General features: G+C 48.3%; 4 protein-coding genes across 20 annotated transcripts; 3 read left to right on the top strand and 1 right to left on the bottom strand.

Annotated features, from left to right (window-relative positions):
• The first annotated feature begins 26,581 nt into the window (after window positions 1-26,581).
• LRP8 (LDL receptor related protein 8) lies at window positions 26,582-104,869 on the top strand. Of its 13 annotated transcripts, XM_039473520.2 has the most exons (20): window positions 26,582-26,894; window positions 27,702-27,821; window positions 59,291-59,413; window positions 67,310-67,438; window positions 70,575-70,952; window positions 71,842-71,964; window positions 74,859-74,897; window positions 76,155-76,274; window positions 76,348-76,473; window positions 80,902-81,076; window positions 83,165-83,392; window positions 85,006-85,124; window positions 85,365-85,504; window positions 86,956-87,097; window positions 88,561-88,713; window positions 89,876-90,100; window positions 92,465-92,533; window positions 96,491-96,663; window positions 97,734-97,910; window positions 100,194-101,711. In XM_039473520.2, exons 1-20 carry the CDS (start codon window positions 26,780-26,782, stop codon window positions 100,230-100,232), a joined length of 2,913 nt encoding a protein of 970 aa, XP_039329454.1. In that variant the 5' UTR covers window positions 26,582-26,779; the 3' UTR covers window positions 100,233-101,711. The 13 variants fall into 13 exon arrangements, with proteins under 13 accessions (XP_039329454.1, XP_039329456.1, XP_074236947.1 ...); XM_039473522.2 differs by lacking the exon at window positions 74,859-74,897 and having other exon boundaries at window positions 100,194-104,869; XM_074380846.1 differs by lacking the exon at window positions 67,310-67,438.
• A 4,568-nt stretch (window positions 104,870-109,437) lies between these two features.
• Window positions 109,438-117,368, top strand: MAGOH (mago homolog, exon junction complex subunit). Its single transcript, XM_003921546.2, has 5 exons — window positions 109,438-109,622; window positions 112,146-112,204; window positions 113,769-113,879; window positions 115,856-115,938; window positions 117,099-117,368. Exons 1-5 carry the CDS (start codon window positions 109,535-109,537, stop codon window positions 117,196-117,198), a joined length of 441 nt encoding a protein of 146 aa, XP_003921595.1. The 5' UTR covers window positions 109,438-109,534; the 3' UTR covers window positions 117,199-117,368.
• A 102-nt stretch (window positions 117,369-117,470) lies between these two features.
• Window positions 117,471-131,850, top strand: CZIB (CXXC motif containing zinc binding protein). Of its 5 annotated transcripts, none has more exons than XM_003921545.4 (8): window positions 124,366-124,461; window positions 124,690-124,773; window positions 126,081-126,137; window positions 126,511-126,592; window positions 126,804-126,835; window positions 128,275-128,352; window positions 129,580-129,645; window positions 131,217-131,850. In XM_003921545.4, exons 1-8 carry the CDS (start codon window positions 124,456-124,458, stop codon window positions 131,292-131,294), a joined length of 483 nt encoding a protein of 160 aa, XP_003921594.1. In that variant the 5' UTR covers window positions 124,366-124,455; the 3' UTR covers window positions 131,295-131,850. The 5 variants fall into 5 exon arrangements, with proteins under 5 accessions (XP_074236943.1, XP_003921594.1, XP_039329461.1 ...); XM_074380844.1 differs by lacking the exon at window positions 124,366-124,461 and adding an exon at window positions 125,300-125,525 and having other exon boundaries at window positions 124,689-124,773; XM_074380842.1 differs by lacking the exon at window positions 129,580-129,645 and having other exon boundaries at window positions 117,471-124,461; window positions 131,217-131,472.
• Window positions 131,751-154,676, bottom strand: CPT2 (carnitine palmitoyltransferase 2). The gene is made up of 5 exons (XM_010348865.3): window positions 154,349-154,676; window positions 145,047-145,127; window positions 143,439-143,545; window positions 134,569-135,873; window positions 131,751-132,937 (listed from the first exon to the last, which is right to left on the bottom strand). Exons 1-5 carry the CDS (start codon window positions 154,498-154,500, stop codon window positions 132,606-132,608), a joined length of 1,977 nt encoding a protein of 658 aa, XP_010347167.1. The 5' UTR covers window positions 154,501-154,676; the 3' UTR covers window positions 131,751-132,605.
• Between the last annotated feature and the right edge of the window lie 50,509 nt (window positions 154,677-205,185).

The following is a 205,185-nucleotide window of genomic DNA, read 5'->3' as shown; positions in this document are numbered from 1 at the left end:
CGTCATGGAACATCATGCAGCAATCAGAAGGAGGAAACTGTGGCTTCACAGACCAACCTGGATGACATTTTAGAACAAGCCAAACAAATCTGTGATGGAAAACCTCAGCTGTTGCCTCCAGGATAATGGGAGTGGAGACTGACCAGGAAGGAGCAGGAAGGAATCTTCTGGAATGATGGAAATGGTCTATGTATTATTTTGAATAGTTACACGTGTATACAATTGTCAAAACTTGCCAAACCTAATACTTGAAAATCTATGTATTTTATTCTATCTAAATTAAACCACAATAAAAACTAAAAGAATAGCTAGGAAGATGACACAAGAAATAAAGGATCCAGAATTAGATATAAAACCCTATGAGAATGTAGTTTTTCTAATGAGTGGGTAAAAATGGATCCTTTAATAACGGTACTTGGGTAACTAGAAAAAAGTAGGTTGAAGCCGTGTATCACTTCTTATACCAACATTTATTTTGGATGGATCAAAGACTGAAAGATAAATAAATGAAACCATGAAAGTACTGAAGCAAACGTGTTTCATTCTTTTGTTGTTCTTTGTTTGGAAAGGGGAAGGCCTTTCTCAAAATAATTCAAACCCAGAAGCTGTTAAAAAAAAAAAAAAAGATAAATATGATCACACTAAAATTAACCACATCTGATTGGGGGGAAAATACCATAAATAAAGTGGAAAGAAAATGAATAAACTATTATGTAAAGAGAGACCTTTTTTTTTTTTTAAAGATGAATAACCCAAGGAAAAAATGGGCACAGGACATGGACAGATGGCTCACAGAAAGTATATGCAAATGGCTTCCAAATACATGAAAAGATGTCCCCTGAATCACAGTAAGAGAAATGCTAATGAAAATGACATGAAGTTTCCATTTTCCCCAGCCAGATAATACAGATAAAAATTTTTGATAATATCCTGTGTTGGTAAGAGCGGAGGGCAGTAAGCTCTCTCCTGCCTTGTTAATGGGAATATAAATTGATAACTCTTGGGAGGACAATCTGGCGATATCTATCAAATACAAAATTGCACTCACCCTGTGACCCAGGCATTCAGTTTCCAGGAATTAATTCAACAGATACACTTCCACATGTCCAGAAAGATGAATGACAGAGATATCTATTGCAGCCCTGTTCACAGTGGCAAATAATAGCCATCAGGAGGATGCTGGTAAAATAAATGGCTGTCTTGATATAATGGAATTCCTTGAGATTGCTTCAAGTACACCAAAGCAGTTTCATGTGGTCCCTCAGAACACAGACTCTGCAGCTAGGATGCCTGGCTCCTAACCCCAGCTCTGCCATTTACTGATTGTGTGACCTAGAGCCAGTTCCTTCACTTAATCTCTCTGTGCCTCAGTTTCTACTATCTCTAAAATGGGACTAGTAAGAATAGCAATGATAATAAAAATAGCAGCAGAAACAGCAGTAATAATGATAATGCCACCTACCTCAAAACTGTGCTGAAAATTAAATAAGCAAATATACATAAAGCATTTAAATCGCTGCCTGGTGTATGGTAAGTACTGTGTGTGTAGGCTAGAATCGTTACTGATCTAAAACAATTTCCCAAATGCATCAAGGACAAAAAAGCAAGATAGGGTTCCCATGATAAGAAACTGTTCAGGATAGTTCTACATACTTAGGCTTGTATGGGCCTGAAATATCTCTAGAAGGGTACATCTTAGAACAAGCAAAACAAGTCTGTGATGAAAAACTTCAATTGTTGCCTCTGGGATGATGGGAGTGGAGACTGACCAGGAGGGAACATGAGGGAATCTTCTGGAATGATGGAAATGTTCTATGTCTTCTTTTGAATAGTTACACATGTATACAATTGTCAAAACTAAAAACTACAAATTGCCTCTGAGGAGTAACCAGCAGTGGGAGACACAGTTCCTACTGAGTAACTTTTATACTTTTACATACCTTTTTTTTTTTTTTTTTACAAAGTATGTATCTTATCTATTCCAAAATTGCAATATTAAAAAAGACATATTTTGAAAAGAAAATCCCTTAGGGTGATGGAGCTGTTCTGTGCTCTGATTAAGGTGGTGGTTACATACGTTTGTACATGGGTTAGAATTCATAGGATTGTACATCAAAAGAAAATAGTAAATTTTACTATATAATTTTTTTTAAGTGAAAAAAGAGAAAGTCCCTTTGGCCTCAATACATAATGCAGCACAAGCCTAGGGGACGGGATGCCAGTGACGAAGGGACTGAGTTTTGGGGAGGAAGAAAGTCTTGGAGCTGGGGAAGGAACCGTGGTAGTGGAAGCAGAGAGGGTTTGGGGCTGTGCGGGGAGACGCCTGGGCTTCGTTCTGTGAAACACACTGTCCGCCGGGCACTGTCCGTGTGCTCTCTCCTCACCACAACCCCAGGAACCACGGTTGCTGCCATTCGCACTCTGCGTGAGGTTCAGATGACCGGCCTGGTGTGTGAGCAGCAGCCTGTCTCACTCTAAAACCTCTGCTCTTTTTAGCACACAAATTTCCTTTCCCCCTGGTAAATTAGATCCAGGGGAGTCTGGGAAGGCTTCACAGAGGAGGTGACATTGAACTAGAGCCTTGCTGAGTCCACTGCGGACTTTGGTCCTGCACAATCCTAAGCAGTGCCTGTCACGATGTGTTCTCTGTGACTGGCTCCCCCTGTAGTTGTGCAGTGTACAGCCTGCACAGTCATGGCCAGTAACTCCGAGTCCTTAACACAGAGATGGAGAAGGCGTCTCAGGAAGATTTTGCTGTATGACAAGTCACTTCTCAAACACCTTGTCTCTTTAAAATAAGCATTTACAGGCCAGCAGGGCAGTTCTTTTGATCTCAGCAGGCTTCTTTCCTCTACCTGAGCCAAAAGGTGGGTCTGCTGTAGGGTGATCAACCATTCTAGTTTTCCTGGGACTGTCCCAGTGATAGCCCTGAAAGACCCACGTCCCATGAGAAACCTTAATACTGGGCAGACTGTGACAATTTGGTGACCCTGGTTGACGGGGCTCTCAGGCCTGGGTGAGCCTGGGCTTTGGTGGCTGAGGCCCCCCTCCATGGGGTCTCTCATTCTCCAGCAGCCAAGCCCAGTCCTTATGGCAGCAGTGACGGGCCAGCAGTGAAAAGATGCATGCAGGGTCTCTCACAGCTGAGGCTCAGAACCGGCCTGTCATCAATGCTGCCGAATTCCGTTGGTCAAAGCAAGTCATAAGGCCAGCCTAGACGGAGGGGCAGGAAAATAGCACCCCCACCACCCGCTTGATGGAAGGAACTGTGAAGTCACATTCAAGGGGCACAGATATGGGAGGAGGGTGGAGACCTGGGGCCAAGTGTGTAATCAGCCCATCACGGAAGGGATGTCCTGACTCAGGTGCAGCAATAAACACAGTTGAGATCACCACAACTGCCCAGCGGAACCATAAATGCTTATTGTTTTAAACCAACAGATGCAATTGGGAGGCGGTTTATTACGCAACAAAATCCAGTTGACGTACCTGTCCCTAACTCCTGTAACATATTTGGGGAGTGGCAGGAATTTCACGGAGGCTGGAGCGTGGTGGGACTGTCGAAGGGTGAAGAGAGAGACAGAGCGCATGCGAGAAGAATGGCTGGGGCCAGTGTTTTCTCCTAGACTGGCGGGACGAGAATAGGAGAAGGGTCATTAGTCCTTTACACAGGCGGGAAACACTGAGCCCAGAGAGGGCAGTCATGCGCTTAAGACCACACAGCAAATCAGCACAGGCAGGGATTGGAGCCACAACCTTCCCTGCTAGGCTAAGGGAGGTATGGAGGAAGAGGAGTCTTGAAGGTACTTTTGCAGCGTCTTTACCCGGGACCAAGAGGCCGTCAGCTATTTGTAAAGAAATGGGGGTGAGGCGTGCTGTTAGAGAAGCGGGGTATTGAAATCACTGGCTCTCCCCAGGGCGCCTGCGCTCCTGCGAGCCTGTGTTTATTTATTCCTTCAATTTGAATGATTTTTTTCTTCAAAAATTCCCTGGGGCTCCCTCTGTATTATTAGGTAGCAAACAGGAAAAAAAGGCAGCCAGCAGCCTTGACCAGGGTTTCTCTTGCCTCCTGGGGAGGCCCCTCAGGCCAGTTCCAGGGCGAGCCGTCCCCGAGATGTTCTGACCAGATCGGCCCGGCAGTCCCTTTGGACTAGTCACTTCCCTCCTGGGACCTTGGGCCCTCCTCTGTACCCTGAAGGGGTGACAAGGTGAGACTAGGTGTGTGTGACAGGGTTAGAGTCACCAAGGAGCGTCCTGGCGGTGCAGGCAGGAGTCCTGGTTTGAGGAAACTGTGGTGTCCGGACCTGTGCAGGGGACATTACTGCCCCCAAGGTGGCTGAGAGGGAGTTGGTAGAGTGTAGCACACCACCAGTGACCATGAGGAGGCAGGAGGGGCTCTGTCCTCTGTTAGGAAGGGCAGCTGGTATTCTGCTTGACCAGCAATTCTTACTGTGTGCCCAGGGCTTACACACACCCTACATTGCTACATTGGCCCATGGCAGCTTCCCTGCACTCCTGGGGGGAACCGCCGGCTGCCCCAGTGGACAGATGAGGACACCGAGGCTCAGGAGGAGAAGCGGTGCGTCCCGCGGCACACAGGAGGTGTGACGCGCAGCAGCTGACTCTGGCTTCCAGGTTCCTCCCACAAATCTGCGGAGCTTCTGCCGCCTGCTCCGGCCCCACGTGCCAGGACTGGGTCCTCTCAGCCGGCCCTGCAGCTGCGTCCTCTGCCTCTGCAATGTGGACTGATGCCTCACAGGAGCTCCCTGGCCTCTGGCCTCTGGTGGGTTCTTTTAGCAGGAAGGAGCAGCAGGAGCTCTGGGGGTGGGCGGCGAGAGAGGCTGGCAGGTTCACTCCGTGCCCCTGCTGAGCCAGTGGTGTTCCTGTACCGAAGGACGGCCCTTTCCCACTGCCTCGGCCCTCACGGGCTCCAGGACTGCTGCCTGCCTTGGCCTGTGGGTCCAGGGATGGCCACTGCTCCCCACTGTTGCTGTCTCGGGGAATTTTATCATTCCTTCCTTCCTGTCATTAAAGTCACTTCTGTCACACCTGTGGGAGGGACCTGGGAGACACCCTGCTCCCACTCCCAAAGAGCTCCGGGCTCTGCCACCCACCCTTGCTCCTCTCCCCTCTCTGCACCCCCCAGCCCTCTCCTGTGAGCCGGCGATCAGGGCTGGGAGGAAAGCAGTGTTTGCCAGCATTCACTTCGTACTTCCCGTTAATCAATTCGATTTTCTCTAAAAGCTTTTTTAAAAAATGAACCTGGGTTTTTTTCAAGTAACTTTTTAGCTTAGGACAGTTTCAGATTTACAGAAATATTGTGAAGAGAGTTCAGAGATCAACTCACGTCTTAAACTTTATTTTAAAAGGAAACACTTCATTATTTCTGCAAATGGAAAACCAGCGTGACTTGCTTGAAATAGACTTTCATCTTAAAACTGAACAGTGAAAACAAGACAATGTTATTACATTTTAAAAATTAAAGAATTAACAGCCTTATACAAATAGTAATAAATCTCATTGATTACAAAAGTGCAGAGTTGGCGTGTGTGTGTGTGTGTGTGTGTGTGTGTGTGTGTGTGTGTGTAGGATAAGAGGAGGTAATTCAACCCTCTCCCAGTGCTGGGTCCTGTGCCTTTTTTCTCCACACCCACGTTAATGCCCCTGCTGAGAGCTCTCCGAGGAATGAGCCAGCCACGGGGCAGCCCACCTTTATGGAGCACCCACCTGTGTGGGCTCCATTCTGACTACTTACATATATTCCCATCACAGCCTCCCAGCCACCTGATGGGACAGTAGGTACATCATGATCTGTATTTCTTAGGTGAAGAAATGGAGGCAGGTTAAGTAACCAGTTCAAGGCCATGGCCAGGAGTTACACCAAGGTAGCTGGACCCCCAAAGCCTGCACTTTACCCACTGTGTTCTTCTACCAAGAGCTGGAAAATGGGGAACTGTCTTTGAATAGGGAGTTCACCAGGGGTATCTCCTCGGTTTTATCTCTCCCAACCAACTTTGTACTCTGAAATTTCTCAGCTACACAGAAAAGTTGAAAATGTGCTCTTCCTTCAATTTCGGCCATGATTGTGCGGGCTCCCCAGCCATGTGGAACTGTGAGGCCATTAAACTTCTTTCCTTCATAGGCCAGGCACAGTGGCTCAGGCCTGTAATCCCAGCACTTTGGGAGGCTGAGATGGATGGATCATTTGAGGTCAGGAGTTCAAGACCACCCTGGCCAATATGGCAAAACTCCCTCGACTAAAAAAAAAAAAAAATTAGCTGGGCATGGTGGCGCATGCCTTTAATTTCAGTTACTCGGAAGGCTGAGGCAGGAGAATTGCTTGAACGAAGGAGGCAGAGGCTGCAGTGAGCTGAGATCTCACCATTGCACTCCAGCCTGGGCAACAGAGTGAGACTGTCTTAAAAACAGAAAACAAAAAAAGCTTTCTTTTATAAATTACCCAGTCTCTGGTATTTCTTACAGCAGAGTGAGAACAGACTAACTCGCTCTCCCTCCCCCAGTGTGCCCCTCCCTCCACCCATGCCCACTGATGGGAGCAGGTAACACCCTCCTCCTGGCTGGGAGGCCTGGCTGACAAAATCCCAAGCTAGAGTAGATGGTGGCAAGTGCCAGCCAGGACGCAGCAGTCCCTGGGCCTCTGCCACAGACTCATCATGTCATCTTGGGCCTCGCCTTCCATACCTGCAAAATAGGGGCAGTGAGCTTGCTCTGGGCCCAGGGATAAGGAATGATTATAGGTCAGGTTGGCAAACCTCAGGGCCTTCCACAAATAGCAGCTAAGCCACCCCACCCCCCTGGGGCCTCGGGCACAAATCAGCAGCAGAGAAACATCTCGGGGCCAGCTGGCCGTGGCACAGGCGGAGTCACGGAGGAGCCAGGCCAGGGCCCCTGCAGCCACCTAATTCCAAGCTGTCAGCATGATGCATGGGACAAATTAAATCCATAAATAAAAGAAGAGTGTCCTGTGGCATCTTGGCCACAACTGCACTCCCTGGTCAACATTGGCAGGGGATGGCAGGAGAGCCCCTAGGAAGGCCCAGCCTAGCGTCCCCTGTGTCCACCTGCCTGCCCCACAGGCCACACAGCGTCTGGTCACCAGGACTTCGCTTGGCCTTGTTCCTACCTCATGTGTATTCTCCTCTCTGGCTCCAGACACAGCCACCTGCTGCCTCAGCCCCAGTAGTTCCTGATGTAGGAGAATGGGGCCTGGTGGGAGCCAAAGGCTCCTGGTAATGACAGGCTTCGGCCAATAGTCTGGGTTCAAAGCCCAGCCTTGGGGTGAAGGCTATCCCCTACCCACCTTGCCTGGTGCCCAGCAGGTAAGGAGTGAATTAACTCCCAGCCTCCACTAAGAATCTCTCCTCAGGACTCTCATACCTCAGGACCCTCATACTCTGCATAGTAACCACTTCCTTCCCATCCCCCAAGGCCATCATTGGACACCTCCTCCAGGAAGCCCTGCTGGAATGGCCCAGATTCAGCCCCTTGACTCCCAGGTGTACAGGCTTCTCCCAAAGTGGAGAAGTCCTGGGCTGGGCCCAGCCACCAAGATCTTCCCTGATAGCCTCGTTTAAAATTCTGGCATCTTTCTTGCCTAAGCAACCCCAGTCCCCATTCCCTGCTTTGGTTTTTAAGCACAGTCCTTACTGCCGTCCATCATGATTTTACTGATTTATTTTCCGGCTCCCCACTGGAATGTAAGTTCTCTGTGGGGGGGGGGGGGGGGTCTTTGTCCTTCGTGCTTGCTTTTGGATCTCTGTGTGTAGAGCAGCTCCCGTGTACATGGCCTCAGACATTAGACAAAGGGCAAATAAAAGGCAGGGCACACAGCATATACAAAGGCTCAGAGGTGTGAATGGGCTTGGGCAGGAAGAAGGTGTGACAGATGGTGGACATCCCAGAGCAAGGTCCTCAAGAGGTGAGGCAAGGGGAGGAGAGCAAGGCCCAAACAGAGAAGGGTCTGGAATGCCAGGCCAGGGTGGGGGGCTGTTAAACATTCATTCCATGGACAGAACACAGCCTGCACAGTGCTTTCTTTTCTCTCTTTTTTGCTTGTTTGTTTGTTTGAGTCAGGGTCTCACTCTGTGGCCCAGGCCGGAGTGCAGTGGTGCAATTATAGTATAGCTTACTGCAGCCTGGATCTCCCAGACTCAACCTTCGGAGTAGCTGGGACTACAGATATGCATCACCATGTCTGGCTAATTTTTCTTTTTTTTTTTTATTGCATTTTAGGTTTTGGGGTACATGTGATGAACATGCAAGATTGTTGCACAGGTACACACATGGCAGTGTGCTTTGCTGCCTTCCGTCCCCTCACCTGTATCTGTCATTTCTCCCCATGCTATCTCTTCCCACCTCCCCACCCCCCGCCCCTCCCCCTTTTCCCCCCAACAGACCCCAGTGTGTAGTGCTCCCCTCCCTGTGTCCATGTGTTCTCATTGTTCAACACCCGCCTATGAGCGAGAATATACGGTGTTTGATTTTCTGCTCTTGTGTCAGTTTGCTGAGAATGATGGTTTCCAGGTTCATCCATGTCCCTATAAAGGACGTGAACTCATCGTTTTTGATGGCTGCATAATATTCCATGGTGTATATGTACCACATTTTCCCTATCCAGTCTATCGTCGTTGGGCATTTGGGTTGGTTCCAGGTCTTTGCTATTGTAAACAGTGCTGCAATGAACATTCGTGTGCACGTGTCCTTGTAGTAGAATGATTTATAATCCTTTGGATATATACCCAGTAATGGGATTGCTGGGTCAAATGGGATTTCTATTTTTAGGTCCTTGAGGAATCGCCACACTGTCTTCCACAATGGTTGAATTAATTTACATTCCCACCAACAGTGTAAAAGTGTTCCTATTTCTCCACATCCTCTCCAGCATCTGTTGTTTCCCGATTTTTTAATGATCGCCATTCTAACTGGTGTGAGATGGTATCTCAATGTGGTTTTTATTTGCATTTCTCTGATGACCAGTGATGATGAGCATTTTTTCATATGTTTGTTGGCCTCCTGTATGTCTTCTTTTGTAAAGTATCTGTTCATATCCTTTGCCCATTTTTGAATGGGCTTGTTTGTTTTTTTCTTGTAGATCTGCTTTAGTTCTTTGTAAATTCTGGATATCAGCCCCTTGTCAGATGGGTAGACTGCAAAAATTTTTTCCCATTCTGTTGGTTGCCGATTCACTCTACTGACTGTTTCTTTTGCCGTGCAGAAGCTGTGGAGTTTGATTAGGTCCCATTTGTCTATTTTGGCTTTTGTTGCCATTGCTTTTGGCGTTTTGGTCATGAAGTCCTTGCCTACACCTATGTCCTGAATGGTTTTGCCTAGATTTTCTTAATAAATGGTGTTGGGAAAACTGGCTAGCCATGTGCAGAAAGCAGAAACAGGACCCCTTCCTGACACCTTACACCAAAATTAACTCCAGATGGATTAAAGACTTAAACATCAGACCTAATACCATAAAAACCTTAGAAGAAAATCTAGTCTGGCTAATTTTTCATTCTTAGAGATGAGGTCTCGCTCTGTGGCCCAGGCTGCTATCAAAGTCCAAGCAATCCTCCCACCTCGGCCTCCCAAAGTGCTGGGATTACATGCGTAAGACCCTGTGTCTGACGTTTATTTGTTTTAATCAAATTGGTTGCAAATATTTAAAAGATGATAAAAGATCAGGATATTTTACACAGAAATCTAGATCTTTAGCTTTTCTAGAAGAATCAGAAGATCTGGTCTCACTGAGTCCTCATCCGTGCCAGGTAGCCACCCAGTCTCACTCCCCAGTCCCTGCAGGCCACGCAGTCCCTGAAGACCAGTGGGCTTTCTGCCCCTGACCAAAGCTGGAAGCCCGTAGCCTCTTGTCAGAGACCCCAGAGCACCTGGCCCAGGTCTGGTCCTTGGATGGATGCTGGGTTCATGAATGAATGAATGGAGAACAGATGAATGCAGCAATAATGAGAGTAATAATGCCTGCTCCCTGGGCCCCACTTTCCCAGGGGGAGCATGGAGGTCCTGGTGTATTGCAAACTTGGAAGTGCCGGAGCTAAGTGAGGTGGCTCATGCCTATAGCCCCAGCTACTCGAGAAGCTGAGGCGAGGGGATCTCTTGAGCCCAGAGTTTGAATCCAGCCTGAACAACATAGTGAGACCTCATCTCTAAAACAAAACAAAACAAAACAAAAAACAACTTGGAAGTGCTGGGAATAATAATAACAAGAAAATAAACACGTATGTAGCATTTACCAGGTGCACAGCCCCATTCATAGCAATTTTCTTCCGTTATCTAATTTCTCCCTCACCAGGGTGCAGGACCTCATCCCATCCTGGGAGCAGTATGCCACTTACAGGGCTGGTGGGAGGATTAACTTAACTGATGCAGGTAAAGTGCCTAGAAAAGAGCCTGGCATCCAGCAGGTGCCCAGCAAGCCCTAGCCACTGATGCACAAGTCAGGGACTTTCACCAACAGGGAGCTTGCGTGGTGCCCAGATGAGGCCACCGAAGCTGGCGGAGGTTGAGAGACTCACCCAAGGTCACAGGATGGTTGGTAAGGAACAGATGGAGAAATATGTGACACTGGGGGTCCCCCACCAGGGAGCCCATTCTGGTGAGGAGCTGGGTGCTAGGGCAAATCTCTGGGTAGAGCAGAAGGCTCCGGTCATGGGAATGTGATTCTGATCCTACTTGGGGCTTTGGGCTTCTTCCACTCCCTTCCAGCCCTGCAGTCTGAGCCAGCACCATCCTTCCCTGCTGACCCACCCAGCAGGCCCCCTCACTGTAGCAACTTGCCTTACAGATGGGGACTCCAAGACCCAGAGGAGAGGCAGCTTGGCAGGGGAGAGGTGCCTGGGCCTCTGGTCAGGCCCACCACGTTCCTGTCCCAGTCCTACTGCTTACTGGCCCTGAGACCCCGACCAAACCGTTTAACCTCGCTGGTTCTGGGTCCTCACCTTTTATGAATGTCAGAAGTGTGTACCCTGCCCTAGGCACTGGGCTCAGAGCCTGGCACGTATCATTCCGTTCATTCCTGACAGCAGCCTCATTCCATGCAGGGGCACCCTGAAAGTTCAGAGAGCAGAAGCAGCTTTCCCGGGTTCACACAGCTGGGGATGGATTCAGAGTCAGGATTCAGACTGAGGCCTGGGTGAGTCCAAAGCCTGTGTTCTTGAAGCGAAGGAAATCATGTGAGCCTTATATAGTGGTTGTGAGCATGTAAAGAAATAATCATACAATAGTAGCTAATGTTTCCATCGCTTCTCCTTATTGGGCCAGGTGCTGTTATAAGCATTTTTAACATATTAATAGTTTAATCCACAGATCGATACTATGGACAGGCATCAATCTATTATCACAGAGAAACTGAAAGCACAAGTTAGGTGATTGGCTCAAGGTTACAGACAAGTGTGCGGTAGAGTCAGAGTTTAAATCCAGGCCTTCGGCTCCCAAGTCCTTGTTGCTGTTTTTACCCACTACTCATGAGCGCAGAGCTCCGGCCCGATGGGGCATGCTGACCCACTGTCCCCATGGCCTCTGCTCCTATCTCCAGAATTATGAAGTCAGTGGCAAAGCCAGCAATGAGGATGAAGGGCACGGGAATTCCCGTCCCAGACAGCTCCCCATCCCCCTCACTCCAGCCCCACCCTAAGATCTGGTTGGGTCTGGTTGGGTGCACAGGCCATCACCCCTGGGAAACAGAAGAATCAGCCCAAGAACAATGCTGGAGCCCTGCCATCCATCTCCCTAGAAACCTGGGGCAGGGCTGGCCCAGCTGATACAGGAAGAGGAGCCGTCTGCTGCCTGTTTTCCATCCTCACCAGGGCCTTCCCTCTCTGAGCCTAGACCCGGGAGTCCATAGCAGCCCCTGTGGGAGCTGTGACCACATTCTTTGCCTTCTCCTGTCCTATATTCCGCCATTCCAGGTCTTAAGTGAGGAGACATCTCCAGCCTTGCTTCAACATGTGCTTTCTACCTTCTGGACCTGTTCTCTTGCAGCTCCCTCCACCTGAAGTTTCTCCCACTCTCCTCCAGAAAGCCTTCCGTCTCCCTGCAGGTAGCTTGTCCACCCTTCCTCTGAATCTCCATGGCCGCACAGCCTCACATACCACTGTGATTGTCTTGTTTGTCTCAACTCCTAGACTGTGCACCTAGTAATTGCACACAAACATACAAAGCCCTCCAGCACAGCAGCACACTCAGAAGCAGCATCCACACTGGTGCATAGGAAAGCTCTCTTCATCTAGGGTACACTCAGACACCCCAAGGGCCAGTTACACAAACGCACAGACCCATATACATGAGCCTCGAATCGGGACACCTGGGTACATGCTAACGGTGACCTACGAAACAAGGTGACATCTGAGAGCTCACACACACACACACACACACACGTGCACACACACACACTCATAGCATACTTCCAAGCATACACAGACTCAGCTACCTATACAGGATCACATGGAGAAATAGCCCTCTGCACACATGGATATGCACACACATGTACAGTCATGCAGAAACATGCAACACCCCACAGTGGCTCACACACAGACGTGCCATCTGGTGTCTGTGCTGGAGTCAGTCCCAGGGAAGGCTGGGCGGGCTATGGCCTGAGGCTGGGAAGGCATCTCCTGAGACAGGTTGGGGGTTCTAGGGGCAGGGCCTGGGAAACCAGGCCACTATCCCCTGCTGGAGCTCACTCATGGAGGGAAAGAGAAATGACGCACCTATTGGGCTCCTGGGGGGTTTTGGGGTTCGGGGTGGGGAGAGGGTGGGCCTGAGTGGGAGTGGCCTCCTGGGCTGATTCCTGGCTCCAGTTTTCTTCCTGCCACTTGGGTTTCAGACCATCCCCAGCCCAGCAAGACCCTTCCCCTAGGCCCGGCTGCGGGCCATTGCTCCAGGCACTCTTGGCAGCCTTGCCCCTTATGTAGTAAAAGGCAGCATTTACCAAGCACAGGGCCAGACCTAGGGAGAACCTGCACCCCAGGTGCCTCACAGGTTCACCCTAGTCCTAGCCCAGCAGTGCTGACACACAGACCACAGTGTGCGTCACTTGAAGCATGTCATCTCCCATGATCCTCTCCACGCTTCTGACATGTAGAGATCATTCTGTCCATTTTCAAGAGGCTCAGAGAGGTGAAGGGAATTGCCTGAAGTGACCCAGCCCTCCCGAGGTGTCTCCTGGTCCCTGGGCCCCCAGGCCAGGGCTGGGTCTCCTTCAGTCCTCACCCATCACCTGGGGAAGCGATAAGAGCAGGGACAGCCCAGGGTAGGGGAGACAGCAGGATAGATGCTGGACACAGCCCAATGAGGACCCATAAACTGTAAGGGCCGGAGATGGTGCATCAGGGACTACATATTCCACTCACTGCACCCACCCAGGCAAGGACAGGAAAGAGACCTCAGGGCTTTATTTGTAAGTGGGTGTATTAGTCTGTTCTCATGCTCCTATAAAGACATACCCAACTGGGCAATTTACAAAGAAATAGAGGTTTAATGGACTCACAGTTACATGGCCAAGGAGGTCTTACAATCACCATGGAAGATGAAGCAGGAGAAAAGGCACATCTTACATGGTGGCAGGCAAAAGGGCATGTGTCAGGGAGCTGCCCTTTATAAAACCATCCGATCTCCTGAGACCTAGTCACTATCATGAGAACAGCCAGGGAAAACCCCACCCCTATGATTCAATTACCTCCCCCTGGGTCCCTCCCACAACACCTGCTCGTGGGAGCTACAATTCAAGAAGAGATTTAGGTGGGGACACAGTCACACCACGTCAGTGGGGTACCTGGAAGTCATCTGGAAGTCATGACATTTCACTCCTTCATTCAGCACATATTTATTGAGTCATTACTCTAGGAATGGAGGATGCAGCAGCAGACACACTAGAGTCCTTGCATCTGAGCCTGCCTACTGGTGGGAACACATCCAGCCCTGTGCTGGGGACTGCCATCTTGAGACTAGTCTCTGCCACAAAACCTTCCTGTCCTTTCTCTGGTTTCTTCTTCCTCAGGTATAGTCTCCTCTGTCTTGGAGAGCAGGTGGTGTCACCCCAGAGACCATGACAGCTCACAGTGATTGAGAGTTTACTATGTGCCAGGCCCCTGTGATTCAGTTAAGCTTCAGTGAGGTAAGTACTTTCATCACCCTCATTTTACAGGGAAACTAGACACACGGAGACATTGAGCCACCTGCCCAAAGTTACACAGGTAGGACATGCGGCAAGGCTGGGATTTGAACCCAGGAAGTCCCACACCAGCACTTGCACACAAGACCACAGAGCTACTCCGCCCCCACCAGCTCTGCAGTGTGTTGTATGCCTCGGTGTGGGGGTGGTGGGTGCAGGACACGGAGAGGAGGCTGTCGGGGAGCGGGTTTCCAGGGCGAAGCAGAACAGTAAAATGTCTCTGCTGCCTCGTCTCCTTCCGCTTCTCTCCCAGTTTCCCTCTTACCTCACTTGGTATGACTCACTGGCAGTTCTTGCTTCACTCTGATAACTTCAGTGCCTCCTTGCTCCCTTCAGGACACAGTCCAAGACCCTGGGCTTGGCATTCCAGGTTCCAGTAGGTGCCTTTCCAGCCCCACTTGCGCCAAGCACTGCCCTGTGCTCTGTGCTCTGCTCCAGTGACCTGTGAGCTGCGTCCCCTGCCTAGGCCTCCCCACCCTGCTGTCTACATCTTGTCCTCTCTGCCCGGAGCACTCTTCCCTCACTTTCCCAACCAGCTCACTCCAGTCAGACTTCAAATCAGCTCCAGGCAGCCTCACTGGGCCCCGGGTTGGGCTGAGCCTTCTCCTCTGCAATGTCACAGCCCGGGCTGTGCCACAGCCCTGATCCACTGGGTTGTCACGGTTTCCATCTCCAGCTGCTCCCAGGATGGGTTCCCAACATCACCCAGCATGGGGCCTGGCACAGGGGCCCTGGGTGGACCTGGATTGTGGGTGAGGTTTCAGGGCCCCTGGGAGATGGCTCCACAGGCAGTGAGAAACAGAGGAAAGGACAGGGTGGGGCCCAGGACAGGTGAGGTGTGGGGACCAGGGCACAGGGGGTCAGAGTGGCTAGAGGGGTCTGGGGACTGGGGGCTCCAGGGCTTGGTTCATTGAGGCCCCAAGGATAGTTACCCAGGCTGGTTCACGGGGACGCCAGGGTCAGACCACAAACATCCCACGAGACTATCGCCAAGCTCCCAGCATTAAAAATTATAAGGATTATGGAGGCCAGGTGCAGTGGTTTACACTTGGAATCTTAGCGTAATCCTAGCCTTGGGAGGCTGAGGTGGGAAGATCACTTGAAGCCGGGAGTTTGAGACCAGTCTGGGCAACCTGGCAAAACCCTGTCTTTATTAAACATACAAAAATTTAGCCAGGTGTGGTGGCAGGCCCCTGTAATCCCAGCTACTCGATAAACCAAGGCACAAGAATCGCTTGAACCTGGAGGCAGAGGTTGCAGTGAGCTCAGATCATGCCACTTTACTCCAGCCTGGGCAACAGAGAGAGACCCTGTCTCATAAAACAAACAAACAAACAAAAACCCCTATGTTGATTATAGAATAATAGATACATACAAAAGAGATGCATGTTGCATTTGATAAGAAATAAGTTGGCCAAAATCATTTATCATCTACATTAGGAACTTTCCGGGAAAGGAAAAGCTTATACTGAATAATTATGTTGAGACAATAGATGTAAACCGAGATTGCCCTAGAAACACCAAATGTAGGGTCATCATTATGAAGCACTGTAATAACGAACACCTTTGAACCCAACTGAAACATGAGATGATCACTGCTGTGGGCTTCTTCCTGGTCCCATTTCCCTGCCTTCCCTACAGAAATAACTGCTATCTTAAATTTTGTGACTCATCCTCTCATTAAAAACAAACAAACATACTTTTACCACCTATGTATGAAAACCTAAACAATATGGTTGAATTTTGCTTGTTTTGGAGGCTTAGCAGTGTCGGATCCTGTTGCATGTAGTCTTCCGCAACAGGTCTTTCCCACTCCACATTATATTTCTAAATTCCTTCTTGTAGTTGGCCACAGCTATGTTAGGTTCATTGCCACTGCTGTATAGGATTTCATTATATGGTGATGCCACAATTAATTCATTTTACTGTCAAGGACATTAGGGTGGTTTCCAGGTTTTTGCCGTCATAAACGGCACTGCCGTGAATATCCTTGCATCTGTCTCTGGGTGCTTGCACGCAAGCGTATCTCTAGGGTTTACACTTAGTAATGAAATCGCAGTATTCTAAAGTGGTTGCAGCAATTTACACTGCATTAGAGCATATAAGGATCCCTGTTGATTCCTGCCTCACCAATACTTGCCACCATGCAACCCCTTTTCTATGGAAAATCTTCCTGTGGTCTTAATTTACATTTTCCTGATTTCTGTAAGGCCTCAGCCTTATTTTGGTTTATTTTTCATTCATATTTTTCTGCTGGAAATGCTCATTCATATCTTTTTCCTCTTTTTAAATTGAGTTGTCTTCTTACTGACTTGTAAGAATTTTTATGTATTCTGGATGGTAAGGCTTTGTGCGTTATTTGTGCTATAATATACTCTCCCAGCTTGTGGCTTGTCTTTTCAACAATCAGAAAAAAAATTAACTAGGACAAAGAAGAGATTAGGCATGGTGAGAAATACTTCAACAGAAACAACAACAAACATTACTAGCATCCTCAAAGAAATAAGAGAAAATATTGCATCCATGAAAAAAGAACGAGATACTCTAAAAAAAGGAATAGTGAAAGAACAAACAAAAGGCTGTTGGAAGTATGAAAAGATAAATTTTTGAAAAATAACAAAAAACTGTGAAGAGTTGAAGAAAATTTCCAGAATGAAGAGCAAACTGGGATTTTAAAAAAACAGGTGGAAAAAAAAGATGTAAAAAATATAGAAAACTGGTCTGGGGAGCCAGTATTTGAATAATTAAGGAGTTCCTGAAAGAAAAAATAAAATCATTATAGAGGTACTTCTTTTAAATTGTCTCCAAAATGAAGATGATTAGTTTGTCCTTGAGGACCCACTGGATGCCCAGCACAATGAATGGAAATTGATTCACTTCAAGACACACCAAGTCTAAGCAGATATGGTGGTGTGAGCCTGTAGTCCCAGCTTCTCAGGAGGCTGGGGCAGGAGGATCCTTGAGTTCAGGAGGTCAAGGCTAAAGTGAGCGATGATTGTGCCACTGCACTCCAGCCTAGGTGGCAATGAGACCCCATCTCTTAAAAGAAAAGACCCACTGAGGACACAGCTTCCAGAGAGAACAGAGCCTCTATAAAAGATTAAGAAACAGAATGGCCTTGGACTTTTCAGCAGAAACTAGAAGACAATGGAGCAAGCCTTCAAAATTCAGAGGGAAAAATATTTCCAGTTTAGAAATTTACACCTGGTCAAACTATCTGATTAAATGTGAGGCACTTTTAGAAATGCAAGGTCTTTAGATTTAACCTCAAACACATCCTTTAGAAAGGTATAGGTATACGTGGCCAGGTGCGGTGGCTCACACCTATAATCCCAGCACTTTGGGAGGCTGAGGCGGGTGGATCACCTGAGGTCAGGAATTCGAGACCGGCCTGGCCAACATGGAGAAACCCCATCTCTACTAAAAATACAAAAATTAGCCAGACATGGTGGCACACACCTGTAGTCCCAGTACTTGGGAGGCTGAGGCAGGAGAATTGCTTGAACTCGGGAGGCAGAGGCTGCAGTGAGCCGAGATCACACCACTGCATTCCAGCCTGGGTGACAGAGGGAGACTCCATCTCAAAAAATAAAATAAAATAGATAAATATGTAAATAAAAAGTAAAACAAAAAGAAAGCTATAGGTACATGTTCCCCCAAATAAAGCAGTGAACCCAGAAAGAGGAAAACATGGGATCTAGGAATTGAGGGGTTCAACCCAGGAGAAAGGTGCACAACAGTATCTAAGTGACAATCAGAGCAGCTGGCCTTGCCATCAGCCAGTCCAGGACGCAGCAGTCAGAAATCCACAGAGACTTCTTCAAGAGGAGTAAGTGGGTAGAATACAGTACTCCCCCGTTATCCTCGGGGATACATTCCAATACCCACAATGGAACCTGATTGCTGTCAATCAGAACATGTTTCTATTTGTGTCTTGCACCCACAAATTTAATGCCTTTTCCATCATTACAAAGCACTCATCACACGAGGTTGTAACTTTTGCAGCCTGAGGTGCAATAGCAAAACTAGCACAAATTTCTTTCCTTCTTCTTCACAATTTCATGAATAGAGTCATTCTTACTGCAGATCTTAGCAACCACAGCATGCAACTTTGTGTTTTAATTTTCTTATTAAGTCAAGTACTTTCACCTTTCTGCTTAAAGGAAGTACTTTGCAGCTTCCCTTTGGCATAAAGTGTTCAGAATCACCAGCATCACTCCTCTCACGCTTTGGGGCCCGTAATCAAGTAAAATAGAGATTACTGGAACAGAAGCACTGTGATACTGTGACAGTTCATCTGGTAACGGAGGGGGCTGCTGAGTGAGTGACGGGAGAGTAGTGTCTATAGCACCAACCTACTGGACAAAGGGATGATTTACGTCCCAGGTGGGATGAAGCTGGACAACATGAGGCTTCATCGTGCTACTCAGAATAGCACGCATCTGAAAGCTTACAAATTGTTTATTTCTGGAATTTCCCATTTAATATTTTCAGACCATGGTTGACCTCGGGCAAATGAATCTGCAGAAAGTGAAACTCCAGATAAGTGGGGATTACTCTATTGAATGTGGGTGATTGTAGTAAGGAAAGATTTACACAAATGAGGCAGAGTTTAGAGAGAAAGGAGAGAGAAATACATAGAAAACTAAGCAAGCAATAAAGCAATAAAACAAAACATGACAATTATTAATTCCAGGGAAAACACAAAGACATGCAGGAAAAAAATATTAATCATGGCCCCTATGAATAGCATTTATTTTGTTGTGATCATATAGAAATATTTTCAGAATATGACATCAAATGCACAGGCAACAAAAGAAAAAATAGATTGGACTACATCAAAATTGAAAAATTCTGTGTACCAAAGGGCAGAATCAATAGAGTGAAAAGGCTGATGACGGGAATGGGAGGAAATATTTGCAAACCATGTATCTAATAAGGGGTTAATATCTAAAAGATATAAGAATTCCTACAGCTCAACAAAGCTCTGTGTTATAAAAAACTAACAGGCTGGGGGCAGTGGCTCACACCTGTAATCCCAGCACTTTGGGATGCTGAGGCAGGCAGATCATGAGGTCAAGAGATCAAGACCATCCTGGCCAACATGGTGAAACCTCGTCTCTACTAAAAATACGAAAATTAGCCGGCCGTGGTGGCATGCACCTGTAGTCCCAGCTACTTGGGAGGATGAGGCGGAAGAATTGCTTGAACCCGGGAGGCGGAGGTTGCAGTGACCCGAGACTGCGCCACTGCACTCCAGCCTGGTGACAGAGCAAGACTCTGTCTCAAAAACAAACAAACAAACTAAAACCAAAACAGAAAATAACAAGTTTTGGCCAGGACATGGAGAAACTGGAACTCTCACACATTGTCGGCAGGGGCATAAAATGATACAACTGCTGCGGAAAACACTGCGGTGGTTCCTCAAAAAATGAAAACTAGAAACACAGTATGATCCAGCAATTCCACTTCTGAGTATATTCAGAAGAACTGAAAGCAAGGACTTGAAGAGATATTTGTACACCCATGTTTATAGCAGCATTATACACAATAGCTAAAATGCGGAACCAACCTGAGTGTCTCCTGAGGGGTGAATGAAGAAACAAAATGTGGAACAGACATACACTGCACTATCCCTGAGCCTTAAAAAGGAAGGGAGTTGTGACACGTGCTACAACATGGATGAACCTTGATGGTGTCATGCTAAGTGAAATAAGCCACTCACAAAAGAATAAATACTGTATGATTTCACTTACATGAGGTACCCAGAGTGGTCAAACTCATAAATAAAGGAAGTAGAATGGTGGTTTCCGGGGCTAGCGGGGAGGAAGGAAGGGGATTTTGAGGTAGCTCACCCCTGTACTCCCCAGCACTTTGGGAGGCTGAGGCGGGTGATCGCCTGTGCTCAGGAGTTCAAGACCAACCTGGGCAATATGGCGAAACCCTGTCTTTACTTAAAAAAGAAAATACAAAAAGTAGCCATATGTGGTGGTGTGTGTCTGTAGTCCCAGCAACTCGGGAGGCTGAGGTGGGAGGATCGCTTGAGTCTCAGGCTGGTGGGGGGGCGGGGGTGGGTGGAAATTACAGTGAGCGGAGATTGCACCACTGCAGTCCAGCCTGGGTGACAGAGTGAGACCCTGTCTCAACCAGTCAATCAATAAAAATATAAAAAACAATTTAAAAAATAAAAACAAACCCAAAATAGAAGCAAACAGAAAGGTACTAAGCCAGTCCCCGAAGGCCATGTGACTCAGAGTGAGCACCCAGGGCCTGAGCCACCTACAAGTCACCTTGAGGAATGCCTGTCAGCAGGGGCAGAGCAGTCAGGGCTCCTGCCCTCCATCCTCCCTGGAATAAACAGGGAGCTCAGAGCTGATGGCCCTTAGAGAAAAGAGACACATCTGCAGGCAGAGGCTCATTGTTTACCTGAATAGCCACACATTTACTTTAATGTGTATTGGAAAAATATAATAAGCGTATCAAGCCTGTGATTTCACGGAGATTACTGCTTAGGATGAAGCTAAATCTAAGTGAAAGGAATTAAGGGGAACACTGGGAGGGCACTAGCAGGTAAGGGGAAATAGAGAAAGTCACTCAAGCGGATGGGAATGATTCCACTTACAGGAAATGGTGACCTAGGGCAACCCCTCAGGTAAGGGAGGGGCACCCCAGGCCGAGAGAGAGAGCAGGACCCACTCAGCATCCTACATAAGGCAGTGGAGGAGGAGGTACTGTGACCCCTCTCCTGAAGGCACATGGCCAAGAGGCAAGACACCCAGGCTGGGTCTGTCCTGCTTTTCTATGAACCCCGGAACCACCTTCATCCTCTCCGTTCCTCTGCACAGTGAAGGGGTTCTGCAGCAAATAGCAATAATGCAGCTAATATTAACTGTAGATAATCCTTACAGAGTTCTTACTATGTGGCAGAAACAACCACAATGGCAATAATAATAGCAAAGACTTACATAGTGTGTACTTCAGTTCCTAGAAGGGCTTTGAGTACATAGTACACACTGTATAAGTGTATACGCAGCTGGCCCTCTCTATCCATGGGTTCCGAATCCTTGATTCAACCAAAGGCAGATCAGAAATATTCAGGGAAAAAAACTGCATCTGTACTGAACATGCGCAGGGTTTTTCTCCTTGTCATTATTCCCTAAACAATACAGCATAACAGCTATTTACATAGCGTTTACATGGTATAGGTATTATAAAAAATACCTAGAGATGATGGATGATGTAAAGTATACAGGAGGATGTATACAGATTATATGCAAATACTGCATTCGTTTCTATCAGGCACTTGAGCATCTGAGGATTTTGGTATCGGCAGGAGGTCCTGGCACCAGTCCCCCGTGGATACAGAGGAAGAACTGTATTAACTTAACTCATTCTCACAAATCCTACAACAGTGTGGCAGCAAGCCTCCAAGACAGCCCCCATATAGACCTCCTGGGAGTCACATTCCTACGTAGTTCCCTTCTGCATAGAATAGGGCTGAGCTGTGTAACCAACAGGATATTGCACAGAGGAGGGAGCGTGACTTCCATGGTCAGGTCCTATAAGACATTGTGACTTCATTGCTTTCTCTTTCTTTGATCAGTCTCCCTAGGGAAAGCCAGCTATGTCATGTGGCCACTCAAGCAGTTCTCTGGAGTGAGCCACATGGTGAAAAATGGAGTCCTCCTGCCACCAGCCGAAAGGGACTTGCCGGCCGTGTGAGTGAGCAGGCCCAGACACTTCAGTCCCAGTTAAACCTTCAGAGGACTGCGGCCTCACCAATATCTTAACTACAACTTCATGAGAGACCCAGAGCTAGACCCATGCAGCTAAGCTGTTCCCCAGTTCCTGGCCCACAGACACTGTGAGACATTATAAATGTGTATTTCTGTTTGGAGCTGCTAAGTTTTGGGGTAATTTGTTTGGCAGCAATAGGTAATTGATAGCATTAGGAAACATTAGCTAATGCTATCCATGTTTTGCAAATGAGAGAACTGAGGCATAAAAGGAACTGGCCCCAGGTCTCACGGACAACAGGTGGTTTAAACCATGGCAGTTTGGATCTATGTAGAGTTCAGGTAATAAATAAATTAGAATCTCTCTTTTACAGGAATCAGGACACTTTGCCTGCTCGGAGAGAGAGGGGGAAAGAGACAGAGACACAAACACAGAGAGACAGTGACACAGAGAAGTGTGCCATGGGCTCGCAGCACCATGTGAAGGCAGTGGAGAAGTGAAGTGAAGTGTAAGTGAAGCGTAAAGGGAAGGACAGTGGAGCGTGCCCTTGCCCTTGCAGCTCGGCTGTGATTGGCTTGGGGCTGCTGGTCTCTGACCCTGGCTGGGCTGGTGACTCGGCCTAAGGTACCTGGCGGTGGAATCTGAGGCCCCTTAACAAACCCCTCCCTGGCTCTTGTTCCCCTGGGCTGACACTGTCCAGGCTCTCTCTGCCTCCAGACCAGAGCTCCTCCAGGGAAGAGGGAGAGTCTTGTTCATCTGTGTCCCTCACCTAGCACAAGGCCTGCCAGAGCAGTCTGGGTGAGGTGAGCGCAGAAGGCCCTCTGGCCCTGGAGAGGTGTCATTACTGGGGACAGAGCAAGAACCAGGATGATCCTGTTACTGACTGGAGGAGCTCCCATTGGATGGAGGAGCCAACGACAGTCCAGTGTGATCAGGGAGACTGGGACGCACAGTGCCACGGGGGCCCAGAGGAGCAGAGAGGATCTCTGTGCAGGAGGCTAGAAGTCTTCCCAGATGAGGAGGCATTGGAGGTGAGGCCCAAAGGGTAAACTGAAGCCAACCCATGCAGGAGTGTTCTAGGCAGAGGGCACAGCCTGGCAGAGGTCTGAAGCTCCAGTTCCTGGGGAGCAGAGAGAATGGATAGAGTGTGCAGAGAGTGGGCGGCTGGAGGCCAACATGGAGACTTGGAGTGGCCGGGCACCATGCTGACAGCAGGCGAAATGTCACCTACGTCTGTCTCATGGGGGAATTCATTACATTTGGAGTTGGGTTTAGGAGTTTTCTTTGGAAATCCAGAGTAGGCAGTGTCTGTAAGCTTGAGTCAGCCCAGGATGGAGAGAAAGGGTAGCGGAGGATAGGAAGTCACCTGGGCAGCAGAAGCTGTACCACTACCTCAGTGTCCATTTGGTGTCTTTTGTTTCAAGGACTGGGCTTTCTCCCTTTGTCCCTCACAGAAATTAACCAGTTTATGTCCCCTGAAAAATTCCCACTTCCACCCTCTGGGTTCACACGCAGGCTTAGTCATTTCCCAGCTGTGTGACCTCTCTGCTGCTTAGTTTACCGATCTATAAAATGGGATAAACACAAAACCTGCCTCATAAAGATGTCATAAGCATTAAACAGGAAAAAGAATTTAAGCCGGGTGCTGTGGCTCACGTCAGTAATCCCAGCACTTTGGGAGGCCAAGGTGGGAAGATCACCTGAGGTCAAGAGTTCGAGACCAGCCTGGGCAATGTGGTGAAACCCCATCCCTACTAAAAATGCAAAAATTAGTTGGGCGTGATGACAAGCACCTATAATACCAGCTACCCCAGAGGCCGAGGGAGGAGAATTGCTTGAACCCAGGACATGTAGGTTGCAGTGAGCCGAGATGGTGCCACTGCACTCCAGCCTGGGTGACAGAGAGACTCCTCAAAAAATAAAAAATAAAAAAGTAAAACATTTAGAATGGTGCCTGACCCCAGCAAGTATACAATCAATATTAGCTATTGCTATTATTTTACGCAGTTTTCTTTTAACTTTTTCAAGCAGACATAACTTAACCTAATGCTTGCTGTGTCAGGCCTTGTATTTATCTTCTGAAGACACAGCCCTCCTAGGGGTACAAAAACCTTCAATAAAGACAGAAACAAGCATTGGTCAAACGTGCCCTGTGCCAAGAATCCAAGAATGCAGGCGAGCGGGCTCCTGTCCTCCGGGAGCCCGCAGGGTGACTAGGGAGACAGTTGCATAAGCAGACCCAGGCAACACAGGGTGGTCAGGGCTGTGACAAAGGGAAGCTCAGGGACTGCAGGGGCCCAGGGAAGTGGCCTAAAGTGGGTGGAGACTGAGAGGAGCCAGGGGGACCTCTGCTGAGGGGGCTGCTGAGAGACAAGGAGTTGCCCACTTTGGCAACTGGCTGTGTGTTGACAGTATGAGCAAAGACTCCCTTGAGGAGGTCGGAGGATGCCCGGGCTCACTCTTGGTTCTGAGTATTAGAAAGCCATCAGGGGTTTGTGAACAGGGAATTGTGTTTGAATAATAGTAACAATAACTAACATTTATCATGCACCTACCATATACTGTATTCTGTACCTATGCAAACTCGTCTAATATCCTCCCCACAACCCTGTGAGGTGAGTACTGTCACCTTTCTCCTTTTTCAGATTTAGAAGCCGAGCCACAGAGTTTGAGTTGCCTAAGTTCACATAACTCAAAAGGTAAAGAACAGACTCAAACTCAGGCAGTCTGACCCACAGGCTGGCGCTCTTCATCTTTCCACCTGCTACCTCTATACTTCAGCCCACACGCTAATCTTACAGTTGGAATGAATTGCAGAAATTCCTTATCTCTTCCATTTCCCAGACGAGAAAGTGAGACTTGGAGATAGGATTGACTTCCCTATGACCACTGAGTGGAAGAGGAGGAGGTGCTGAGTTAGATCGGTCAGTTTGGGGGGCAGCACAGACTTCTATCTTGGTCCCACAGTCCCAGGCACATTTGTGCTTGACAGAGTCCAAACTCTTTGCTGTGGCCTACAAAGCCCTGGTGATCAGAGCCTTGCCAACTCCCTCTAGCCTCACCTGAGGCACCCACTCTTTCGCTATCATCAGGCCCCAGCCCACCTTGAGGCCTCTGCATTGCCGTTCCCTCTGCCAGGAATGCCCTTCCCCCTGATCTTCATGGGTCAGGATCCATCTTGCCGTACAGTGAAATGTCACCTCCTCCATGAGGCCTTACCTGATCACCTTCTCTACAGTTACCCCATTGCTTTCACATCTGTCTGTTTTGTTTTTCTCATTGAAGTTATGATGACCTGAAATAATCTTTTGTTTTCCTGATTTTGTGTGTATCTCTTCCAACTAAAACATAGCTGCAGGAGAGCAGGGAGGAACCTTACTGTTTCCACACTGTATCCTTGAGCCTTGAACGGTGTTTGGCACATGTAGGTGAAAGTACGCCTGCATTTCATTGTCTGTATGCTAATGGTCTGTCTCTCCACTGGTCAGGGACTTCTCTGGGGCTGGCACCACGTCTGATTCACCTTGGCAGCCACAGGCCCTGCACTGGGCCTGTGCACAGGGTTGGCCCAGAACAGGGCCTGAAATGCTTGCTGAATGACTGAATGAACAAGGGACAGAAGGGGTGATGATGGCAGGAGCACCGTGCTGGGCTCTCTGGGGAGTCTAAGCCCCTTTCTGGTGGGGTGGCTGAGCCACCAATGCCCTGGAATCTCATTCTCTAAAGAAGGTTGTGTGGGTTGGACCCAGCTAACAAGTCTGCAGCTGAAATCGAATCCCAGCTCTGCTCTCTGCACCGTTTTCCCTAGCGTGGGTAAAGTGGGCTGCAGCCCTCCAGAGGAGGAGGTGCCTTCCCCTTCCAGCAGAGGACAGCAGGGGAGGACAGAGTGGGCCTAATCGCACGTGCCCTAGTGGCAGAGATGGCATCCCTTCTGTGCCCCTCCCCCCACCCCACAGACCTAGTCTTTCTCCATCGCAGCGAAGATTCCTGGATTCCTTGTCGTCCCTGCGGGGCCCCCTGATTGTCCCTTTGCCTAGGCCCCTGGAGCCCACGACGATGAATAGTCTGTGCACTAGGCCCAAGCCACCTGCCTTACATCCCCTCCCATGATCACATGAGCGTGCAACATGCACAGATGCACATGGGCACGGAAAAGAAACCAGCCACAAGGATTTATAATATCCCAGCCGGAGTCCATGACAGGTGCAGAGGTCCAGCCCTGCGCCCCCAGCTTCTCCCTGCTCATCCACATCTTGGTACCCTACCCCCATCCCTTCCTCGTCCGCCCTACACGTACACTGCACAGGCCTGTGCGCCCTGGAACATCATTTCCCCTCCCGCCCAGGCTCACTCCTAGACATCCCTCGGCCTCTGATCGGCCTGTCACCTCCTCCAGGAAGCCTCTGCTGATTCCTCTGGACCTGCTACCTCCGGGGTTCAGGGGCTCACCTGGCCCATCCCCGCGTCTACAGAGCCCAGCACTCAGGCGAGCCCCAAACAGGGCCGTGGACTGCCGGCTGAGAGAAGAGTGGACCAAGGACAGGCGGGAGGAGGACGAGGAGGCGGCGGCAGGGGGAGCGTGGGGCGGAGGCGGCAGCGGGAGGGAGCGCGCGCGCCGGCGGCGGCCGCCCAGGGCCGGGGCCGCGCGCCCAGCCTGAGCCCGCCCAGCCGCCGAGCGTCACCGAACCTGCTTGAAATGCAGCCGAGGAGCCGGGGCGGGCGGCAGCGGCGGCGGGGGAAGCGGCAGACCCGGCGCCACGGCAAGGACTCGGAGAGCTGAGGCGCGGCGGCGGCTGCGACGGCGCGGGGAGCGCGGGGCCCTGCGGCCGGAGCCCGGGGCCCGCCATGGGCCGCCCCAAGCGGGGCGCGCTCCGGCCGCTGGCGCTGCTGGCGCTGCTGCTGCTGCGGCTCAAGCATCTCACGGCGGCGGCGGCGGCTGATCCGCTGCTCGGCGGCCAAGGTGCGCGCGGCCGGTCCCTGGCTCGGCTCTGAGCCGCCCCCGCCGCCAACAAAGCGCGGCCTGGAGGTCCGGGATGGGGCGGGGCGGGGCGGGGCGCGAACCCGGGGCTATTGGGGGCGCCAGGCGAGACAGGCTCCCCGCGACGCGGCTATTCCTGAATTTGCCCTCGGGCCCCCCCGCCCCCTCGGGCCTCAGGGATGAGGGCTCTGCCCTCGGGGCAGAGGCTGTTTGGGGAGGGGTATAGGGGGCTTGGCCGGCGGGGAACTTTGCGGGAGGGGCGGCTGTTCATGGTTCCGGATGAGCTCTGTGGTTCTGCCCGTTGGGGTTTATTTGACACGCGCGCGCTCCGCGGCGGTAATGAGCGGAGCCGGGCGGCTGCTCCGCTTGACAATGCGTTTCCGCAGACCCCTGCGCGCGGCGGAGGGAGAGGGGCTGCCTGCCAGGGGGATGTGCCCGAGGCTCCCAGTGCGCGTGGCGCGCGGGTGCGGGGGCTCCCTATGGGCTGTGTCTGCGCGGATCTCTGACTATGGGCCGTGTGTGCGGGTGAGTGCGTCTGAATGGAGAGTATGCCCTAGTAGTGTGACGCTGTAAGGAGGTGCCTGGTCTCGTCGTGCCACCCCGCGGCCCTTCATCCACCGACTCCCTGCCATCGTGCCCTCCCTTTGGGTCGAGTGTGCCCGAAGCTCCTGGAGTCTCCATAATCGTCCCCTTTCCGCCTCCCCAGCGGACCCTTCCGGGTGGCCGGGGCTGCAAGGTGGGGAGCGGGGCCGAGTCCGCTCATCTAGCTCACGCTCCCTTCCCCCGCAGGGCCGGCCAAGGAGTGCGAAGAGAACCAATTCCGGTGCCGAAACGAGCGCTGCATCCCCTCCGTGTGGAGATGCGACGAGGACGATGACTGCTCGGACCACAGTGACGAGGACGACTGCCGTGAGTGGCGGGCCCGGGAGCTCAGACCCGGGGAGAGAAGACGAACGGTGCCGGGCACCGCGCTCGGCGCGCACGTGGCTGCAACCGCGGCGCTGCCACCTGCGCAGGCCTTGTCGCCGGAACCTGCTACGGGGAAGCCGCCTGGGCACCGCCTCCCTCGGGGCTGGGTGGCTCTTAGCTACCCGGAGGGGGCAGGAAAGCTGGCATGTCCTGGTGGGGCCGGGGCGGAGCCCCAGGCGGAGTGCCGGGGGAGGAGGGCTCACCATGTTGGGAGGCTGGGCTGGAGCTGTGGGCGGGGACGCGGCAGTCCCTACAAAGGTCTAGCTTCCCGCGACACGGCCCTCTCGGACTCCTGCCTCGGCTCCGCGGGACGCGCGCGTGTTTCAAAGTTCCACGCAGCTGCGGGCCGCACTGCGCCTCTTTCCATGCTTGGTTTTTGTGAATGAATGGGTTCCCCAGGGCCCCTGATTGGCTGGGCGAGGACCACCCCATAGGCCCCCGTGGCCGGAGCGGCCAATCGCGGAGCTGACGGGTGGGTAGTATTCGGAATCTCTTGTCGCGGGGGCCGTACCCTGGCCCCGCCCCGGCCACACCCCCGTGCACATCCTCCCGGTGGTAGGTGTAGGCGGGGCCCGGGCGCCGTCGCCCGCCGCTTTTCTGCCGAGTCACAGTGAAGACCTTTTTGAGTTACCCTGGTTAGCAAACCGCGCCTTCCTGCTGGTCTGGTTTCCGCGCTTTTCACACCAGGAAGGAGGGGACCTGGAGGAAGAGTTTGTTTCCTGGAAGGTCCCCTGGAAGCCCCAGGCCACGCGTGAAACGGCGACTGGCTGCCTTTACTGGACGTGGTGGTGTCTGCACAACCTAAGCGCGACTGATTTTGAAGTTTCTTCTCAAGAGTGCACAGGGTTTCGGAGTGTCTGTGGGACCGGGAGCTAGTTAGCAGACAGTGGCCGCAGTGGAAGAACAGAAAAACAGGGCTCCCCTAGAGACAGACCCAGGCGGTCATTCACTCATGATTCAAGAGCATCTGCTGTGTGCCGGGCGCTGGGACACCCTCCAAGACAGGCCAACCCTGCCAGCCAGGGAGCACGGACAGGGCCTGAGGGAGGAGGGCAACAGGTGGGCAGGCCCACAGTCCCACACTGCACAGGAAGGGCAGCAGGGCACTTGGACAGGCACCCTCTCTGTTGACTCCTTTTGGGTTTTGAATGTATTTGCTAGTCAGCCTCCCCGTTCACTTTCAGACCTAACCCAAAGTTGGCTTTGTGACTTGTGCGTGGCTGAAGTCACACAGACTGCCTGAGTCTATGCCTCTAGCACATCTTTCCCTCCTGCCTCCATTTCCTCACCTGACCACTTGGGTTCACATAATTCCTGCTTCAGCAACCTCAGGGGACTGTTTTGAGGACCAGTTCTAGAAGTGAAATTGGAAGTAATGAGAGGGCTAATGTGTGCTGACCATTAACTGTGCCGAGCACTGCAGTAAGTTCTCTTGTATAAACTCCTTTAATCTGCACTACAGCCCTATTTTAGAGATCAAAAAACTGAGGCACTGAACCGTTAAGTTACTTGCTTAGCAGCTACTGAGTTGCTAAGTAGGAGCTCGAACTTAAGCATCTGACTCCAGAGTTCTTAGTCTAATCGTGACCCTGGACCATTTCCCAGTGCTGTTGAGGTTGTGAAGGTGGCTGTGCCTGGGTAAAATAATTGTAGTGAGCTTCCTCACTGGGAGTGGCTCTGTGGTCTCCTGAGAGTGGGAATACTGAGGACGAGGCAAGGAATAGAAACTGCATTTCTGGGCTGGATGCCTTATCTCCCTGGCTCTAACAACAGTCCTTGTGAGGATGGCTGTGAGGAACAGACATTTTCTTGTCATCCTACTTTATAAATAAGGATGCTGCCTCAGAGAAGTTGAGTGACTTATGCAAGTTCACACAGCTCAGGATGACAGAACTCGGTCAGGATCTCTGGCTGCCTCTAGTTCAGGGCGTTGTCTGCTGTGGTGGGGAGTGTGGTGTGGAAGGCACCAGAAGTGTGATCTAGGAGCTGGAAAGATGAACTTTAAATGTTAGGCTTGGCGCATTTCAGCTCATGTGAGGCTTTGGGCAGGATGGAGGAGTGAAGTAGCTGGGTGCTGAATGACGCCCAGGTGGGCCAAGAGGGCTCCAGTGGCCAAGCCAGGCTCCTGCATGGCTTTGAGGTGCATGGGGTAGAGTCGCAGGCATTGAGTTAGTGAACAAAACATAGTGACGTCAAGCTTGGAGTGGAAAGAGTGGTGGCATTGCTGATATAGTACCAAGTAGCAATCACACATGGCTTGGCTTTTCTGAGCTTATGTCTTCATCTGTCAAACAAGGGTCGCTGTCCCTCTGACGCTGGCTGTACACATAGACCCACATGGCTGGCAAGAAAGGAACGGAGGGATGAGTGTTCCCACCTCCGTAGCCTTTAGAAACAGACTCCTGGTAGCCACAAATGGAAACTGAAGAAACAGAGTGGAGCTTCCGCGGCTGTGTCGGGGCCAGGTCCCGGGAAACGTTCTTTCCCAGCCCTTCCTTCCCCACCTGAGGATTTCCCGCATTCTAAGCCACCTGCCAAGGCTGAATTTATTTAAACTGTTCTCCCCTCAAGGACAGTGGCTTCTGCCTGAGCAGCCTCCATGCCTTACCCCAACCACCTCTTTGGCACACCTCCCTTTAAGAGGGCGGGAGCCACCCTACCTTTGTATGCCTCTGGGCCTGCCAAATTGGGGGGTGGAATTTGTAGCTAAAGTAGTTGTGAGGCAAAACGGGTTCAAACTCCCAGAGGGGCCAGAATGCAGCCCCTGAATACCAAGAGGCCGGAAGGAGGGAACTTTTGTTTTAAGGAAGCCAAGGAAGGCTTCCTGGAGGAGGAGACAGCTGAACTAGGCCTTGAAAGATGGTAACTAATAGCATTCCCCCAGAGTTTACCATTTAAAAACAGGTGGTATGGTTCCTATATTACAGAGGACACAGTTCCTATATTATAGAGAGGTGAAGTGATGCCCCCAGAGTCACAGAGCTCCTCAGGGTTGGAGCTGGAACTCACACGGAGGCCTTCTGAGTCCTAAGCCTCATCCATGGTGGCTGGGACTTGGCCCTTTGGACACATAGCTGGAGCTCGCGGGATAGAAAAGGGAAAAGCTCCCGGGGCTTTAGTTCTCAGCTCAAAGGACCTTCAAAGTCGAGGAAGGAGCTGGAAGCCAGAGGGCCAGGCCCCAGGAAGCCGAGGGGTGGCCCAGCCAGGGGAAGTCAGGTGGGCTTCCTGGCTGTGGACCTGGGTCACGTAGGCCAGCTGGCCCCTGGGCCTCAGTTTCCTGTTGCTCCTAGTGTCTGGAGGCAGAGGCAGAGATTTTGGTCTCTGGCCCGGCCTTTGCTCCCAGAGTAACAGCAACAGCAACCACAGTGCCAGTGCACACTGACTGCGCATGTGCCGTGGACCCGGCATCGTGCTGAGATTGTCCATGCATCGCCCCTCGTTCTTCTGTTCTGTAAAATGGGCAATACTCTGAAGTACCTGAATTAGTCCCATCTCATCGAGGCACTGACGGGTTCTGTAACTGGCCCAAGAATGTAGAACCGCTGGGGTGTGAAAGCAGGTGCCCAGCTCTGGAACTTGTACTGTCTCAGGCGCTGGCTGGTGACCTTATGTAGGTCCTTCCCAGGCCTTCATTTCCCTGTCTTGAGATGACATCTTAAGGCTCCTCCCACCTCGCTTCCTCCTCCAGGAAGTTCTGTGCTTCTCGCGGAAAGGCTGGGTGGACGGACAGGTGGACCAGTTTTGGGTTCACTGACCTCGACTTTGTTCAGGCTTCTTTGGACTCTTTTGCTATCCCATCACCCCTCCATCCCAGGTTTAATAGAGAGTGGCCGCAGAGAGGTCTCCCATGGCTGAGAGTTCATTAGCTGGGCAAGGTCAGGCTGCAGGAGTGCTGAGGCTTGCTGGGAAACAGCCTCATAAATAAAGCTCGGCCACAGCTGCCGGCCTGTGCCCTACCGCCTCTGTCCCTCAGTGTGCGACCTGGACCCTTGGCTCCTGACACTGGACCCAGCCTCGTCTCCTTCATGGATGGAGCCATTGGACAGCAAGGCTGCTTCTCTCTGAACCTCCCTGTCCTCATCCGACCAGGCAACTCCACCCTCCAGTGTCCTCCTGGGCCTCCCAAGTATCTGGAGGATAAAGTTAGTGTATACCCCTCTGTATTTGGTCCTCCGTAAGCCGCGCCTGTTGCCCTCTTCCCTGCAGCCTCTTTCCGCCTCTCCCTGTGAGCCTGTGACAGCAAACTGTAGCTCCTGCCACACTGTCGCCTTCCTGCTGCGTCTCGCCTCCGGGTCTTTGCATGTGCCGTTCCATCTGCCTGACACCCTGCTCCCTCACTGGCTAGATTCATTTTATCATCTTCGGAGATTCGGTGCAGGTGTCCCCTCCTCTAGGAAGCCTTCCCTGATACCCCATTGCCTCTAGGCTGAGATACAGCAGTTGAGATAAGGGACTTAGAGACCCAGGTCAAAATGATAACTCAGTGGGGCCTTGAATCAGACACACCTGGTTTTCACATCCCCTCTGTCACCTCCTGGATGAAAGGCCGTGGAGGTGATACTAGGCCCTCCTTTCCAGAGATTAAATACGAGGATTAAATGAGGTCATGTGCCTGGTGAGCAGTAGATGTTCCGTGAATGGCAGTGGCTGAGCTCGTTCTTGGTGGGAGGGGTTTCACAGAGGTCTCTAGGGACCTGGCACTGGTTTTTGCAGGCCACACTGGCCCCCCTGCTTTCCCTGCCTTTGTCTGCTTAGCCAGATGTTGTCCAAGCTTCCTACAGCTGGCGCTCGCCTCAGCCAGGAAGTGGCCCAGCCACCGTGGAGGTGGCAGAAGGCTGCCCGGAAGGGAGCTGGGGGAAGAAATTAGTCAAAAAGGCCTAGGGCCCTAGGAAGGGCAGCGGCTGGCTCCCGTCGGGCTGTGTGCTGGTCCTGAAGGCTGGCCTTCTGTCCTCTCTCCTTCTTTCCTCTTGGCTGTGCCCGGGAGGAGAGAAGGGCCTGTGTCCCCCATGGCACTGCCTAGCAGGCCCTAGCAGGCCTTGGGAGTGTTTGCTGAAGGCTTTCCCTTGAGCCCTCCCAGGTCAGCTTCCCCTGTGTGAGTCCTTTGGGCATCAGGGATGGTTGGCTTCTTCCTCCCCAGTTGGCTGCTGGTGGCTGACTTGACAGCTTTCGTCCTTGGGGAAATGCTGGTAGCAGGTGAAGCCAGAGAGAGATCCCCGGGGGAGTGAGGAGCAAGGGCCCAGAGGGCGGATGCAGCAGGCAGACCCTCGAGGGATGAGCTCGCGCATGCTCTCCTGGCACTGGTTAGTAGTCTGCTCCCGGGCTTTGCAGGGGGTCTGTGGGTGGCTGTGGGCTTGTGTCCTTAGGGTTGTAGGGCCAGGCCTTGTGGCCCCAGGCCTAAGTAACGTTGGTAACACCTGTCCCCAGAACGCCCTCACATCCAGATCACCCGGGCTCTGAAGACCTGGCAGGGAGGCCATCTCTTCCAGAGATGCCTTTCCGGACCCTGTGCCCCAGTCCCCCAGGCCCTGAGCTCCCACAGCGTGTCCTTGTTCTGTCCGCCGCTGTAGATCCTTCTCCACACTGTGCACTCTGCCAGCCTTGTGCTGGGCACGAGGGATTCCAAAGTCGTTTCCCCAAGGGAGAAGCTAATAACAGCTATTGGCTGCCTGTCCCCTGCCTGGGACCACACTGGACAATGCACATTCTTTAGCTTCACTGCTCTCAAGCCTGTGAGGGCTGGTTTTTCATTATTCTGATTTCGAAGATGGTGAAGCTGAGGCTCAGAAAGGAGACCGGACCTGGCCAGTGTCATGACCATTCAGTGGCAGAGCCAGGATCTGACCCAGTCTGGTCTGGAGCCTGGACTCCTCTCGAGCTGCGCCCCGCTGAGCGCTGTCCACCCTGGTGGGGTCAGAGGGCTGGTGCTCCGAGGTTTGGGAGGAAGCGGGGAGCAGCTGCAGTGCTCAGCAGTCCCTCCCTGGCTACCAGTTTCTGACCTGAGGCGTGGGGCTGGGGAGGGGCCCTCTTCTCTGGAGACCCCGCAGAGCCCTCCCAGAGGCCTCGCCTTTCCAGCTCCCATGGGGATGGTGCTCCAGTTTCCACAGGTTTCTCTCAGCCTTTGCCTGTTAGACGCTGATTCTTCTTCTGACTGTACAGAAGGGGAAACTGAGGGCCTGATGCTATATTACTGATGCGGATGACCTCGGGGAGAGTCAGCCCAATGTTGTCTCTTTCACTCTGTGTAGTAACACAGGGCCTGGCTGCCTCCTCGCACGCAGGCTTCGCAAGGTGAAACTGAGGCTCTGATGGTTGAATTGGCTCCATCGTCAGTAGGGACCCATTCTTAGAACTCAGGTGTCCTCAGTTTCTGGGTAGGACTGGAGTCAGAGCTGTATGTACTCTTCCCACTGTCACCAGGTAGTAAGGCACAGATCCCCGCCCCAGGCCAGACTGGCCAGCTCCAGGCACAGGGGTCTGTTCTGAGTGCTGGGAGCAGAGCAGGTGGAATAAGGACCAATGAGTGAAGGGAAAATGAAGTTCAGAGAGGGAGAGCCATTTGCCCAAGGTCACACAGCAAGTTAGAGGTATAGATAGAAGAATTAGAATGCTGTGGAGGAGATGGCTTCTGCCGATATCCTGAGAAGAATGAAGGAACAGTTCTGCCCTCTTCTGCTCTTCTGCTTTTTTTGGTTTTGGTGGGGGTGAAAAGCCTTTGGTGGGGGTGAAAAGCACAGTTGTCCTTTCTCCTGGCTTTGCTTTCTGTGGCCTGGATATGGCTACTTTGTCTGTCCTGTGGGACCAGGAAGAGGTGGTCCTGTGCTCAGAGAAGAGGGAAGTCTTTCAGCTGCCTGCCTCACTGAAAATACATTAATACTGAGAAGAGTTAGGGAGCGTGTTAGTGAGGGGGCTTTCTCATGACACCTTCTTCAGCCAGTGCCTTGAGGTATCATGACTGCAACTCACAGAGGAGAGTGGAGTCTCTGAGAGATGAAGTCACTTGTCCCCCGGCGGACCCTGCTGGTCAGTGGCAGGACTGGGCCACGCCCATCTGGCTGCAAGTCTGAGGCGGCTGACGTATACATCACACATCCCAGTCCCAGCGGCAGCTAAGTGTGGCTTTCGGGCTGTGCTGGGGCCTCTCTTCCTTTCCAGGCGCCCCTCTTTGCCAGCGCCCGCCAGCGGGTGTGCCAGCTCCCTCCTGAGCAGCCGGCCCCTGGGGCGCCCTCCAGCATTAGCTGGGTCCCCAGGCAGCGGTTTTAATTATCAGCCTTGCTCCCCCCGGCTCCTCTCACAAGCTGCCAAATGTCACAGACTCCAGGCATCGCCCCGCAGCCGGAGTGGCACAGGAGGGGCTGAGGGCCTTCAAGGGAAGCTTGCTCAGTCCGGAGCCAGCTCCTCACTGATTGCACCCGGTCTGACCTCTGTGTCGCTGGTGGGGCCCAACCTAGGTACCCACAGTGGGAGAGCCGGGTCTAGCTGCTTTGGGGGCATAGAACCCGGAGTATTCTCAAGCGCCATGGAATGTCCTCGGATAACTGAAAGTTACCCAGTGAGTCCAGGGCTGTGGGGCTCATGTGGTGCATGCAGTTCCCATGATCCCTCGAGGCCTCCACACTCCTGCCCCTTGGAACATGGCACGTGGCAGACAGACAACCCAAAGCCATCTGCCTGTCTATCTAGGAGTCCACGGGAGTGGTCACGTGGCCCCACCCTCCCCTGGTCACTGGCCTTGAGGTGCCACAAGGGACTTCACCCCAGCCGCTCTGGGGGACATCTCAGGTTCCAGCCCTCTCAACCTGTCGTGAATCTTGGAGGGCTTTTCCAGTGTGTGCCTCATGGGCGTGCTCCTGGGAGGCGGGCGGTGCAGGAGTTAATCATGATCCCCATTCCCTGATGAGGAAAACGAGGCTCAGAGAGGATAAGGCGCTTTCCCGGTTATTGGTAGTTCTGGAGTTAAAACTCACTTCAACTGCTCTTACTCGGTTTTCCAGGGTAAGTAACTTCTGATTATCTGAAAGTCATTTTACACTGGTGATGAAAAACAAAGTTAATAAGGAAAAGCAGAAAGAAGAAGGTAGCATCACACTTGCTAGTCCCACCATGTAAGCAGCAGAGCCTTCTAGAGATTTTTCTCTGCATATGAGCTCTTGGGCATGAATGTATGTATTTTTTTTTTCAAACAAAAATGAGGGCATGTTATGCCGATTGTTTTTCAGATGTGGCTTTCCATGCCAATAACCATAGTTCATATCCTTGCTTTAAAAGGGCTAAATAGTATTCTGTGGTGTGGATCTTCCATAATTCAATGACATTTTCTCCTGCTGATAGGTGTGTGTTGGGTTGCTTCCGTGTTTTTCCCTGCTCTATGCAGTGCCAGGATGGACACCCTTGAACTTCATCCTTTCTCATTTGCCTGATCCGTTCCTTAAGATAAGTTCTTAGGAAAGGAGCTGCTGAACGTGTGCATTTTCATCATTGCCACGCTGCTCTCTAGAGGGAGAATCTTCCCATCTCACACTCACTCCTCCATGGCCCCCTGGCCCTCCTTTCCAGCCAGGCAGGCCGCTGAAAGACTTCCCTCTTCTCTGAGCACAGGGCCACCTCCTCCTCGTCCCACAGGACAGACAAAGTAGCCATATCCAGGCCACAGAAAGCAAAGCCAGGAGAAAGGACAACTGTGGTCTCGCCCCAAAGGCTTTTCACCCCCACCAAAAAAAAAAAAAAAAAAAAAAACGCAGAAGAGGACGAAACCGTTCCTTCATTCTTCCCAAGATATTGGCAGAAGTCATCTCCTCCATAGCATTTTAATTCTTCTATCTATGCCCCTAACTTGCTGTGTAACCTTGGGCAAATGTCTCTCCCTCTCTGAACTTCATTTTCCCTTCACTCATTGGTCTTTATTCCACCTGTGCTGCCCCCAGCACTTGGAGCAGACTCCTTTACTTGGAGCTGGGTTCAGGGCTGGAGCTAGCTGGCCAGTCCTGGCCCAGGCAGGGATCTGTGCCTTACTACCTGGTGACAGTGGGAGAAGTGTAGCTGGCTTGGTGGGGTGGATTCTGGGCAGGGAGACAGGGCAGCTGGAGTAATGAGCTCCACTTCCAGAGCTCCACTCAGGCCCAGGTTCCTTGGGTGACTTTCCCTTCTGCCTTCTTCCTGCCCTCATGATTGGGCCAGTTGCAGTGCAGTGATGGAGAAAGATGGAGTGATGCCCGCCAGCCTCATGAGACTTTCCAAAAGGGGGAAAATGCACCCATATTCCAGACGTGTGCGGGCCAAGGAAAGCACTTTGCCCAGAGCCTGGCCCTGAAAATGAACGTTTCTCTTCCCTTCCCGAGCCTGTGATTCCTGAACAGGGAATGGCTGAGTGAAGGGAACCGTCCTCAGCTTTCCTCCTCCACCACCAAGGACAGAACAAGAGGGCAGCCACGGAACGGCAGCAGGAGAGATTTAGGTCAGCTGGCCAGCTGGGAGGGCTTGGCTGCCTGAGAGAGCGGCAGCTCCTCGGGCTGGGAGGGACTGTCGGAGCCATCTCATCCCACCCCATCTGCACGGGGGCCCCAAGGTGGCTGCTTCCTGAGTGGCCCAGGGGGGCTGGTTAGCCAGCCGGGCCTGCCACGGTGGTTAGCCACGAGGGGCCTTGGTTTCCCAGTGGGTCTGGGCTAACATCAGAGACTTGGCAGCCAATGAGAGGCAGGAAGGCCCCCCCCAGGCCCAGGTTAAGCTGCCCGATTGAATAGCTGGAGGCCAAGGGTGGGCTTTCCTGGTGGCCTGAATCCAGGGACATTCAAGCCAGCACTCCTCCCCTCCCTCCCTCCCCCACTTCCTGGACCCTGAGCTGCCATCTGCTGCCCCAACACTCTCAGAACCCTTTCTCGGCCAGGGACATGGGCCCATGTGCGTGTGCTTGGGGTGTGTGCTTCAGAGGAGGGGCTGTGTGCCAGGAGGGAGATGACTGTTCTAGACCCATGGGGGCTGCGGGGCCAAGGTGACTCTCTTCTCCTGTACCCGCCAAGTCTGCCCAAACCAAGCCAGAGCACCCCTCCGGGCCCGTCGTGGTGGGGAGTTATTTGTAGCTGGAGAGGCGCCAGCAGTCTCTGTTCCCAGCCTGCCCCCTGCCACAGCAGCCTCTCCTCCCCAGGCCACCTGTGCCCCTGCCCCACCCAGAGGGCTGCTTGTCACAAACCACCGAGGCCTGGGGGGCAGCCTCCCTCCTCTGCTTCTGACTTGCTGAGTGGCCATTTGGCGGATGCTTGCCCCTCTCAGCGTCTTTGCCCTTGGGAGTGGGGCATCTCCAACCTCTCTCAGTCTCATTCTCTGGAATTCTTTTGTTTTACCCTAAGAGTCGGGGATTCACGTGGTGGGAGTCTGCCGTGGCCAGGCCCCAGGTACGGGGGGCTCCAAAAAGCTGCCCCTGTTCTCTGAGGCCCAGGAGGCCCGGGGCTGGAAGCAGGGGGCAGGGGCTTGAAATCCAATCCCACAGGGCCCCACGAACCCCACCCCAGCCCCTCACACAGGAAACATGGCCTAAGCCATGCCACTGCAGAGCCCACATCTACTGGAGGCTTTTCAACCTGCTTATTTTTGTGCCGAGCTCTGGCGAGGCTGATTTGTTAACACCTATGAGCCAGCGAAAGCGGACTACATCAGCTGCCTGTGCCACGCTCTTTCGTCTCCCTCCTTCTCCCCATTCCCTGCCTGCCTCTGCTGCTTCTCCCGTGCAGGGGCCAAGTGCTGCGGGGCCAGGTGGCCTCTTCAGTGGCAGTCGGGCCTGGCTTCCAGCTGCAGCTCTTCCACTTCCTGGTTGGGAGGCGCAGGGCAAGTCCCTTGATGGGAACCCCAGACTCCCGCTCTGTACACTGTGGGTAATAAATAACTCCTGGCCTATGTAAAGTACCAGAAACCTCACCCACAGGAACCAGGTAGCCTCACCTTGTCCCCAGCATGCTGTGTGACCTGGGTATATCTCTGCTCTGGGGCTTCGAGGGACTGAGGCTTAGTCAGTGGTTTGCGTCACTTTGGGCAGCTTTTGAAATTCTGCCCCAGCCGCCTTCCAGGCCTACGTGGTGTGAAGCCAGTTGGGAGGTGTAGGTGTGCGGGTCCCCAGGACAGGGTCCCTACCTCATCTGTGAGAGCATCTACCATGACATGGATAACAGCAGGGCCCTACCAGGCTGCCTGGGGGCAAGTCCACACCTCACGGCTTCCCAGCTGTGGGACCCTGAGCAAATCACTTCACCCATCTGAGCACCTGCCTCTGGAAGATGGAGCTGCCCTCTAGGTGGCTGTGGGATTGACAGGTGAATTGACTTGTGAGGCAAGTTAACCAGGCGAACGCGCAGTGCTCCATTCAAGATCACCTGGGCTTGTTTTGACCTCCTTCTCTGAGCCTCCCTCTCCCATCTGTCCTTCAGGAGTCCCCATCCTCACTGGACTGCTGTACGATGGGTGGAGTAGGAGGAGCCAGGGAGCCCCAGAAAGGCTCCTTTATTTCCCCTTTTCCCCCGCCACCCCAGGCTATCACTTGCTGACCCAGTTTAATTATGGAGAGGCCTTCTAGGGACCTCATTAGGAAATGAGCCCAGAGCCTTAGGGGCCTCCAGGAGGGGTGGGGTGCAGAAGGAGGTTACCCGTTACCCTGTGGCTTGCCCTGCCTGGGCCCTGGCCTTGTGCCCTAAATATGCCCACGAAGTGACAGACACTTGGTCCTTTAGCAGGCAGGACACAGGCCTGTGGCGTGATGTATGATCAGCCAGGGCTGAAGGGACCCATGCCTCCATCTCCTACTCCCGCTCGGCTCTGGCCTCACCTCCCGGATCGGGGTGGGGAAGGTTGACAGAGGAGGCCTCTCCGGTTCTGCTCCACCCAGCCCTGGTGCCCGCTGTCCCCAGCCTGGCTCCGAGCAGGCCCTAGTGAAGGTGTTGAGTGATGGCTGCGTGAGCCATGGGCCGGGGCAGCATCTTCACTACGCCAGAGCGGCCTCCCCTGCCATTCCAGTGCAGGGATTTCCTCAGTAGCCTGGTGGGGTGGAGGTCAGGGTGTCCAGTGCATCCAGGGACTGGGTGCTCACTGACTGACCAAGCAGCTCCCCACTGCTGGACTCCTCTTCCGGTTAGAGAAGCTGCTCTTCTGTCAGTCCAGATCTGTCTCCTACAGCTGTCCTGCCCTCTCCGATTCCAGCTCTGTTCACAGGCCTCTGCTCACAGGGTCTGCCTCCACTTTCGCTGCAAGCCTGCCCAGGGTCCCTCCCCACCTGCATTCTTGCCATGGCTCCCAGGCTTAGGGAGGCCCAGCCTGGGACAGCTGACTTGTGGTGTGGGCTCGGATAAGGACCGTCCTCTCTGGGGCCTCTGCTTCTCTGGCTCCCTCAGCGTGGGGCCTGGTGGAGTGCATTCTCAGGCTCTATAAACGTTAGCGCCTCCTGTGACTTACCTCCCAGGGCTTTGAGACATGGAGGGTGAGGACCGAAGTGCCGTGCCTGGAGGCAAAGGTGACGTCTTTATGGACAGCTCGCTCTCCTGGGTAGCCGGGCAGCATCACCCAGATCCTGCACTGGAGGGCTGTGGCTGAACCTCTCCTGCCCCTTGGACTAGTCCAGAGCACAGGCGTTGCCTGGGCCTTGGGCAGGAAGCTGGGAGTCATCACAACCCCTCTCTTCCTTCCCCTGAGTCGTCACCTCGAATTGGGGAAGGAGGGAAGTCCTGACACCCCCTGCCTACCTGCCAGGCTGGGCCTTTCCCCCACCCGCTGCCACGCCCTTCCTGGATGGAGGCAGCAGCCCCTACCTAGTTTCTGTTCTCTCCTCCAAACCCATCTTCGCTCAGCAGCCGAGTGCTCTGAGAGATGCAAAGCTACACCCTTTCCTCGCTCAGCTTCTGCAGTGACGCCCACCCCAAGTCTTCTGACGTTCAGAGCCCTTCAAGACCCGACATACACCTGTCTCGTCTCCAGGTCTCACCGGTAAAACGCCCACTTCGTTTGCCCAACACGTCCGCCACGCATAAAGTGACCACGCCTCTTCAGCTGCTCAGAACTATGCCAGTTTTAAAACGAAACATTCTGCATCTCAGGAACCCCTTCAGTTGTGAGCAAACTGGGACACTTGACCAGCCTAGCTGCTTCCCTAAGCCCCAGCCACTGCTCCCTCAGGTCCCCAGCAGGTCTTCCCTGTCCCTTGTGGACTCTGCTAGCGGGGCATGGCTCACTTACTTAAGAACAAAGAAAAAGGCCGGGTACAGTGGCTCACACCTGTAATCACAGAATTTTGGGGAGGCTGAGATGGAAGAAAGATCACTTAGGGCTGGGAGTTCAAGACCAGCCTGGGCAACATAGTGAGACTCCGTCTCTCAAAAAAAAAAAAAAAAAAAAAAAAAATTAGCCCGGTGTGGTAGTACATGCCTATAGCTACTTGGGAGGCTGAAGCAGAAGGACTGCTTGAGCATAGGAGCTGAGCTTGCAGTGGGCTGTAGTCATGCCGCTGCACTCTGGCATGGGTGAGAGAGCGAGACCCTGTCTCAACTCCTCCCCGCCAAAAGGCAAGGCTGATTTCTTCCTCACCTTTTGGGAGAATTCAAGAAAGAAACAGAAGCTCTTGAAAGGTCTGGAAGAACAAGTCCAAGCATTCTGAGTGGGGAACTGTGTGGGTACAGCCAGGAGGCTTGCCCCTTATTACAGACTGCCTCTAGCCCAGCTGTGTGACTTCCCTCTCTGGCCTCAGTTTCCCACCTCCGCCCTGCTCTCCTCATATGAATGTGGTGGGAATCATAACATTCACAGGCCTGCCTGTGTTGCCACTGCCATTTCTATTCTTCCAGGCATGTTGCTGTCTGTTATGTCCCATGTTGGCCTCACTACTCCCAAGTGGAGGGCAGCACTGAGATCGTCATTCTCACGATGAACAGAAAGAAGCTGTGGGCTCTGGCCACGTGCCTTGTACGAGGCTCTGCAGTTGACAAGGCCCTTCCCATGTGCTGCCTCCAGGTTCCTGGTGGCCCTTGGGAGGTGGGCCAGCAGGAATGACTCCACCCATTGTACAGATGGGAACACTGAGCCCATAGTCCCATAGCTTCTGGCTCCTTAATGGTGAGAGAAGGGAAGCCACATGGGTGGCTGTGCTGTGGTCATGGTGTGTAGTGGTTACAAGTGCGGTCGCTGGTTGGCTGGTCCTCTTCCCTTCCCCACGCCCACTCTGTCGATGTCTTCATCAGTAGGGAGAGATGGAGACAGATGAAAGAGAAGGCAGAGACACAGGAGGGGGGAGAGAGAGATGGTGTGGTGGGGAGCACCCTGGGGGACTGGGGCAGGGAGGGTCCATGCATCGTCGCTCCTTCCTCTGTGGTTCTCACAGTCTGTCTGCACCGATTCCTGACAGATGGAGGGAGGGGAGAGCTGGTGCCAAGAGGCTGTCACCACAGGCGGGCAGAGCTGGGGGAGGGCGCTTTGTGGCCAGGGTTTGTGTGGGGAGGGGAAGCAGCTGGTGGTCTGGCTGCTGGGCCTCCTTGGAGCCCACACCCCAGGAACTGCTGGGGGGTGGGGCAAGAAAGTGGGCAAAGGATAAGCCTGCCCCCTGCCTGGGACTGGCCATGCCCATGCCCCTGTCCAGGCAGAGACAGCTCCCCCTCCCTCCCTCCTCACACCCTGCTGCCAGCAGGGCCCTCCCTGTAAACCACGGATTCCTCCTGTCCACCCCTCACTGGGTGTTGGAGGTGGGCAGGGGCCTGGGGATTGCCCCTGAGCTATGATCCCGGAGGGCATGATGGCACAGAGCAGGCTGGGGCCTGGGTCTTGCATTTGCTGGCTGGAGCTCAGCCCTCACTGTGCTGTCCTGGGTGTTTCCCGAGCCCCCTTTTCATGGCAAAGGGCTTCCTGCATTTCTTCGGGGCTCCGAAGCAGGTGCAGAGCTGGGCATCCATGACCTGGGGTTGATTTGGCACCGTGGTCATCTCTTGTGTCTTTGGAGTGTGGCTTTCTTCAGGTGGGACTGGCTTTCACGCTCACTTTCCCAATCTCCCAGTGCCCAACACAGGGCCCAGCACAGAGGAGGGGCCCACTATATGCTTGTTGAATGAATGAATGGATCCCCTGCTTGCATACTTCCTGGGATGGAAGCCTCACTCCTTTATCTGGCGGTTCTTTCCAGGATTTTCAGAAACAAAGTTCTTTCTGGTTCTTCCTCAGAGGCTCCATGGCTCCCAGGCCTGCCACAGGGGCCACACAGAGACTCTGGCTGATCCTGCTGCCTCAGAGCAGCCCAGAAAAGACTAGAGACCTCTGAGCCTGCCCAGCTCCTCACAGGCTGCTGCCCGGCTGGGTCTCCACCACACTAACCTCTGGGTTGTCAGTAATCGTAGGTGTCACATATGAGCCCTCCCTGTGCCAGGCAACGTCTCATTCCATTCACATCAGCCCGTAAGGCAGGTAGTTTCCGTCCCCCGTTTACAGAGGAGAAAAAATGACTTCCTCCAGGTCACACGGCTTAGCAGCAGACAGAATGTCTGGGTCAGGAGGGTGGGAGGTGGGCTGGGGTGGCTGGAGGAAGACTTCCTGGAGCATGGGATTGTGTCAGGGCTTGCGGGGGTACTGGGTGCTTGGCAGAAAGCAGCAAGGCTGAGGAAGGGCCCGAGGGCTTTTCTGGAGGTGGAATCTACCCCTGCCCCAGCCCAGCCTCTTCCCTTCTCCCCATGCTGTCCCCAGGTGGATCCCTGACACCAAGACTCCAAGTGGGTAGTCCCTGAGATGCAACTTGGGGACCTGGGCCCAGAGCCCCGCCTGTCCCCCAGAAGACAGGGTGTGGGTGGGCCCCGGGGCAGAGCTCAAGGCTGCTAAACTGACAGGAGAGGTCACTGCCCTGTCCAGTGACCCGAGACATGCAGGCTGACAGCTGGGGCCATGGGGACTCCCATCTCTGGTGAGGCGTTGGGGTAGATGGGTCGGGATGGGCTTCCTTGCTGCTGCTCAAAGTTGGTTTTGCTCAGAAACATCCTCCCATTCATATGAATAACAGCAATCACTGATGGTAAATGATGGTGTGCCTGCCCCATGCCAGGGCTGGGCTGGGTGCCCTGCCGAGAGGAGACAGAGGAGAGGAGTCGAAGGCGGAATCCATCCTGAGAGCAGGAGTGTACCTGTCACCACCTTTATCCCATCCCCAGAGCCTGACACAGGCTGGGCCCTTGCAGGGCAGCTTAGTAATGCCTTAGTCATTGAAAAACAGGGACCTGGCCTCTCTGACGGGATGCCCACTGCGCAAGGGCACACTGGTCCCCAGCATGGCCCTTCGGCCTGACCTTTCCCCTCAGCTCGGCTCTCTGGATCCTTCAAGGGGCTCCTGCCAGTGAGTGTAGTGGGTGGCTGGAGCCTCTTCCCCCTACATCACACAGCACGTGAGCTGGGCGAGCCACCTCCCCTCTCCGTGCCTTGGTTTCCTCTTCTGCACAGTGGGGTCATGGCAGGCCCTACCTCAAAGAGCTGTTGGTCAGGAGGATTAAATGAGATGATGAGCTCCGAGCACCATCATCACTCAATGACACTTTCGCTTATGTTGATGCGGAGCGGGGCAGGAAGCACCTCTGCTCCCCACGCATGACCTCATGACAGCCTGGTGAGGGGGGAATCTATCCTGTCCCTTTACTGATAGGCACAGAGAGGTGGGGAGACTCACCCAAAGTCACACAGCATAGGAGTGGCAGCAGCAGGATTTAATTGCTGGTCTCTTGCACTCAAAGGCCTACGTGTTAGCCACTGCACCAGGCAAGGGATGAAGGGCTTAGTCTGAGAGCTTCTTTGGAATTGGAGTTGCAGAGGCTCCTGGCTTCCTGTGCTGATCTCCTGCAAGCCTCCAGCCCCCAGTCACGTCTGTCAGCAACTCTGAGAGCCTCCCTGGGCCTCTCACCTCCCACATGAGCGGAGAAGTGGCAGGCAGGGTCCTGGGCGGCAAGGATGGGGGATTTCCCAACTCACTTGAGATCCATCACAACGTTAATGTTAATTAAGCCTTGTTAATTCAGCCCTCTGCTTACACACAGCTCCTGACAGCAGATTACTCATAAGTGAGGCAGTAAATTTATTGCTGCTTTTTCCAAACATTCAGCAGCAAAGATGGTGCCCTGGGAAAGGTAGAGGGGAGACCTGGAGGACTAGTAATACTTGCTTCCTGGTAGCCTGAACCCCGCAAGATCCTCATGGCCCAGAGAACAAGGCGGGGCCCCCCGGGAGATCTGAGAGAGCATGAACTGCGGTCCGCTCAGAGCAGACTGCCTGGAGATGTGGTGAGCACCGTCTCAGCACTGACTGGTAGCTCTGTGCTCTGTCAACATCCTGTTCCCTTCGCTGTCCTCCCACAGTGCCTTGAAGCGTGTCCTGCACACAGTAGGGCTCAGCCAAGCTGCGTTTTTATTTGAATGTGCAGCCCTGAGCCCACCTCCGTGTCGGGAAAGCCTTGCTGTGGTGCAATCTGATAGAAGAGTCAGTGGCCTCTGTAGGGACTGGGCGCCCTGCATCCTGAGGTGTGCAGCCAGGGCCGGACGACTCTGCCAGGGCTGCTGGGAAGGGGTCTCTCCCTGTCCCGGGCCATAGGAGCACTCTTGGAACCAAGATCAGGCCCACATTTTGGGCCTGTGACCCCAGCCCCTCGCTAGGCTAGGTATCTACTCACCAGGTGAGGGTGAAGCGTCTTCTGGGTGCAGTGGGACCCCCTTGTCCTGGGTCCTGCTTCCCACCTTGGCCTCAGACTGGGCCATGCCTGGGCCACTTGAATAAACCCAGGCTTTAGGTATCTAGAATTTTACAAAATTAATTAGAGCATTAAATGGTAGGCCTCTGGGAGAATCCCACCATCTGGCTGTCACAGGAAAGGCAGGACAATCTATGCATATCTGCCTGCAGTGTGTGAGTGTCACGTGACGCCAAATGTGCACGTGTGAGGGCACAGTCTGAGTGCCGCAGTGTGTGCACAGCATGACACGCGTGTCTGAGTATGTTCAGTGTGTGGTGCACGCCTGAGTGTGCAAGTGGGCGATGTGTGCCTCGCTGTGTGCACGGGTGCCCATCTGCAGGTACACGTGCTGTGTGCATGTGCCTGAGTGTCCGTGCGTCTGTCTGAGCACACCTCCTTGTGTGTGGTCCGTGCCCAGGCCTGTCCTTTCGGTGCAGTGAGCCAGGCCGTGCTATGTGCAGAAAGGGAATGGGCTGTTGACTACTCCTGGCTGAGGTGGTGGGCACAGACAGCTGTGCGGAAGGTGGGACAGGGTAGGTGTGGCAGGTGCACTCCGGCCTTCAGTGAGTGGGTGAAGCAGGGCAGCCATCCTTGTCCCTCATTTAACACATGGGGAAACCCAAACCTAGAGCCTGGGCTCTAGGGCTCCCTGCGTGGTGCTCTTTCTGTTCCAGCAGACTGCTGCCCTGGCTGGCACCTGTGCTTCTGGCATCTTTACGCTGTTGGATTTTCACGGTGGCTTGAAGTGATTCCTGAGAGGGTACCACTCCCATTTCCCAGCGCTGCTCAGGGTCAAGCTCGGGGCTCCCGCTGCACATCCTGTGTTCTTTCCGTTTCTTGGAGGAGATATCTGATGTCTGGGCTGCTGGAGAATGCTGGGCCTGATGGTCCTCTGACTGTGTGACCTGGGCCCATCCTGTCCCTCTCTGAACCTCAGAGGGTGATTGTAAGAACTAAATGAAGAGACGTAGACAAAGGGCTTTGTAAACCACGAGGTGAGGTGAGGTGATGTAGACAGATGAAGGCCTGGCCCAGAGATGGTGCCACACTGCAGTCAGGGCCAAAGCTGAGGCCCAAGTTCATGTGTCCCAGGGCTTCCTGAGGGGCTGGGCGCAGGAGAGAGGCAGGTGCCCTCCTCGCCTTGCAGACTCTCAACCTGTCCCCAGAACCATCTGCCTGGTGCCGGCACTCTCCTCCAACTCCAGTCCCCCACCTGTGGCTCATGGCAGTGAAGGAGAGCAGGGATGGACCCAGAGAGCAGTGGGACCCACCCCCTCATCCAACTGATGTTGACACTGGGGCCCAGAGAGGGCGAGCGGCTTACTTAAGGCCACGCAGCAGCTCAGCAGTAGAGCTGAGACCAAAATGCAGGCCTGCTGTCCCTTGGCTCTGTTCTCCTTGGTACCACACCCCCATCTTTGGCAAGAGAAAGAGGACACAAGAGCCAGTTCATATGCTGGAGAAAGGGACATGGGAGTGCCACCCAGCTGGAGAGCACTGGAGCAGACCACAGCCCTACATCCTGCAGGAACGGAGGATCTGAGAGCAAGGCTTCGGTGATGATTGCTTTTACTGTGCATGCAGAATGCTGGAGGGGAAATAGGGTCTGCACATTCTGTATAGATGGAAAAGCCCCAGGCTTCCAGACTGCCTGCATGCGATTCCTTCTGTACACACTCCCTCGGTGCCTGCCTCCATCAAGCTGCTAGTCTGGTAGAGAAAGATGGTCGAGTGACACCAGTGCAGGATGATGAGGCCGTGGGTCAGAAGCCTCTGATCCCACATGGGGTCATGGAAAGCTTCCCAATAGAACAGAGGAGGAGAAGAGGGTCCTTCACTCCCAAATCCCAGAGAGTGAGGAAGCTGTGCACCTCAGACACCCTGGCCCCCGGCAGTCTGAGCCTCGCAGGAGCTCGAGCTTGTGCAGGCTCACCGTTCACCCTGGAATGGGTGGCTGGTACCTTCCAGTTTCCTCCCCAGCTCCTTTCCTGGGCCAGAGCCTATGCACATGGGTGGAGGAGAGGCCATTCCGGAGGCCCCTGGCTCCCTGTGAGGCTTAGGAGACACTTGTGTTGGGGCAGGGGTAGAGGTGCAGGGAAGGTGGGTGGCCAGACCCCCTGTGACCTCCACTCCCTGCCTGTGTGTCCAGGTGGGCCAGTCTCGGCTGTCCGCTTGGCATTAGAACCACTGTGGTGTGTTAGCCAGGGACGAGGCTTCTGAAGTAGCCTGCACTGCACCATGAGCCCAGCTGGCTGCCAGGTGATCATTCCACCTGCCTTGACCTTTTACTCCAAGGAACAGCCCTTCTACTTTATACAGGGACAAAACAAGTCACAGAATAACCAGGTGCCCAGGATGACAGAGCTAGGCCTCCAGAGGCCCTCTGAAAATTGCAACAAAAACTTCTTAAGGACTCACTGTGTGCAGGGCCTGCGGTGGGGCTGCTACAGTGGCTGGGAAGAAGTGAGGAGGAACGTCCATCACTGAATCTTTTCTGCGTGCCATTCCTGATGTCGGGCGCTGATGCACGTGAGCTAGCAACCAGCTGCCCTGTGACTCGGGATTTACCACCACATTTTTAAATGAGGAAACGTGGGCTCAGAGAGGTCAAGTAGCCTGCCTGAGGTCACTTAGCTAGTAAGGGACAAAGGCGTGATTTGAGCCCTGGGTTCCTTAACCTGTTTTGGTGGGAGAATGGCCACGGCAGACAGCAGGCTGGGGTCTTCCGAACCTCAGTGATGGGAGGAAGTGTTCACTTGCAGGAAAAGGAAAGACCAAGGTGAGTGAATTGTCTTCAGGCAGCCAGCAGTGCTCACTGGGCAGGCTGTTTAAAAGTAGCTTGCTCTTCAACCGGGCGTGGTGGCTCATGCCTGTAATCCCAGTACTTTGGGAGGTTGAGGTGGGTGGATCCCTTGAGGTCGGGAGTTCAAGACCAACCTGACCAACATGGAGAAACCCCATTTCTACTAAAAATACAAAATTAGCCAAGTGTGATGGTGCATGCCTGTAATCCCAGCTACTTGGAAGGCCGAGGTAGGAGAGTCACTTGAACCCAGGAGGCGGAGGTTACAGTGAGCTGAGATCGCACCATTGCACCCCAGCCTGGGCAACAAGAGTGAAACTCTGTCTCAAAAAAAAAAAAAAAGAAAAGAAAAGAAAAAAAGGCTTCCTCTTCATCCAAGCTGTAGTGAGACCTGAGACCTGTCTTACGGGGGGAGCCGTGCCAGCTCAGATGCCCTGGGCTGATGGGCACCCCTCTGTAAGGGACTCTGAGAAGTGGGTGGTATGGCTGAGGTCTGGCCAGGATGCCAGTGGACAGTGAGGGTTTGCTGAGCCCATGACCCCACCCCTTTCCGCTTCTTCCCTCCCACAGCCATGTCTGTCCCCTTCTGCCCAGCTCTGGCTGGAGGCGCTAAGCTGAGGCTTGTGGCCATGAACTCTGCCCATACTGCTCGCCCTGTGGCTGGCCTCAGATGGGTGGGTGGTCCCAGCCAGAGCCCCAGGCCCTGGCCCTGCCAGAACCAACACCTGGACACATGGCCACCTCCAAAGGTCTTACTAACTGCAGGACGTGCTAGCATCTGGCAGGTCCCTGACACACGGTAGGCCTGCTACTGGGTAATTTTGGTTTCCAGCAGCAGAAACCTGAGACTTTCCAGGGAGCACGGGAGTCAGCAGAAGCTTGGCCATCCCAGAACATGGGACAGAGAGCCCTGGACAGGGCTGGGCGAGGGGAGGCTGCCTGTGGCCCCTCACTGAGCCTTCCTGCGGTTGGCCTGAGGACCCCTTCTGCCCTGAGCATTTGCCAGGCAGTCCAGTGGCTGCGCGTGGGCCTGCCTTTCCTCCCCCACTTTGGCATGGCTGTCTCCCAGGAAACGGGGAATTTTCCCTCATTCCCATCATTAGGGTGCCAGGGCAAACAAACATTCTAATCCAGATGAGCCCTGGGCCACAATCGCACTCTCTTTGGGGGTTTTCTCTTCACTTGGAGCAATTTTGAGAAGGCCGGAGTACTTGGTATTCCACCCAGGTTAATAGAACTGCTGCCTCCTCGGTATTATGCCTTAATTTCCTTTATCGCCCTGCAAGTTGGAATTCATCGCCCTTTCCTTTCTGTTTCCCACCGAAACCTATCACCAGCCTGTCTGCTGGGTAAAGTCATTTCGTGGCAGCTCTTGGCTCCTTTCCACTTCCCCGGGAATCTTTGTGACCAGAGCCAAAGAACAAGGAGGGGTGAAAAATCCATTTGTACCAAGTGGGGATCTCCTGTTGAGAGCTTATTTCCCTCCCTGTTCAAGAGGAAGGAACGTGTTCAGCCTCCAGCCAGCACAGCTGACTGAGCCCCCTGTCGCTGAGAGCATTCAAGAGGGCGAATGGCCATATGTCAGCGGTGGGAACAGAGGATGCCGGCACTGGTGGGGGTTGGGGAAGGGGCAGACCTTTGCTGCTCCTGGCTCCTGGATTAGATTAGAAGCTTCTAGGGTTTTATTCTGTTTGTCAGTCTAAGATTTGTGATTTAAAACTGGAAAGATTCTGTGACTCCTTGGTTCTAACGTTCAGAGGAATCAGCCTAAGTACTTGTAAATTGCGTGTTTTCCGACTCTCAGATCCTCTCTGAGATGGGGAGATTCTGTTCCGTGATTCGAAGACGATCTTATGATTCCTCCAGTCTCTCCAATGGCAGTTCTGTTCCTGACTGGATCTTGGGAGGAGCAGAATTGCTTCGCTGAGGTTGCCATGGGAGCACGAGGCTGCCGTGGCCCCCTTTTCTCGTGTTTGAAATCCGAGAGCTGGGCTGCATGGCCTCGGGGCCCGGGTTCCAGGTGTGCTCTGCCTGCAGCTCCCACAGGCCCTGTGCGGACTGGCCGCTCCCCAGCACCTCACTGGACCCAGATGCTTTTCCAGCTGAGCCACACCCCTTGCCTGTCTGCCCTCGGCCCTCTCCCATTCCAACAGGAAGGCAACCCAGCTCTCCCCAAAGTCCCTGCAGGAAAGCTGGGGCAGTGGGGGAGTGGCGGTGGTAAGAAATAAACTGCATGATTGACAAGAGCTCTACCTGCTTTTGTGGAGCTGTGCAGTTCACCGTGAATTTCAACATTACCACCTATCTTCATTCCCGCCCCTGAGGTGGTTAGCCCCATGTTATTGATGAGGAAGCTGAGGCTCTGAGAGGTTAAGTCACTCATCTGTAATCATATGGGTTGTTCCCATGCCCTGACTCTAGATCACCTGCTCTGGTACAGCCCTAGGCCACCTGGGCAGCATGGCAAAACTCCGTCTCTACGGCAACAACAAAAATACGCAAACACATACAGACACACACACACAAAATTAGCCGGGTGTGGTGGTGCGTGCCGGTAGTCCCAGCTACTTAGGAGGCTGGAGTGGGAGGTTGGCTTGAGCCTGCGAGGTTGAGGCTGCAGTGAGCTGAAATACTACTGCACTCCAGCCCGGCCAATAGAGAGAAACCCTGTCTCAAAAAAAAAAGATATTGATTGGCCCAAGGACATATGACTTGAGGCAGGACCAGAAGCCCCAGGTGACCCATTTGGAGGGGCTTGGAACAGCACCAAGAACCACAACCCATCCTTGTCACGGGGTCACAGATCCAGCAGGTCAGCTGGAGGGGCCCTTAAGAGATGTGATCACATGAGGAAACAGGCCCAGAATGGGCAGAGGTGACACTCCTTCCACCGCTGGGGGCCCTGCTGCTGCCTCCCAGTTAGTCTTTCCTCAGGCCTCCTGACCCTTCCAACCTCATTTTCATGCCTTGGTGTTTCGGGGTGAAGGTGGACCACTTGTTTCTTGGGAAATAAATAGATTATGGTCTTAGGCTCTAGTGTGGTTAGAATGTGTAGCTCCTCAGTGGAATGGGTTGGAGGAGAGATCCCAGAAAATTTTGAGGGAAACGTTTCCCAATTTAAAACCATCCTCACCAAAAAGTCCTCCTTCCGCCGCAGCCCCTTCATTCTGAATGGGGTGAATCCTTTCACTTGAGCCCTTTGTGTGTCTCTGTCCTCAGCACCCGCAGCTTCTCCGTCTCCCCAGGTGGGATGGGGGTGGGGTGGGGGCGAGGGCAAATTCAGATGTCACCTGCTGATGGATGATGGAGGCTGGAGCCCTAGAGCCCACTGGGCAGCACAAAGCCATGCGCCGAGCCCTGCCCAGCACACATGGGTGCTGGCTCCCTGTACCCTACCGTCAGGACACTGTGGGAACGGTTTGCCCTCTGGGAACTGCCAAGCCTTGAGTAGTCAGACGCTGTCCGCATGTGAACATCTGGGCTCAAATACACAGTTCCTCGAAGGGAAGCGTCAGAGGCTACCATCTGCACCTTAGTGACATCTTGGACTCTGGCGGTAGCTGTCGTGGAGTCTTGTCATAGGGGCTTTGGGTGCAAATCAGAGTGTGACAGCCTGAGAGCCTTAGGTCCCTAGAGTGTCAGCAGCAGAGCCGTGTGGCAGCTGTTTGCAACGTTATAATGGACTCATGGGATCTTTAAACTGAGGGTTTAGCAACATCATACATCCAGGGAGGGGTTAGGATTTGAATCCAGCGCTGCTGGACCCCAGATCTGCCGCGATGGGCTCTGGACATCACCCCCAACCCAACTCCCAACCACGCGGCTGCATTTTAATCTGTTTAATACGTTGGGGGTTCACTTGGGAAAAGGGTTCCTCTGCTAAAAATAGTTTGCCAGGCCCTGTGTTGAGCCCCAGCTCCGTGCCAGGACCCGCCACAGCCTGAGAGGGTGGCTGTGGCAGTGGGACGGCCGGCAGGCTGGGGCCCCCGGGTGGGGTGCAGGTTGCTCTGGGCCACGGTCTCCTCCCCATCTCATTACTGCTGTGTCGTTGCTGCAGCCAGAGAACACTCCGGGTCTGTCGTCCTGTTGACTGGGGTGACAGTTTAATAGTAGCTTCCTGGACTGTCATTTAAATCTCCCTGCCAGTTTAGTCGTCCAGGGGCGGGCTGGCACGCCCCCTGCCCCCACCCCGGATCTTCGTTCTGCTGGAAGCGATCGTCTTGGCAACGCCGGGGCCTGGTGAGCTCTGGCAAAGGGTAACTGTGGGGGGAGCAGCCCTTTCATCTCCCCAACCCGGGTACAAGTGGCCCAGCTGCCTTAGGGCTGGGCTGCAAAGCCAGAGCCAGGCCACCTTGCACTGGCCCAGGCCTGGGAGGGGAAGTGGGAACAGCCGAGTCCCTTCTGTGCACCCAGCTCTCCAAGGTTGTGGCTTTATGTTTGCTTCCCCTCTCTCAACTGCCCTAGGAGGGGACAGAAGCTGCCCCACGTTGCTGAGCAACAAAGTTGAGCTGGAATCCACCTTTCTTAGGGGTCTCTGCTCTGCCCTCAAAGAACATTCCCTAGGGCCCAAGACCTGTCCACAGAAAGCAGAGGCCAGTCAGAGCCTGGAAGGCTTGACATCTCCCTCATCTCCTGTCCTTGGTGGCTGGGTATCAATTCTCTCTCTCCTTTCCTTGGACCTTCTCTAGACATGTCCCTGCTCTGACGATTGGGGTCTCCAGTGGGGTCCCTGCAGCTTCACTCTGGGCTCCATGCTCTGTGAACACCTTGTCCTATTTTTCATGGCCTAGTGGGGCTAGCCCAGAGACAGACAGCTAATGGGTGAAACGGGCCAACCCCTCCCTTCTCTGCACCTCATCTAATCATCTGCAGGACGGGAGGCTTGCGCCCCAGCGCTGTTTTCCCAGGTGTGGTTCACTGGACCACTTGTTTCTTGGGAAGTAAACGTGTGGCTTCTGAAAAAGTAGTTCCTTGGTTAAACATGCTTGGAAGGCTGGAGGAAACAGTCAATCAGGTATTTTTACTGCAGTCCTTCTCAGGGCCTTTATAAACCAGAGTGTGTCATGAATCTCCAAGGGGGAAAATAATAAGTGTCTATCCCAAATATCCTGGTGCATGGCCACCCCCGGGCTCTGTGCTGCCCCCACCCCTCTTCTCCTCCGCTAGGGGCTGATTTTTGTCTTGCCTGGCCTCCCGAAATCCCAAAGGAGACTCTGGCAGCCCAGAGCCCTGGGGGTTTTTTGGCTGCTGGAGAGCAGGTGTGTTTAGCAAGAGGCTGGGGGTCCTTGGGCAAGCTCTGGGAAAGCCAGGCCCCCTGTGCCTGGCCTCTGAGGGGCAGCTTGGTGCCCAGGCAGGGCAAGTTGTCCCTGGCCTGGTGGAGCTCCAGGCCCCTTACCACTCGCCTCATCCCCAGCCCCTAATGGCCACTCTGCTGGCTCCTCCATGCCCTAAGCTCCGTTATCCCTCTTCCTGGAATGTGCCTCACTGCTCTCTTTGCTCCCACAGCTTGGCTAACTCCTCTTCCTTGAACACAGTGTCCTCCTCCAGGAAGCCTTCCCTCTGGGTCAGATCTCGTGGCCCTCACCTGGCCTGCTGGCCACAAAGTGGGATCGGAGTCATTACCTGGGTTCAAGTGCAACCCTCCCACAGACACGTGCTGTGACCTTGAGCAGTCACTTCTCACTAAGCCTTGGCTTCCAGAGGTGTAACAAGGCAGAGCCGAGTAGAGGCCTCAGGACCCTGGAGGCCAACACGGCAGGACATTCGGATTGCCGCGAGGCAGCGGCCCGGAGCGGCGCCCCCGGGCAGCCCAGGCTGATCTGGATTTTGAAGCCTCCTCTCTGCACCGGGGCTCCAGGATGCATGTGGGTGGGGAGCCGCATGTGGAGGATGTGTACTGTCTCAGGGAGGGATGTCTCTGGAGGCGGGGAAGCCAGGAGGTGCTGAGTGATTCTAATAATCTCACAGGATCGTAGACTCAGAGCAGAGGGGCCTTAAGCCTTAGCGCCACACCTCCATTTCCCGATGAGGAGGAGGCAGGCTCAGACGGTCTGACTGAGGGATTTGGTGTCACACACACAGCAGCTGGCGCCGGGGCTGTGACTTCATACACCTCCAACTTGCGCCTTTTTGCTTTTCAGTTCATAAACCCCTGGGGCCATCCTTAGCCTATTTGCTTCTCGCAACGACTTTGTGTGTCTTGTGAAGCAGGGAGGGTATCCTTGAGTGCAGACGAAGAAAGTGTGGCTCAGAGGAGTTGTGTAACTTGCATAAGGTCACACAGCCTACAAGTGGCAGGGCACAGTTTGATAGACCTGGGCTGTCTGGCGCTTTCCTTGGCCCGTGTTCTTGTTATAAACAGCATTTCCCACTCCCTTTGTCCTGGATTTCCCACTCTCCCCGACTCTGCCCTGGGTCAGCCCCTCCTCACTGCCCCTAGAATCCCCAGTGCTTTGTGGCAGCCCATCTGTTGCCATGGCACCAGATTATGATGTCACTATGTATGGGTGACTATGTATCACTCCTGGGCTGAGGGACTCACAGAGGTAGGCATTGTTCAAGGGGTAGACTGGCATGGGGGGACATAAATCCCTGGAAACAGGGAGCCATGGCCTTGAGCCCAGCTGGGGAGTCACCCTGGGAACCAGAGCCAAGGCCTGCAGAGTGGGGGTCTGGCATGGCTTGCTCTGACAGCCTTAGAGCAGCGACACGACGTTCACGGCAGGGATGACACGTATGGCCTCTTCACGACGGACTGCTGGGCTCACTGCACTGAACGGACCAACACTGGGTGTTCACTAGGATCCCCCAGGAGAGTCTTTGTCCTTGTGACAAAGGTGCATGGGAAAGCCACATCCCCACTTGCCCAGGATCCTCCCGAGGTGGCTCTGCCAGGAGTCAGCCTCAGCTCTGACTCCAGATCCTTCCATGTGGTCAGGTTTCTGCCGGGGCCTCCAGGGCCTTCCGTCTAGGCCCCAGCCTGCAGGTGCTGTCCCAGGCCCGGTTGTATTCTGCTGCACTACTGGGCACTTTCCAGGAGACCTGAGAGGGATTTCAGTAGCCTCTCTGGGGTCCTGTTTTTAGCCCAGTAACACTGAGGTGGTTGAGGGTCTCCGTGGAAAGAGATCAAGCTTTGGCAGCTGCCACACAGAGTTGAAATCACACTTCTGCCACCTAACACCCTCACCTGCAAGCCTTAATTTCCTCTTCTGTACAGTGGGATTAACAACAGCTACCAAGATAGCTGTGAGGAGTCACTGGGATGTTGGGTGAAAGGTGCCAGGCAGAGTGGAAAATGTCCACGCTGGTCCAGCCAGCGAACAAATCTGCTCCTGAAACCACCAGCACAGGGCACTGTCCCTGCAGCTGCCCTTTCCTGCCGGGCTGACCTCAAAGCAGCTCTGTTTTTGGCTGCTCTGACCTCCTTGCCCAGTGCCTGCCAGGGCTTGGCACACGGAGGGAGGCCAAGCTCACCCCCAGGCTTTCAGAATGCCAGGAAGGGCAAGGTTCTTGGAGGTATGTCGTTGTCCTGTGCCCAGCGACAGAGCCCCTTCATCACCTTCCTCTTCAAGCCTGCCCTGCTGTTTTGGGCACTATCTGACCTCGCATCCTTCCCAGACTTGCTCTTAACTCCCAGGCTGCACTGGGCGGATTCTGTTCTCAGTGCAGAACCTAGAACAGAAGCACTGAATGCGAAACTGAAGCTTCCACAGGGCTTTCCCACCTACCGGGAGGTTTTTCTTCCACATCTGATACTGCTGAGTATTTGTTTGGGGAGCCGTGGTGGGGATGGGCAGGCATCTGACCGTGAGTTCAGATTGTGATCCTGCTTCCCCCAGATGTGACCCTGGACCTGTCACTTAACATCTCTGGGCCTGAATTTCCTCGTATGTCAAATGAGCACACAGGAGGCCCCTTGTCATGAGGTTTCTTGGGTAAAAACACCTGGCACAGACTGGCACAGAGGAAGCACCCAGTGAGTGTTTTTGGGATGCTGAGCTTCTCGTGGAGGGAATACCTCTGGCGTTCGCCTTCGGAAATTCTCCAGGTGCTGCCGTTCGTATTGGTACTCACTCTACGATGATTGTGGACTATGACTTGCCAATAGGTGGTGTTTGTATCTATCACTGACGATGACCTCTCAGCCAGGAAACAGAGAGCGCTGCTCCAGGGCTCTGGGCCGAGAGGCAGGAGAGCTGTTCCTGTCCCCACCATGCTGTGTTTCCCTGAGCCAGCCCCTTTCCCTTGCCGGGCCTCAGTCTACCCATCTGAAGGTGTACTCTGATTGCTCAGGTTTCTTCTCGTTCTGCACACACAGAGGCATTCTTCTAAGCAAAGTGTGAAGAAAACTCATCTTAGAACGCACATGTACTGCAAAGATTCCATTGAAAAGGACAGTCATGGAACAGATTCAGGGACCCAGTCTCTCTCACCAAATCCCTGCCAGGCTACCGAAAGGAGGGAAGCAGGCCTGCACCTCCAGAAGCACCCAGAGGGCCTGTGGGTAGATTTAAAGAAAGGGGGTGCACGGGGTGGCTTCCCAGGGGAAGGCGAGCCCGGGGCTGCAGGTATGGAGCAGAGGCTGTGCTTGCATTTGGCTTAGTGTCCCCCACTGAGACCTACCCCGAGCTGGATTCTTGCTGGAGTTAACATAGTCCCTGAGCTGCAGGGACAGGGAAGAAAGCAAACCATGTCAGACTCGTGATTAGTGATGCTCTAGAGCAGAGGTAATCGAAATACAGGCTGGAGGCCCGGCCTGGCACCGGTTTTTGTAAATAAAGTTTGATTGAAATATAACCATGCTCACTCATTTATCTAAGGTTTCTGACTGCTTCTGCCCCATAGTGGCAGAGTGGAGTGGTGTGACAGAGACCATTTGGCCCTCAAAGCCTAAGTAGCTACTATATGGCCCTTCACAGAAAAAGTCTGCCAACCTCTGCCCTAGAAGGACATTCAGGGGATTGTGGGAGCTTGGGGAGGCTCCCAGTCAAGACTGGGGGTGATACTGAAGCCCAGTGTGTAATGGAAAGAAGGTGGGCGCGGGGGGAAAGGGCTTTCAGACTAAAGCCAGCTTGCGCAAGGCGTGATGGTATAAAAAGCATGGGGTATGTGGGGACCACCAGCAGTTGAGTGGGGCTAGATTGGGAAGTGTGAGGGGGGGAGGGTGAGGGAACGGGGCAGGCTGGGGCCATGGGACTTCTCAGCCCCTGGGGAGAGGCCGCATCCTAGTGCCCCTGACGTTACATCCATCACAGCTCATTCCAGGAGAGGACTTTGGTGGTCTGAGCGCAGCAAGGCCTGGGGTAAGTCACTGCTGTGCTGAGGTAACCTCGTTCAGGCTGAAAAGAGACCCCCTTCCTTCGTTTCTGGGCCTCCTGCTCTGGAACTACCACAGCTGAAAGATGATCTCTCACCAGATCACCCTCTCTTTTCCTGATCAAACTGTGGGTCAGAAAAGGGCCGTGATGTGCCTGAGGGTTCGGAGCGCAACAGCACAGCAGTGACTCGAATCCAGGCCTCCGGACTCCCTGCCCAGTGCTCTCCTCCTCACCTTGTTCTGTAGCGGGTCCTGGGCGCTCGGACCAACAGGAACAGGGTGTGTGTGAGTTCAGTGCAGATTTGACGCAGATGAGACCCCACCAATTCAGAGGCCTAGGGCTGCTATGGAGGGTGCAGGGTGTCAAGAGTGGGGTGCTCAAGGCCACTTTCCAGTCTCCAACCCCCCCCAACCCCCACCACCTACTGGTGGTTGCCAGGCAGCCTCAGTTCCCCCACGGAAGGCCTGACAGGGCAACTGGCTCTCCCCCGGGCCTGGCCTGCTGGCTGCACCCAGTGCTGTGCCACTGCTGGGGAGGGAGCTGGGGCACCTTAGGACATGGGCCGCGTCTCTTTCCTTTCCTTGATCTGGAAACTCTGGTTCCTCTTAGGACAAGACACAGAAGGTAGCAAAGCACTGGGCTGGGGCTGGCACCCGCATTCTCACCTCAGCTCTATTATCAGCTGTGAACTTCGGCCTGCTACATCCCTGTGCGGGCACAGAACCTCATTCTTTCAGCTCCTGATTAAGACTCGAACCCCGAAAACAGCAGTAGCTGCCTCTTCTCCAGCATCTGCCATGTGCCTGAGTCGGCTGCAGATTCTTCATACATTATAACTTCTTGTGGCTCCTCACGGCCTTTTGTCTGCTTCTCCCTGTTTTATAGATAAGAAAATGTAGGCTCAGAGGTTAAGGAACATCCTCAAGGTCACACAGATAGGAGGAGGTGGAGGAGGAACTGGGATTGAAACCCCCAGAGCAACGTGGAGGCCACCGCGCAGGCTGTAGGCACCTGGGGGCAGGGACTGACTTGGGCGTCTTGCCCAGTAGATCCTCTTCCCACTGCTCTGAACACAAAATACCTCATTCATCTTGCCACAAAGGAATCATCTCTATGAGGATCCATGATCACAGACTCCCTGGTGCCTGCAGAAGGGACTTCAACTTCTGGTCCAGTTGGGGAAAGTGGGACAGGCAGGCAAAGGGACTGAGAAATGGCTGAAGGAGCTAAGGCCATAAGGTATCAGGGAAGGCTTCCTGGAGGCAGTGGCAGTGGAACTGGACTTGGAGGGGAAGCAGGAGTGTGACGGGGACATGATGAATCTTGTCATGCTTGCTGGATTTGAGCTTTTAGAGGGCAGAGCCAGAATGTTACCTGTCTTCATGCAGTGTTCAATAAATGCCTATGGAATGAAGAAGCGTATCTCTCCTGTCCTCTGCCCTTGGTCAGCAAGGCAGTCCGTGGCTGGTGGGGCTGTTGGAGGCCCCATGGACTGGCTTGCAGACCAAGCACATGCTGGTCGCCCCACTGGCTTTCTGACTGCTCCCAGGCTCACCACGTTCTCCTCCTCGCCCTGCAGCCAAGAAGACCTGTGCGGACAGTGACTTCACCTGTGACAACGGCCACTGTATCCGTGAGCGGTGGAAGTGTGATGGCGAGGAGGAGTGTCCTGACGGCTCCGATGAGTCCGAGGCCACTTGCAGTGAGTCCTGCCCCTCAGGCTGGGTGGGGTGGGCCTCAGTTTCCTCCTCAGATCTTCCTTGTTGGGAGGCTTGGGGCTCAGGAGTGGTGACACGTTGAACACTCTGTGCCAGGCTCCCAGGGCGCTCCTGGGTGCGTTGAACTGCTGGTTTCTGCTGACCTGTTCCTGGGCTTTCTTCACAGCCCTCTTGCAGGTTGGAGCCTGTTCCTGTGGCAGCAGGAGCTGGAAACAGCCTTCTGGAGCCCTTCTGCCCAGAAGGAGCCCAGGCCTCCCCGCTGCTGCTCTTGAGGGCCCTGACCACAATTCCCACAGTGCCAATGGCAGCTGGCTTCCTAAGCCTTTATCGTGTGCTGAGCTCTCTGTGCGCCTTCACTCCTTTAATCCCCACAGCAGCCTCATGAAGCAGACACTGTTATTATCTGAATTTTTAAAGGAGAACACTGAAGCTCAGAGAGGTTGAGTGACTTGCCCAAGGCTACCCAGCCAAGACTTCGAGACCCTGGCCCTTTCCTTTACGCTGGGTGGGCTGAGCCTAGGAGTTTCTGCCTCCATGGCCGGCTGGGCGGTGGCAGAGGCAGCCAGGGGAGGTGGAGGCCAGAGCTGAGCCCCAGGCCTGCCCCCCACACTCAGGGCTTTGTCTCTCCATGATTTATTTTCCAGGCCCTAATCCTCAAAGCAAACTTACAGCCGGCAGGTCATTCCGTGACATTTGTTAAATTAAAAAGGAGATGAGAAGGGGGCGGGGAAGGACCCGGCAGTCCAGAGGCAGAGCTGCGGCAGCGTGAGCCCAAGACAAAAGGCTCGGGGAAAGCGTGTGGAGGACGGCGGGGCTGGCGGGGACCCAGGAGCCCCTTCAGGGGGTAACAGTCGCCCCAGAGGCAGAGGTGGGGACAATGGAGACCGGAGTCCCAGCTAGCACTGCGCAGGGTGATAACTGGGTTTCCTCGTCTCCTAGCAACAGAGCTACCAGTCTCCACATAAGAGAAAGAGAAAGGGAGAGAGAGAGAACAGAGCGAGGGCGGCCCCCACCCGAGACAGGAGCCCTCATTTCCTCGTACAGCTGCTCCTGGCCTCCCCAGCCATGCTGCAGGCCCCATCCTTTCCTCGCCCTCCACGCAGCCAAACTCCAAGCCGTCCTGGAGGCTCCCGGGCAGGAGGGAAGCCCAGGGCTTTGTCCTGAGCTTCAGAAGGAACAAAGCCCCGCCACGCCCACTTGTGACTTTCATCCTCTTGGCAACCTAAGGAAGGAGGAGGATCCCCACGGAAAGAGAAAGAAACTGAGGCTGGAGTCGGTTCTCCCCTTTGCCCACGGCTGCCCAGCTAGCAAAAGGCAGAGTCGTGTGCAGCCCGGAGTGTGTGCTTGGGGAGGGGTTGTGGCTACAGGGGGCTTTTCCGCCACTGCAGTCAGCCAGCTCCTCCATCCATACCTCACTCCAGCAGATACTCCCACACGGTGCGGGTTGGGGGTGCGGAAGGGAAGGGAGAGGAGCCTCATGGTGGTTATTAGAGGGGGCTGCCTTGCTGCCTGAGGGTTGGGCTTCCCCTCTCCCCCGCCCCCACCCCCATCTCTATCTCTTTGTGTGGATGTCCCTTTTCATCTTCCTTTCTGTCCCCCTGCGGGTCCCGCCCACCCCTGCCCTCTTGGGCTGCCTCCCTTCCCTGCTCATCTATCCTCACCCTCCCTCTTGCCGTCTCTCCTCCCTGCCCTACCCACGTGTCCATCTGTCTTTCACCCTCTTGCCTGTCCCAGCACATGCTGCCTTCCCATCCCCTGGGCTGGGCAGGGACCCCCCTGCCTCATTCCTTCTGCCTCCCAGGCCCGTTTTTCACAGTTGAGGAACAACTGGAAGCCCAGAGAAGTTGATAGACTTGCTCCAAAGACACACAGCTTATTCATGACAGGTCTCCCTTTTAGGAAAAAAGGCTCTTTGAGCCCCCTGAGGTTTCCCAAGGCACCTATGGGAGCAGTAGCCAAGGCAGCACCCAGGAGACAGAAGTCCAGCTGTCCTGTAGGCTCTCCCAGCTACTCACTGTGAAGCCCTGCATACCTTCCCACCTGCCTCTGGGCCCTGATCAGTACCATTCCGGAATTCCAGAATCTTCACAATTCCTAGATTCCTAAACTCTTAGTATTCTGAGACAACCCTTTCTTGCTTGTGCTAGCTGGGGTGTAGGAGCCATGATATCCACTTCCTGTGTGACGTTGGACAGGTAGAGGCAAGGCGGAGGACTTCCTGGAAGAAGTTGGCCAGAGTGGGAGCTCTGGTCAGGATCTGGCAGAATTTGGAGCAGCAGGAACTGGTAGCAGGCTTGCTCACTGCTTACCAACTGAATGAGAACCTAGCAGCCAACCTGCTATCCATTTAATTGGTGTTGCCATAGCAACCTCCACAGCCTACCAGCTTCCTGGGGCTGTGCCAGCTCCCAGGATGGAGCCCTATTCCCTACCCCTAAAAGAGAGATTATAGGCAGTAAAGTGTAGTGAGCTTGGAATTGGATGTAGTTGGGTTCAGGTCTTTTAACCTGTCAGACCTCAGGCAAGTTGCCCAGTCATTCAGAGCCTCAGTTTATTCATCTGTAAAATGTGGTAATGGTACCTGCCTTACAGGGATTGTGAGAATCCGATGGAAAAATGCAGGTGTCATCACTGGAGTAAATGGCAGCGTTATCTGAAGTATTCTATTTTGGCTCCAAGCCCTCACTCCCCAACACAACAGTTTGTTAGATACTAAGGTGTTAGATTCCTATGGTATCAAAATAGTGTCTGTGAAGGGGGTTGCATTCACCAGTGAGTGGGAAAGGGATATGAGAGAGGGTCCCAATTCTTGTGTTTTCCCCCATTACAATGTCTGCCCTTAGCTGGCTGGGGTTTCTCCCAGCTCCGTTTCCCTCTGGTTCTAGGTTAAGTACCCGTCAAACGTAGCCAGGAGTCACAGTGGAAAAGCCCGGAACATTTGCCTAATGTCAACGGCATTTCAGCTCTAATTGTAGCTCACTTGACTGGGGACACTTCTGACCCAACTTCAGGTGTCCGCTGGCAGTGAGGAGGGGAGAGGGGAGGATGGTTCAAGGTGAATTGGAGTTCTGGATGCTATTTATTTGAATGTGGAGGGTTTTTCCATGCGTCTTAGAAACTTTCCACCTGGAAGGGGGACCTCTCTGATGACCCAGGCTCATCTTCCTATTGTAGATCAGAAAATGGAGGCCCAGAGATTTTCTTAGCCCACCCAGTAAGTGAGGGACTGACCCAGCTGGCAGCATTTTGCCCGGCCTCGACTAAAGGAACCTGGAGTAACTCCCCGTTCTGCACCTTGGCTGGCCCCACGCTGTGCTTCCTGTGGCCCGAGCTGGACTGAGTGTCACTGGCAGTTCTCACCACCTGAGCCTCTGGTCCCTTAGAGCTGGCAGTCCCCGTTTGGAGGTGATCTGCCCCTAAAACTGACGTGGGGTGCCACTGTAGGTGTGCTCCCTCAATGAGCAGCCACCAAGCTCTTTCATTCTTTAATTGAACAGACATTTCCCTTTTCATTAATTTGTGAATTTATGAATTAGAGAAGGTACCAATGGATTTGAATTTCTGGGGCAGGATCTCTGGGAATTTAAATGCCCTTAAATGCCTTGAGCCACCGTAGGACATGGAGTTTCATGGAAAGCCCCCTTGCCAGCTTTAGAGGGTTCCTGTGGTCTGAGAGACAGTGGGATTCTTCACTCCTGCCTCTCAGAACCTAGGGCACTTAGATAGCAGGCCAAAGGCATGTGGCCCCCTCAGGGGCACCTGTGACAGGGGGAGTGGCTGTCCTGGGCCAGGGTCTGCATCGTGGTGAGCCATGTGGACTCATAGTGTGCGTTCTCTAGTGGTGACAGCAGGCCCCTCCTCCACCACTGGCATTTGCACTTCATGAAATAAAACAAGGACGAGTGTTTTCTGAGCTCCTAGTTTGTTCCAGCTCTGAGTGTAGGGATTTTATGTTTCCTCATTTAAGCCATCCACCAGCCCTAGGAGATTATTCAACCCACTTTTCAGATGAGGGGAGCCACAGTGCAGAGAGGTTCATGAGTTGCCTAAGGGCCTTAGAATTAGGAAATGAAGTTTGGACCCAGGTCTGTCTGCCTCTAAAACCCAGGCTCTTTCTCCTGCATCATGCTGCTGGGGACCCTTGGGCTGCAGCTATCCTGAGAGTGGACATCAGACGGCCATCTTGCAGAACCTGCCCAAAGGCTCAGTGAGTCCCCTTCCTCCAGTGACCTCCCTCCAGGCCGGAGGTGCCAGGGAGACCAACAGGGTCTGCTTTTCTCTCGTGCTGTGCTTAGGTGCACTGTTAAGCGGCGTGTTTGGACCTGGGACGGAAGTCCAGATCTGCCTCTCACCACGAGGCTTTAAACAAATAGCTTACTCTCTCTCTGGGCTTTACTTTCTTCATTCATAAAATGGAGGTAATAACTATCCACTTCCTAGGGAGATGCCGCGTGTCAGTAATTACCCAGACCAACTTCCCAGAACTGTGCAGTGGAGAGGCCTGACCGGGGACCCTGCGAGCCAGGCTCGGGTCCTACCTTTGGAGGAAAGCTACATCACAGGAGACATGGTGGGGTTCCAGGAGAGACAGGAATTGGCATACCCACTGCCAGTAGCTGTGTGACCCTAGGCAGGTTGCTTCCCCTCTCTGGGCCTTGGTCTCCTGTGACTCCAAGGGATGCTCATCAATGTGACCTCTGAGGTCTCTCAAGTCCTGGCATTCCAAGAGCCTTGGCTCTTCGCAGGTGGGGAGCTGGTATCAGGCTCTGCTGAATCCTCGAGAGCCTATAATTAGAGCTGTCTATTTAGGGACACGGCAAATGTCTTATTAATTATAAAGAAAGGAAGCAGACAGATTGTTTAATCATTGTCCTTGCTGAAAGGTTATGCAATTAACTATATAAATATTCATTTAAAGTTCAAGCCGTCACTTGCTGCACTGGGGTCTGTAGATCCGGGCCCCTGGCGGTGGAACATGCAGCCAAGGGCCCTTTCAGCCACCTGGGCTTTTGCGGGCCGAGGTTGGGGATGGTTCTGGAGCATGCAGGGTTTGATGGAAGGGCAAGGCTCTAGTCACAGGAACCCAGGCTCTGGCTCTCGCCTGCTGTGCATCTTTGGGCCAGTTACTTGGTCTCTCTGAGCCTCAGTTTCCTCATCTGTAAAATGGAGTGCTTACTTGCAGGACTGCTGCCCTGCTGCACTCCAGGTACGCCACTTACGTGGTGACCTTGGTGAATGGCACCCCTGGAATTTGCACTGGCAGCCCGCAGGGCAACAGACATTGATTGCTCGCAGTTCTGGAGGCTGAGAAGTTCCAGATCAAGGCACCAGCAGTCTCAGTGTCTGGTGAGGGCCCATTCCTCATAATGGCACTTCCTTGCTGTCTCCTCAGATGATGGAGGGGGCAAGGAGGCTCCCTCTGGCCTCTTTCATGAGGGCACTGATCTCATTAATAAGGGCTGTCCCGTTATGGCTTAATCACCTCCTCAAGGCCCCACCTCTTAATGCTGTCACATTGAGGAGTAAGTTCCAACATAGACTTTCAGGGGACACCAATGTTCAGACCATGGCAGAGTGAAGTGAAAAAATATGCAATTTTCAGCACGGAGCAGCCTGACACAATGTAGGTGTTCAAAAACTGGGCCCCTCCTACTCCCTTGAGAGGTTCTGTTTCCTGAGTCCTGGCTTAGGGATAAGTACTTGCTTTGACCTTCTGTCCCATTGCTCTCTTAGGGGCCTGCAAGTGTCTGGAACATCTGTATCGCTTTTATGGTGGCGAATTTAAGAGATGCAATATCCCATGTCTTGTGTTGCAGAATGTTAACCAACCCAGGGACAGAGGTGCCTGGAGATCACCTGGGCTTTGGTGGGGAGTTACTGACGTGCAGGTCCCTAGGCCCTGCCTTAGAAGTCTAGGTTCGGTCGGTATGAGCCGAGGCTCAAGAACCTGCACTTCCAGGAGCTCCCTCACCCCTGATCCTTTGATGAGAGGACCCCCAGCGAAGCACCGGCCAGCTTCAGCTTCCTGTGATCCAGTGGGGCCCAGAGGGGAGGTGCTTACCTGGGGTCCTGCAGTACGTTGGTGCTAGAGGTACCCTGGAAGGGCCCCATCTCCCAGCTCCCAGTTTCCCTTCACCACCCTGCACACAGCCCCAAGGTGGCCTCTATAAAAGGCCTTTGTGTCGGTACTTTCCAGAGCTCAGCTTTCCAAGCGGACAGCTATTTGCTCATCCATCCCACAGGTCTGCCAATCCTCAAGCAAGGGAAATTTCAACAACATGAACCCCACGAATCCTGTATTCCCAAGGGACTGGCCTGGACTCGTGAAATGTATTCCTAGGGTTAACTCTGGGGCCTTCACTTTCGGGGCCTGAGGTGCTCTTCTCCCACGGCGGTAGTGGTGTCCGGGGACCTTGACTCAGATACCTGCCCCTCCCCAAGTCATCTGTGCCCTTTTCTATATCCCTTGTGGCCTCTCACCCCAGCTGTAGAAATAGGAAGAGGAGAAACTGGCCTGAGACCAGAGAGCAGAATGGAGGGTGAGGCATGAGTAGCCCCCTGCCTCCGGTGGGAATGGATTGTGCCGAGTCTCCGGCATCAGACACAGCTGACTTTCAGTCAACCCTAACACTGTTCTCTGCCAGCTCCGTGATCGGAACTTAGTGCTTACCACCATGTTTGCCACACAGCAGTGCTCAAATACTCAGGGAATGAGCAAACTCCGAGTCATCCGTGGTGTGGATAATCGTAATAGGTAACATACGGTGAGCGCTGGGCTGGTGTTCTTCCATGGGCTTGCGTTACTGACGTTAACTTAGCCATCAGGACAGTGCTATGAGAGATAGTATTATCCCCGCTTTATTGGCACAGAGATGAGGATTGTTGGCCAAGGTCACATAGTCAGTGAGTGACTGAACTAGGATTTGAACCCAGGCATCCAGGCTCCACAGCCCATGTCCTCCACCTCCATGCTGGAGGCCAGCACATACTCCTCTCACCCTGCTGGCGTACTGTGAAAATTAAATGAAATTCTCTCACACCATGCCCAGCACATCCTAGAGGCCACAGGGATCGGGCCTCCCGCACACCCTGGAAGGCCATAGGGAGCCAACCACGGAGGTCTGAGATGCGTCTGCCTTGGCTGAGCCTGTCACATGGGTCCGGGAGAAACTCATGATAAGGGCTATTGAATAGGGTTGAATAGGGTTCTCCTTCTTTCTTCCAAATTGAGATTCAACCCTGGGGCTTCAGGCCCCTGATTGAGTCAGCCTCTGATTGCGGCTGCAGTAATTATAGCTGTGCAGTCCCGCTGGGCCCTGCCATGCGGCAGCTGCTCTCAGCAGCAGGCTCAGCACCATCACTCGGGGAGGGGGCTTGGAGGTGGGCCGGCTGGAGCCACTGGGGCCTTAGTGAGCCCTCCAAATTTACAGGTTCCAATCATGGAGTCGCTGATCTAGAAGGCAAACTGAGGCCCAGCTGGGACATCTCTCACCTAAGGGGACACAGCTGGGAAATGGCAGAGGAGAGTGCAGGGCATGGTGGCTCCGTCTTACCGGAACTTACAGTGGGGGTTTGGAGGGATGAGAGGTGTGACCAGGTGGGGCAGGTTGGGGTCAATGGATCGAAGAGGGACTTGAGGGCCAGGGACCAGGAGCCATGAGAGATGTCACGTAGAGAAGTGGCAGGGTCAGATTTAGGATTTGGAAACTCCTGGGGCAGACAGAGGCTTCTCATGTAATGAAACTGAGACATGGGCCAGGAGGACCCTGATGGACTCCTGGGGCCTTGGGCCAGGTGGCTGGAACAGGGTGGTAGGACTGGTTGGCACCATGCCCTGTGTCCCCCTTGGCTAAGCTCTGCATGGATGTCTGTCTCCACAGCCAAGCAGGTGTGTCCTGCAGAGAAGCTGAGCTGTGGACCCGCCAGCCACAAGTGTGTACCTGCCTCGTGGCGCTGCGACGGGGAGAAGGACTGCGAGGGTGGAGCGGATGAGGCCGGCTGTGCTGCCTGTGAGTCTGGGGTCAGAGCCCCAGGGTCTGCCAAGCATGGTCAGGCAGCCTCAGGGAGTGGCAGCCACTTCTGGGGAGGGCCCAGTTCTCCGTGGGGCCTGGTAGGCGGAGAGGAAAGGATGATGACCAGGACATGACTAATGGCTGGATGCTATGGAGACATTTTCTTCTTTCATCCTCACAAGCACCTCATGAGCAGCCATTATCATCCCCATCTTATAGGTGAGGAAACTGAGGCTCAGACAAGGGAGGAAAAGTACCCGAGGCTGACTGATGAAACTGAGATTCAGATTCAGGACCAGATAGCAGAGCTCATGAGCTTTTTACCATGTCTCACATCTGCTTGTCCATCCCACAAGTCCGCCAATCTTCGAGCAAGGGCAGGGAGCCCAGCGAGGGTACTGTATGGAGAGATGGTGGTGGGCCGAGCCAGGGCACTGGCAGTGCTGGGGGAAGGGGACAGATTCCTGAGGTGTCAAGGACGACTGTTGCTGAAATCTCAGATTCGAGCACGGACGTCACAGGGCAGAGGAGACATTCTCAGCAGCCTCAGCAGGGACAGATGGAAGTGGTCACTGGGACAGTTCCACATCACTGAGCTTCAAGCACAGGATTATCTCCTTCCCAGGGAGCAGACCAGCAGGGCCTGGGCCAGTGGGGAGCATGGCCAGGCCTCGCTTTTTCAATTCGAGGGGCACCTACTGTGTGCCAGGCCTGGAGCCAGGCTCTGAAAGGGACAGTGAGGTGAATCCTACACAGTCTTCCCTCAGGGAAAACATGATTAATGGGGGAGACAGACTGGCTGTCGTTACTACGCTGTGTGGCGGGGCTGAGATATGGGCGGTCACTCTGGAGGGCTTGCCAGGCACTTGCCCACCACTGCCGCCTGCCCCCCTCTGCCAGCCTCTATATTTGCATCCCATCCATCTTTCCTGGCCCAAGGAAGATGCCATCTCCAAAGGTGTGCGAATCATCGCACTTTAAGATTCTAAGTTTGGAATTTGATGTGTCTGAAGCAGGAAGCATCTGGGTATAGGGAAAGATCCTGGCTGGGAACAGTAGTTTCAAAGTCCTAGTGATGGCACTGGCTCACTTCCTCAGCTGTGATAATTTTGCTGGGACTCACTGGCCAACGAGAATCCTTTCCTCTTTCCAACCCCCACAATCAGATGGTTCCTCCAATATGAAGGCCGATACTGCAAGCATGGGCATCTCTCCAGCGAGGCATGTTGGGACAGGAACATTCCCCATTCATTACGGGAGACAGAGGTGTCCGAAGGTCTTACTGGGCTTCTGTGCCACGGCTCCCGCCCTCCTAGGCAGGGGAGAAAGGGTCCTCCCGCCCCTCACCTCCCAGAGCTTCTTCCATTTGTGAGTGCCAGGAGGAGGGTCTCTGGGCCTACGTAGGCCCGAGAATATGGATCTTAAAGCTACTGTCGGCTCCAAAACCTCAGAGAAAACTCAGTATGAAGAAGCACTTTCTTGCCATCAGAGTCTTCTAGTAAAATTTTAAATTAAAAAAAAAAAAAAAAAAAAAGCCCTTCCCATCAGCACTCCCGGAAAGCAGTGAGTCTGCCCTGCCTGCACATGCACAAGCTGGGCAAGGCCGGGCAGGAGGGAGCTCATCTAGGCATGAGCCTCATCTTGTGGGGCAGAGGCAGTGGCGGCGTGTGCTTTGTCCACCAATGCCCCAGTGTCTCAAAAGCCCAGGAGGGGAGAAAAGGCAACTGTCAGACACTTGGTAGAGCTGTCAGAAACACATGACCCGAGCTACCTACCTGGTGAAACTGAAGACATCACTCTATTTTATCTTCAGTAACAATGAAAATGGACAGTGTGCCATCAGAAAATGAAAACACAGACTCTGGGCGCCCCCACGTGGGAGGATCTGGCGCTGCCACCACCACGTCACCTTTGGCCACAGCCAGAGTCCATGCCCCACCCGGGTCCACAGGCCACGTCTTGGCCTGTGTGTGGACACACAGGAGGGCAAGAAGTGAGGAGGTCACTGCCCTGAAAAACAGCTGGAAAAACTCCAGGAAGGGAGGAGAAAACCAGAAAAGCCAAGAGGAGGAGTAGGAAGGAAAAGCCCCAAACCCAAGTTCTGGTTCTGTTGTCATCATGGGCAAGCTGCTCCTCTCTCTGGGCCTCAGCTTCCCCATCTATAAACTGGCAATAGGGCTGGCTGGTCCCTAAGTTCCTCCCTGCCCCTGAGCTCAGACTAGCCTACCAGAGAGAAGCCCAGAGTCCCAGGCAGAGCCATGACCCATGCCCTTAATTACTGCACATCCCATCATTGCACGTCATACCTGGGCCAGACCAGTGCCATCCACTCCACACCCACTCACTGCAGGGAGCTCTGTCCCAGGCCCTCAGGACAAAGGAGGGTCACCTCCCAGGCAGCTGGAGTCATGGGGCAGATGGAAAAGAACATGAAACCCAGATGCCTGTGTAGGCTGTGAGGACTCAGAAACGGAGGGCAGAGGCAGAGATTTCCAAGTGGAGAAACACCGGGTGTCATGGAAGAGGTGGAATTTGGGCCCTTGAAAGATGAGAACTCATCATTGCAAAATGTAGAGACAGTGGTGGGCAAGAAGTGGGTTCCCCGCAGATGGAGCAACTTGAGCGAAGGCTCGGCGGTGGGAGCCCGTGCACAGGGCCCAGCGAATGGTCCAGTGTGGCCGGGGCTGTGAAGGTTCAGGCGCGAGGTGATGGGGCCACAGGAGTGGCCCGGAGACGCCTTAGATGCCAGGCGGGGGACTCAGGCGGAGTAGTGCAGGTTATGCCTGCCCCGCTGTGTTATGAGGGGCCAGCCCCAGACCCTGGTCCCTGGGAAGGGCCAGTGTCATTTAACAGATGGTGTCCTGGGACCATCGCAAGGTCCTTCAAGACAGGCCGCGCTGTAAGGCTTTAGAATCCCCTCCTAGTCCCACCATGCTCATGCTCATTCACCCAGTGAGGCTAGCGGGGCTCCCCAAGGGTCACCTAGCATGTACGCGTTGGAAGCCCGCCTTCGGCCCCAGAGGGACTTGTACTGGCCCCGGGGTGAGGGTCGGAGCCCCTGTAGCCGGACCCGCGGGGTCCCAGGCCGGCCCGGGAGGGGTCGGCGGGCCGACCGGCTGTCTGTCCCGCGCAGTGTGCGCCCCGCACGAGTTCCAGTGCGGCAACCGCTCGTGCCTGGCCGCCGTGTTCGTGTGCGACGGCGATGACGACTGCGGCGATGGCAGCGACGAGCGCGGCTGTGCCGGCCCGGCCTGCGGGCCCCGCGAGTTCCGCTGCGGCGGCGGCGCCTGCATCCCGGAGCGCTGGGTCTGCGACCGCCAGTTCGACTGCGAGGACCGCTCGGACGAGGCCGCCGAGCTCTGCGGCCGCGCGGGCCCCGGGGCCACCTCCGCGCCCGCCGCCTGCGCCCCCGCCGCCCAGTTCGCCTGCCGCAGCGGCGAGTGCGTGCACCTGGGCTGGCGCTGCGACGGCGACCGCGACTGCAAAGACAAGTCGGACGAGGCCGACTGCCGTAAGCCCCCCGCACACCGCCCCCCCGCCCCGCCCGGGACTGCGGACCCGCCACCCGCTTCCGCGCCCGCTCCGCCAGCTGCAGGCTTCCTTGCGTTGCCTTACCTGAATACATGGCCCGGGGTTACCACGGAGGAGAGCAGGGCTGGGAGAAACGAAGGGGCTTGTTAGAGTTCACGCGGCTGCCGGGCTGCGGCGGAGCTCAGGTCTAACCCCAGAAGCCTCCGCCGGTACCTGTGTCCCTGCTGCGAGCCCTCCCACCCCCTCCCCCAACCCCTCTCTCCAGAAACCTGGCCCGCCCAGGAGCTCCTCCCGCCTTCCTACCCGCTAGGCCTGCGCAACCCTCAAGGCCTGGCCCAGACTCCTCTGACCTTCCCCATCCCTCTGCTGGGGAGGTCCCCAGCAGCCTTCTCCTGCAGCTCACCTCACGCTGATGTCCCCATCTGAGCTTTCCTAACCCCGCCCTGCACCCTGAGCTCCTAGAGGATGAGGAGGCTCTTAGGAGTCTCTGGGCTCCCAACCCCCACCCCCAGCACGACCCCTGGCACAGGAAGGGTTTGCTGAGTGGGTAAAGTCATTAAGTAATGAGCCGCAAGACTCAAAAGAAGGGCTGGAGAGAGGCAGGGACAGGGAAACAGGAGACCTGGGTTTAGTCCTGAACCTGCCAGCCAGAATGCTGTGTGACCCTGGGCAAAGCCTTCCCCTCTCTGAGCTTCAGTCTCCCTGTCTGTACACCGAGGTGCCTTGGCTGGTATCCTCTGAGGACTCCTGAGCTCAGCCACGGATTCTGGTCTTGCCCAGGGTGGCTATGGCATGCAGATGCGGGTGGTGGGGAAAGCATCCTAGCACCCCACTGACTCTGATTCCCTCCCCTTGCCCTCTCCTGGCAGCACTGGGCACCTGCCGTGGGGACGAGTTCCAGTGTGGGGATGGGACATGTGTCCTTGCAATCAAGCACTGCAACCACGAGCAGGACTGTCCGGATGGGAGTGACGAAGCTGGCTGCCTACAGGGTGCGTGTGGTCAGGGCACGGAGCACCTCCTCTGTGAGGATGCCCTGGGCTCTGCTGACTCTCTGGAGAGAGCAGAGTTGGGAGGAGTCTCCCCTTGGTCCCAAGATAAGTTTTCCACAGAACATCACTTGTCCCCTAAATCACCTGGCTCCCTTTCCGTGGAGTCCTAGTGGCACCAGAACTGGATTTGTAAAGACTGCCAAAGCTGAACGAGGCCTAGGGGGATGTGACAGGGTACTTTGAGAGGTTCAGCGCCCACCATTGTCCAGGTCCCAGCCGCTGAGTGGCTTCCCTCATTAGCTCCCAGGCTGAGCAGAGGCTGTCTTGCTCCTCAGGGAGCTCCTTTCATTCTCAGATGGCTCTTCTGGTCACAACCTGCCCTCTGCAGGAGCAGGGACCCTCACTCACTAGTCATCTGGGGGAATGGAAAACAGACCGGGCAGTGTGGCAGCTTCCCCTATCCGGGGCCCATGGGGCAAAGGTCCCCCTAGGAGATGGTCAGCCCAGCCTCTAAGGACTCTCTAGAGCTGCTGCTGGAAGGACTTCAGTCCTGCAAGATCAGATGCAGATCCACGCAGCCCTGCCCAGCTAGATGAGGCTCAGCCTCCTAATCATCCCTGGGGTCCTGTCCTGTGAACAGAGCTGCCCGTCCTGGATTTACCCATCTGTCCTGGGCCACACTCCAGGGACCTGTGAGGGGCTGGAACTGGAGCTCTGCTCACCTCCCGTGGGCCCCGGCCCAGCCCAGCCCTTCTTGTCCAAGGTCTCACAGGCACTGTCCACTATGTTGTCCAGCCCAACAGTCACCTTGTGAAGGTCCCCGCAGATTTCAGTGTAAGAGTGGTGAGTGCGTGGACGGTGGGAGTGTGTGACTCACAGAGGGACTGCCGGGACTGGTTGGATGAGCTTCTGAAAGAGTGTGGTGGGTGCCTGTCTACACCCACTGGCTGGACTCAGTCTTCTGCCATCCCCCTCCTGGTATCTGGGCTCAAGGCCCTCCTGTACCCCTGTCCTGACACTTTCTGCTCTGACCCTCTCTTTGGACTCCTGTGCTGTCCTATAGCTTCTCATGGGGCTCTTTGCCCCCAGGCCTCTGGTTCTGCATCGCCACAAAGTTCTAAAAGCTTTCCCATCCCAGGTACTAAAAAGTTATGCTTTCTCTCACAAACTCGGCTTCTCCTCATTCCTTCCCCGTTCAGACCTCTGAGTACGTGCCTTCTGAAACTCTCTCTTCCTCGGTGTTCCTGCCCTGCTGACCTAGCCAGGGCCCTGGGCTCTGACGTCTTCTAGCCCCTTGCAGAAGATCCAGCAGAGGGAGAGGTGGGCACAGCAGGCAGCCAGCCAGTTGAAGCACATCCAGGGCTACTGCTCAGGCCGTACCTGCGTGGGAGTAGGGCAGACCCTGCAGCAGGAGATGGCACCACTCTAAGCCCTAAGGAGCTCGGACCTGGTGGAAGACCAGACTTGCAGGCCAGACTAGAGTGAGGCCTGGAAGGAAGCAGCTACCCTGATGGCCATTGCAGCTATCAAGGTGGGCTCCAGGCTATAACAGAGGGCCCAGGCTGTAGATAGGGTGGGCCTCCCGAGAACATGCTGGAAACCCAGTGTGGACTCCAGGAAGGTTCATGAGTCATTTTTTCACTGTTCCCAGAAGGTCAGGGCTTGAGGGAGATTTGACAGAGAAGCCCTGGAGGACAGAGCCTGGGTCAGTCCCTCCCTCTCCTACCTCCTGGCAGGCTGTTTTCCCCAGCGCCTCCTGTCCTGGGCACTTAGAGGAGCTTCATGTTTCCTCCCGTTTTGAAGATTAAAAAACTGACTGTGAAAGGAGGAGTAGCTGAGTGAAGGTGACTCAGCTTGTCCCTGAGCTGGCAGGAGACAGATACTCCCTCTGCCTCCAGGACCTGCCAAGAGAAGGAACTTGTGGAAAAAGGGACAGGGAAGCAGAGCTACGGAGCCTTGCTCCCTCCACACCCAGATCTGGAGTAGCCAGGGACTGCTAGCCTACTCAACCGCCTCTTCTCATTGTCTGCATGACACACCGAAGAGGAGTGTATACACACATGCTTGTGCCCGCGTGTGCCCTCTCTGTGTCGGTGAGAGGCCAGTGTCTGTATCCATATCTTCTCCTCTGATTGAAGCAGGGGAACTGCATTCATGCATCTGTGTGTGTGGTCCCATGTATGTGTGAATGTATCTGTGGAGTCCACGGGGCTGCCTGTGCTCTGCACATAAGCTGGTGTGTGTGCATGCAGGTGTGTGCATGCAGGTGTGTGCAGTGACACCACTTCTTCCTTCCATGGAAGGAAGCCTCAGATACTACTCAGGCCTCTGTACCATTCTACCCCATGCCCCTCCTCTCCTGGCTCCCCGGCAGAATCATACCCAGGCTAGGTAGAATTAAGAAGGACCGCAGACTTCCCTGCAGGCATCCTGGGGAAAGGCTACAGGGATGGACAGGTGCAGACCTGCTCTCCTTTCTCTTCCCCTCACCCACCTCGGCCTTGGAGGACTCTGCCTTCCTTATTGGAAGCCAGTCACTTTGAGCTGTCTCCTTTCGCCTTCCCCTTTCAGAGCCATCCTCCCTACACATGCCACTTCATCCAGTGCTCAGTAAATACAACTGTTGGGTTGCTGCTGCCTGCAAGAGGAGAGGAAGGAGGCGAGTAGGGGCATGATGGGGCAGTGAGTGAGTGGGAGAACGGATGACTGGACGTGCTCAGGGATTCATGCAGGAAAGGAGCGGTCAGGGAGCTCCGAGCAACTGAGAGATTCCTGGAGAGGGGGCTGCCATGGCTCGGCCCACCCCCAAGAGTCTGAGGCTTCCGAGGGCTGGACCTGGCTGAGTCATCCCCGGGTCCCCCAGTCATGGGGTTGCTGTGATCTTGTTCTTTCAGTTCCACCAACATTCCTGGGAAACAGGAGGAGGCCCAGGGGTAAAGGGGACACTCCCTAAGCATGGCTCAGGCTGGAAGTGGGGGCACCCCATAGCTGTGCATGGCCTGGGGTGGGCAGCTCAAACCAGCTATCTGCATGGCCATGGCTGGCTCAGCTCAGCACTGCTTGGCTTGGCTGGACTGGCGGTGCATGAGCCTGGGGGGCAGAGGGGCGTGGCACATCCCCTTGGCTTGTGGAATTAACCTTCTGTGACTCTAAAGCTCAGGAGATGCTGTGAGAGCCTTGATCCTGGCCTACCTGACCTCCCCTAGGTTCCTGCCAGAAGGTAGTGAGGGAGTGGAGGATGGGGAACCAGAACCAGATGACCTCCGGGTGTCCCGTCACCTCTCGAAGCAGGTGGTAATCCTGGGACCAGGCCCATGACAAGATGGAGGAACAGGGACACAGGTGCTGAGAGGAGAGGAGTTGAACAAATCCATCATATTAGTTCATGGTAGGAGAGAACTGATTTAGCAATGGCTCCATGTAAAAAAAAAAAAGGCCAGGAGTCTTAAATAACCACAAGTGCATTAGGGGTCATCCTGCATCATTCAGATTCCTTCTGTGTGGCAGACTAGCTCTGGGCCCCGTCCAGAGAGGGATGTGGACAGATGGAGTGTGTCCAGAGAAAGGCACCCAAATGGCAGGGGCCCAGATATCCGCGCTTTAAGGAGGCTGTGAGGGAGCCTGTGCACCCTGGCCATCCCCACACGGCAGAGCCGGGAGCAGAAGCAGAAGGCTCAGCAGGCAGTCCTGGTTCACCGTGGAGCCGGCTGCCTCCGGGGGAAGTGGGCTCCCTGGGACTGAGAGGTTTAAGCAGGGGTGTTTTGGAAGGGATTCTTGGAGTATCCTGAGGGTTGGATGTGATACACGCAGGCCCCTTCAACTCTGAGGTCACGAGGAAGGAGGAGCTGCAAGAAACATGTTTGTGAAAGGAAAGGCCTTGAGCCACTGGGGAAGACCCAGCTGCCTCCAGCTGGTGGAGAAAGCCCCAGCTGGGAGGCCAGGGACCTGAGTTCTGGTTCCCCTCTACCCTGTCTCTGTGTCTAGCCTTGAGCAGAGACCTGCTCTCTCTGTACTGCCTCCTGCTCAGACACTGGGCAGATGAGACTGAGGCTCAGTGAGGTTGTGAAGCCCTCCTGGCTCTGTGGGAGTCCCCCTGCCCTGAGGCTCTGCTTCTGCTCTAGGGCCCAGCCCTGCCCTGCCCCCACTCCTCCTGGGCTCCTGGAGCCTCAGGAGCCCATGTCCCTCCCCAGGGCTGAACGAGTGTCTGCACAACAATGGCGGCTGCTCACACATCTGCACTGACCTCAAGAATGGCTTTGAATGCACGTGCCCAGCAGGCTTCCAGCTCCTGGACAAGAAGACCTGTGGCGGTGAGACCTTCTCCCACACCCCCAAGCAGAAGCAGATCCTCCTTCCAGTTCTGACCCCTGCTCCTCCCCACAGACATTGATGAGTGCGAGGACCCAGATGCCTGCAGCCAGATCTGTGTCAATTACAAGGGTTATTTTAAGTGCGAGTGCTACCCTGGCTACGAGATGGACCTACTGACCAAGAACTGCAAGGCTGCTGGTACGGACACCCGAGGGCAGGGGGCAGCTCTGAAAGGAATATAGGAAGCAGCATGTTGCCACCTATGTGAGGAGTGGATGTGTACAAGAAGGTTGTGTTACTGAGAAGTGGAGGAATCCTCGGTCCCTTATCTAGCTTGGGAGAAAGAATTCAGCCAAGAGACAATTAGTAACATAAGCAAAGGTTTATTAAGGAGATAAGAGCGCACTCCAAGACAGTAGCAGGCTGACCCAGCTGGGAGCAGCAGCAGTAGCTGTGTTTCTTTAAAGGGACAGTGTACTCTGAAAGGTGAGGCAGAGCGGGGCAGGCTGCTGAAGGAGAAACAGCCAGCAGCAGCCCTCAGAGCTCTGCATTGGGTTTTTTTCTTGAAGTTCCCATCTCTGTCCTAAATCTCTGCCTTTTTGTCTAGTTTTCTCGTTCCTGCCTTAAGTCCCTGCCTGTTCCTCAGGGACTAATGGTACAAATGGTACAAATCGCACCTAAATCTCTGCCTTTTTGTCTAGTTTTCTCATTCCTGCCTTAGGTCCCTGCCTGTTCCTCAGGAACTAATGGTACAAATGGTACAAACGGTACCTAATGGTGGCATCGCTCATTACCACCACCCCAGGAAGGCTGTATAGCAGTCAAATCTTATTGGGCCTGCATATCTTAAGAATCTCCCCTTTGCCCTCCCCCTCCTCCTCAGCATGCAGCTAGCTACCTTCCTCCCAGTGAACTGCAGAGTGAGTGGTTACTGGGCACCTTAAGGGGTGTTCCTTTCTGCACAGGTCTTTTCCCCTCCTCTCTGCTTGTATCTAGCATGCATGTTTTGGGTGGTCTCTGGTGTGAGATTTTCCAGACCTCCCTTTTCTCAGGGGCTCCCCCTTCTGCTCATGTCAGCTGTCTCCCTACTCTAACCATTGCACACACAGTGCTCCCATGAGGCACTGCATACTAACACCACACACGCACTGTATAGAGCCACCCAATACAGCCCACAGAGATGGCACTCATACAATGGAATATATAGACAGAGTTGAACCACAGAGAGGCTACACACACAGCATAGGTGGTCTACACAAAGAGCCTGACCTGGGCAGACCTACACGTGGATCACTTCAGCCAACTGAATTAATTCATTGTATTCAGTTGTTTATACTGAACACCTAACACTTTGGTAGGCACTGGGGATTCAGCAGTAAGCAAAACAGATGCAAATCCCTGTCTGCCCTCAAGAGGCTGATATTCTAATGGGTAAGCCAGGCTAGAAATCAGATAAATAAATCAAATATAATGTATGGCAGATGGCGACAAGGGCTAAGGAAAAACAGAAAAAAGAGAATGGGAATAGGGAAGTCCAGGTGAGCAGTGGATTATAGTTTTAAGTGGAATGGTCAGGGAAGCCCTCACCGAGAGGGTATTTGAGTAAAGAAGGTGAAGGGGTCAGGTGTGGTGGCTCACACTGTAATCCCAACACTTTGGGATGCCCAGGCAGGAAGATCACTTGAGGCCAGGAGTTCAAGACTAGCCAGGGCAATGCAGCAAGATTCCATCTCTTTAAAAATTAGCCAGGTATGGTACCATGCACCTGTAGTCCCAACCTACTCAGGAGGCTGAGGCAGGAGGATCCCTTGAGACCAGGAATTTGGGGCTGCAATGAGTTACGATGTCACTGCACTCCAGCCTGTGTGACAGTGAGACCTTTTTTTTTTTTAAAAAAAAAAAAAAGGAAGAAGGATTGAGGGAGGTGAGACAGTGAGCCACCACGCAGTTATCTGCAGGAACAGCATTTCGGGCCGAAGAGTCAGAAACTGCAAACGCCCTAATGCGGGAGCATGTCTAGTATGTGCAGGGAATAGCAAGGAAGCTGATACAGTTGGAGCAAGGAAACTAGGAAGAGATGAAGCCAGAGAGGCGGCTAGGGGCAGCCCAAAGGGCCTTCCAGACCATCAGAAGAGCTAAGTCTGGATTTCACTTTAAGTGGGGGGAAGCCACCGAGGGCTCTGAGTAGGGGAGGGACATGGTGTGACATTTTAAGAGGGTCCTTCTGACTGCAGTGTGGAGAACAGACTCTAAAGGGCAAGGGAGGAGGCAGGGAAACCACTTAAGAGGTTATTGCAGTAATCCAGAAGAGAGGTGATGGTGGCTGAACCCGTTACCATTACCTCTCTTCTGGATTACTGCAATAACCTCTTAAGTGGTTTCCCTGCCTCCTCCCTTGCCCTTTAGAGTCTGTTCTCCACACCGCAGTCAGAAGTGTGGAGTATTCCCACATTATTACTGTGGGAATAATGAGAAGTGGACAGACTGCAGACACAGTGCAAAGGCTAGCCAACAGGATTTGCTTATGAATTGAATGTGGGATATGAAAAAAAAAAAAGTTACGGCAACTGAAAAAATAAGATTGCTACTTATGGGCTTGGGAAAGATGGTGAGGGAAGCAGTTTTGGAAGAATATTAGACTGTTTTAGACATGTTAAGTTTAAGAAAACTGGTTAGATGTCCAAGTAGAGATATCGAATAGGCAGTTGGATATATGAATCTGGACTTCATATGCACGTTAAATAAATATAAATTTTAACAATACGGCAGCCACAATACTGACATGTAGCCCATAAACCCAAAAAGTATACTACCCAAACTACAGTATAGAACACATACATTAGTATATCACATATGACATGTAACCTGTTCTTGTCCCCATACAGGACACATGTAATACATGACACAGATTATGTAAATGCACTGGAGACAACACGCAACTACCCATGCATGCACAAAATCCACACATATGAATATTTAAAGTGCAATTGCATAAAATCTCAAATCGTAAACACACGGGGTTCCTGTCACAGTCACAGCCCTCATTTAAAATCACTCCAACATGCCCCTTTCACCTGGCTCCTGCCTTCAGGGAGGTGAAGTGTCATTGCTGTCATTTTGGGGTGAGGGTAATCACTGCTTGTCAGTTTTTGTCCTTGCCCCTCCTTGAGCCCATTCTCCATGCTCTCTGTCTGTACCACACTTCTGTCTCACCCCCGCCCTGCTTTGAATTAGTCTCCATCACTACACACAGGTCACACACCCAGCCCCAGGCCCTACATGGCTCTGTGCTGGCCTCATCTTCCAGGGAGCACATTAGCCTGGCACAGATGCACAGTGACAGGGACTGGTGGCTGGCAGAAGTGTCAGCTGGAAAACAAGAGAAGGCACGGGCAGCTTGAGGGACAGGTGTTACTAGGAGCAGCTCCTCAGACAGTGTTGGTGCCAGAGAGTGGCCCAATACATCTAGAAACAGCCTGTGGGAGCTGGTGCTTGGCCCTCAGAGGCCTGTGGGACAGGGACCTTCCATATGGAGTAGCCAGGAAAGTCTAGGTCACTTATTTATCATCTTAAAATCTAACCCTAAATCTAAAAAAACCAACAGCTTTTGTGTATACGTGAGCAGCTGTATGCTGTCTCTACTGCATGTATATAATCTGTGTCGTATATCACATATGTCCCATCTCTGCCATTGGCTCAAGACAGAGAACAAACTCTCACCCAGCTCATAGGCCCCTTTGTGATCTGGCCCCTGCCAAGCTCTGAAGTTCATCTCTTGCTATGTCCCCAACACTTTCTGTCCTGAGTTTTCTTTCTTTTTTTCCTTTGAGACAGACTCTGTCACCCAGTCTGGAGTGCAGTGGTGCAATCATGGCTTACTGCAGTCTTGACCTCCTGGGCTCTAATGATCCTCCCACTTCAGCCTCCTGAGTAGCTGGGACTACAGGGATGTGCCACCACGCCCAGCTAATTTTTTTAAATAGAGATTGGATTTTGCCATATTGCCCAGGCTAAATTCCTGGCCTCAAGCAGTGTGCCAGCCTCAGCCTCCCAAAGTGTTGGGATTACCGTTGTGAGCCACCGTGCCCAGCCGCGAGTAATCTTTCTAAGAAATTTGCTTGCTCGGGTAGTTCATTCCTGAACCACACCATTAGGGCCCAAGCAGAGAAGGTGGTAGCTGCCGGAAAGAAATGCATGGTAGGTGGAAGGAGCAACCTGAGCAAAGGCCCTGAGGCAGGAAGCCTGTCCATGGCTAGGGAATGGCGTCTGGTAGCTGGAATCAGGCTGTGCTGGAGGGGCAAGGAATGAGGCTGGACAGGGAGCTCGGAGTCACACTGTAGAAGGCTTTCGGCACAGGCCTAAGGAGGCACTGGGGAGCCAGCAAAGATTTTGGAGAAGTTTATATGTAGCAAAAAGAATAAAAATCCTCCTGCTATGCATGGTGCTCTGCGTCTTCTGCTTTCTGTACTCATTATTTCATCTGCTCCTGCAACCTGTAAAGTAGGAATTGTCACTACTATTTTAAGGAAAATGGGTATGTCACCCAGCAAGTGAGTGGCAGTCTTGGTCTCCAGGCTCCCTGCCTCTTGCACTGACTCTTTCTCTTTCAACCTCCCTGGCTGGCAGCTGGCAAGAGCCCATCCCTAATCTTCACCAATCGGCACGAGGTGCGGAGGATCGACCTGGTGAAGCGGAACTACTCACGCCTCATCCCCATGCTCAAGAACGTCGTGGCACTAGATGTGGAAGTTGCCACCAATCGCATCTATTGGTGTGACCTCTCCTACCGTAAGATCTATAGGTGAGCAGCCACATCCTCTGCAGCAAGGCCTGAAGAATTGGGGTGAGGGGTGGTGACAGATGAGGAGGGGAGAGTGGCCTCTGCCTCTAGAGTTCCTCAGGACAGATTGGGGCTTGTGAAGAGATGCAGGATCACAGTGGATATGAAACCTCCGGGATTGTACTGGGGCTAGAGTAGGCTGAGGGTGGGCTCCCTTGGGTGAGCAGCTTTGAGCCCCAAACACCTGGGCTCTGTCTGACCTCTGGAGGCCTAATGTGGAAGCAAAAGACACAGGAAATGTTCAGCCAGGGCAGAAAAGAAGAAATTCTGGCTTTAGGGAGGACTTTCCAAGCAGCTCATATCCCTGTGTGTGGGACCCTTGGGGACTCCAGATGACTTAGATCTGGTCCCTGCCCAGAGGATCCCACTCACAACACAGTGGCATCCATTTGTGATGATGAGGAGGAGAAAGTATAGAGGAGGCCTCAGACCCCACCTGGGCCTCTGATCTGACATGCCTTCCTGGATGGCATCACCCCCAGGCCAGCTTTTCACTGTGTCTTTGACGCCACAGTCAGTGACCTGGGGGCTTGGGAAGCTCTCCACACGCTGGAGGAAGCTCTCTCCTAGGACTTTCTCAGATGCCAGCAGCCTGCCTCCCTGTGTCTGGGCCCCCTTTAGAGAGTCATGTCCTTTTTTTGCCCTGAGATCCACTTGGCAGGAGTGCCAATGACCAGGCACTGGGTAGACACTGAATCACTGATGAAAGAATGATGGGATGGATGGGTGGACGAGTGGATGGAAGCAAACGTAGCAAGTGCCACTCACTGACAACTGGATTCCTGCCTCCCCACAACACACAGACACACTCAGTTCACACACGCCCAAAAACATAACTAGAGCAATGCCTGTCCAAGAGTTGTAACTGAAAGAGGCAGGATTTGGTGACAGAGTAGATGAGGGCTGAAGGAGGACATTTACTCCCAGGGAGTGAATCTGGGGAGTTTCAGGGTTTTGGCTTGGGAGGTTTCATGGATGGTGGTGCTGTTCTCTGATGTGGGAAGCAGTGGATGAGGATCTGGGGTCGGGGTTGGGCCGCCTGGTTGGCCGAGCGGAGGGGAATGGGGATGAACAGTTTTGTACGTACTGAGTTCAAGGTGTCCGTGGGACATCCAAAGGGAGCTAGTTGGCTTTGCAGTCTGGATCTTAAGAGAGTTGTTGGGATTGGAGAGTTAGTTATGGATGGCAGTGGACACTAACGAACTAATCATCCAGAGAGAGGGCAAGAAGAAGAAAACCTCTGGGAAACAGCATTTGGGAAAGCAAGTCCTGCTAACGTTGCCTCCTGGGTGTCTACTGTATTCTTAGCCCTTCTCTCCATTCTCACTGGCATGGTCATTCTTCAGACCCTCTTAATCTTCCCCCCAGACGCTGTAACATCCTCCTAACCAGTTTCCCCTGCTTCGTTCCCTCCCCTTCCAACCCATCCGCTCCACAGATGCCACAGTGAACTAACAGGCTTATTGGATTATGTCCTCTGGCCTGTCCAGTTACCACTGGGGATAAATCCTAATTACTTGGCATGGTACTCAAAGCCCATCAGGATGTGGTTCCTGCCTGCCCCTGACACCACATAACCAGCTCCCCAAGTAGCTCACTATTCCAGAGCAGACTTGCCTCTGGGCATTTGCACATGCCGTTCTTGTTCCCTTATAGCTTTCTGTCTTGGTGAACTCGGCTCCTGGCGTACTCATCCTTCAGGACTCAACGATAAAGCCTTCTCCCGCCCTCTGGAATGATGTAGTCTCCATGCCTCTGCTGCCGCAACCTCTAACGCTTTCCATAATCACATTGTGTTCTATCTGGCTCTCTCTAATGGGCAGAGCTGTAGGCAGCCCCACCTTAGAAAGCCACAGACCATGGCCCATGTAAGCCCGTATCCCTACCCTTGTGCCCAGGGAATGTGTAGAGTGGAAATTATCCAAGTTCCTCTAAAAATCTACTGCCATGGCCCAGATGGAAGAGAGACAGGGCAAGGGTGCACAGGTAGCTCCAGATGGACCCATGGGTGGAACATCTGTGCCATGGCCATCTCTGGTTTCTCTTAAGCGCCTACATGGACAAGGCCAGTGACCCGAAAGAGCAGGAGGTCCTCATTGACGAGCAGCTACACTCTCCAGAGGGCCTGGCAGTGGACTGGGTCCACAGGCACATCTACTGGACCGACTCGGGCAATAAGACCATCTCAGTGGCCACAGTCGATGGTGGCCGCCGATGCACTCTCTTCAGCCATAACCTCAGTGAACCCCGAGCCATCGCTGTTGACCCCCTGCGAGGGTGAGTGTCCCCACTGAACTTTCCGTTCTCCCACTATAGGTGTTCAGTCCTCTCGTGTCTGTCACAAGAGCTGTCTTGAGATCCCTGGAAGCTCTGGGCCGCTCAGACACAGGCCATGGGGAAGAAACTCCTGCTAACCCCCAACCGAGGTTCTCTGGACATTGGTCACCAACGTTCTCCCTGGACTCTCCCACCCACTCGTTATACCCATAGAATTGGAGCATCTCAGAGCAGAATCGGGCTCTAGAGATGGCCTGATAGAAGCTCCTGGGGAAGGAAGGCTTTCCTCAGGCTACTGTAGGTAGGCATCTGGCAGCTGCTCACATACCTCCAAAGACAGGTAGCTCATTACCTTCCACAGGGCCTGTTTCATTGTGGGGCAGCTTTGCCCATTAGAAAGTGAGGTTTTTCCCTCATAATCCCAAATCTGTCTCTCTCTAACTTCCTCCATTGGCCTCTGGAGTTACATAAAATATGTCTGTTCCCTGCATTGTGGGAGAGCCAGCAAGATTTCCTCAAATCTCAAATCCAAGATCACTGGTCTGTTCTTGACTGCCCACCTCCATCCCCACATCTGTTGCCTATGGTCTCTGGGCCCTCGCCACCCAGGCTGCCCTGCTGTGGGCACCCCTGAATTTTGGGAGTTTGGGATTCTGAACAGAACAGGACTCCCTCTTCCTCAGTGGGGATATCTTGAGATGTTTTTTATAGCGTTGTTTCGTGTTAAGTTTACCAGAATCAACAGCTGCTGTTTCCTTGCTAAACAGGGAAAAGAAAACCCTCTTCTTCAGACAAGGGCAGCTGGTGAGGGGACTGCCATTTGGGAGGTTATATGAGGCCTTGGGAAGTGACTGACAGCTGCCATTCACGGAGGTGAATGTCAGGTGCTCCCAGGACAGTACTAGGCCCTCTGACGGATACCGAGCCTCCCATTTCACCCTTACTTCGTCCCTGCTCCCTGTCCATTCTCATGCAGACTTTGTGTTGCGCCTGCCACATCCTATCCCTCACATCATAGAGTGACACCCAGCCCAACCCCGATCCATTGCCGATCTTTCAGGGTCCCAGCAGGAAACCCACTGCATACTCAAGATAACTGAAGGAGGGTTTAATAAAGGGACTATTTACAAAGGAGTGGGTATGGTCTAGTTTACTCTCTTGGATTAGTAACAGTGGGCTACTCCCAGCCCTAGTAGGCCTGAGGAGACAGGAGCCAGGGCGTTGGGGGGGTGGAGGGGCGGGTTACCTGAGTTAAGAAGGTTACCCACTTTCTGCTGTACAACCAGAATAGAGAGGGCTTCCTAGGGGCCTTCCCCACAGTGACACCCTGAGGCTCTAGTTAGCACTGCCAGAAATGGGAGAGATGGGCTCACAGGCTATTCAGCTGAGGCTGGGTGCAATCTTGGAGAATCCAGCTTTCCTCAAATCCAGTTCTGAAATGAGGCGAAGGCTAAAGTGCCTGCTAATACTAAGATCTGATGGCTCAAAAGGACTTTAGAGATCTTCTCAGTCCCTACTAAACATAACCCTCAACTAGTCAATGGGTTATTGAGCTCTTGTGACTTAGACTACCTGTCCCCAAAGGAACCAAATTGGGTTATTTTGTCTTTTAGGTTCATGTATTGGTCTGACTGGGGGTACCAGGCCAAGATTGAGAAAGCTGGGCTCAACGGTGTGGACCGGCAAACACTGGTGTCAGACAACATTGAATGGCCCAACGGAATCACCCTGGGTGAGCCCTGCCTTTCCTGGGTTGGGGGCCTATTCTAGTGCCTTATCCTGATCACTGTCTGGAACACCATGGGTCTTCTTTCTGGATCCTCTCTCATGGTGCCAGTGCCTTTGTTTCCTGATGTTTGCCCTAGGCTGGCCTCAGTATGTGGCCTAGAAATGTGGGCAGGGAGGGGTACAAAAGAGCAGAGCTCCAGATTGGGGTCCCAGGTTCATGACCTGATCCTGCTTCCTTCCCAAGATCTGCTGAGCCAGCGCTTGTACTGGGTAGACTCCAAGCTGCACCAGCTGTCCAGCGTTGACTTCAGTGGAGGCAACAGAAAGAGGCTGATTTCCTCCACTGACTTCCTGAGCCACCCTTTTGGGATAGCTGTGTTTGAGGTGAGTCTCGGGGGAGGCATTGGCCCACTAGGAAGCTGAAGCCTAGAAAATGCTTGTTCAAACAGGATGACTCCCTGAGACTTCTTCAGATGAAAACAGGAACAGGGAAACCAACTGATTTGTTTGTATACAATCTGCTAGCTGCCCGCACACAAAGGCTCTGCAGCCCACTCTCCCCCTGGCAGCCTTTCCCACGCACTCTTCCCAAGACCTCTCTCTCAGAGCACTTCTCACAGGTGAGTTGCTAGGCATGTATGTTTCTTCTCTGTGCCCTCGGCATCTAGCACTGTACCCCATACACAAAAGGTACCCAGTAAAGGGAGGAAAGGAAGAAGGAACGTACGTATCCTTAGAATCATTTCCTGCCTGAGAGACGCTATTCAATTCTGCACGCTTTTGTTGACCCCGGCCAGACCTGGGGTCACAGAAGCGAATCAGACACTATCCTAGTCTCAAGAAGCTCCCAAAAAGGTGAGGAGCCAAGACCCTCTGGTACCCTGACCCTGATGACCTTTCTTCTCCGCGAATGAGGAGGCCAGAACCAACCAAGGTCTCACACTTTCACCTCTTCCCCAAAATTAAATCTGCCACCAAGGGGAGGGAAAGCCAGGGGATGATGGTCTGTGGTAGTCATGGGCAGGATTTGCTTGCAGCAATGTTACTCAGCACTGCTCTGAAATTGTGGGCAAAGCTCTGCCTCTCAGTCCAGCCCCTGCTTTAAAAGACAGGTGTGTTGGGACACAAGTGTGTGTGCTTGTTCATATGCATAGCATGTACACGTAAAGTATGTGTATATGCATGAGTATATACAAATGCATCAGAATAAAGGTGTACATTTCTCTGTGTGCTGGTGCTTATGCATGTACATACACATACCAAGATGTATTTAGGCTGCATATTTAGGGGCAAATGTAGCTTTCCGTATGTGGATGAACATTTGAATATGTGTTTAGATCTGTGTATAAGGATGCACAGTTGTACCTGTATGTGTGGATTTGCTGACAGATGCACATCTAGGCTTATATGGACTAACCGTGTGGACTCGCGTGCACACCCAGAGGCTATAGGAAGCCCAGCAGGGCGTAACCGTCATAGCTCACACATTCCTTCCAGTCTTGGTCCCAGGCCCCAGTAATGAGAATAGCTATAGAGATTAATCTTGGGTTTCTGCTGGGCTCTAGCAAGCAGGCTTACTTAGTTCAGCATGAATGAGTCATGTTGTGGCTGTCAGTCCAAAGCACAGAATCACTGAATGATCCTCTAAGATAGAGGGGAACCAAGAGAGGCACATCACAGGTCAGAGGCTGGGATCCCACTGTGAATCCGTGGACCAAACCGCTCAGGGGAGATTTTAGGGCAGCTCTCATGACTATGGTTTGGGTCCAAGCCCTCAGACTGAGGTCATGGATTTAGAATCCAGACTTTCCATCCTCTGCATCTATACCCCACAGGACAAGGTGTTCTGGACAGACCTGGAGAACGAGGCCATTTTCAGCGCAAATCGGCTCAATGGCCTGGAAATCTCCACCCTGGCTGAGAACCTCAATAACCCACATGACATCGTTGTCTTCCATGAGCTGAAGCAGCCAAGAGGTGAGCTGTCTCTGGTCCTAGGTCCCGGGTCCCCTCCCTGTGTCCTCTCCTTCCACCAGGCAGGCTGTGTTCACATTCAGGTCACAACTCAGCAACCCCAGGAATCACAACAATCCCTCCTGTTGGTAGAGTACTTTGTCATCATGTTTTATCTCATTTTACCTCAAGTTCTTTGTGAAATAAGGCTGAGTATAAATGAATACATCATGTCCTGTTTTTGCCAATCCTACAAAGTGTGGGTATTACTACTCTTCTCTTTTCACAGTAGAGGAAACGGAAGCTCAGAGAGGTAAAATAATGTTCGCAGGTGGCAGAACTAAAACCTGAACCCAGGCCTATCTGATTCCAAAGCTGCTTCCGCCATGATACATTGCTTCTGACTTGCTATTTGTAGCCATTTTGCAGTGGTATAAGCTAATGGAGGCGTCCCCAAACTTTTTACACAGGGGGCCAGTTCACTGTCCCTCAGACCGTTGGAGGGCCGCCACATACTGTGCTCCTCTCACTGACCACCAATGAAAGAGGTGCCCCTTCCTGAAGTGCGGCGGGGGGCCGGATAAATGGCCTCAGGGGGCCGCATGCGGCCCGCGGGCCGTAGTTTGGGGACGCCTGAGCTAATGGATCTGAGGGCCATATACTAAGTCAGCTTATTGGCTGGGAATAGAATCTAGGAGTCCTGCTACTAGGTTGTCCCCTCCTCTAACGCTAGGATATACTAATTCTAACTGTAACCGAAGTGTTGGCTGCCAGGGTGAAGCTGGGAAAGCAAGGGAGTGTAAGAAGATAGGATTGGTGCCTGATTCCTGACCTAGAAATTCAAATGAGAAACGTAGTGTGTGGCATAGGCAAAAAACAAAAACCACGAGCTTATGGGCTTTGGGGCCCAGCAGACCTCAATTTAAGTTCTATCTCCAGTCTAGACATGGTGGCTCATGCCCATAATCCCAACACTGAGAGGCTGAGGCAGGAGGATCCCTTGAGCCCAGGAGCTCAGGGCAGCAGTGGGCTATGATTGCATTACTGTACTCTGGCCTGGGCGACACAGCAAGACACCTTCTCTTAAAAAAAAAAAAAAAAATTTGTAGAGTATAGCTTTGACGAGTTTGTTCTCTTTGAGTCTAGGTGTCTTTATCTGTCGGTCTGGGGTGTAATACCCCCACCTCTCAGAATTGTTACAAGGATTAAATGAGAATATGGGGCTAAAACACCAGGTACAGTGCTGGAAAGTACCCAGTAAAAGTAGCAGGGGGGCTGGGCACAGTGGCTTACGCCTGCAGTTCCAGCACTTGTACTCCAACAGCTTTGGGGGGAAAAAAGAAAGAAAAAGAAAAAAAAAAAATACATTGAAAAGGTAGTAGGGCAAGCTTTTTGAGCAAGCCAGGTGGGAAAGGCCTCATCCTCAGGAGGCAGGAAGACTTGGCATGTCCTGTCTGTGCCCCAGCTGTCTCCCTCTCTGCCATTAGCTGCAGATGCCTGTGAGCTGAGTGCCCAGCCTAATGGAGGCTGTGAGTACCTGTGCCTTCCTGCTCCTCAGATCTCCAGCCACTCTCCCAAGTACACGTGTGCCTGTCCTGACACAATGTGGCTAGGTCCAGACATGAAGAGGTGCTACCGAGGTAAGTAGACCTTCCAGGAGGGCTGGCCCCTTGCAGCGTCAGAACCCCACCCTGCTGAAATCTTCCTTTGGCTCTGGCACGTAGTATGCTGCTGGTTTTCTTCCATCTTCCATGGCTACTTGGTGCCTTTTCAGGGTTTCTCTTTACCTTCCTCGAATGTTCATCCTCCCAGGATCCTTCCATAGCTTTTTCTCACTGCCAAGGAAAAAATGCACGTATACAAAAAATATTTTAAATTCAGTTTCAGGGGGCTTCTGGAACCCTTTAAAAACCTCATAGTAAGAACCCCTGGCCGGGCGCGGTGGCTCAAGCCTGTAATCCCAGCACTTTGGGAGGCCGAGGCGGGTGGATCACGAGGTCGAGAGATCGAGACCATCCTGGTCAACATGGTGAAACCCCGTCTCTACTAAAAATACAAAAAATTAGCTGGGCATGGTGGCGTGTGCCTGTAATCCCAGCTACTCAGGAGGCTGAAGCAGGAGAATTGCTTGAACCCAGGAGGCGGAGGTTGCGGTGAGCCGAGATCGCGCCATTGCACTCCAGCCTGGGTAACAAGAGCGAAACTCCGTCTCAAAAAAAAAAAAAAAAAGAACCCTTAATCTCCATGGCTTCAGATACATGCAGATAACTATGTTTGCCTGTTTCTCACCTAGAACTTAGCAAACACTACACAGGAGCCCTTCTGCAATATGCTTGGGACTAATAGTAAGTTTATACTTCAACTGCATACATATATTCATGTCCCAATCTTGATGTATAGCCAAGGTCTTTTATTTGAGCCTAAGTCTACTGCATTATTAATAATTTACAGGTTTAATTGTTTAAAGTGGAATAAGAATTTAAATCTATTGGTATGACAATATGAGTATAAAATTCTTCTAGATTTATCTGAATTCCCCTTCCTGCGGTCTTTTTATTGGTGGTTTTACTCACAACTAATTCTACAGCAATGTTTTAATGACTCATCTTTATGGCCTGAAAGTGAAGTGCTTAGCATTCAGCTAAATAAAAGATCGTAGCCCACCAGGGAGATCAGGAAAGGCTTCACAGAAGCGGCATGGGAGCTACGCCATGATGATAAGTTCCTAAGTATAACTCAGAGGCAATAACTTAGGCAACAAAATTATCTGTCCAAGTGACCTCCATGGTATTTCTCCTCCAGCACCTCAATCTACCTCAACTACGACGTTAGCCTCTACCACGACGAGGACAGTACCTGCCACCGCAAGAGCCCCTGGGACCACCGTTCACAGCCCCACCTACCAGAACCACAGCACAGAGACACCAAGCCTGGCAGCTGCAGTCCCAAGCTCAGTTAGTGTCCCCAGGGCTCCCAGCATCAGCCCGTCTACACTAAGCCCTGCAACCAGCAACCACTCCCAGCACTGTAAGGAAATGAGTTCTGCATTCTTTCATGACATGGGAGGGCTCCTAGGGAAGCCAGGATGAGGGGTGTGTGATATGAGGAACCTACCAGAGCTGAATACTGCATATCTTTGAGGAGGTTACTGCATATCTGAGAGACAGGTAGAGTGCTAGCTTGTGATTTAGGACTCCTAGGTGCCCCTACCTTACGGAAGGTCTGGCAGGAAGCTGAGACACTCTGAGCCTCAGTTGCTTCTCTTGCAAAGTAGAAATAACCACACTTCCACAACCTGCTTCACAAAATTGCCATGAGAGACAAAGGTGTAACCAGTGTAACTGGAGGTACTCACGCACACAGCCCTTGCTGACTCTGTGGGTGGGTGTGTGTCTATGTTTCACAGAGTTTTGATGTGTATATGAGGAGGGGTCCCTTGTGTTTGGAAAGCTCTGATCTCAGTTCCCAGCAGGTCCCCAGAGAGTAATATCCACAACCATGGTCTCCTTGTATCTTTTTCCAACCCTGAGATGAAAATAATTAAGTTCATCACTTATTAAATCATTGGGAGCAATAATTGTCACTGCTAGAAATGTTCTATCTCATTAATCAGCAAATACCTTTTTAATTGAGTTACCTGCCAGGGGGAGTTCATTTAAAAGATAAACTATCTTTTTAATTGTTTCCCCTACATGGATGGCCCAGAAACCGAGCTGCTTGGCAGCACCTTTCTCATTGGTCCCATTTTGCCAGCAGAAGCTGGGTTTTTGGAGTAAAGCACTTACTCCAGAGTTTGCAGAGGCAGGCAGAACATGTGTGAATTCCACTTCCTCTCATCTGAGCGCAGAGCCCTCACCAGCTTCTTCTCACTGGCTTCCTCCTGCTCTAGGCTTTAATGTCACTGTCCAGTGTTCATTGTGGCCCAGAGCGGGAGGACAGCAGCATTTCCACAGTTAGCTCTGGCAGCAAGCAGTGCAGCTCTTTTCTCTCCTTAATTGTTAGACTGTCTTGGAGTAACGTGGATCCAGTCACATTGCGAGAGGATGGGCCTTGGGCCGTTGCAGGGGGAAGTCATCTCCTCATCTGCAGCGAGTGTAGATGATGGCTCCTTTTCACACTGCAGGGAGCTGTCAGGAGGACCTAAGGGAAAAACACTTTTTGAACTACAAAGTGCTTCATAAATGTTACAGTGAAGATGATTGTAAGAGTGAGAAGACGGGCCGGGCGCGGTGGCTCAAGCCTGTAATCCCAGCACTTTGGGAGGCCGAGGCGGGTGGATCACGAGGTCGAGAGATCGAGACCATCCTGGTCAACATGGTGAAACCCCGTCTCTACTAAAAATACAAAAAATTAGCTGGGCATGGTGGCGCGTGCCTGTAATCCCAGCTTCAGGAGGCTGAGGCAGGAGAATTGCCTGAACCCAGGAGGCGGAGGTTGCGGTGAGCCGAGATCGCGCCATTGCACTCCAGCCTGGGTAACAAGAGCGGAACTCCGTCTCAAAAAAAAAAAAAAGAGTGAGAAGATGGCACAGCATAGTTTTTCAAAAAGACAGTATATTTCACTTTTCAGTTTAAAATGTGCTTTTACATGTATTTTTAAAATTTAGACCTTACAACAACCCCTATCCCACTCTCTACCCTCTTTGAACCAGGCAAAGTTGTGCCAAGCATTTTATATTCATTTTAAATGACTTATTTCATTTAATCCTTACCGTATCCCTAGGATGTAGGTAATATCACCATTTTAAAGATATAAAAGTATAATATCATGTGATGTATTTATGATATATAAAAATTTGCCCAAGGTCACATGGGTAGTGAATAGTAGAGCTGAGACTTGAACCCAGAAGTCTGACAGAGAAGCCTGTGCTCTGGATTCCTCTACACTATACTATGTCCCATTTTAATCACTTATGAAAAAGTAATAATAATAATGCAGATGGACAGACAGCTCACCAAAAACAATACTGGCAAAGAAACAGATACTGATGGGAAAAGGCAAATGGCCTAGTCCATCAGCAACACAAAGACCTAGGTACTCACCTTGCCATGCCTAGCCCCAGCTTCCGACCACCATGGTGCTGTGGAAAGGGTATGGAACTTGGGGCATGAGTCCTGGGTTCAGGTCCCAGCTCTGCCACTTTTCTGTGAGTCCCCACACCCCTCAGTTAAGACTCAGTTTCCTCGCCTGCAAAATGGAAATAACTTCTGTCCTGCTTGCCTCACAGGAATTGTGATAGGATCTGGAGAGACTGAATTATTAGGTGTTAGCCAGGATCATCATTTCAGAATGAAGATGAGATGCAGTTAGGTAGTTCTCACCAGTTGAGGCCAGTATGGACTTGGACACACAGTGACAGAGCATCATTCTGCAAATGTTTGTGTTTTGCAGATGGAAACGAAGACAATAAGATGGGCTCAACAGTCACTGCCACTGTTATCGGGATCATTGTGCCTATAGGTGAGTGTGGCCCCCAATCACTGAGGAGAAAAGAGAGACCCTGCTCAGGCCTAGGGCAAAGCACTAGCAGGGTAGAGAACTTGCCCTGCCCTATTGACTTGTTCTGCCCTTGCAGCCTTCCTGCCCACCTCCCAGTCCTGATTTAATTTGTTTTTTCAAATTAAATCAGGCTCTTTAGGACCTGGCCCCAAGTGACCTTCCAAGTACACCCCCTATCTCCCACCTCGATTCATACTCTACACTCCAGCAACGTGAAGTGGCAACCGTATGTTCCCTATTCTCCCCGGCTCCTAGCAATGTCTGGCACATGGTAGGAAATCAAGGATTTGTTGAATTAATGAATAGAGCTGCTTACCATTCCTTTAATAGGTCATACTGTCTTGTTTTCTTTCTGTTTGGTTTTCAACAAGTATTTATTAAGCAGCTACTATGTACCAAACTCTGTGATAAGGGGAGGAAAGGCAGTTAAAGATAAATAAGATGTGGTTCTGTCCTACAAAAGTGTATAGTCTTGTTGGAAAGACACACATAACACAGATAAGTTTGTTATGAGCTGGTAGGTCCTAAGGTTAAGCTGTATGCACTGACTTCAGAGACAGTGCTGAGGATATACTTAACTTGGGCTGAGGGAGAGGGTAAGAGGGTAGGGGAGGTTTCCTAAGGGAAGTGATATTTGAGTTGGGTCAGCCAAGTGACGGAGGATCAAGAGCGGTCCAAGCAGTGGAGACAGTATGAGCAAAGCCAGGAGTAGGAAATGGCCTAGAAGGGTCAGGATGGGGTGGGTTTAGAACTAGAAGGAGATTAGTATGGCTACAGTATAACACTTGGTTAAGACCTCACAGAGAACCATGGGGTCTGATTCATTCTCTTCCACTCCAATGGTCACACAGTATCATGTATATCATTCTCTTAGCAGTCTCATCTCTTAGCAGTATCTTTGAATTGTGATTGTCCGTTCAGAGCTTTATCTCCCTTATTTGCCTATGAGTACTTCAAGGACAGGAACTTTGTCCTTTTATCCTGGGACTCTTCAGTATGGCAAGTTAGTCAGCAAATGTTTTAAAAACTTCTCCCCTGTGTGAGACACTGTGCCAAGTGCCAGGGATCCAGGGAAGAAAAAGATAAAGACTTTAAGAGATTTCAGTCTTTAATCAGACTAAGCAAAAAAAAATGTCATTTAATGTAGATGTTAATACATATCATAATGTATTAACAGTGTAGGCTGATGGACTAGGCCATTTGCCTTTTCCCATCAGTATCTGTTTCTTTGTCAGTATTATTTTTGGTGAGCTGTCTGTCCATCTGCATTATTATTATTACTTTTTCATAAGTAATTAAAATGGGACATAGTATAGTGTAGAGGAATCAAGAGCACAGGCTTCTGTGTCAGACTTCTGGGTTCAAGTCCCAGCTCTACTATATGATATATTATAGGGGCATGTTGGATATAGATAGAGGCAGAGGAATAGTGTAATAGTGGCGTGATATTCCTGTGACGGGATAGTAGAAGGAAAGGTAATTCCGGAGTAAAAGTGGAGCTTCTGGAGAAGATGGCATTGGAATTGACCTTGAAAGGCTTCACCAGAAAAGATGATGGTGAGATGATTATTTCAGGATTATTTTGAGTGGAGAAAGAAAAATCTACCCATTTCTTGCCATCCTGTGTCCTGTAGAAAGAGGCAGATGTATGCTGTTTTGCTGACATAGCTTACTCTGAAATAATATTTTTAATTTCTGCTAATCTGAGGGGTGAAAGATGAGTATTGTTTCCCTGACATTTCCCTGTGAAGTAGAGTATCTTTTCATAAGCTTATCAGCCACTTGACTTATATTTTATCTGTGATGAATCTCCTACTCACAGTCTTTTCTTATTTTTCTATGGCTTTTTCTTATTTATAGAAATATTTATACATGACGAATATGAAACCTTTAAAATATATGTCACAAATATTTTCTTCCAGTCTGACATTTGGTTTTCAAGTTTGTTTATGGCATCTTTTGCCATCCATGATATAAAACTTTTAAGTATCAGATCTGTCAGTCTTTTGTTTTATGATTTCTGGGTTTTGTGTCTTGCTTAAGAAGATCTGCCTCACTCTAAATTATCAAAATATTTCTTGATATTTTCTTTTTGTACTTCAAATTTTTTTTTAGTATTTAGATATTAATCTATTTTGAATTTAAATTTGAGAGTATGGTATGAGATAGAAGATTTCTTTTCTCTATATACCTGTCTAGTTTCCCCAATACCATTATTAAATAATCCATACTTCTCTCCTGACTTACACTGTCATCTTTATTATAAACTACATCCCAGACATACCTTGATTTGCATCTGAGCAGTTTGTTTTCCTCACTGATTTGCATCTCCTTACTTACTATTAGCACAACTTCATGATATGTTACACTCACAACATCTTCTCAGCTATTTTTATTCATTTTCTCTTCTAGGTGAACTTCAGAATAATCTTATAAATTCTATAAAAATTTTGGTAAAATTTTTATCAAGATTGCTTTAGATAAGTAAGTTTCTGTGAGGAGAATATACATTTTTGATACAGTAAAGCATCCCATCCAGAAATGTGGCATATCTATTTATTTCATTCTTCTTTTATGTCCTTCAGTAGAATTTTAGAGATCACATAGGACTTGCATGTTTCTTCGTAGGTTTTCCTAGTTATTTGATAGTTTTTTTGATGGGCTATTATGAATGTATTTTTATTCCACTACATTTTCTTTCTCTTTTTTTTTTAAGAGACAAGATCTTGCTCTCTTGCCCAGGCTGGAGTATAGTGGTGCAACCACAGTTCACCGCATCCTCAGACTCTTGGGCTGAAGGGATTCTCCTGCCTCAGCATCCTAAGTAGCTGGGACTATAGGTGGGCTCACCTGCCCAGCTCATTTTTGTATTATTTTTAGAGATGGGGTTTTGCCATGTTGGCCAGGCTGGTCTAAAACTCCTGGCCTCAAGTAATCTGCCTGCCTTGGCCTCCCAAAGTGCTGGGATTATAGGTGTGAGCCACTGCTCCTGGCCTCCTTTCCCATATTTATGCTCTTAAATTTTTTCTGGCCTTACTGCATCGCTAGATCTCTAGGACAATAAATATTAGCAGTGATAACTGCCATGTTCCTGTCTTTAATGCATATCGGTTACTGTAATCTTACTAAGACAGAAACCCCTTCTATAGCATCCTAAATAGGTGATCATTCAGCCTCCACTGGGATGCTCAGGGTGACTGCTAACCACCTTACAAAGCTACTTGCTCCATTTTTACCCAGCTGTGTTGGAGAGAGCTTCTTCCTTTAATCATTAACATATTCATTTATTCTAAATCAGAGTTTGTGTTGCTCTCTGTGTCTCCTATTAGAGATGTTCCTCTTCAGGTGGAGCCCCACCTCTGGAAATAAACACTCTATCTGGCTCCATCCCACTCTCCACCCCCACAGTTTGGGAGAGAATGGTTTTCTTAGAGAAATCTAGGGAAGCAGCAGCATTAGGGTAAAGGTGTGGTAAAGAAATTCACTCATTCATTCAGCACATGTTACCAGGCACCTATTCAGTGCTAGGAACTGGGCATAGAGAGTTTTTAAAAAAAGACACAGTCCCTGCCCCGAAAAACTATCTAGCTGGGAGTACAGATGCATTTCCCTGTGAGGTCGAGTATCTTTTCATAAGTAAGATACCGTGTGTGGTCTGGGAGCATGCATAAGAAAGCAACTGACTCTGCCCACAGTTGGGGAAGACTTCACATTTGAGCAGGATCTTGAAGGATTAATAGTTAATAAAAGAAAGAAGGGATGGGAGATGGGCTTTCAAACAGCAGAAAACGAACATGCAGAAACCGAGTCCGAGGAGCAAGGGGCAGTGAAGGTGGAGTGGTGGCAAGCCTTGCCCTGATGTCTGGGTGGTGGGCAGGAGCCTGCTGGAAAGTCCAGTGTAATGTGACTTTCCTCCAGTGGTGATAGCCCTGCTGTGCATGAGTGGCTACCTGATCTGGAGAAACTGGAAGCGGAAGAACACCAAAAGCATGAATTTTGACAACCCAGTATACAGGAAAACAACAGAAGAAGAAGATGAAGATGAGCTCCATATAGGGAGGACTGCTCAGATTGGCCACGTCTATCCTGCAGTAAGTATTTCTCACTGGGAGAATTCCTACCTTCTGACCTTCTTCCCTCCCATCCTTTCTCTCTTCCCTCCCTCCCTCTCTCCCCTTATTCCTTACACCCTTCTGTTCTTCTTCCCTCCCTCCCTTTCTTCTTTCCTTTCTTCTCTCCTTCCCTTCCTCCTTCCTTCCTCCCGCCAATATTTATCAAGAATATACCATTATCAGGCACTGTTCTAGGCCCGGGGGAACATAGAAATGATGGGGTAGGTGATTAGGGTAAAAAGGTATCAGGACTACCTTGTACCTAGAGGCTCTTCCTGGCAGTTAAAAAAGCCAAATGTCTCTCTTTCTACTCAGTAAGTTTTCAGAACCTTTGGCCCGGAAGGGTAACTGTGGACGTTTAATTCAAATGTTCATTTCAATACTGTATGCCAGTTATGTGCCGAGCACCACATTAGATATCAAGTGTTCAAAAGTCAATAAGGAATGTCCTTGCTCCCAAGAAGCTGGTAGGGAGTTAGAGATACTACCATACAGTGGTGTGATTGTGTGCTGAGTGCCGCGGTGGGAGCTCAGGAGTCCCCTCTTCTAGAAAGCTTTCCTGGGCTTGCTTTACTCTCCCATCAGTCCTCTGGGCCTCTCCACCTCACACTGTAGTCCACTTGTCTTTTACTCAGTGGTCTCCTCACTAAACCATACGATCCTTGAGGGCAGAACTGTCAGATTAATCTGTTTTCCTGATGCCTAGCACAGCACAGCTGACGCCCAACAAATATTTATTGAACAGATGCTATGGAAACATCAACAAGGGAGCTATGAATTTTGTCTGGGGAATCAGGCAAGGAATGCCTCACAGAGAAGGTGACAGATGAACTATGTCCTTGAAAGATTAATAGCAGTTTTGCAGGGAGAGAAGGGGGGAAATGGCATTCCAGACAGAAGCATGTGCAAAGACGTAAAGACACAACACAGCATGGCTTTTTGGGGGAATGAGGACCACGAAGTGGCACAGCGGGTGTCACTGTTACACAGCAGAGTCAGGGGGCTGAGTGTGACCTCAGAGGTCATCCACAGTGCCATCCCCCTGTCAGGCAATCAGCAGCTTTGATCGCCCACTGTGGGCAGAGCCCTGTCTTGGGGAGACCAGAGAACTGGAAGACCCAGCCCCTGCCCTCAAGGAGCTTTTTGTCTTGCCGGGGGAACCAAGGTCACAGCTGCACCAACTCCCGAAGAACCCTCTTTCCGAGCTGCCTGTCGTCAAGTGCAAGGTAGGGCAGTGCCACTCTAAGTGTGAGGGGCTGGTGAGTGAGGGCATGAGCCAAGGCAGGTGCAGCCAATCCTAGAAGGCTTTCTGGTTTGGGAAGGCTGCAAATGTAAGCTGGGTATTGGGGCAAAGAGGAAAAATGGGTTAGTCACAGAGCAATGAAATGGCATGTGGAAGAAAGTGATCAAGTTTGGGGCAGGGCAGACAGAATTGCCGCTGAGGCAAATTGGTCATGAAGGGGAGACATGGGAAATGAGCTGGAGCAAATGAGGAGGGTTAGCAAATGGCCTTGAGGATCCTTAACCTCGGCCAGTCAAAAAAAAAATAGTTGCTTGACCAAGTTTTGAAGGTCAGAGGGGACACAGTGGAAGAAGCACTGAACTTGGAATAAGAGAACTCCCAGTTCCATCATTCCACAGCCCTGTGATCTCAGTCACTTCTCTCTGCTCACGCTTCTTTGTAAAATGAGAGTAACAACCCCCATTCTACCTGCCTCCTGAGTTTATAAAGTGCAAGTGAGACAGCACATGTGAGAGTACTTTGTGACTTACAAAGCACCCTGCACATGTAAAGTGACATTATTTCCAGAGAAAGAAATGACTCGGGGGGAGTGATTCCTGATGAGTCTGAGGACTGAGTAATAAGCTCCTGCCAGTTGCAGAGAAATCAATATTTAGTGAGCACCTACTGTGTGTGAGACACTGTTCTCAGTGTTTTACATACATTATCTCATTTAATCTTCATAATAGCCTTATCAAGCTGATATTAATAGCCCAATTTTGCAGATGAGGAAACTGAGACTCATAGAAATTGAATAACTGCCTAAGGTCATAGCCAGGAAGTGGCAGAACTAGAATTCAAACTCCAGTCTGTATATACACAAAAGCCCATGCTCTTTCCTTTATATCATGAGGTAAATAGCCTTGAAGTTCTGGAAATCAGTATTCTCAACAACCTGTTCTCTCCTCTGTCCATTTCTTGGGTAACTGTACCATTACTACTGGGGCCTATCTTTGGCCTAGAGATCTGTCTTGGAGAGAGTGGGAGGGTGGCTGGACTAGAATAAGATAGTCTCAAATAGCTACAGTGGTGGAGGATGGTCATTGTATTCTTAAAAAACTACAGATAACCCAAAGATTACTTGAAAGGCAGTAGAGTTACTTTTTATCATATGTAGAACGTCCAGAGACGGGAGACACTAGTCTGATTCTATTTTATGCTGGTTACGGTGACCTGGGATACTCTAGGCTCTATGTGTTGTTAGGTACTATATTAAACACTCTCTGTGCATTATCTCATTTGATTCCTCAACAACCCTATGAGGTAGATCCTATTATTATTCCCATTTGATAGATAATAAAACCAAGTCTCAGAGAAGTAAAGTGCCTGGCCCAAATTCACATAACTATGAGAAAAATATTGAAGCTGGGGAAAGTCTTTCCAAAGGAGGGTATCCAGGAAATGTAAAAGAGGCAAACAAGATTGCATCAGGACCAGTTAGATGTGTATCATGGAAAAGAAAACATTCAGAATGAAGGGAAGGGAATTCAAACACCATCTGTAAATGTCAAGGGTTGTCCTATGTAGAACTGTCTCTGAGTCTGAGAGATGGAATCAGGGAATGTCAGAAGATATAAACAAACAAATTTCACATTAGCATAGGAATGGAATAGATTGGCTCGGGGGTTAGTGGGCTCACCATCTCACAGTCAGCCATTTTTGGCAGACAGGAGTCTAGCATCTACCCAATGACTGGAAAGTAGGGATGAGGGAGAGAGGGGTGGAATTTAATTAACCTGCATTGCCTTCCAATCCTGTTTAATCTGTTGGGAAGGCGAAGTATATTACCTTCCTAAATGTGATTAGCATGCTAGAGACAAGTAACTCATAGCCTGAAATTTAACATTTGCCAAAGCTAACCCACTGAAATTGACCAAACCTAAAATCCTATAAGGGAGGATTGAGAAAATTTAGATCCATGCGACTCTTCTTTATAAAGATACAAAACAAAATGATGAAAAAAATCTACAGCTTTGGATTCATACAGACCGGGGGTCAAATTTTAGTTCAGCCACTTGCTATGTGATCCAGAACAAACCGTACTTAAGCTCATTGAGTTTGTTTTCTCATCTGTAAAATAAATGGGATAAATCTTGTCTCTTGGGATAGTTTGAAGATTATGTGAGCTAATACCTGTTAAAGTAACGTTAAGTCTGTACTTTGTCAATACTCAATAAATAGTAACTCTTATGCATCTGATGATGAATTCTTTGGTTTGTCTCCCCAGCGAGTGGCATTAAGCCTTGAAGATGATGGACTACCCTGAGGATGGGATCGCCCCCTTCGTGCCTCATGGAATTCAGTCCCACGCACTACACTCTGAATGGTGTATGACTGGATGAGTGGGTTTCTGTATATGGGTCTGTGTGAGTGTGTGTGTCTGTGTGTGTGTGATTTTTTTTTAAATTTATGTTGCGGAAAGGTAACCACAAAGTTATGATGAACTGCAAACATCCAAAGGATGTGAGAGTTTTTCTATGTATAATGTTTTATACACTTTTTAACTGGTTGCACTACCCATGAGGAATTCGTGGAATGGCTACTGCTGAGTGACTAACATGATGCACATAACCAAATGGGGCCAATGGCACAGTACCTTACTCATCATTTAAAAACTATCTTTACAGAAGATGTTTAGTTGGGGGGGGTTAGGTTTGGGGGGATTTGTTTTTTGTAAATAAGATGATTATGCTTTGTGGCTATCCATCAACATAAGTAAAAAAAAAAAAAAAAAAAAAAAAACTTCAACTCCCTCCCCCATTTAGATTATTTATTAACATATTTCAAAAATCAGATGAGTTCTATAATTTAGAGAAGTGAGAGTATTTATTTTTGGTATGACTGGTCCACCACACAGACTCTGTGTGTGTATATGTGTGTGTTTATATGTGTATGTGTGAGACAGAGAAAAATCTGTAGAGAAGAGGCACACCTATGGCCACTGTTCAAATACATAAAGATAAATTTACTTTAACACAGTCCACAAGGGGTATATCTTGTAGTTTTCAGAAAAGCCTTTGGAAATCTGGCTCAGAAAATAGATACCATGGTTTGTGCAAATAGGTAGTGAATAAGGCAGATCTTTTCACCTCTGGCTATTCCCGAGACCCTAGTAAGTCAGGAACAGGCTTTCAGCTCACCCATGGCTGCCCTGACTCTTACCTGGGCTTTCTTGTCTTTGGCAAAGGTCAGCCTACAGACACTGCATGGTACCAGAGCACTCAGAAACTCAAGACAGAATATGCCTCACCCTCAGCCACTCCTTGTTTTAAAGTTCAGCTCTTTGAGTAACTTCTTCAATTTCTTTCAGCACACTTGGGTTGAATTCAGTAAGTTTCCTCTGAAGCACCCTGCAGGGTGCCATCCTTACAGAGCTAAGTGGAGACATTTCCAGAACAGTATAAGTTTACCATAGAGACTGGCCCAGGCACTGAACGTCTGGGACATGCTGTGAATGAGGGTAAAGATGGTGGAATAGGTTTTATTACATCTCTTATTTCTCTTTTCCCCTTACCCTCTACCATCATTTCCTTTAGGTGGGGAAACATTTTAAAGTAATAAATAGGTTACTTACCATCATATGTTCATATAGATTAAACTAATTTTTGGCTTAAGTCAGAACAATTGGCCAAACCTGAAGTCCTATTTGAGGGGGGAATGGCATATGCAATATTATAGTATATTGGATATTTATGTTCACACAAGAATTTGGTTTACTGCTTTGTAAATAAAAGGAAAAACTCTGGGTATATGTATAAATGTTCTTCGTTATAGATACCTTCTTTGCTTTTCCTGGCCTTGGGGGAGGAAGGGAGAAGTGCTCTTTTCTATTTGTGTGGGGTCTGCCATTGGAAACATAATCCTGTAGTCCTAGAAGGATTCAGTCCCCACTGGCTTTCCCATCCAAAGAGAAAGAGTTTGAGTTTCTTAACTCTGCTCTTCTACCACTTACTCCCACTAGACAACCAGGGAAAAGGTGCAACATGGAAGTGTCTGACTTAAGTAGAAGCAAAGGACATGTATCTAACCTTATCATACCTGAAACTTGACACACTTAAGCAAATGCCTTCCTATCCCCATCCACCAGATGCCCCCAGCTCAGTGAAGGTTGGATGTCTCACCAGCTTGATAGCCTTTGAATTTCTAGTCAGACATTCTAGAGTTCTAGCATCCTGTTCCTAGGGCCTTCCTCTGCGTCCCTCTTGGTCTCCTAAACTCTAAGAAAACAACTACATTCTGGAGCTTGGGCACTGTGTTTTGCATAAGCCAGCAATCTCCTCATGACATGCATGTGTGGATAGTCCTGAAACATTCACTGAGAGGGTAAATGCGGTCGACCTAGAATGACCAATACCAAACAGAATTTTAAGAACAGGTGGCCAACTCCTATGGGGCTTAATCACATATTACTATTCTTTTAAGAACAGAAAGTAACATTATTTTTGACTGAAGAAAAATGACAGTGAAAAACATGGAAATTTACTCAAAACAAGTAACTTTTTCTGTAACCTTATTCCAAAGAAACTGCATTTTCTAAGGAATTAAATGATAACAGTGGCTAAGGCATAGTTTCTAAACTTTCAGTCAGATCCTGGCATTCACAGAAAAAAAATAATGAATGGGGTCTGGACGTACAGCCTGAGATCTCAAAACGATGATGAAATTCACAACTTTCTCAGAGACACCCATGTTTCCAGCATGTGCTACAGCTGCAGTTTGAAAGAGGCAGCTATGGGAGCAATCCTTTACGAGAAACAAATTGTAAAATACTGATGTGTTGGATGGCAGTAAATAAGATGAAACCTGAGAAGTCAGATCCACCTTCCCCCATTCATAGAGGCCTTTCAGCCTCATTTTGAGGTGTAAGTTACATATATTTTGCCTTTTGCACCCATGCATAGGTATCTACAGCCAATCACAGATCACAGAGTCACTGGACTATAGAGCTGGAAGGAAGCTCAGAGATAATGCCAAGAGGGCAGAAAATTTATCAGAAGCCAGTGCCAGTGCTTTTCCCCCATTTTCTTCTGCAGGAAGACTTTTTCAGCTGCCTGAACATTGTATCAAACCTGCTGCCTATACTATGGTCTACCTTTCCAGTGGAATTACAAAGGCACTGGCTGAGATGCTTTCCAGAAATGGAGAAAATGAAAATTGTAATTTACTCTTCATAGCACAATTATTTATAAAACAGATAGAAGCAACGTGTTAACTGGCAAAAAGAGAATGAGATCAGATTTAAGTGTATGGCAGTAAGTCCTACTGACCCCTCCAGTATATTCACTCACTAAAATCACTCACTAGGTACCAACTACACACCTGACACTGCAGATGTAAAGGTCAGTCAAACATGTTCTGACTTTACAGAGGTCACAGTAGCAGTGGAGGAAGATACATGTGGAAACACAAAAGGAATAGATTCTATTCAGAGCACTGTTAGGGCACAAAGGAGAGACAGGTCTTTCTACCTGGGAAGATGAGGAATAGGGTCATCATAGAAGTGATCTAAGTCTTAAAAATTAAGAAGGGGATTCCATGCTGCTTCAGGCAGAGACACACTGAGCCGAAACACAGAGGTATGAATCAGCATGGGGATGTTAAGGAACTGCACGTAGTTCATTATAACAGGAACAAAAGGCTCAAGAGAGACTTAGCAAGAAATGAGGCTAGATGGAAAGAGGTTCAATGTAAGCACTTTATAGTTATATTAATTTCTGATTGAATTAAGCATTTCTTGGTCATTGTTTACAAGGCACAAAATGCATCAAGGAAAATTCATTCGGATGCATTGCCAGCACTTTGCAGACCTGACGTTATTCAGCCTCAAGCTTTACGGTGGCCAAAGGGAAATGCTGACTGCTTTTCATATATTTGAGTCAAAGATTTTTTTATATGGTCAATGAAAACTAATATAAGGGCAGTGGGATTTTCACAGAAGCATGCCATGTTGTCGAGAGCCTCTTAGATTTTCTCAACTGTGAGAAAGAAACCTGAAAATTTTGAAGACATCAAGTCTGGAGAGGGGCTACCAATCACTGTCCAGTCAGACACTGATGGGAATGGGGAAATGGCACAGGAAGGCAAGCCTCTCTACCCCACCCCCCGAACTCCAGCCACACACTCATCGTGTCACAGAACATAAATGAGTTAGCATTAAAAGTTTCAGAGTAAATAATTCCTTTTCCCGAAATGCATGAAGGTAGAGTAACAGTCTTCTCACACTGTATTTTTAGGGTATAGAAGGTTAAAGAATTACTGTTTCAAATGTTCAGTTATTAAAAAAATCAGGAAGCTCTGTTTATTCGGGCTATGCACCATGTGCACAGTCAAGAATCAGCAGAAACCCTCTGCATTTACAAACACTTTGTGCTATAAAAAGTAATTTTTAAAAAGCCACTTGTATATATATACATATATATATTTAAAGCCAAGGTTTTGATACTTTTTTACAAAAACTACAAGAGAAAACAAATACCTGTCCAAACCATATACTTTTAAAATAGCAATTTTTCCCCCCCATACAAGCTGTTGTTAATTTAGGGGTAAAGTGCTGGTTTGCAAACTTCATCAGATTGTTTCTAAATGGATTTTCCTTGTTTGTCTTCCCCCACCAGCCCCTAAGTTCCCATATTTGATGTAACAATCAGGCATGTTGGAATGTTGCGTCGCACTAACTGGTTCTGCTCTTTTTGTCTTGTCATTCAAGTTCGGTTAGCTTCTGTACGCGGTGTGCCCTTTGCCGTCTGGTGTCTCTTCCAAAGGCAAGGGGGCTGAAGATGGCGTGCTGCATCTTACTAGCTGTACTGACATCATCTTGGTAAACTGAAAACCAAATGTGGACATTTGTAAAATCAGTGCACTGTTTCTAGAGAGAGATTAAATTCATTTTTAAAAAACCTTTAAGTATTGTTTCATTGTGATACTTTAATGAGGGGGAAGTGAACTATCATTGAGTCCCTAACGTACACCAGTATTCTACATAATCTCAATCTTTGTCAATAATTCAATGAGACAAATACTATCAATATTATCCACTCCCATTTTATAGATGAGAAAATGGGTGAAGTAACTGCCCAAAGTCACAGGTTATTTTTAGTGCCCCCAAAGGACAATTGTACATGTAGCATTCTCTGCCTAAATTTTCCCACTCTGCCTCTAGGTGACTAGCTCCTGTTTGTCCTTGAGTACTCCACTTAGGTAATGCCTCCTCCAGGAAGCCTTCCCTTTTCTCTAAGACTAGGTTAGATAACTTGCCTCTGTACTTCCAGAACCATTTTTGTCTACTTGCATCCCAGTACTTCCGCCCTACCATTCATTCCCATGCCATTGGGGTTGCTTTTGCCAAGGTCACTCAGGACCTCCTCAGTTATAAATCTGGTAAACATTTTCAGTCTTGATCTTCCTTGACCTGGAAGCAGTAGTTAACACTATTAGTCACTCTTTTCATGGAATACTCTTATTTTGGCTTCCATGATACCATACTCATGGTTTTCTCCAGGATCTCTGGCCACATCTGAGTCTCCTTTACCCACCCCTTAAATTATAGGATTCCATCTCAAATCCATCCACTTTTCTATCTCCATTGCCACTACCTAAGTACACATCACCATTTTCTTGGATTACCACTGTCATAGATTACTTTCTTTCTTTCTTTCTTTTTTAAGAGACAGGGTCATGCTCTGTTACCCAGGCTGGAGTGCAGTGGTAGAATCATAGCTCACTGCAACTTTGAACTCCTGGGCTTAAAGCAATCCTCCCACCTCAGCCTCCTGAGTAGCTGGGACTACAGGCACATGCCACAATGCCTGGCTAATTATTTTTTTCTTTTCTTTTCTTTTCTTTTTCTTTTTTTTTTTTTTTTGAGAAAAGATCTCTCTCTGTTGCCCAGGCTGGAGTGCAATTGCGCGATCTTGGCTCACTGCAACCTCCGCCTCCTGGGCTCAAACAATTCTCCTGTCTCAGCCTCCTAAGTAACTACAACTACAGGCATAAGCCACCTTGCCTGGCTAATAGATGTGACTACGTGAATGTCATACTTCTAGTCTTTTCATTTTCCAATCCACCCTACAACACTGCAGCCAAAGTGTCTTTCTAACATGCCATAGATACATCACCACCACTTCATTCCACTTTCTTGCTTAAAGCCCGTCAACTGCTTCACTGCCATCAAAATCCAATATTCTTGGGTTTGCCCAAACTCTTTTAATATGGCTGATAAAGCTCTTCACGACTTGGTTTCTGCCCGGTCTCCAGCTCATCACTCACTATGTTTTAACCACACAGTTCTAGCCCTCGGTCTGGAACATTTCCTTCAGGAACATTTCCCTAAGGACCCTACACTGTCGGGGACCATCCGGGACAGGTAGGCACGTCTGCCGGGGGGTCTCTTGACCTGCAAGAGGGTCCCAATACCTGGAAGAGAGCGTGTGCTTGAAGAAATATGAAAGACAGTGGGGATCTGGAGGGCTGGATAGGCTGTGCCTAAACAGCAAATTTTATTTTTCAAAGGCCAGGAATAAATACACTTTCTTTGCTCTGGTTTACGTCACAAGAGGAAATGCAAATCTACCTTACATGGCCTATACAATAGAGAAGTCAGAGATGCAATCAGTGGTTGTAAAAAGTAACAGAATTTCCTGTGATCACAAAGCTTGTTTTAGAACTGAGATGTGAAAAGGTTTTCTGGTTTTCCTCATCAGAGTATCTTTTAACCGGATTCTCCTTTGTCTGCTCCTGACTCAACTTATCTCAACTCCCCCATTCAGGAGTCAAAGCCATCCCGTATGGTGGCATTTGCTTTGCAAATATCCCGACAGTTAAACCATTATCTAGGGTACAAGGCAGTCAGGCAAGTAAAGAAAAGGTTAAAGCTTATTCTTAAAGAAAGAGTCATAAAAAGTTAAAAGCGGAAACTGGTTGCTGGCAGGGGATCACTCAGTCTAGCAGCACCGCATAGTTTTAGGCCCAAACAATATCGTGGTTGATATTAGAAACTGATCATTCATCTTTAAGTTCCTTCCCCCCCCAACCCCCCACCCCACCCCCACCCCACCCCGATAGCTCAACTGCCTCCAACAGGAAACTGTGTTTGGGATCAAACTCACCGTATAGTGAGACTCACGCCTTCTGGGGGTCTCACACGGGAATGTTCCCCACACTACACTGCATTAGCAGCCACCTCATGTGCTTCCAAGTATCTTGTGCTTCCTTTATTAGTAATCTTATCCTTACACTGTAATTGCTTGCATGCTTCTTAACTACCTCCTCTGCAAGCTCTGTAAAGAACTGTCTTGCTCAACACTGTATCCTCTCTGCACACACTCAGTAGATGCTCATTAAATTATGCCAAATGCAGACACCACAGACACAGATCATGCTCTTTCAGTTATACCATGTCTCATATCCAAAAACCTGGATTACTTTACAGACTGATAGGTGTTGTGCATCCTTTAAATTTCTCAACACTTTTGTTATTTGCCACATCTGCAGATGCCAGATTCACTTATATTTTTATAATTTTACTCTTGGAAAATAACCTTGTAGCAATTGCTTAACACTTCTACTTAACTCTAATTACCACCTCAAGATTGTTGTGATGATTCAAAGAATAAGCACATGTAATCCCATTCAGCCTAGGGGCTGCCATTTATTAGGTACTTGATACGTGGTAGTTCCCTTTTTTTTTTTTTTTTTGTTGAGATAAGGTCCTGCTTTGTCACACAGGCTGGAGTGCAGTGGTGTGATCATGGTTCTCTGTAGCCTCAACCTCCCAGGCTCAAATGATCCTCCTACCTCAGCCTCCCAAGTAGCTGGGACTGCAGGTGTGCACCACCACACCCACCTAATTTTTAAATTTTTTGTAGAGACAAGGTCTCCCTATGTTGCCCAGGCTGATCTCAAACACCTGGGCTCAAGTGATCCTCCTGCCTCAGCCTCCCAAAGTGCTGGGATTACAGGTGTGAGCCACCGTGTCTAGCCCCATTCTCTTTTATACAATTCTGTTGTTACCACCCATATCCAGTGTTTTGTAATAAAAATGCCTTAAGGTTTTATAGCAATTTCGACATTGTTTCTTATAACAGTTCTGCTAGGTGGACATTGTTACGCGCATTTAAAGAGAAGGAAACTGAAGTCTAAAAAGTTGAGTCAGTTCACCTATGGTTACAATGAGTCACTGTTACACAAGGGATTATTTTAACCCGTCTTCAGTGATTTTCCCCCACCACACCTACTCTATGCTCTGCTTCTAATGCTTTTCAGGGAGAAAAGGACTCAATGTTAAGACTGGGGACAGGAATCAGACTGCAGTCCTGACTTACAGAACGGTACACAGCTGTAGTTACCAGGCCCCGAGAATGATGTCATCTAGGCACTGTCTCTAGAACCATTCGTTCTCTCTAAGCTGGAACTTAGATGAATGAAAGCAGGCTCCTAGTATATAATTATGATCTTGATTGCCCTGGGCCTGCTCAATTGTACATTTTTCCAGAGCCAGAAAGGCTTCATAGAGGACAACCACTTTATCCTGAAAAGAGCGAGCCCCTTGACCTGGATCATCCCAAGCTGTTCCTAAATAAGAAAATAAAAGAAAAGAAAAGAGCGAGCCCCTTTGGTCAGTGGTCCTCAACTCTGACTCACCTGGGAGCTTTACGAAAAGTACCAATTCCCAGGCCCAGCGCTGGAGATTTTAATTGGCTTGGGGCCCTGACATCAGTATTTTTAGAGGCTCCCAGGTGATTGCAATGCGCAGCCAGGCTGACAATTACTGCTAAGTAGGATGAGTGGGGAATGGGAGATCAAATACTCACTTTTAACTTCTCAAGCACCTATTCTGGAGACCAGTGAGGTAGAAAGATAGAAATAAAAGGTAGAAAGGGATGCAATGGATAACTGTGAGTGAATTAGTTCCAGGGAAACTATCTCCACCGTGGATTCAGGGAGAGCGTCACTGAGGACGACTCTCTTTCCTTCTTTCTTTTTTGAGACAGAGAGGACGGCTTTCTTAACATTCAGGTCAGTGGAAGCCAACTTGAGGCACACGTCGGGCGCGGCGTCCTCGGGGGAGCTCGGGTCGTTTTACCCCATTTTACTGCCGAGATGACCTAGGTGCAGAGACGGTAAACAGCGGTGTACGATTCATAGAAGTCAGGGGTCCTGTGAACTGAGGTTGATCCTGGCGGGTAAAAGGCTCGGGGTGTTCGGCCCGAGGTCTTTAAGCGAGGTATCCGAACTCCTCGTTCAAAGCCCAGAGTTTGGTGGGCGGTAGGCTCTCGGCCTCAGGCCTGGAGACAACCTAGAGGGTTGAGAGGTCGAACCTCAACCTCGCTCCCGCGGCCAGCTGGCGGGGCGGAGCTGCTCGGCCCCGCCTCCGGGTTAAACAAAGTGCGTTATTGGTTCCGGGGTCTTGTTGCCACTTCCGGGCGAAGAGGTTAGCGAGAAGGAACCCCTCCAATACGCGACGGCGGGGTCGACGTCACTTCCGCGCGCCGCCCCAAACGTCAGTGTCGGGCGCAGACCGCGGTGGTGCGGCTCTCTGAGAAGTTCCGTCTCGGTTGTCTTTTGCGAGCCATGGAGAGTGACTTTTATCTACGTTACTACGTGGGGCACAAGGGCAAGTTCGGCCACGAGTTCCTGGAGTTCGAGTTCCGACCGGACGGTAAAAGCAGCCTGTAGCCTGCCGGGAGCGGGGACCACGGCTGAGGGCGGGCGAGTGGGGAGGCGGAGGGTCGGAAATCAATGGGGAAAGAGACGAGGAAGGGACTGAGACCTGTGCAGCGCGAATCTGAAAGGAACGCCCCGCGTCTGCTCCACGGGTTTGTTTGTTTTTTTAAATCCATTTAACCAGTGTTGACCTTAGGCCCACTGTGTGCCAGGCTCTGTTTCCCTCTTTGGGGAAACGGCAGCGAAGGTAGACGAACTTCCCCTCTCATGGAATTTGTGTTTTAGTGCCGGGAGAGAGATCATAAACAAAAAGATGATTCCAGATAGTAGTGAGTGATTTTAAAAAAAAAAAAAAAAAACCATGGTAGAATAATTCCTGGATTGGCTGCTTTTAGGTAGGTTGACCATTAGAGAGCTCTCTGTAAAGGGTATATTGCAGCCGATCCCTACTTAACAGCAAGGACCCAGCCTTGTGAAGCTCAGGAGGAAGACCATTCTACCCAAAGGGATTGGCAGATGTCAAGGTTGCAGGGCGGGAATGAGCTAGGCATGCCTCTCGAGTGGTCAGTGCGGTTGAAGAGTGGTAAGCTGAGAGATAGCAGGAGATGACGTCAAATAGGTAGGTAGGAGCCACACCTTGTAAGTCTTTAAAGACCATGGTAAAGGGTTTGGACTTGAAAGGTTTATTGTTGTTTGGACTTGGAAGATTTGTTGTTGTTGTTGTCGTCGTTGTTGTTGTTTGGAATTGGACTTGGAAGGGTTGTTGTTTGTTGTTTTGAGACGGAGTTTTCGCTTTTTGCCCAGTCTGGAGTGCAGTGGCGCGATCTCGGCTCACTGCAACCTCCGTCTCCCGGGTTCAAGAGATTCTAAGCCTCAGCCTCCCGAGTAGCTGGAATTACAGGCGCCCATCACCACACCCGGCCAATTTTGTATTTTTAGTAGAGATGGGGTTTCACCATGTTGGCCAGGCTGGTCTCGAACTCCTGACCTCAGATGATCCTCCCAACTTGGCCTCCCAAAGTGCTGGGATTGCAGGCGTGAGCCACCACGCCCAGCCAGACTTAGAAGGTTTTAAAGAGAGAAAAAATGGGATCTGTTCTTGAAAAAGCATTCTGGTTATGGGTGCACAATAGGCAAGAGTGGAAACAGGGCTACTGAGTAGGAGGAGACTGTTGCAGTTGTCAAGACAAGAAGGTTATTGGTTGGGACTATGGCGACAGTAGAAGTGGAAAGGAGGATTTAGGAAACTGTTGGAGGCAGAAACAGTTGGACTTTGCTGATTGATAGGATCTTGTTGGGGGAGGCACTGTGGTGAAGGAAAGAAGAATCAAAGATAACAGAAAACATCCACTAAGTGGGGCACAAAGATGAAACTGACAGGCCCCGACTGTGAGGGAGATAGATTTATAAGCAAACAGTGACAAAACAGTGTATTAGGTGTTGTGGTAAAAAGAAACATAGGAGGCTCGCAGCAGAGAAGAGGCACCTAACCAAGCCGGAGGGTCAGAGAAGGCTTCCTACATAAAATGATGTGGGAGGAAGGAAGGGATGTGAGGAATTGGTTAGGAGACCAAGAAGAGTCAAGAAGGCATTTTAGACAACATGCAAAGAGGCTGAAAACCAAAAAGTGCTTGGGATGTTTCAGGCGGAATACCACGTAGTTTGACTCCAGCCATGTGAGAGAAGAATATTGCAGGAGTGAGGCTAGAAAAGCAGGCGGGGGCCAGCTTAGCTGTATGCCATGTTGAGGAGTTTGGATTTCACCAGGAAGGCAGTGGAAAGCCATTGCCTGTATTAAAATATTAGAGTAACCCAATCTGATAGGTCTGTTAACATATCACCTTGTCCATTGTATGGACAGTGAACTGAACGTGAAGAAACTTGAGGCAGAGAGGCAACACAGAGGCTGTTGGATAAATTCATTTGGCTCATCTCACATGTATGTCTTCTAGTCTACAGCAGGAGAAGTCATATCTTCTATTTACTTTTCCCCTCATCCCCAACATATACTCACATTAACCTGTTACATGCACCCATGGACAAAGGGTCTTGTGTACCAAATGTGCTCAGTGATAAAAGCAACAGCTTTTCCATCACAGAAATAGAGTGTGGCACAGTCACATGATAATATATGTAAACAGCATCCTACAGTTTTCACAACTCATTTTAGCCTCAGGAGGTCCTATGTGCGGGTAATTTATCAATTACTATGCCTGTTTTCAGGACATTAACCTGCAAAAATGTGATTTGACAATGTCAGAAAAGAGCCTGCTTGTATTTATATCTTACCTGAGCTGTGTTTTGCAGTAGAGTGTCACTGTATATTTGGCTGTTTAAGCCTGAAGTGAAGAACTGAAAAGACTAGTATTGTTGAAACACCGTAAGAGTAAATAATAAATCTATTAGACACTTTGAGCAAGTTAGATACATTTTAGGGAACTGCTGATAGTCTTGGTACGTATTGATGCTTTATTCATATGTTTTTATTATACATGGAATTTGTTTTTTGCCCCCACAGGGAAATTAAGATATGCCAACAACAGCAATTACAAGAACGATGTCATGATCAGAAAAGAGGTATGAGCCTTCTGCCTTCTGAGAGTCCTTCATTTGCTACATTTCAGCTTTTTTTCTTGCATTTTTTGGTTCTTTCTGGTAGTATTGAAAGGTAGAGAACAGGGAGAAAAACACATGCCTGTAGGCAGCTTCTGGATTACAAATCATCTTTTAGTTGGTATTTTTGTTTTCTTTTACAATGTGGAATCAACAACTGGTAACTTGACAATACCTTGGTTTGAACCCTGAGTCTGCTGCCTACTGCCCCATGTGACCTTGGGCAAGTTCCTGGCTGAACTTGGTAAGTCCCTGTTTCTTCACCTGTAAAAGCAGGGATAATAATAAAAGCTATCTCCCACTCCCACGTGCTGTCATAAAATTAAATAGCTTATACTTAAAGTGCTCAGTATATTCAATGGCATGCAGTACTCAATGGAGAGCTATTTAATTTACATCTGAATGTGCAAAGGAGCGTGGAAAAGCAGTTGATATCATTGAATGCATGTTAGATGTCAGGCAGGGCATCTTATTTAACCCTAATTATAAGCCCATGTGATGGGGGAGGGTATTATAAGAAAATAAAACCCCAGATATTAATTGTGAGGCTTGTTAAGAGTTACCCCGGCTAGTAAGAGATACAGCAGGAATTCCCAACCCTGCCCAGTAAAGTTTGTATTCTCCATTCTGTGATCTCTACCACATTGTTAAGGCTTCATCAAAGCTACTGTTTCCTTTTAGTGACTTTGCCACCTTTGAAAATGCCTTAGCGTATATTTTCATACTGTTATTTTAGCTATTGATTTTATGCATATACACACGTCAGCATCCTCACTATTTTTGTACACAGGCATATCTTTTAAAATACATTTTGTTCCTCAGGAATGTATTACCTAGTTAAGAATAACCCGGGCATGTGGATGTCTCAGTCTCTTGTTTTCCTGTAACAAAATACCTGAGACTCGGTAAAATACATTTCTCACAGTTTTGGAGGCTGGAAAGGCCAAGATCAAGGCACTGGCAGGTTCAGTGTCTGATGAGAGCCCAGTCTCTGCTTCCACAATTGTGCCTTGTTTTTGCATCCCCCAGAAGGGATGAATGCTGTATCCTCATGTGAAAGAACAGGAAAGGGGCCAGCTAGTTCCCTTTAGGTCTCTCCTAAGGCACTAATCTGTCCATGAGGGCTCTGCCCTCAAGGGATGATCACCTCCTAAAGGCCCTATCTCTTAACACTGTTGCCTTGGGGATTAATTTCAACATGAATTTTGTAGGAGACACAAATATTTAAACCACAGTAGGGGGCATTCACAGATCTGTTTTGGGTTCTGTTGTGAATTGGAGAAGGGCCATGTGAACAGGATGTACCAGGAGTAGTACCAGCTAGATGGGGGACTGAGGTACAGTTATTTGATACATTTGACCCTGTCCCTCACCTGCACCATGCTGAGGTTGAGAGTGAATGTCTTCCTACTTCAGGGGATGCCAGAAATAAGTCTGCTGGAACAGTTATTTTTATTTTCCATCACTATCTGAGTCAAAACACTGCTTAAGGATACAACATACATTTTGTTTTTTAACTTGCTTTCAGGCTTATGTACATAAAAGCGTGATGGAGGAACTGAAGAGAATAATTGATGACAGTGAAATTACCAAAGAGGATGATGCGTTGTGGCCTCCTCCTGACCGAGTGGGCCGGCAGGTATGTTTTATTGATTATCCTGAAGTGCAGAAATCTTACAAATAAGATGAGGTTTATTGCTCTGCATATGATAGTGAAACTGTGTCTGTGTGTGTGTGTGTGTGTGTGTGTGTGTGTGTGTGTGTGTGTTGGTCAGCCCTGCAGAAAGCAGATTGCCAGCACCGTGGTCTAAGGAAGCACTAATCCCATAGGGAGGAACAGAGAGAACAAGTGGTGCTGCTGGCCACTAAGAACCACCTTGAATTTCTTCTTAGGACTCCCCACACCCACTCCTCCATGTAAAGCTTTTGCTGCCTGTCTCACTAACTACTATGGACAAAGCATTGTGGAGATACAGACAGAAATAGAGCAGCACGGTGAGATCTTTTTTCTACCAAAACCCCCAAAATTAACCAGGTGTGGTGGTGTGTACCTGTAGTTCCAGCTATTCAGGAGGCTAAGACTGCAGGACAGCTTGAGCCTGGGGGTTACAGTGAGTTATGATCCTACCACTGCACTTCAGCTTTGGTGACAGAGTGAGACCCTGTGTGTAAAAGCAAATCAGTAAAAACATACTACCAAATCTGAAATGAGTGGAACAAATCACGAGCTACAGGAAGGAGAACACAATGGGAGATGGATATCAACTTTGTAGTATTTTATTTCTTTAAAAAAAAAAAAAGCTGACATGTATGGCAGTAATTTATAAATCTGGGTATTGGAAATATTGATCTCAGTTTTTTTTTCTGTTTTCTGATTGAATTATAACAAAAGTATATATAAATCAAAAAGAAGAAAAAGTAAGTAGGGCTCACAAGACTGTAAGTTCCACAGGGCAGAGATCTTTGGTTTGGTTGGTTTTACTTATCTGTCCTAAGCGCTGAGAACAATACCTAGTACCCAGTAGGCCCTACATAGTATTTTTTGAAGGTTTATGGTACTCATGTCACTGTTTAGAAATTGAGACCCAAAGTCATACAGATACAGAGTGACCAAGTGGGGATCAAACCTAAGGTCTGGAATACTTCGTTTTACCATGTTGCCTCGATAGGTTAGATCCTCTGGTTTTTGTTTTTGTTTGTTGTTATTGAAGATAGGGTCTCACTCTGTTGTCTAGCCTGGGGTACAGTGATGAGATCATGGCTGACTGCTGCCTTGACCTCCTGGGCTGAAGGGATCTTTCCACCTCAGCCTCTCTAGTAGCAGGGACCATGGGTGCATGCCACCACACCCAGCTAATTTTTATATTTACAGAAATGAGGTTTTGCCAAGTTGCCCATACTGGTCTTAAACTCCTGGGCTCGAGTGATTCTTCTGCATTGGCCTCCTAAACTGCTGGGATTACAGGTGTGAGCCACCACACCCAGTCCAGTTGTTTGGTATTTTTAAAACATAGATATATCCATTTTACTCCACATTGTTGACAATGAAAACTTAGACAAAATACTACATAGGCTGGGTGTAGTGTCTCATGCCTGTAATCCCAGCAGTTGGGAGGCTGAGGCAGGCAGATCACCTGAGGTCAGGAGTTCAAGACCAGCCTGGCCAATATGGCGAAACCCTGTCTCTATTCAAAATACAAAAAATTTAGCCAGGCTTGGTGGCAGGCACCTGTAGTCCCAGCCACGTGGGAGGCTGAGGCAGGAGAATCACTTGATTCGAACCCTGGCGGCAGAGGTTGCAGTGACCCAAGATCATGCCACTGCGCTTCAGCCTGGGCGAGAGAACAAGACTCTGTCTCAGGAAAGAAAAAAAAAAATTCCTAGATTTTTTTCAAATCCCAGAAATAGTAGAGCCTTGAGGGTACAATTTCTTCTAAATATCAGCTTTATGTCTTGTTTCTAGTCCCCAGCACAGTTTAGTGTTCAGAGTGAACTGCCTTTGTTTTTATGGCCATCTGTAGTCAAGTTTGTGTGATTTGGCAAATGATTAATCCTTCTGTGTGCTTGATGAATAATCCAATTTTACTTGACTTAGATTTTCTAAAATGTTTCTAGGAGCTTGAAATCGTTATTGGAGATGAACACATTTCTTTTACAACATCAAAAATTGGTTCCCTTATTGATGTCAATCAGTCCAAGTAAGTGTGCATTATCCTTAGATCCAGTTGTGTCTGTTTTGGAGCAGATTGACAAGAAAACTCTTAGCCAAATTGGGATCACTATGGGAAGATCTGGAACAAATGCAAAATACAGATGGGCAGCTTTGTCGTCCTTGTTAGGGGGGGGGATCTCAAATTATTTTTGAAGACTTGCTTCTATTACTTTTGGTATTTCATTCAGTCATTGCTACTGAGAGCTTCTTGTTGGCCCACAGATACAGATTAATGCATAAGAGCAGCCAGGACAAAAATGGAATATGCAAGAAAAGTGCTCATGATAAACCGTAGAGTCACCAAGTCTGAACTGCCTTCTCAATGTGACTGTTCAGACTGGCACATCTTAAAATCTGACTTTGATGAAACTTGACAATTTTTAGGATCTAAATTTTACTTGATTTTAAATTTATTAATTTTTACAAATAAAATAATTTTGGTGAAAATGGATCAAATTTTAAAATTCATGTTGTCAGTGGGGCAGATTATTAAGTTGAGGCATGAACCTATGTGCTACAAAGAATCTTTAGATAAAATTTGGCAACTTCTTTGGCTCTTATGTTTTAAGGATTCAGGATTAGATATGGCTCACTTCTAGCAAATGTTGGGCATAATTGTCTTCCTTTGGACACTCTCCTTGTTCTTTCCTTTGGATACTTTGTTCTTAGCCAGTGATGCCACAGTAATCTTCAGCCTCTTGGTCCTGTTTAGTACTACTACTTTTTTAAAAAGTTTTCCTAACTCTGGAAGTAATACATGCTCATTGTAGAAAATACAGAAAATGTAGAAAAGTAGAAAGGGGAAAATCATCCATTATCTTATCAGACAACCTTTATTAATATCTTGTAGTATTTCTTTTTAGTCTTTTTTTCTGTGCATTAATATATACTTTTTAAGAAGCATAAAAAATATAGTTGAGATCGATAATTGTTCATTTTGTTCACTTAATGTAAGCATTTCCCTATATACTACTTCATAATATACCATTTTAATATATAGTCTTTTCCTTTTTTGGTCAAAGTTTTAATGCCCTAAATATCTTTACAAGGAACATCTTGATAAAGAAATAATTGAGATTATTAAATGATATCTTTTGCCCATTTTACCTCAATGTTTTAAACTTTTTTTTTCCTTTTGCATTTTAGGGATCCAGAAGGCTTACGAGTATTTTATTATCTTGTCCAGGACCTGAAATGTTTGGTCTTTAGTCTTATTGGATTACACTTCAAGATTAAACCAATCTAGATTGAATATTGGTGTGGACATGGCGGAGGGGGTGGGGGGAGAGTAGTTTTTAATTAGCATTATCAAGAAAATTTTGTGTATATCAGGGCAGTATTTTTTTATAAACTATAAATGATTGTCTTTAATAACTGTGATAAAATCCAATTTTTATTATTTTATAAAGACCTGAACATGTGAAGTCTTCTCAATTACTTTGTAAAACACTAACATCCTATGTGAAGTATTGCCCAAACATCAAGTCTAATCAACTCTCTAGATATAACTATCATCAAGTCTAATCAACTCTCTAGATATAACTATCATTTTATAGGAAATAAAAGAATATAGAAACATGTTTTTAAAATACAGTGGGATTTCAGTCAGCCATATTGAGAGGAAATTTCAAGACAAATGACCTAGTTTCTTCAATAAAAATTACTAGGGAAACCGAGATGGAGTGGGAACTTAAAAAGGAGACCTAAGAGACACATAACACAATATTTGGACCCTATTTGGATAATGATTCAAAAAAATGTAAAATTAGGCCAGATGTGGTGGCTCACGCCTATAATCCCAGCATCTTGGGAGGCCAAGGTGGGTGGATCACCTCAGGTCAAGAGTTTGAGACTTGCCTGGCTAACATGGTGAAACCACATCTCTACTAAAAATACAAAAATTAGCCAGGTGTGGTGGCGTGCACCTGTAGTCCCAGCTACTCAGAAAGATGAGGCAGGAGAATCACTTGAACCCGGGTGGCAGAAGCTGCAGTGAGCCCAGATTGCACCACTGCACTCCAGCCTGGGCAACAGAGCGAGACTCCATCTCAGAAAGAAAAAAAGTAAAATTAATACCATTAAGGAAATTTAACACTGGTTTGATTATTTAGGTATGAAATATTAATGGTGGTTGGAGTTTTAAAAATCACCTTTTATAGATACATATCTATTAGTAGGTATTTCAGTGTAGGGGGAAATACTTTGTTTTCATACTTGACACAGGATAAAATGCCTGGTGTCAGCAAAGTTTTCCATTAATCCATTTTAAAATCACAATACCAACAGCCATTCAAGACTGTAAGTTGCCCAGGTGGTGTGGAATTTGTTCAGCAGGTAGACCTGTGGATAACTTCCCAAATTATGTGGCTTCTTTAGGAAAAGTACTGGTAGGAAAGATTGTACCTGCTGAAAGAACTAGGCCTACAAAGCCTCATTTGCAGGGAAGTGATCAGCCTAAACTCACTCTCCTAAAAGCAGGCCAGCTTAAGGTCCCAAGTGTCCTCACCCCTGGAGCAGTGCTTTTTCCATCACACTATACTTCAAAAACTATGGGGCAAGTTAAGACCTGCGATGAGAGGTCAGGGTTCCTGACTCCAGTGCAATTCCTTGCGGCAATGAGGCAAGTTGGTAGTAGACACTAGAGAAAGTCATTCTAAACTTTAAAGAATTGACAGGACCTCAGGTTATAAAAGAGTCTTTTTTTGGTTTTGTTTTCGGAGGCAAAGTTTTTCGTGTAGAAAAGTATTCTGGGCTGGTGCAGTGACTCACGCCTGTAATCCCAGCATTTTGGGAGGCCGAGGCCGGTGAATCACCTGAAGTCAGGAGTTTGAGACCAGCCTGACCAACATGGTGAAACCCCGTCTCTACTAAAAACCCAAAAATTAGCCAAGTGTGGTGGTGCATGCCTGTAATTCCAGCTACTTGGGAGGCTGAGGCAGAAGAATCACTTGAACCCAGGAGGCGAACGCTGCAGAGAGCTGAGATTGCGCCATTGCACTCCAGCGTGGGTGGTAAGAGTGAAACTCTATCTCAAAAAATATATATATATATATATTCTTATGTCACCCAACCATCATACTGAATTCAGTTAATATTTGTCCTTCAAGGCTTTAAACCTTTTTTTAACTGAAAGAGACAAAATATAACAGATACAATTACGTCTTCTTGGTTCCCAAATTCCTCTTCCTACTGCAATGATGAAGTAACTACAATGATGAATTTAGCAGGTATCCCTTCAGTCCATTGCTTAAAGGTTGTACAGATACGTAGCCCTGAACAATATATGGTATTGCCTTTATATCTTTTAAGTGTTATACTGCACTATTCTGCAACTTTTCTTCATTCAAGATTATACTTCTGAAACCTATCCATAATTGATAAACAAAATCTTATGCCTTTGCATTTGCTATTTTGTATTTTAAATTGAAGTTACCATAAGGCTTGCAAATAACCCATCATTTTAGACTGATGACAACACAGATTACAAAAACAAAAAGAAAACTAATAAAAACTCAGCATTTTAACTTCATCCTCCATGCTTATTAATTTTTAGTTTTTAGTTTTTTTGGAGACAGGATCTCGAGTCTGTGACCAAGTTGGAGCGCAGTGGTGCAATCACAGCTCACTGTAGACTTGGCCTCCCTGGCTCAAACGATCCTCCTGCCTCAGTTTTCCCAGTAGCTGGAACCACAGAAATGTGCCATCGTGACTGGCTAATTTTTTCATTTTTTGTAGAGACAGGGTCTGGCTGGTCTCAAAGTCCTGCGCTGAAGCCATCCTCCTACCTCAGCCTCCCAAAGTGCTGGAATTACAGGTGTGAGTCACTGTGCCTGGTGTATATGCGTGTGTGTGTGTGTGTGTGTGTGTGTGTGTGTGTATTTATTTTTTAGACAGGGTCTCACTCTGTCACCCAGGCTGGAGTTCAGTGGTGCAATCTTGGCTGACTGCAACCTCCACCTCGCAGGCCCAAGCAATCCTCCCACCTCAGGCTCCCGAGAACAATAGGCACATGCCACCACACCCGGCTAATTCTTTGTATTTTTAGTAGAGATGGGGTTTCACCATGCTGCCCCAGCTGGTCTCGAACTCCTGAGCTCAAGCAATCCACCTGCTTCAGCCTCCCAAAGTGCTGGAATTATGGGCATAAGCCACCGGACCTGAGCCCTATTTATAGCTTACACTGTCTGTGTTTTGAAGTTATTATTTTTGATAGGTTCATCTTTTAGTCTTGCTACTCAAGATACAATTACAGTGTCAAAACATTTTGCATTTGTCTTTGTAGTTACTATTACCGATGAGTTTTGTGCCGTCAGCCGATTTCTCATTGCTTGTTAATGTCCTTTTCTTTCAGAATGAAGACCTCCCTTTAGCATTTCTTGAAGGACAGGTCTGGTGTTGACAAAATCCCTCAGCTTTTGTTTGCCTAGGAAGTCTTCATTTTTCCTTCATGTTTAAAGGATATTTTTACTGGTATACTATTCTAAGATAAACTTTTTTTTTTCCTTCAGCACTTTAAATGTCATGCCACTCTCCCCTGAGAAGCCTGCTGCCAGACATATTGGAGCTTCTTTCTGTGTTATTTATTTTCTCTTGCTGCTTTTAGGATCCTTCTTTATCTTTGACTTTTGGGAGTTTGATTATTAAATGACATGAGGTAGTCTTATTTGGGTTAAATCTCCTTGGTGTTCTATAACTTTCTTATACTTGAATATTGATACCTTTCTCTAGGTTTGGGAAGTTCTGTTATTATTCCTTTGAATAAACTTTCTATCCTAATTTTTCTCTACCTTCTCTTTAAGGCCAATAACCTATTGATTTGCCCTTTTGTAGCTATTGTCTAGATATTGTAGGTGTGCTTCATCCCTTTTTATTATTTTTTCTTTCATTTCTTCTGTGTATTTTCAAATAGCCTTTCTTCAGGCTCACCAGTTCCTTCTTCTGCTTGATCAATTCTTTTTTTTTGTTTGTTTTTAGATGGAGTCTCACTCTGTTGCCCAGGCTGCTGGAGTACAGTGACACAATCGCAGCTCACTGCCTCTGCCTCCCAGGTTCAAGTGATTCTCCTGCCTCAGCCTCCTGAGTAGCTGGGACTACTGGTGCGTGCCACCACATCCAGCTAATTTTTGTATTTTTAGTAAAGACCGGGTTTCACCATGTTGGTCAGGCTGATCTTGGAACTCCTGATCTCATGATCCGCCGAGACCTCATGATTCGCCCACCTCGGCCTCCCAAAGTGCTGGGATTCCAGGCATGAGCCAGCACACCCAGCCTGCTTGATCATTGCATGTTGAGAGACCCTGGTGCATTCTTTGGTATATCAGTTGCATCAGCTCCAGAATTTCTATTTGATTTTTAAAATTGTTTCCACCTCTTTGTTAAATTTATCTGGCAGGATTCCGAATTCCTTCTCTGTGTTATCTTGCATTTCACTGAGCTTTCTCAGTGACAGTGAACTTTCTGTCTGAAAGGTCACATATCTCTGTCTGGGATTGGTCACTGGTACCTTATTTAGTTCATTTGGTTAGGTCATGTTTTCTTGGATGGTCTTGATGCTTGTGGGTGTTGAATAATTAGGTATTTATTATAAGTTTCACAGTCTGGGCTTATTTGTACTCATCCTTCTTCAGAAAGCTTTTCCAAATATTCAAAGGGAAGTGAGTGTTGTGATCTAAATCTTTGGTCACTGCAGCTGTAACTGCATCAGGGGGCACCTCAAGCCCAGTGACGCTGTGATTCTTGCAGACTCAGAGGTACTGCCTTGATGGTCTTGGTTAAGATCTGAGAGAATTCCCTGGATTACTAGGCAGAGTCTCTTGTTCTCTTCCCTTACTTTTTCTTCGAATAAATGGAGTCTCTCCATGCTGAGCTGCCTGGAGTTGGGAGAGGAGTGACATGGGCACCCCTATGGCCACCACTGTTAGAACTGAGCTGTGTCAAACCTGAAGCCAGCACAGCAGTGGGTCTTGCCCAAGGCCCATGGTGACTATTGCCTGGGTTCTGCTGATGTTATTCAAGGTCCAAAGGCTCTTTCGTCAGCAGGTGGTGAATCCAGCTAGGCTCATGTCTTCCTCTTTGGGATGGCAGCTTCCCTTCTGGCCCAGGGTGGGTTTAGAAATGCTGTTCAGAAGCTAGGGCATGGAGTCTGGACTTGAGAAATGTACTTGGTGCTTTATTTTACTGTGGCTGAGCTGGTACCCACGTTGTAAGACAAAATCCTTTCTACTCTTTCCTCTCTTTTCCTTAAACAGAGGGAGTCTCGCCCAATACTGTGGCTATTACTAATGTTTATTCTAGGCCCAACAGCTCTTTGGTCAGCAGGTGATGATGAATCCTGCCAGGACTGGGTCCTTTCCCTCAAAGCAGCAGTTCCCTTGTGGCCCATGGTAGCTCTAGAAATATGTAGGAGACAGAGCCTGGCAAGGGGCCTTTAGGACTCTGCTTGGTGTTTTATTCTACTGTTGCTGGGCTAGTGTTCAAGTTGTAAGGCAAACGCCTCTTTGCTTTCTCCTCTCCTTTCCTGTAATCTCTCCTGGAGCTATGAGCTGTGCTGCCCGGGGTTGGGGGGCGGGTGGCATAAGCACTCCTTTGGCTCCCCAGCTGGTATCTCACTAGGCTGTGTGCACCCCAAGTCCACTGGCTCTGAGCCCAGCACAGCACCAGGACTTGCCCAGGAATTGCAGTCCTTGTGGCCTAGACTGCCTTTCAAATTTACTTAGGACCCTGGAGCACTTTAGCCAGTGGTGGTGGGGCTCGCCAGAACCTGACCACTGGGATGGATGATTGCCCTCTGGCTAGGGTTTCTCTAAATGCTTCCTCTGTGAGCAGTAGTTGAATTCCGCCCTGAGTTGCTTTCCACTGTGACGGGCAGCACTCAGTTCCAATGCAAAGTCCCATAAGCCCACAGATTTTCAATCTGTGCCAGGCAGCCAGCTGCTGCCAGAGGATGATGGAAGGGTTGTGGTAGCAATTCAAGACTGTCTTTCCTACCTTCTTCATTGCCTTGTTCCTTTTTTTTTTTTTTTTTTTTCTGTCACCCAGGCTGGAGTGCAGTGGTGCAATCTCAGCTCACTACTTCTGCCTCCTGGGTTCAAGCAATTCTGCCTCAGCCTCCCAAGTAGCTGGGACTACAGGTGTGCACCACCATGCTCGGCTAATATTTGTATTTTCAGTAGAGACGGGGTTATACTATGTTGGCCAGATAGGTCTCGAACTCCTGACCTCAGATGATCGACCTGCCTCGGCCTCGGCCCCGGCCCAGTGTAATCCCAAAGCACTGGGATTACAGGTGTGAGCCACTGCGCTCGGCCATTACCTTGTATCTTGATGTGATGTTAAAACCAGGTAGTGTGATTGCTAACAGATGTTTTGGTTCTCATGAAGGTGCTTTCTTGTGTGGATAATTCTTCAGTTTGGTGTTCCTGCCAGGGTAGAGGAGGAGGTGGATCACTGGACAGTTCTATTTGGCCATCTTGCTCCACCTCCCACGAGTCTTGAATAAGCTGTGCCTTTTAACGTTAACGTCCACAGCTCCTGCATGGTCTCCGATGTAGCCTGGACAGGAGACCAGGTAAAACAGAGTTCAATAAACTTTGATGGAAGGATAAGCCAGGTGGGCCCCCAGAGAAGAGCCAGCTGAAGGGGAGTGTCCAGTCTCAGGGACCACAGTGAGAAGGATGTGGACACAGGGGAACCCTCTGGAGAGGGGCCTCGAAACCAGGTCTCTTGGATGAAACAGGAAAGGGCGGTTTAAAGAAAGGCACCATACCCAAATCTGACAAAGCAATACGCTCTGCTTTTTGAAGTGTATTGGGTTATCTTTATTTGGCAGTCTTGGAACTCTTCCTTTTGTAGTTTTTGCTCTGGGGAGGAGGAGCTGACGTGATCTGAGAAGTTCGAGGGCAGGAAGGGTCTTGGCCGTCCCCCTTAGAAAATCGCGCTGCAGCTCAGAGCCACGCTAGACAACCTCACCAACCTCCAGCCTGTGGGCGAGGACTTCCGGTGGTACCTGAAGGTGCGGCCGGGGCAGGGCCTGGGTAGAGGCGGCCCGTCCTGATCTCAGTGCTGAACCGGAGCCTTCTCTCCGGCAGCATGAGAAGTTCGACCGCAGGCATGAAGAGCCAAAAAAGAACTGAGGGGCAGGGACTGTCTTGTGCGTGTAGTGTAGGCACAAAAATCGGCCTTCAATAAGGGTCTGTGGTACCGAATCCTGGAGTCAGGCTTCCGCGGGTCTGAGCACGGGCTGCTCGCGGACCTGACTGACCTCCACTAGCCCCAGATCCCCAAATGAGAAAAGTCCCGCGGGTCAGGCAAACAGCCGCGAGCAGAGATCCCACCCGCAGTGAGCCGCTTGGCCTGGCGTTGGCTGCGGCCGTTGCTTTCCGGCGCGTCGTAAAAAGCGGGTGCCGTTTCCCCGGGTCCTACTGAGGGTGCGCAGACGGCGCCCGTCTTTTACGACGCGCCGGAAAGCAACAGCCGCAGCCAGCGCCGGACCGAGAGGGCCACCATGGGGGTGAGGGGAGGCCGGCCGCGGCGGGGACACGGAGGGGAGGTGGCGAGGATCTGGGTGCCAAGAGCTCGCGCCAGGAGAAGAAGCAGCGAGTGGGCTTGCGCTGAACGAGCGGGAGGCAGAAGGAATGTCTGTCTCCCTGTGGCATCCATGGCTGGGAATCCCGGGGGTCGGGCCGGCGGGGGCCTGCGCAGGCGCGGCTGACGCAGTCGCTCTGGCCCTCCCCTTCAGAAAATCGCGCTGCAGCTCAAAGCCACGCTAGAGAACATCACCAATCTACGGCCTGTGGGCGAAGACTTCCGGTGGTATTTGAAGGTGCGGCCGGGGCGGGGCCCGGGGAGAGGCGGCCCGTCCAGATCTCAGTGCTGAGCCGGAGCCTTCTCTCCGGCAGTATGAGAAATTACTTAACCAGGCACATTAGGTGTTCGGGGTTTTCCTAGGTAGAATTTTACGTTTGCTTTTTATTAAAGTGTATTGGTTTATCTCTAATTGGCAGTCTTGGATAGCTTCATTTTGTAGTTTTTCCCAGTGTTAAATATTTATTGGTCTGTAAACAGACACTGAACGAAATGTTACTTACAGGGACGTTGTGATTATAAGGTGAATAATTCGCCTTCCACTTACTGATTTGGTTTTCTTTATTGTGAAATAGTTTAATTTTGTGCATAATCCACCCCTACGTTCCCCTCCCACACTGGTAAAGCTGGTACTCCAGTGGCATGGTCTGCAGAGGCCTCCCGTTACCCAGCAGTTCGAGGCTCTAAACTCTTTCAGATCCCAGAGCTTCTGCTCTGTTTTCCTCCTGCTCTAAATCCCAGCATCCTTCTCTACCTCTTAAAAGCCCTGTTCTTCGGGAAGCCGCCTCCCGACTGCTTTTATTTCTCAGTATTTTGAAGCCTGAATACCAGGGCTTACTTCGGAGAATCTGTTCTTTGGCTTCAAGAAGCAGAATCTAGTGAAGGAGACGGAAAAATAGAGTAACATCAGTGATAAATACTTAAACCAGGGACATACAGGGCCTGTGGGAATATAAAGCTTCTAACCAAGCAGAGTGGATGGGGGGCCTGGTGAGTCCATTTCTCTATTTTTTTAGTTGACACATAAGAATTGTACCTATTAATGGGGTATATAGTGATGTGATATATGTAATGTATAGTGATCAGATAAGGTAGTTAGCATATTCTTCTCAAACATGTATCATTTCTTGGTGTTGGGAGCATTCAGTATCCTCCTCCTAGCTATTTGAGACTGTTGTTGTTAGGTGTAGTCATCCGACAGTGCTATAGAACACTAGAACTTATTCCTCCCATATCTTTTATCAGATCTCTATTTCCCCCTCCCCCTGTTGAAGCCATCGCTATACCATGAAAGCCTAGAATCCCTACCCACACTGAGCATTTCATGGAGGAGGGTGGGCACGCCGGTGTAGGAAACAGCTTTACTTGTCCTTTGCCCAGAGATAAGTCTAGGTATGTCCTTGTTGGGGCTGGTGTTAAAGATGAAGTGAGATTGCCAACAACAGGGTAGGTCATGAGCCTGCCCGCCTGCCACTTTTCTTACCCTTACCTTGGTGTCTGTCCAGCTAAGCCAACTGCTTTACTAACATTCTTTTTCCCCCAAAGATGAAATGTGGCAACTGTGGTGAGATTTCAGACAAGTGGCAGTACATCCGGCTGATGGTAACTGTTCCCCATCCCCACCCCAAACATACACACTGGCAAACACACATACACTTCTTGGGCAGGGATTTGGGGAAACTGGCCTTCTTCTCTCCAGTTCTTTGCTCTCTGCTTTTTGTGGTTTGGGAGGGCACATGTCACTGTGATCGAGACTGAGTTCAACAGGCATTTTTGAGGTATGAGGCAGAGTTCAAAATCAAGGGGAAGCCCTTCTTTCTTTTCCTCAGGAAGGCTCCCCAGGAGTCTCGTCCTAGTAAGTTACCCTCTCTGGGTCTTGGTCTCTTTTAACGGGACAATTAGTGATAAGGTTGATCTCCTCAGGACCCTGCATCTAATTCATATGTGACTGAAAGTTCTGTTTGCTCTTTGCCAGGACAGTGTGGCACTGAAGGGGGGCCGTGGCAGTGCTTCCATGGTCCAGAAGTGCAAGTTGTGTGCAAGAGAAAATTCCATCGGTAGGTCAGGCTGTGTGTACTGACTTTTGCCAGGGGGGCCTACAGCTTCCTGGCACCAGGCTGAAAGTAGGCTCATGTTACCTGTGGGTGGAGTCAGGCCTAAGATGGGACACCTGTGCAGTGTGATTTTTTTTCCAGGGCCACATCTGTGCACCTGGGTGGGACCAGGGCATGGACTCAATTCAACTTTGTGTTCTCTTTTCTGTTTCAGAGATTTTAAGCAGCACCATCAAGCCTTACAATGTAAGTTTGCTGCTGTAGCGGCAGGTATGGTGGGGTTAAATTCTAACTGGAGTTAGTAGGTCTGGGTTCTGGACTCATGCCTGCATCAGAGTGACCTGCCATAGGACATTCACTCATGAATTTAGTTCTTCGTTCACTCAGTCATTATTCGCTGTGCACTGAGTACTTGGTATATTGGCCGTTGCCAGTATAACTGTGAGCCAACCTCGGTGTTCAGATTGCATCACTGAGAGCACTTGCCTTGTCTTCGTTTTAGAGGACTAGCAAGCTTTCTCTGAAACCATAGTTGGGGTAGACAATGGTGCATCAGCGTTATTAAAGAGTTACATGTAACTGCATAACAAGTTAGCCCAAAGGTGAGTGAGGGAGTGTGTGCTTTAGGTCTGTTTGTTTAAAGAAAGCCAGTTATTTGTATTCACCTGTTCCATATTCTGTATTTATTTAAAGTATCTTGAGTTGTGCCAAATTCTAGGCTCTGTCCTGAAGTTAAAGAGAAATTACATGAGGCCTTGCCCACAAGTTAATAATAATTTAGTGGAAAATACAAGCAAGAATCAGACTAGGGTTTAACAGAGAAGTGCGTTACCAGTGCCAGATGTGGTCAGTGTGCAGGAAATTATTTTACAGTGAGTGACAGGATGAGACTGAATGTGGGGGCATGGCACTTGTGGTCCCTAAGCCCCTAGGTCATGTAGGCATGAATTTCCTGGCCACCTACCCCCCACGAAGCTGTGATTTGCCCACAGTCACACAGCTGAAAGAGCTAGAATTCAGGCCTGAGCTATCTGGCTCTGTTCAGGGTCATACATGTTCATGCGTATTTGAGTCAGAGCCTGAGCTGGGGCTTTGAAGTCCCACTTCTCTGCTCTCCTCACTGTTCCATTCTGCCTCGTGTATGCCCCCTCCACATACATAACCATTTCAAAGGCTCTAAGTCAGCCCTCTGCCCTTGCTGCGTGGCAGATGGTGAGCAAAGGGCTATGCCTAAGTGTGCTGGGTCTGTTTGGATCATCTGAGACTTAAGAGCTTAATGTTCTTGTTCATGTTTTTGGTGTTGATAATTTTATTTGCTATTTATTGAGCACTGTGCTGGGCACTTTGTATGCATTTCAAAATCTGACAATAAAATTGTAGAGGTTTCTTTGGCTCTATTTGACAGTTTAGGAATCTTGGGCCCAGAGGGAAAGAGAGGCAGCTTACCTCTCATCCAGGCAGGCTGACCCAGCATCCACACTCTTCTTCTGCAGCCTCCAAGTCTACAGAAAGCCTCATAGGGAGCAGGTGCCCAAGGCAGGCTTCCTCTGAGAAGGGGATGAGTTGTTCTTGGGACTCATGCTAGGCCTCCAGGGGCAGTAAATGCCCACTTGGCAGGAAGGAGAGGGGCCATAGGGTCATTCTGAGAGCTCATTTGGGCCTACCTCAATACACTTTCTTTCTAGACTGAAGACAATGAGAACTTCAAGACAATAGTGGAGTTTGAGTGCCGAGGCCTTGAACCAGTTGATTTCCAGCCTCAGGTGTGTGTGTATCTTTCTTGGGAATCTCTGTCTTTGGGAAAGGGATGTATGAAGTGACAGCCAGAACTGTGCTACAGAGACCATGGACTAGACCAGGCATCCCCAAACTATGGCCCACAGGCTGCATGCGGCCCCCTGAGGCCATTTATCCGGCCCCCCCGCCGCACTTCAGGAAGGGGCACCTCTTTCATTGGTGGTCAGTGAGAGGAGCACAGTATGTGGCGGCCCTCCAGTGGTCTGAGGGACAGTGAACTGGCCCCTGTGTAAAAAGTTTGGGGATGCCTGGACTAGACATTCTCCTTTTTAGCAGCAGTGATAATTGTCCCTTATTAAATGGCTGCTGTATGCTTGGGCACCCATGCCCTTCATTTTTACATGTTACCACATTTAATCCTCATAGTATCTGGGTGTGGTGGCTCACGCCTGTAATCTCAGCACTTTGAGAGGCCGAGGTGGGCAGATCATGAGGTCAGGAGATCAAGACCATCCTGGCGAATATGATAAAACCCTGTCTCTACTAAAAAGACAAAAAATTAGCTGGGCATGGTGGTGGGCACTTGTAGTTCCAGCTACTTGGGTGGCTGAGGCAGGGGAATGGCTTAAACCTGGGAGGCAGAGGTTGCAGTGAGCCAAGGTTGTGCCACTGCCCTTTAGCCTGGGTGACAGAGTTAAGACTGTCTTAAAAAAAAAAAAAGCTCTTAGTAACCCTATGAATTTACTCATCCTATTCTTCAGATGAGGAAGAAACTGAAGAGATTTTGCAACTTGCTCAGGGTCACATAGTAAGCCTTGGAGCTATAGTTTCAACCCAGGTCTATCTGACTCCAGAGCTAGTGCTCGTCCCCTTTTATTTGTACAGTGTTTCACCTCACAGCAAATCTGTGAGATAAGCAGAAGAGGAAATACTTCATCCCCATTTGGTAAATAACTGAGGTCCAGCCTGGGAAATGACATGCCCAGGGGCCTTCAGCTAATCATGGGTAGTGGAAAGGTTTACTCTGCACCTGCTGCCTTCTAGTCCAGGGCTGTAATTCAGAGAAACCACCACTCTAGTTGTGAGGTAGCTGCTGGGTCCTGGAAGCTCAGCAGGTATTCCAAGACAGGTGCTCACACGGCATCTCTGCCCTCCATCCCAAAGGTGTGAGAAGAGCCAGCAACCTGGCTGGCCCTCACATAGAGCCCAGTGCCTCCTTTTCCCAAGATTAACTGCCACCTTGTCCCCTGCAGGCTGGGTTTGCTGCTGAAGGTGTGGAGTCGGGGACAGTCTTCAGTGACATTAATTTGCAGGAGAAGGTATGAGACTTGGGGGCTTTATGAAGTACTATAGGGCACCTGGTGAGAATTATTTTTTGGTGAACAAGGCTCATCAATGGAAAGCCAACTTCATATTTTTGTGCTTTTGTATTTTTGTGATTTTGCTGTTTAAATGGCCTCAAGTATAGTGCTGAAGTGCTTTCTGATGTCCCTACATGTAATAAAGCTGTGTCCCTTACAGAGAGAATACATGTTAGATAAGCTTCATTCAGGCATGAGCTATAGTGCTGCTGGCTGTGTTCAGTGTTCAGGAATCAACAGTATATATTAAATAAGGTATCTTTAAACAGAAACACATAAAGTAAGATTATTGATTGGTTGATCAAAATATGACCAGAGGCTCATGGGAACCTAACCCTGTATTTTCCCTGGGAATATTCATTTCGTATTCCCTAATTCAGTGTTTGTGGTGGCTTTATTGAGCCTAATACCATGAAGAACAAGAAGTAGTCTATATTAGTGGATGTATTACTAGCCTGCAGTTAGAAAAGCCTTGTGCCCAGGCCTTGAAGGAAGGACAAAAACTTCATTTACGTAGCATCTAATAATAATGGCGGCTAGCATTTACTGAGCTCTTAAGTGTGCCAGGCACTATGCTGAGTGCTTTAAGTTAATTAATTAATTTTTTATTTTTTGAGATGGAATCTCGTTCTGACGGCAGACTGGAGTGCAATGCCAAGATTTTGGCTCACTGCAACCTCTGCCTCCCGGGTTCAAATGATTCTTCTGCCTCAGCCTCCTGAGTACCTGGGACTGCAGGTGTGCGCCACCACGCCCAGCTAATTTTTCCATTTTTAGTAGAGACAGGGTTTCACCATGGTGGTCAGGATGGTCTTGATCCATTGACCTCATGATCTGCATGTCTTGGCCTTCCAAAGTGCTGGGATTATAGGCGTGAGCCACCACACCTGGCCTATTTATTTATTTTTTTGAGACAGACTTGCTCTGTCACTCAGGCTGGAGTGCAGTGGCACAATCTTGGCTCACTGCAATCTCTGCCTCCTGGGCTCAAGTGATTCTCCTGCCTCAGCCACGAGAGTAGCTGGGATTATGGGTGCCTGCCACCATCCGTGGCTAAATTTTGTATTTTTAGTAGAGATGGGGTTTCACCTTGTTGATCACGGTGGTCTCGGACTCCTGACCTTAAATGATCCACCTGCCTTGTCCTCCCAAAGTGCTGGGATTACAGACATGAGCCACTGCAAGCGGCTGGTGAATGCTTTTAAATGTGTTACCTCATTTGCTTATTTCAACATTCAATATGTTCAATATGATATCCATTGTTGTCCTTTTTTTTTTTTTTTTTTTTTTTGCTTTTTAAATAGAAGACAGGAGTTGGAGAAGAAGCTCCGAGAAGTTAAGTGATTTGCCTACAGTCACACAGCTGAAAGAGCTAGAATTCAGGCCTGAGCTATCTGGCTCTATTCAGGGTCATACATGTTCATGCGTATTTGAGTCAGAGCCTGAGCTGGGGCTTTTAAGTCACATTTCTCTGCTCTCCACTGTTCCATTCTGCCTTGTGAGGCTGACATTACTATTTTGTTTCCCAGGACTGGACTGACTATGATGAAAAGGCCCAGGAGTCTGTGGGAATCTACGAGGTCACCCACCGGTTTGTGAAGTGCTGATCCCTCTTCCTGCACACTTGAACTGAGAAAGGACAAAGTACTCTAAGCAGCAGAGCCCACAGGGGCTGGTTCCTTTGTCCCTTGTCTCCTGGCAGCTGTACCAAACGTTCACAATCTGCATGTTGGACTTTATTACAGCTTCCCAAGCCCCATCAATAAAGCCCCTGTTCGTGCTGCAGTGGTGCATGAAGGTGAAGTCAGGTGGCAGCTACTCCCTCCACAAATAAGAATTCATGCAGCATCAGTTTACTCCTTAGGAAAATGAAGAGTATTTTTAAGGAGATGGAATCTCCCCAGTGAGGGGCAAGTTTGTAGAGAAGACGAAACTGCAATCCCACCATCACTCAATGAGCCAGAAGCCAATGGCAACTTACTGTAACCCCAACTTACTGAACTTGCTGTTGGAAAGATCTTTGTGAGGATTAGGAATTAGGTTTAAAAAAATTAAGAACCATCTTCAAGCAAAAATAAAACTTTATTTCTGCTTAAACAATAAATAGATCTGAGTTAAGTTTTCCAAACCCTTCCTCCTGATTAAATGCACTTAAAACTGAAATCTCTCGTTATCTTTAGTTGTGATCTATTCCCACTCGGAAATTACAGGTTTAGCTTTAAAACCATGATTTTAAAGCTCAAGCCTGTAGTTGGTTCCTAGGCAGCTCATGATTAGTTTCACAGAATAGCACCCACTGGCTGCACAGTCCCCAGTTTTTGTTTTTGAGACTGAGTCTCACTGTGTCATCCAGGCTGGAGTGCAGTGGTATGATCTCAGCTCGCTGCAACCTCCACCTCCTGGGTTCAGGCAATTCTGCCTCAGCCTCCTGAGTAGCTGGGACTACAGGCACCCATTACCACACCTGGCTAATTTTTGTATTTTTAGTAGAGACAGTTTCACCTTGTTGGCCAGGCTGGTCTCGAACTCCTGACCTTGTGATTCGCCCGCCTCAGCCTCCCAAAGTGGTGGGATTGCAGACGTGAGCCACTGTGCCCAGCCATTCTTTTTTGGTTTTGTTTTGAGACAGTCTGGCTCTGTCACCCAGGCCAGAGTGCAGTGGTACAAACTCGGCTCACTGCAACCTCAACCTCCTGAGTAGCTGAGATTATAGGCACAATTCACACTTGGCTAATTTTTGTATTTTTAGTAGAGACGAGGTTTCAGCATGTTGGCTAGGTTGGTCTCAAGTTCCTGACCTCAAGTGATCCACCCGCCTTGGCCTCCCAAAGTGCTGGAATTACAGACATGAGCCACCATGTCCAGCTTCCCAATTTTCATGTTGAGGAAGTGACGGTAGCTTTTTATCTGCCCAGAAGTTAGCTTTTGATGGATTTGCCTTCTAAGGCATCAAAAATGTCTTCGAAGGCCTTCTGCACACATTGGAGAAACTCCCGGGCATTGCGGCCTGGGTAGGAAGACACATTGCAGCCTATCCAGTTGTCATGAACAGCATACGCAATGCCAAAGCCATCAGGGACCACGGGGGCAAAGCCCCCAAGGCTCACCGCTGGGCTGCTTAGAGTGCTTGTAGACAGGACATTGTGATTTATCTGCCCGTATGCAGGGTCCAGGTAGAACTCGGGCAAGATGATTCCTTTGGCTGCTGCCAAGTACCGCAGAACAAACAAGTGTCGGTCAAAGCCCTGGCCTGTGAGAAGCAAAATGGAAAATCAGTCTCGGGATGGAGAAGGACCCGAGGAGAACCTCCCCACTCACCACATGGTAGGAATCCCCCTCACAGCATCCTTGAGAGTGGGGGAAGGCTCTGTTTACGTCTATGCACACCACCAGCTTACTAACCTTCAGAACAGCTCAAGCCAGCATATTTTAAATTATTTAGAAAATACGGCATACTGAAAAATAGCTGTCAACAGCTAAGCTAAAAATGAGCCTAAAAGGAAAGCATAATTTTAAAGATTCGAAATCAGTTTAGTCAGAGTCAAGACAGTACAGGAAGAGAGTGTGGACTCAAAAACTAAGATCAAACTACAAGTCCGATTCAAGCATAAAAGAGAAGATTGAGTCAGGGGACCAAAATGGAAAGGCTGTTTGACCAGGGTTCTAATCCCAGCCTTACTACTAATTTGCTGTGTAACGGGGCCAATGGCTTGGTTTTCTGCCTATAAAATGGAGGACGGGAAGACTAGGATGTCTTGGCGGTCCCTTTCACTTCCAGCACTTTATGGCGACATGAAAGCACAACTATGACCCTCCAGGTCCTTTCCAGGTCTTGAATTTTATCAAAAAAAGGTAAAGATGGATGACATTTGAAAAAATAGGATGACCTATTTACGGGGAACACACACACTTCAACTGAGATGAAGTTAGAGGGGTTTAGAAATCCTAAATTTTCAAAAGTAAGTCTGATACCCAATGAGTAATAGAAAAAGGAGGCTGGGTGCTGTGGTGCATGCCTGTCATCTATAATCCTAGTGCTTTGGGAGGCCAAGGCAGGAGAATCACTTGAGCCCAGGAGTTTGAGACCAGCCTGGGCAATACATTGGAACCTCATCTCTACAAAAAATTTTTAAAATTAGGCCCGGCACAGTGGCTTATGCCTATAATTCAGCACAGGGAGGGAGAAACAGGTGGATCACGAGGTCAGGAGTTGGAGACCAGCCTGGCCAATACAGTGAAACCCCGTCTTTACTAAAAATACAAAAATTAGCCAGGCATGGTGGTGTGCACCTGTAGTCCCAGCTACTCAGGAGGCTGAGGCAGGAGAATCACTTGAACCCAGGAGGCAGACCTTGCAGTGATCCAAGATTGCACCACTGCACTCCAGCCTGGGCAACAGAGCAAGATTCCATCTCAAAAAAAATTTTTTTTTAATTAGCTGGGCATGGTGGTACATGCCTATAGTCCCAGCTACTTGGGAGGCTGAGGCAGGAGGATTGTTTAAGCCAAGGAGGTTGAGGCTGCAGTTGAGTCATGATTGCACCACTGCACTCCAGCCTGGGTGACAGAATGAGACTATGTCTCCAAAAATAAATAAAAAGGATAATTAAGTGTCACAGATGAAAGTGACCTTAAATAAGGACAACATCACATGCAATTCCCCACCCCTACTTAGGAGGCAAGAACTTTCTGATCCCTGGTGGCTAGTGTGGCTGTTCAGACTGCTAGAGTAGAAAAAAAAAAACATCTTGGGGGTTGGTGATGGATTAAACCTAGTGAAGCGGTAAAAATCAGATTTGGGATAGACTATGACTTAGGCTTGCTTCCCCAGGCACTGAGGACAAGACCCAGGGGCATGCTCCCCACCAGTGAGTGCCTCACCCATTGCTGCTTCTTTGGTCAGCTGTCCATGGTATTTGGAGCACTCAGCCATCATCTGCTGAAGCTCACCAGCACTGTGCTTGGAGGGCTCCCTGACAAAGGCCTCAGAGCACCTCTTTGTATAGATGGAGGCCGGGCGGATGGTCTCAGTGCGGCCGTGCTTGAATGCGGCAGTGCTGCAGGACTCGTAAGTGGCCACTGTCTGCCCGTACTGCCGCAGGAAGGCCATCTGGAAGGCCAGCTGGGCCACTGCGTCAGGACTCAGCTTCTGCTGCTTCAAGAATTCTTTGCCTCCTCTCTGAAACTGGACGCAGTCGATAGTGAGGGTTTTCATGGTTGCAACAAACTTTTCCTTAGCAGCCGTGATGCCAGTCTTTAAGGCATCACTCAGCTTAAAGTTGAGTTTCTGCACGGCATCAATAGAGTCAGTGGTGGCTGGCTGGCTCTGTGGAGTGATGGCAGGGGTCTGAGTGCTGTCTTTAAACACTTCATTAAAAAATCTGAGCACTGCCACACCATCACCCCAAGAGTGCTCAAAGTGGACAGCAGCAGAGCCATCCTTGGCGATAATGAGGTTAAAGGATTTATCAAACCAGCGGTTAGTGCCGTCCCCGTGCAGCATATTGTGGGACAAGTGGATAAGGTCCTTAATGGGGAAGTCATCTAGGCAGAGGCAGAACACGGCAGAGTCCACTTTCCTCAGGCCCTCCTCATTGCCACTACTCAGCAGCTTCTGCCTGAGCTCTGCCCAGATGTCTCGGTTCTCACTGGTCAGGTATGCCAGAGGAAACTCAGGGGCGGGGCTGCCGTCTGAGAGAATGTACTTCAGATGGGCCTGGATTTCCGAGGGGCTCACAATGTTCCCATCTTGATCCAGGACATCGAAGATATAAAAATTTCCTTTTCTTAGGACCAGGAGGTGTCTGGCCTTGTCATCAGTGAAGAGTTCATCCTGACTGGGCTTGGGTAAACGAGTTGAATTGAACAGCCGAAAATACTGGGACATATCCAGAGGATATGCATTGACCAGGTAGGCCCCGTACCAGGACAGAGAGGAAGGCACAAAGCGTATGAGTCTCTTGAAGGTGTCAGTGTCACTTTTTGCAGGATTCAAGTGGAACACTTCTGGCTCCAGAAGGCCAGCCCGGAGTGTCTTCAGAAACCGGATGGCAGAAACAGTCATGTTGGTTGCCCGGGTGAGCTGGTCGTTGTACTCAGATTTTGGGTCAGGATTGAAAGCGATAAATGGATTAAAGTTCAGAACAACGGAGTCTCGAGCAGATAGGTACATATCAAACCAAGGTCCTAAAAAACAAAAAGAAAAAAGTAACATAAAATGTTAATGCTGTCCCTAAAAGTAAGATTTGAGGAAGAAAAAAAATTCAAGTATAGGCAAAGGAAATGCCATCCATCTCTGGAGAGAATTCCCAGATTGTTTTTTTGCTCTGCAATAATTCAAGACATATAAATAGGATCATACAATATATGGTCTTTGCATCTGGCTTCTATCACTTATGATAATGTTTTTGTTTTGTTTTGCTTTTTGAGTCAGTACTGCTTGTCGCCCAGGCTGGAGTACAGTGGTGCAATCTTGGCTCACTGAAACCTCTGGCTCCCAGGTTCAAGCAATTCTTCTGCCTCAGCCTTCCGAGTAGCTGGGATTACAGGTGCCTGCCACCATGCCCAGCAAATTTTTGTATTTTTACTAGAGATGGGGTTTCACCATGTTGGCCAGGCTGGTCTCAAACTCCTGACCTCAGGTGATCCACCCGCCTCGGCCTCCTAGTAATGTTTTTAAGGTTCATCCATGTTGTAGTATGTAACAGTTCTTTATTTCTTCTTACTGCTGAATAATGTTCCATTATATGGATATACTATATTTTGTTTATCCACTCATCAATTAATGGACATTTGAACTGTTTCTTCTCTAGCTATTATGAATTATATTGCCTTTTTTTTTTTAAAGATACATGGGATTTCTGTCGTCCAGGCTGGATTCCAGTGGTGTGATCATGGCTCACTGCAACCTTGAACCCTGGGCTCAAGCGATCCTCCCACCTCAGCCTCCCAAGTAGCTAGGACTACAAGTGCACACCACCAGCCTGGCTATTTTTTTATTTTTTTGTAGAGATGGCGTCTTACTTTGAGCTCAGGCTAGTTTCAAACTGGCCTCCTCTCACCTCAGACCCTCAAAGTGCTGGGATTACAGGCGTGAGCCATTGCACCTGGCTATTAAGAATTATGTTGTTATGAACATCATATACACGTTTTTGTGTGGACATATGTTCTCAGTTCTCTTGAGGATATAGCTAGAAGTGGAACTCTATATCACATGGTAAGTATCTGACGAACTGCCAGGATGTTTCCCAAAATAGCTGCACCATTCCCACCAGCTGTCTATGAGGGTTCCAATTTTTCCACATCCTCAACAGCACTTGTTATCATATGTCTAGTTGGGTGGAGAATTCTGGTAGGTGTAAAGGATAGCATTGCAGATTTGATTTGCATTTTCCTAATGTTGATTAATTGTTTTTTTTCTTTCTCATTCTGTTTCGTTTCTTGGTTTAAAGGAATAAAATACAGTAACACTTCACTTGCATTCATGCTGGAACAGAGCACCCCATCTCTTTAGGTTACTCTTGTTTCACCTCCTTTCAGGGCAACATTCATACTTGATTGCCCACCTTATCAGGGGGAAACGTCTTTGCTGTCCTTCTGTGCACAGTGTGCCTTTGTGCACCCCCTGTTTAGAAAGCACTGAAAAAGCTATTAGAACTATCAGTGCATGAATCCCTCAGACTAGCCCTCTGAGTTCCTATAAATGTTTTACCTGTAAAAATTCCAGAAGCAATATCTTATCAGAAAATATGTCAAGGAAAGTTCCTGCTAGGGTTAGTAAGCATGAATAAACTCCATAAGTAAGGGCCATTTTTCACTGGGGCAAATAATGTTCATATGTACAGCACTGGGAAAAGGATCAGTAGTTGCAGATTTGTGTGTTACTCATTTGTTGGTCCATTCACTCGTTCCATCTCCTGAGAATCAGTGCTGTGCCAGACCTTGGTCCAGGGGATTTAGAGAGGAATAGGACATGGTCTTTGATTCTGAAAAACCCTGGTAAAGGAAGCAAACAATTAAAACATAATGCAATGCATTAAAATGGTGAGAAAGAAGCAGTACTGGTGGATAAGATATATTTGATGAAAGAAGACATACATTCATGCCTCTGACCTCCCCCGCTTTATCAAAATAATTTCAAAGAGACATAAATCAGTAAGGCCAAGAGAATGGGAGAAGAGAAAAATACTGGAAGCTGGAAAGCACTTATGCAACTGGTAATGACTAAAGCAGACTGGAGAAAGCCAATCCTAAATTGGCAGGAAAGAAAGCCAAGAAATCATATGATTTGCACAGCAGAACCCCCAGAGGGCTCAGTAATTGGCAACCTAGATACATCTGGTTGCAGGACTATTTCATTATATCACCACTACCACCACCACCACAACCTGAGATTCCCTCCTCACTCCAGTAGAAGACTTAAGTTTTACTCTCTGGAGAAAATAAAACTGGGAGACCTGCGTCACAGTTAAGATCTCAAACCTTCCCTTACCCTGCCTTGTACAACACTAGCAACCTTTTGGCAGTTTATTGGAAAAGCATCCCTAGGGAATCTAACCCAATGACACTACCATTAGGGGCAACCCAAGGAAGCAGTTTAGCTGGATCACTGTATTAGTCTGTTTTCATACTACTGTAAAGAACTACCTGAGACTGGGTAATTTATAAAGAAAAGAGGTTTAACTGACTCAGTTCCACATGGCTGGAGAGGCCTTAGGAAACTTACAATCACGGTGGAAGGTGAAGTGGAAGCAAGGCACATCTTACATGGCTGCAGGAGAGAGAACAAGTGAGGAGTAGGAACTGCCAAACACTTTTAAACCATCAGATCTCATGAGAACTCACTACCGCAAGAAAAGCATGGGGGAAACCACCCCCATGCTCCACTCACCTCTCACTAGGTCCCTCCTTTGACACTGGGGGATTACAATTCAAGGTCAGATTTGGTTGGGGACACAGAGCCAAACCACATCATTCCACCCTGGCCCCTCCCAAATTTCATGTCCTTTTCACATTTCAAAACACAATCACGCCTTCTCAACAGTTCCCTAGAGCCTTAACTCATTCCAGCATTAACTCAAAAGTACAAGTCCAAAGTCTCATCTGAGACTTTCAAGGCAAGTTCCTTCTGCCTATGAGTCTGTAAAATAAAAAACAAGTTAGTTACTTTCAAGATACAATGTGGGTACAGGCACTGGGTAAATGCTCCCATTCCAAAAGGGAGAAATTGGCCAAAACAGAGGGGCTACAGGCCCCATAAAAATCTAAAATCCAGCAGGGCAGCCATTAAATCTTAAAGCTCCAAAATAATCTTTGACTTCATGTCTCACATCCAGGGCATGCTGATGCAAAGGGTGGGCTCCCAAGGCCTTTGGCAGCCCTGCCTCTGTGGCTCTGCAGAGTACAGCACCATGGCTGTTTCCACAGGCTGCATTGAATGTCTGTGGCTTTTCCAGGCACATGGTTCAAACTGTTGGTGTATCTGCCATTCTGGGGTCTGGACAGTGGCCCTCTTCTCACAGCTTTTTAAATTATTATTATTCTTTTTATTAGAAAGTGAGAATACAGCAAGTAGGGAAATCCCACATCAATGGAACCGTCACACAGATCCCCTTCTGGAACCCCAACCTTCTATGATCCCCAAAAATGTGCTTTGTGGCTTTAGCAATTTATAAAGGGGAAGAGGGAAAATACTGAAAAAGGCCACTATTTAATGGTGAAAGAATGAAGCTGTAGAGGTCCCAACCAGCCTAGGGTCAAAAAGAAAATTAAAAACCTGCACAGAGCAAGCAAGCCTCTGACTGCTGAGAGTAAGGCATTCAGGTGCCAACCTGGTGAGAGTTCTCAGCTCCCCAGTGGGAACTCTGTGTGGGGCTCTAACCCCACATTTCCCATATGCATCGCCCAAGTAGAGGATCTCCATGAGGGCTTCACCCTATAGCAGACTTCTGCCTGGACATCCAGGTGTTTTCACATATCCTCTGCAATCTAGGAGGAGGTTTCCAAATCTCAACTCTTGTTTTCTGCACACCCAACACTATGGGGAAGGCTCCAATGCTTGGGGCTTATGCCCTCTGAAGCAAGCCAAAGCTGTGTCTTGGCCCCTTTTAGCCATAGCTGGAGCTGGAGTGCCTGGGACACAGGGCACCATGTCCTGAGGCTGCACAGAAGAGCAGGGTCCAGGAAACCATATTCCCCTCTTAGGCCTCTTATAATGGGAGGTCTTATAATGGGAGGGGCTGCTGTAAAGATCTCTGAAATTCCCTGGAGACATTTTCCCCATTGTCTTGACTATAAACATTTGGCTTCTCATTACTTATACAAATGTCTGCAGTCAGTGGCTTGACCTTCTTCCCAGAAAATTTTTCTTTTCTACTGCATGGTCAGGCTGCAAATTTTCCAAACTTTTTTGTTTGCTCCTCGCCCCCAACTTTTTTTTTTTTTAGATGGAGTCTCATTCTGTCAAGGCTGGAGTGCAGTGACACAATCTTGGCTCACTGCAACCTCGACTTTCCAAGTTCAAGAAATTCTCTGCCTCAGCCTCCCAAGTAGCTGGGATTACAGGTACCTGCCACCACGCCTGGCTGATTTTTGTATTTTTAGTAGAGATGGGGTTTTACCATCTTAGCCAGGCTGGTCATGAACTCCTGACTCATGATCCACCACCTTGGCCTCCCAAAGTGCTAGGATTATAGGCATAAGCCTCCGCACCCAGCTGCTCTGCTTCCCTTTTAAACATTAAGTTCCAATTTTAGATCATCTCTTTGTGAATGCAGATGACCATATGCTTTCAGAAAAAGCCAGGTCACGTCTTGAATGCTTTGTTGCTTAGACGTTTCTTCTGTCAGACACCCTAAATCATCTATCTCAAGTTTAAAGTTCTGCAGATCTCTAGGGCGGGGCAAAAATGCCTCCAGTCTCTGCTAAAGCATAGTAAGAGTAACCTTTGCTCCAGTTCCCAATAAGTTCCCCATCTGCATCTGAGACCACCTCAGCCTGGACTTCATTGTCCAAATCACTATCAGCATTTTGGTCAAAACCATTCAACAAGTCTCTAAGAAGTTCCAAACTGTCCCACATTTTCCTGTCTTCTTCTGAGCCCTCCAAACTGTTCCAACCTCTGCCCATTACCCAGTTTCAAAGTTGCTTCCATATTTTCAGGTATCTTTATAGCAATGCCCCCCATCCTGGTACCAGTTTTCTGTATTAGTACATTTTCACACTGCTATAAAGAACTACCTGAGACCAGGTAATTTATAAAGAAAGAGGTTTAATTGGCTCACAGTTCCTCGTGGCTGGGAAGGCATCAGGAAACACAATCATGGTGCAAGGTGAAGGGGAAGCAAGGCACATCTTACATGGCAACGGAAGAGAGAAAGAGAACAAGTGGGGGAACTGCTAAACACTTTTTAACTTTCAAAGCTCATGAGAACTCACTATCATGAGAACAGCATGGGGAAAACCACACCCATGATCCAATCATCTCCCCCCAGGTCCCTCCCTCAACATGTGGGTATTACAATTCAAGATAAGATTTGGGTGGGGACATAGAGCCAAACCATATCAATCACCATTAGAGCAAGCCTGTAACTTAAAAGCCCCACTCTCATCCACATAGCTTCCAAGAGACCTTTTTAATATCTCACTGATATCTAAGACAACACAGGATCACGAAGCATCTGAAGAAAGAAAAGGGCAAAACAAACAGGAAAAATGCAACTTTGAGGCAACAGACTATGAAGAGAGAAGAGATCTTAAAAAAGAATTCTCAGAGATAAACTATATTTTAAAAGAACACCCTAAAGAGAAAAAATAACTTGTGGAAGTAAAAAATAGGAAAGCAGAAATTTAAAAAATCAATAGACAGGTGAAGAGATTAAAATTAAGTAAATCTCCCAAGATGATGGAACAAAAGAACAGATGCAAAATATGAGAGAAAAGGTAAGAAAATTAGAGGATGAGACCCAGAAATTCTACACCTGAATAATAAGAGTTCTACAAAGAAAAAAACTGAGGAAAAAAATGGAGAGGAAGAAAATCAAGGAAATAAAACAAGGAAATATCCCAAACCTGAAGAAGGAGATTCCAGATTCAAAGGACTCACAGAGTGGCCCAACAAAATGGGTAAGAAGAGACGCACACCAAAACACATTACTTGAAATTTGAAAACACTGGGGACAAAGAGAAAATTCTAAAAAGCTTCCAAAGCAGAGAGAAGAAACAGTGAAAAGATCAAGTCCCAGAATAACATTAGATTTACCAACAGCAACACTAGATGCTAAAAGACAATGGAGCAAAGCTTCCAAAATTCTGTGGGAAAATGATTTCCAACCTGGCCAAATTATCAATGAAGTATAAGGGCCATTTTAAAATTTTTGCTTCCCATGGTCTGCTTCCAGATAGTAAAGGGAATATGTGCTCTATTAAAAGAGAGAGAGAAAGAGAAGCTAAGAAAGAAGAAAATATGAAAGACAAGAAACTCGAGTCCCAACATGACAAACAGATGACAGATGCCCCAGCTGATGGTGAAAGAGCCTGGGAGAGGAGCAGACCAGAGCATGTTGCAAGTTCTGGAAGGGGTTTCGTCAAGAAGGCCAAAATGAATAGAATGTCCAATCTGCTTTCACGTATTTAGAGGAGATTTAGACAGCTTGGGAAGAATCTGGGGTAAAATAGTAAGCACATAGAAAACTAAACAAGAGACAGGATGGAATAATTATTAACTTCAGAGAAAACAAAAAGTTTGTACAGGAAAGGAAAAGCAATCCCAATATGCTACATGACTCAGCTGACAATAGTACTTATATGATCATAAGAACATATACACTAGATACTGAGTTATCCAAAATTACAAATCCCTATGCTATGAAAATGAGGGGATAGGAAGTATGTGTATACACTCATATATGTGGTGGGATGTAAAATACTGCTGGATTCGAATCTTCTACATTGACATGTCAACAGCTAATGACTAAAGCAAAAAAAAATCAAGATGCAGTCATATAAGTATCTAATTTAGAGATACGGGGGTATAAATCAAAAGATTTATGAGCTGAAAGTGAGAAGTGGGAAATTAGGAGATGATCAGGAAATTGCTCTTTTTCCTAACAAGCCTTATAGAACTGTCTGATTCTTTAAACTATGTGCATATATAACCTTGGTAAATATTTAAACTAAAAGAAGTGCTGTAGGAACAGAGGTGGAAGCAATCAACTCTGAATGGAGAGGAAAAAGGACTGAGAAGGTTTCACAGGAAACCATCCTCCTTGGATCTTCAAAGAAGAATTTGCCAGGCAAAAAAATGCTAGTGGGAAGAGCATGGATAAAGGCACAGAAGAAAGACAGACTGAGGGTTCAGGGAGCTTGAGGAGCTCAGCAGGAAGTAAGTCAGGGTGGGTGGTGAGACGAGGCTGGAGAGGACAGTTCTGCCTGACTGCGAGGGACCCAGAATGATACAGCACATAGGACTTAATCCTGCATCCTTTTCAGACAGGACCATTGATTAGGTTCTGCCTCAGTCCCATCGACAGAGAAGGCCAGCCGTTGTCCTTGAGCAAGGACTCCAGTCAACCCCTCAGCAGACAAAGAACACACTCAGCCTTAACATTTACCTCAGGAAGGGAGGATGAGACATTACTTCATTTGCCGGTCTCACCAACAACATCTCTGAGACCCAAACAGGAGCGAATATGCCTTACTTTTCATTATGGAGGGCTCTGGGAGAAATCACACCCACAGCCGAGCTTACCTACCTGAAATGTAGCTTGTATGTTTATTCTGTTTGTCCTGAGCAACCAGCTGCTTGTGCAGTTCTTTTCCAATCCCATTTTCAAAACTCTTGCAAAATTGTTCCGTTTTCCTGAAACATTCAAGAAAAGACAAAATCAAACCACAGTAGGAAATATGTGATTATTAGGTTCATGGCAAGGAACTCATAGAGTTTTGGGTCCTCAACAGCATAGTCCTAAAATCTGGAATGAGATCAGAAAGTACCTCTAACCAGAACAGGAATCGATCTAAAATTGATAATCTAGACTACCTTCTTAAAACAAATGATTAGGAAAATCAGTCATCTCACAAAACAGTCCGTACCCTAGAAGGCAGTTTGGCATGGAGAAAAGGACATACGCTCTAGAGTCAACCGAAGTTAAGTCTGAATCCTAGCCCTGTCACTTTTCACACTGTGTAATCTTGGGTAAGTTACTTGATCCGAGTCTCAGTTTCTTGATGTGTAAAACAGATAATACCACTTTACAGGATTAAAAAATATTTGTAAAACTAAGGATTTAGAATACCCTAAAACTTAATACTTAGTAACTAGTAGCTATTACCATATCAACAGAAACTTCAAATGACTAATAAGGAATATTTGAAAACAGAGGACTAGATTATGGATAATTCATCTGTTTCTCCATCACTGTCCAGTAAAGAATTCTGTGATTCCAACAACAGTGCCAGTTACCGGTAGAGAAAAATTTCCACTATGGAAAAAGAGTACTACACTAGGCTATAAGAACTTAATGCAATCCACTTTTTGACAATGTCTGCTATTATTTTCCAAGTCCATGCTGTGTTAGCTTCCTAGGACTGCTGTAACAAAACACCACAAACTGGGTGACTTCAAACAATAGAAATTTATTCTCTCACAGTTCTGGAGACTTCAAGTACAAAAGCAAGGGGTCAGTAGGACTATATCCTCTCTGAAGACTGGGGAAGATCTCTTGCATGGCTTTCTTTGAGATTCTGGTGTTGCCAGCAATCCTTGGCGTGCCTTGGCTTGTTGACACATCACTCCAGTCTCTGCCTGTGTCCTTACCTGGCTGTCTCTGTGTCATCTTCTTACAAGAAGACACCAGTCATATTTGACTAAGGACCCATACTACTCCAGTAGGACCTCATCTTAACTAATTACACCTGCCACAACCCTAATTTCAAATAAGATCATCCACTACATTTCATGAAAAAAGCATACAGTTTGGAGGCTGCTATCCAACTCAACAAACATGCTCAGTTTGCAGACTTCTGGTCTGTCGTATGGTTTCCTCAAGGGACCTCCCTTCCAACGGCACATCTTTCTATAAATGACCAGTACCAGTGAGCCTCCCAGGTACATCTGCTAAGGGAAGGTACATATTTGGCATTCTGGCTTATAAACTATCTCTTGTTGAGCCTGTTTAGAGGTACCCTTGGGGCTCCGTCAGTCCTTCGTAAATGAAAGTCTACTTCCTGAACTTGCAAATGTACAACTAGGTTCTGGGTTCCTAGGGACCCAGCCGAGCCACAGATACTCCCTGAAGCTCAGTCCACCACCCTGTCTTGAACCATCCCAGCTATGCTCACCCAAGGTTCTCAGTATTTACCTGAACTGGCCATCATCCAAGAGAGGCTTCTGTGCATTGAGGTATCTCCTGATGGTGTCTTCAAGTTTGGGAATAGGCAGCCTGGAGAGAAAGCAAGGTTAGTGTAAGACTGACAGTATGTGGAAGAGGTTAATTAGCTTTAATGAACTAATTACGAGATCATAATTTCTTTCCCCAAAAAAACCAACAATCAGAAACCACCGACAAATCAGAATCAGTATGTTTACTAATGCCAAGTATATCAATGGTAACTCTATAAGTAAAATAACAACTAAATCTTTAAGTAAAATACTAATATTTAATAATAATAGATTCAAAATGGGGAAGCAGAAGCTACCCCAAGCATTCCTGTTTCCTGGTCACAATTCCAACACCTGTGCTAACACTGTAATGGCACTGATTTAATTCTACCCTTAGTTTGAACACTGTATTTTTCTCCCCTAAGATAAAATGAAAAGGTTCTATTTTTTTAATTTTCTTCTGCATTTTACAGCAGATAATTGTGTAAGAATGAAACACAGATCTGTCCAAGGGTCAGCCATATATGGGGGCTACAGTCACTGAAAGGTAGGAATTGACCAGTAAGCCATGCCCAGACACCAGGAGTGCCATTAGGAAGAACCAGATAGTCCCATGTGCTTAAATAACAGGAACAACAATTTGCCTACTCATCATTCTCTCTACCAGTGATTCCCAAAGATGGTTATGGTGATGAAGTTACTGGGTTATTATGAAATGAAAACACATGGACAGTAAAGTGAGGTGTATTTTTTCTTTCATTTCAATGGTTTTTTTGAAAGATATATCCCCTACTATCAAAACAGAGTTTTATAGGTTACCTCTACCAACTCACAATTAACTTTTTTTTTTTCTTGAGATGGAGTCTTGCTCTGTCACCCAGGCTGGAGTGCAGTGGTGCAATCTCAGCTCATTGCAACCTCCACCTCCTGGGTTCAAGCAATTCTCCTGCCTCAGCCTCCCAAGCATCTGGGACTACAGGCGCATGCCACCATACCCAGCAAATTTTTTGTATTTTTTTAGTAGAGACGGAGTTCCACCATATTGGCCAGGCTGGTCTCAAACTCCTGACCTCGTGATCCATCTGCCTCAGCCTCCCAAAGTGCTGGGATTAAAGGTGTGAGCCACTATGACTGGCTCAAAATTAACACTGATATGCAAAATACTGAAATGTATCAGTCATTTAGGAAAACTGAAACATGATACATAAAGCAGTTTAAAAGCCTAATATAAGATACACTGTGGCTGATCAGTTTATTTTTCAATGCATGTTTATCCGTAATACAACAAAAATAAACCAATTATTTACTGCCATTATGGACTCAGACTGTACTAAGTAACCACTCACAACACTTTAACACCATAGATCCCCTTATATTCACTGACTTACTCAGAAAAATCCCAGATACTGTCTCAGCTATCTCATAATTCCAGAGTTGCCTACATGTTTCTTAAGACTTAGTTTTATTACAGTAGGAATATTCATGAAAGTTTACCTTCTTCCCTTTAAACAAAATTCTACATTAGAGACAATAGCAATTTGATTAAAAAACAGTGCTATTTAAAATTTTCTGGAGTAAGGCTGGGCACAGTGGTTCACACCTGTAGTCCTAGCACTTTGGGAAGCTGAGGCAGGCAGATTGCTTGAGTCCAGGAGTTCAAGACCACCTGAGCAACACGGCAAAACCCTATTTCTATAAATGATACAAAAAATTAGCCAGGCATGGTAATGCATGCCTGTGGTCCCAGCTACTTGGGAGGCCAAGGTGGGAGGACTGCTTGAGCCTGGGAGGCAGAGGTTGCAGTAAGCTGAGATCGGGCCACTGTACTCCAGCCTGGGCAACACAGTGAAAGACCCTGTCTCAAAAAACAAAAAAAAGGTTTTTTTTGTAGTGTTAACTGTAGCCTGATCTTTAGTAGAGTAAAGCAAGTTTTCAGAGTGATTATTTATATTTGAGTTACGAATACAATAAAAACTAAATTTTCTAGATGGAAATTGTAGCAGCACAGACTATGTATAAAAATGATCATGGATACAAAAATTGCCTATTTTCTATAAAATATATTAAAGATAATGAATATGTCAAGCATCCCAGGTCTATATTGTTTGCCTTATGTAAAATGCCCTCAGTGTAAATGCCAGGTAGCAATACTGTCTGCATCCCTGAATAACTGAACACTTGGCAGGCAATGGCCATGGTGATGAAGTTACTGGTGCACAATGAAATGAAAAAGTATGGACAGTATAGTGAGCTTTCCACAAATCTGCTTAATTTGCTTAATTTAAAAGTCTGTCCTTAATTCTCATTTTTTTGTGGACGGCAGTCATTAAAAGTCCTTTCTTTTAAGAAAATGTTGATAGCAGTACTTGTCTGTCATGATTTTACTGATCTGTGAAGTCTAAAGGTATAAGAACTACTGTACTGACACAGTGGAAAGAGGATGGGGTCTAAAGTCAGACCCAGGCTTGAAGCTCAGCGCTGCCATTTATCTCTAGTTACGTGGTCCCAGGTAGCAAATTACTTGGTATCTCTCAGACTCCACTTCCAGTCTATGAGTTGAAAAGAACTGCCTCACAGAGAGATCTGAAATGCATTTCTCAAGTTCCAGCCACACACAGGCACAAGTCTATCACCAACATGTCCAGTATACTGGAGAGGTGAAATTCACAGCCTTTAGAATCACACAGATCTAGGCTTGCACCTTGCACGCTGGCACTTATTATCCATGTAATCTTGGGCAAATTTCTGACTTCTCTGGCTCCTCTGTCTCCATTTGTTAAATAATAACTCACAGGGCTCTTAGGAGGATTAAATAATATACATAAAGAGCTTAGCAGGAACCTGATACACCGTCAACAATGAACATACAGCATACACTAAATATATATTAGATATTTGTAGATATCCAGATATCTATAGTTATCTACAGACAACACACTCTAAATCCTTCCATTTCCCTATGGTTTCCTGCCCTCCTTCTATTTCAACACCTCCCACAGGAGATGCAAACTGTGGCCCCTATTATTTTCTTCTATCCACTCAGCACCAACCAATTTGGCCTCATACAGCTATTCTTCACCAGCCCCTTCTACCATACCTTTTAGAACTTCTATTCCATCCTGTATTCTATAAAGTCTTCGCCAGCACTTCTCCTACCTCCTCACTCTTCTCAATCTGACTATTCTAAAATACCTTTTGCTTTTGGATTTCTCTCCGAAGAAAGCCACTCTCAACCTTTTAGGAGAGACCAGTACCCTGAGTCTCAGAGACCCAGTGAGAACCAATATGACTTAATTACAGGATTTGTAGAACTGTTAGGAAGGGGGACTCTCCAATAGCTGGGGTCACTAAGCTCTGCCTCACACGTTGGCTGCCACTTTGTCACCATGAGGAGAGAGCTGCTTGAGAATGGAGTCACATACATTTAAAAGCCAAGCAGGAAGGCAAAAGAGAGTTCAGGGGACATCATCTGAGCCCCTCAAGTCAACCTGGATTTTTAGGTCTGTGAGGTCATCTGTTCCTGTTTGCTTAAACCAGTTTGAATTGGAGTTTCTATAACTTGCTACTACAAAGGTCCTTACTGTAACAATTTCTTTTTCTATAAGTGCTCACAAACCATTCTTCCAGTCAACATTTATTCTCTAACATCCAAAACAAGTAGAAAGAAAGAAAAGGAAGGAAAGAAAGAAAAAAAGAAAATAAAGAAAAACATGTATTCTCTTGAAAAATCAAGACGTGTGATCACCTCCGGTTTCTTTGCACTAATTATGCTGCTTTCTCCGCAATTCCTCAATGAACACCAAAAGTTTCACGTGCATTCTGGGAGTTCCTTGAGCTCCCTGTGTTGTAATTCACCAGGGTTTGAAAGTAGAGCCAGGGTCTTGAGAGGGGTACATGGCAGTTTCATCTTAGCCACGTGGGTTCTCCTTCCTACCCCACCTCCACTAAACATCATTTACCATAATGAAGACCGATATAAGTGCTAAAAAGATTTGTCTCCTGCATACGTTGCTCTCTACCACCAGTCATCATTGTCCCATTGGCCTCCAAGCAGTAGGTATTATTGTTCTTCAGAACACAGCTAAAAAGCCTTTTCTATATTTACATGTTCTAGTTACAATTCAGATAGGTTTCACAGAGTTGCTCAGGAATAAAGTCATCCTGATGTCAAGACAATCGGTCTGAAGGACATGCCTCTGAGGCCAAAAGCATTACTGTTTCCACCTGTTACCCTCCGTACCCTGAAAACTGCCTCACCTGCCTCCTACATGGATTCTAGAGAACGTGCCTATTATGTCTTCGGCTTAAATAAGACACGTAATGATTAGGGATTAAAAGAAAAACAACAGGAAATTGGCATTTATTACCAATCAATTATAGACCTAACTTGGCTGCCTGATCATTGTTTTTTTAAAAGACACAATGGGCCCCTCTTCCCCACACTCACCCTGGGCCAATTCCAATAATTTAAGGTCTACACCATGATTCTTTACTTTGGGCTGAGCCTCTTATAAACTTCTCCCAATTCTGAACATGTCACGTATTTCAGGCTTCTGATCTTTGGCACGTGCTGCTCTATCCTCCCTGATTCCTCTCCCACGGTAAACTTCAAATACCAACCCAATGGTCACCTCCTTCATGAAGTTTCCTGTACTTACCCAGGCACCAAGTCATTCACACAACACAACAGTTCTCTTCTGGCACATTCTAGACATGCAACAAATGTTTGTTGAAAGCAGTCGTAGTAATTATGAATATCCACTGAGTATTTGCCATGTACCAGATGCTATACTAAATGCTTTAATGTCATCATTCCCATTTCTAGGTGAGATGACTTGCTCATGGCCACATAGCTGGTAAGTGGAACTGGGATGAAAAATTAGGTCTGGGCACGGTGGATGGGCACGGTGGTTCATGCCGCTAATCCTAGCACTTCGGGAGGTCTAGGCAGGTGGATCGGGTGAGGTTAGGAGTTCAAGACCAGCCTGGCCAACATGTTGAAACCCTATCTCCACTAAAAATACAAAAAAAATTTAGCTGGGCATAGTGGCACATGCCTGTAATTCCAGCTACCTGGGAGGCTGAGGCAGGAGAATCGCTTGAACTCGAGAGGCGGAGGTTGCAGTCAGCCAAGATAGCGCCACTGCACTCCAGCCTGGGTGACAGCAAGACTCAGTGTCCAAAAAAAAAAAGAAAAGAAAAAGGAAAATCAGGTCTGACTCTTGCTTCATGAGCTTAACGACCATTAAGATGCTCCTTCCCACTTAGTTCTTTACACCCTGTTTACCTGTCAGTCTCTCCCACTATACTACAGGCTCCTCACCATGACTCTTCTCCCAATCCACATTAATAAATGCTTATCAAATTAATCATGTGATTGAGATCAAGCTGATCCACTATTTGTGTCCTCAGGACTTGTAGTTTTATATTCTGAGGTTACATAAATGTAACCCTTTAAAATAACATCTCACTGAACTACAAGCCTAAAAATAGTTAAGATAGCAAAATGTGTCGTGTATATTTTACCACACTCACAAAAAAAGCCAAGAATAAAACATAATCCCTAAAAAACAGGCAAATGATAGCGCAAGGGCTCCTAGAGGAAACAGAGTTCATGATTAAAAGGCAGCAGTGAGGCTGGGCGCAGTGACTCACGCTTGTAGTCCCAGCTCTTTGGGAGGCGGAAGCAGGGGAATCACTGGAGTCCAGGACCAGCCTGGGCAACATGGCAAAACCCCATCTCTACAAAAAATACAAAAATTAGCCAGGTGTGGTGGCATGTGCCTGTAGTTCCAACTACTTGGGTGGCTAAGGCGGGAAGACGGCTTGAGCTCGGGAGGTTGAGGCTGCAGTGAGCCTTGTTCCTACCACTGCACTCCAGCCTGGGTGACAGAGTGAGATCCTGCCTCACAAAGGAAAAAAAAACAAAAAAAAGCAGGAGTGACAAATCAGGAACAGGAAGAGGGAGGGAGACAGCTGGAACACTTAAAACAAAAGGACCAGTCATTCCCTAAGGCGACTGATCCTGATGGTTCCCCATCTTTGGCAGCTTATCTCAGCCTAGTCTCACAAACAATAACCTTAAGAACTGTGTGTTTGTAAGTCATTAAGAACACACAGTTCTTAAGGTTATTGTGAGACTAGGCTGAGATAAGCTGTCAAAGACGAGGATTGAATGTTCATTGCAGCACTGTTTACAATAATAGCAAAGACCTGGAACCAACCCAAATGCCCATCGATGATAGACTGGATAGGGAAAATGTGGTACATATATACCATGGAATATTACGCAGCCATCAAAAACGATGAGTTCGCGTCCTTTGTAGGGACATGGATGAACCTGGAAACCATCATTCTCAGCAAACTGACACAAGAGCAGAAATTCAAACCCTGCATGTTCTCACTCATAGGCGGGTGTTGAACAATGAGAACACATGGACACAGGGAGGGGAGCACTACACACTAGGGTCCATTGGGGGGAAGTGGGGGAGGGACGGGGGGATGGGGAGGTGGGAAGAGATAGCATGGGGAGAAATGACAGATACAGGTGAATGAAAGGAACGCAGCAAACCACACTGCCATGTGTGTACCTATGCAACAATCTTGCATGTTCTTCACATGTACCCCCAAACCTAAAATGCAATTAAAAAAAAAAAAGAACTGTGTGTTGCTATTATTACCTTACAGGTAAGAACTGTGGCTCAGGTCAGGTGAGGTAGCGCATGCCTGTAATCCCAGCACTTTGGGAGGCCCAGGCAGGCAGATCACTTGAGATCAGGAGCCTGAGATCAGCCTGGTCAACATGGTGAAACTCCATCTATACTAAAAATACAAAAATTAGCTGGGTGTAGTGGCGCATGCTTAAAATCCCAGCTACTTGGGAGGCTGAGATGGGAGGATCCCTTGAACCCCAGAGGCAGAAGTTGCAGTGAGCCGAGATAGGGCCACTTCACTCCAGCCTGGGCGACAGAGCAAAGCTCTGTCTCAAAAAAAACAAAATGAACTGTGGCTCAAAGAAGTTAACACAATTGCCCAAAGTTATAGTTAAGAGTTGCAGATCTGCTGGGCGCGATGGCTCACACCTGTAATCCCAGCACTTTGGGAGGCCAAGGCAGGTGGATCACAAGGTCAGGATCTCAAGACCAGCCTGGCCAACACAGTGAAACCCGTCTCTACTAAAAATAAAAGAATAAACCAGGCATGGTGACGTGTGCCTGTAATCCCAGCTACTCGGGAGGCTGAGGCAGGAGAATCAATAGAACCCAGGAGGCAGAGTTTGCAGTGAGCCAAAACTGTGTCATTGCACTCTAGCCTGAGCGAAAGAGTGAGACTCCGTCTCAAAAAAAAAAAAAAAAAAAAAAAAAAAAAGTTGCAGATCCAGAATCTGAAACTACATTCTACCAGACCTCAAAGTCAGGACTTTTCACCAAGTGTGACATCAGTGAGTGAGTGTGAAAGATTATACATTTTACCAGTCTAGAATCTGAGAGAGAAGGGAATCTCATCTCTCATCTGACTCCCAATTTACAAATAAGGTAATGGATGTCTGGGGGAGGTTGGTTGCTTAAGGTTATATATGGGTGACTAGTGGTACTATTTGAACTGGAGTTTGAATTGGTACCTCCAGATTCCTACAGACTGTGCTGTGGATGGGGCTGGAATAAATAATCTTAAATATTCTTTCCAGCTTTCCAATTTTAAAATGCAGAAAATCCCTCTGATCTTAAACCTGGGTGGGGCCCAGGCCTGACTGAAAGTCAATGACCATCTGACTCTGAACTTGGCAAGTGAAGACAGGTTCTGTCAGTCCTCACCTTTCACCCACATACTGGCTCAGCTCATAACAACAAGCTGACAGGGAGGAAGCCTGTCCCAGGCCTATCCCACAGGCACAAAGCCCCTTTTTTTTCCTCCCTCGTGCCACATGTAGATAATCTCATTTTCATTTGTCTTAGATGTCTGCACGAACTGTCATTTCACAAGAATCACTCCATCTTCCTGAGAGGGTGGGGGTATGTAGTGATGACACTGGGTTAAGTGGTCCTGGATGCAGAGAGAAACAGCAACCCAGCCGCTGGGGTAAGGCCTGTGACACAATCTTTGTTTCACACATGGGGAAGGAGCCTGGCCACCAGCTCCTGGAGTGCGGGGAATCCCTCAGGGTAGTTTGGTGAGAAAGAAGGTGAGAAGGGTCTTTGAGACAAATTTTGAACTTGCCTCCAGGAACTGAGTTACTCAGTAAGTTAGAAGTTAGTTCAGATTTGGGTTAAAGGGTGAAGAAAATTTCTGATGTTGAAGAAGGACACCTGGCAACTCAGATGAAGGCTGGGGGAACTGGAAGCCGGATTTAAGAAAGTACTGGGGGAGGGAAGAGGAAAGGATTTACTAAGGCTATTTTCAGAGGGGAAGTGGATTCTGGGGGAAGGTTCCCAAGGCCGGGCAGCCCATGGTGAGGAGGAGAGAGAATCTGAGTGGGCTCTGGATCTGAGTATGATGGACTGTGGACCGGGTACCGAGGGTGGTGTCTAGAATTTTGTGAGGGTGAGCTGCACTTTCAAGGGGTACTGCGGGTGAGGAAGGATGTTTTAGAGAGAGGAACATGTTGAGGAGGGCGGGGAGGGAGTGAAAAGTTTCCGGGTGAAGGCTGGACTTCGGAGGTTAAAGATTTAAAAACATGGGTGAGGGTCAGTTGAGGGCAAGGGTGAACACTTGGGGGCTGTGCTTTTGGGGGCTGATGGAGGGGGTGAAAGAACAGAGTATGGGAGAAATGGGGGGTGGGGCTGAGGGTCCCGAGAGACAGGGGTGAAGGCGGTGCTGGGAGAAGTTGAGGAATGGTAACCAAGATGTGTTAGGAATCAGCCTACCCAAATTCCGGGCAGGAATGTGAGGCAGTCATTAAAGTACTTCAGGAGACACCATAGTCGAGGGGTTACAGCAGTGCTGGAGATAAGCAGATCTGGCATTTTTCAGGGAGAAGAGAAGGACTCTTAGGATAGTTGGCTAGAAGCTAGGTTAATGGAGAGGGAATCTGAGAAGGGTTCAAGATGGAGAATCTGAGATAACATCGAGGGGTTCTGGAAGAGAATGTGAGGGTTCTGAGGTTCCTGTGCTAGGAGATTCAAAAGTCCCAAGACTTCCATATGAGGGGATGTGGCAGCCTCCTCCACGGTAGGGGTTTCAGGGCGGTAGCGGGTTCACTAGAAGAGTCATGAGTGACTGCAGTCAGGTTGGGGCCGATACTGGGATGGCAGCGGGCTGCGGGGACCCGGAGGCCGGGCTCACCTGGGCAGGCTGTCCTGGTAGTGCATGGTGGGCACGATGCTGCGCTGCAGGTACTGGCCGGGCCCGGAGCCGGCGCTAAGGCGCCGACTGGGGACTTCCGGGCCAACCGCGGGGCACCGGGGCCAGGCGCGCAGCAGTAGGCGGGGCACCATCGTCCCGGGAGCCTGCGGCGGCGAGAACACGGCAAGCGGGGAGTTCCGGAGTCTAAAGACAAGGCCGCTGCCCTTAGGGCCCAGGACACAGCGTCAGGACTCCGGACCCACCGCTTCTCCGCCCGCAGGCCACTTCCGGCCCCAGAACGGCCGTCGGCCCCGCCCCGGATGGGCCCCTCCCCGGACAGGGATCGCCCACTTCCGGGCCCCGCCCACTGTCAGGCCCCGCCCACCATTAGGCCCCGCCCAGAAGGGGGCCCCGGCCTCCTCACCGCTTCTCTACCTTCCCTTCCCCAGGAGGCGGGCAGCCAGGCTCCGCAGCCGTTCCTACCCCCTTTTTGGAGCAAGACAGAAGCTGGAGCTGAAAAAAAAAAAAGCTAAGACACGTGTTTGGAATTTGATAACCCTAAATTTGATCCAGGCTCCATCCTTGAGCGACTGTGGACTACATTTTAAGCCTCTGTTTCCTCATCTAAGAAGTAGAGATCGCAATAATCCAAAGTACCTCCCAAGATTCTAGATGTGAAATAAAGATGCTGTGCAAAGTGCGTGGTGCTTAATAGTCGAGCAGTAAACGGTGCCGGTTGCTACTGTTGTTAGTAATCCGTGGTGAAGATGATTGACGTAAAATGACCCTGAACACTGCACAGCTGCTGCCCTGCCAGCAGCTCACCTGAGTGGATGGACGTTAGAAAGGATTTGTGCAGGAGCTGGAAACCCGGAGTTTCCCGCGGCCACCGCTTCAGTGCAGAGAGCCCCTTCCAGCGGAATCCCCTCGGCTCTGCTTGAACACCCAATCTCAGCTTGAGCATTTCCAAAGACAGGAAGCTCACTGTTAAGAGGAAACCCTTGTCCTCTGGCTCTAGGGAGTCTTCCGCGTTCAGTCTGTTGGAGGAGGCTTCCTGTCACCACAGATCACCTCCAAGATTCTTTCCAACTCCTGCTTCTTAAGATTCCACTACTTGAACATAGATCCATCATCCCTTATCCATCACAAAACAGCTGCAGAACAGCCCACCACGCCGCAATCCCTGATCTTAGGAGTAGCTGAAGGATTAAAACTCCCATTTTACAGAATAAGAAAGGGAGTTAAAAAGACACAAAATTGTGCTGCCCGGCTCGAGGCGCAACAGAATTCCATTTTGGAAACAGAACTGCCCTTTAGCCCTGTTTGGGGCAGCCAAGTACGTTCTGTCTGTTCCGTAATTGGCTAAGCAGAGCCAGAAGCTGGAGCACACCAGAAAGAGGAATGGATTGGGACTCAGGAGACCCGACTTTTAGTTTCAGCTCTTTCTCATCTAGGTAGGTGACCTCGGGTTGAACAGGAAGACGTCGAGCTCTGGCACTCATTCAGTGGTGATCACAAATCCTTAACCCATTCCCCGTTTAGAAAAAAATGGGGCTGCTTGCTGCCAGCACTTATTTCTCAGGGCAAATGGGAAATGGGTTAAGAACTAAGCATGAAATTCAGACCACTGAATATCTAATCCTCCTGTCTTGAGGGGAGAAAAGGCCCAACCGGCCCAAGTTCAAAACATCCCTGCCATTTGCCTGTAGTGTGTAAGGCCATAGGGAGAATATAAAACTCTTTCTGAAAAAGATCAGTGTCCTCTAAATCCTGATCATTTCCAGAACCTTGATACCTGAGGCAAATGTTGACATCTGTGTGGCACTAAGGGGATCAGAGGACCAGGAAGAAATAGTGGGCCCAGTAGAAGAGCAGTGGCTCTTTCTAGAGACAGAGGGCCAGAAAATTGAGCCCATCCAATCTAACAGCTGAAAGAGGGGCTCAAATGCCTTTGGTGAGTGCATGGCCAATAGGAGCAACTCTAAGCCTTTAGCTAGTGTCCAAGACCTTCTGAATTCTGGCCCCCACCTACTTCTCCAGTTCCCATCATGTCACCCCAAAATACTCTATGCCTGGGTGTCCAATCTTTTGGCTTCCCTGAGCCACATTGGAAGAAAAATGGTCTTGGGCCACACATAAAATACACTAACACAAATGACAGCTGTTAAGATTTTTTTAAATTACAGAAATATCTCATATTTTAAGAAAGTTTACTAATTTGCACTGGCCTCATTCAAAGCTGTCCTGAGCCATGGGTTGGACAAGCTTGCCCTATGCTGTAGTGACCCTGAACCACTCCTGATTCCCATCCTTTTCCTTCCTCTGAGACTTATTTATTTATTTTAGCTGTCTCTGCTGCCTGGAATGTTCTTTCCACGCATCTCTGCCTAGTAAACTCTTACTCATCTTTCAAACCCCATTTCAAAATTCATAAGCTCTATGAAGTCTTCCTCAATCTTCAGCCTTCCTCCTCACTGCAAGAATGAATATCTCCCACTGTGATTTTACAGCACTTTTCACATTCGCTTACAGTTATGTACATGAAACGCAACTGTATTATGGCTCTTTAAATGATATGCTATTTAATTATCAATCCATCTCTCGAAATAAGCTTTGAGGTCTTCAGACAGGGCCTTGTTTCTACTGTGTGTCCCCTGCATCTAGCACAGGCCTACTGTGGGTATGTGTCTTGCTTCCTTTGCCCAGGGATGGCCCTGGGGTCTGGGCCACATTACAAATAACCATGAACTGGTAGTCCAAAAAAGACCATATTTAGCTGTGTAAGGGTCAAGAAAGTTCCTCTACTTAGAGAAAGATCCTGAAGAATACATTGTTTGTATTGAACTAATCCTCAGAGTTCTGCTCTGTTTGGAATTCACGATGAAAAAGCAGTACATCATGGCCAGGTTAAAGTCATATTCATCTTCAAAATCAAAGTTCTGAAAAACAATGAACTTTAACAGACTAGAAGTAGAGTTCACATTTCAACAAAAAAGAGGTCTAGTTGGGTAAGTATGACCAAAGAGAACAAATGTGAACACCCAAATATTCAGAGAAATGACAGAAACTAGTACCTAGAGTTGACCTGGCAGTCCCAAGTTCTCAAATTCTGTTGAAACTTACCTGGACTAAACAGTGCTTGAAATAAGGAAATTCATAGGCCAGACCTTGAAAAGCCCTGCCTGATTTAATGGGAAGTGTTAAAATGAATTCTAACCCTTTTATAAATATTAAGTATGTGAGAAAGTATTTAAATGCAAAAAAGTGAAACCAGAGTATTTTTAAAAATGCTCCCATAAAGGAATTTTTAAAACTTACCTGTAGATACATTATATATTTTAACCAAACCAGTCAATGAGGAATTCATGGTGTGTGGGGGAAAAAATCTGTTTGAAAAAAAACCTTACAATGAATCTGATGTTTCATTTTTGAAGCATTGCTCAGAGAAAAAGAACTGCTAGAGAAAAAGAACCAATGGACAGAGCATGAAGAGCCTATTGCCTGAGGGTCTGCAGGGAGTGACAAATATACTACACTTTGGAAGGATCCAGGGGACCAAATTTATGCCTCTCAAACATGGGTCCTGGTCATCCAAGCTGGCAGGTTTCTGGGCTCCTGGTCCCAAGGAAGCAATGGATACTGGGGGTTGGGAAGGAGGTGGAGACTTCACCCAGAGCTAACACCTTCTGGGGAAGGGCCCTAGAACAGGAAGGTCCTTGCCCACCTCTGGCCCCTCCGGCAGTAGATTCCTGACTTCCGCTGCACTCCTGTCTGCATTTAGCTTTTCTGAAGGGAGGAAGGGAGGAAGGCTAAGCTCAACTCCAGAACCCTCCGACTGTCACCATTTTCACTGTGGATTTTTCTCATGGAGGTAGGCCTCACCCACCTAAAGCCCCAGGCCAGTAGCCAGGTAGAAAAAGGGAGGACAACTTTCAAAACTCTAAAATCACAGCCTGGTGTAGCCTCTGCAATGGGATTATTGTAAAAGACGAGTTTTCAGTGGAAAGTGGAACTTTGCTTCCTCACTGGGTCTGTAGGTTCCAGTTTTCTTTATGCCTCCTTGCCCATTTCAGTGAGGGAAAGAACTCTAGTGTGTGTGTGTGTGTGTGTGTGAGTGTGTGTGTGTGAGAGTGTGTGAGTGTGTGTGAGTGTGTGTGTGTGTGTGAGTGTGTGAGTGTGTGTGTTCTGGGTTAGTGAAAACTTCACCAAATTCAGCCACGTAGAAACCTCAGTCAAAAAATTTTTAAGATTATAGGAGAAATGGACAAATGATGACAAAAGGAGCTGAAGTCAAGAATTTGGTATTTTAGCTAGATGTGATCCTAGCTATTTGGGAGGCTGAGGCAGGAGGATCCCTCAAGCCCAGGAGGATTGCTTGAGTATGAAGCTGCAGTGACTGAGCTATGATCATGTCCTTCTAGCCTGGACAACAGAGTGAGACCCCATCACACACACACACACACACACACACAGATAATACTGACAGGTAATATAGTTTGGATCATGGGGGCAGATTTCCCCCTTGCTGTTTTCTTGATAGTGAGTGGATTCTTATGAGATCTGGTTGTTTAAAAGTGTGTAGCACCTCCTCCTTCACTCTCTCCTCTTCCTCCTCCAGCCATGTCAGACACGCCTGCTTCCCCTTCATCTTCTGCAATGATTGTAAGTTTCCTGAGGCCTCCCCAGCCATGCTTTTTGTACAGCCTGTGGAACCATGAGTCAATTAAATCTTCTTCCCTCCCCTCTCCTCCCCTCCCCTGCCCTCCCTCCCCTCCTTTCCCTTCCCTTTCCTTCCCTTCCCTTCCTCAGTTTCCTTTATTAGTAAAATTGGAGTAATGCTTACACTGACTCCTTCTCAAGTTTGTTATATGAAAGAAATTGGCAAACTACTACATGCACATGTGAGTGTTTACATTATTGCAAGAACCATATCTTCCAAGTCCTGCCAAATCTACCTCCTTCACGTCTTCCTCATTCCTTAACTGGATTACTACAATAGTTTGTGACCACGTTCCCTGTTTCTAGCCTAGATCCCTGTAGCCCATTCTCCATCATACTGTCAATATAATATGTCTAAAACACAAACCTGGTAGTAACAATAATAATAGTAATGTACTAATGATAATGTTGAGGCCAAACATTTGTTTTGTGTTTGCTATTTGCCAACATTCAGTCTTCTGAAAAGCCTAGTGTTGGGAATGAAAGTAAACTCCTAACTTAGCTCCCCTTCATGATCTTGTTCCTAATGTCCTCTCTAGCTAGTTACTTACCCTTCCCTTAAGTGAACTCAAGTCTTTTCCAGCATGCTATGTTATTTTATGGCTCTTCTTACTGTTCTAACTTGGTTCTATTCCTTCTTTAAACTCAGTCCTACCCTCACCTCCCACAGAGAAGCCTTCCTTGCCGTTGACTGATCAAGCTGGCTAAATCACCACACCCGCTATCCTGGGCTCCCATGCCAGGCGTCCCATGCCCAGCATTCAGCATATGCACTGCCATAGCTGACTTTTTTGTTTGTTCTTCTTGCCAAATTCACTGCCTGGCAAGAATAGAAGCTCAACAAATATCATTGATTGAATGAATCAGAATTAGCTGGAGCACAGAATTAGAAAGAATACCGGGCCTTAGGCCAGTGGTCTTCAGTCCTGGCTGAACACTAGACTAGTCATCTGGCTTGCCTATTAAAACTTTAAATGTCTGAGCTCAACCACTGGAAATTCTGATTCAGTAGATGAAATACAAGAGCAGAAAGCCAATTCTTTATAAACCTCACTAGATCAGTTGAATGCATAGCCTCAGTGAGACCACTGTTCTAGACCTTTGCTATTCAAAGAGTTCAATGAATTGGGATCACCTGCGAGCTTCTTAGAACTGTAGGGTCTCAGTCATCATCCTAAGACCTGCTGAAACAGAATCCACAGATCAAGTCAGTTCATTTCTGAGCCTCAGTTCCCTTAGTAAAATGGAAGTAACGCTTACACTGACTCAGCTGTTTCTTAGGGACATTAGAGTTTGAGAAGCACTGGTCTAGTCCATTGGACTGGTACCTGCCTCATCCTAGCAACTAGCATCTGTCACTTTGTAATTTACAAGCACATTTCAAATAGTAAAAGGAAAGGCAGCTAAAAATTATTAACTGCCCGCCCTGTGCTCTTCCCTGTATCTATGTCATTTCATTTAATCGTCACCTTTCCCATAGAGTGTGATCTGGGTTGAGTGTTTGGGTCCCTCACACACATCACTGAGACACCGGCCGACTTTTTTCACTGCCACGTTCCCAAGTCCCCTCTCTTCACTGCCTCGTGTTGCTGTTGCTCACCAGCTTCACCCTCAGTCCCGCCCAGGCATCTCAGTTTTTTATTGTCAGGTAGGACAGGGGGACTGTGGGGTGGGGCTGTTGTCTAAGGGGATGTACTTCAGAGGAGCCTGGATTTCTGAGGCCTCCAATAGTCTGTAAAGCATTGAAAATATAAAAATAGTCCTTCCTCAGCACCAAGAGGTGTTGAGTCCTTTCATCTATGTAAAGTTTGTCTTGCTGGAACTTAGATGGCTGGCTTGTTTTAAAAAGCAGAAAATGGAATTGTCCATGGGGAAGATTCTTGGCGTGGAGGCTCAGTGGGCCACAGCAATGTTACGGAACTGCTGAATCTACTTCTTAAAGATCTCAGGATCAGTCATATGGGGATAGGGATGCAACAGCTCAGATGCCAGACAAGCACACCTAACAGGCTTCCAGATACTCAGCTGGAAACAGCTGGGTTGTAGCCCTGGTTGTCACACTCAGCTCTGGGATCCGGATGGAATGTGAACCATGCTTCTATATTAAATATGGTTGAGTTATGGCATCTTAAATAAGTCCATCTGCATCTCTGGAAAGGAAGGCCAGTGGATATGCAGACAGATGGAACAGGAGAAATGTGCTCTATCATGGGGCATGGAAGAAAGAAATCACGGCCTTCTCAAGACCAGACCACTGAAACTGCTGCCTTCCCAGAGCTGCATCGCTGAGTTCCACAGACGCTTCCAAGCACTTGCTCTGCGCCAGCTGCACAGAGATAAATATGGGATATGGCACAGTCTTCAAATAGCAGGCAGACTCATCAACAATATGACAGTGCAATGCATGCAGCAGGGACAGCAGCATGCCCAGGATGCCACCACAGCACCAAAAAGGGATGCTACTCCCCACAACCCCTGCAGGTACACACACCGGGAACTTGGGAGCCAGCCTAGACTTTTCCCTCAGTCCACAGACCTCAACAGGCTCCAGGTCCTCTTCATTAGAAATGCCTCTGGACTCCTCTTACTCCCGTCTTCCAAGCCTTTGATGCTTACTGCTCCATGATCACTTGTCAACACTGTCTGGACCTCATGGCTTGCTCCAGTTACGGCCTCATTTCCCATCTTCCCCTTTCAGCCAATTTCCCCCAACAACTGTTTCTACCTGCTCTCTGCGAACACTCAGTTTCCATTCTCTGTTAAAGCCACTCCCACTCAGCCTTGCACACCTGCCACTCCACCAAAACTGCTCCTGTCTCCTACATTGCTAAACCCAGGGATTCTTATCCTCAGCTTACCTGATCTACCAACATGTGATGCACACCTCCCTCCTTGCAATGCCTTCCTCCCTTGAACTCCAGGATGCCATGTTCTTCTGGGTTTCTGCCTCCCTTGCTGCCCACCTCATCTCCATTGTCTGTGCTGGTTCTTTCTCATCTCCTTAACTTTCAGTGTGCTCGCCTCTGAGTGAGACTTACAGATCCTACTAACACTGAGCTCTTCATGCTCCCCTGAAAACTCATTCTTCCCACACCTTTTCTCTTCTAGGGAAAGAGCAACTCCATTTTTCCAGTTAGACAAAAAAAGTTGAAATCTTCCTGAAATTCTCTCTTTCTCTCCACCCTGTATACAAATCATCAGAAAATTCTGTTTACTCTACCTTCGAAATCTGTCCAGAATCAGACCACTTTTCATTACTTCTGCCAGCATAACCTGGTTCAAGCCATCATTGTATCTGGTATAAATGACTACATTAATAAAAATGGCTAAGATTTACAGTGCTTACTGCGTGCCAGGCACTTCCCATGTGCCTTGCATTTATCAATTCATTTGCTCTTCACAACAGCTGCGTAAACTAGGTATTATTATACTATTACCCCAATTTACAAAAGAGGAAACTGAAGGCCAGGGAGGTCCCATGACTTGCCCAAGATCACTCAGAGTATAAACAATAGAGTTGCTCTCCCTGCTTCCACCCTGGGCCCCCATGTAGTCTATGCTCACACAGCGGCCAGAATGATCCTAATACAACATCAGTTACAGTGTGCGCCTTCTTTACTCAAAACCCTTTGATCTCCATCTTACTCAAGTAACACTAAAACCTTCAGTGCCTCTAATGTCCTTCACAAGGTTGACAAACTATGGTTTGCAGGTCATTCTGACACATCACCCATTTTTGTAAGTAAAGTTTTGTTGCAACACAGCCATGCTTATTCTTTTCATATGGCCTGTGGCTGTTTTCACACAACAAGGGCAGCATTCAGCAGTTGCAAGAGAGACCACGTGTGCACAAAGTCTGAAATATTATGTTTACTGTCCAGCCCTTTACAGATAAGGTTTGCCAACCCCATCCTCCAGTTTGCCCCCTCCGCATGTCTCCGATGTTGCCCCCAGCCCCCACCCTGCCTGCCTTGATTCTGCTCCAGCCACACTGGTCTCCTTGCTTTTCCAAGATCCCACCAGGTATCCTCTGACCTCAGCGTCTGCCCTCTGTCCCTGGAAGGCCTTCCCTGGGACTTGAAACGCTCTCGGTCCCTCACTTGCTTTAGGCCTTTTACTCCTCACCAAGGTCTTTGCTGATCACCTTATCTAAAACTGCACCCCCGCCCGCGTTCTCTATCCTCCTTCTCTGCTTTAGTTTTTCCCGTTGCTTTTCACATTATCGGAAACACTGTGTATCGTATTATCTATGTGTTTGTTGCCTATCTCCTCCCAGTAGAGTGTAAGCTCCCAGAGAGCAGCAGTCTGTTATGCGGTCTTATGTATCTCTAATGCCCAGAACAGTCCCTGGCACCGTGTGGGCATTCAGTATTTGTAGAATTCATGAAGGAAGGGGAGACTTCTGCTAACTAGTTCCCCTGTTTCTGGTTTTTCTCTTCTAGTCCAACATCCACCCTGCTACTGGTAATCCTGCCTGTCCTCCAGTGAACTCCACCCCTGCAGGAGAAAGGCTCCTTCTCGTGGCACGTATGCCATTCCTCACCCAGCCCTGACCCTCCTCTCCAGCCCCGGCTCCACCTCCACTCCCCTCTCAGGCCATAAGGAAATAAGATGGGGAGCTGATGACTTGCTCAAGGTCACACTACTGGGAAGCAGTGGAATTAGAATTTGAACCCAGACGGTTTTATTCCCTACCCCATGAGACTAACCACTGATCAAAACTATAGCTAAGCACCCAGCCTTTCACCAGTGCCTTGTAGACTTCCGTGACGTTTCGGCATTTTCTACTCTGCTTGGTGCCTGGAGCATCGTCCTCCCTGTTCTCTGCTGTCCATTTCTGTGTGTCCCTTTGGAAAGCTCAGAATCTGACTCACGGGTCACCTCCTCTGGGAGCCTCCCAAGACCCTCCCTCTCTGGGCCCTGTCATGTCCAGATGCCCAGCACATACCCAAATCCTAGCACTCACCACATGGCATGGAGGGGTCCCTATTGGCCCAATTCAAACGACAGGAATTAGAAATTGTGTGATATGCAATACTCATGAAGTCTGACTTTATGCATACAACTTTAGAATAATGCAACTCTCACCAATTAAATACTATGAACTATGAGGCTCACATAATTTCAAAGCTGCCTATCCAAGGCCATTGCAAATCGTGTTCACATTCTTGCCACATGGTGGCGCCATGTTAGCCAGTAAGGAGAAATCTCTGACGGCGTCCTGTCAATAGGCTGTTTTTTGGTTTGTTTTTGTTTTTATTTTTATTCTATTTTTGAGACAGGTGTCAGGAGTTTTCGAACTCCTCACCTCAAGTGATCCACCCACCTCGGCCTCCCAAAGTGCTGGGATTACAGGCGTGAGCCACGAGGCCTGGCAGAACAAGGCTGTTGTTTACACACCCTGAGTGATTGCAGTGGCTTTTATTCAGGTGTTTTCCCCTCTCTGTAAATATCTTAGAATAATGTCATTCACGCATTCCGTAAGCGGTAGTTCTATGACGGTGCTGAGAAACACTGCGGAAAATCAGTTTCAACGGAAAGGAGGTTGGATGCTGGGTGTGATGAAACCCCATGACGTGCTCTGCTGTTCAGTGAGCTGGCAGCCCCCCATAGAATTAGAGATTATACTGAGAATGTAGGAAGTATGGTTATAGGTTGATGCTCTCCTAGAATATATTTCTCTCTTTTTTGTTCCGGGAGGGGACAGGGTCTCACGTTGTTACCCAGGCCGGAGTGCAGTGGTGTGGTCACGGCTCACTGCAGTCTCTACGTCCCAGGCTCAAGTGACCCTCCCACCTCAGCCTCCTGAGTAGCTAGGCCCACATGCACATGCCACCATGCTGGGCTAGTTTTTATTTTTTGTAGAGACAAAGTCTCCCTATTTTGCCCAGGCTGGTCTCCAACTCCTGGGCTCAAGCGATCCGCCCACCTCAGCCTCCCAAAGTGCCAGGATTACAGGCATGAGCCACTGTGCCCCCCAAGAATGCGTTTCCATAAGGAATATTCTTCAGAAGAAACGTGTACTCAGTGACGTGCACTTTGATTCTGGCCCTGCGTGGTGAAGATTTGTTTTTCTTGCTTTCTCAGCCTTAAGCTGGCAAATTCCTAATGACCAGACTACAGCTGAGCTGCTGTTTTGATTGGTGGTTAGGATCATGGGCTAGAGAGTAAGACAATCTGGGTTCAAATTCTAATTCCACCACTTCCCAGTGGTGTGAGGTCGGCACCCAGCTCATGGGGTGCTGCGTGAGAGGTGAATGGAGCCAGTCTGTGAGGGTTCAGCGCAGTGCCGGGACAGTGTCTGTGCTGGCTGGGCATGAGCCATGCTTCCCTTCTGCAATCACACTAACCCAGCTGAGCCAACCCCCCAGGCAGGGAGCGTTCTGTCACCTGGAGGATTGTCTTGCCCTCCTCTCTCGGCCTTTCTGACTTGGAGCTAGTGTGCTGATTGTACTCGTCTCAGAAAACCAATATGGTATTCAGCTCCTTGCCAATCTCACTTTGAACTGGGGGAAAATTTTGGATTTTTCTGAAATAGTAGGAGAGGCCATTACAGCTCTGGTGAATCAAGGCTGGCAAGATGTTGGCAGAGCCTCTGGGGACCTGTCTCTCCCTTTTGCCATGTCCACCTCTCCTTCCCTGGGCTGTTATGACCAAATCCTCATATCCGAAGACTTCACAAGGACCTGCTGCCTGACACACGGCCCCCGTGAGCCACACCCAGCGTTCTCTCCTCCCCCACGCCCCAGTCGGAACTCAGAGAGCAGGGCTCCGTGGAGACGCTCCTCCTCCTCCTTGGGAGGTGCGCTCTTGTCATCTTTGGGGGATAGGATATTTTAGGGACAAGTAAAAGGATGAAAAGGCTGGAAGGGGCTTATGGGGACACTGCTCCTCCCTCTTCGTGGGGTGGCATTGGCTGGTAAGATCTGAGATGGTTGATTTTGAGGACTGAGGGTGGGGTTGCTTCTGACTGCAAGACTCTGACCTGGGATCACTAAAGCAGCTGGGCAGGGCTGGAAAAGGGAGAACAGGGACGTATTAGTCAGGCTTCTCCAGAGAAACAGAAGCAATAGAATGTGTAGATATGCAGAGGCTTATTGTAAGGAATTGGCTCACATGACTGTGGAGGCTGGGAAGTCCCTCTTCCTGCCGTCTGCAAGCTGGAGACCTGGGAAAGCCAATGGTGTCACTCAGTCCATGTCAGAAAGCCTAAGGACCAGGGGAGCCTATGGTCCCAGTCTAAGGGCGGGAGAAGACCAATGTCCCAGTTCAGGCAGCCAGGCAGAGGGCAAACTCAGCCTTCCTCTGCCTGTTTGTTCTATTCAGGCCCCAACAGATGGGATGTTGTCACCCACAATGGGCAGGGCTGTCTGCTTTACTTGGCCACCAATTCAAACGCTGACATCATCCTGAAGCACCGTCACAGACAAACCCAAAAGTAAGTAAGCCAAATAACTGGGCACCCCATGGCCCAGTCAAGTTAACATGTAAAATTAACCATCCCAAGAAGGTTTGCTTCTTAGGGTTTCATCTCTGCCAGGGTTCAGACCTTTTCACCTTATTCCCATGGACCCCCTATTTTGAGAGATTTTAGCTACTAAACTGCATTTTTTGAAACAATCTCCTAATTTATTTCTTTGTTGCACACATGAACATGGATGAGTGGGTAAACCGGAGAGGAGTGTGAGAGGATTGTCAGGGTAGAAGATGACACGGGCGGTACTAACCTTCCACTGCTCTCGGGTCCAGAGGTACTGTTGAGGCAGGATAAGGAAGGTTAGGAAGCCTCACTGGTTTATCCCCTAGTGCAAAGCCCTGTGGGCTCCTTTCAAAGCAGACCCCCTTGTGCATTAGCAGCTACCTGTAAGCAGTCCTTCAGGCTACCAGCAGACACCAGATGGCGACAAGTTCCTGATACCTACTACAGCCTGGGAAAGAGAACAAAAGCCCCTTATTCATGATGTGATGTAGCTTCCCCAATCTCTAGTCAATCAGCACTAAAATCCCAAGAAGGTATTAGCTACAAATTCCTGGCTTGTGGGGATAGACTAAGGACTTCTCCGAGGTTCCATGTGAGCAGCTACGCTCAAGGTTTAGCTTAGTGATCTTTCCTTATTTTAATAAACACACCTCTGGGTAATTTTCTGTGCTAGTGATAACATGCAATGCATGTGAGAGCATGTAGTTGCTGAATGCATACGCCAACCACAGGTCCGCTTTTTGCACTTGACCTCACCAGGATTTCGTGAATGTGTATGCACAGCTCCCATAAAGGGAATTCCCTTGGGTCACTAGGGGCTGTCTCTGCCTCTGAGCAGCCCACTCTGCCTCTCAGTACACACTTCATTTGTACCTTCATTTTGCAATGAAGAGTACCTTCATTTTGCAATAAACTTCTTTGTCTACTCTTACTTTGGACTCACCCTCAAATTCTTTTCTGCAGCGAAGTTAAGACTCTGAGTTGTCCCACCAGCGACACTCGCTTGGGTGGTGCTCCGAAAAGGGCTCTGGAGACCTAGACAGTTGCCCTTAGCTCAGCCCCTAATTGGCTGTGTGACCTTGAGCAAGTCACTCCTTTCAGCCTCAATTTGGACACTGAGGAGGTCTGACAGTCATCTCTGCAGTTTCAGATGAGGGTTCTCCCCTCCCACTGCCATTCTGTTTCATCTGCTATGCTCATGTTCCGGAGAGACATCCAGTCTTTGTCTCTCCCGTGGCTCCATCCACAGTGTCCTGCACAAAGTGAGCACTTGGTACATTATCTGATCAATGAGGGAATCATATAAAAGGAGCTTCCATTTCTGCAGCATCTCTCCTGGGCCAAGCACTGTGCCAGAGACCTTTATGAATGTTGCGTATAATTCTTAACAACACCTCAGGGTAGACATTTAAGACATTTTCTGCTGCAGGAAATTGAGTTGGTTATACATCTATGTTAATCGTGTGCTTTTCTCATTGATCTATGCAATGCTCTTCGCTTTTCTTGTTTTACTCTATACCCTCAATATCATGATTTATAAGAATTTTTTTTTGTTCCTGGTTCCTGACACAGAGTTCCTAAAACCCTTGTAATTTGCAATGGAAATGCTAGGTACATCTTTTGTTTTAATATTTTGTCTTTGATCCCAATTTCAAACACAGAACTCCTAATCCCTTGGAATTTTCTGGGTGATAGGAATGTCTTTTGTTTTAATTAGGTGACTCTTGGTAGGTTCCTAGATGGGAGCTGGTCAACAGAAACACCAAGCCGTGTTTAGAAGGTTGGAACTTTTAGCCCCAACCCCCATTCTCTGGAATGTGGAGGGAGGCTGAAGACTGTGTTAATAATCAGTCATGCCTATATGATGAAGTCTCCATAAAAATCCCTGAACTACAGGGCTCAGAGTTTCCAAGTTGGTGAACAAGAACACATAACACTTGCCAGGAAGGTGGCACACCACAACTCTGTGGGGACAAAAGTTTCTGAGCTCAGGACTCTTCCAAACCTTGCTCTGTGCATCTCTTCATCTGAATGTGCATTTGTATCCTTTAAGATATCCTTTGTAATAAATCAGCAAAACTAAGTAAACAGTTTTCTTGGGTTCTGTGAGCTGGTCTCTTGCAGGGTAGGCAAATCCCAAAATTGGGGCTTGCACTGGGAAGGTTCTTGGCTTTGCTCAGGAAGAATTTCAAGAGAGAGCTGGCGGTAGAAGAAAACCTCTTTGTTTATTATTATTTTTTGAGACAGGGTCTCACTTTGCTGCCCAGGCCGGAGTGCAGTGGTATGATCACGACTCACTGCAGCCTCAACCTCCTGGGCTTAAGTGATCCTCCCACCTCAGCTTTGCAAGTAACTGGGACTACAGATGTGCACCTCCACGCCTGGCTAATTTTTGTATGTTTTGTAGAGACAAGGTCTCTCGATGTTGCCCAGGCTGGTCTCAAACTCCTGGCATCAAGTGATCCGCTGCCTGGGCCTCGCAAAGTGCTGGTATTACAGGCATGAGCCACCTTGCCTGGCAGAAAACAGCTTTATTGAGGAAAGTGTTACCCGTTCTGTGACTGCTCCTGCAAAGCTGGGCTACCCCAATAGGCGGTGTGTTGAGAGTGACAGCTCAGGGGCAGTTTTGCAGTCATATTTATACCCACTTTAAATCACGTGCAAATTAAGGGGCGGGTTATTCAGGAATTCCTAGCAAAGGAGTGGTAACTTCTGGGTCATTGCCATGGAAAGGGATGCTATCTTCCGGGTGCTGCCATGGCAATGGTTAACTGTTATGGTGCTGGTGGCTTTGTCTTATGGGTAAGTGGTTTTGGTGCCTCTTCCCGGTTTTAGCCCATCTGCAATTTGGTCTGGAGTCAAATCTCACTTCCTACTTTACCTCTAGCAAATGATTGAAACTGAGAAAGGGGTAATGGAAATCTCTGGTTTGTAGCCAAATCGGACAGAAGCTGTGAGTGATCTGGGGACCTACTGCTTGCAATTGGCCTCTAAAGTTGGGCAGTCTGGTGGGACTGACCTTGTAACCTGGGGGATGTGTGCTATCTCCAGTTAGTGTCAAAATGGAAGGGAGCTGTAGGACACCAGATTGGCCAGTGTGGGAAAAAATCTCACATAGCTGGTCCCCTCTGTGTGTTGAGAGTATAGAAGGAAAAACAGTTCATTCTTCCCCATGCATTTGACAGTTTCTCCTACACGCCCCCTCACCACTAAACTCTGCTCTTCTTCATCTCCTCTCATAGGCATCCCTTCTAAGGCACTGGATATAGGGCTGTAAATACACATGTATCCTTGGAAAATCTGTTCTCTTATTTTGCGTGTGCTCGAGCTTTTGACTTATTCCATGGTGCTACGATACATTGTGTCCTGCCTCTTAAATGTTTACCCAACACTATTTTGAAGAATTATGCATGCGGCTGTGTGTGCCTCTGTTCCATTGCTTCTGCCTGCTGTCCGGAATTCCACAGGTGCATCCACTGTGGTTTACTTATCCATTCCCCTGGTGGTGAAAACCTCCGGTATCTCCCCTATCTGCTACCGCAAACACCACGACCTAAATATCCTTCTACACATCAACTTACACGCCTTCTGGGACACAATCCAAGAGCAAAATTGCTGGGTCCAAGGGCGTGTACAATGCGAAGATTATGGCCCCAGTTTTGGAGCTGAAAAAAATGATGCTTAGATTACACAAACAGCAACTGGGGATTCAGTTCCAGAATTTGTGCCTCCAGAGGCTGTGCTAGTCCCAAGGTGTCAGCTCACCTCATGAATAACTAGATCTGGTCCATTCACTGCAACACTTAATTTCCCTGCTATGTAGACCTCACACCTCAACAATGAACTGAGATAAACCGAAGGGATTATCTAGACATCTGGGCATGACCGTGACTTGAGGAACTCTTGCTTCTTTGAGTGACTGACAATCTCTCACATGTTTTCAGCAGAACACAGTAAAAAGCACGTCCCATGTCTATTATCTTACTCCCCTAACAACCCTATGAGGTAGAAATAACCATCATTTCCATTTTACAGGAAAGGAAACAGAGGTTCAGTATTATTTATTTAGCTGTAAAGTGGCAGGGCTGAGAATCAAATGCAGGCCTCTGAATCCAAGTCTAATGGAATTTTCACCACTCCAGAGCTGGTAGCCCAGGAAAATCAGCCTGTTCCCCATAGCCAGGCATTTGAATGAGATCACAAAAGCTCAGAACTTTGAGCCAATTGTTTGCAAACCCTGTCTGCAGATGTTTGGAATTCAGCAGGGATAGCCCTAGCCAGGAGAGGGAGAGAGCTCAGCTGGCACACAGAAGGGAGAGGGGCATGGTACCAGGGATGGCCCCCTGCACAGGCAGTCCCTGAGCTGCAGAGCTCTACGCTGCTGTCAGTGGGTGGCAGCAAGGCGCTGTGGCCTTTTCCAGCAATGGGACTACCTGGCTCCTCCCTCCTGGCTCTCACCCCAGACACTGAGAAACATTAGTGATGGCAAGAGAGAAACAAATGCCCTCTGCTTTTGAAGACTTGCCTGGCAAAGGTGTCAGCCTGACTCATGAGTAACTAAATCTGGTCCATTCAGGGCAACACTTAATTTCCCTGCTTTGTAGACCTCACATCTCAATAATGAACTGAGATAAACCGAAGAGATTGTCTAGACATCTGGACATGACTGTGACTTGAGGAGTTCTTGCTTCTTTGAATGACTGACAGTCTCTCTAGCTGATTTTATTCCATTCTGCTCAGCTTAAACAGCCCAGCATTTTCACAAACACATTTCTGTTAGACAAATATTTGCTCTCTACTCCGCGCCAGACAGGGAGCTCAGCACCTTGAGATTAATGAAATGACTAAATTCATGAGCCATGAGTTGCTAAGCAAGATACTTACCCCTCCGCCCCACTGAGCCAATGATAATACGATAGTACCTGCCCCAAAAGGTGGTCCCAGGGCGAGCACACGCACAGCACAGGGCAAATGCTAGGGGAGCAGTATTTGGTAGTATTACTTGATGTAATAAAGGAAGAAAGCGGTAAATAGAAAATGTGAAGGAGCACTGGGAAGGGAACAATGAACAGCTCTGGACAGAGCATGGAGGTGGCAGTAGATCCCACTGAGCAGAGAGTCCCCTCTGTAGCCTGGACGTGGTTGCACTTACCTGCTTCCAAGCCTGTCTTTCCCCTAGATTCTGAGCTCCTTGAAACCTGGGACCGTGTTTTCTGCCCTTAGCACAGGATTGCACACAGTCGGCCCTCATTAGAGATTTTGTGGTTTTTTTGGTGAATGAAATCCACAGAGGCATAAAAGAGCATGGACTCTACAAGCGGTGACGAAGGGTCTGCATGCCTGACACAGAGCAAATGATGGGAATGAGAGGGATGAAAGCCGAGAGTTAGACCGCCCAGGGTCCCGTGTGTTGGGCTGGGGATTTCCGTGGATGGTTTGGATTAAGGGGTAGCAGTGAGAGAGTAAATGTGGGAAGTGGGAAGGGAACAGACTGCACAGACTGAAGGGGATGGAAGCTGGGGAAAGAAGTCAAGGATGACACTTTGCTCCATGCTGAACTGGCTTCCTGCTCTTGACTAATTTGCCACGTCGGCCAAGAGGGCACAAACATTGATTCGAATGAGGCCCCACACATTCTGCTGGAGTTGATTGGCTCTCATCTTGGCAGGGAAACAGAGCCAACAGGATGTGTATCTGTACCTAGAAAGAGAGAGGTTTATTTTAAGAAATTGGTTCATGTGATTGTGGAGGTGCAAGTTCAAAGTCTGCAGGACAGGCCAGCAGCTGGACGCCCAGGGAAGAGCTGCAGTTCCAGTCCGCAGTCAGTCCTCTGGCAGCGTTCTTCTTGCTTAGGGGAGGTCAGCTTTTGTTCTTCAACATAGTAGGTGACACCCGCATCATGGAAGGCAATCTGCTTTACTCAAAGTCCACCCTTAAATTTAAATGTTAATCTCTTCCAAAAAACACTTTGACAGAAACACCCAGCAAAATGTTAGACTGTTTAACCAAAATCTATGCACCATAGCCCAGCCAGCTGACATATAAAATTAACCATCACAGCACTCTAACAATTCAGCCTCATTCCTCATACGGAAAGTCAGTCCATCTGCAGCTGATCTGTAAGCGTGCTCGCTCGCTCTCTCTCTGTCTCTCTCTCTCTCTCTCTCTCTCTCTCTCTCTCTCTCTCTCTCTCTCATCCAACAGTCACTATAGGGAAAATTCAGGGGATCATCTGATATGGTTTGGCTGTGTCCCCACCAAAATCGCATACTGAATTATAGTTCCCATAATCTCCACATGGTCATGGGAGGGAGCCGGTGGGAGGTAATTGAATCACAGGGGTGGTTACGGCCATGCTGTTCTTGCGATAGTGAGATCTGATGGTTTTATAAGCGGATTTCCTCCTTCTCTTGACACTTCTTCCTGCCACCCTGTGAAGAAGGTGCTTGCTTCTCCTTTGCCTTCTGCCATGATTGTGAGTTTCCTGAGGCCTCCCCAGCAATGCAGAACTGAGTCAGTTAAACCTTTTTTCTTTACAAATTACCAGTCTCGGGTATTTCTTCATAGCAGTGTGAAAACAGACTAACACTTCATCTCCAGCCCTGTTTTGCCCACATGAGCAATGCCACCCCATTTATTATTCTCCTCACATTCCCAGAGTCAGAAGCATCTGTAAGGCATCAACTCATGAAAAACTCCTGAGAGTATGCAGGGAGCAAATCCTCTCCACTCCTGGGCCCCCTCAAGGTCTAGGGGAATGTTAACATGTGTCTTATTGGCCAGGGATGGAAGGGCAGGGGCAGGGAACCGATGGTATGTTCAAATGATATGGTTTGAAGAGAAATGGACAGAGATTACTTATGAAGCCATGGGCAGGGTGTGGGGAAGCCCGTGTCCAAATGCAGTATCCCTGAGCTAGGTAGTAATGCAGGTGCCATTACCACCTGCAGCCACCATGATCAAAGCCATGTGACCTTGGCAGAAGGGAGCATGGGGATAAATACCCACCCTCACTTTTCTCCTGCCTTCTTTGTCCTGTTACTGTTCCCCATCATCTGAATCCAACCAGAGGCACCGGTCAGAGGGGCCCATTGCTGAGTTCCTAGCTCAGCTTCCCGGGGCAGAGAGCCGAATGAAGAGGGCAAAGAGGGAATCTGGAAGTCGACCCTGAAACCCTCTGGCCAGGCAGGGTAGAGGTCCGTTCACGCTACACCTAGAGCTCTTGCTTACTCTCCAAACCTTCCCACCTGCCTCCAGCTCAGAGCCAAGCATGGTGACTGGGGATGGGGAGCTTGTTCTGCTTTTTCATTTCCTCCTTGAAATATATTCCTTCTTACACCGGGAGGCCTAGACTGGGCAGCTTGCCCTTCAGAGCTGAGGATTTGCCATCTGTTTCAACCTGGCCCATTTCTGGCATCTACCCCTGGGGCAAACGGTGGCCTCCTGGTCAGCCATCTCAAGTGTGTGTGTGTATGGGAGTGTGTATGTGGGTGTGAGTGGGAGTGTGTGTGAGAGAGAGAGAGGAGGAGAGAGGGGAAGGGAAGGGAGGGGAGGGAGGGGAGAGGACAGGGAGCAGCATGGTAAACTTCTAAAACAATGAATCCCCGAAAATGGTGCATGTTTACTCAATATTTACTGTGTACCAAGCACAGCACGGCGTCTTGAGTCCTCCCCTATCTCCATCGGTGATGTCATTTTTTTCCTACTTTACAGATGAGGAAACTGAGACTTTTAAGAGTCCAAATATCACAGTGTTCTTGAGCCAAAGGTGCTGAGTGAAGGAGACATGGTCTCTACCCTTGAGGAGCTGGCAGTCTTTCTGGGTAGACAGATGGTGAGCAGGTGCCCGGTGCGGTAAGTGCTGTCACAGATGGGTGAGATGCGGTGCACTGAGAAGGGAGTGATTTTATGCCAGGGGTGTGCCTGTGAGGACATCACAAAAGAGGGGACATTTGTGTTTGGGCTTAAAGTCTTATTCGGGTCACTAGATAGACCTAGAAGGCATTCCAAGCAATGGGAAGAGTGTGCAAAGACTCAGATAAGAAAGGGCATGGCGTGCTGGGAAAATGGTGAGAATTCCACTGTGGATGGAGCAAGGGGAAGAGGTAGGAGGGGAGGGAAAGCTGAGGGATGGAGGCAGACAGAACAGTCTTTGGCCTTTGTGTTAGAATAAATTCTCACAGCAGAATTCTTGGGGATGTGCAAATTCAAAATTGTATTCAAAACATAGGCTCTGTCATGTTCAACAGAAGACCCGCACTGGACGTGTTAAGTAAATTTCATCTGTTCAGCTTGTCCAAACACAGCTATAAAAAGAGCTAAGCAGAGCTTGAAAAGGATGTTTTGAATACTTAAAAAAAAAAAAGTGGAGTTAGAAGAGCCTTTTGCAGTTTCTGGGAAGATTGACTGCTCTGTTTCGGGAGCGGCGCCTGGCCCCTTGCGTGGTTAACGGGGCTGGAGGACCCTGCACTTCCCGCACCTCACAGGCTGAGCAGCCTCTCAGGAGCACCTTCCGCCTTGTCCTCCTGCGGGCACGCACGCTGCTTCCTTATCACTGCTGCTGCTGACCTTTGTCTCCAGCAACCACCAGCAGCCCCTTTATCCACAATCAGGAGTTTGAGACCAGTCTGTCCAACATGATTAACTTTATCTCTACTAAAAATATAAAAATTAGCCAGGCATGATGGTGCATACCTGTAATCCCAGCTACTCAGGAGACCGAGACAAGAGAATCACTTGAACCCGGGAGGCGGAGGTTGCAGTGAGCCGAGATCATGCCATTGCACTCCAGCCTGGGTGACAAAGTGAGACTTTGTCCCAAAAATAAAAATAAAAAATAAAGTTCTGGAAATGGACGATGGTGATAGTTGCATAACAATTTGATTGCACTCAGTGCCACAGAACTGCATGCTTAAAAATAGATCGAATTATAAATTGCAAATTTTATGGGAAAGTATTTTTTTAAATTTCACAATGTAATTTTTTTTTCTTCGAGACGAAGTCTCGCGCTGTTGCCCAGGCTGGAGTGCAATGGCACGATCTTGGCCCACCACAGCCTCCACGTCCTGTGTTCAAGTGATTGTCCTGCCTTAGCCTCCTGAGTAGCTGAAATCACAGGCATGCACCACCACGCCCCACTAAATTCTGCATTTTTTAGTAGGAACAGTGTTTCACCATCTTGGCCAGGCTGTTTTCAAACTCCTGACCTTAGGTGACCCACCGCCTTGACCTCCCAAAGTGCTGGGATTATAGGCACAAGCCACCACGCCCAGCCCATGATGTATTTTTTAAATTGACAATAATTGTACATATTTACAGGGTACAATGCAATGTTTTGATATGTGTGTACACTACAGAATGATTAAATCAAACCTAATTGAAATATCCATCATGTCATGTATTTGTGTGTGTGTGGTGTGAATTTGACTTTTTATTTTTATTCGTGATGGGTACACTAGAAGCCCGATCCCCACCATATTGGGCTTTACCCAAATATAGAATAGGGAATTCACCAACCCTCCCCAACTTTGGAGTTCTTCCTGTCTATTATCTCCATCTGTGTGTCCATGTGTACCCATTCTCCAGCTCCCATGTGTAAGTGACAGCATGGAATATTTAACCTTCTGCTTCTCAGTTAGTTCCCTTAGGATAATAGCCTCCAGTTCCATCCATGTTGCTGCAAAGGATGTGATTTCATCCTTGTTTATGGCTGCATAGTATTCCATGGTGTATATGCACCATATTTCCTTTATCCAGTCACCCACTGGTGGACACTTGGGTTGGGTCCATGACTTTGCTAATTTTTTGTTATGTATATTTTACCACAACAGAAAAGAAAAAAAAACGATATATATGTTTCTGCAAAACAAAAAGATTTAGACATAGAAAAATATTTGGGAATATGAACTAAAAAGTTATTTCCTGGTTTTGGATTATGGGATATTTTCATTTACATTTTTCTTACTTTTTGACAATGAACATGTATTACTTGCAGTATTTTCTTTTTTCATTGAAGGAGATAAGGCAAGAGCGGCACAAACTGACTTAGCCTGTCCCCTGGTGGGCAGTGGTTGCAGGGAAGAGTGCAGCACCACCTGCCTGTGTCAAACAATCTTCATGACTGGGCAGACACTGGTTATCCCTGATGGGGCCCCACCTGCCTGGGCAGAGAGCCCACACCCATTGTTCCACCTTCACTTTTGTGAATACTCAGACAACGAGAAGTCCATGGAGAACCACAGATGCTGTGAAGTTTCTAGATCTCTGAGTCTTGCACCTGCCTTTCACTTTTTCTATCCGTTCTCTCCTTTATTCACCTGGACAACATTCATTCATCAACAAGACTCAGCCAGCTGACACTTCCCCCAGGAAGCCTTCCCTGACCCTCTGAGTTATGTCTAGAGTCCTGAGTTCCCTCTGTGCAGTACGTATCCCACTGACTGAGCTCCTGGAGGCAGGGCCACAGTTCAGCAGCTATGCAGCCTCAATGCCCAATCCAACGCCCAGCCCAGGCAGGAGCTCAGGTTGGCTGAGCTGAACAGAACCCATCTTGCTCCTGAGATGTAGCTAGCTTCTTGATGGAGGTCATCCAGAGCTAGCAGCTCAGTTTACAACTCCATTTTGAGAATTATGGCCAATAATTTGTTTTCCGAAAGCAAAAAGGAGGTGAATTATAAATCCAAGTGGTTTTTGTTTGTGGGATTCCCTTCCTCTCTCCCTCCCTCCCTCCTTCTCTCCCTCCCTTCTTCCTTCCTTCCCTCCCTCCCTCCTTCCTTCCTTCCCTCTCTCCCTCTTCCTTCTTTCCCTCTCTCCCTTCTTCCTTCCCTCCCTCCCACCATCCCTCCCTCCTTCCTTCCTTCCCTCCCTTCCTCCTTCCTTCTTTCCCTTCTTCCTTCCTTCTCTCCCTCTTTCCTTCCTTCCCTCCCTCCCTCCCTCCTTCCTTTCTTCCTTCCCTCTCTCTTCCCTCTCTCTCTTTCTTTCTTTCTGGGTCTTGGTCTTGTCACCCAGGCAGGAGTGCAGTGGTAGTACAATCACAGCTCACTGTAGACTTGACTTCCCTGATTCAATGATATTTGCAACTTTATTGCAAATATCACAAGTGGGTCATTGATTATTTTCAAGGGGAACGGTAAATTTTGGCAAATGACTCGTGTCCACATACACCTCTTATTTGAATTTCACCTGTCAGTGTTTCTTACCTGGACTTGACTTGCTCAAGAACAGCTGGGAGCCCACCCATCACATGCCTATGGAGTTGGTTCTCACCAGTGTGCCAATCATTAACCAACTGACTTCTTTAGAGACACCGGGGCCCTGAAAGCTGCCAATGTCGCCCCATTGCCATTGGCTTCCATGCTTTCTTGTGCTCTTGCCACATGCCAGGCATCATTGTAGGTGCTGAGGAGACAGCAGGGAACAAATCCCGCAAAACATGAGCCCAGGCCGGGCGCAGTGGCTCACGCCTGTAATCCCAGCACTTTGGGAGGCCATGGCGGGTGGATCACCTGAGGCTGGGATTTTGAGACCAGCCTGACCAATGTGGAGAAACCTTGTCTCTACTAAAAATACAAAAGATTAGCCAGGCATGGTGGCGCGTGCCTGTAATCCCAGCCTCTCGGGAGGCTGAGGCAGGAGAGTTGCTTGAACCCGGGAGGCGGAAGTTGCTGTGAGCTGAGATCACACCATTGCACTCCAGCCTGGGCAACAAGAGCAAAATTTCATCTCAAAAAACAAACAAACAAACATGAGCCCACCCCTCCCACCAAACAACACTAAAAACTCTTCCCAGAAGCTGGGCCCCACAGCTTCGTCTATTTTAAAGAAGAGAAAGAGAGGAAGGAAGGAAAGACTGCACTGCAGGCCTCTGAACGAGTGGATTAGGACCCAGAAGGCTTCTGTTTATTTTCAGCTTTCTGGCTGTATGAGTTTGGGAAATCTACTTGACCTGTCACTACCTCAATTTCCTTATTTGTGAAATGGGAATAATGACAATTTCTAATAAGATTGTGAGGATTAAATTAAACATCTAAAGTGCTTAGAATAATGCCTGGCACATGGTAACCACCCAGTACAAATGACTATTTATTGCAGTTGCTGTTATGATTACCCCAGAGTAGGTCCTGTAACATCTCAACTTTAGTTTCTTCTCCTGTAAAGGGAACCCTACCAACACCTCCCTCATAGGTAAAAGGCTAATGAGACGAAGCAGGTGAAAGCACTTTGTCAACTAGGGGTGTAAACTAGGGACTCAGAGCCTCCAGTGGCAAGCCATTCAGGGAATCCAGGGAGATCAGGAGTAGGAGGCAGAAGGTGGCTGGGAGTCACGGGGTTTGGGACCAGGAACAAGCAGCTGACTTTCAGCTCCAGCAGTTGTGGTCAAGCAGATGTTTCCAATGAAGCCACAAATCCAGATTTTTATGTAAGATCCCTGGTTTTTAAATGTTGGCAACTAAGTCAGGTTTTTGTAAGTCACTTTGAGTGCCAATCAAAACAAGGGTGCCGGCCGCCAATTTGTGACCTGTTATAAACTTTTACAACTGTTACTTAATAAACCAAGGGGGAAAACTATGAACATAGCTGATGCAATAACTCAACTGAAAAGCCAAGAAATAACTAACATTTGATTCTCCCAGTAGCCCCAAGAGACAGGTATTAGCATCCCCATTTTGCCGATGAGGAAACTGACAAGAGGTGGAAGGTCACAGAGTTGGTGAATGGCCAATGGGTCTGGATGCTGTGCCTCCGTGACTCCCTAACCCAATCTTTTCTCACTCTGACAATGCGGCATGATTGCAGCACAGTGTCATCTGAGCCCACAGGCCCCAGAGCTTTACTGCAGAACTAAAATGCAGTGAAGCCAGCATTCAGATTCATTGCTCTGCCCTGCTCCACAATGGGGAAAACCTACGTAAAGACCATTAACGCCAACACCAATGCAATTTTTTTTTTTGTTTGTTTGAGACAAGGTCTTGCTTTGTCATCCAGGTTGGAGTGCAGTGGCACAATCACAACTCACCGCAGCCTTGACCTCCTGCACTCAAGAGATCCTCCTGCCTCAGCCTCCCAGTTCCTGAAGATGGGACTACAGATGTGCAACACCATGCTCAGCTAATTTTCTTGATTTTTTGTAGGGATGGGGTCTCACTATGTTATCAAGGCTGGTCTTACACTTCTGGGCTCAAGCAATCCTCCTACCTCAACCTCACAAAGTGCTGGGATTACAAGTGTGAGCCACCGTACCTGCTACAGACTTTTGCGTCCCATCATTCAACAGTTGAATTGGCCCCTGCCTAGAAGAGCTGCTAGGGCATTAGGGTGTCTTTTCAGCAAGGCTTCCAGATCTGTAGGCGACTTAATGAAAAAGGAGAGGGAAAGGATGTTAGAGTCTCCAGATCAAAAAGGGCCTCGGAACCAGCCCCCAAAGCAATGTACAAAAATACAGCAAGTCTATACACTGATACACTCACTTTATGTGCATAATCCAAATCATAAGCCTCTACATAGCTGTGGTTTAGACCAGTGGCTCCCATCACCCTCAACTCAATGCTGAGCCCCACCCCCAAACAATTCACTCAAAACCTGGGGATTTGATGGGGATATGAGTGTGTTTTAAAAGCTCTCCAGTGACTTACCAAGATCACTGATCTACTGAAGACTAAGAGAATTCATTCATTCACTTTACTCATTCAACAGCTATTTCTTTTCTTTTCTTTTCTTTTCTTTTCTTTTCTTTTGAGAGGGAGTCTTGCTCTGTCACTGAAACTGGAGTGCAGTGGTGCCATCTCAACTCACTGCAACCTCTGCCTCCCGGGTTCAAGAGATTCGTCTGCCTCAGTCTCTTGAGTAGATGGAACTATAGGCATACACCACCATGCCCAACTAATTTTTGCATTTTAATAGAGAAAAATACATGTTGGCCAGTCTGGTCTCGAATTCATGACCTGAAGTGATTTGCCCACCTCAGCCTCCCAAAGATTACAGGCATGAGCCACCACGCCTGGCCAAACAGCTATTTCTTGAGTACCTACTATGTGCCAGGAACAATATTAGTGTGGAAATAGAGAGGAACAGAAGACAATGTCCTACCCTACTCCAGTTGGGGGAGAAAATTTAAAAAAAAGAGCATAATTTTAGGTTTAATATGAACTGTTATAAAGAAAAATAAAAGAAGGAAGTAGGGAGTGACTGAGGAGCAGCTTATTTCATTGAACATTTTTGATGCTTTTTGAATTAAGCTTATTTTTGAGTAGGTGATAGATTTGCAAGTTTTTAAAAAATCAAAATAGAAAAGACATATCCTAAGAAGAGCTGCTCCAGCCTCTAACTCTGTCTATTCCATTTTCTGGCCTAAGTGTGGTTCCCTGATTGGCAGCATCAGCAGCCCTGGGAACTTGTTAAAAATGCACATTCTTTCTTATTTATTTATTTATTTATTTATTTTTGAGAAGGAGTCTCGCTCTGTCACCAGGCTGGAGTGCAGTGGCATGATCTCAGCTCACTGCAACCTCTGCCTCCTGGGTTCAAGTGATTCTCCTGCCTCAGCCTCCCGAGTAGCTGGGACTACAGGTGCCCACCATGCCCAGCTATTTTTTTTATATTTTTGGTAAAGATGGCATTTCATTGTTGGCCAGGATGGTCTCAACCTTGACCTTGTGATCCGCCTGCCTCAGCCTCCTAAAGTACTGAGATTACAGGCGCGAGCCGCTGCACCCGGCTGGGCATGGTGGTTCACACCTGCAATCCCAGAACTTTGGGATGCTAAGGTGGGAGGGTCACTTGAGCCCAGGAGTTTGAGCCTGTATCTGCACTCCAGCCTGGGTGACAGTGAAAGATTCCATCTGGGGGGGTGGGGGGAAGGAAGAAAGAAAGAAAAGGGAAAAAAGAAAAGAAATGCAGGTTCTGGGGCTTCACTCCAGACCTACTGAATCAGAAGCTATGGGAGCCAGCAGTTTGAATTTAAACAAACCCTCCCTGCGATGCTAATCCACACTGAAGTTTGAGAACCACTGCTCTAGTCTAATAAACACACATTCCTCATAGCTTCTTATGTGTTTTTCCCCAGTCTCTTTCATAAGCACGGGTAACACAGATGTTGATTCTTGTTTTCTTTCTTACCCATTGCTAACTGCACTGTAGTTTTATTACTACAAGTAGCTGGGACGATGAGCACGCACCACTGTGGCCAGCTAATTTTTAATTTTTTTGTGGAGATGAAGTCTCTCTATGTTACCCAGGCTGGTCTTCAACCACTGGGTTAAAGCAATCCTTCCACTTTGGCATCCCAAAGTGCTGGGTATACAGGTGTGAGCCACCTTACCCAGCTGCCTAGTGTAGTTTTAATCTATATTTATTTATTGAATAAAGTTGCCCATCTTTGTGTATGTTTAAAGCCATTAGTATTTCTTTAACTATAAATTGCCCTTTTGTGTTTTATGTTCTTTTTTCTGTTAGATTGATGTATTATTGTCATGTTGCTAATAAAGATATACCTGAGACTGGGTAATTTATAAAGGAAAGAGGTTTAATTGACTCATAGTTCAGCATGACTGGGGAAGCCTCAGGAAACTTACAATCATGGCAGAAGAGGAAGCAAACATGTCCTTCTTCACAAGACAGCAGCAAGGAGAAGTGTTGAGCAAAAGGGGGAAAAGCCCCTTATAAAACCATCAGATCTCATGAGAACTTACTCCCCATCATGAGAACAGCAAGAGGGTGACCACTCCTGTGATTAAATTACCTCCCACAACACATGGGGATTATGGGAACTATAACACAATTCAAGATGAGATTTGGGTGGGGACACAGCCAAACCATATCAATTAATGATCTTTCCTTTGACTATTTCTAAAAGCTTTTTCTATATTAAGGGGATTAATCTCTTGGTGATATGAGCTACAAAGAATTTTTCCCAGTTTGTCTCCTGTTTTTGGACTTGTGCTTAAGCAGTTTTTTTAGTAGAGATGGGGTTTAACCATGTTGGTCAGGTTGGCCTTGAACTCCCGATCTTGTCATCCACCCACCTCGGACTCCCAAAGTGCTGAGATTACAGGCATGAGCAACTGTGCCTGGCCGCTTAAGTAGTTTTTAAATTTTTGGTTTGACTTTTAATTTTTAATATTGTTTTCTACATAAAATTTGGTTCTTGAAAATCAGAATTTAGTAACTCACTCAAAGTCTGTTACAGGGCTGATCAGGGCTTATCAGAAGCAAATAACCAGGCCCCTTCCCTCAAGGAAAAGATGCCCCTCTTTTCTTTCCCCTCCACTCTTCTCTGGGTGGGCACCTGCAACCAGGATGCCATGGTCCCCTGGCATGGTCCCTAAGCCACAGGGAGTGGAAATAGGTGGCTGGGGGAGCACCAGGCTCTCCCCATACTGGCTGTGTGGCCTCAGCAATGTGACCCCCATTCTGTGGAATCCAAGTGAGCATGTGCACAACCCCACTATGGGAACAGAGAGAGGACAAGGGCTAGAAGCCTTCTTGCCTTCACAGGACAATACTCTCTGGCCCCGGATCTTTGGTGCAGGCCAGGTTTCTCACACCCCATGTGACTGGCGGCCACGATGCCTGTGCCCTTGCCTGCTCAGAAGTCATTCAGATGCTCTCACTCTGGTTCAGAGTCCACTAGACCTCTTTGGTCTCATCTCTAATCTCCGGCCTGAGCTCCGCACTTGGACTTGAGGGAGGGAACCAGCTTCTCTGCCTGGGGCCCTCCACCACCTTTTCTTCCTTTAATCCACCTTATGCATCAACTTTGAAAATTAAAGAAGGCAATGGATACCAAAAGAAAGTTCGTTTTCTCTGTAATATTTGTAGACATATATTTATGTAGTATGTATTCTGTGTCAGACATGAATAAAGTAGTATATCTTTTAAGCTACATGTTTTTTTCTACAATTTTTAAATATAAATATTAATGTATGTCACTGCACAGGTGGTTCCCAACCTAGGATGGCCTGACTTAACCATTCTCAGACTTCATGATGGATTTGCTGAGCCATAACCCCATCATAAGTAGCTGTAGATAATTATGTATAAAGGAAGAAATGTTTTTCCATGAACAGGGCCAAGAATCCAATACACAGAACAGTGTATAACTTTTTTATCCCCCAAAAGAATAAATTACCCTAAGAACCAAACAGCGATTTACAAGTGCAGTTCTGGAAGGCAGCCCATGTGCAGGTTTGTCAGAGGGTTGGTGGTACATTTTCCATCTGCTGCTCAGTGCTCAGCTGTGAGAAGGCAGAGGCCAGGTCCCCACGGCGCTCACTTCTGGGAACAACTCACTAATTAAGGAATCATGGAGAAGGGGACCGGATCAAACGCTTTTTGTCCTTCAATGCCCATGCATGTGCACATGCTGGTCTCTTGGTCTGGAGTCCTTCTCTGTACTCACTCTCAGAAGCCTGAGCCCTGAGCCAGATCCTTGGTGCAGGGCCCCAGGCTGAGGGCCTTTTCATATCCAGATCACGGCCCCTCTGCACCGATGGTCCTGGGGCATCCAGAGTTCTTCACCACTAGAGCCCCCTCACCCTTTTCAGCTAGGAAGACCCCTCTGACCACGACACCCACCATGAGGCCAAGATAATCTTTACAATTTGGACCTTCAAGAAGGAGACAGAGAAGGAAAGAGAAAATAAACTAATATTTACATTGTATATATTGATCTTCACACTCATCCCATTGAAGCTGGGGTCCCATGAATCCCTATTGGAAGGATGAGGAAACAAAGGCCCAGAAAGGAAAAGGGATTTGCTTATGGTCACATCCTTAGAGGCCCAGGTCTAGAAGAACAGTCGTAGTAACTGTGATGGCTAGCAATTCCTGAGAGCCTCCTACAGGACAGAAACTGCTCAGTGCTTTCAATGTGTGATGCTGCTTCGTGCTTGCAATTTCCCTGTGAAGGAGGAATTATCTGCACCAGCCCCGCTAGTTACGGATGAGGAAACAGCTCCTGGGAGGTTAAGGGGCTTGTCCAATGTTGCCCGCTGGTAGAGTGCTGGAGCGGCATTCACAGGTGAGTCTCCACCGTTCCTGAGCCCACTCTGCCACCTCGATGTCCCCTGAGCCAATTCCCAGGCTTCAGAAGAGAGGGGGAGAAAAGGTGGCCGCACCTCCTCCTCCTGCCCCCACCAGCTCTCCCAGCTGCTCTACGTGGGTCAAAAACTCTTCTCTACAGAAGTCAAGTTCTCTGATTTTCCCTCAAACAAGGAGAGTCAAAAGAGCTGGGTTCAAATCCCAACTCTGCTGCTTCTTAGCTGAGTGCCCACAGGCAAGCCAGTTGATCTAGGCCTGAGTGTTCTCGTCTGTAAAACAATGACGATAATACCTTTCTCATGGGGTCGAAGGATTTGGCACAGGATAGGTGCTGAATATGTGGGTTTTCTCTTGGTGTGTGGCTGAGACCACACCCTTCATCCACACTGGAGGAGACTGCTCCTGTCAGGATGCAGGTGTCTCCTCTCCTAGCCCAAGAAAGATACTGAGCATCAACCAGTAGGGAGAAGGAGGTGCCTTTCCCTTTGGTGTCTGGGCAGGGAGAAGATCTCACCCCCATTTACCTGACAGGTCCAACTGCTTTCGAGTCTATTTTGAATATGGGCTGTATCTGCCTTTCTACGGAGTTCGGATGAAATTGCAGGAGAAGCTGGTGGTAGCATCAGTTTCTACGATTTACATTCCCCATATATGGAGGTAGAGTACCTTAGATAAGAGACCTAGGCCCCAAGACATTTCACATTCCTCTGATACATAGACGTGCTTCTATCCAAATACAGAAGTTTCCCAGATGTGTCTGGCTTTGAATGGAAGACCTTTCTCTGTTATGTTTTTGCTTTCTTATACCAAACATCAAATGGTTTGACTAAGCTGCTAAAAGTTGTTCGTATTCTCTGGCAGTCCAAGAAAAAGATGCTGTCTGTGTGATTAGGAAGTCTTTAGATTCATGTAAGGATGTGAGCCTGGCTGGGGATAAAGGGGAAGGAGACATGCTATGCAGAGATGCGAGATTGTAGACAGTATTTATTACCTCACCAGGTCACCTCTTCCAAGTATACAGTCCCTGGACTTTCTCCCTGAAAGATACTACTATCAGACAAAATAGAGTGTTTAAATTTTATAGTTTAAGAGCAAAAAGAAATTATATTTTAAGAGTAAAAATTTTATATTTTATTTTATTTTGCTGAGACAGGATCTCACTCTGTCACCTGGGCTGGCGTACAGTGGCAAGATCACAGCACAGCTTGCTGCAGCCTTGACTTTCTGGGCTGAAGCAATCCTCCTACTCAGCCTCCCTAGTAGCTGGGACCACAGGTCCACGCTACCACGCTGTATTGTTGTATTTTTTGTAGAGGGGGATTTCGCCATGTTGCCCAGGCTGGTGTCAAACTCCTAGGCTCAAGCCATCCTCTTACCTTGGCCCCCCAAAGTGCCAGGATTATAGGTGTGAGCCAAGGTACCTGGCCCAGAATAGACTTCAAGGGAAAAAGTATTGTTAGCAATAAAGAGGTTCACTACATAATGATAAAATGATCAAATCACAAGGAAAGTAGGTATGAAACTCCATAACACAATCTTATATTAGTGTATATAAATTACAGCTTGAGAGGACTACAAGTAGAAAAAGACAAATCCATTCTCAGAATAAATGAAAATTTAACATGTTTCAATCAGTTGATAGCAAGTAGACCAAAGGGGGAAAAAAATGAGCACAAATATAGGCGATTTGAATAAATGGATTCTCAAGTTTAATCTAACAGATATGCATATAACACCGCACCCCTTGTCTGCAAAATACGCATTCTTTCCGAGCACATGTGGAGCATTTATGAAAACTGAGTATCGTAACGCAAGTCTATTCAAAAGTTTACTATCATATATTCTCATTTTCTGGCCACAGTAGGGCTGTCAGAAATCAATCACAAGGCCTATTAGTCTATTCTGTGCTGCTATAAAGAAAAAGGTTTAATTGGCTCGTGGAGCTGCAGGCTGTACAAGCATGGCTCCAGCATCTGCTCAGCTTCTGATGAAGACTCAGGCAGCTTTTACCCCAGGCAGAAGGTGAGGGGGAGCAAGTGTGTAACATGGCAAGAAAGGGTGCAAAAGAATGAGAAAGGAAGGAGGTACCAGACTCTTTCAAAAAACCAACCAGCTTTCGAGTGAACTGACAGAGCAAAATCTCAGTCATTACTGCGACGATGGCACCAAGCCATTTGTGAGGGGCCCATCCCCATGACCCGGACACCTCCCACTAGGCCCACCTCCAACATTGGGGATCACATTTCAAACGTGACATTTGGAGGGGACAAATATTCAAACCACAACACAAGGGTTTCCAAAAATGGTGCTGGAACAATTGGTTATCCTCATAAAAAAGATGAGCTGATTGATTGATTGATTGAGATGAGGGCTCACTCTGTCACCCAGACTGGAATGCAGTAGCATGGTCATAGCTCACTGCAACCTTGAACTCTCGGGCTCAAGCGATCCTCCCACTTCAGCCTCCTGAGTAGTTAGGACTGCCAGCATGCACAACCATACCAGGCTACATTTTGAAAAATGTTTTGTAGAGATAGGAATTGCGCTATGTTGCCCAAGCTGGTCTCAAACTCCTGGTCTCAAGCCATCTTCCTGCCTCAACTCCCAAAGTGCTAGGATTATAGGTGTGAGCCATCACACCAACCCAAAAGGTGAATTTAGACCCTTAACTTATACAACACACAAAAATTAATTCAAAATGGATTGTAGACCTAAATTTAAGAGCTAAAACTATAAAGCTTTTAGAAGAAAACATAGGAAAAACTCTTCCTGACCTCCAATTAAGCACAGTTCTCAGATATGTCACTAAAAGCACAATTTTAAATAAAAAAATCAATAAATTGGAATTAATAAAAATTACACACTTTTATACTTTAAAAGTCACTATTATGTAAATGAGAAAGATAAGCCACAGACTGGGAGGAAATATTTGCAAATCATAATTCTGATAAAGGTTTTATTTTTTTATTTTATTTTGTTTTTTTGAGACAGAATCTTACTCTGTTGCCCAGGCTGGAGTGCAGTGGTATGATCTCGGCTCACTGCAACCTCTGCCTCCTTGGTTCAAGCGATTCTCCTGTCTCAGTCTCCTGAGTAGCTGGGATTAGAGTCATCTGCCACCACAGCTGGCTAATTTTTGCATTTTTAGTAGCGACAGGGTTTTACCATGTTGGCCAGGCTGGTCTTGAACTTCTAAACTCAGGTGATTCAGCCACCTCGGCCTCCCACAGTGCTGGTATTACAGGCATGAGCCACCATGCCTGGCCTCTGATAAAGCTTTTAGCCGGGCATGGTGGCATGTACCTGTAGTCCCAGTGACTTGGAAGGCTGAGGCAGGAGGATGGCTTGAGCCCAGGAATCGATTTGAGGCTGCAGTGAACTATGATGACGTGACTGGCATTCCAGCCTAGGTGACAGAGTGAGACCCTGTCTCCAAAAAACAAAAACACAAAACAAACAACAACAAAAAAAGCTTTTGTATCCAGAATATATGAAACTCTTATAACGCAATAAGAAGAAGACAACCCAATTTTTAAAATAGGGAAAAGATCTGAGTAAACATTTCACCGAAGAAGATATATGAATGGTTAATACACACATTAAAAGATGCTCAACATCCTTAGTCATTAGGAATACGCAAATTAAAACCAAAATGAGATATCAATTCATACCCACTGGGACAGCTGTAATAAAGAACACAGACAATACTGCCTGTGGGCAACGCTGTGGAGAAATCCGAATCCTCATACGTTGCCGGCAGGAAGGTAAGATGGTACCGCCACTTGGAAAACAGCTCAACAGTTTCTTAGAAAGGTAAACATAAATGTATCAAGCAACCTAGTTATGGGACTCATAGGTATCTGCTCAGAATAAGTGAAACATGACTACAGAAAAGCTTTTGCACAAATGTTCATAGCAGCATTATTCATAAAAGTCAAAATGTGAGTACAAAGGTCCATCAACTGCTGAGTAGAGAAAACAAAGCGTGGTACATCCATACCATGTAGTACCGTTCAACAGTAAGAGGGATTGACTACCGATCCATGCTGCGTATGTGGGTGAGCCTAGAACACATGCAGAGTAAAATGAGAAAAAAAACCCACAGATTGTATAACTGCATTTGTATAAAATGTCCAGAAGAGGCAAATCTATGGAGCTGGAAAGTGTGTGAGTGTTTGCCTGGGGTTGGAGACGGGGATGAGGATTGACTGAAAGTGGGCATCAGGGGTCTCTTGGGGACGTGGAAGTGTTCTAAAATCAGAGTGTCACGATGACTGCACAACTCAGTAAACTTACTAGAAACTATTGAAGTGTACACTTTGAATGGGTAAATTACATGGTATGTAAATCATACCACAATAGAGCTTGTTTATAAAAGGAACAAAAAGATAACTAGGAAAGCCTATGTTGGGCAGTTATGAAACATACATAAATATGTATGTTTACATAATGTGTAAAAATAAAAATCGAGCAGTGGCAAGCAGACAACTACATGTCCTGGGTTTCTTGGTGGCCCAGAGTTGTGGCTTATGGAAGAGGTGAACTGTGGTCTGAGGATAATATGAATTGGAAAGACTTATAAGAGAATCAGGGCCTTCTCCAAGTCCCCCAGGGATGGCTACGGTTTTAGTCCATCGTCTCACTGCTATGAAGAAATGCCTGACACTGGGTAATTTATAAAGAAAAGAGGTTTAATTGGCTCACAGTTCTGCAGGCTGTACAGAAAGCATGGCAATGTCTGCTTCTGGGGAGGCCTCAGGCTCCACCCGCCTCTGCCTCCCAAAGCACTGGGATTACAGGCGTGAGCCACCGCCTATTTTTTCTTTTGTTACTGGAGATGGGCTTTCTAAAATATCTTAGCTGTCATTTTTTTCACATGCAGGCCCTCCTAATCCATGCTCATCTTCTTTTTCCTTCTAGAATGGTTAGCGATGGTGAATCTGCACAGGTCCGCAGCAGCCTCAATTCTTGCGTCCTCAGAAGAAAGAATCTGACTGAGTGGCATAAGGCAGAGGGAGAGACTGAGGCAAGTTTTAGAGCAGGAGTGAACGCTTATTAAAAAGCTTTAGAGCAGGAATGAAAGGAAGGAAAGTACACTTGGGAAAGAGCCACCTGGGCAACTTGAGAGATCAAGTGTGCCATTTCACCTTTGACTTGGGGTTGTACATGTTGGCATGCCCCTGGGGTCTTGCATCCCTTCTCCCCTGATTCATCCCTTGGGGGTGGGTGGTCCGCATGCACGGTGGCCTGCCAGCCCTTGGGAGGGGAACACGCACAGTGTGTTCACTGGAGTTGTACGCATGCTCACTTGAGGCATTCTTTCCTTATAAGCTGCATGTCCTGGAAGGTCATACAGCAGTTAAACTCACCATTTCGCCTCTTAGGGAGCATGCTTATGCCCACTCACCCAGTTCCTGAGATCTTATCAGGAAGGTGCTGACCACCAGTTTCAGGTGTTTCTATCTATTGGTAGACTGCCGTTCCCTGGCACCAGCTGTGACCAATTATTATTTTAAGGACACAGTTAATAACCACCTGACCATCACCTGATGGTTGCCTGACACTCCTGGTGAGGTAGGGGGAGCCCTCTCCTGCCCTGCTCATGCCGGATTAGCTGTCTACTGTAACGAAATGATGGGCCAGTTAACTTTTCAAGCTTTGAAAATGCAGTCTCGGAGAGTAGCTTTCTGTGCTGTGTTCCGTAGTCTTCCACAGTATGTAATCATTTGCTTGTTACAGGAGTGTAATTTATAGGTTAGAGATCATCCCACTTAAACATTAGTAGCCTTTGCATCTCATAGTCTTACAGGATCTTTGGGGTGTCACTTTTCTGACCAGAAACCTCTGTGGACAGTGGTGCCTTTGTCCGAGTTCTTGTCCTGCTTCCAGGAAGAATAAGGTATTCAGAAAAGTGAAGGGTGAGCAAGATGAAGAGAAGCTTTTTTTTTTTTTGGATGCAGAATCTCACTCTGTCACCCAGGCTGGAGTTCAGTGGCATGGTCTCGGCTCACTGCAACTCCTCCACCTCCTGGATTCAAGCGATTCTCCTGGCTCAACCTCCTGAGTAGCTGGGATTATAGGTGCGTACCACCACGCTCAGCTGATTTTTGTATTTTTAGTAGAGATGAGGTTTCACCATGTTAGTCAGACTAGTCTCGAACTCCTGGCCTTGTGATCTGCCCGCCTCAGCCTGCCAAAGTGCTGGGATTACAGGCATGAGCCACCGCACCCTGCTGAGAAGCATTATTGAGTGTCAGGACAACTCAAAGAAGACCCTCCGGGGCAGCTCCTCTCTGTAAGCAAGTCATCTCATCCAGCATTCAGCTCTCAGCAGAGAGGAGGCCCTTGAGAGGGTGGCTGCTTTCTGAAGGCAGGTCCTGGTTGACTTCCCAGCTTTCAGCAGAGAGGGTGGCTCCTCTCTGCAGCTGATCATCCAGTTGCCAGTTCTCTTTCTGTCCTCACCATCCTCTGCCCTGCTCTGGCTGAGCCCAGGGCTTTTATGGACCTCAGAGGGGAGGAAGTGTCCGCCAAACGGTCCATAGGCAGCCATGGGCAAGCCAGAAGAGGCACCACAAGTCCCGACTCGGGTCTGCAGGTGGCAGTCAGACTTCCAGCCTTCAGGCCCTCCCTGTTAGAATTCAGAGTAGTGATTCTCATGACTTGCTTTTTCTTAAGCTTTGTAACTTTTAACAAGTTAAGTGTACTATCCTAATAAACTGAATACTCAAGTATTTCAGAGAATATTTGCTTTGAGAAAAACTCTCATTCAATGATAATAGAGCACTTAAATCTCTGAAAGTCACCACAGAATAAAATTCTTCTTCCCAAGTAAATGAACTCAATGTCTGCTATTAAAATAATCCTAAAAACTCCTGACTCTCCCACCAATGTGTGAGTCTTAAACAATATTATTTACAAGACTAATAAAAGGGGAAACTTGAGATGAAAGATGAGGGGTATTTTATAGTTGAGATTTCTCAAAAAAATGTCTGGGCAACAAAAGCGACACTCCATCTCAAAATAAAAAAAGAAAAAAGGAGGCCAAGCACTACCTTCACAAGTGAGCCATCCAAATCACGGGTTAGTTAAGGATCTACCTGGGATGGTTAGGATATTGCACTCATTTTTTGGCCCCTTCCAGCAGCCTGCTGGCATTGAGCCAAAATACACAATTTTGTGGCATTAGTTAACTAGTGAGAAAACCTTAAAAATCATGCTTCTTATTACCACCCAATTTCATTATCCTCCCATTCCCTTTCCATTTCTACTCTCTTCTCACTGGAATTTTGGCATTATTAGTGGTCTCTACTGATAATATCGAAAAGAGCTACCCCAGGTACATGTAAATTATATTAAAAGTGGAAATATACCACGTTGAGTAGTTGGGTTTAAAAGAAAAAAACAAAAGCGTAAATAAGCTGGACAGGGTGGCTCATACCTGTAATCCCAGAACTTTGGAAAGCCAAGACATGAGGATCGCTTGGGGTCAGGAGTTGGAGACCAGCCTGGGCAACATAGTAAGACTCAGCCTCTACCAAAAAATAAAATAAAATAAAATTAGCTGGGCATGGCATCATGTGCCTGTCATCCTAGCTACTTTAAAGGCTGAGGTGGGAGTCTCTCTTGAGCCCAGGAGTTTGATGTTGCAATGAGCTATGATCATGCCACTGCACTCCAGCCTGGGCGGCAGAAGCAAGACCTTGTCTCTAAAAAAAGAAAAAACAAAGTGAAGATAGCAGTCTGCATAATTTTAATGGATCCTATAATGATGCTCAAAATATGTATTTGTCATGCCACAAATTTAAAACTGAGGACAGCAATTAATTTTTAACATTTCCTAAATGAGACTACTTTTAATTTGTATATATGCCATTTAGATGTTACACTGATCTAACTTTTAAAAAACATAAGCCAAACTAAACCTTACAGATTAGCTTTGGGTTTTTTTTGTTGTTGTTGTTGTTTTAAGATGAAGTCTCGCTCTGTTGCCCAGGCTGGAGTACAGTGGTGTGATCTCGGCTCGCTGCAACCTCTGCCCAGGTTCAAGCAATTATCTGCCTCAGCCTCCCAAGTAGCTGAGATTATTTGTTACCCATTTTAGCTAACTAAGAAAGTACTAATCTTGTTTTTCCTCTTTTCCCCTCAATGTTTTCCTTTGTCTTAAATACACTACTCCCAGGATTCAATTCCTTTAGTCAAGACATCACGAGTTTAAAAATAAAATTTGAGAAAATACCAAAGGCAAAGAAGTTGTTTGTTTTGTTTAAATTCATTAAATTAGAGAAATCTTACTAACAGATGCATTTAAATGTAGGTTCAACAGATAATTTCTTTTTCTCTACTTCTCCCAAATGACATTCAACATTGAAAGCTGTTTATAGCTTGCTATCAGCATTGCTCTGGTAAAGCAGTCAGTATTTAAATCTGTTTGAGATTTTTAAAAAGCCTTTTAAAGTCTAATTTTAGGAGAGATGAATTCAAATGCTTGCCAGAATATGTATTTTACAAAATGTTCTTAAGGAGATTTGTTTGTTACTTTTTCATTGTTTTTAGTATGCCCAATTGATGTAATAAAATTTTCATGTCTTAACATAAAGCTTTGATGATTAACTGGGGAAATGCAGATATTGTAAAGCTTTTCGTGAATTTTAAAAGTGCAAAATAAAGCAACCACCTTTCAATAAAAATAATGATAGTAATAATAAATCATGGCCAAGTTGTGTTTATTTCAGTTATTCAAGATTGTTACAATGTTTGACAGTAATTTAATATAATTCACCACATTCATAAATTAAAAGAGAAAAATAATTTGATAAAATGTAACATCTGGCAGGGCACAGTGGCTCATGCCTATAATCCCAGCACATTGGGAGGCTGAGGTGGGTGGATCACTTGAGGCCAGGAGTGTGAGACCAGCCTGGACAACATGGTGAAACTCGTCTCTACAAAAATTAGCCGGGCATGGTGGCTTGTGCCTGTAGTCCCAGCTACTTGGGAGGGTGAGGTGGGAGGATCAGTTGAGCCCAGGAGGTAGAGATTGCAATGAGCTATGATCATGCCATTGCACTCCAGCCTGGGCGACGGAACAAGACCCTGTCTCAAAAAAATAAAATAAAATAAAATTCAACATAAAAAAAACTAAAAAGCAAAACCACTTTTAACAAACTAAGAATGAAAGAGAACTTTCTTAATCTGAAAAAGGGCATGGGCAAAAAACCCCTATAGCAATAGCAATACTAATGGCAAAATGTTAAAAGCATTCCTCTTAAGATCAAGACCAAGACCTGAGTGCCTCACATCATGCTTTTTATTCAGTTTTGTGCTGGAGGGTTCAGCCAGGGCTGTAAGGTGAACAAACGAGCAAACAAGCAACAAATTTAAAATATATATATATATATAATATGGTGTAAGGATTGAAAGGGAAGAAGCGACGCTATTATTGTTTGCGGATGATATGCTTAACTACACAGAAACCCTCAAAGAATAAGAGAATTTAGTAAGTCAACAGAATACAAAATCAAGTTGCAATAATCAATTTTATGTCTATACACTAGCAAAGAACAGAAAACGCAATAAAACAGAACATTATTTACAGTAGCATAAAAAATAAGATATATGAGAATAGAACTTTAAAAAGATTCAACACTTTTATGAAGCAAAATAAAACTATGGAAACAAGATCTAAATAGATTAAAAGATATATCCTGTTAAATCAGAAGAGTCAATATCATAAAGATGTTGATTCTCGGAGAGAGATCCAAGATGGCTGATCACTAGCAGCTCGGGACTGTAGCTCCCAGTGAAAGCACAAAGAACGAGAGGACGCCACACCTTCACATGAATTCTTGTTGCTCATGCACCAGGAGATTCCCAGCGGAGGAGCCCCACGGGTCGCCAGCGCAACTCTTGTGACCGGCGAGGCGGTTTTGCCGGCGCCTCGGTTCTTGGTGCAGAGTCAGAAAAGCACCATCAATCTTAACGCCGCTGATTTGGTCGGCGCAGTGGGTTGCTCAGATTTCGGCGCTGAGAATCAATAAGTTGGACGTCCACTCAAAAACTCAGTTACAAAGACGGTAATTATGAAGACCACAGATGGATAAATCTACAACGAAGGGAAGAAAACAGCCAAAAAAGGCTGAGAATACCCAAGATCAGAACGCCTCTCCCTCAGCAGGGGATCACAGTTCCTCATCAGCAACGGAACAAGGCTTGATGGAGAACGAGTGTGTTCCAATTACAGAAGCAGGCTTCAAAATGTGGATAATAAGAAACTTCTGTGACTTAAAAGAACTTGTTCTAACCCAATCTAAAGAAACAAAGCATTTTGAAAAAAGGTTTGATGAAATGTTAACAAGAATACACAATTTAGAGAAGAATATAAGTGAATTGATGGAGCTGAAAAACACAATACGAGAACTACGTGAAGTATGCACGAGTTTTAACAGCCGAATTGATCAAGCAGAAGAAAGGATATCAGAGGTCGAAGACCAACTCAATGAAATAAAACTAGAAGACAAGATTAGAGAAAAAAGGATAAAAAGGAACGAGCAAAGTCTCCAAGAAATATGGGACTATGTGAAAAGACCTAATCTACGCTTGATAGGTGTACCTGAATGTGACGAAGAGAATGAATCCAAGCTGGAAAATACGCTTCAGGATATTATTCAGGAAAATTTTCCCAGCCTAGTAAGGCAGGATAATATTCAACTCCAGGTAATACAGAGAACACCACAGAGATATTCCTCAAGAAGAGCAACTCCAAGGCACATAATCGTCAGATTCACCAGGGTTGAAATGAAGGAGAAAATACTAAGGGCAGTCAGAGAGAAAGGTCAGGTTACCCACAAAGGGAAGCCCATCAGACTTACAGCAGATCTCTCAGCAGAAACCCTACAAACCAGAAGAGAGTGGGGACCAATATTCAACATCCTTAAAGAAAAGAACTTTCAACCAAGAATTTCACATCCAGCCAAACTATGCTTCGTAAGTGAAGGAAAAATAAAGTTTTTTGTGAACAAGCAAGCACTCAGAGATTTCATCATCACCAGGCCTGCTTTACAAGAGCTTCTGAAAGAACCATTACACATAGAAAGGAACAAACAGTATCAGCCTTTCTAAAAAATACCAAAAAGAGCATCAATATAATGAAGAATTTACATCAACTAATGGGCAAAATAGCCAGCTAATATTAAATGGCAGTATTAAACTCACATATATCATTATTAATTCTAAATTTAAATTGACTAAATCCCCCAATCCAAAGACAGACAGGCAATTTGAATAAAAAACTAAAACCCATCAGTATGCTGCATCCAGACCTATCTCATATTCAAGGATACACAAAGACTCAAAACAAGGGATGGAGAAAGATTTACCAACCAAACAGAGAGCAAAAATAAATAAATAAAAAGCAAAAGTTACAATTTTTGCCCTGATAAAATAGTCTTTAAAGCAACAAAGATCAAAAGAAGCAAAGAAGGACATTATATAATGATAAAAGGATCAATGCAACAACAAGAAGAGCTAAAGATCCTAAATATATACGCACCCAATACAGGAATACACAGACATACGAGACTTATAAAGAGACTTAGACTCCCACATAATAATAGTGGGAGACTTCAACATTAATATTAGACAGATCAATGAGACAGAAAATTAACAACAATATCCAGGACTTGAACTCAGATCTGGAACAAGTAAACGTAATTAACATTTATAGAACTCTCCACTTTAAATACACAAAATATACACTCTTATCAGCACCACATCATATCAACTTAGAGTTTAAACGAAATGTTGGTTGGCTCCTGGTTTGTTATTCTCTTCCCTCATTTTCTTTCATGTCTCCATTATTAAGGACAATTATAGGCATACCCATATTTAGACTGCATTCTAGCCTGGGCAATAAAGCAATACCCCCATTCTCTCTGCCTCTTCCTCTTCCTCTTCCTCTTTCTTCCTCTTCTTTATTCTTTCTCTTATTATATTAAAAAAAAAGATGTTGATTCTCTCAAATTGATTTAAAAGTTTTCATGCAATTACAATAAAAATCTCAATTTTTTTTCTGGAACTTGACAAGTTTTTCTCTAAAATGTTTTATTGAAGACTAATACCTTCCTTTTTAATTTCCTTTCTTTTTCTTTTTCTTTTTGAGAGGAGTGTCGCTCTTGTTGCCAGGCTAGAGTGTAGTGGCATGATCTCGGCTCACTGCAACCTCCACCTCCCGGGTTCAAGCGATTCTCCTGATTCAGTCTCCCAATAGCTGGGATCACAGGCATGCGCCACCATGCCCAGCTAATTTTTGTATTTTTAGTAGAGACGGGGTTTCACCATATTAGTCAGGCTGGTCTCAAACTCCTGACCTCACATAATCCACCTGCCTCGGCCTCCCAAAGTGCTGGGATTACAGATGTGAGCCACCACACGGAGTGAAGACTAATACAGTCCTGAAGAAGACAAAGGCCTTGCCTGGCAAAGTATTAAAAATTATCATTATTTTACAGTAATTCAGACAGAATTGTATTGACGAAGATATAGACAAAACAAGCAATGGGAACCCAGAAACAAACACAAACATACAGAACTTGATTTTATTTCGGAGCAGCCACTTTAGTTTTGGGTGTAAGGATAGATTTGTCAATATGTGATATTGGACAATTAGCAGATCTTAAAGAAAACATGAAATTAGACTCTTACATCAGTCTTTAACCAGGTTCGTTAATGAGCTGTATGAGAAAAGGAAAAGTATACTACTTTTACAAATTTACACAGACGAATGACTTTACTGGAGCGGGAAGGTTTTTAAAATAAGACAGAGACAAATCATAACAAAAAAGAATGATAGATTCAGTTACATTAAAAGTCATAACTTCTGTTTATCTAAAGACATAATAGATAGGTCATAAACAGGGAAACACATATAAACAATAAAAAGTTAATATCCAGATTATATAAAGAATATTTATAATCTATATGAAAAGACAAACAACCCAATTTAAAATAGGCAAATGAACAGCAATTTCACCAAAGAGGAGGCACGAATGGCTCACAAACATAGTACAATATATTCAGTCTCAGTAATCAGAAAAGTGCAAATTTAAACCACAATGGGACACCATTTCACACCTAACAGATTGGCAAGAGTTAAAAATTAGTCAATTTCAAATATCAGTAAGCATATGGAACAATGGGAACTTTCAGACATTGTGGATGAACGTATTAGTTGGTAAAACTAATTTGGAAAACGGTTATTACCTATTAACTTTGACCATCTGTATCATCTGTGACCTAGCAATTCCGTTGCCACATATAGAACCTACAGAGACTCTTGCACATGTACATTAGTATTCAAGAATGTTTATAGCAGCATTGTTAAGACAATAGTCAAAAATTGGAAAAAAAAAACCCACAAATGTCCATAAACAGTAGATTATATATAAGTAGCATTCCATTCATACTATGGAATGCTATATAACAGAGAAGAAAATTAACATTTTTTCAACAGTATTGATGAATCAACAACTCAACACCATTGGTGAATCTCAAGAGCATGGAGTTGAATTAAAAAAACATTCAATAGCTGGGCATGATGATGGGTGCCTGTAATCTTGGCTATTCAGGAAGCTGAGGCAGGACCCAGCTTTATCAACTAATACGTTCATCCACAATGTCTAAAAGTTCCCATTGTTCCATATGCTTACTGATATTTGAAATTGACTAATTTTTAACTCTTGCCAATCTGTTAGGTGTGAAATGGTGTCCCACTGTGGTTTAAATTTGCATTTTTCTGATTACTGAGACTGAATATATTGTACTATGTTTGTGAGTCATTCTTGCCTCCTCGGAGCTAGCTGTGCTAAATCCCAAGAGTTTGAGGCTATAGTGGGCTATGAGCTCATTGTGAATAGCCATTGCATTTCAGCCTGAGTAATATATCAAAAACCTGTCTCAAAAAAAATTGATGTAATTTAATTTACATAAATTCAAAAATAGGCACAACTAATATATTAAAACCTATCAGGAAAAGCAATGGAATGATAAAGCACAATCGAAGGATAAAACACAACATTTAGGATTGTGGTTACTTTGGGGCAGGAAGAGAAACAAAATTAAAACTCCTCTTTTAAATAATCAGCCCATGAGATGATTAAGATTTACATTCTTAATAGCAGCCACCCTGAATTTTATTGATTATAGCCTGGGACCAAGGGAAGCACATGGTCCCCTGCCAGAGTGAAATTGCCCTGACCTAACCCCCTCCCAAGGGTCTGCATGCTGTCAGGAGGAAGGGCAGAGCCAGCCTTACTTACTCTAACAGGAGCCAGCCCCTGACCCTGATCTCTGGACTCCAGAGCTAATGGTTAAAGATTCTTAGCACTGTCGCCAAATTGTCTTCCTCAAGTGCGACGTTCACCATTAATCAATCAATGAATCAATCAATGCATTAACGAGCCCTAGGAGAAAATATGAGATTTAATTACAGTTCAGTGACAGTTCCCTTTTTTAGAGATGGGGTCTTGACCATGTGCTCTTTGGCCTTGCAGCCTCATTGTAGCTTCACGAAGGAAGGAGTCTTTGAGTAAGAAAGCTGAAGCTCTGGAAGGTTGACTTCCCAAGAGCTTTGGTAGCCGGGAGATCCCTAGAGAGAAGCAGGGGGCTGAGAAGCAGTGGGAAATCACCTGCCCCACAGTCTGCTCTGTGCTCACTATGGGTGAGGCGCCGGGTGCCTGCTGCCTTAAAGGGGAGAGGCAGACATCAGAGAAGACAGAGCAGCAAGGAACCTCCAGCCGCTGATCCTAAGTTCTAGCAGCCTTACCAGAGATAAGATGTTAGGCATTTTACACAAGAAAGAACAGAAAACCAAGGTTTTACTATGCAAGCCATGCCCAGAGTGGAGTGCCTGGGACAATGTACTAGATACTTTGCTGTGTCTGCCCAGTGTATCCACTTTTCCATCTGCTATTACACACATCTGCAGAGTTACCATAGAAGCAGCAACCGGAAAAAAATGTGACCCCGCCCACTGCCCCTACTGGCTGCAGGTGATTGGTCTAAACTAGGCCAATCAGAACCTTCCCTGAGAACCGTGGCGCCAAAGTGAAACAGAGACGCTGGTGGCCATGCTTCTTCCCTGTAGACCAGAGCAGTAGCGGAGATGGGTTCATTAGAAAAAGAATAATGTAACATAAATGCCACCACCAAATGTAGGCTCTATAAAAGCAGGGAATATTGCCTATTTCTGTTTATTACAGTATTCCAATTGTCTAGAATATGCCTGGCACACAGTAATAATAATAGTAAGGTAGATAGGTAGATAGATAGATAGATAGATAGATAGATAGATAGATAGATAGAGAATAGATAGTGCTTACTACGATCAGACAACTGTCCTAAGCTTCATACATGTAATTCATTTGCTCCTTATAACAACTCTATAAGGTAGAATATTATGTCCACACTCCATGTGAGAAAACTAAAACCGAGGCAGAATAACTTGCCTACAGTTCCAAAAAGAGTAGATGAAGGAGCTAACACAAGGTGTTTGGTTCCTGAATTTGTGCTCTTAATCAATACCTTATGCCACTTCTCAACATATATGTGTTGAATGAAGAATGAATGAATGGATCAGACATGTAGAAAGGAGAGCTGGTGGGAGAGATAATTCCATTAACAATCAATACCTAGTCGAGAGGGTCTTTGCAGCTCAGTTCTGCCCTTGTCTCTGGGCTCTGTGAAACCCGTGCTCACCCAGTCTGGGACTAGTTTTATGGTTCTCCGACCTGCACAGTTGCACAGGGCCCCACGCTCAGAAGGAGGGCCCCTGTGCTTGGTTTAATGTTCTATTGTCACCATCGCTAAATTCTAAAAAATTTTATCCTTGAACTTGTGTCTTATAAGCAAAATCTGATGGGACAGTGAAGCATGCACACGAACAGAGAAAACACGTGCAATATACATGCTGCCAATGGTCCTCGCCACTTCATCCTCATACAGCATGTGTGATGCCCCGTGAGCACAGAATTCCGGTACACTGGCAACGCATGGGAGTTTAGCCAGACTCAAATAGGTGCCCGGTAAGCGTGTTATGTCTACAATTGAGTAAGCAGAGGCACCAACATTCATGAGAAACCTTACTTTCCTCAAACCAGAACTTGCTTCAAACACAGGAAGGAGAAAAAATTGCTTTCTAAAAAAATGCAAACAACCAAGGAATCTTATCATATCCTTTCTTATTAGTGTTACTCACCTGCATTAGCCAATTGCTTAAACACTGAAAATGATACATCAAAGGCAAGGGAGTGAAAGGACCACCAGGGTTCCTTTTCCTTTCAGTTCTTCCTTACTCGTCAGTGAATCAAAGATAAAGACGACAGACGGATGGAATGGATAGGCACTGAGAAGTGAAATAAAAACAGTTGGGTTAGTTTTGTGCAGCATTTCCACCATCTGGTAAAAATTTCCACCATCTGTAAAAATACATATGCATGTATGAGCTGCTAAATACAAACTGTATAACTTTGGTGACTCGGCATGTGAGTTAAATGCTCTTACATTTGCATTGTAAACTGGCATTGTACAGTGAATGTAAAGATGAATGGCCGGGTGCTGTGGCTCACACCTGTAATCACAGCACTTTGGGAGGCCAAGGTGAGCAGATCACCTGAGGTGAGGAGTTTGAGACCATCCTGGCCAATATGGTGAAACCCCATTTCTACTAAAAATACAAAAATTAGCCAGGTGGTGTACACCTGTAATCCCAGCTACTTGGGAGGCTAGGGCAGGAGATTCTCTTTAACTTGGGACGCGGAGGTTGCAGTGAGCTGAGATTGCACAACTGCACTCAAGCCTGGGTGACAGAGCAAGACTCCATCTCAAAAAAAAAAAAAAAAGATGAATGGTAAAGTTCATGCTAATAATTTAAAATTGTTATTTTTATTTACTTAAGAATGTCAAAATTGCAAATAAAAAACATCGTGATAAGTTGAAAGAGAGAAACTGTGGAAGACAAGAAGCTATATATTTTAGTACCTTTGATGCACTTTTTTTCTTGCTTTTTGGAAAAAGGGCCCAACACGTTCATTTTGCAGCAGACCCCACAAATTATATCGTCAGCGCTGCTTATAAATTCCCTTTTTACCACAGCCAGCTTGTTTTAGTTTCCTAGTATTTACTAACAAAAGTCCCAACTAATCTGGACACTTAATCTAAACATGCTGGGGGGGTTAACTTTATACTTTGTTCTAGCTTTTATATTCAAATGAGAGGAAGTATGAGGCAATGTAAAGGCCATGAATTCTAAACTATTTAAGTTTTTTTTTTTTTTGAGACAGGGTCTCACACTGTTGCCCCGGCTGGAGTGCCATTCCATCACGGCTCACTGCAACCTCAAACTCCCAGGCTTCAAATGATCCTTCCACTTCAGCCTCCTGAGTACCTGAGACTGCAGGCACACACCACCATGCCCAGCAAATTTTTAAAATTCTTTTTATAGACAGGGTCTCCCCATGTTACCCAGGCTGGCCTCAAACTCCTGGACTCAAGCCATCCTTTCACCTCAGCCTCCCAAAGTGCTGGGATGACAGGCGTGAGCCGCTGGGCCCGGCCCTATTTAATTTTGATTAATTTCAATTTAAGTAGTGTGATTGATACTAAGTAATTGTACTGCACAGACCTAGAGCTCCCACGCTTGACTGCCCCAGTGAATATGGAGGCTCCCTGGCTCCCTTCTAGGTGAAGGTGTCAGAGTACCCAGCTAGAGCCTGGTACACAGTTGGTGCTCAACACAGAGCAGCTGAGGGGCTTATGGGCGCCCAGGCCTGATTCCCATTAAGTGACAGATCTAGACTGGCAGGGCTGGAAGGGAAGAAGGAAGGCATGTGTGTGAGCTGCCACCAGAGAGTCACTTTCCCCCATCCTCTGAGGGAAATGTGGGGAAGGACTAGCCCTCCGCGAGGTCAGGACAGCCCCTTGGTGACTAAGGCTCCTAGGAATCCACACCCAGCTGGATTCATTGACCACAGAAAACCTTCTCGGAAGGGCCCAGCCTCCAGCAAGCTGGGGTGATATGTCAGGGAGATTAAGGCGCCTCTGGTATGGCTCTGGAAAGCAGCCAACATACCCTGAGCTGTCATCACGACAGATCCAGATGGGAGCTCACCCAGACAGACCTAAACTCATTTGACACACAGTGGAAGGCACGAGGCCTCAGCCCTGATGGCCGCTGCAGCCCACCGATGCACTGCTGGCTCCCGGAGGCCCTGTTCCCACACCTCGGGCCTGAATCAGGCTGTCCTCTCCCCTCTCCCTTGACTGGCACCCCCTTCCCTGGCTGATTGAGGTCTCTGACTAAACCACATCTCCTCTGGGAAGGCTTCCTAGTCCCCCCTTCCCAGGCTGAGTTGGCCCCCCCAATCATTAATCATTAGCGAAGAAGTCTCCTGCTGCTCCCCCCACAGCATAACCCAGGCAGAGGGCCGTGCAGAACGACTCTACTGCATGAGGCTTCCACGGGGTGGCAGCTGCACCTGTGACTTGGTGCTCATTTTGGCCACCACAATTTCTCTTCCCTGCTATAGCATCTCAGTCTGTGCAGCTCAAGCCTCCCCAGAAGTATCTCTCAGGCCACCTCCTGCCCATTAGACCACTCCTTGCTCCTTAGGCCATCCCTAGCCTCACCCCCACAAATATACCCTCCAACTGTGAGGATTCCCCATCAAGGTGTTTTCAAATGACATGGTAACAAGCAGAGACTTCATTTGATTTTCATAGATTCTTATTTCCTTGTCAGAGCCACTTAAAAGGGAGCTGGGTGAATCCCCAGCTGGTAACTGTGAAGGGCCCGAGTCAGAGTGAGAAAAAGAAAGGGTATTATTGCATGTAGGGTAACCAGGGAAGGCTTCGAAGAAAAGGGGGATTTGACCTGTGACTTTAGTGACAAGGAAGGACATTCTAGGCCAAGGAAAGAGCATGGGTGAAAGTGTGGAAGCCTGAGACAGGATGCGTCATTCCAGGACCCTGCAGTGGTTTAGTGTCATGGGAGCTGGAGGGGTGATGGAAGGAGGAGGTAATGCCGAAGGGGTGAGAAAAAGCAGGGCGGGAGTGCCTTGTCGGGGAGCCTAGACTTGATGCTGGAGGCTGGGCTTTCCTAGGCGTGTTCTCCAAACACCAGGCCCAGGGAGTTCTCCGCTCCAAAGGAGGGTTGGGATTCTGTATTCCCCACTTGGAAAATTCCTCCAACACAGACCACTATTGTAAAGGCTCTCATAGTAACTACCTGGGGGTATCTGCAAGGCACCGGGCCATGTTCTCACCACGTTGCATGCACCACCTATGACCCTCATCAAAACCCTGTGAGCTAGGTACTGTTGTATCATTCCCATTTTACAGGGAAGTTAAGAAATGTTCCCAAGGCCACACAACTAATTGATGGTAGAGAGAAGGTTTCACTCTAGCAGTCTGACTTTGAGCTGGCCTAGAGGAAACAGCTTGCTTAACTTTTTGTCTTGTCCAGCATTTCTCAAATTTCTTTTAATGTAACTATGGAAAAAGTGTTTTTCACATCTAGTGACATTGTAAAAGGCAGTTGATTCTTTGTCAGTCGTGAGCTATTATGGAGTTCTGATCTAGGAGACTCGATTTGATTTGCAAATAATCTTAGTAAACTCATTATCAGTCACTTACATTTTAGTGTGAATTAGTCCTTTCTTGGGGTCTCTCCACTTTCTTATAAGCTCCCTGAGGGCAGGTACTGTCTGATTTACTGCTGTGTTCCTAGTACCCAGGAGGTATGGCACTAAATGGTGCTATAAGACCATTTGCTAGAATGAACTGAAACTCTCCTGTTGAAGACCATAGGAACAGCGGAAAGAAAGGCTGTAGTCTGGGAGGCAGGTGGTGGTAGGGTCAGCGCGTGGGAGAGAGAGAGTCAGTGGTGGCTGTGGGGGAATGTCCTGGGAATTGGAGTCTTGGAGCTGGAGTGGAAAGCAAGACTCATCTATATCATGACACAGCTAAAGCCCAGGTCTGGGCTGGGTGTGGTGGCTCATGCCTACAGTCCCAACACTTTGGGAGGCCAAGATGTGAGGGTTGTTTGATCCCAGGAGTTGATCAAAACACAAATCCTACCTACTCTGCATGTTTTCTCTTCTGGGGAGTAACTGACCACCTGATTATTTGGAGAATGAGGCATTTGTTGGAGTTGAAGGTGTAGCAAGAAACTTGGTTTGAAGAATCAAAGTCAGGCCGGGCGCGGTGGCTCAAGCCTGTAATCCCAGCACTTTGGGAGACCGAGGCGGGTGGATCACGAGGTCAAGAGATCGAGACCGTCCTGGTCAACACAGTGAAACCCTGTCTCTACTAAAAATACAAAAAATTAGCTGGGCATGGTGGCGTGTGCCTGTAATCCCAGCTACTTAGGAGGTTGAGGCAGGAGAATTGCCTGAGCCCAGGAGGCGGAGGTTGCGGTGAGCCGAGATCGCGCCATTGCACTCCAGCCTGGGTAACAAGAGCGAAACTCCGTCTCAAAAAAAAAAAAAAAAAAGAATCAAAGTCAGAGAAAAAACACTCTCAGACTTGTATTCATCCCCATCCCCACCTCCAA

The sequence above is a fragment of the Saimiri boliviensis genome, chromosome 11, assembly GCF_048565385.1.
Source record: "Saimiri boliviensis isolate mSaiBol1 chromosome 11, mSaiBol1.pri, whole genome shotgun sequence".
NCBI classification, from domain to species: domain Eukaryota; kingdom Metazoa; phylum Chordata; class Mammalia; order Primates; family Cebidae; genus Saimiri; species Saimiri boliviensis.
The sequence above is the reverse complement of the archived record's forward strand: the minus strand, read 5'-3'. Positions and strand labels throughout refer to the sequence as shown.

Bases quoted from the DNA above. Each gene is read 5' to 3' on its own strand.
- MAGOH (XM_003921546.2), top strand. From the start codon at position 109,535: ATGGAGAGTGACTTTTATCTACGTTACTACGTGGGGCACAAGGGCAAG. The intron at 109,623-112,145 runs GTAAAAGCAGCC...TTGCCCCCACAG, and splicing joins GTTCGAGTTCCGACCGGACG to GGAAATTAAGATATGCCAAC. The intron at 112,205-113,768 runs GTATGAGCCTTC...ACTTGCTTTCAG, and splicing joins ATGTCATGATCAGAAAAGAG to GCTTATGTACATAAAAGCGT.
- LRP8 (XM_039473520.2), top strand. From the start codon at position 26,780: ATGGGCCGCCCCAAGCGGGGCGCGCTCCGGCCGCTGGCGCTGCTGGCG. The intron at 83,393-85,005 runs GTGAGTGTCCCC...TTTGTCTTTTAG, and splicing joins GCTGTTGACCCCCTGCGAGG to GTTCATGTATTGGTCTGACT. The intron at 90,101-92,464 runs GTAAGGAAATGA...TGTGTTTTGCAG, and splicing joins CAGCAACCACTCCCAGCACT to ATGGAAACGAAGACAATAAG.
- CPT2 (XM_010348865.3), bottom strand. From the start codon at position 154,500: ATGGTGCCCCGCCTACTGCTGCGCGCCTGGCCCCGGTGCCCCGCGGTT. The intron at 145,128-154,348 runs GTGAGCCCGGCC...CTTTCTCTCCAG, and splicing joins TACCAGGACAGCCTGCCCAG to GCTGCCTATTCCCAAACTTG. The intron at 135,874-143,438 runs GTAGGTAAGCTC...TTTGTTTTTTAG, and splicing joins ACATACAAGCTACATTTCAG to GACCTTGGTTTGATATGTAC.
- CZIB (XM_003921545.4), top strand. The intron at 126,138-126,510 runs GTAACTGTTCCC...GCTCTTTGCCAG, and splicing joins GGCAGTACATCCGGCTGATG to GACAGTGTGGCACTGAAGGG. The intron at 126,593-126,803 runs GTAGGTCAGGCT...TTTCTGTTTCAG, and splicing joins TGCAAGAGAAAATTCCATCG to AGATTTTAAGCAGCACCATC.